The sequence below is a fragment of the Odocoileus virginianus genome, chromosome 30 (genome assembly GCF_023699985.2).
Source record: "Odocoileus virginianus isolate 20LAN1187 ecotype Illinois chromosome 30, Ovbor_1.2, whole genome shotgun sequence".
NCBI classification, from domain to species: Eukaryota; Metazoa; Chordata; class Mammalia; order Artiodactyla; family Cervidae; genus Odocoileus; species Odocoileus virginianus.
In genome coordinates, this window is record NC_069703.1 from 22,471,748 (window position 1) to 22,683,157 (window position 211,410).

Consider the following 211,410-nt stretch of genomic DNA (forward strand, 5'->3'; position numbering starts at 1 on the left):
ACACACACACACAAGCAACTCCTTGGCATCATGTCATTTAATACCTTAAAGTATCTGGTAAAAAATAAGTATATCTTCTTAAATTATGTCACAATATCCATTCTGTGGCTGCCAACACATTACCACAAATTTGGTGACTTAAAACAACAAATTCTCTCATGGTTCTAGAAGCCAGAATTCTGAAATCAGTTTGTCTGAAGATCCCCATTTCCTCAGAATATTCTAAGGAAGAATGCATTCTTGTCTCTTCCACCTTCTGGTGCCCCCAGGCATTCTACTTAGCTCTGATCTCTCTTCTTGGTGACAAGTTGCCTCTCCCTTTTTTCTGTGTCTTCTCTGTGTCTGTCCCATCTCTTTCTGCCTCACTAGGGATTCTTCTTATTGGACTTAGGGCCCACCCAGATAATCCAGGAAAATTTATTAATCCTTTCAAGATCATCTCAAAATCATTAATCACATATTTTTCCAAATAAGGTAATATTTACAGGTTCCTGGAATTAAGACAAGGCTATATTGGGGGGAGGGGGGGTTGTCATCATTCAGTAAACTAACTAAAAAAAATAATGATTTCTTAACGTTATCTATGTTCTTAATGTCCCCTGTCTATATTCAGATTTCTCTATTGTCTCAAAGACAATTGCAGTTGGCTTATTTGAATCAGTATCTAAACAAGGTCCACTCATTGATGTGATTATGTCTCTTAAGTATCTTACAACATAGGAAACCTCACTCTTTTTTTATACTCTGAATTTGTTGAAGAAATGAGGTCATTCCTTTATACATTGGCCTACATTCTGGACTTGTCAGATGGCCTTCTTGTGACAATGTTTCTCTTTATTTCCTATAAACTGGAAGTTGGAGCCAAAAGCTTGATTAGATTCAGATTCAACTGATTTTTAGACAAAAATATACTACTTCCTAATGTTACTGTGTAGTTCAAATTGCATCACATCATGAGATATAATTTATAGCTGATCAATGACTGTTACCTGAATCAATTATTTATTAAGCATCTTTGCTGTGGCCCAGATTGCTTTCCTTAAATTAGTTTCATCTCTTATTGTTCCCATTATTTCTGTAGCAGACTATTTAGAAAAGCTCTTTTCGCCCTCCAGTTCTTTTGAGATCTCCTAATTCGTTAGAACCAGGGACATCTGAGTCTGAGGGGGCACAATCTATCTTGCCTGAGGAGATAATTAATTGAGTCAGTGTTTCCTAATGTTCACACTTGAAGCTCAGAAAGCAGATGATTGTAATTGGAGCCTGCTGCTTGGGTTGGGGTTAGGGGAAGGTAGGTAGAGCGAAGCATAGCGGATCTGGCGATCTCTTCTTTCCTGGGGTCAAACTCAAAGACTTTTAACTGGAAAGTACTACAAAAAAATTATTTAATGAAGTCCGAGTTCTTTGGTTTTAGAGGAGCGAATTAAGGCTCGGCCAAAGAAAGAGTCCATAGGGGTTAGGAAGAATCAAAGTACAGAGGATTCCGGAGTACCGGAACGTAGCCTTTCAGGGCTTTAACCTCGAGACTATATCTCCCAGAATTCCGCTCTGCGAGTCCCACCCGCGTTGAAGCGGCTGCGCGTGCGCGAGCCCTGTGACGGCCTCCTTTCCAAGCTCCATTAAACCCCGAGATTCCGCGCGCCTCCCTCCCTCCCTCCCTCCCGCTGGGATCGCCCCTTCAGGCCCTCGGTGCGTCCGCTGGGGGCGCGCGCAGTGCGTGTCTGGTGGCAGCCGCGCCGGCGGCTGAGAGCGCGGGTCGCGTGGCCGTGCGTGGTTGCTAGGGGCGCCTAAGGCCGCCCGCTCGCCCGCAGGCGGAGGGAGGAAGCAGCGCAGAGCCGGCGCCCAGCCGCGGCGAAGCTGAGCCTGCTGGGTAAGTGTGGCCGCGGAGCCGGGGCAGCGACCCTCTGCCGGCTCGACTCTCCCGCCCCTTCTTCTGTCCGGGGCCTTTTAACGCGGCTTCCAGCCTTCTGGCCGCTCCTGTCCCAGCCCTGTTTCCTGCCAGCCACCTCTCCATCACCTGGGAGGAGAGGGATCCACGGCCTCCTACCCTGCCAGGTCTTCGCGCCTCCTCGGAACCCCTCTGCACCCTTCCTTACCCCCTTTCCCGCCGCGCCCAATGAACTTAGTCGCCGCTCCTCTGGTTCCCCGAACCCTGCAGCATCATTTCACCGTAGGCCTCTGAGCCTTCTTTCCCGCCCCGCTGTAGTTTAAATTCCCCTCGCTTTAGTGTGAGCCCAAGCTCCTCTCAGGCCTCACGGCTGAATTTAACATGAATACCCCGCTTTTAACTTCCCATCTTCACTGTCTGTAGAGAAATACTTTCCTTAACTGTAGAGAATTTAACTCTTCATGTGTTCATCAATCCATTACTTCCTTTAATCATTCAACAATTTTTAATAAGCATCGACAAATACATAGTTAGCCAGGGCATTATTGAAGGCACTGGAGGATATAGAGGTGCACAGGACAGGTGTGTTTGCACCGAGTTTAGGGGAAATGTTAAGCATGTAAACGGCGTTTGTCATATTGGGTGGTGTGTGTTCTGATAGAACATTAGAAAAATATTTAACCCAAATTTATTTGGAAAACTCTATTATCTTCACATTTTCATTCTGCATCTAGGAAATGTTTTAATCCTTCCTTCCTTGGGGAGTTACTCCTACCTACTCAGATACTCCAGATTCCATCTTCCTTAACTTAGTTAGCTGTTGATTTAGGCAGTCAACAAGTAGCAGGGGGACCCTTTGGGAAAGTATTCCATTCCATCCTTAGTTGTTTGCAATAAATACTGAAGTACTGTTTGTATGAAAACCACCCCCCCCCTTAGTTCCCCAAAGTTACCAGCTCTTTATTGATTGGACTGAATGTAGCATTGAAAAATTGTCAGTTTTCTGGGAATAAAGAGGAGAGAGAACCTTCCAGATACAAAGTATCTTTAGTAAAGATACAGCAAGGCATGAAAAGAGAACTGGAAACAGTCTGACAGACCTGAGCTGGGTTTGGAGGGAACTTTCCTGCTCAATCCTATCTGACTCTTTCCTGTCCCGTGGACTGTAGCCTGCCAGACTCCTCTGTCCATGGGATTTCCCAGGCAAGAATACCAGAGTGGGTTGCCATTTCTTCCCTCAGGGAATCTTTCTGACCAGAAATCAAACTCGAGCCCCACTGCAGTGGAAGCTCAGTCTTAAGCACTGTAAAACAAGGGAAGCCCCACACACAGTTTTAGAAGAATCAATTTCCAGATCCTTAACTTCCAAATGAACTCTTCTAAAACTGACCTTACAAAAAAAGGAGAGTGTCATATCTCTTATGCTTCCAAATTTTACTGTAGTGTGTTATTCTGTGTATAAAAACTTCAAATTGGGGGTGGTCCCAAGATGGCAGAGGAATAGGACAGGGAGACCGCTTTCTCTCCCACAAATTCATCAAAAGATCATTTAAATACTGAGCAACTTCCACAAAACAACTTCTGAATGCTGGTGGAGGACACCAGGCACCCAGAAAGGCAGCCCATTCTCTTTGAAAGGAGGTAGGACAAAATATAAAACACAAAAAGAGAGACAAAAGAGTTAGGGATGGAGACCCGTCCTGGGGAGGGAGTCATGAAGGAGAAGTTTCCAAACAACAGGAAACCCTCTCACTGGCGGGTCTGTGGGCAGTTTTGGAATCTCAGAGGGCGACATAACCGGGAGGAAAAAAAAAAACCCACAGAATATGCACCTAACTGCAACTCCCAGCGGAGAAGTAGCCCAGTCGCAGGCATGCATCTGACACCAGTGATCGGGGGACTGGACAGGGAGGCGCGGGCTGCATGCTTTAGGGTAAGGACTGGGCCAGAATACCCTGAGGACAATCTGAGGGGGCTAACGTGAGATAGCAACCCAAACTGTGGGATAGCCAGAGAGGAAAAAAAAAAACTTTCCCGCGAAAGGCTCTGACCTAACCCAACCTGCAGCCTGGTGGGCTCAAGAACAAAGGATTGAGCAAATACCAAAGGAGAGCTAGCCAGCTATGTACAGGCTCCTCCCCCACCGGAGGCAGAGAGGCAGGTGTGTGACAGCCAGAGCCAGAAGGCAAGGGGCAATCTTGGCCCCAGAGACTGGCATCCTCCACCAAACTGTGAGCAGGCTCCCAGTTGCTAACCATGTCTTCCTGGATCCTGGACAGTTGACATCTGCCAGGAGGGTCGCAGCCTGAGATCAGCTCCCCAGAGGAGACACACGGCGCACCTGAGACTGTGCTCTTGCTGCGCACCTGGGAAACCGAGCGGCCGGCCTGGGGAGGTGATTAAGACACACGGCCCAGCTGGGACAGTGTGCTCGCCAAACACCTGGTCACCTGAGCTGCTTGGACCTGGGAAGGGCACAAAATGCACACCCAACCGAGTCTGTACCCTTGTGGAGTACCCAGCAACCTGAACCTGAGCAGCTTAGACCTGGGAAGTGCACGAAACGCAGGGCCTGCTTTGGACAGTTCCCCTGCAGGGTACCCTGGTGCCTGAGCAGTGTAGACCTGGAAAGCACATGCTGTCGTGAGCGGGGGCAAACCCAGTGTGTCCCAGACACTGCGAGCACTCCCCACACAACGCCAGTGTATTTGTTTGCAGCATTCCTCCCTCCCCGCAGCACAACTGAACAAGTGAGCCTAAATAAGTGACCACCTTACCCCCTTTGTGTCAGAGTGGAAATTAGACACTGAAGAGATGTGCAAAAAGAGGAAGCCAAAATAAACAAATGAGGGAACCGCTCTGCAAGTGACAGGTGCAAGAGATTAAAACCCGGTAGTTAACATTGACTAAGCATTGGAAGGGGCCTATTAGACCTTGAGAACAGTACAAGGTGGATCAAGGAACTATCTTGAAACTGAACTGACCCCACACTGCCCACAACAGCTCCAGAGAAAGTCCCAGATATATTTTTACTATTATCATTTTTTTATTTTTAAGTTCTTATTACTCCTTTAATTTTCATTTTTATAACTTACTATTACCTTGCAAAAAAAAAAAACCCCTGTTTTAAAAGCAAATTTCATATATATATATTTTATAATTTTTGTGATTGATTTTGTTTTGTATTTTTAATATTGTATTTTTGAGAGTCTAACCTCCACTCTAGATTTTTAATCTTTGCTTTTTGGTATTTGTTATCAATTTTGTACCTTTAAGGATCTAATCTTCAGTATCTTTTTTCACTTGGTGTGATTACTGGCTTGATTGTTCTCTCCCCCTTTGACTCTCCCCCTTCTCCCCCAGGTCACCTCTATCTCCTCCCTCCCCCTTCTCTTCTCTGCTTAACTTTGTGAATTTCTCTGGGTGTTCTGGGCTGTGGAGAACACCTAGGGAACTAATTACTGGCTAGATTGGTCTTTCCCCTTTTGACTTCCCCCTCTTCTCCACCTGGTCACCTCTATCTCCCTCCTCCCTCTTTTCTTCTCTGTGCAACTCCGTGAACCTCTCTGGGTGTTCCAGACTGTGGAGAATGCATAGGGAATTGATTATTGGCTAGATTGCGCTCTCCCGTTTTGACTCCCCCTCTTCTCCTCCTAGCCACCTCTATCTCCCACCTCCCTCTTCTCTTCTCCATGTTACTTTGTGAACCTCTCTGGGTGTCCCTCATTGTGGAGAATCTTTTCACCAGTAACCTAGATGTTTTATCATCTGTGCTGTATGGATGGAGAAGTCTTGAGACTACTGTAAGAGTAAAACTGAAAGCCAGAGGCAAGAGGCTTAAATCCAAAACTTGAGAACACCAGAGAACTCCTGATTCCAGGGAACATTAATAGACAAGAGCTCATCCAAAAGCCTCCATACCTACACTGAAACCAAGCTCCACCCAAGAGCCAACAAGTTCCAGAGCAAGACATACCATGCTAATTCTCCAGCAATGCAGGAACACAGCCCTGAGCATTAAAATACAGGCTGCCCAAAGCCATGCCAAACCCACAGACACCACGAAACTTACTACAGGACACTTCATTGCACTCCCGAGAGAAGAGATCCAGTTCACCAACCAGAACAAAGACTCAAGCTCTGCTAACCAGGCAGGAAACCTTGACAAGCCACTAGACCAACCCCACCTACAGGGAGCAAGCTCCACAATAAAGAGGAATCACAAACTTAACGGCCTACAGAAAGGCCACCCCAAACACAGCAATCTAAACAAAATGAAAAGGCAGAGAAATATTTAGCAGGTAAAGGAACATGATAAATGCCCACCAAACCAAACAAAAGAGGAGGAGATATGGAGTCTACCTGAAAAAGAATTCAGAATAATGATAGTAAAGATGTTCTTAAATCTTGAAAACAAAATGGAGTTACAGGTAAATAGACTAGAGACAAGGATTAAGAACATGCAAGAAATGTTTAACAGGAACCTAGAAGAAATAAAAAAGTCAATCAATTATGAATAATGCAATAACAGATCAAAAGTACTCTGGAGGGTACTAACGGTAGAATAACTGAGGCAGAAGATAGGATAAGTGAGGTGGAAGATAGAATGGTGGAAATAAGTGAAGCAGAGAGGGAAAAAAAAGAAATGAGGACAACCCCAGAGACCTTTGGGACAATGTTAAAACACCCCAACGTTCGAATCATAGGAGTCCCAGAAGAAGACGACAAAAAGAAAAGGCTTGAGAAAATACTTGAGAAGATAATAGTTGAAAACTTCCCTAACAGGGGGAAGGAAATAGCCACCCAAGTCCAAGAAACCCAGAGAGTCCCAAACAGGATAAATCCAAGGTGAAGCACCCCAAGACACATATTAATCAAATTAGCAAAGATCAAACACAAAGAGCAAATATTAAAAACAGCAAGGGAAAGGCAACAAATAACACACAAGGGGATCCCCATAAGGATAACAGCTTATCTTTCAATAGAAACTCTTCAGGCCAGAAGGGAATGGCAGGACATACTTAAAGTGATAAAAGAGAAAAACCTACACCCCAGATTACTGTACCCAGCAAGGATCTCATTCAGCTATGCAGGAGAAATGAAAAGCTTTACAGACAAGCAAAAGCTGAGAGAATTCAGCACCACCAAACCAGCTCTTCAACAAATACTAAAGGATCTTCTCTAGACAGGAAACACAGAAAAGGTTTATAAACTTGAACCCAAAACAACAAAGTAAATGGCAACAGGATCATACTTACAGTAATTGCCTTAAATGTAAATGGGTTGAATGCCCCAACCAAAAGACAAAGACTGGCTGAATGGATACAAAAACAAGACCCCTATATATGCTGTATACAAGAGATCCACTTCAAACCAAGGGACACATACAGACTGAAAGTAAAGGGCTGGAAAAAGATATTTTATGCAAATGGAGACCAAAAGAAAGCAGGAGTAGCAATACTCATATCAGATAAAATAGACTTTGAAATAAAGACTGAAAAGAGACAAAGGACACTACATAATGATCAAAGGATCAACCCAAGAAGATATAAAAATTATAAATATATATGCACCCAACATAAGAGAACCACAGTATGTAAGACCTTCTGACAAGTATGAAAGGGGAAATTAACAGTAACACAATAATAGTGGGAGACTTTAATACCTGACTCACACCTATGGCTAGATCAACTAATCAGAAAATTAGCAAAGACACACAAACTTTAAATGATACAATGGACCAATTAGACCTAATTGATATCTATAGGACATTTCACCCCAAAACAATTAATTTCACCTTTTTCTCAAGTGCACACACAATATTCTCTAGGATAGATCACATCCTGGGCCATAAATCTAGCCTTGGTAAATACAAAAAAGTTGAAATCATTTCAAGCATCCTTTCTGACCACAGTGTGGTAAAATTAGATGTCAACTACAGGAAAAAAAAAACACAACAAACTATTAAAAATGCAAACATGTGGAGGCTGAACACGCTTCTGAATAACCAACAAATCACAGAAGAAATTTTAAAAAATCAAAATATGCATAGAAACAAATGAAAATGAAAACACAACAACCCAGAACCTATGGGCTTCAGTAAAAGCAGTGCTAAGGGGAACGTTCATAGCAATACAAGCTTACCTCAAGAAACAAGAGAAAAATCAAATAACCTAATGTTACAGCTAAAGCAATTAGAAAAAGAAGAAATGAAGAACCCCAGGGTTAGTAGAAGGAAAGAAATAATTAAAATTAGGGCAGAAATAAATGAGAAGTAAATGAAGGAGACTATAGCAAAAGTCAACAAAGCTAAAAGCTGATTCTTTGAGAAGATAAATACAATAGACAAACCATTAGCCAGGGAGAATAATCAAATCAACAAAATTAGAAATGAAAATGCAGAAATCCCAGCAGACAACACAAATACAAAGGATCATAAGAGACTACTATCAGCAGCTATATGACAGTAAGATGAACAACTTGGAAGAAATGGACGAATTTTTAGAAAAGTGTAACCTTCCAGAACTGTACCAGGAAGAAATAGAAAATCTGAACAAACCCAACACAAGCATGGAAATCAAAACTGTAATAAAAAGTCTTCCAACAAACAAAAAGCCCAGGACCAGATGGCTTCACAGGTGAATTCTATCAAAATTTAGAGAAGAGCTAACACCTATTCTACTCAAACTCTTCCAGAAAATTGCAGAGGACGGTTAACTGCCAAACTCATTCTATGAGGCCACCATCACCCTAATACCAAAACCAGACAGATGCCACAAAAAAAGAAAACTACGGACCAATATCACTGATGAACATAGAGGCAAAAATCCTCAACAAAATTCTAGCAAACAGAATCCAACAACATATTAAAAAGATGATACATCATGACCAAATGGGCTTTGGGGATGCAAAGAATTCTTCAATATTTGCAAGTCAAGTGATACACCATATTAACAAATTGAAAGATAAAGACCATATGATTATCTCAATAGATGCAAAGAAAGCCTTTGACAAAATTCAACATATTTATGATAAAAACCCTCCAGAAAGCAGGCATAGAAGGATACATACCTCAGCATAATAAAAACCATATATGATAAACATTGGGGTGCACGTGAGGGTGGGATGTTTTGAGAGAACAGCATCGAAACATGTATATTATCTATAGTGAAACAGATCACCAGCCCAGGTTGGATGCATGAGACAAGTGCTTGGGCCTGGTGCACTGGGAAGACTCAGAGGGATTGGGTAGAGAGGGAGGTGGGAAGGGGGATCAGGATGGGGAATACATGTAAATCCATGGCTGATTCATGTCAATGTATGACAAAACCCACTACAATGTTGTAAAGTAATTAGCCTCCAACTAATAAAAATAAATGAAAAAAAAAATATGATAAACCCACAGCAAACATTATCCTCAGTGGTGAAAAATTTAAAGCATTTTCCATAAAGTCAGGAACAAGACAAGGGTGCCCACTCTCACCACTACTATTCAACATTGTTTTGGAAAGTTTAGTCAGAGCAATCAAAGAAGAAAAAAGGAATCCAGATTGGAAAAGAAGAAGTAAAACTCTCACTGTTTGCAGATGATATGATCCTTTACATAGAAAACCCTAAAGACATCACCAGAGAATTACTAGAGCTAATCAATGAATATAGTAAAGTTTCAGGATATAAAACCAATACACAGAAATCCCTTGCATTCTTACACACTAACAATGAGAAAACAGAAAGAGTAATTAAGGAAACAATTCCATTCACCATTGCTATGAAACAAATAAAATACTTAGGAATAAATCTACCTAAAGAAACAAAAGACCTATGTATAGAAAACTATAAAACACTTATGACAGAAATCAAAGAAGACACACATAGATGGAGAAATATACCATGTTTATGGATCGGAAAAATCAATATAGTGAAAATGGGTATACTACTGAAAGCAATCTACCAATTCAGTGCAATCCCTATCAAGCTACCAACAGTATTTTTCACAGAACTAGAACAAATAATTTCACAGTTTCTATGGAAATACAAAAAAACCTCGAATAGCCAAAGCAGTCTTGAGAAAGAAGAATTGAACTGGAGGAATCAACCTGCCTGACTTCAGACTATACTACAAAGCTACAGTCATCAAGACAGTATGGTACTGGCACAAAGACAGAAATATAGATCAATGGAACAAAATAGAAAGCCCAGAGATAAATCCACGCACCTATGGACACCTTATCTTTGACAAAGGAGGCAAGAATATACAATGGAGAAAAGATAATCTCTTTAACAAGTGGTGCTGGGAAAACTGGTCAATCATCTGTAAGAGAATGAAACTAGAACACTTTCTAACACTACACAAAAATAAACTAAAAATGGATTAAAGATCTAAATGTAAGACCAGAAACTATAAAATTCCTAGAGGAAAACATAGGCAAAACACTCTGAGATGCTTTGATCTGTCAGTGAAATGTGAGAAAATTTTTCTTTAATGCTCTTAACTTCTCACTGTCCCTTCTGGGAGAATTGGGAAGCCAGACCTGGTGTTTTGGAATAAGTACTGAGAATGCTAATTTCTGTTAGGCCCTGAAATCAAAAAGACCTCATCCTTAGGAGCCTCTTGGGTATTCTGGACAGGCAGTGCCATTGTAGACCAGAGCTTTCAAGCTTTTTGGTCTCTTACATACACTTTTTATTAAAGACCTTTGGAATCTTCAGTATATTCTTTTCAATGTGGAATATATATCTATTCCACATTAGAAATCGAAGTATTTATTAATTCACTTAGAAATAATAAACTCATTACAAATAAATATAAGTAGCATTTTTAAAAATGAAAAATGCTATTGTTTCAAAAATGTTAGAAGAATAACATTATTTTTGAGAATCTTTTTAATGTCTAGTTTAATTGGAGACAGCTGGATTTTCCTATTTTTTTCTGTTTCAGTTGGTTCAGTGTATTGTTTGCTTGTATTATGTGGATTATCTAGCTTCATATAGAGAATTAGTTGGAAGAGGGAGGAGTGTTTCTGTAGCCTTTTCAGATAGTGGGTATTCTTTGGTACTACACAGAAATTACAAGGGGTGGTGTTAAGAAGGTTAGCTGCTGTGGAATCTGAAATGTTATCAGGGAGCTTTTCATACTTTGTTACATTAGAATCCATTGGTCTATCTCTGACTTTGACCAGATCTTTTACCCATGTCTGATTTTTTGACATTGTGTGATAGATAATTTGGAAAATACTGCTTCATTGAGTTGTTGCCACATTCTATTTGACAGTATAAAAAAATAATATCACCACAGTCATCAGAAAAATGGTTAAGTATTGGGAAACTGTCAAGCTCATGGTGGCAGATACAGTTTTGCCCAAATTCTCATTTTCTCTTGAAAGCTCAAGTTTTATCATTGGCAACAAACACTGTCAGTTGTTTGAAGTGACAGGCTTCCTCTGTTTCATTTTCTGGAGAACGCCTGCCAAGTATCAAAGTCTGAATAACCATCACTTGTATATCCTTCATTCTTTCAAGTAAACATGATGTTCCACAGAAAAATTTTGCAATTCAAACAAGTACTTTACTTACAGACAGCCGTTGTCTTCTGTTTTATAGGTACTTTTCATTTCATCACACAGAATGTTAAAAAGATACACTTGAGGATTGGGATTTCATTTTTTACTGTGTCGTCAAGGACATTCTTAAGTAAACCTGGCACTTCTTTTGCTGTGCAGTGAAGAAGTGTGTGGTGGTGAAAAATCTCAGGTGGTACCTTTGGCTCGACTCCTACTCAGGAAACTGCAGTTTGACCCACCATTGCTCTTGCACCATCAGTGGAAAGGCTGGCACAGTTAAAAAGTCAAATCACACCTTAGTTTTGTTATGGAAATAGTTTCACCTAGTGGAACCCCTGAAAGGGCCCACACTTTGAGGACCACTGCCTTCAAGCTCACCCAAGGTTTCTTTCTGAAGCTGCTGAAGGTCAGGGCTTCAGGAGAGCTATTCACTTAATTATGTTAGGATGTACTTAATCTCTCAGTCATGTCTGACTCTTTGTGACCCCATGGACTGTAGCCCACCAGACTTCTGTCCATGGGATACTCCAGGCAAGAACACTGGAGTGGCTTGCTATTCCCTTCTCCAGAAGATCTTCCCAATCCAGGGATTGAACCTGGGTCTCCTGCATTGCAGGCAGATTCTTTACCATCTGAGCCACCAGGGAAGCCCCTAATTATGTTAAGCCTTCAACTGTTTCCACTTTTCAGTAATTTGCAGATGGACCTCCTTTAGCTTTAGCTGCTATAAGCTGTTTTTTCCCCTGATGTTGGCTGACTACTTTTGCAGTAACTGTGTTCTATAAGAGCTGCCCCTGTCAACTTTTTTTTTTTTTTTTGGTGTTGACGATCTGGTGATGTCCCTGTCCCTGTCAACTTCTATTGGCCCTCCCTTCTCATTAGGTTGGAGTGTTGGCCTTTCTTTCTCAATAGGGCTCTACAGAAGTTCCATGCTCCAACTTTCTTTAGGGAGACAATTTGGAATTTATCTCTTAAGAGAAAATGTGTCTGATTCCTACACTCCTCATTCTGTTTGATTCCAGCCAAGTCACTTCTATCTTCTTACATAACTATTGGGCAACTAAAGTGATCTCATCAGAGATCTTGTGACTCTAGACTCTAAACTGTTTTTGATGTCCTGAGTTCCCCTGGTGACTGAGGGAAAGTCTCAGATGGAAGAGGAAAAGGAAACTGCAGATCCCAAGAGCCACACACTCCTGTAATATAGGAGAGTGATACAGTCAGTGTGTAATGAATAATTGCTTCTGTAGAAATAGATACCTTGTCCAAGTTGGTTTGGTTTGGCCTGGTCTCTGGCGACCTGGTGGTTTGAGACAACAGTCATAGATTTTCTAGTATAGGCTGCTCATTATTCACTCTCACTTAAGGAGGAAACTTGAGGTAAAACGCCCCATAAAGAGTGGAAAGCAGAATGAGATAGACAGCTTCTGAATGTTGTCTAAAGGTGGCAGGGCAGGATGTTGAGATTCCTGAGATTGGATGCTTTAGAAGAGAGGTTGGATCCAGGGAAGGCAGGCAGGGTGCTATTACAACAGACCTGCATTTAGTGAGGCAGGTGAGGGACTAGGAATTGGACAGAGCTAGCCATGCAAATAGAAAGAGATGTTTGAGGCCATTTTGTTTATCTTCAGAATGCTTTGCAGTTCTTTACTTTTCTTATCCCCTTGGGGTGGGGGCATTGGGGAACTGTTTTATTTTTAACAGCTTTGTGGAGGTATAACTGACCTAGAAAATATTCATTACCCTCGTCAATTATTTTTTAAACTTTATTCTAGGAACCCTTAACATCTCATGATGTTTTGTGGGGAGGAAACTTGGGCAGCGTTGCTGAGGAGGAGGCCAGACTAGGGCAAGTGATCTTCCAACTTCTAGTAACATAGCTGTGCATTTGTCTGTTACAGAGAGACATAAGATTTCCCTATCAAAACCATCAGGGGCTTATGAAGTATATTCATATGAAAAGAGAACAGTGGTAAAAGATAGCCTTTGCAAAACATTAAGTTAAAGGAATAAATACACAACAGATCTTCATGGGTGGGATGGGGCTTGAGTTGGGCCTGGAAAAGGTAAATGCTGGGCCACTTGCATCCAATGTTCCTGGCACTGAGGATTCATGTGGAGGGATGCGGAGCAGTGTGTGCAAGAGGTGAGGGGGACGGTTGTCTTTACCCAGCCCTGAGGTGGTGCGCAGTGGGGACCCATGGCTATGAGGGAAAGCAGGCTTGGCTACGGTACAGATGAGGACACAGTGGTGGGCTCTTGAGTGCTTCACCAGAAAGGGGTTCAGCATAGTGTTTCCAACCTGCCTTTTGTCTTCCACTTGAAGGTTAGGGATAAGTTTGGAAACAGGGCCTAGGTGTGTTTCATTTCTATTTAAGAGGAAGCGTGGAGTCAGACAAACTCAAGTTTTAATCTGGCCATTCCTTGTTGGTTGTTTAATTATGGAGAAGTTATTTAGTTTTAATGAGTCTCAGACTCATCATCAGCAAATGGAGCATAGCGTTTTTGTGAGGATTAAATGAGCACAGTACCTGGTGTTTGCTAGGTGCCCAAACTAGCATTCATCAGTGCTAGTTCAGTTCGGTTGCTCAGTTGTGTCTTTGTGACCCCATGGACTGCAGCATGCCATCACCAACTCCCGGAGCTTACTCAAACTTATGTCCATCAAGTCAGTGATGCCATCCAGTCATCTCATCCTCTGCCGTCCCCTTCTCCTCCCACCTTCAGTCTTTCCCAGCATCAGGGTCTTTTTCCAGTGAGTCAGTTCTTTGCATCAGGTGGCCAAAGAACTGGAGTTTCAGCTTCAGCATCAGTCCTTCCAATGGATATTCAGGACTGATTTCCTTTAGGATGGGCTGGTTGGATCTCCTTGCTGTCCAAGAGACTCTCAAGAGTCTTCTCTTGGAGAAGTGCTAGTGTATTTCCCCTTTATTTACTGTATTTTTTTTTTTCCAGTTTATCCAACCAACAGAATATTGAGCACTTAACTGTGGGTGAGACCTTGTACTGGGAACAATATGCTCTTTGGTCCTAGTCAGATGAGTAGTCCTTGTTAAAGTTCAGTGTCATAGAGACAGCAATGGCGGCTAGCCCAGAAATGAGGCATCCTATTTGAACTAGGGAGTCCAGAAAGGCTACCTGGAGAAGGTGACACAGCCTTTGAGCTGTGTATTTTTAAGTTTGGTAGACAAGAAGGAAGGGGCTCTAGGGCACCTAGGAGCCCACCACTGTGTCCTCATCTGTACCGTAGCCAAGCCTGCTTTCCCTCATAGCCATGGGCCCCCACTGCACACCACCTCAGGGCTGGGTGAAGACAACTCTCCCCCTCACCCCCCGCACACACACTAGGGAGTGACACCTGTAGAGACCTGAAGGTCTGAGATGGCAGGAGGCACACGAGAAGCCACACATCAGGTGACATTCAGGGGGCGGCAGCCTGAGATCTCGTTTCCTTATCCCTTTCCACCATCACTTTGGTGAACATGTTGTGCCGCATCCGTGGGGAGAGATATGGATTCCCAAAAGATGACTACATGAGTTGGAACGTGAACCTGTTGTGTGTACATGACACACACTCGGGTGTGTGGTCTTATAAAATCACTGGCAGGGTCTGACCCCTCCCTTTGTGCTTGTCTCCTGTGAGTGTGCAGAGTGTAGCTGTGCCGTGCACAGTATTTCCATAGTTTGGACTTGGTGGAGGTCCGTTTTCTGTTACCTTAAGTTTGCATTTACTGGCATCAAATCTGGTTGTAGCTGTGATGCTGTTTTTCACCCATTATCATTTTCAATAATGACAGTGGGTTTTTGGTACTCTTCTTGAGAAGGACTCCCACACAGGTCAGTCTTTTCAGGAAAAGAGGGTGACATCATGTGGTTTTTGCAGGCTTTTTGTTGGTGGAAAACAACAGCAGTTCCTATAGCTGTAGGCAGGAATGAGACTCTTCCTTGGCCATTGTTCTATTAAAATACAAAGTCCTCTCCCCATTGTCATTTGTGTCTTAAATAAAACTCGAGCAAGAAAATCCTCTACTACTTCCTTCCCTTTAGCCACTGTGAAAATACTTGATTAAGATGCCAGCATTTCATTCAGAATTATCCCAGGTGAATGACTTCTTATAGAAGAGTCTTGTGTTTCTCCCCTGGATGCTGTCATAAAAGCAGGCTCACCCTTCCCTGCAGGTGTAAAAAACTGCAGAATACTTTTGATTTAGAAATCAAATGACCATGCAAAACTGACTGTTTGGGACTCAGAACTACAGACTGGTTCAGAGGTTTTGCTTTAGAGGAAAGATTGAGGAAATGCAAGAGGCAGCCTCTCTCCCCAAGATGAGCCCAGACTGAAGCCTGGGATTTGGGATAAAGTTTCTCTCCTCTTCTTGCCTCTATATTCTACTCCTGGACCTCTTCTGTCCTAGTGTGGCTGCTGGAAATAAAATCACTTTAAGTAAAAAGAATGTTGATGTCTAATTCCATCTTGTTTCTTCTCTTTTCCACCAACACATTGGTTGGAATTTAAGCCTGTATAGTTGGCTAGACTCTTGAAGAGATGAAATTACTTTCTCAGCTACAGAACGCACCCCAGAGGTCAACAGGAGAAATCCCTGCTCTTGTCTGAACTTGTGTCACTTAGTCCATGGAAAGCAGACCACATCAGGGGCAGCTGGAGAATTGGTGAGGGAGCAGTACATGTAAAATCTGTTTCTCACTTGATCTTTGAGCATTCAGAATTGGTTAATGAGAGGAAGGTGTTGGCTGGCTTCTCTGCCACACTCTGGTTTGCCTTATTCCTAGGCACACGGGTGTCAGGTGATGGAAGGAAGCCACTCATGTAAACTTGTGGATGATGAGGCAGAAAAGTGTGAATTTTCTTTGGGGAAAGAGGAAAGAGCTCTCTGAGTGAGAGAATGGGAGCATGTGAACAGATTTCACCCTGTGGCAACTTAATGTCCCGGTCCTTGATGAAGCCAGCTCTGATGGCATGAGGGCAGCAGGAAGTCCACGGAGAACACCCTCAAAATCTAGTGTTCTTCTCCCAGGGCCCCAAATGATGGCTGAGACTGGTTGCCCAAGAAGTGCTAACGTAGGGCTATTCCTTGCTGGGGTACCACTGTAGTCTTGTGTCTGTCCTCCTGGGACTGGAACATTCCCAGCTGTCTCTCTCCCCTTCAGGCTGACGGACTTCAAGGATGCAGCTGCTACTGCTGGAGGCACCTGGCACCTCACCTGAGCCGGGCCATGAGGCCATGTGGCCATGATGTGGGCTCCTCATGGCCTCAGCAAGAACAGAGCACTACAATATCGGCCTCCGCCGGGGACAGAGCTTTAAGCAGAGTGGGCCCGCAGGCACAGCGCCTACCCTGTCACCTGAGAAACCCCCCGAGGGCAAAGTCTGGGCTCAGGCTCATCAGCAGGTGAAGCCAATCTGGCGGCTGGAGAAGAAACACGTGGGAACACTTTCAGCAGGGCTGGGCCCAGGCCTCTTGGGTGCACCCCCTCAGCCAGCGTACTTCTTTTGCCCCAGCACTCTATGTAGCTCCAGGACCACGGCTGTCATTGCAGGCCACAGCAACTGCTGTTACCTGCACTCCCTCCCAGACCTGTTCAGCAGCACCCTGCTGTACCGCCGCTCCAACTACAGGCATAAAGCATACCAGCAGCTGGAGTCTTTCTGCTTGCGTTCAGGCCCGTCAGAAAAAAGACCTTTCTCTCTCCCTCAAAAGAGGCTCCCTGTCAGACTCACTGCCAACAAGGCCACATCTTCCAAGGTCATCCCCATGGCCTCCTCATCCGCGGAACCATACTCCTCACTGGGAGCAGCCGGGGAAAGTCCTTCAGGGAGGAGCCTGGCCTCTGCCATCTCAGGGAAGACCCCGTCTCCACTCTCCTCCTCTTCCTCTTCCTACAAACCCATGCTGAACAACAACTCCTTCATGCGGCCAAATAGCACTAAAGTGCCTTTATCACAGGCCACAGAGGGCCTGAAGCCAGTATCCTCACCCAAGGTTCAGCTCATCTCCTGGCATCACTCAGGGGGCACCGGAGACTGTGCGTTCCAGCCTGTTGAGCACAAGGCGCCCAAGAGCAGTGGGCCTGCCCTAGACGACGCGCCTCCCCGCAGCACGCTGTCTACCCCCAGCTCCTTGGACGCCTCCACCACCAGTGTCGCCTCTTCCCTCTATAGCCGGAGTAACTTAGTCCCCAGGGCTGAGTCACATCCCTGCGGCCTGGACGGTGGCCCTGTTTCCCAGACTCTGACTAAGGAGGTTCGGCTCACTGAGGCTGTGAGGAAGCTGACTGCAAGAGGCCTTGAGCAGAAACCAAGGCAAGGCTACCATTTTGAACAGACTTATTTCATGAACCCCAGCTTGCAGTGGGATCTCCTCAACCAGAACAGGCGGTGGAAACCTCCTGTGGCCGGCCAGCAGGTCCCTCAGGAGGACACTGGAGCAGACAACAGGGTCCTCCCTGCAGTCTCGGACCTCGGGGGCTTGGACAGTGCAGTCTTCTGTAGCAAACGCATCAGCATTCACCTCCTTGCCTCACATAGCCACGGGCTCAGCTACAGCCCTGCCTGTGGATCTGCGATCGACTCCCCACGTCTTGGAGAAGACAAGACTCCAGTTCCACCTTCTCCACCTCAGCCCCTTGGTGTAGCCGAGGTGGCCACCCGCCTCTCTTCCATCCATCTGGGCAAACTTGGGAGAGAAGGGCCTAAGGAAGCCAGGGAGCTGAACTCACCTCCTAGGACTATAGGGTAAGTTGAAGAAAGTGTTTGGTTTATTTAAAGTAGTAGAATGTATACACACCTGGTGACACTGACCCTGTGTCTCTTAAGGTTGGGTTTTATTTGTTAAGTGCCCTGGAATGTTGGTTTTCACTTTAGGGCAGAGGTTGGCAAGCTATACCTTTCAGGCCAAATCCTGCCCTCTGCCTGCTTTTGTAAATAAGGCTATATTGAAATGCAGCCTTATTCATTTACTACTGTCTATGGCCGCTTTCTTGTTTTAATGATAGGGTTGCGTAGTTGGGACAGACTGAATGATCCACAAAACTGAAAATATTTACTGTCTGATCCCTTAGAGGAAGAGTTTGCTAAGCCTTGCTTTAGGTTATAACCAGGGAAAAATAAGAATTTCAAACATCATGTGTTGGGAACTGTGATTTCTCTACTTAATTCCAAACCAAATCAGGTTCTCAGTCATTCCTGGTATGACAGCTGTTTCAGAGTTAGGACACACACTTAATTGGCCTCTTGTGTCTTCTTATTTCTCTGGAACCGTGGTCCACCAAGGCCTTTTCTGAGTTCCTAGAGAGAGGTCCAGGGACCTTTGATGTCTGTTACCGCACGTTGACTGATGGTGTTTTATATTCAGAACTTTGTATTTATATGCTATGAGGGACTTCAAGGAAGGTGGAAGGTAGAGTACCTCTCTGTGGAGTCGGAGATGTGGGGTTGAGGAACTGTGGCCAGGCTGAAGCTCTGAAAGCAAGAGGAGTGGGTTGTAAGGCCCAGGCAAGGACCAGCAGACTGGTGACTAGGGAAGAGAGAACACTGGGAAGTGATGAAGGAAGGCGAATCCAGCATGACCTCTCTTACGGAGCTGGCTGGGCTGGGGGCACGATTCTTTCTTACAGTTCAGCTGCTGACCTCCAGCTAGACCCGGCTGAAACTGAAGATCTGGAAGAAGAGCTACTAGATAGCTTGGAAGACTGCTGCAGCCAGGATGAGAATGAAGAGGAGGAGGGTGAGTAGAGGACTCTCTCGCCTCCAAATGGGAATTGGTCACCACCACTCGGGAAGAGGGGCTATACCAGATCCTCAACTCACTTTGTCACCTGCATTTATCATTCGCCTTGGGGGTCTGAGGGCAGGAGTGGCTTTGGGGGGGCTTGTTCTCTAGTCCCCTGTCCCCAGAGTCTTGCCTTCTCCCTGCGGCTGTTGAGCTCAGGGGAGGCGGTGCAAGGCAGCAATGGGTGCTTGTGGCTCTTCGAGAAGGCTGAGCCAGGATGTCTGAGGAAGGGCTGCCTGGGCTTGGTGACTGAGTGGCAGCCTCTCCCACCTGGGCCTTCTCTGTTCTTCTCCCAGGAGACTCAGAGTGCTCCTCGTGCAGTGCTGTCTCCCCCAGCGAGTCTGTGGCAGTGATCTCTCGGTGAGTCCTGACTGTGTAGGTTGTTGGCAGACATTCATTTACCATCTCTTGAGGATTATAAAGGGATGAATCACCCAAGTTATTAATTAATGGCCCTGTTAACCCTAACTTACTTTGGCTGAATTTTTACAGTTTAGGACTTTAGTTTTCAAACAGGAATCAGTGGGAGGGAAAAGAAGCATATTTTATCAGCTGAGCTTAAAATCAGTACTGTGTTTCTTGTGCTGCAATTTAGTCTTTAGGCTCCAAGAAATTGTTCAAGTAAAAAGCAAATAATCTCAAGAAGTAGTTAGAAAATTAATAACTAATTTTATGAAGAGACAATGTTTGAGGTAGATTCTTAGTTATTTGCCACCTTGCAATTTAAATGTGTCCCAAAGTCAGAAACAATTCTGAGATAGATAATATCACTAATTGGAGCTTTTTTCCAGTGCTCTTTTGCTCCCTTTGGAAGTTGGTTTTATAAGACTAAAGTTGACCTTAGTAATAAATTGAATTTAAAATTCTCTAGCTATAATATGGAGTATTTTATTGACCGCCCTTCATGGAATGTGAGTGATACCCACCTCTACCTAGGAAACCAAGAAGTCCATCTCTTAATGTAGACCCTTCTTTTGTAGAACAGATAATTGTAGAATGGTGCATAACTGAGATGTGGAGTCAGGGGGAGGAAGGAACACAGGACTAAGAGGAAATTTCTGTAAATGAGGACATGTCTTTATGCTAAAGAGTTTTAGAACTTGCTTACAGATCATATAGACCACCTCTCTGGGTAGAAAGTTAACATTCTTCAGTATAATCTTCCTTGTTCCATTCATCACTTCCAACCTTGTCTCAATATGAAGCTCTTATCTTCATTAATTATTTTTAGATATTAAAAAGAACCCTCACAAAGTACCAACCATTAAAGTTTTTTTCTTTTAAAAAATAACTTCTACTGAAATTGTAAAAGAACAAAGTTCCTATTCTAATTTTAATTCTAACCTGGCTACACATGTCAAGGCTTGCCTAGCACGTGGAGCAGCCAAACTCTGGTTGCTTTCCTTTGTGTCGGCTCTGCTTTAGATGAAGCTAAGAGTAAGAGTTAGTCTCATCTAAGATTAGTATGGACGAGGCAGACTGCATCTCTGAATGTGATGGTGGCTGCAGCTGTACCAGTTTTAGAGTTCCAAACCAGCAAGGTAGAGAGAGTTGTTTAGAAAATGGAGAGACAGAATAGGGACTTTCTGTGAAGGTTGGTAGAAATCCTGTCATAGGTATCCTGAATCTGGTGCATAAATTCTGTTACTTTAAGCCTAACCCATTGCTCTTTCAGATAAGCAAATCTACTCCTGGCCGTATATATTAGATGTTGACCAAGGACTTCACTCACTGAAAGAGAAACACATTTAACGTTTAATTGACTTGGAGCCTCTTTTCCACACTTAAGGGTGATCTAGGTTTGTCTTCAGGCCTAGTTCAAGACAGCTGCACAGTCCTTTGTTTAACTTTTCTGATTTTTAAGATAAAATTCACAAAAGGTGTTTGTTAATTCTATGTTCATTAATTAATTTCTACAAAATGTAGTCTATATAAGTCTTAAAATATGAGGTCAAGCTAATGGAGGTTGAAGAATTCTAAACCACTTTGCATTTTGACTAAAATCAGGCATCTTTTTGGATTGCTAAAATCTTATTTTTTTCCAATTATGAAAGATTTGTTTATTTATTATAGAAAATTTTGCAGTCACAGAAAGATCATTGAAAATACTACCTGTTTCCTCTGTCCAGCAATAGTATATTACACTTCCTGTTAAGTATTCTTTCCCTAAGAATCATGTGAATTTAGAGATGGCATTGGTCAAGTTTGGCCTCTGTTTTTTCAGATATGAAAATTGAGGAACAGGAAATTAAGTAACTATTTGCAAGGTCAAGATTTTTAGCACTGCTAGACCAAAAGTCATGCCTTTTGAGGTTAAGTTCAGTACTCTTGAGAGGCAGCTAACAAAGATTTTCTTTTCTTTTTTAATTAAACTTTTGATTTTGAGACATTTATAGATTTTCATGTAGTTTTAAGAGATAATACAGAGATTCCCTGAATTCTTTACCCAGTTTCCCCCATGGTAACATCTTACACAACTATAATACAATATACTGTAACCAAGACATTAATGTTAGTGAAGATCTGTCATTGCAAGAATGCCTTCTGTTGCCGGGAGAGCCGCAACTCCTTCCCTCCTACTCTCATCTCCTTCTTAAGCCTTCATAACCAATAGTTTTGTTGTTCCAGGAATGTTATACAAATGGAATGATAGCCATATGTAGCCTTTTGAGATTGGCTTTTTTCACTCAGCATATTCTCAACAGATTCATCCAAGTTGTTACACGTATCCATAGTTCATTCCTTTATATTGCTGAGTAGTGGCCCATGAATGGCTGGACCACAGTTTGTTTAACCAGCCACCTGCTGAAGGATATTTTGTTTCCAGTTTTTGACTATACAGATAAAGCTGCTCATTGTGTACATATTTTTGAATGAACCTTAAGTCTTTATGTCTCTGAGATAAATTCTGGGTTCTATGGTAATTGCACATTTAATTTTTTAAGAAACTGCCAAAGCTATTTTCCAGAGTGGCTGTACCATTTTACATTCCTGTCTTGTTTTTGTTTTTAAATATGAACTCATTGTTTTTGATTTTCAACAATCTTAAATTCTAATATTCAGTAAATGGAAAGTCTTTAAAGTAAAAAATTTTGGAAATGAGGAATAGAGTTGAATTAACTGGATTTATTTAATTAATTGGAATTAATATTTAACTCAACCCAATAAAATTCATTAAAAATTTCTCAGGTTTGAAACACTGAGGTGTTTTATGTACAGTGCCTATTTCTGTTGTGCTGAAAAATAACAGGTAGAATATCTCTTTATAAACTGAAAATTAATCTTAAATAATAAATATTTGTGGATCACATCAGCCTGATCTAGAGGGTCATAACTATCCTCTCCATTTTCAGTGTTATCTGAAGAAATTGTCTGGGTCTGTCAGCTTGTATCCAGTATATAGTCTAGGTCTTCCTATTTTGAGACTGCTTGAGCTAGCCTTGACCAAGACATTATTGGAATAACAGTAGGGACCCCATGGCCCACTGCTCCAGATCCCCAGACCTGTCTTTCTACCACACTGTTATGTAAAAATCTGATGTCACGAATGTCTGATGTCTCTGTTTTCAAAACAGAGAAGAGCATTGCTGCTGCTGCTAAGTCGCTTCAGTTGTGTCCGACTCTGTGCGACCCCATAGATGGAGAAGAGCATTAATCATCCATTTATCTTCAGATAAATATAAAATGACTTAGAAGTAGCACTCCTTTTTTTTCCTTCTGTTGCTTTTTTCCCTTTTTCTTTTTAAAAACCTCTTTACCTCTTCTTAGTTCTTTCTGTCTTTTCTGCTTTTCCTCCTCTTTATTTATCCATATCATTCTTTTTCTCTCCTCATCTATTTCTCTTTGTCTTAGTGTAGCATATTTCTCTACTGACATCCACTTAAACTCCTTACTTGCTCTCAGAACCACTCTTTTCAGGGACCTCCCCAGCCTATGGCTTTTCACAGGAAATTTTAGTTGTATCAAAGAATGAAGTATTGGAAAACTTTGTCTTTAGGTGATATTTGTCTTGTGATTGTGTATAGGTTAGCCTTAACATGGATTAATATTTACAAAGCAATTATTGAGCACTTGTCTCTGTAGAATCGCAGTGTAAAAGCACCCTGAAAGAAACAGTGTGTAATAGTAACAACACTCAAGGTTGTGGCTTTGCCTTTCTCTACCACATGGCTGTTTTTCATCTTAGGAACTGCATGGAGTTTCTGACCAAACCCCCTTCCAATGAAAAAGTTGTTCGACCAGCCCTCATCTACAGTCTCTTTCCCAACGTGCCCCCTACCATCTATTTTGGCACTCCAGATGAGAGAGGTAAACCTGGCCGTGTGTCTACCTGGAATAGCCCCCAGGAGAAGGATGCTAGTGAAGCTGGCGGTAGGGTGGAAGGGGCTTTCCAGAATGGCCGTATTGGTGCTTGGTTACCCACCTGGTCCACCAGTCCGATGAGGGAATCTTTATCTTGTCCATCCTTTAGCTGACCCTCTTGGCCCCATAATCTCATGTTTCACTCTTGACCTCTAACCTTGTGTCTCTCCCCTTTTTATCCTCCTCTCCTCTCCGTGTTCCTCATTCCTGTTCAGTCCCCTTTCTTCCCCAAAGTGTGCTCCTTTGAAACTCTGACCTGGAATAATACTTACTGACTTGTCTACAGGGAATGTTGAGCAACAGTGCCACCTCTTAGCTCTACTCACCATGACTCTCCTGCTCTTCTCCACACCCTCCCCCTACCCTCTCCCCGTTTTGCCCAGTGGAGAAACTTCCCTGGGAGCAGAGGAAGCTGCTCCGGTGGAAGATGAGCACAGTGACTCCCAACATTGTCAAGCAGACCATTGGACGTTCCCACTTCAAGATCAGCAAGAGTGAGTCACTTGCCTTACTTCAAGCCTGTCCTCTGCCCCAGCAGATAGGCTCTGGGCAGGAGGGAACCCCTAGATTAGCTCCCGCTGTGTGAGGACCCTGTCCTGAAGTTCCAACTCCATAAGAGGACATAGGTCTGAAATCCCTCTGCCTGGAGCTTGTTCCTCAAAATTGGGAGACAGGGGGCCATTGTTCTAGTCCTGACCCCAGGGCCTCATGTAGGACAGCTCCATGGCAACTCTTAGAAAACTGGGGCTGGGACCTATGCCCAGGCTCTGGTGGTATTTCTGGGTCCTCTGAGCCACTCTCTGTCCCAGGGACTGAGCTGCTAGCAAGACTGACTTCCTGATGTACCTTCTATAGGAAATGATGACTGGCTGGGCTGCTGGGGTCACCACATGAAGTCTCCTAGTTTCCGATCCATTCAGGAGCATCAGAAGGTAAGGGCCTTTTCTGAGCTGCTCTTCCTCTGGACTTGGGCAGGAGAAGGTTGGTAGTAGAAGTAGGAAAGAGAAGGATGATCATAGAAAAGTCAGGAGGGCTCAGAGGGTGGAGAAAGTATGGGAGGTGGGTGCTGTGTAAGCCTCCAGTGGATCGTGCACACCTCGTAGGTCAGCTACAGTGTCTTGGACAGATAAAGCCTCTAAGACACTTTTTCTCTGGTGTATCTTGAGACACAGTGTCTGTTTTCAGCTTATCATGTTTTTCCTCTAACCACTGCACATTGCCTCTGTTCCTCCAAGCTGAATATGTGTAAAGAGGTCTCATTTGGACTGAATAGTCCCCTTACCCCAGGAAAGCCAGGTGCTTTTCTGTCTTTGTCCTAGAGGCATGGAAAAAGACTTAACAGGTTTTTCTTTACTTTTACAGTGAATGTTACGTCTGTCTTAGTTATTCTTTTACATCGTGAACTATTGACTCCTAAAGGGCACTACGTTGTGTTGTGTTGTGTTTGTGTTTTAATCATTTTTTTGGTGGATGCTCAGTGCGGGATACTTAAGAACCTTTCGACAGTGACAATCAGATGGAACAGGAGCTTAGAATGTTGGAATGGTGTAGTGAGTCTTGCTGTCTTCCTTATGGTCTCACATGGCTCTGTCTCTCCCTGCTCTCACCCTCTGTCGCTCTGCAGCTAAACCACTTCCCAGGTTCATTCCAGATTGGGCGCAAGGACCGACTGTGGCGGAACCTGTCCCGCATGCAGAGCCGCTTTGGCAAGAAGGAGTTCAGTTTCTTCCCCCAGTCCTTCATCCTGCCCCAGGATGCCAAGCTCCTGCGCAAAGCCTGGGAGAGCAGCAGCCGCCAGAAGTGGATTGTTAAACCAGTGAGTGGTTCTGGCGGGCGGCAGGCAGGGACTGAGAGTGGGAGCGCCAGAGTATCGGGCCAGGTAGACAACTCTCCTCTCCACTCGACCTCTAGCCAGCGTCCGCTCGAGGCATCGGCATCCAGGTCATTCATAAGTGGAGTCAGCTCCCCAAGAGGAGGCCCCTTCTGGTACAGAGGTGAGCCCGTCTCCAGCTGAGACCCCACTCCCTGCTTCCCATCTTCTCAGCCTCAGAGGGCCCCCTTTCACCACGTTCTTTTGTCCTTTGTCTTCCCAGCCAAAGACCTTCTTCAGCCAACTGCTTAAAGGTCTTTATCCTGGGAACTGTTAGCTGGCTTTTGCCATGGCTCAGTTACTTGCCAAGCCCTGTCTCTTCTGTCCTGTCTCTGAAGCTGGCCTTTCTCTGTGTAGGTATCTCCACAAACCCTACCTCATCAGTGGCAGCAAGTTCGATCTGCGGATCTATGTTTACGTCACCTCCTATGATCCTCTACGGATTTACCTCTTTTCAGATGGACTTGTCCGCTTTGCCAGTTGCAAGTATGTGGTGGTGGTAGGGGCTCGCCCTAACAGCTTTGGGGATTTGTTCTCCCTCCAGGGAGGGAAGCTGGTGGACTCCGAACAGGAAAGTAACCAATGTTTTGGTAGTTTTTGTTAGCAAAGGAGAAGGTGGTGTGCCTTGGGAAAACCTTGTCTTCCTTTCCTCCCGTGTGACTGACTCCTTTACTTGTACATCAGACACTTCTGACACCACCTATAACCAGATGGTGGGTTTTTTTCTGCCCACACAAAGCATTTCTATACAACACCAACTGGCTGTCCTACAGTTGAACTCAATTCTGACATATCTATCTGGGGATATCATCAGATCTCATGGGTCAAGGGCTGAGTCTCACCAGGCTGCCCCTCCCTCCACTCCTGTGATGCCAGTCACAAGTGCGGGTGGCTGCCTGTGCATCTCACTAGTGGGCTATAAACCAGAGGTTCCCATGACCCCCTCCTCGGGGCTGGGGGTATCAGTTTGGTTAGTTTTCTAGAGCAGCTCACAGAACTCAAGAAACACTTTGCTTATATTTATTGATTTATGAAAAAATGGATGTGATAAAGGATACAGAAGAACAGGGAGATGGAAGAGATGCACAGGGCAAGGTGTGTGAGGAGAGGCACCAAGCTTCCATGCCCTCTCTGGGCAGGCCACTCTCCCAGCATCTCCACAGGTTCACCCACCTGGAAGCTCTCATATTTGGGGAATTTTTACAGAGGCTTCAGCACTTAGGCTTGATTGATCATTAGCTCCATTTTCAGCCCTTCTTCCTTTTTTAAGATAATGGAAGTTGGGTGGGGGGAGCTGAAAATTCCAAGCATCTAATCATGTCTTGGCCTTTCCAGTGACTGGCCCTCATCCAGGAGCCATCAGGAACTCACCCAGTGTTGCCTCGTTAGAACAAAAGATGCTCCTATTACCCAGGAAATTATAAGGGTTTCAGCAGCTGTGTGTAAGGAACTGGGGTCAAAATGCCAAATTTGAGAACAAAGATGCTCCTTATCCTTGTACCACTTAGGAATCTACAAAGGTTTCAGGAGCTCTGTGTCCGGGAGTGGGGGCAGGGTCCAATATATACATATTTATTATTATAAATCACAGTATTACATGCAGAATGGGAAATAAGGGGGTTCTCTACTTCACTAAACAGGGAGGGTCTTTCTACAGAACTGAGGTAGGATAAAATCAGAGATGAGTTTAGCTGTAGTGTTCTAGAAACCTTACCAGCAGATGTGCTTCTCAGACTCTTCTGCATCTGCAAAGATCTGTCCACTTAACTGCTCAGGATCTGGAGAAATGTTTGGACCGTTATCCGTCTGCTGTATCTCCATCTCCCCTCTGCCTTTCCTCTCACCTGCAGGTATTCCTCTTCCATGAAGAGCCTTGGGAACAAATTCATGCACCTAACCAACTACAGTGTCAATAAAAAGAATGCCGAGTACCAGGCCAATGAAGATGAAACAGCCTGCCAGGGCCACAAATGGTACCCAGACAGTGTCCCCACCAAGAGGAGGCCTGGAGGAATACAGGGTTCTGGGGTCTGGGGAGGTTTCAGAGGAGTGGTGAATGGAGGAGTAATACAAGACCCAGAGATTATATAAATACTTGGCAATTCAGAATTGGTCTGTTTGTATCCAAACTCCTCTCTGTCCTTATTCAAAACATCAAAAGAAGACATATGAAGAAGATAACCTTTGGGCCTCTTACTCCTTTTTCTTTCTCTTTGCTGATCATTCATAGATTCTAACCCTAAATACTCCCTTCTTCTCCCCTGCCTCACAGGGCACTGAAGGCTTTATGGAGCTACCTGAGCCAGAAGGGAGTCAACAGTGATGCCATCTGGGAGAAGATAAAGGATGTCGTTGTCAAAACCATCATTTCGTGAGTCACACTGCCACCCTGGGTGTGGGGCCTGCCACCAAATCCCCTTTTTCTCATGGGCCTCCACACTGCTGTTCTCTAGACTGTAGGCCATGCTGTGTTTCTGTTTCTGAGGACAGGGTTTAGGAAGGAATAGAGAAGACTTAAATCCTGCTCTACTGAACTGCATCCCCAGAAGCTGGCTCCAGGTCACAGGCATCTCTAGAGCTTCTTTTCTTGGGTGGCTTCCTTTTTCCCATCTCTGAGCCACTCCATGGGCCTAGGCAGCTCTAGGCAGGGTCTTTGGGAGAAGTCGAACTGAATACTTTATCCTCCCTGGGACCAGGTCAGAACCCTATGTGACCAGCCTGCTGAAGATGTACGTGCGGCGGCCTTACAGCTGCCACGAGCTCTTTGGTTTCGATGTCATGCTGGATGAGAAACTCAAGCCCTGGGTTCTAGAAGTGAACATCTCCCCCAGGTAGGTGTTCTCAGGGCACACAATAGGAGTCTTTCCCTGTCCTCCTGATCCTATTTTTGCTCAAGTCCTGCTGACTCTGGGAAGACCTTTTCTTCCCTAAATACCTTCATAGTTAGTTTACCATTTACTCTTTGTTCTTGCCATCATCTCAAGGTTTTCTGATATTGAAGACAGGCTGTTAAAAGTTGCTCTTTTAAACTTGATACCTACTGAATGCTTTTCCTCTAGCAAACCAAAGTCACAGGCAGGAACCACCCTGAGCGAGGTTATTCACTATCTGTGGGGCTGGAAGACCCCCCACGATGGTCATGAGTTTGCATCTAAATGCGGCTGGTATTGACTTGGACATGTCAGTTTTAGTGTCTGGAAACAGTTCTAGTGTCTGCTTGTACCACTCTTTGCATGCTTTCCCCAAAGCCTTCACTCCAACTCTCCACTGGACATCAGCATCAAAGGCCAGATGATCCGTGACCTTCTGAACCTGGCAGGCTTTGTTCTGCCCAATGCAGATGATATCGCTTCCAGCTCCAGCAGCTCCAGCAGCTCCACCACCAGGTCAGCCTCCTTGCTTGTCTGGCTCTGGGAAGGGATGGTGTCTGGGTGTTCCCTCCTGCTTGGTCTCCCTTGCTACTCCATCTCCCACTGCAATATATCCACACTCCACTGCCATGTCAGTGTTCCTAAAGGCATGTTTGGTTAATTGCTCTCCTGCCAAGGAATCCCTACAGAGCCTAGGAACCAGCTTTAAATTCCTCAAGCGGACAGTCAAGGCCCTAGCTGGTTTTTCCCAGGCACCCCACTCTTTACTCCTCTTCCCAGCTCATGTGCTCTGACAAACTGGATCACTCTTAGAACATCAGGGTTGGAAGGATCCTTAAGGATTAGTTAGTCCAGTCTCCTCTCTGAATCGTGTGCTACCTCTCATTGTTCCCATATGGTGTCCTCTCCTCTGCTCGTGGGGTTCCTTCCTCCTGAAATTCCACTCAGCAAGACCTCCCTGTTTTGACCTCACCCATCCATCCAAGCCTAGCTGAAGGCAACCTCTTAGTGCAACCAGCTCAATGTGTGCTGTCTCCTCCACACCCTCAAAGTACTCAGAACCACACTTGAGGAAAGGGAGCTAATATTTGGTATCTCCTCTGTATACAGAAAAGCCTAAAATTTATCTCCAAAGTAGCCCATGAAGTTGGTATTAGTATCCTCAGTTTACAGATGAGGAAACTGAAAAATCACTGGGATTAAGTGACCCATCCAAAATCATTCATCTGCAGAGCTATAGAGCTGGGCTTTAAATCCTATGGGCTTCAAATCCTAATTTGTAGCAACAAGACTTGCTTTCCGCATTGTACCTTATAGTTTAGACTTGGCTCTATGCTGTAGTTGTTGTTTGATCCATGCCATCCTGTGAGCTCCTTGGAGGTCGTCTTTGTGTCTGTCAGTAGTAATTGTAGTAATGTGAAATGAGGGGCAGGGCGTCAGGGAGCTTGTCCAGGATCACACAGCCAGTAGGGCCAAGCTGGGGGTATTTAGTAAGTGTTCAATCAGTTAAACTACACTGAAGTATGCAGTGATTATTCCATGGTCTTTTTTTATTTTTCCATTTAAATACAACTTAAAGAGGATGCTTTGTACCCTTTTAGTTCTTTCATGGTGCTTGATCTTTGACTCTTGAGCTATTTGAGTGTAGTGCATTGCAGTCTCATCTACTCCAATAACAAACTTCTGTCCATCCTTTGTCTTCTCCTGAGGAGGGTGTCTTTCTGGGCTGAACCTTCTCTCTACATGTCCTCAGGATATGAAGCTGCTGACCTTACCCCTTGCCCCCTTCCCACCCCCTGCCTTAGCCTGCCCAGCTCTCCCAGGGACAGATGTCAAGTGGCCCCAGAGTACTTCACTGCACAGAAGATGAAGAAAGCCTATTACCTGACCCAGAAAATTCCTGATCAGGTAGGAGACTGCCTTTACCCCTGTGCCAGCAGAAAGTTTCCCTGGTCAAACCTGTGGGGCCCCAAGGCAAACAGCTCTTCATCCCTCTCAGGCAGGATTTCCTACATCCCCACATGCAGGGATTTGCTGGCGTGTGTGTCACTAGAGAGGACTTCCTGGGGGCTCAGATGGTAACGCATCAGCCTACAATGAGGGAGACCGGGTTCGTTCCCTGGGTCAGGAAGATCCCCTGGAGAAGGAAATGGCCATTCGAGGAGAGAGCTGATGGCCTTTAGTATGTGTTCAACAACCACTGTTCTTAGCAAAATACTGCACCAGTCCACCCTTCTTGTAGAGCTGTTGCCCCTTTGGGTTTCTTTCCCAGAGGGGCACTGAGCCCCTGGAAGGCTTAGCTTCCTCAGAGCAGATAAGGGAGCCAGATGGAAGGATGGCGGACGCACAGCTGCGGCCAGATCTCTGTTGCTGGGTTCTGATCTTGACTTCATCCAACAAATCATTTAACGTCTGTGTCCCCTGGCTCTCCTCATCCCTGCCAAGAATCTCTTCATCCTCTGAATAAGCTCAGTAGATTTGGGAATAGATGAGGTCCAAAGCTAGCCATCCCAGCCTGCCCTAGTGGTCCGTGGAAAGTCCTAGAGCCTTAGGACCCTGAAGCCATGCTCTCCACCTCCAGTTTCTTCATTCTCTGCCTCTGGCTTACGTGCTTTGCTGCCCCCTCTCCCCACTGGTCCTCGGGCCGTAGGACTTCTACGCATCTGTGCTGGATGTCCTGACACCAGATGATGTTCGGGTTCTAGTCGAGATGGAGGATGAGTTTTCTCGCCGTGGTCAATTCGAACGCATTTTTCCGTCTCGAATCTCTTCTCGCTATCTCCGCTTTTTTGAGCAGCCACGATATTTCAACATTCTCACCACCCAGTGGGAACAGAAGTACCATGGCAACAAGCTCAAAGGTGATGTGTCTTCCCTGCCAACAGGAGGCCATGTTAAATGAGAGATTAAATCCCAGTAGACCAAGAAACGGGCCTCCGTGGCAAGAAGAATAGGCCAGTTGATTCCACCTTCTTTTTTTTTTTAAGATGACTCTTTTATTAATTCATTATTTTGGCTACACTGGGTCTTCACTGCTGTGGATGGAGTTTCTGTAGTTTTGCGACAAACAGGCTCTAGGGCCTAGGCTCAGTAGTTGTGATGCATGGGTTTAGTTGTCCCACAGTTTGTGGGATCTTCCCAAACTGGGGTTCAAACATGTGTCCCCTGCATCAGCAGGCAGATTCTTAGTCACCGAACCACCAAGGAAGTCTGATTCTGATTCCATCCTCTTGAGTCCCACCCTTGTTAATCTTATCATAGGAGTAGATCTGCTTCGGAGTTGGTGCTACAAAGGGTTCCACACAGGAGCCATCTCTGATTCTGCTCCAGTGGTGAGTGATGCTGCCAGGATACAGGGGATGGCCTTGCCTCAGCCCCTCCCTCTCCCTCCCTAAGAGTGCAGCCTGGGTTGGGTGCGGGTCCAGACCCTCTCACTTCTTCCTAGGGTTCCTCAGGCCTCTGTGTCTCAGGACCCTTCCCTTTCAAGAGATACTTGCCTCCGGGATTCCCTGGATGCCTTTCTTTCAAGGATCAGAAGTGCTTTGTAGCCTCACCTTCTTGTCTGAGTCAGGAGAGGGCCAAGACTTACTCTCCCCAACATGGGCCCATTCCGTCAGGGTTGCCCTTTAGTCACTCCAAGGTAGAGCTGGGAAAGAGGCCTAAGACCCAGACACTCTCCCCTGATCTTGAGCTAGCCCTTTTGGCCTCATTGCTTCCTTTGCTTCCAGTGGACTCTCCCGGCCTCAGTTCTGACTGTCCCAAAGGCTGATGCGACACTCAATGCTTTCTCCACGCCAGAGACTATCAAGCTGAGGTGAGTGCTGCCTGGACAAGGGAAGGGTGTTGGGAGTGAATTCGGGGAGTTTCCTTCCTTCCTCTCTTCCCAGATTCTGATAAGATCAGTATTCTCCAGTTGAGGGTTGGTGGGACTGTCAGAATACTCTGTCACAGCCTCCTCTTCCAAGCGGCTCTTGGTATGCCCAATAAAGCTGAGCTGGAGCACAGACTCATCCCCAGAAGCAGCCACTTTCAGCCATACTGCAATGAATACTGTGAATGCCTGCTCTAGACTCCAAAGGGAGCAGTCTATGGGTTAAAGTCTCAGTTACACAGAGTCTCAGCCATTTCTTTCCTCCTGTTCCCTTCAGAAAACATGGCTCCACCGAGCAAAATATACCGCTGTGTGAAGATGGGACCATACCCAAGCTGAAGAAGACCCAAGCTGGCCTTTCCCCTCCTCCCAGGAAACTCAGTTCCTCAGAGGACAGTGAGGACACCAAGAAAGAGCCCAGCCTCTCCACCCAGTTGTTACCTGTGATCAAGTACTCTGGGCAGACTTCAAGAGTCTCCGCTTCTGCCAGCTCCCAGTCAGCTGGTGGCTCCCTCCTGGCTGCTGTGAGCCTGTGACAGGCTTCTCTCCACTTGCCTGCCCAGGTGCACCAGTGTCAGCTACCTCATGGGAACCGGCCGGCTGGCCAGCCTGAGCCCCCACCCCCTCCACTCTGCCCCTCCTCAGAGTATTTTTTGAAGTGGTTGAATTGTAGAAATGGGTATTTGGCGGGCTGGAGGGGTGGTTGGGAAGGGGAGAAGGTGAGACAGGTTCACTGGCTGGCACCTCATATCTCAGCAGAGAAGCCAACGATGGCTACTCAGCCTTATAAAGCAGGGTTTGGTTTCTACCTTCAGAGAGCCATGTGTGGTTTGTTTTGGTGCAGTGGTTTTGAGTTATCACTCAAGAGGAGAAAGCATATTGAACATATTTGGGCCTGAAGTCCCTTGCTCTCTATATAATTGAAGAGGTTCCTCTGAGGGTCCTTATTTCCTCAGGTCTCACCCTCTCCCCTTCCCAACCCCCATCCTGAGGAGTCACTTTCAGAAACCTTCAGACTTCCTCAGTACTTGGGCAAACAGACCATGACATGCAGAACCAGTTTCCTATCGTCCTTGTCTTGGGGGCATCACCACCTCCAGACAATTTTTCCTTTCATGTACTCACCCAGCCAGTAACCCTTGGTCTTCCTGCTCTGACCTCACATCACTACTTGTTCAGCCTTCTAGACTTCCCTCTCATGGATGTTACCTCTTCAGCTCTTAGCTTTCTGGGAGGCAAGAGCTTCTGTGAACTTTGTGAATTTCTCATGGCTGCAATCAAGGAGCCCAGATAATCCCAAGAGAAGGGTGGAAGGAGCTGAGGTTCCCCCTTCACTCTCTCTGGTGATCAGGGTCTGGCTCACAGGTCTCTGGGGCACGCACTCTGGTGGCCTGGCAGGCAGGTTTCAGAAACAGCCACCACTGTAGCCTGAGCTTCCAGTCAGGCTCCTGGCTAAACTCTTATATGCTGAATTGGATCTACCTCCTGCCCCAAGACTCAGCCAGCAGTGGGTGTTCAATAAATGTTGTTTGCGTGAACTGGAGATCTCACAGGATGCAAACACCTAAACCAGAAGCTCTCCTCCTGCTTGGGCTGAAGAGCCGCCCAGGGGGAAGCCAAGGTGGGAGAGTTTGGGCCAGAAAGTTTGTTTTCATTTGAACTATGCTCCTCCTTAACTTGACACCTCCTGGTTGCCTCTTGGCACCCTCCACAGCCCTACTGAAGCCTTACTTCTGTTTATTTTTCTCCCAGCAGGGCCCAACAAGAAGCCAGTTGGTCCCTTGATTCTGATACCTGGGTTTTCTGATACCTTTGGTGTATCAGGCAGGAAGCTCTGCTCACGGTCTGACCCCAGACCGTGAAGGCTTTCTCTGCCTTTGTTCTTGAGCTTTGGAAAGATAGCCTGCTGCATTCCCTGCTCTGGGAGTTCTGTGGTGAGTTGGAAGGGAACCCTGGAAAAAGCCCTGAGAGGCCTGCCTGGGTTCAAGGCCATACCGCTGATATGTGAAGGCCATGTTGACAGTTGTGAAGAAAGCTGGATAGCAGAGTCCTGGGGCGTTGCTGCTCGATGGCAGGCACTTCAGAGTCAGGGCCACAGGAGAGCTGCTTGACAGTCCTGTTAAATCTCTTCTGATAGCCTGGAAGCCACCTCCCTCTTGTCCTCCGTGGGTGCCGTGTCCTAGTGCAGATGTCAAAACAAACCTTGTGATGGGGACAGGAAGCAGCCTTCCTGTGACCACCCGCTCAAGCTGTTTCGCTGTGGCTGGTCCTCTGGTGCAGCGGCTTAGGTGTGGAGACCTGACTGATCTGTGCTACTCCCTGGAAACCAACTTCAATACCATGCCTCTGAGAATCCCCAGAGAGCACAGCCACTTCCACTCCCGTAACTGGAGAAGGGACCGGCCTTGCAGTATGATGAGAAGCAAGGGAGTGAGTGGTGGGGAAATTAAATAAGAGGTGGGGATGGACTGTTCTCAGTAGTTTAAAGGGCTTCTCTGGTGGCTCAGACGGTAAAGAATTCACCTGCAATGTGGGAGACCTGGGTTCGATCCCTGGGTTGGGAAGATGCCCTGGAGGAGGGCATGGCAACCCACTCCAGTATTCTTGCCTAGAGAATCCCCATGGACAGAGGAGCCTGGTGGGCTACAGTCCATGGGATTGCAAGGAGTTGGACATGACTGAGCACCTAAGCACAGCAACAGTTTAAAACATGTTTGTAATTTTTAAAGTTTTCATCACCTTTGAGTGTCTGGTAGATGTGAGTATGTTGCTGGATGGGAGAAAGGAATGAGGTTTATGTATCATACTTCCCTTTCAGCCTTGAGAGAAAATGAAATCTTGCTTATTAAGCATTCAGCATACATACTTAGCAGTGCATACCCACAGTTTAAGGTGTTTGGCTAAATAAGCAATTTGGGGGAAGTAATGAGATTTGGGGGAAAGTTTAAATTTGAGAATGTTGCTGTTCAGTCTCTTAGTCGTGTCCCACTCTTTACGACCCCTTGAATTATAGCACACCAGACTTCCTTGCCCTTCACTATCTCCCTGAGTTTGCTCAAACTCATGTCCACTGAGTCAGTGATGCCATCCAACTATCTTGTCCTCTTTCGCCCCCTTCTCTTGCCCTCAGTTTTTCCCAGCATCAGGGTCTTTTCCAGTTGGTCAGCTCTTTGCATCAGGTGGCCAAAGTATTGGAGCTTTAGCTTCAGCATCAGTTCTTCCAATGAATATTCAGGGTTAATTTCCTTTAGGACTGACTGGCTTGATCTCCTTCCTGTCCAAGGGACTCTCAAGAATCTTCTCCAGCACCACAGTTCAAAAGCATCAATTTTCTTGGCATTCAGCCTTTTTTATGGTCCAACTCTCACATCCATACATGCTAATATGTTCATCTTTACTACTGGACAAACCATGGTTTTGACTGTATGAACCTTTGTCAGCAAAGTGATATCTCTGCTGTCTAGGTTGGTCATAACTTTTCTTCCAAGGAGCAAGCGTCTTTTAATTTCGTGGCTGCAGTCACCATCTGCAGTGATTTTAGAGCCCAAGAAAATAAAGTCTGTCACTGTTTCTATTGTTTCCCCATCTACTTGCCATGAATTGATGGAACCAGATCCCATGATCTTTGTTTTTTGAATGTTGAATGTCAGTTTTTTCCTAACTTGATAATGTACCTAGTCCTTGTTTGGAGAAAGGGGAACAAGTGCTCTTGAGGTAAGAAATGCCATGTACATGGTATTTCTGAAGCACTGGAGCAAGAATTTGAGGGCAGGGGTAGCAGCAAGGAGGGTGGTCACTATTTGTTTACTTCTGATTTACTCAAGCTTGATCAGACACTAAGGAACTTAGAATGAATACTTAATAGAAAGGTGGCATGGGGCTAAGAAAAGAGCGTGGATCTTGGGAGTCTGACATCGGGTTCAAATCTCATTTCCTCTGTGCAGCCTTGGGCATGTCATCTAGCTTTTTAAAGTTTTACAATAATACAAATTTAATACCTGCATTGCAAGATTATGGAAATTGAGCAAAGTTATGGAAATTATGGGTAGGGAAAGGCAGGCTAGAGATGTAAAACCCTTTCCATGAGGGAATGAAGGCACTCTAGAGACATTATAGAAGTGAAGGGGCCAGGACAGGGTTTAGATACCCTTATCACACCTACGTCCACCCTGGTGCACAAAGAAACCCTATCACCATTATTCATTCTACTGTTTCACTCTTTGTTGGGGATTTATTTCTTTGGTTAAATATTTCACAGACAGAATGCAAATTAAAAGTATGTGATTGGGCTTATTCAGTTCTATTCAGAGAGACGCTTTGATTTAAAAAGGGAATGCAACCTAGAAGTCCATCGGCAGATGAATGGATAAGAAAGCTGTGGTACATATACACAATGGAATATTGCTCAGCTGTTAAAAATGCTTTTGAATCAGTTCTAATGAGGTGGATGAAACTGGAGCCTATTATACAGAGTGAAGTAAGTCATAAAGAAAAATACCAATACAGTATATTAACACATAAAATATGGAATTTATAAAGATGGTAACGATGACCCTATATGTGAAACAGCAAAAGAGACACAGATGTAAAGAACAGACTTTTGGACTCTGTGGGAGAAGGTGAGGGTGTGATGATGTTGAGAGAATAGCATTGAAACATGTATATTATCATATTTGAACTAGATCACCAGTCCAAGTTCGATGCATGAGACAGGGCACTCAGGGCTGGCGCATTGGGATGACCCTGAGGGATGGGATGGGGAGGGGGGTAGAATGAGGTTCAGGAAGGGGGATGCACATACACCCATGGCTGATTTATGTCACTGTATGGCAAAAACAACTACAATATTGTAATTAGCCTCCAATTAAATTAATTTTTAAAAAGACTTTTCCCCCTCAAAAAAATAATAAAAAGGGAATGCAAGGGAGAAGTGAATGCCTGGAGGCTGGAGAAGGGAGGAGCAGGGCACAGAAAATAGAGACCTTGAACTGGAGCCAAAGAACATGCACCAACGTAACAGCTGTGCCAAGGGACGCTTGTGGTTATAGGTCCATTCTTGTGATTTCAGGGTATTTATTAATAGTTGAGGGTGATTGTGTCTCCTGTCACCCTCTTGAGAGGACACATCTGATTGTGCTCAGGGACCATCCAGTACCAAGTCAGTGAAGGAGGCTGATAATCCAGGGACACAGCTGAATCAGTTACCCAAATAACAGTCACTGAAGGCAGCTGGGAGGCCTCCCCTCCTGTCTTCATCTGGGTTTGTCCTAAGACTACGTACGGCTCAGCTCTCTTTACAGCTCAGATCCTCAACTGCTTTGGAACACTGATGGTTTTCAGAGGTGTGTAGAGGGAGCTCCATTTCATGCCACTTGACATTCTAATCCAGCCTCTCAAACAACACTCGGCCTTTGATCCCCGTGTAGCAGTTTTCACCCTTGTTAATGTCAGGCTCATTTGACTTGACTCTTCATCGGCTTTGGAGCCTTGAGAACTGCGAGCAACCTTAGGTTGTCCTTGGCAGATTTCTCCTGGGTTAAGAATTCAAGAAGCATCAATAGCAGGGCAGGTGTTTTCTAAAGCTCATTTGTGCCTTAATGATTATAATGGACTGAGATGCATGAAATGCTGCAGACGGTCATGGGGAAATCTAACACAATTTTGTAAAGATAATGATCTAAATTGTAACTAATACAGTGGGGAGACCAAAGCCTAGCTCCAAGGGTAGTTAAGAGGGTTGGGAAGGGAGGGATATACATAAAGCACCTAGCAAAGTACCTGATACATATATAGTGCAGATTTAAAATAGATTCTAAAACAAAAAAAAAGTAACACTACCAAAGCCACTTTCATAGAGGAGCAGTAACTATGTAACAGCATGTTACTATTACAGTGGTTCTATGATACCAGTATAGTAGCGTTATAAAACTGTGATAAACATGGAACAGCAAACAGGTGATTTAATCGAGATAATTCATTTAGAAGGATTGAAGTCCTTAACATTAGTTAAGTCAGAAAAGTGCAATTAAACCTATACTGATGCAGGCTGAGGAGCCAATAGGGAAAAGCTACCACCCGTGGGATTACGACTGTGCCTGTAAATAAGAATCGCACCAAGGCAGAATCACTGGGCAGGCCTGGCAGAACCTCCCTTGGCTGGTCCCTCAGTCCCTGCTGCAGGCAGGTGGCCAAGTTCTCCTCTCCCTTCCCTGTGAGGCCCACAACACACGCAGGACTGTGGCCTGAGCCAAGAGCCTGTAGTCCAGAGAAAGGAGGTCCTCCTCCTTGCATGTCACTCAAGGCATGTTCCTGGGGAACCTGGTGCTGAAACATGTAGACAGCCTTCTTCTGGGTCAGGGTTTCTGTGTAGCCGAACAGCTCACTGTGATGTATTGAAAGTCAGCCCTCAACTTAAGGGTTTGGTGGGTGGGTGGGGGGTTGTTGGGGGGTGGGGTGGGCGGGGGGAGTCTTAAGAAAAATAAAAACTACAAGGAGACACCACTTACACGGAACGGCTCAAATGAAAAAAGACTGAAAATACCAAGTGTCTGTGAACATGAAGCAGCTGGAACACATTGTTGGTGGGGATGCAAAATGGTACATTGAAAAATAGCTCAGTAGGTTCTTACTAAGTGAAGCACATTCAACATATGACCCTGCAGGGCAAATGTTAACAGCTGTTTTATTCATAATAGCAAAACCTTGGACACAACCCAAATATCCAGCAACTAGTGAGTGAATAAACAAATTGTGTATGAATAAACAAACTCAATATGACTTAGGTATAAAAAATGAATAAATAGACACATGCAACAACATGGATGAATCTCAAGATTATTATAGTGAGTGGAAGAAGCTGGAAACAAAAGACTACATACTTTATGATTCCATTTATGTAACGTTATAGAAAAGGCTCACTCATGATAGCAAGCTTATCTGTGGTTGCCAAGGACTAGATGACAGCAGTGACTGTTGAGGGGCATGTTGGAAATAAAACTATGCCTTGATTGTGATGCTGGTTTACAACCGTTATGTTTGTTGAAATGCATCAACTTACAGACTTAAAATGGATGAATTATAAGTAAATAAATCTGACCTTAAAAAGGCTAAGGAGATTCCATTTCATGATGCATATTCAAAATAGAAGCACAATAAGAGAACACTAAAAGAGTTAAAATTTAAAAGACAGCCAAGATCGAATGTTGGAGAAGATGTAAAGCAATTGGGGCTTTCACATATGACTGGTGTGAGGGTGCAGGTGCAATCACTGTGAAAACTGGAAGTTTCTTATAAGTTCACATACATCTCTACCTATGATATGACTTGGCAATTAACTACCTACCTACCTATGACTCAGCAATTCCACTCCTAGGTGTTCTCTCCCCACCTTAATCAAATCATATGTCCATCAAAAATGCTTATTGTGGCTTTTTAATAGTAACAAAAATTTGAAAGCAATTCAAATGCCTCTCAACAGGAGATTAGATGAACTGGTTTGGATTACTGCTTAGCAATAAATCACTGATTAACACAACATGATGAATCTCAAAAACATCCTGAGTGAGAGAAGTCAGACACAAAAGAGCACATACTGAATAATTCAGTTCAAGGGCAGAGGACACTAACCTATACCGGTTAAAATCAGAACAATGGTTCCCTCTGGGAGTTAACAGTATAGTCAGAAAAGGAGTACAAGGGAAATTTCTGGACTGATGGCAGTGTTCTATTCTTGACTCAGACGGTGTAGGTAACGCACTAGTTAAAACCCATCAGACAGTATACTTATCTGTGCCTTAATCTGAAGATAGCAATTGTTTCAGAAAAACAAAAAGTGAAAAGTGAAATTAATGTAATATAAAATTAACTTTTTTAAAGTAAACAATTCAGTGGCGTTTAGTACATTCAAAATGCTGTGCAACCATGACCTTTAGTTTCAGAACATTTTCATCAACCTAAAAGGAAACCAAGGCTCTTGGACCCCTAACCCCTGTTTTCTGTTTCTGTGGCTTTACTTACTGTGGATATTTCATATTAATATAGGTGGAAGCATATAATATATGATCTTCTGTTGCTGACTTCTTTCATTTAGCTTGTTTTCAAGGTTCCTCTAGTTTGTAACATCTATCAGCATTTCACTCCTTTTTTGTGACTGAATAATGTTACATCATATATATTTACTACAGTTTATCTGTTGATCTCCTGTTGAGTGTTTGGGCCATATCTTTTCACTGTTGTGGATAGTGCTGTTGTGAACATGTGTCTGAATATGTCCTGCATATGTTATGCATATGTTCATGTGTGTATGTTCTTGAGGACCTCCTTTCTGTTCTTTTGAATGTTCTATTAGTTTGCTAGGGTTGCTGTAACAAAGCACCACGAATTGGGTGACTTAGAATAATAGTCAAATAATAATCATTTATTAGAAACCCGAGATCAAGGTGTCAGCAGGGTCTCTTTCTTCTGAGGGCTGTGAGGGAGGATGTGTTCTGGGCATCCCTCTTAGTTTCTGGTGGCATGCTGGCAGTCTTTGGCATTCTTTGGCTTGTAGACACATCATGCTAATCTCTGCCCTCACATTCACATGGTATCTTCCCTGTGTGCATATCTATCTCCAGATTTCCCCTTTTCATCAGGATACCAATCATGTTGGAAGAAGGGTCCACCCTACTCCAGGATGGGCTTCCCAGGTGGCACTAGTAGTAAAGAACCTGCCTCCCAATGCAGGAGACTTAAGAGACACAGATTTGATCCCTGGGTCGGGAAGATCCCCCAGAGGAGGGCATGGCAACCCACTCCAGTATTCTTGTCTGGAGAATCCCATGGACAAAGGAGCTTTGTGGGCTACAGTCCATGGGGTTGCAAAGAGTCAGACACGACTGAAGTGACTTAGCATGCACACACATTACTCAAGTATGACCTCATCTTGACTTGTTACATCCGCAATGACCCTGTTCCCTAATAAGGTCACAGTGTGATCAGAACGTCAGCCCAGGTGTTTGGAGGCACACAATTCCCTCCATCACAAAAGTATACATCAGAGTGGAGTTTTCCATGTCAGGTCAGCTGGAAACCTATCATGAGATCAGCAGATAAGGCTGTAATAATGACATTATCAGTCTTAGTACACAGATCTCTGGAGTAATTTATGCTATACATGGTATATATAGAATTTGCATTTCCATGATGCCTAACATGAGAGATTGTTTTTTCCAAAGGTAGCTGCAACAATTTCAACACATGTATAGATCTACAACTGACCTTGCCACTCTTTCATTAGGAAGTGAAGTCTAATATCCTCCCCCTTGAACTGGGGAGAACACCTGACTGCTTTGACTAAAGAGTGTGGCAGAAGTGATGCTGTGTCACCTTTGAAGCTGGGTCATAAAGTATCACGCAGCTTCTGCCTTATTCTTTGGAGCATTCATGTTTGCAGCACTGAGCTGGCATGTGGTAAATCCTATACTCTGTGGATGCCATGCTATGAGGAAGCCAAAGCACATGAAGGGGCCATGTGAGGACACACTCCGGGCAGCAGTCCTTGCCTCTGAGTCATCAGGCACTTCCAGATTCTTCCAACCCATGGTCTTAAAGTCTCCTGAGCTGAAGTCTCAGACATTATGTAACAGAAACAAATCATTCCCACTGTTCCCATTCTAAATTCCTTGTCGTCAGCCTCCATACCTGTAATAAAATGACTGTTGTTTTAGTTGCTAAGTACTTGTATGTTAAGCAGCAATAACAAAAGTTTAACGTGAATTATTGGTTTTATTGCATAAAGCTAGAATGTTCAGATCCTCTAGCTCCATTTACCCCTTCCTGCCTTTTGCATTATTATCATGATTAATAAGAAATACATATGTAGTTTTTCAGATGACCAAAATATATTTCTCATATATACATTTGGTCTTCATCAGTGGTTCCTGGCTCACACAACCCAAGACTCTTGGAATGTACTAAGTGATAAGAGCAATGGGAGAATCTTCTGTTACATTTGGTGTCTTGTTCACAGTTCCTGAAAATGTTTCAGAGCTAGAAAAGTGAAATGATTATCTTGTTTAACAAGCCCCTTTCCTCCACAACTGTTTGTTAATGAGATGACTTTTGGAAAACCCCTAAGGACGGGGACTGGTTGCCAGAGAAACCAACCTTGAGGTGGAACTCTGAATTCCAGGGAGAGGATGAGGCACTGAAGGTTGAATCAGTCACCAATGGCCAGTGATTTACTAAACCATGCCTATGTAATAAGGCCTTCATAAAACCCAAAGGAAGGTTTTGGAGAGCTTCCAAGTTAGGGAAACAATGCTTCCACATGCCACTGTGCCAGGCCAAACTCTATGGGGACAAAAGTTTCTTTGTTCCAGACCTCGTTCCAACCAGTTCTTTCATCTGTTGATTTGTATCCTTTCAATATTCTTTGTAATAAACCAGTAATCTAATGAGTAAATGGGTTTCCTGAGTCCATGAAGTGCTCTAGCAAATTAATCAAACCCAAGAAGGGAGTCATGGGAACCTCTGACTTATAGCCAGTTGATCAGAAGTACAGATAACAGCCTTGACTTGTGACTGATGTCTGAAGAAAAGGAGACCCTCCAATCTGTAGCTGGTTAGTTAGAAGCACAGGTAACAATCTGGACTTGTGATTGGCATCTGAAGTGAGGGTTAGTCTTGTGGGACTGAGCCTCTAACCCATGGAATCTGATCCCCTCTCCAGAGTAACTAGTGTCAGAAGTGAGCAGTTATGGGACACCCAGCTGGTATGGGAGCATTGCTTGGTGGTGTGGAAACAACTTCTACTCCATTGGAATTGGGAACAGAACCTCTTAACTATTGAAACATTGGTTGGCCAAGAAGTTCATTAGGGTTTTTCCACATGGAAAAACAAAGTTTTTGGCCAAGCCAGTACATTGTAATGCTACATATATCTCAAGATTGACGAAAGCAACATTCGGCTTTGTGGAGGGTTTTCTCCTTAGATTTCAATCTCCCGTTCTGTGCATCCCCAGAGTTTGGTAAAGGTCTTTAAGGGGAAAGGGGTTGAGTGCTTGAGGGTGCCTCTCCTTCTTAGTAAAACCTGAATTTCAACCTCCTGCCCATTCCAGGAATTTACCAATGCTCCCAGTATGAAGACATCAGTAAGTAATCAGCTGTAAGTTCATCCTCACTGGTGTCTTCATCCCTGTAGACCCTGCTACTTAGCATGTGGTTTTGGGCCAGATGTCTTGTCGTCACCTGGGTGTGCTCAGTTGCTCAATTCTATCCAACTCTTTGCGGCCTCATGGACTGTAGCTCTCCAGGCTCTTCTGGCCATGGAAATTTTCAGGTAAGAACATTGAAGTTGGGTGCCATTTCCTCCTCCAGGAATCTTCCTGACCCAGGAATCAAACCTCAGTCTTTTGCATCTCCTGCATTGGCAGGTGGATTCTTTGCCACTGGCGCCACCCAGAAAGTCCCATACATTATGATAATGACCATTTGTTAACTGATGGGTTTTGCTGATATTATCTTTCATTCTCACAACAGCCATGTAAATTTGGTATGTATTATTCATTTTTATTTAATTGTTGGGAACTGAGGCTTGTTCAAAGGTTACGTAACTTGCCCCAAATCTTATAGCTGATAAGCAACAAGGCCAGGATCAGAACCTGTGTCTGTATGTTCATACAACTTATGTTCTTTATTTTTTTGGTTCTTACCAGCTTTATTTATAATATCCCCAAACAAGAATCAACCCAAATGTACCACAGGGAAACAGATCATCAGTTTTGATATTTACAATGGAATATCACTCAGCAATAAAGAAGGTATGGATTACTGATATATACAACAACATGGATAAATCTCCAAAATATTGTATTGTATAATACACACACAAGGGTACATGCTATCCAATTCCTTTTATATTTTTTTCTTAAAAATAATTTTATAAATGTATGTATTTATTTATTTTTGGCTGTGCTGGGTCTTCATTGCTGTGCTCAGGCTTCCTTTAGTTGTGGTGAGAGGGGGCTGCTCTTCATGGCAGAGCACAGGCTTCAGCAGCTGCAGCACATGGGCTCAGCAATTGTGGGGCACGAGCTTCGTTGCTCCACAGCATATGGAGTCTTCCCAGACCAGGGACTGAACCCATGTCCCCTGCACTGGCAGGTGGGTTTCTGTCCACTGTGCCACCAGGGAAGTCCTTATATTAGTTTTTTAGTGATAGAAATCAGAACAGTGATCACTTTGGTGTAAGGAGATGGCTGGAAAAAGGAATAAAAGTGCTTTAGTGGTGATAGAAATATTCATTGATTTTGGTGGTTGATTACATGGATGTATATATTTTTCAAAACTAGTCAATTGTGCACTTGAGATCTGAGCATTTTACTGTACATAAACATACATCAAAAAAGTATTTTAAAAAGTAAAATAATAAAGCACATATTCAAACATGCAAAGGATCAAGGAGAACACAAAGACTCTTAAAGCAGAAGATGTCCACTGGCCACTGGGGATGACTGCTTTACAACCTATGTTCTTTGCTGTTGTGAGCAAGCATTTTTCTTTTCTTTTTAAATTTTTTTAAAGCATATTTCTAACTGTAAAGAAATTCATTTAAATAATTAAGAAAACATACAGAAAAGTATAGAGAATAAAATAGAATTATCATATAATTTAAATTATAAAGTTGAATCATTATTATATTTGGTGTGTGTGTTTCCAGTGAGGTGTGTGTGTAAGAGAGACACAGAATCAACTGTTGAAAGGGTTTTGTAACTTGCTTTTGTTTCTTAATGAAACATTGTAAGCATTTTAATAAAACTCATGCTCTTTTCACTGAATCATGCTGTTTCTTTTTCAATAAATTCTTTTGTTTCAGGATAGGGAGCCCCATTCAAGTGTCCAAGTCCAGCACCACCTCCAGATGCCCCCAGGTAGTCCAGGGGCCCTCCCACATTAAGGAAGCAGTGGTTGGAGGGTTTCATCTCATTCCCTTCAGGGAAAGATTGACACAGAGAAAAAATAGTCAATCATTTGCTTTGCAAAAGTTGAAGTTCAGACAGGTGTTGGAATATTTCAAGCAAAATATTTGATTACTGGGGGCCAGGATTTTCTGCTCTGAGAGCAAAAGAGTTACCTTAGCTGGTAGAGAGAAGGCAGCGAGGCTGAGGTCTACTGGAAAAGAAGTCGTACAGAGCATTCATCATTACTGGGACCCTGGTCTCTGAATTCTGGCTCTGACTAAACTGGCTGTATGACTTGAGAAAATTGTTTCTAATCTCTGCCCCCACTGTTTTGTGAAATATTAGGATAGTAACATTATTAACTCTTAGGATTGATGAGGGAATCAAATGAACTCATATTAGAAATGGTCAAAACAGTGCCTGGCACATAGCAAGTCCTCAAGTGTTAAATCTTCCTCCTCCTCCTCCTCCTTCTCTCCCCCGTCCTCTTCCTTCTCTCCCCCATCCCCCCCTTCTCTCCCTCCCTCCTTCTCCCCTGCTCTTCCTCCTAGGCTGATGTGTGTCCCTGATATAGCGACCATGTCCTGCACTTCTCCTCTGCCAATGACCGAGAACCCGAGAACAATACACACCTGTGCCTCCTTCCTAGAAGGGAAGTCCCAGAGACTCTCTCATGCCAAGGATGAGGACATCTTACTACATGTTTGGGCATATAGGTAGATAGGCCTGAGATTACCTCACAGTTTTTCAGAAAGAGTCAGATGCTCCCGGGAACTCATAAAAGACGTGGAGGGTGGAAAAGTAGGAGAGAGAAAGTGAGAGAGGAGGGAGAGGAGAGAGATGGATGTGAGAGCTTTTGGGTCAGGAATAGGGGTAGAAAGTGAAGCCAAGTAGAAATGAAGACATTTCAGTTAATGGCAGCGTAGGCCATAGTAGCTGAGGACAAGCTTGGGCACCTCACATGTGATGGACACAATGTGATCCCTCAAAGCTAGAACCAAGCACAAGGAAGGGAAAGGGCAGGTACAATACTGCAATTCTGACACTAACTATCTGGAGTCAGTGCAGACTCGACAGGTCAAAGGCATCATCCCCAACTAGACTGCCCCCAAGTCAGACGCCAGCCACAAGGTTGGGGCTTCCCTGGTGGCTCAGTGATAAATAATCTGCCTGCCAATGCAGGAGACATGGGTTCAACCCCTGGGTCGGGAAGATCCCTTGGAGAAGGAAATGGCAACCCACACCAGTATTCTTGCCTGGAGAATCCCATGGACAGAGGAGCCTGACAGTCCATAGGGTTGAAATGAGTCAGACACGACTTAGCGACTAAACAGCAACAAGAAGGCCACCTGTAGTTTTCACCAACTGGCTACAAATTCAGTTTCCCACAACCCCTCCAGGTTTGACAATTCACTAGAATGACTCATAGAATTTAAGAAAGCTCTATACTTACAGTTTTATTATAAACCATATGAATCAGGACCAGCCAAAAGAGGAGACCTATAGGATTGGCTCTATAACGGTTTGGGTTTGTTTTTTTTTTTTGCCACACCATACAGCTTGTGGGATTTTAGTTCCCTGACTAGGGGTTGAACCCAGACCCTCCAGCAGTGAGAGCACAGAGCCCTAACCACTGAACTGCCAAGGAATTCCCTAGAATGAACTCTAGGTGGGTCTTGAACGTGGAACTTCCATGTCCTTTCCCGTGAAATCGGGATGTGTCACCCTTCTAGCACCAACCAGGAGGCTCAACTGAGCTTTGGTGTCCAGAGTTTTTTTTTGGGATTTCATTATATAGGCAGAGATTGGCCTATGAATCATTGGCCATGAACCCAGTAACAGCCTCCCTCCCCTTCCCAGAAGGAAGGAGAGTTGGTATCCCCTGTCTTGAAGCTCCAACCCTCTAATTATGTGACCAGTTTTTCCAGCATGGCCAGTTTCCATCCTGAAACTATCTAGGGATCCACCAACAAAGACACTCCCATCACTGACAAAATTCCAACAATTAGAAGCTCTATCTCAGGAACCTGGGACAAAGACTCCACAGATTATTTATTATAGAGTGGCAGGTATTCCTAAATTTACTGAAGATAACTTAATGGTACAAAATGGAATTTCAAATAAAAGTGTGCAGACTCAGAAGGCAGTGCATACCCTTGATGTTTTTAGAGACTTCAGCATGGATGCCCTGGATGGGATAACGGTGAGTTACCCTCTCTGAAGTCACTAGGGCTGAGGAGTACTGTTTGCTTCAGGAATCTGTCATCACACAGGACCAGGTAAGTGTTTCTGCCTTCTTATTGACCATCACCCAGGCTTTGGTAACCAGGGTGATAGTAGGCTCCTCTTGACTTCCCATTTCTGCAGTAGAAACATTCATATTACCTAGTCCTTCCCCCTTCACCTCAAATCTAGCGGAAAGAGCATTAAATTCAGTACCCAAAGCCTTGGGTTTGATGTTTGCTCTGCCACTTATTGTTCTTTACCTCACTGAACTTTATTTATCTTATCGGGAGGTGGAGAAGAAGAAGAACCTCTAACTACTCAGGGAGACTGTTATATTCAAATAAGTTGCTATAAGCAGGAGGTCATTTTATAAAGAGGTGATGTATTAATTTATTAGGGCTGCCACAGACTCAAGAAAGGCAGACCAAGTGCCACAGACTGAGTGACTTAGCAGAAATTTATTTTCTCACAGTTTTAGAGGCTAGAAGGCTGAGATCAAGGTTTCAGCGGAGCTGGTTTCTTCTAAGACTTGAAGAAGAGGATGCAAGAGAAACAATGAACAAACCAAAGGACACAGTTAGAGAACTGCTTGAGAAGCATCTGAAGCACAGGGTCTGGATGGACTGGGCCACCAGCTGCCCACCTTGGTACAACTTAAAGGAGAAATGAAATATAACATGTTTGATTCTCTTATGTAGGGATTTACCTCTGGAAGTGTCCTAACTTTTTGCTAAAGGAACAAGTGTTGTCTGGTCTTATGAACACTGGGGAGGCAGAGTGGCATGAGATAGAAAGACCTGTTCTTCCCATCTCCTTCTGGCCTCCAGTGAAGACGGAGGGTCACCCTTGAGTGGACTAGAACTCTGAGCTCCAGATAGTCATCACAGTAGCAGGAGATGTATGCGTGCATGCTAAGTCACTTCAGTTGTGTCCGATTCTTTGCGACCCTGTGGACTGTAGCCCACCAGGCTCCTCTGCCCACAGGATTCGCCAGGCAAGAATACCGGAGTGGGTTGCCATGACCTCCTCCAGAGGATCTTCCTGACCCAGAGATCAAACCCCACATCTCTTATGTCTCCTGCATTGGCAAGTGGGTTTTTAATACTAGAGCCACCTGAGAAGCACATCCAGAGGCAATTCTTGAGAGCTACTTGGCACCAAAGGAATGTTCTGGAGTGGAATGGAAGATCAAATTTCCAACTAAGTCCTGTAATGTAAAGAATGTTGCTCCCAGATAGGAGATGGGGTATCATCCATCAAACTCCTGAGCTGTCATTTAGTAAAACATTGGAACAATTTATTATTTAAATTGTTATTATTTAATTAATAAATAGATTATTTATGGACATTATTTAATTAAGTGATGTGGGAATAATTAGATACTAAGATCCTAGGTCACACCAAAGCCAAAAATTAATTCCAGATGGATTGAATTACTAACTGTGAAAAAAAAGTAGCAGGTAAAAAAATGAAATTGTCACATATAAGTTACAACACAGGAGGATTTTTTTCCCCTAATAATCTTGTGGTTGTCCCAAGCATGATACAAAACCCAGAAGTCATAAAAAGAAAAAAATGCTAGATTGGACCACACAGAAATTAACAAAGGTACCCTAAATAATAGCCAAGATATAAAGAACAGACAACCAGGAGGAAATACTTGCAATACATGTGACAGATCTCCCTAAAAGAACACCAACAAACTAATAAGAAAAGGCAAAAAAATCCAATAGGAAAAAGATCAAAGGATATGACTAAGGACTTCATGGAAGAAATAGAAATAGTCAAAAGGTATATTTTTTTAAAAAGCCCTGAGACTTCATAATATTTAAAGGAATTTGCATTAAAGCATCAACATGATTTTTTCACTGACAGGTAAAAAAAGGGTTTATATAAATATAGAACAGGGTCTTGAAGACTATGCAGTAAATTATGAACAGGACTTCATTTTAAAGGAATGTAACTGGGGAAGCAGAGCAGAAGTCTTTCAATTTGTTACTTTATATACTTTTTCAAGTGGTGGTTTATTGGTGATTTTTACTTTGGGGATGTTTTGCTGTATAATTTAATTCCTTGGAAAGCAAGTTTAAACATAAATTCTCTATGCTCAGGAGGCTAGAAAACTTTTGTTTGTTTATTTTCATTTGCAAAATCCCAAAAATGTATGAGTTAATTAAAAGAATCAGACTAGTTTTTACCTACTATCACATCTCAAACCATTATTTATGCATACTATTTGTCCTTGTACTTAATTCCTGGATATCTTCAAATATATGTTTTTCCCCAAACTTCTTTCTAGATACCTCCCTCCCCTGAAATAGGAAAGAAAGAGGAAAAAAGAAGTAAAGAAAGAAAAAAATAAGGTACTATATGTATATAAGGATTTAATTGTTTTAATACATTATTAAAAGACACTTGCTCCTTGGAAGAAAAACTATGACAAACCTAGACAGTGTATTAAAAACCAGAGATATTACTTGATCAACAAAGGTCCGTCTAGTCAAACTCATGATTTTTCCAGTAGTCATATATGGATGTGAGAGTTTGGACCGTAAAGAAGGCCGAGCACTAAAGAATTGGTACATTTGAACTGTGGTGTTGGAGAAGACTCTCGAGAGTCCCTCGGACAGCAAAGAGATCAAACTAGTCAGTCCTAAAGGAAATCAATCCTGAATATTCATTGGAAGGACTGATGCTGAAACTGAAGTTCCAATACTCTGGCCACCTGATGTGAAGAGCCAATTCATTAGAAAAGACCCTGATGCTGGGAAAGATTGAAGGCAGGAGGAGAAGAAAATGACAGAGGACAAGATGGTTGGATGGCAACACTGACTCAATGGACATGAGTTTGAGCAAGCTCCAAGAGATGAAGTACTGGGAAGCCTGGTGTGCTACAGTCCATGGGGTCGAAAACAGTTGGACATGACTGAGCGACTGAACAACAATTACTTTTAGGTGAGGATCCAAGTGACCAAGTTAACAGTCAGATGTCACATTGGGAAACAAATTTTCAGAAATGTCAAAAGAAAATGGTTTACTATGTGGCTTGCTATGTGGCTTCTCTTGTTAGTGGCTTTTGAATAAGCCACTTGAAAAAAAAAAGGCATATTACAATACATATTACACAATTCCAAGAGCCAGAAAGCATCCTGTGAAGTTATGTCCCTGTCACCTTTGTCCTAAAGGCCATTACTAATACAAATTTTGTGTGTATCCTTCCAGAGATATTCCATGCATATGCAAACATTTTGTGGTAGCCTACCATACCATTACAGCTTGCTTTTATTTAAAAAAATATATCTTGGAAGTTGTTGTGTATCAGTACACCTAGAGTTGAATCACTGTTTCTTTTTTTAAAAAGCTGCAAATGATTCCAACGCATGGATTTACTAGAATTTATTTCATTAGTCCCTTACTGATATGTTCAGGTTGTTTCCATTATTTTCTTTATCTGTACAAACAATGCTGTAATAAGTATCCTTGTATACTTGTGATTTTGCAAATGTGCAAGTATATCTGTAGGAAAAAATATCCCTACAAGTAGGACTTCTGGCTCAAAAGTAAGTGCACCTTAAATTTTGAAAACTTTGCAGCAATTGTACTCCCTTAAACCATGATGGAGAGTTTGTTTCCCTACACCCTCAACTACATAGTGGTATCAAACTTTTGATCTTCGTCAGTATTATAGGTGAAAGATGGTTTCTGATGTAATTCTGATTTGTCTTTTTTGCAAGTAGAGTGGAACATTTTTGCATGTGCTAAAGAGCAATATTCCTTCCTCTATGCATATTTCCTCTTCTATGAATTACCATTAATTATGCTTTTTCTTTCATTTCATTTATTTACTTTTAAACTTTCATTCAAGTTATAAAAATAATGTTTGCTATTTAAAGATTCTCTTGATAGGTAAGAAAAAATCTAGCTACATGGTATTTATAAGAGATACTTCTAAATCAAAATAATCTAGAATGATTGAAAAATAGGAGAAACTAATAAAAGATATATCAAACAAATGCATAAAAATAAAGTAGGAGTAACAATATTAAAGTCAAACAAACTAAATCCAAAGCAATTTAATATTTCAAATTTATAAAAGATGCTATCCATCAAGAATATACAATAGTCATGAGTTTTTATGAAACTAAAAATGGATTTTCAAAATATAAAACAAAAGCTGTTGGAAATACAAGAAAAATAGACATTCACAAATTCATAAAATTTGGGGAATACCTGAATGGGCTTCTCTCAGAAATTAACATAAGTAAGGCTACAGAAGACTTAAATAACAAAATTAATAAGTTAATAAACAGAAAATACATATTTTTCAAACATGCATGTGAAACATTCAGAAAAATAAAGTGCTAGACCATTAAAGACACTTTAATAATTCTAAAAAACAGATCATATACACTCTGACCACAAAGTGATAATATTATAAATTAATAATAAATGAATGGTCCTTTTCAAAACAAAAAGGAAAAATACAACCATTTACAAGTAAATAAAAAGAACCTTCTGTATGATTGTTAGATTAAAAAGAAAACCAAAGTGGAAACTACAAACTATTGGGAAGTGAAGGACAGTGAAAGAAATTGCATATTGATCTCGTTGGATACGGCCAAAATAGTATTGTGAAAATATGGGGACTTTGCTGGTTGTCCAGTGGCTAAGAGTCTGCGTTCCCAATGCAGTGGGCTCGGGTTTGATTCTTGGTTGAGGAAATAGATCCCACAGGCTACAACCAAGCACAGCCAAATAAATAAAATATATTAAAAAAAAGAAAATATGCAGCATTAAGTCCATTTATTAGGAAACAAAATTGTATTAAACAATGATTTTTTTAAAAAGGTTAAAAATATAATGGGATTCCCTGGTAGCTCAAACAGTAGAGTCTGCCTGCAGTGTGGGAGACCTGGGTTCGATTCTTGGATTGGGAAGATCCCTGGAGAAGGAAATGGCAACCCACTCCAGTATTCTCACCTGGAAAATCCCACGGACAAAGAAGCCTGGCAGGCTATCATCCATGGGGTTGGCAAAGAGTTGAACATGACTGAGTGACTTCACAACAACAGAAATAAAATATATCAAGAAAATGAACCCAGAAGGCAGAAAATGAATAAAGATAAAAGCATAAATTGGATTTCCACTTCTGTTAATACTGGACTCAACTCTCTTTCAAAGGATTACTTGAAAAGCTGAATCAAATATGACCAGCATTCTCTTAAAGGCATCAGCATCAGAGAACAAACAAAGCAATAAAGGGTTATCAGATAAGAAGCAGAAGACAGAACTCCCAAGGTAAGTTAGGTATTAGATACCACTGTCTTCCTAGTGCATGCTGCTCAGAAGCTCAGGCATGTCCAACTCTTTGCGACCCCATGGACTGTAGCTCACCAAGTTCCTCTTTCTATGGGATTATTCAGGCAAAAATACTGGAGTGGATTGCCATGCACCCTCCAGGAGGTCTTCCTGACCCAGGGACGGAACGCACATCTCCTGCTTGAATTCAAGTCTCCGGCATTGGCAGGCAGATTCTTTACCACTGAGCAACTAGTGAAGCCCGTTCCTCGAAGTAGTATTTCCCATTTTCAGAAAAAGAAGCTGAGAAGCTGAGTGGTTTAGATTCATGGGGCTATGTGAAGTATAACTGAAGTCCATAATCTCTTATGCCCAAACTTTGAGTTGGAACCCAAAAGGATTAAGGACTGGAAATACACTAGCCTTCTAAAGGATGGCAGTACAGCTTCAAAGCATCTCATTCCTTGAAACTGGAATTCTGGTGATTCTGGATTGTGGGTGCCTTTAGGCAACTGTCAACAAACAAAAGTAAATCTTCTCCGAGGAAAATGAAATCATCCTAAACTTCAAATTCATTCCACCAGAAACTTAAAGAATACATTTTCTGAATGAACACACAATCAAAAGAAACCAGGCCCAGGAAGAAACCCGACAATATGCACAAAACCACCAGAAATAATGAACAACAGAAATTAGACAACAGAAATTATTCCACATAGCTTCCATATATTGGAGTTATTGGTCATAATCCTTAGAACTTTTGTAACTATGCTTAACAAAAGTAAAGGGGATAAGAAAAAATAAAATTAAGAATTTGGCACAAAATTAGAAATATTTTAAAAATAGATTTAAGAAAACGAATCAAAATTGAAAACTGAAAAATAAATAATAGAAATTTAAAATTCAATGGATAGATTTAACATAGACACAGCTGAAAAGAGAATTAATGAGCTAGAAGAGAGGAAAGGATAGAACAGTACAAAAGAGAGGGTAAGATACAGGAAGGATACATTTAGAAAGTTTAACGTATAATTTGAAGTCCTAGAAGGAGAGGAGAAAAGTAAATGGGGTAGAAGGAAATTTTGAGTCTGAAAACTTCCAGAACTAATGAAAGATATTCAGTCACAGAATCAAGAAACTCTATGACTCCCTAAGGGGATAAATAAAAAGAATCCCACAACTAGCTACATGAGCTTTCAGTCTAATTGTTGCCCCCTTGATCTTAACAGGCCTTTACTGCCTCCGCCTGCCTATAAATAACCAGTTCTTCAAATGCTCTTAGAACAAACTATTGTCCTGCTGGTTCCACCTCTAATGGGTTGAACAAACTTTGACCCCTTGTTTATCTTATATGTGTATGAGTCATGTTTTTAACTTTTTGAAACTTGTACTTCGAATATACATATATGAAAGAAAGATTTCATGAAATAATACTTTTCCTTCTTGCAATATTTTCTGTTCTATTTTATTCTTTTCCATCTTATTAAAAGATCATTTTGGTCACATTCACTAAACGTAATCTCAACCTGGTAATCTCAACCTTCGGTTTGAGAAATCCTGCCTCAGCTGAAAAGGGAGTGAGTGGGTGACGGGGAGGGAGAGGGGGTAGAATTGCATTAAAACAACAACAACAACAAAAAGTCTAATATTTAAATTAGTTACTTTGGCTTCCTCCCTCCAAAGAATAAGACGACCCTGGATACAGGATCGGGTTTTCTGGAATTTTGTTTTTCCTTTGGAGGATTTTTTTTTTTTTTTTTTCTCTTTCCTTGCCCAGCGCTCGGACTCCGGGATTAACCCTGGGGACTATTTGGAAAATGCCAGCGGCCGGCTCCAACGGGCCCCTGGGAAGAGAGGAGGCCAGCGCGGGGGTCAAGCGAAGGCCCGGTCTCCCCGGGTGGGGCCTCGCGGCCTTGGAGGGCTCCAGGGCTGTTCAGAACTTCGCTGCACTCCTCCCGGGAGTTGAGACCAAGCGAACTTCGAGTTCTCCTGGAGAGCTCGCCGAAGTGTGAGGTGGGCAGTCGCGGAAGGGGCGGCCATCGTCAGAGCTCCGTCGGGCTCCCCTAAGTCCCCCGTGCATCTTCTGCCTTGGGGTTGTCTGGCCCCTCCCGAGCCAGGAGGCTTCCAGTTGGAAAGAGTGACTTCTGTGAGTCCCTTAGGTCATATCTGGAGGGACTGAAGACCGCGAGGAAAAGGGAACAGTAAGGGCCCGCCTTAGTCCGGCCCGCCCTGGGCCACCGGTACCCTTGAACCGCCCCTACTGTTCTGTCTCTGGACAAGTTCCAGGCACTCTGGCTCGCGAGCCAAAGGCGCGGCGGCGCGAGCCATGAACCGAATGGGCGCTCTGGGCTCCGCGAGGCTGCGGTGGGCGCTGCTGGGGACGCGGGCGGCACTCCCTGGCCTCGGCTCGTACGGGGCCAGAGCCAAGGCGGCGATCCCCTCCGCTCTCCCTGCGGCCCAGGCGGCTGAGGCTCCCGGAACCGGGCCTGGAGATCGGAGGCTGCGGAGCCTGGACGAGCTTTCAGGGCCAGGGCAGCTGCGCCTCTTATTCCAGCTGTTGGTGCAAGGCTACGTTCTGCATTTGCACCAGCTCCAGGTAACCGAGCGAGGGTGGCGGCGGTGGTGGGGGGGCTCGCGCCGAGGGGATGCGGTGAGCACCGGGACAGAGAGGCTGAGATGAGGAGACAACGAACAAAAAGTGGAGGACACCAGAACGTAGCCCGGGACCGACTGGGGCTGTGGTCATAACCCTGGACGTCTGTAGCCGTTCTGAGTTGAAATGAACGGACAGGTCAAGGAAGGGCGTGAAGCCGGAGGGCACAGGCAGGAGATGAGTCGGGATGCTAGGATTAAAGTGGATAGAGGTTGGGAGAGAAGGGAACTGTCTTGGTAACTGAATGGCAGATGCAAATGTGCAAGCTGCGGGATGTTATAGAACCACTTTTTCTGTGGTGATATCCCTACCAGACTTCTTTCAAAGGAAGTGGTTTCTGGAGGATTGCAGAGGTTTGGCAGTTTGCAGGGTAAATTTGCCCTTAGTGGAAAGAAAGATGTCATTGCTTAAAAGAGTGAAAGCAACATCATAGACATTAATGAAAAGATACATTTTTGTTAAGATATCAATATCCAGTGAGAGGTTTATCCAGTGGAACAGTGTTATGAGGCAGGTATGGATAGCCCACTATCAGTGGACAGAGACTGGAAAACCCGATGTTGGTTAAGTTGGAGAGGCTTTAGGAAGTGAACCGAAGAGATTCACGTGGGATCTGTCTTCCTGATAACTATTAAATATTGACGCACCCACTCTGCCCTGGGAATTTTCCTAAGAACTGAGCTTCAGTATTTATGGCCAATATCCACATGGGGGTTAAATGCTCCTTTTGAAGAAGAGGGGTATTGTTGCTCAATCACCAAGTGGTGTCTGACTCTTTGTGACCCCATGGACTGCAGCATGCCAGGCTTCGCTGTCGTTCACCAGCTCCTGGAGTTTGCTCAAGCTCCTGATGTCCATTGAGTCGGTGATGCCATCCAACCAACTCATCCTCTGTCATCCCCTTCTCTTGCCTTCAATCTTTCCCAGCATCAGGGTCTTTTCCAATGAGTCGGAGTAAACAAATCAGTCATCAACTAATTTCAAAAAGAAGACCTGAGTGCCCTGGGAGAAGAAGCCAGTCTGGGGCTGGGGGAGAAGTGGGACCTTTGATTAGCCTGTGCCATCCAGACACATGTGAGGTTATCAGTGATTGACAGGAAGCATAGACAGCCCTTGGGCTGGGCTGATGAACTGACTGGTCACCTAGTGGCTGTGCTGGGCAGTGGTTAAAAATGAGGAGGAACTGTGGGGACTTGGGATATGACAGGCCTTTGAGGAGGGCCTTGAAGACCAGACTATGAGCCCTGGGGGTTCCTCTGAAGGGTCATGGTGGGCTCTTGAGCAGGCGTGGGGAGAAGAAAGCTTCCAAGGGACACTGCCCAGTTATGTGCCATGTGATGGATTGGGCAAGAGAAGCAGAGAGAGCCTCCAATAACAATAGAAATGGCAGTATTTGAGCAACCCCCTCCCCTCCCCCCCCCCCCCCCCCCCCCAGGAAACTGGACTGAGAGTTAACAATGAGAGAGAAAATGACTGTGAGTGTTTGAAAGTCCAAACTGAACAATTTCTCTGCACCTGGCTGGCCCGCTGCCATCTCCCCTGGGGTCTTCTGTTGGGTTCGTGGTGTTGAGGTATGGTGGGCAGGTCACAACGCACTCAGAGACAGTTAAAAAAATCATTTGCTGTGTGCTCCTCTCCAAGAAACCAAGTAAGCCAAGAAACCAAAGTCCTGAGAGCTTCTCCTGCTTGATTTAACCCTAGAAATGTGAGCAGCCCAGTGGATGCCCCAAGGGTGGGTACCAAGACTTCTTACCATTTCTCAGAGAAAGTTTACTGGGACATTTTCCTCAGGATTATCTCTATAGCAGTAACTACCAAAGAAATTCTCGACTGCCCTAGAAAGTGGAAGAGGAAGCAGGAGAAAGCCAGAAATGCGTGGCCTTTTAAAGGAGAGATCAGGACTCGAATTTTGCAGAGCCTCCTGGCTCCAGCCTTTGTATCTCAAAGATCTGGAGTCACATGAACCTGGGCTGCTCCGTGGGCAATATATTAACCCCTCCACTGTGTGGCTGGTGTGAGTTAGTATAGAGTGGAGGGCTGCACATCTTTAAAAGCCCATTAATAAATACCCTTATTTTGAGGAAGAGGATGCTTCCACTGACTCACTTTGTATCAGTTCAAATCTGTTTGGTTGCCATTCTCACCGGTTTAAACTATAAAGCAGCTATTATTGGTTCTTATTTAAAAAGTCTAATAATTGTTTGCCCACCAGGTATAATTTGCTCCAGGTATTCATGAGACCATCCAACCCACCATTTTGTTCTTATCAAGTTCTCTTGGCTCTGCTGTCTCACAGAACTTAGTTGATTGGCTTGGGTTAATTGCCCATTCCTGAACCCATCATAGTGGCCAAAGGTGCACTATAGCTTAGACTCATGCAGGCTCACTCCTAAAGCTGGGGCTGGGATCCCTGCCACCTAAATAGGTGTCGACTGCATAGGAGGAGGAGTGGACTTGAGATAAGGGTAGCTGACCATAATGTCCCCTGTACCATCAGTCATCCAAAACTGCATATTACACATAAAATTAATAAAATCAGCTTAGGGAAGCATTGTAGGACTTTAAGGGGTCTGACTGGGAATTGAGACATGTGAGAACCATGCAAGTGCATAAATACCAGTTCCTTTCTCTTTTCTAACTAAAATAATGACAAGAGTGCTGCAAAAGTGAAATGTGAACATATCTTAAATTTATATGTAAATTTACAACAAATTGATATCTTTCAAAGGTGTCGACCCTGAGAATGATAAGATCAACTGTCTATTCTGTAGCTCTGATTGTGGATTGTCTGGGTCTGGTGACCCCTCTTGTGTCTCCCTAATGCTTCCTATACATATTTGTCATTTCATGTATCATGTTTCTTTTATATATATATATATATACTTAGGAAAAATTTTTTTCCTGTGAGAAGCACCTTGAGGTTTACTCTTTCAGCAACTTTCAAATATACAATATGGTGTTGTCATAGTCACCATTCTGTGTATTACACCCTAGGAGGTAGTCCTGTAATCCCCACTTACTTATTTTATAACTGAAAGTTTGCACTTTTTGACCACCTTTATCCATTTTGCCCTCCTCCCATTCCCACCTCTGGCAACCACCATCGGTCTTCTGTATATTTGAGTTTTGTTTTAGTTTGTTTCAATTTTAGATTCCACATATACATGAGATCCTTCAGTATTTGCTTTTCTCTGTCTGATATTTCATTTAGCATAATTCCCTCAAGTATATCCATGTTGTAAATGGCAAAATTTCCTTGTTTTTAATGGCTGAATAATATTCATGTGTGTGTGTGTGTGTGTGTGTGTGTGTGTGTGTGTGTAACATTTTATTTAGTCATTTATCCATTGATCAACACTTAGGTTGCTTCTATGTCTTACCTGTTGTAAATACTGCTGCAGTGAACATTGAGGTAAATAGTGTTTTCCTTTTCTTTGGATAAATACCCAGAAGTAGAACTACTGGGTCATATCATAGTTCTATTTTTAATTTTTTGAGAAACCTCCATACTGTTTTCCATAGTAGCTGCACCAGTTTACATTCTTACCAACAGTGCACAAGAGTTCCCTTTTCTCCACATCCTTGCCAGTGCTTTTTTTTTTGTCTTTGAGCCATTCTGACAGGTACAAGGTGATATCTCATTAAAGTTTTAATTTGCATTTCCCTGATTAGTGACAATGAGCACCTTTTCTTTTACCTGTTGGCCATCTGTATGTCTTTGATGGAAAAATGTCGATTCAGATCCTCTGCCCATATTTTAATTAGATTTTATGTTTGTTTTACTATTGAATTGTTTGAGTTCTTCATATATTTGGATGTTAACTCCTATCAGATATATGATTTGCAAACATTTTATCCCATTTGGTAGGTTGTCTTTTCATTTTGTTAATGGCCTCCTTTGCTGTGCAGAAGTTATTTGGTTTAATGTAGTCCAACTTGTCTATTTTTGTTTTTATTACCTTTGCTTTTGCTGTCAAATCCAAAAAAAAAAATCATCATCAAGGCTAACATCATGTAGCTTACCACCTATGTTTTCTTCTGGGATATTTATGGTTTCAGATTTTATGTTCAGATCTTTAATCCATTTTGGGTTAAGTTTTGTGTATAGTGTAAGATAGTAATCTTTTGCATGTGGCTATCCAGTTTTCCCAAAACCACTTATTGAGGAGGCAGTCCTATTATATATTCTTTACTCCCTCATCATAAATTAATTTATGATATATATATGGGTTTTTTTCTAGGCTCTCTATTCTTCCACTAATCTCTGTATATGTGTTGATGCCAATACCTACTGGCATAATAGCTTTGTAATATACTTTGAAATCAGGACACAAACCCTCCAGCTTTGTTCTTCTTTCTCAAGATTACTTTGAATATTCAAGATCATTTTTAGTTACATGTAAACCTTAGGATTGTTTGTGCTATTTCTGTGAAAAATGTCATTGGAATTTTAGTAGGAATTGCAGTGAGTCTGTAGATTGCTTTGGATAGTACGAACACTTTAATAATACTAGTTTTTCCAATTCACGAGCATGGAATATTTTCCCACTTGTTTGTCTTCTTTAATTTCTTTCTTCAATGTCATAATTTTCAATGAACAGGTTAAATTTATTCCTGGGTATTTTATTTTTCTTGATACAGTTTAAATGAGAGTGTTTTCTTAATTTCTCTTTCTGATTGTAATTACCTTATAGAAATGCAACTGATTTTTGTATTTTGATTTTTTATCCTGAAGCTTTACTGGATTCAGTTATTGCTTCTAACAGTTGTTTTGGTAGAGTCTTCGGGGTTTTCTGTATATAATATCAGGTCATCTTCAAATAGTGATAATTTTGCTTCTTTTCTGATTTGGATGCCTTCATTTTTTCTTGCCTAATTGCTCTGTTTAGGACTTCCAATACTATGTTGAATAAAAAGTGGCAAGAGTGGGCATCCATCTTCTTCCTGACCTTATAGGAAAAGCTTTTAGCTTTTCAGTTGACTATGATATTAGCCATGGGCTTGTTACATATAACCTTTATTACGGTAACAGTTCAGTTCAGTCGCTCAGTCATATCCAACTCTGTGATCCCATGGACTGCAACTCGCCAGGCTTCCCTGTCCAGTACCAACTCCCAGAGCTTACTCAAACCCATGTCCTTTGAGTCTGTGATGCCATCCAACCATCTCATCCTCTGTTGTCCCCTTCTCCTTCTGCCTTCACTCTTTCCCAGCATCAAGGTCTTTTCCTATGAGTCAGTTCTTCATATCAGTGGCCAAAGTATTGGAGCTTCAGCTTCAGCATTGGTCCTACTGATGAATATTCAGTACTGATTTCCTTTAGGATTGACTGGTTTGATCTTCTTGCAGCCCAAGGGACTCTCAAGAGAACTCCTATGTTAACAGTACATTCTCTCTATACCCACTTTTGTTAGCATTTTTATTGTAAATGAATGTGGAATTTTGTCACTTTTTTTCTGTATCTGTTAGATGACCCTATGGTTTTTATCCTTCATTTTGTAAATGTGTTGTGTTACATTCATTGATTTGCAGTTGTTCAACCATCCTTGCATCCCTGAAATAAATCCATCTTGATCATGGAGAATGGTTTTTAAAAAAAAAAATGTTCCTGAATTTGGTTTGCTAATATTTTGTTGAAGATTTTTTTCATTTACAATCATCAAGAATACTGGCCTGTAATTTTCTTTTCTTGTAGTGTCCTTTTAGTATTAGGGAAATTTCAGCATCATAAAATGAGTTTGAAAGTGTTCCCTCCTCCCCTCCCCCACTTTTGGGGAAAAGTTTGGTATTAATTCTTCCTTAGATGCTTGGTAGAATTCCCCAGTGATACATGTAAATCCATGGCTAATTCATTTCAATGTATGACAAAAACTACTGCAATGATGTAAAGTAATTAGCCTCCAACTAATAAAAATAAATGGAAAAAAAAAAAGAATTCCCCAGTGAAGCCATCTGATCTTTGACTTTTGTTTGTTAAGAGTTTTGATGACTGATTCAATCTTTTTACTAGTAACTGATCTGCTCAGATTTTCTATTTTTCTTGTTTCGATTTTAGTATGATGTGTGTTTCTAGGAATTTATCCATCCCTTCTAGGTTGTTCAATTTGTTGGCATTTAATTGTTCACAGTAGTCTTCTTGTGATTCTTTGTATTTCTATGGTATCAGTTGTAATGTCTCCTCTTTCATTTCTGATTTTATTTATCTGAGTTCTCTTTTCTTTTTTTCTCTGTGAGTCTAGCTAAAGGTTTGTCTATTTTGTTTGGCTTTTTAAAAAGCCAGCTGTTAGTTTCACTGATCTTTTCTATTGTCTTTTTAGTCTTTATTTCTTTCTCTTAGATCTTCGTTTTTTCCTTCTATAACTTTGAGGTTAGTTTGTCCTTCTTTTTTCTAGTTCCATGAGGTGTAATGTTATGTTGTTTGAGACCTTCCTTGCTTTTTCTTCTTCTTTTTTTACGTCATTCTTATTTCTTAATGTAGGCATTTATTGCTATGAACTTCCTTCTTGAAACTGTTTTTGCTGCCTGCCATCAGTTTTGGCTTTTACCACTCTTTGCGTCCTTTCCCCGAAGCCCCTGTTCCCACCTTCTACTGAACATTGACATCAAAGGCCAGATGATCTGTGACCTTTTGAACCCAGCGGGCTTTGTTCTGTCCAACACAGAGGCTATCATTCCCGCGTTCAGCAGCCCCATCACCATGTCAACCTCCTTGCTTGTCTGCATCTTGGCTGGCAGCATGGGCAGCCCCATAGTGACTCTGGAAAGGGATGATGTCTGGGTGTTCCCTCCTTCTTGGTCTCCATTGTTGCTTGATCTGCCCCAACAATCTACCCACACACCACTGCCACGTCAGTGCCTCTAAAATCATGTTTGATTAGTTGTTCACTTGCTCAGGAATCCCCACAAGATCTGGGGAATCATCCTTAAATATCTCAAGCAAACATTTGAGTCCCCAGCCTCCTTTACCTAGGCACCCCTTCCTTTAAGTTTTGGTGTGTTGTGTTTTCCATTTATCTTTAGTTATTTTAACTTTTCTTTTGATTCCTTCTTTGATTTAGTAGTTTCTGTAGCATGTTGTTTAATCTCCATAGTCTCCATGTTGTTTTATCTCTTTAACCAATATTTGTGACTTGTCCAGATTTCTTGCAGTTGATTTCTAGTCATACCATTAGGTGGGAAAAGATGCCTGATCATATTTCAGTCTTCTTAAATTTCTTAAGGTTTCTTTTGTGGCCTAACATTTGATCTATACTGAAGAATGTTCCATATTTGCTTGAAAAGAACGTGTATGTTGTTGCTTTGGGGTGGAATGTTCTGTGTAAATCTGTTAAGTTCATCTGACCTAATGTGTCATTTAAAGTCAGTGTTTCTGTATTGATTTTCTGTCTGGATGATGAAGTGGATTTTCTTTTTTTTTCATTTATTTTTATTAGTTGGAGGCTAATTACTTTACAGTATTGTAGTGGTTTTGGTCATACATCGGCATGAATCAGCCATGGATTTACATGTATTCCCCATAAAAATATGGAACGCTTCACGAATTTGCGTGTCATCCTTGTGCAGGGGCCATGCTAATCTTTTCTGTATCGTTCCAATTTTAGTATATGTGCTGCCGAAGTGAGCACAAAGTGGATTTTCTGTCTCCTACTGTATTGCTGTCTTTTTCTCCCTTTAGATTTGCTATATATTTAAGTACATGTATTTCTTTCTTTTCTTTTTAATATTTGTTTATTTATTTGACTGTGCTGGGTCTTAGTTGCAGCACCTGGGATCTTTGATCTTCATTGCAGCATGTGGGATCTTTAGTTGTGGCATGCAGGTCTTTAGTTGCAGCATTCTAACTCTTTGTTGTGGCATGTGGGATCTAGTTCCATGACCAGGGGTTGAACCCAGGCCCCCTGCATTATGAGCACAGAGTTGTAGTCACTGGACCACCAGGCAAGTCCCCTAAGTGCATTTGTTTATTGTTACCTGTTTATATGGCTTAGAGACTGGGCTGTGAAGTTCCAAGGGATGGGCCTATGTTTTTCCCAGCTCTGTGTCCCCCCATGCACCAGGCACAGTTCTGGGTACAGGGGAGGTTCTTGATAATGTTTGATAAATAAATACATTGCCTGTACCAATCAAAAGTCTGTGAGTGGTACTGAGCAGTAGCTACATCTGCTGGTAAACTTTGTGAGACTCTTCTCAGCTCCCTAATCTGAGTTGTTTGACATAAGATAGAGTGAAAAACAGACGATGATGGAGATGGGCATATTGATCAAGACTGGCCCTTCAGGTTTTAGCTTTTCAGGTTCAGAAAGTAAATTTTGTCAGTTCATTCAGCATGGATAGACTATTGGGGACTGACCCCCATTGGCCAAACCCACAGAAACAAATTGTGGATTGGAGTATTTATTTACAAAAGTTAGCCCTCCCAGGGATCTTATACTTCATCACACAGAAGCCCCCTATTCTAGTTGCTCCTACCTGTCAAACTGTCCCCAAACTTAGCAGCTTAAAGCAACAGTTTGTTGTTATCCTCGTGATTTTGTGGGTCAGGAATTTGGGTAGTGCATATCAGAAATAGCTTATCCCTGCTTCACAGTGGAGTGGAGCTTTAGTTTGAATGGGTGAAGATGTCTGAGATGGATCAAGTAGGGCCATATATTTGGGCCTCAGGTCTGACTTTTAGCTGGCTTCCTTAACTTTTCTCCATGTCACATATGCTGGGGCTGGAATTTCCAAGATGGCTTCTTCAGTTGCATGTTGGGTGCCTGGATGGGTGTGACCAAGATGGCTGACTGTCTCTTTCTCCACATAGCTAGCCTGGGATTTCCTTACAGCATGGTGGGTCTCTGGATAGTCAAGACTTCTTCCAGGGTGCTGGTTTCCCCCAGAGTGGGTATTCCAAGAGATGAAAGCGGAAGTTGCCAGTTTCTTAAAGTCTCTGTCTGGAAACTGGCATAGCATCATCTTTGCTGTGTTCTACCCATCAGAGCAGTTACAGAGCACACCCAGAACCTAGAGAGGAAGATGTAGACCTGACCTATTAGTGGTAGAGATATCAAAAAGTATGTGGCCCTCTTTAAAAGGCTTAACCTCTTCCTAGAATCCAGGTACCTAGGGAGAGAAATTAGTAACTGCTTTAATGGGTTGCTTGGTGTACAGGGATTCCAGAACTAAAACATAGAATTGCATCGAAAAAAATTTCTTCTAGGCCTGGGAGAAACCTGGATGAATGTGCTTCTCTGGTGCCTGTTATTAGATTAAGTATCTCTCTCTCTTCAGAAATAAACACTGCCTATTTTTGCTGTTTGGCTCCTCCTTCTGGGTTTTGTAATGGCCTCTCTCATCCTGTTAACACATTCTTTCTTCAGTTTGGCTAATACTGTTGATTAGATGGATTTTCTTTCTCAGTGCTCAGGTTACCATCAAGCCTTCCCGAGATTATCCTCCAGTTACCTTGACTTGGCTCAAGTGTTCCTCAGTCTCATCTGGCAGACATTTACAAATTGTCCCTGAGACTCTGGTGGAATCTAATGTATCGCTTTAAAGCCTCAGGGATGGGAAATTTGAAACTAGGTATTAGGGTATAAGGGCTTCCCAGGTGGCTCAGTGGTAAAGAATCTGCCTGCCAATGCAGGAGCTCTAGGAGACTCGAGTTTGATCCCTGGGTCAGGAAGATCCCCTGGAGGAGGAAATAGCAACCCACTCTAGTATTCTTGCTGGGATAATCCCATGGACAGAAGAACCTGGTGGGGTGCAGTCCGTGGGGTCACAAAGAGTCGGACACGATTACCGTTAGGGTATAAAGTGTCACTTATACCAACTTAGCAAATGTACTGCCAGAATTTTTATCTTACAGATAAAATTTGTGGTCAATGAAATATTCCAGACTATTCAATATAGCAGTATTTCTGGTTGGGAAATGTTAGAATGACCTACACGTCCCAGTAGGGAACTAATTAAAAAGTTGTAGTACATTCATACAACAGAATTTTATGCAACCATTAAAAAGAATAAAGGCAGGAAGTCTTCCCTAGTGGTCTAGTGGTTAAGAATCCGCTTGCCAACTAATAAAAATAAATGGAAAAAAAAAAAAAGAATCCGCCTGCCAATGTAGGAGACAGGTTCGATCCCTGGTCCAGGAAGATTCCACATACTGTAGGACAACTAAGCCCATGTACCGTAGCCACTGAGTCATCATCACCTGAGAGCTGAAACTTCTAAACCCACATGCTGCAACTGCTGAAGCCTGCATGCCCTAGAGCCCGTGCTCCATAACAAGAGAAGCCATTGCAATGAGAGACACGTGCACTGCCACTAGTGAGTAGTTCCTTCTTGCTGCAACGAGAGAAAGCCTGCATGCAGCTACAGAGACCCAGCAGAACCAAAATAAAAATAAACAAATAAGTTAAAAACATCTTAAAATGTTAAATCTTTTAAAAAATATAGGGGCAGATCTATGTGTATTAATATGAATTGCTTGCTATGATATGGGAGGAAAGTAAGGTGGTAAAACATACCACCGTGCTTGGTTGCTCAGTTGTGTCCAACTCTTTGTGACCCCACGGACTGTATCCTGCTAGGCTCCTCTGTCCATGGAATTCTCCAGGCAAAAATACTGGAGTGAGTAGCCATTCCCTTCTCCAAGGGGTCTTCCTGACCCAGGGACTGAACCGGGGTCTCCTGCATTGCAGGTGAAATTTTTTTATTGTCTGAAATTTTTTTTACTGAGCAAGAGAGAGAATGTGTATAAAATATCCCTGGGAGGACACACAAGAAATTGGTAATTTTGGCTGCTTCTCTGTAGGGGTCTTGAGTCTGGAGATGAGACTTAGGAGACTTAGCTTTTTACTGCAGGACTGCTATGAACCTCCATCAGAGTTTCCTCTGGCTTCATCCTGCCCAGGCATAATTCACCAACTTTTGAGTCTTTTTGTACCCTTTTTGTACTGTTTACATCTTAACAGTGTGCATATACATATTACCTTAAAAATTTTTTAAGAACAACAACAAAAGAATGGAGGGCAAGAGATAAAAGGATGGCTGACCTAGCTTCCTGGTCCAGCATAATATTTTGAAGTCTTTGGTAGGTCTTCCTTTGGTACCCCTGTTTGGCTCTGTGTCCTTACTTTTGATGTCCGCTTCTGCGTCTGCATCCTCTTTTTAGTTCTGTGTCCATTGCTAGTCACCTTGTCCTTGTTCTTGGAATGCTCTCATTGTTCCACTCGAGACCAGCCCAGCTTGCAGGTGTACACAGTGTACAGAGGTTTGCCGCTGGGTGTGTCAGGAGTGTGGCTTTGGGATGAGAAATGCTTCTGTTTCCCTAATAGCCTCTCTGAAGATGTCACAGGCAATGCCTTTTCTTGGATCACCTTTAGATATTCCTCTGCCCTCAGCACATTGTTTCTCTACAATAAACACTCAGAGGGAAATTCTTATTGTTCACCTATCCTGTGCATATCTTTGTAACCTTATGACAGTGCTTCTGTCTTGCATAAAAGCAGACATTTTTATGATTATTGAAGTAATGGCTGCACATATGCACAAAAGTTTTTTTTTTTGTAGCTTTGTTTGTAAAATAAAAAATTCAGAAGCATGTTAAATGCCCATCAACAGGGTAGATAGATTGTGATATAGTCATATAGTGGAACAATATGCAATAGTTGTAATGAATGCACAAGCTTTTATATATCAAATTGCTTCCCTGGTGGCTCAGAGGTTAAAGCATCTGCCTGCAATGTGGGAGACCTGGGTTTGATCCCTGGGTTGGGAAGATCCCCTGGAGAAGGAAATGGCAACCTACTCCAGTATTCTTGCCTGGAGAATCCCATGGACGGAAGAGCCTGGTGGGCTACAGTCCATGGGGTCGCAAAGAGTCGGACACGACTGAGTGACTTCACTTTCACTTACAGAATTTAGCAGGGAGAGGGATAAATTAGGAGTTTGGGATTAACAGATACACACTACTATATATAAAATAGATAAACAGCAAGGAGCTACTGTATAGCACAGGGAATTATATTCAACATCTTGTAATAACCTATAATGGAAAAGAATATGAAAAAGAAAAATATATATACATATGTGTATATATATGTCAAATGGAATTACTTTGCTGTACACGAGAAACTAATACAATATTGTAAATCAACTATCTTTCATTAAAGAAATAGAACTCAGAACCAAAGTTGAGTATAAAATGGTATGTGTTGTTGTTGCTCAGTTGTGTCCTACTCTTTGCAACTCCATGGACTGCAGCACGCCAGGCTTCCCTGTCCTTTTCTATCTCCTGGAGTTTGCTCAAACTCATGTCCATTAAGTCGATGATGACATCCAACCGTCTCATCCTCTATAGCCCTCTTTTCCTCCTGCCCTGCCTTCAGTCTTTCCCAACATCAGGATCTTTTCCAATGAGTCAGTTCTTCGTTTCAGTTGGCTAGAGTATTGGAGCTTCAGCTTCAGCATCAATCCTTCCAATGAATATTCAGGTTGATTTCCTTTAGGATTGACTGCTTTGATCTCTTTGCTGTTCCAGGGGCTCTCAGGAGTCTTCTCCAGCATCACGATTTGAATGCATCAATTCTCTGGCACTCAGCCTTTGTTATGGTCCAGTTCTCACATCAGTACATGACTACTGGAAAAAACCATAGCTTTGACTATATGGACCTTTGTCGGCAAAGTGATGTCTCTGGTTTTTAATATGCTGTCTAGGTTTGTCATAGCTTTCCTTCCAAAGAGCAAGTGTCTTTTAATTTCATGGCTGCAGTCACCATCTGCAGTGATTTTGGAGCCCCCCAAAATAAAGTCTGTCATTGTTTCCATTGTTTCCCCATCTATTTGTCATGAAGTGATGGGACCACATGACATGATCTTAGTTTTTTGAATGTTGAGTTTTAAGCCAGCTTTTTCACTCTCCTCTTTCACTTTCATCAAGAGGCTCTTTAGTTCCTCTTCACTTTCTGCCATTAAGGTGGTGTCATCTGCATATCTGAGGTTATTGATATTTCTCTCAGCAATCTTGATTCCAGATTGTGATTCATCCAGCCTGGCATTTTGCATGATGTACTCTGCATATAACTTAAATAAGCATGATATGTAAGGTACTGTTAATATTTCTATAAATTAAAAGCCACATGAAGATGATATGAGCTATCATGTGTGTGTGTGTATATATATACATATAATATGTAATAAAATTATATAAATATTGACAGAACGAACACTTTTCAAATTCAAGATAGTCGTTGCTCTGGGGCCAGGGCAAAGGGAAAGATAAAAAGGGGACTTTAAAATGCTTTCATGTTTAAAAAATATATAAAACAAATATGACAAATATTAACAGTTCTTGATTCCGGAGGGACAGTATATAGTGTTACTTTTTAAATCACCCACATTAAAATATTCATAATAAAAAAATACAAGTAATCATGCCCATTATGAGTCCATATGGACCCCTGGCTTGGTCTGATCTTCGAGAAGAGTGCTCAAGGCAAGATTCAGAGCAAGGAGAACCCGGGAATGCTGTTAAATATTTAGCACCTTCTGTCACTTGGAAATGTGAATTCCACTTGTGTGAGGGGGTTGAGGCTAAACTCCTGATGACACTTGGACAGCGCTGACTCATGACTGTCCAGCTGGACTCTTCACCTTTGACCCTAAATGATGCCTCTTGCTGGCATCTGTCAGGGGAGGCAAAAGGGTGCCCTGCGCCTGAAGTTACATCTCTCCGTCTGTTTATCTACCTGATGGTTGCCAGCTTTTCGGGCCAGGTTTGTTGACACTGGCCAAAAAGTACTTGGTGTTTATGAGTTCACTTTTGTCCTCAGGACTATTTACTTGCTGTTTCAGTGTTGTTTTTCCTGTGCTGAGAGCCTCCCCAAGGAACCCATCATCAGTAAACCAAACAGGCCCCTGAGTAGGAGAATAGAACATTACAAGGCAATATTCCTTTTTTGTTTTATTTGAGGGGAGATTTTAGACTGTAAAGAACTGCCTGTAATGCAGGAGACCTGGATTTGATTCCTGGTTTAGGAAGATCCCCTGGAGAAGGGAATGGCAACCCACTCCAGTATTCTTGCCAGGAAAATCCTATGGACAGAGGAGCCTGGAGGGCTACAGTCCATGGGGTCACAAAAAGTCGAACACGGCTGAGCGACTATCACTTTCACTTTTAGATGATTTTAATTTTTTTTTTTCCTTCTGACAGCTTTCTTGAGATATAATGACATACCATACAGTCCTCCAGTCTCTCATGTTCCAGGAGGATCACAAAGTCTGCCAAAACTCATGTTTTGAGCTCTTTAAGCTGTAACTCAGGTCTTTGAATGTGTGGATATGTGTGCGACTTTGCCCCATGGCTCCAACCCTGACCTTTCACTGATCCAACTAAGGATTCTCAGGGGCAGAGATCACCCCATCAGACAGACATTCTAAATATTTACTTTTATATATTTATTTAGCTGCATAGGGTATGAGTCTCAGCATGTGGGATCTTAGATCTTCATTGTGGCACATGGGATCTAGTTCCTGGGCCAGGGATCAAACCCTGGCCTCCTGTATTAGGAGCATGGTGTCTTAGCCACTGGACCACTGGGGAAGTCCCCAGATAGATATTCTAATTTTACTGTTAGGAGCTCATACCAAATCTGTTCTGTTTGTCGTGGGCACCATCAGGTGGAAGTCACTACAACCATGACTCTCTCTAGTTTGACTAGGCCTATTTGGACTGCAGCAGCCTGCACCCCAGCTCCCCGTTCAGGGGACAGCTAGAGGTGTCAGCAACCACACCTCCCCCACCTCAGCTGGGCCACAGAAGTTCTGGGCAGTGTGATTGTCTAATTGCCACCGATGCTGAAGCGTGTAGAACAACCCGTGACTGATGAATAAACAAAAGAGGCCAACGGTAGCAGGATGAGGCTGAAGAGGCCAAATCAATGTCCGGAAAGTTAATCTTGCTCTGTCATCTTTAGTGGAGATTAGTCCTTTCTGACGTCACTGGATCTTGGGACATTTCTGAGAGTTTTCAGGTCAGATTCTCTCTGGCCAGTGGTCAAGTTGAGGGTGGTGATGGCAGTCTGGATTAAACCGGTGAGATGTCTGTAGACAAGAATTGAAAGAGAGAGATTAATAGTCCCTCCCTCCACCCCCAGCCTCCCAGGGTTGATCTCCGGTGTCCCACAGGCCAGGGGTGCGCCTGTCACTTCCACGGCTGCATAACCAGTTTGAGCAGTCTCTCTAGCAGTCACTCCATTCTTTGTCCTCATCCTCCTGTGTCTTACCCTCACATGATCCCTGGTTTCTCCTGAGGTGCCTCCGTTGTTTCTTTCTTGTATACCTGGTACCACCCTAGAACATCTTCCACCTCCTGACATGGGGACCACATCAAGACCACCTTAGGAGTTGTCACCTCATATCATGGTCATTAGCATCAACATCTATGATTGTGCAACAGCGGCAAGCATAGATGGTGATTGAAGAAGCACCAAGTTTGAGTAGTTCACTCCCTGACTCTTCTTTCTACTTGCAAATTCCAGGCCTGGTTTCCCAAGGGGATAGGTGTGGAAAGAAAAATGGTAGAATGAGAAGAGGGAATTATTTAGTTCTGGTCTCTTACAGCCTATCTGGACCTCTTGCCACCTTCCCCATATCATAATGAAAAATTGCTTAAACAGGAGGTACCCTTCTGGTGAATTGCCACATTTATAGTCCAAACTGATTTTCTTAAGTGTTGACTGGAAGCTGAGCCTTGGTTGTCCAGTCATCTTTTTCAATTTCTCCTTTAAGTGTCCATTTCCTCTTTCAATGGCACCTGCTCCCTGGGGGTGATAGGAGGCATGAAAGATCCAGTGAATACCCCCAAGTATCTGCCCACTGGTAGGCAGTTGTTACTATAAAGGTGGTGCCACTGTCTGATTGGATGCTCTTGGAAATCCAAATATGTAGTACAGTCCATCTAAGGGTCTTTGACTAGTGCACCCACCCCACCCCCATCTGCTGTGTGGATGAAGATGGCAGTGCCAGACCTTGAAAAGGTATCTACTGCAGCCAGTGTCCAATGCCATCCTTATGAGAATGATAGGGGACCTACCTACACAGTCTATTTGCCAAGACAGGCCAGGTCCAGTACCCCTTTGCTTTGTGCCCCAAAGTGTCCTTTGCCACTGGCCTTTGTAGCTGGCAGTCTGCCAGGCTTTCTTGACTTTGTGTGCTCAAACAGTTTGTTTTGGGGCTCAGTCTTGAATTGTGAACCGTTTACCATGCCTTGTGCAATGGGCATCCCAGATGTTATCAGTTTGCTGATTTCACTGGTGTTCATCCAAGAATACCTTTTCCATAGACATCACCTGGGTCACAGACAGGGAGTGTGGATCTTGTATAATCTGCTGCCATAATGGTATCCTCAAAAAGGCTGAGACTTGACTATCAAGGCATCCTGCTGCTAGGTAACAACCCAAACTGCCCTGAATCAGTGAAAATGTAACAGGGTATTTATTGATAGGTCTTTTCAAGGCAAGTACTATAGCTCATAACTCTGCCCAATGAGCGGAGTTTCTGAGCAGTTTTCCCATTTCTCTGCCTGCACCTTGCAGCATATAGGATCATAGTTCCCTGACCAGGGATTGAACCTGTGCCCCTGCATTGGGGGCACAGAGTCTTAACCATTGGACTGCCAGGGATGCCCCTTCTGTGTATACCATGTGTAGTTTTAAACATATTTCTTTGTGTTGTACAACAGTAGCTGCTCGGTACACCCCATGGCCTTCAACTTAGCTGATCCATCCATGAAACAGGCCAAGGCATTGTCAGGAACCTCAATGTGTTGAAGCCCCTAAGAAACCCAAGGTTTAAGTGTATACCCTGCATTTGAATCAGCACATCTAGAGGGTGACTAACCACTTAATGCTAGGTTTACTTATTTCCTGGACATTGTTCTCATTTCTTTCTCCACACCGCCCCCCCCCTCCGCCTTTTTTTTTTTTTTTTTTGCCTTGCCATATAGCTTGTAGTATCTTAATTCACTAACCAGGGATTGAACTCGGGCCACAGTAGTGAAAGTACAGAGTCCTAACTACTGGAGCACTAGGGAATTCCCCTGGCATTCTCCTTTCTGACTCATCCCATGAGAGGCACATCAGGGTACAGCAACACTTTGCTTTGTCAATCTCTCAGTGTCCACCAGAACTCGAAAACAAGCCAGGCTGTATCTTTCAAATGGAGTGTTCTAAGTGGTGATGTCAGGCAAGCACCATGTCCAAACCCCTAGAGAGCCAGTGCCTAGTGGCCACATAACTTTGCCACAGGCTCCTGTCTGCATAATTGTTAGTCACTGACACAGGCCTTGTAGATGACTATCATCACGTTCCCATGGCATTCTCCCCTGAACGTATGTGCGTCTATGTCCAAATTTCCTCTTTTTATGGGGGCCCCAGTCATACTGGATTCAGGTCCACCCTTATGGCCTCGTTTTAACTGGATTACTTCTATAAAGACATCATCTTAAAATAAGGTCACATTCTGCAGTACTAGGCTTAGAACTTCAACAGATAAATTTGCCAGTGGAACCCAGTTCAAGCCATAACACCCTCTGTTAGCCTGAAGGGCGTTTATCTCAATCTGTGTCTAGGCTTCCATTCTGGAAAGTTGGTTGTCTAGAACCAGATAGTTTTCCAGCGTCTCTCTTTGGGGCACAAGAGAAGATCTGACTGTCCCTCAAAGATTGATGGTACCCATTGAATAAACTGCTCCACCTCACCCTGAGTGACTGTCTCATCATCTGGGCGCTCATGATTTCCACTGTAAGTCCAGGCCTGAGTTACAGGGGCCCTTCAGGAAGTTATAGTTTCCCCTCTTGTCATCTGTGGGTGATTGTGAGATGACGGTTTCATTGTGGATGTAAAGACTCACTGCAGCAAGCCCCAATTAGTCTTTACCTGTTCTTCTTCCACCCTCATGGCATCAGTAAGGTGTTCATGGCCAGAGTGGCTAGGAGCTTCAGTTCAGTTCAGTTTAGTTGCTCAGTCATGTCCGGCTCTTTGCAACCTCATGCACTGCAGCACACCAGGCCTCCCTGCCATCACCAACTCCCGGAGTTTACTCAAACTCACGTCCATTGAGTCGGTGATGCCATCCAACCATCTCATCCTCTGTTGTCCCCTTCTCCTCCTGCCTTCAATCTCTCACAGCATCAGGGTCTTTTCAAATGAATTAGTTCCTCACATCAGGTGGCCAAAGTATTGGAGTTTCAGCTTCAGCATCAGTCCTTCCAATGAATATTCAGTACTGATTTCCCTTAGGATGGACTGGTTGGATCTCCTTGCTGTCCAAGGGACTCTCAAGAGTCTTCTGTAACACCACAGTTCAAAAGCATCAATTCTTTGGTGCTGAGCTTTCTTTATTGTTCAGCTCTCACATCCATACATGATGACTGGAAAAAGCATAGCTTTGACTAGACGGATCTTTGTTGGTAAAGTAATGTCTCTGCTTTTTAATATGCTATCTAGGTTGGTCATAACTTTTCTTCCAAGGAGCAAGCATCTTTTAATTTCATGACTTCAGTCACCATCTGCAGTGATTTTGGAGCCCCCCAAAATAAAGCCTGTCACTGTTTCCACTGTTTCCCCATCTATTTGCCATGAAGTGATGGGACAAGATGCCATGATCTTACTTTTCTGAATGTTGAGCTTTAAGTCAACTTTTTCCAGTCTCCTCTTTCACTTTCACCAAGAAGTTCTTTAGTTCGTCTTTGCTTTCTACCATAAGGGTGGTGTTATCTGCATATCTGAGGTTATTGATATTTCTCTTGGCAATCTTGATTCCAGACCCCAGTCCAGTGTCTCTCATGATGTACTCCGCATATAAGTTAAATAAGCAGGGTGATAATATACAGCCTTGACGTACTCCTTTGCCTATTTGGAACCAGTCTGTTGTTCCATGTCCAGTTCTAACTGTTGCTTCTTGACCTGCATACAGATTTCTCAGAAGGTAGGTCAGGTGGTCTGGTATTCCCATCTCTTTAAGAATTTTCCACAGTTTGTTGTGATCCACACAGTCAAAGGCTTTGGTGTAGTCAATAAAGCAGAAATAGATGTTTTTCTGGAACTTTCTTACTTTTTCAGTGATCCAGTGGATGTTGGCAATTTGACCTCTGGTTCCTCTGCCTTTTCTAAATCCAGCTTGAACATCTGGAAGTTCACGGTTCATGTACTATTGAAGCCTGGCTTGGAGAATTTGAGCATCACTTTGCTAGCATGTGAGATGAGTGCAATTGTGCAGTAGTTTGAGCATTCTTTGGCTTTGTCTTTCTTTGGGATTGGAATGAAAACTGACCTTCTCCAGTCCTATGGCCACTGCTGAGTTTTCCAAATTTGCTGGCATATTGAGTGCAGCACTTTGACAGCATCATCTTTTCAGATTTGAAATAGCTCAACTGGAATTCTAGGAGCTTGAGGTCAGTCATTAGGTGATGATTCGATTTCCATGCCTTCTCAACCAGCAGAACTGGTGTGGCTTTTACATCTGCTACTGGGAGCAACCAAACTTCTAGAGTCTCGTTAGATTTTTAGCCAAATCTATCTCCAGTTTCTCCTTTCCTGCTCCTTGTAAGAAGGGATCTCAGTCTATCTCTGAGGAGCTGACTGCCCTGGATGAATAAAGAGCATTTTATGTATGGTCACAACCTCCTGTCTTAGCCAGGTGGTTTCGCTTTCCTGGTGATACAGAAGGGAAAGGAACAATCATGGAATGCTTCTAAAAGATTGTATGGGGCTCTTTCCCCTTTAAAAGGACTTCCCTGGTGGCTCAGATGGTAAAGAATCTGCCCGCAGTGCAGGAGACCTGGGCTTAATCCCTGGGTTGAGAAGATCCCCTTGAGAAGGGAATGGCTACCCACTCCAGTATTCTTACCTGGAGAATTCCATGGACAGAGGAGCCTGGCAGGCTAGTCTGTGGGATCGCAAAGTCAGACATGACTGAGCAACTAACACTTTTCTCTTTAACTCTAAGCGCCAGTAGAATTCATTAGGCTTTCAGGACAATGGTCAAGAACTCCTGTCCCCTTGTTGCTAAGTACACCAGCAATCAGGTCCTGCCACTGCCCACTGGAATCCCATTCCATACTTTGTGAGTGGGCCTGCTGGGGCCCCACTTTCTTTTTTCTGAAAGGATGTTGTGACTCTATCAGCGTTGGGGAGGTGGTTGTTGTTCAGTGCCTAAGTCGTGTCTGAGTCTTTACAGCTTCATCAGCTGCAGCTTGCCGGTCTCCTGTGCCCTCCCTCCGCTGTCCCCCAGACCTTGCTCAAGTTCATGTCCATTGAGTCGGTGATGCTGTCTAATTGTCCCATCTTCTGCTGCCCTTTCTCCTCCTGCCTTCAATATTTCCCAGCATCAGGGTCCTTTCCAACGAGTCAGCTCTTTGCATCAGGTGGCCAAAGTATTGGAGCTTCAGCTTCAACATCAATCCTTTCAATGAATATTCAGGGTTGATTTCCTTTAGGATTGACTGGCTCGATATCCTTGCGGTCCAAAGGACTGTCAAGAGTCTTCTCCAGCATCACAATTCAAAAGCATCCGTTCTTTGGCGCTCAGCCTTCTTTATGGTCCAGTTCTCACATCTAATACCTGACTACCGGAAAAACCACAGCTTGGACTATATGGACCTTTGTTGGCAAAGTGGTGTCTCTGCTTTTTTATACTCTGCCTAGGTTTGCCCTAGCTTTCCTTCCAAAGAGCAAGTGTCTTTTAATTTCATGGCTGCAGTCACCATCAGCAGTGATTTTGGAGCCAAAGAAAATAAAATCTGTTACTCCTTCCTCTTTTCCTCTTCTATTTGCCATGAGGTGGAGGGACTGGATGCATGATCTTAGTTTTTTGAATATTGAGTTTTAAACCAACTTTTTCACTTCCTCTTTCACTCTCATCAAGAGGCTCTTTAGTTCCTCTTTATTTTCTGCCGGTGGTTATCATCTGCATATCTGAAGTTGTTGATATTTCTCCCAGCAATATTTGGGAGGAGAGGGTTCAAAACCTCATGTAGTCCGTCTGTCAGGAGCAGTAGGGCAACACCCCTGGAGTATGGTTCCTTTTGCAAGTACAGTATTTATATCAGGAATATACTGCTTTTTAGTTGGTAAAAGATAGCAGTTTTTCTTTGACTGCCAGAGGGATTCTGTATTGTCACTCCACCAACATTGTTTCCAGAAACCACTTGACAAGCTCACTCCAAACCTTGCTTCCGCTTAGCAGTCCACCCTGCTGAGATCTTTATCTTGCTAATCAAGATTTCCTTTCAGGGCTTCCCTGGTGGCTCAGTGGTAGAGAACCTACCTACCAACACAGGAGACACGGGTTTAGATTCGATCCCTGATCCAGGAAGATCCCATGTGCCGCGGAGCAACTAAGCCCGCGAGCCACAAGTATTGAGCCTGTGCTCCACAAGAGGAAACCACTGCTATGAGAAACCCGCCCACCTCACCTAGAGAGCAGCACCCCCCGCTCACCGCAACTAGAGAAAGTCCATGCAGCAACAGAGACCCAGCACAGCCAAAAATAAATAGATAAATAAAATTATTTTTTAGAAAGACATTACACGTTTAAAACTTTGGACATGAGAGGAAGTTTCCTAACATTTTGGAAAGTCACATAATTAAACATTGTATTACTGGTTTCACATTTTTGCCAAAGTAGTAGGAGGAATGGCCTCAGACCTCTTACTGGAAGAATCACTTTCCCTTTTGTTCTCTCTTCAGTGTGGTTCTTGCCCCAAACTATTATAGTTGCTTTTTTTTTTACAGAAACCCAGACACAGGGATGTAGAACAGGCACCTCAGGAATTCCACAGTGGCTGGAAGCCCAGGGGTCCAGGGCAGGCAGCCAACCCCACCCACTACCAGAAAGCACAAATTTGCACTTACTTTCAGTTTTCAGTGGCTGGTTATGGACAAAATAGATAGGACTGTGAGAAGACCCCCTACTCCTCTGCAGGATGGGTCTACTCTCTCCTAACCTGGCTGCCCAACCCCCTCCACCCACCACCACTTTCCTCCTCCCCTCACATGCTAAAGAACACTCCTAAACAAAAGGGGTTAAATGACTGCGATGCTGAGTTGTGGAGTACCAGGTTGTTGGGGAGCCCCTGCTAGGCTGCAGGAAGGGATTTTATTATCTGTAGCTCTTTTCTAAGAGGGGAGAACAGCACAGCCACATTGGTCAGAACTCAGAGGCGATGGGAAACTCTAAGGATACCGGGACTTAATGCTTGTCAGGAGATATAGGGGACATAGGGAAGGAGATAGCTGGGTGACAGCTACATGTAGGTCTCCAGTTCTGTTATGGGAGGAAAGGGCATTCAGCCTCAGGGAAGGCTAGTGTGGACAAAACATGTTGCCTGCCATATCAGTCAACACAGGATACTGTGGTCATCAAGTCACTGGCCACTGGAGCTGCCCGCAGCAATCGGCTGAGAGGGGATCCAGGGTAGAAAAGAGCAGGATACTGGCCCTAGGTAGCTAATGTGCATGTCAAAGGAATGATTTCAATGAGCCCAGACTCTTGCATATATGTGACAGGGACCGAATAAAGGGACAAAGTAGATAATTAAATAATTAATCCTACTTGGGGGGTTGTAAGTAGAAAAAATATGGGATACCTCTGTTAAGTTAATGATTAGTTAAAAAAGCAGGTTTACTTAACCACAAAACTGAGCAAGCTTGCTTAATGATCAACAAAACCACGCGATAGAAACATGAGACATGCCCCAAAACAATAAAACAATGACGGCATGAGACCCACAGCCTGCCCAGTGAGCTCAGTAAGTTAGGACATGCCCTCTGCACACATAAAAAGCAATAATTTGTGGGCCTAGCTTGACCATGTAAGGACATGAAAACTCCCCTGCTCAACCTGGAGGAGGAACTAATGGTGGAAGCGTGATGTCTACTCAAGAAAAACAAGAAGGTCTTCTTCCTCCACCCCACTTTTCCTTTGATTATAAAACTGTAGCCCAGTAAGTTCTTGGGGTATAGCATCCTCTCACCTGCCTGCTTGTAAGCCTCACAGACATCCTATTCTAATAAATCACTTCTTGTCATCACTTTGCTTCTTGCTGAATTCCTTCTGCACTGAGACATAAAGAACTACACGGAGCTCTTCAGAGAACCTTTAAAATGCCACCCAACAGTTTCACATAGAAAAGCACTAAGTTCATTAACTGCAGATGTCAGGTTTTCTTTAAGTAACAGTAATCTTCTGATGTCCCAACTACCTGGGTTTTGTTGCAAAAGCTGTTATATATACTGTTTCCTCACTTACCTCTTTGGAGCAGTCCCTCAGAGCTATCTGAGAGGCTGCCTTCTGGGCTTAAGTCTTCAGAAATTTCACTGAATAAAACATAATTCTCAATTTTTAGGTTGTGTATTTTTCTCGGTTGACACAGGGTTCAAGCCTTTGTGTCTGCAGACACATGCAAGATTGGGAGGGTGCCACCACCAATCTATTACCCAACGAAGTAACACAGCCCCTGTGCTGGAACTGAAACTAGGACAAAAATCTCCTTCCAGGCAATCCTTTACCCCTCAACTGAAATGAATAGGGCAGCTGTGGATGACTGACTTGAGATCAAAACCCATGACAATGAGACAGGCACATTTTTTCCCTATAAAATGACCCTTGTTCTAAAAAAAGGCAAGTAAATATGAGTTGCCTACCGATTATTTGTGATTACATAACACATTTAAAAGAATGTCATTTCGACTTAGTTGAAGTAATTTGCAGAAGTAATACCTGATAAATTTCTCTATTTATCATAGAGAAATCAGAAAATATAAAGACACAAAACAAAGAAAATCCAAATCTTCCATCTCAATACCCTGTACATATTAAGTGTCTGGCACACATAGGTGTTAATAAGCATGTGTGGGCTTCCCTGGTGACTCGGTGGAAAAGAATCCACCTGTCAGTGCAGGAGACATGGATTCAGTCCCTGGTTCAGGAAGATCTCACATGCTGCAGAGTAACTAAGCCCATGTGCCACTACTATTGAGCCTGTGCCCTAGAGCTTTCTTGTGCATTGCAACAAAAGAAGCCACCACAATAGAAGCCTGCATACTGCAACTAGAGAGTAGCCCCTGCTTGCTGCAACTAGAGAAAAGCCCACACAGCAATGAAGACCTAGCACAGCCAAAAATAAATAAATAGAATTTTAAAAAAAGCGTTTGCGAAATGAAAGCATAAATATACACACAGTCTTGAAGGTAAGTAGGCTTTAATCCTGCTTGTTTGTCCTTGGTGAAGAGACTTCCACAATTTCCCCATGCATCATCCAAGTATGTACTTTTTGAATGAAAGCATACCATATACTCACTTTTATAACCTGCCCTTTACTGAAATATGAATGTTTTTTACTGTCACTTGAGTAACAATTTTTAATGGGTATTGCATTGTGGCTACATGAGAATTTACTGAAGCTTACTGTTATATGTTTAGATTTTTAAATGTATAAAGGTTTGCTAAATATGTCTATCACTAAATATCATGCACACCCTGAATTAGCTCCTTAAAATAAGTTCTCCTAAAATGGAATTGGTGCAGTAAAAGATTTCATCCAGGCCTCTGATATGTATTGGCTGCCAAATCATCCTCCAGAAAAGTTATAAGGGCAACAGTTTTGTGCAATAGGGGGCATTTCCATTTCTAAAAGAAAGACTCTGCCAGTGTCTTCTTCCCAGAGCAAATAAACAGATGAGCAAACACCCCCTTAAAACCTGATCTTTAATCCTATATAAGTAGCTGGCAAGGCAAAGGAAAGGTTGGTCTGGTCCTTTCTTCTTCTTGATTAATAAGAGAGGAAGTCTTGGAACCACAGAAGAGCCAACTCAGGGGAACCCCCTCACTCCCTTTCTGCTCTCTCTTTGCTGAGGGGAAATCTCAGCAGGGCCCTTTCTGAGCCTCTGGAGGTTTTAAGTATCACAAACTTCTAGGCTTTTTCTTAGGGGAAATTCACGAAGTGTAAAACAACGAACCATTTTAAAGTGCACAATTCAGCAGCATTTAGCGTATTCTTAATGTTATAAAACTACTGCCTCTCTCTAGTTTCATAACTTTTTCAAGTTTTGATACCCTAGAAAGAGACTCTGTCATTAGTCACTCCTCATTCCCCTTCATGCCAGCCTTTGGTAAACATTAATCTGCTTTCCATCTTTATGGATTTGCCTTTTCACATATATAAATGGAATCATACAATATGAGACCTTTGGTCTCAGCTTCTTTCAGTTAGCCTATGTTTTCAAATTTCATCCAAGTTTTAGCTTGTATTGTACTTCCATACTTTGCTCCTTTTTATGGCTGAATACTATTCCATTGTCTGTATATCCCACAATTTGCTTATCCATTCATCAGCTGATGACTTTCAGATTGTTTCCACCTCTTGATGACTGTAAGTAATCCTGCTATAAACATTCCTGTACAAGTCTCTGTGTGGTATATGTTTTCATTTCTCTGGAGTATATACCTAGAAATGGAATTGCTGGATCATGTGGTAATGCTTGATGTTTGATTTTTTGGGAACTTGCCAAATGGTTTTCTACCAAAGCTGCACTATTTTTATTTTCCCATCAGCAATGTACAAGGGCTTCAATTTCTCCACCTGCCTGCCAACAACTTGTTATATTCACTTTTTTGGATTTAAGTCATTCTAGGGGATATAACCCCTGGAGAAAGAAATGGCAACCCACTCCAGTATTCTTGCCTGGTAAATCCCTTGGACAGAGGAACCTGGTGGGCTAAAGTCCATGGGGTCATAAAAGAGTTACATACAATTTAGTGACTAAACAACAAGTGGATATAAAATGCTTCCTTTTTATGGTTTTGATTTTCATTCCTTAATGATCAGTGATGTTGAACATCTCTTTGTGTGTTTATTGGTTATTTGTGTATCTTCTTTGGAGAAATGTCAAGTGCTTTCATCCTTTGAAAATTGGATTGTCTTCTTCTTGTTGAGTTTTAAAGAGTTGTCTGTATATTCTGGATATTAAACCCTCATCAGATATATGATTTGCCAGTATTTTCTCTCATTCTGTAAATTGTTTATTCACATGCTTGATAATGTCCTTTGATGTGCAAAAGTTTTTAATTTTTATGAAGTCCAGCTTTTCTATTTTTTTCCTTTTATTGCTCATATGTTACTGTTCAAATCTAAAAATCCATTGCTAAATCCAAGATCATGATGACTTATCACTGTGTTTTATTCTGAGAGTTTTATAGTTTTAGCTCTTTTATTTAGAGTTTTGGTCCATTTTGAGTTAATTTTTGTATACGAAGTAAGGTAGGAGTCCAACTTCACTCTTTTGCACTTGGTTATCCGTTTGTCCTAACACCATTTATTGATGAGATTGTTCTTTTCCCCCTGAATGATCTGGGCACTCTTGTCAAAAATCAACTGACCATAGATATTTCGTTTTTTTCTGGATACCCTTGATCCTAGTCCATGGGTCTATATGTGTATCATTATGCTATTACCAGACTGTTTTGATTACTGTAGCTTTGTAGTAAGTTTTAAAATCAGAAAGTATGAGTCTTCCATCTTTGTTTTTCTTTTTAAACATTGTTTCAGGTATGTAGGGCTCTTGCAATTTCATATCAATTTGAGGATTGGTTTCTGAGAAAAGCCCATGAAAATTTTAATGGAGATTGCATTGAATCTGTAGGTCACTTTGGGGAGCAGTGCCATTTTAACAGTGTTAAGTTTCCCAATCTGTGAACACAGGATATCTTTCCATTTATTTAGGCCTTTAATTTCTTTCAGCAGTCTTTTGTAGTCTTCAGTGTACAAGTGTTTTACCTCCTTGGTTAAATTTATTAGTAGCAATTTTATTCTTTTGGATGTTATATATTAGTTTACTCTGGCTGCTCTAACAAAATACCACAACCTGGGTGTCTTAAACAACAAAAATTAATTTTTTCACAGTTCTGAAGGCTGAAAGTACAAAATAAGGTACCAGCAGAGTTGATTTCTGGTGAGAGTCTTTTTCTAGCAGGGGTAGAGTGGGCACATGCCCATTAGCTGGACACTGTTAGTGTGACACCCTTAGCACAGTGGTTTGAGGTCCCACTCTACCAACAGTGGACCTCACTGTGGTCCTTGCGGTAAAGGGTACAGTAAGAGGTGGATCGTGGCCTTCTCCCTGGGGCATTCCAGGCCCTCAGGCCTTGGGGCTGGTGGGGTGATCTAGAGAGGCCCAGGGACAAGCTGAAGGCTGGGGCTATGTCCTGAAGAGCTCCTGAGTCCTTGCAAGGGCCGCCCGCTGGCTGGGCCCAGGCTTCAAGGCAGCAGTGAACCTCTACCCCATCCCCGCCTCTGCAACCTAATGGCAGTGGCAGTATTCATGGGTCACAGTCCATGGAGGCCTCAGCAACTGGAATATATGGACACTGCCATTAAAGTCACCTTCATCCAACTTCAGGCTCCCCTTTCAAGTTTCAAAAATAGGTACAGCTTAGATTGGTTATCTACTCCTAGGAGGTGACCAGAGGTCAGGGTTAAGTTAAAAGGACATTTCACGTCACTACTTCAGGTCCATCTTTGTGGTTGGGGCTATTTTCAAAGAAGGGCGATTCTTGTGAGCTGGTTGGTATTTGCTACATGTATTCCTATTGATCCTATATAAATGATTGTCTCCAGTTACATGAAAAGCCTGAGGGCCAGCTCGGTCCTGGGCGCCTGGCTCCCTCAGTGGTGACAGCTGGGCTGAGCCTGGGAACCTGGCCCTGAAGGCACCATCAGCTGAGAACCGCCTCTTTGGCCAGGCGTGGGCACTGGCGGGAGGACCCAGTCTGGATACTAGATGAATGCTGCTGAACAGGGTAATGAGCCCACACAGGGACCCCCTCCTGTTAGCCAGGGCCTGGATCTGAGAGGGTGAAAGTTGAGCCATGGAACCTTGCCCGTTTTCCCACAGAATAGAGAATAATATTTGTTTTGGTGGAGGTTTATAGGTACATGGTGACCTGACTGTGATCTGACCTCAAGAACAAAGGATCTGACATCAAGAAATTTTTTTTTTGGACATCAAGAAATTTGCAGCAACTAAACCATGCTCCAGGCTTCCCAGGTGGCGCTAATGGAGCCTGGCAGGCTACAGTCCATAGGGTTGCAAAGAGTTGGACACGACTGAGCAACTAAACATACATGAACAACTATGCCCCTCCTTCTCCTTCATCTTTCTTATAAAAGGGCTTTGCTGAAAGCTTTCAGGAAGTTCAGGGTTTTTAAGGCATGAGCCACTCACTTATCTCCTTGCCTGGCCCTGCAGTAAGGTTTTGTCTGCTCCAAATTCTGATGTTTTGGTATTTTTTGGCCTCTTTGTGCATTGGGCACACAGACTTGCATTTGGTTACAGTTTTTCTGGCTTGCAGACAGCTACCTTCTCCCTGTGTACTTAAGTGGTCTTTGCTTGGTGTGTGTATGTGTATGTTCACACACACAGAGAACTCTCTGATGTCTCTTCTTAGGAGGATACTTACTCATCCTACTGCATCAGGGCCCCACTCTTATTTAATCTTACTTTCTTAGATGTCTCTTCTCTAAATACACACTGAGGGTTGGGGCTTCAACCCATGAGTTTTGGAGAAATGCAAACATTCAGTCCATAAAAGATGCTATTGTAATTATCTATTAGAATTATTCTCTTAATTTCCTTTTCTGATTATCCTTCTAGGCTTTTTAAAATTAACGCCTGCCCCAGTGGAGCCATTGTTACCAGTGTCCTGTGTATCCTCTCCCCTGCTTCCTTTCTGACTCTGTCTCGTAAGCTCTGTTTTATCTGCAGCTTTATTCTTCCACTTGATTCGTTGGCAACTGCTAAATATTTACTGAGTGCCTCTAATGTGTTTATCAGCATGTCTAGCAGTAGGGGAGGTATAAGGAAGTACAACATGGTTTCTGCCCTTGAAAACTTTCAATTTAGTTAAAGAAACAGACATCTACAAAATAATTTGGGAAATGATCTTCCTTGGTGGTCCAGTGATTAAGACTTCATGTTCCAATGCAGGGGGTATGAGTTTGGTCCCTGTTCTGGGAACCAGGATCCTGCAAGCATCTCGGGCAAAAAATCAATACATAAAATACAAGCGGTATTGTAACAAATTCAATAAAGACTTTTTAAATAGTCCACATAAAAAAATCTTTAAAAAAATTAAGGAACCATTTATAAGCATAAGTAATCCAATCCTTAACTATGTGACTTATGCCTTAGGATGTAAATAAACTGTAGAAGAGTAGATCACAGCAGTATCCCCAGCCCCTAGATCAGTATAGGAGGAACAGGATATGAACTCAATAAATGAGTATTAGATGAATTTAATACTGTCCGTCGTTGGAATTTCACCTGGCAGAGGCTAGCCCTCCCATTCATCCTGGAAGATGATCCCCAGGGGACTCTGATCTGCAAAGGGGCATTTAGATAGGACCTATCTGAGAACGCTGGGGCTCTCTAACTGGTTCAGGTTACGGCTTAATGGTAGGCTCACAGACATAGCACACATCTCTCAGCAAGTATTCTGGTGTCTTTCTAAAATAAGTTCTTACATAAATAGATCCTTGTTAAGTTCCACCGAGTAAACTAACTGAGAAGAGGAGTATGAAGGAAGAGGGAAGAAAGCAATGCCTAGGCATAGGGGAAAATGTCCCAGAAAATTCCAAACCAATAGCTAGGAAGTGGTGCCAGGAGCTTTGGATTCCAGGCAAGAAGTGGTGCCCAAGCTTATTGATCTAGTCCTTTAAAATATGGTTTTTTTTTCTGATTCCAAGATGAAGGTATAATCCTTGAAAACCAAATCACAGTATAAAGAAGAACGTAAACTATCTATAAACCATGACTCAGAGATAAGCATTGTTTGCATCATTATATAAAAACACTACATGTCATTTTACTTGAACTTAACAGAAGGAAAAGAAATCAAACTTCAGATAAGAACCTAGTATTTAATGTCAACAGTAAGACCCAGTAAAATTGATGATTCTAGAGATTATGAGTTCTATAATTTGCATAATAGATCTCTTCTCTATAATTGAAAAAAATGTTTATTTATTTTATTTTTGGCTCTGTCAGGTCCCAGCTGTGGCGTGAAGGTTCTCTGTGGTATCTTTCAGTACGGTGGGCGGGCTTCTCTCTAGCTGTGGCACACAGCTTGGTAGTGGCGGCAAGTGGGCTCAATTGCCCTGCGGAATGTGGGCTCTTAGTTGGCAACCTGCGTCCTCATCATTGAAAGGCAGATTCTTAACCACTGGACCACCAGGGAAGACCCTTGTCTTCATAATTATAATGTTTCTTTTATAGAAACCCTTTGGACTAATTTTGATATTGGGACACATCTGATCCTCTTAAAACATATTCAGTTACAGATTATGAAAGATGTGTACTTGGGAAACCACTATGCTTCATTTTATTTCAGTTTATAGGTGTAATTTAGCCAATAAATTTAATCTTAGTTTTAAGTTTTACCTCCCCCTGCCAAAACATATTGTTTTCTCCCTTATTTTCAACAACTATAAAAACATCATTCATCGCTATGTCAATTTCATAGATGTTATGTGTCTCAACTGTCAAATGCTTTAGAAATTCTAAAATAAAATATTGAGAATTACTTTCCTTAACACAGCTAATAAAATTTTTTATTAAAAAAATTCATACCACATAGTTTACTTCATACTTACATCTTGATTTTCTCATTCAGCTTCTTATTTTTCCTGGCATTTCTAATTGTGTTTCTTTTTTCTTACTGGTTACACGAGATGCTTATCTGCTCATTGGAAGCAAACTGCAGGAAATGTAAATGGGTTGGGGAGATCCCCTGGAGTGGGAAATGGCAACCTGCTCCACTCTTCTTGCCTGGGAAACCCCCTGGACAGAGAAGCCTGGCAGGCTACAGTCCATGGGGCTGCAAAGAGTCAGACATGACTGAGCAGTTGAGCACACACATATGAAGGGGCCACAGACATTCTACTACACGTCACTAAGGGCTCAGTTTCCCTAAAACCCCGGACCCCCAATATCCATACCTCGGCATGCTCCAGTTTACCAGGTATCTCGTTTTTCCAAAATTCCTTTCTTCTAAGACCGCAGTTCCCCCAGTTCTGCCAGCTACTCATTGCTCTCAATACTTTAACTCCTGTGTAACCATTTTTCCCAGTGTTCTCCCTTCAAGACTATGGGCCATCCCAGCACTACCTCCCACACAGTGAGTTTTGCCCAGCCCACCTGCTCTGGTGCGGCCATCGGGCATTTCCTCTGTCCTGTTTCTCCTCCCCAGGAAGTGCCTGCTTGCCTCGGCCATGATGACTCAGCTTTGGTTGAACCCCACAGGTGCTGAACAAGGCCAAGTACGGCCCAATGTGGATAAACCGAGTAGGGCCTCAGATGCACGTGAACCTGGCCAGTGCCCCACTCCTGGAGCAAGTGATGCGCCAAGAGGGCAAGTACCCAGTACGGGACGACATGAAACTATGGAAGGAGCACCGGGACCAGCAAGGCCTGTCCTATGGGCCCTTCACCACGTGAGCTTGGGCCAGAGGGACTGGAAGAGGGCTCCAGAGGACCAGGCCCAGGAACAGTGGCACTCGGCAGCCAGAGGATAATGGGCAGAGTAGGATCTCCCTGTGTCCTCTGAGCCCGAGTCTGGAAAAAAGCCTGTGTGTCTAGAAAGCAGTGGTTGGGCTGGACTGAAGCCCATGGACCATTCATTGGCTTTTCCACTAATGTATCCTATAACTATGAACAAATGAATAATATACCCTCCTTGGGCTTATGTTTCTTATGTATATAATGGGAAGCTTGAATTACAGTATCTCCAAGGTATCTTTCAGACCTTTCAATCTCCATGATTCTGTATTATGGTTGAAAATCTACTAACTCAAATCGTACTGGGACATATTTACTTATAGTTGAAAAAAAATAACAGCAGCACCATATTAGTTGGGAGGGCTCAATTTAATTTTAAGGATATTTTCCAAATTATGTATTATATGCTTGTTGTTGGTTATAACTTTCATGGATGCTCTCAGCACAGAGAGATACATGTAAGTTTTAGCCTCAAAGTCATACCTAAAAAAAGTTAAGATTATTTTGGCAGTGACACATTGAAAGATGAGCTGAGTGTATTATATATTCAAATACCAATTAAGGTAAATAATTGAGAATCATTGGTGATAAACCATTCCCAGTGCCACAACTTGTAATTGGATATATTACAGGCTTCTTTTTGCTATAGTATGTTAAAAGAGCTTCCAGAACAATGAATGGCTTTTTATTTTCCCTAGATGTCTGACATCCACATTTTTAAAGTCATTTTTTAAGGGATTAAAGTTGATCCATGTGGTTGAAGTAATAGCAACAACACTGATAATAACTGTTTATGACATGCCAGGCATCAGGCAAGTGTCTTTACATTTATTATTTCATTCTAACCTCACACAGGCCATGAAGTAGATAGTATTATTAATCCCCATTTTACAAATAAACTGAGGCCTAGAAGGGTTTGGTTTTTTCACTGCTTGCCAGAAGTGACACAGTGAGTGGTGACATAGATATCTCTGATTCTGGAATGCAAGGACTTACTGCCTTGACATGTTTGGAAAGGAACAGGCTGGTTGGAAGGTTCATTTTCTATGTCTTTGATGCTTGTATATTCATTCTGTTATTTCTTAACTTTCTCTTTTCCTGGTTCCTTCATAGGTGGTTGGTTTCAGAACTTAATTCCTGGGTCCTTTTTTCTAAGTTCTGAGAAGAGAATAGAGAATGTTCTTTAAGAGCTGTTTAGCCTGATATCTGACCTTGAGGGCAAGATTTAGGTCTCAAGGATGCTGTACAATATTTGGGACCCAAATCTTGCCAAGAGAGTAAATCTTTAAAGTTTATTTTTTATGGTGACAGATGATCAGTTCAGTTTAGTCGCTCAGTCGTATCAGAATCTGCAACCCCACGGACTGCAGCACGCCAGGCTTCCCTGTCCATCACCAACTCCCGGAGCTTACTCAAACTCATGTCCATCAGTTGGTGATCCCATCCAACCATCTCATTCTCTGTTGCCTACTTCTCCTCCCACATTCTAGACTTATTATGGTGATCATTTTGCAATGTATTCAGATGTCAAATCATTATATTGAAGCCAATATAATGTCATATGTCAATTATAAATCAATAATAATAATAAAAGATTTGGTTCTCAGTTTCTCACCAGGTCAGGCCATCTCTGGACTTGATGGTTCATATTTAGAACTGGAGCTAAACATGTATATATATATATATACCCCTTTGTGATCTATTATGCTTATTTCCTCTAAAGCCAGTTTCCTAAATATCTTATACAATATATGTATTTAAAAGCTATTTTGCTAACCTATGAGACTTTTTTGTTTTAACATATATATATATATTTAAAATCTCATTTTTCTGAAGCATGTTTTCCCCAAGAAATATTTTAACAACCACAGAAAGGTTCTCATTTAAGTTCTGCAAATCTATTCCTATTGTTGGGAGAGTTTTACTCTTGGAGAAGCACCCAAAACCTGAAATTCCAATAAGTAGGTCTGTTCTGGTTTTCTTTTCTAGCAACACTTTTAGTTTACGTTTTTGCAGTTTTCCCCAACGTAAGATATTGCCAGTGTAAAGAACCTACCTCCCAGTGCAGGAGACCTAAGAGATGCGTGTTCAATCCCTGGGTCGGGACGATTCCTGAAGGAGGGCATGGCAACCCACTCCAATATTCTTGCCTGGAGAATCCCATGGACAGAGGAGCCTCATGGGCTCAGTCCATGGGGCCCTAAAGAATTGGACATGACTGAAGTGACTTAGCACGCATACCAATATAAGAAAGAAAACTCCTAGGGTTTGAAGTTCATTTATTTATTCATTAAGTTTGTTTTTTAAGGTTCATTTAAGAAAAAATATATTTTTCAAATTTATTGAAGTATAGTTGGCTTACAATGCTGTGTAGTGCTTAGTCACACAGTCGTGTCCAACTTTTTGCAACCCCATGGATGGTAGCCCGCCAGGCACTTCTGTCCATGGGGATTCTCCAAGCAAGAACACTGGAGCATGCCCTTCTCCAGGGAATCTTCCCAAACCAGGGATCAGACCCAGGTCTTCCACATTGCAGTCAGATTCTTTACCATCTGAGCCACCAGGGAGCCCAATAGTTCAAAATAAAAAATCTTATTCTTGCCTTAATACTTGTAAATGTTTTTCTTTTTTAAAGACCTTATGAATTTTTAAAAGTCAAAAGTAATATTTATTGTAAAAATTCCAGTAATAAAATATTGTCTCCCTACCCCTTGGTCCCATCTCATCCTCCTAAGTAATCCTGACAATTTGGTGTATATTCTTATCTTGTTTAGTTGCTAAGTTGTGTCCAACTCTTTGCAACCTCTGGACTGTAGCCCTCCAGGTTCCTCCATCCATGAATTCTCCAGGCAAGAATACTGGAGTGGGTTGTTATGCCCTGCTCCAGGGGATCTTCCCAACCCAGGGATCAAACCTGAATCTCTTACATCTACCTGCATTGGCAGGTGGGTTCTTTCCCACTACCGCCACCTGGAAAGCCCTATATTCTTCTCTGTGAACATACAGATATGCATGTAGATATATAGGGTTTCCTCTCTTCCTCTTAAAATTGTGCCTTGTTGTATTTATTACTCTACATCTAGCTTTTTAAAAATTGACCCATACCCAGCTTGCTTAGGAAAGGTAACAGGTTTGGGGGACCACTGAAGATGGGAGTAGCCCCTGAACATTAAGCCCCTTGAATGGAAAGTGTGTGTCCATCCACATGAGCATCCCTGTCTAACCAGGGTGAGGACCCAACTGCCTACTGCATGGCTGTGGCAAGAGGACCTGGAGCATCAGCCAGATAGCTCTCTGTCTCCTTGGCGCCTTGAGCCTAACAGAGCACAAAGGTCCTCTGAGCAACTCAAGAACCCTAGGTTGCTCTTCCTTTATCCCTCATCCTCGACACAGAGGGACCAGAGCCACTGTAGCTTCATAGCTCATTTCATATACAGAAGATTATAGAGTTGTGTCATCCTAAGATAATCACAGTCAACATTCATTAAGTATTCACCCATTTTCCAGGCACCAATCTAAGCATGTTAATTATCGTACTAAGATACGCGCTCTTGTTATTCCCATTTTACAGAAGGGAAACTGAGGCACAGAGGAGTTGAGTCATTTGCCTAAGGTCATTCAGCCAACATCATCTGACCTATGATTTGACCCTAGGCAGATTGGTTCAGAGGGCTTCCCAGGTGGCACTAGTGGTAAATAACCCGCCTGCCAATACAGGAGACGTAAGAGACAGGGGTCAACCCCTGGGTCTGGGAGATCCCCTGGAGAAGGACATGGCAACCCACTCCAGTATTCTTGTCTGGAGAATCCCTTGGACTGGAGGAGCCTGGCTGGCTATAGACCATAGGGTTGCAAAGAGTCGGATACAACTGAAGCGACTTAGCACGGCACAGGTTGGTTCAGATGCCCACCTTAACTACTTCCTTTATGCTCTTAGTGAAATTCTGAAGTTTTGTGATTTGAAGATTCTGTCATTTGAGAGTTTGTGATTCCATAATTCTAGGTCTAGGAGTCTGAGATTTTCCTCAACTCTGTAAGGGACTCAGGGTGGGAAGATATCACCTAATCCAATCCCTACCAGATACTGAGATTGATGTCACTCTTCCGTCGTCTGCAGGATGGGAGAGCAGTGGTACAGGTTGCGCCAGACTCTGAACCAGCGGATGCTGAAGCCAGCCGAGGCTGCGCTCTACACGGATGCGCTGAACGAGGTGATCAGTGACTTCATGGCTCAACTGAAACAGCGGCGGGCGGAGAGCGCCACGGGGGACCACGTGCCTGACATTGCTCACCAATTCTACTTCTTTGCCTTGGAAGGTACTCTGGTGGGGAGAGGGGCCAGGTGGCGTGGGTCAGGGGTAGGCTGTACTCTCCCCTGATGATGGCCTCCATGCACCTCCAGCTATTTCCTACATCCTCTTTGAGAAACGTATTGGCTGCCTGGAGCGCTCCATCCCCAAGGACACCGAGACCTTCGTCAGATCTGTCGGGCTCATGTTCCACAACTCTCTCTTTGCCACCTTCCTCCCCAAGTGGACTCGTCCCCTGCTGCCCTTCTGGAAGCGGTACCTGGATGGCTGGAACACCATCTTCTCTTTTGGTGAGGAGTCCAGGGGAAGAAGTTGGGGCATGGGTCCCAGGGTCAGTGTAGTAACAGCCCCTAGTACTCTCTCCCAGGACTTTCTCCCTTGATCCTCGGAGGGCATGGCTTTTGACTGCATCCTCCCGGTTCTCCATTGTCCCTGTAGGAAAAAAGCTGATTGATCAGAAATTGGAGGAGATAGAGGCCCAGCTGAAGACAGGGAATCCAGAGAAGACCCAGATATCTGGTTATCTGCACTTCCTGCTGACCAGCGGACAGCTCAGTCCTCGTGAGGCTGAGGGCAGCCTGCCCGAGCTGCTCTTGGCTGGAGTAGACACGGTGCGTGAGGGGCGGGCGCGGAGGCCAGGGCCTCCCAGCTCTCATCCTGGGCCTGTTCCCCACTATCCTCCACCTGAGCCTGACCTTCGTCCCTCCAGGTACCTGCTTCTCTTTCTGTAATGTGGATTTAGAGCTGGAAGGAAAATGGGGGTCATTCAACCTTGTGGAGGTGGGCTAGGAGTGGTTCCAGGAGTGTGAGGGATTCGCTCACTCCCTGGAGCCTCTCTGACAGCTGGGAAGTTTCATCTCACACCTAATCTCCTCCTTCACGCTGTCATCTAAGCAGAGAGTTGAAGAGCTTGCCCATAGCACCTTCCAAGTAGGGCCTCTTTTGTGTGCTTTTGTCCTGTTGGGTTTCTCCGTTAGTCTCCTATGCTGTTACAGTGCGATTCTCTATCATATCGGTCCTTATCCTGCATGAAGCCACATTGAGCATTGGACAGAGGGTCCTATAAACCCTGGAGTCTAATCCCGCTGTGTAAAAATGTTAGTCGCTCAGTCATCTCTGACTATTTGTGACACCATGGACTGTAGCCCACCAGGCTCCTCTGTCCATGGGATTCTCCAGGCAAGAATGCTGGATTGGGGTGCCATTGCCTTCTCCAGGGGGTCTTCCCGACCCAGGGATTGAGCCCGGGTCCCCTGCATTGCCGGCAGATATTCTACCATCTGAGCCCTCAGGGAAGCCCTGCCATACTCGAAGCAATTTAATTTCTCTCCCACATTTTGCAAACATGCAAACACCTTGCCACCATCTAACTGAACCTCTTCCCTAGAAATCCCTGCTCACTTCATCTCTTACTGTACTTCCCAGACATCCAACACGCTGACGTGGGCCCTGTACCATCTTTCGAAGAACCCAGAGATCCAGGAAGCCTTGCATAAGGAAGTGGTGGGCGTGGTGCCTGCTGGGCAGGTGCCCCAGCACAAGGACTTTGCCCGCATGCCCCTGCTCAAAGCTGTGCTTAAGGAGACCCTGCGGTAGGATACTGTCCCTGGAAACAAGGGTCTGTGTGTGGAGGGGAGCTCAGAGAGAAGAGTGGGAAGTGGGGGCTGAGGGACTGTGGCCGGGATCAGAGACGAGATGGGAAGAGGGGACTGAGGGACCAGAGGGGTGTGGCCAGGAGGGTGGCCACTCTGACCCTCCTTGGATCCAGAGGCAGACCTGTACTTTCTTTTCCCTGCAGTCTTTATCCTGTGGTCCCTGTGAACTCCCGGGTTGTCGTGGACAAGGAAATTGAAGTTGGTGGCTTCCTCTTCCCCAAGAATGTGAGTGGGGCTGGAGAGCCAGGGTTCCCGGGGGGACCTCACAGACCTATGGTGATGCGCCCCCCAACCTGTATGTGCAGACCCAGTTTGTGCTCTGCCACTACGTGGTTTCCCGGGACCCTGACATCTACCCTGAGCCTGACAGCTTCCAGCCCCAGCGTTGGCTGAGGAGGAACCAGCCTGATGCCCTCAAAACCCAGCATCCGTTTGGCTCTGTACCCTTTGGCTATGGGGTTCGGGCTTGCCTGGGCCGCAGGATTGCCGAGCTGGAGATGCAGCTGCTGCTGACAAGGGTGAGTGGGGAGAGACTGGAGGGGTGTGTGGGCTAGGGGAGCTGACGGGGGAGGGAGGCCCAGGTGGGGGCATGCCGAGGAGGGCGGTGGATGGAGGCCACAGACTCTAAGCGCCCCTGTGCCTTTTACCTCCCAGCTGATTCAGCAGTATGAGATGGTCCTGGCCCCTGAGACGGGGGAGGTGACGAGTGTGGCTCGCATTGTTCTGGTTCCCAGCAAGAAGGTGGGCCTGCGTTTCCTGCAGAGACAGAGCTGAGCTGGGCCCTTGCTTCCTCCCTTCCCGGGCACACGAAGACGGAGAGAAAGTGCGTGCCAGGCACCAGAGGTTGGAGAACCTGTGTGCTTCCTGCAGATCCTGAGCTTTTTGCTATTTTGTATCATGTCCTCTCAGATAAAAGGCCGCTGCCATGGCACATTGCTAATCTTGGGGGAAAATACTGAATAAAGGGTTTTTTTAATTCATAACTGGAGATCTTTGTCATTCTTGTTGACAACCCAGCTCTTTCTGTGGTTGGGGAACACACTCTCCCACTTAGGAAACTTGGTGGGAGGCAGAGCCGCCTCCCTTCGTGGAAGCTGAGCACATCCTGTGATTTCCCAGAGCTCACAGAGAAGTCTTGGCTTACCTAGCATCGGCTGAGGCCCTGTCCAGGCAGAAGCTGCCGATCCACTCCTTAGGCACAGAGAGGACACCGTATTTTGAACAGAAAGTGCTTAGATACAGGCAGTGAGGTCACAAAAATGGTTGGAAGAGCTCTAGGATAGGCCTACAGGAATGATTCTAGGGGCACCCCTGGGGAGGCTCATCAGTCCGGGAAGCCACACTCAGGAGGATGGGGTTTGGGTAACTCACTATGACCATTGGCCCCAAAGCTACTCCATGTATCCCAGATCTGTGCTGACTAAACAGAAAAAGAAAAGATGCCCCCTCCTCCCAACCGCCCCTGACAGCAGAAGGGACAGGAGCTGCAGACGGTGGTCTCTGCCTCACGAACACCTTTCAGATCTCTTGCATACAGCTAAGAGGAAGAGCCTAGGTCCTACCTGGAACTCCAGTTTGGAGACGGTCTGGGGATTGTAGTCTTTAATTTTCCAGCCCCTTCAGTACAGGAAGCCAGCTAGAAGGAAAGTGGGTTGGCATGGAGATCCAGTGCCCAGTAACACAAGCCTGAAAAATCAACTAATCCCAGCCTCGAGGAGGCCCAGCCCCAGTGGGAAATTTCTGCTGAGTCACAGAAAGCTGGACTTTCTTATGTCTGTGGGGATTTGAGTTTGAGCCTATTAAAAAAAAAAAACAAAGCACATCATTGCCCTGATTAACATCCTTCCACGGCTCCTCTCAATCCTGAGGCAAGGTCTAAAGTCCTTACGGTGGCTTAGAAGGCTGGTGTTCCAGCAGCCTGCTCTCTGCACTTGTCCACCGCCTCCACCCTTTCCACAGCGGTGCCCCAATTCCTTGTATCTCCCCTGAGCACGTTCTGCTCTTTCCAGCCTCAATACTTGGTACTTCATGTCCTGTCTCCTTGGAACACCCTCTTCACCAACTGGCGTATCGTCTCAGAGAACTTGCTCTTCCTCAGGACTCAGCTCAAATGTCACCGCCTCTGCAAAGCCTTCCCTGACCTCTCTGGGCGAGCGCGAACACTTCCTCTTGTGCTATCCCCGTCCACCCATAAAACCAAGCACTCGGGGTGTTCATTGCATCCTAGGCCCGACTGTCTCCCTAGCCAGCTGGGAGCCCCATGGAGGGCACAATCCCAGTGTCTAACTCTGTGTCTGGCACAGATTTAATCAAGGTAATGAATAAATGTTGAATGAGAAGAGACTGGACTGGGAGGAAGGGAAGGAGAGTGGAGGCTACAGAGCTTTCCATATTAAAAAGAGAAACCTGGAGAGAACTGAGCGGGGATGCTTGATTACAAGCCCATGGCTCTCAAATCCACCAGTGTAGGGCTTCACCAGTGAGAGCTCTTTGTAAATGTACAGGATTGGGGCTGGGCACTGAGGGGGACAGGATCTCTGCACAAAGTTGACTGGAGCAGACTGCTGCCTTTCCCAGTGGGCTGCTCCTCCAGACCACCAAGGGTCAGCTGCCCAAACCACGGGGACCCCTCAATGCTCGAATTTTGGGTCAAGGGTGGAGGGGAGGAGGAAATCATGTGATGTGGCTGGGATTGAGGTTTTTAGCAGCTGCAGAAGAGTGTCAGGGTTCATGGTCTGTGGCACAGTTATTGAATTTATAGACTAATCTCACATCAAAATCTGATCTGTGAAGATCTGGTATATCTGTAGGTTAGAATAGTATTCAGCCATAAAAAAGGAATGAAGTACTGATTCATGATACATCATGGATGAACTTTGAAAACGTTATGTTCATGAAGGAAACCAGACACAAAAAGACCACATCTTGTATGATTCCATTGACATAAACATGTCTAGAATAAGCAAATCCATAGAGTTAGAAAGTGAGTTAGTGGTTGCCTGGATAAGTGTGTGGGGAGTGACTGCTAACAGATACAGAGTTTCTTTGGGGTGATGAGTGTGTTCTGAAATTGGATAGTGGTGATGTTTGCACGACTAGGTGAATATACTAAGTACTGCTGAATTGTACACATTGAAACAGTGAATTTAACAGTATGTGAATTACATCTCAATTTTAAAAAATCTGTAAAGACCAGTTTGGTGAGATTATTGTAGAAATAGCTGCCACTGGAAGTTATAACTCCAAAGATACCATAGAAAACTGAGGCAGCAGTGCCCTGCTGTACATCTGAAGGGCCTAAAATCCAGTCTCTAATCAGAAATCAGAGATGCAGAACTGAGACAAGAGCTCAGAGGAAGGGTGATGTAATGATGTCCTTGTGAGGCTGAATCAAAGAGCAGGCTATATCCCCTTACATTTCGGTGAAGTGTAGGCACAGCCTCAGAGGCTTCCCCCTGAAAGTGACAAGTGACAGGTTGTGTTCTAAAAGATGAGCTGAAGTGCTATTAACGTAGCTGTGAAACCTTGCCCAGAGTTTGCTACTGGAGAGTCCATAGACAGAGCTCTGGGAAGAAAAGTGTCAAAGACTCCTACTCTAAGCAGGAAAAGACAAAATTCAGTATGGGCATGGTCAGAGGTTGTCTCTTTATACTTGAGGTTCTTTACATTTTTTAAAATTTATTTTAATTGAAGGATAATTGCTTTACAATATTGTGTTGGTTTCTGCCATATATCAACATATATCAGCCATAGGTATACATATATCCTTCCTTCCTGAATCTTCCTCCCACCTCCCTCTCCATCCCACCCTTCTAGGTTGTTACAGAGCCCCGGCTTGAGTTCCCTGAGTCCCACAGCAAATTCTCACTGGCTATTTATTGAAATATGCCTATAGAAAAACAAATATGGCAGTTAGCATACATGAAGTTCTCTGGCTTTTCTTGGGAATTAAACATGACATCTCTCAGTTTATATGCCTAGACAAGACATTTAGTGTAAATGGAAAAAATTACTTTCTTTGTCAATGATTCATTCAAATATATAGAATATACCTATTGGATACAATGTTGTAAATAAACTCTGCTTCAATTAAAAAAACCCATAAGGCTTAGAAAGCATACACAGGGACTTCGTAGGTGGTCCGATGGTTAAGATTCCATGCTTCCAGTGCAGGGGTCCTGGGTTTGATCCATGGTCAGGGAACTATAGCCTGGAACCTGCAGCACAGTCAAATTTGAAAAAGAAAAACACACCCCACAGGATAGATATGATATAATATGTGGGCTCGTTCCCATGCAACTTTCTCTCTGGAGAGTGAAAAACCAGGACATCAGCCCTGGTTCCGAGCCATGTGGGGCATTGCTTCAAAGACGGACCCTGCTACACGCATCCTAGAGCCAGGCAAGACAGCTCTCCCTGGGTCCCCAAGGACACTCACTTGAGACAGCCCTTGGGGCACCCCCATCCCATCCTCCCACTTGAACCCAAGACCCAGGACCTTTCTAGGTGGGGCCAGAGCAGAACCAGCGCTGACCCACTGGTTACGGCAAAACCGGAAATGGAAGTTGAGTGTCTATGAAAAAATGCCTTCACTTTCTACCTGACTCATCAACACAGATGGCCCCACTCTGTTGCTCTGTGAGGTAAACAGGGTAGGATCATATTCTAGAAACATTAACCTCCCCGCAACAGCAGACCTGCAGTGCCTGTTATCACAGGGGAGGGGGTGACACAGCAAAGCCCAGCCCGACTCAATGGGGCAGATGGCAAGAACTCAAGACGCTTACGGTGCATTTGGAAGAATATATGACTAGAGCAAAAGGCCCCTTCTCTCCTCAACTGCGTAAAGATTCCTCAGGCTGGTGGGATTTGAGGGAGCAAAGAGACTATAGACTGACATTCGGCGGGAGGGCGGAGAAAAGGGCCCTGAGAAGGGAGCAGTGTCTGAAGTGAAAGGGGAGTATGACAAACACCCCAGAGGGGTTCAGAGATGCTCAGGGTAGGAAAGCCCTGGGCCCCGTGTTTCCTGGGTAGAGGCTGGGAAAACAGGAAAAGTTAGGGCAGACCAGACCCCTTGCTGTCTGTCTCAGCAGGTGGGCTTAGGATGGCCCCACAGAGCTTCCTGAAGTCTAGAGGGGTGTGGGACCAGGAGCTAGAATGTCCTTACACCCCAGCAGGCAGACCCAAAGAAGCTTCATGGTGGGAGGGAGGGGGCACCTTGCAGGGGCCACACCCACTGATGACCAACCAAGGGACTTGGAAAGGCAGATGTTTCAGCAGGTGCTGGCATGGGTGGATGATTGATGGCTGAGGAACAAAGTCTTACACCCCAAGCCTCCCCCATTGCTGAAGTTAACCCTGAGAAAATGTGGGAAGAGAACCCTCTCAATTGGACCCCCTTCAAATTGACTAAGATTAATTTCTACCACTTGGTGAAATGGAGTTCTTAAAATAAGTTAACATTCAGTGTTAGAAAAATTATATGTTTCTTACAGGTTAGAGTTTGGGTTCTGAATTGTACCCAGTACGTAAGTAACATTTTCTTTATCATTTTGTTATAAACAAATGATGGAAAAGACTTTTTGGTGGAATAACACTTCATAAGAAACAGAAACACCACTTGCAGTGTTTGTCAATTACAGATTTTCCTTTGTGTCTTTGAACTCAGAAAGGACGGGGGGGGGGGGGGGGGGGGGGGGGAGTCTTGCCACAAGTTCAGATCAGATGACCATAGCATTTTCTGAGTGAAAAGGACAAAGTCTGAGTTCATGGGCTGTTCGTTTCCTTTTTGTTGTCTCGATGGTTCATCCTCGGTGATCCAAATGCAGGCCCTCCCTGGGGACTGGGCACACTGCTCGATGATGAGAGCCAAGGTTGAGAATGGAGAAGGAATCCCACTCCAACCGGCAGCTCTGCAAAGCTGCTGCTCTGTGGGGCCCTGCAGTCAGCCCTGAAACGCAGTTCTAGGGGAGCAGGAGGGCAGTAATAAAGTCAGGAGGAACCGCCAGGGCAGCGTGCATGGGGGAGCTGGGGGCTTGGTGCCAGGTAATCCAGAAGCGGAGGAATCCAGAGCCCCTGTGTGAGTTCCAGAGCCCCTGACTGAGGGCTCCCCACCCCACTGGGGCCAGGTGGGGGAGAGCAGTGTGGGTGGCACGGAGCAGTCAGCTCCGGGGTAATCCTAGTGCCTCTAATTCCAAGAGCTCCGGGCTTGACTCAGCTGTTCTCTTTAATTTCATCATTCACGGTGGACCGGGCATTCCTGAGGGCTTCTGGGAGCACAGGCAGGGCAGGGGGCAATTGGGGAGGGCTAGGGAAGCCTGTGAGGGAAAGAGGAAGACTAAATAAGGAGGGGAGGTTGCCTTTCCAATAGGAGAACCTCAGGCTTGCCATCCTTTGCCAAGCAGGTGGAACCTGTGCCCCCACGCTCTGCAACCCCCTGGCAGATATGCTGCCAGGAAAGAGTGTGAGATCATGTCCAGTGGACTGTGATGATTACTTGGAGAGACAAGCTCTCTCCTTTCAGCCTTAGTTGAAACCTGGGTGTGGAAATTCCATTCAGCCCAGGTTTAGTAACTGGCTTCCTCCCAAGCAGGCGGAAATTGAACTGTGAGAGGGTGGGTGAATTTTCATGGGGGCCCCTGAAATCACATCGCTGCCCTTGCCTTTACTCCGGCCCCTGTCCACCCCTCTCATGAGGGCCTCCTTCACCTCAGCTGAGAACGGGATGAAACAGGGGCCCACAATGAGTGCTGACACTTGCTGTTTTCATGAGGCTGCTCAGCTCCGAGCTGGGCCCCTCCCCTACTCAGCGGGCCCCAATCTGAGATGCGGGTTCCCCAGGGAGTCTGAGGTCAGTGGTACAGAGCAGAGCCTACCTGAACAAGAGCGGAACCCACAAAAGGGGGTGGGGGAGGTGAAGGCCGAGTCCCCGGCTCCCTTCACTGCTTCCAGGTGTGGAAGGTGGCCCAAGAGTGAGGACTGCGATGTGTTCAGGCCCCGAGGGCGTCGATGCCAGCGGGGCTGAGCACTAGAGCTTGAAGGATGTCGGAGAGGGACACCACGCCCAGCAGGTGCTGAGTTTCATCCACAAGCACCAGCCGGTGCACCTGTGGGTCCACAGAGGCTCCGTGAGGGGGCAGCATCATGTGGCTACAGCAGCCGAAGAGGTTGGCACCGAGAATCAGGGCCAACAATTTAACATAACTGGAAGAGCAAGAGAGTGTCTCCCAGTAAACTAGTGTCTCCCAGTTAGCAGGAGCTCTGCCTGCCCTGGGGTGGTCAGCGGCTGGGGCCCTTGGCCCGAGGGCTCCAGTGACAGCACCTGTTGCAGGCCAATGTGGACACCCAGAGCTTGGCCATGTGATGGGAGGATGGGGTACGTGCCTGATGGATAGCGCGAGCTGGAGCTGCTCATGAGAAGGTTGGCCCCACGTGTTGGGAGCGTGTCTAAAGGGGCGTGGGGTACCTGCTCCCGGGCAATCCGGTCGATGACTTCCCCCAAGGTCTCGTGGGGCTGGCAGGAAAGGACTCCCTCCAGACACAGTGTCCTCCGCCTCAGGGCTTCTCCCACACTTATGTCCAGGTGGTTGTATGTTTGTTGGGCTGCCAGGTGCTGGGCAGGGAGGGAACAGCATTCTTCATCAGTCCTCAGCCAGGTTCCAGCCCCCCAAGGCTCAAGGACCCCCTAGTTGTCAGATACTCCCTCCCCCACCAATCCTCACACCACAGCCTCCCGGTGGCGCCCCCAGCTCCCCACCATCCCCCCAGGCACTTACAATCACATCAAAGCGGGAGTAGAGGCCCACGACCTGTCCTGCAGGAGTTGGAGAGGCAGGGAGGAAGGTGAGAGAAAGACAGGGAAAAGGTTCAGGTCAGAACCAGGATGCTGTGCAAGGGTCAAGAGTGGGCTTTCAGAATGAACTCCTCAACATCCTCTCTACCCCTCCAGGTTACTGGCTTTATAACAAGGCATCAGGCTGCCACCACCCTGAACCCAGGGATCAAACAGTGTCTCCGAGACGGACACCTGACACCATGCCTCCCGATGTGACAAGATATGAGTACGTGGCATCACTTCTAAGATAGTCTAGCCTCAAATATATAGCCTGAATCTGCGTGAGCCTTTAGATCTAATTTTCAGTTTATAGGAAACACAGGAACAGAGGACCAATATAAAGGCCACCTGCAGAAAGTGAACAGGCAGATCTCTGGAAACAGGACATGCTACAGAATCCAGGCTTCCCATCATCAACACCATGAAAATTAAGCGGGGAAGGAACTGTTCTAGAATAAAAGACACTTAAGGGATAAAAGAAGCAACTTCAAAGCATAGACCTTAATTGGATCCTGATTTGAACAAATCAACTGTAAAAAAATAATTCTTGGGAAAAATGGGGAAATGAGAGTTAGGATAGGATTTTAGATAACATTAACACATTATTCATAATTTCGTCAGGTGAGTTAGGAAATATACTTATTTAAGAGATGCAGATGAAGTGTTGAGGTGAAATGACATGATTCTATACTTTACTTTAAATTACTTCAGCATAAAAAAAAGAGGTAGAAGTGGTTATGGCAATGTATTAACAACAGTTAATCCAGGGGGATCTATGAGGTTCATTACACAGTGTTCTCTACCATTTTTATACATTTGAAATTTTTCGTAGTCAAAAATAAAGTAAAACATTTCTTGATAGCCAACTTCATTATGCTAATTTTTAAATTTGAAGCAGTTTACAGCTGATTCTCAGAGCCAGAACCTGACGTCTGGCTTAGAGAGGGTAAATAATTGATCCAAGGCTCAAAACACGCAGAGACCTCCAGCCCTGACTCCATCCTGGGTCTCAAGCTAAGGTCACATAGACTCTGGCTCCCCACAGCTCCACCCCAGCCAGAATCCTCATCCTGGGTGTAAGTACCAGCTTCATTGATCACCGGCAGCGCAGACACACGCCGGTCCACAAAGATGTCCAGTGCAGTGAGGATGGGTGCTGTTTCCAGCACCACAGCCAAGTCTCGGAATGTGCCAATGCCCAGATCTTGGATGGTGCGGGAGAGGAAGGAGGGCCGGGGCAGCAGGGTGCCCTGCTTGGGTTGGAGACAGGTAGGGTTCAGGGTGGAGTAGCTAGATGCTCCCTCCCAACCCCTAGGGCAGAAGCCTTCTCTGCCCTTCTGGTCATCCCCTGAGGCTGGGCCCAGGCTCACAAAAATGTGCAGGAACTTGAGAAGCCGTTTGTGTGTGAGGATGTGCAGCACGGCGCCTGAGACTGGGTCCAGGACTGGCAGGCGGTGGATACGGTTCTTGATGAGGGTGTAGACGGCTTCAAATAGGCTGCAGAAGTGGAAGCAATGAGGCTGGGGCTGCCTGGGGAGAGGTGCCTTTACCCCAGTCCCAGGGAAGGAGGACAGGGTGCTGAGGCTGTCTTATTTGCAGTCCGCCAAGAATGAGCCCATGACTTCAGAACTGAGGAGCTGGCGAAGGGGGGTCTGGGCAGGGCAAGGAGGCTCAAGTGATTGTCTGGGGATGCTTACCTGTCACTGGGAGAGATGGAGACCAGAGGCTTGAAGCAACCTTGAAGGTAGATCTCTGCAGAAAAGGAGAGTCAGGGCAAGGGAGCTGGCCACCCTGTCTCACCCAGCAGTCCCCAGGCTAGCTCTCCTCCTTTGGGTACTCTGAACTCCCTATTACCCTTCCCCTGCCCCCTCCAGGAAATCCCCCCTGCCCATCCTCTATCCTGGGTCCTTGTCCCCACACACCCTCAGCCCCTTTGCAGGACTATTTACCCACTCACCCCTCCAGGTCTCAATCTTGTGTTCTTCAATCTCATAGATCTGGACCTAGAACATCAACAGAGCTCCCCGATTCAGATGTAGGCTCCCTGAAATCCCTCCGCCCCAGCCCAGATGGGTCCCCCTAGGACCCTGAGCCCACTCCTCACCAGGGGGGACCGGTAATAGCGATGCAGAACCAAGATGAAGTCTGTGATAGTCAGCATCCCTGCCGGGGTGCGGAGGGAAGAGAGAGGAGTGGGGTTCACCCTGGGCCCTGCGGCAGGAGGCAGGTGGAGGGCTCAGCCCCTTCTCCATCAGCTGGTCACAGCTGTCCCACAGATGGGGTTCTCCCAGCCAGCCTGTTCCCCCCAAGCCAGGACCCTGCCCCAGAGCTCAGCCCCAGAATCACCCCACAAGGTCCCCCCTTTCCCCTCCCTGGCCCCTCCTCACCCACAAAGCTCTGCTTCTTGCTGTCCCAAAGAGGTGCGGCCCGAACGCCATTGGCCACCAGGGCAAAGAAGGCCTTCTTGATCTGAGCCACAGGAAGAACAGTTGAGGGTGAGTTGCTCACTGCCCCTGAGTCCCCTGTCCTGACCAGGGGCTTTCCAAGGGGCCTTCTAACAGGCCCTCCCCTCCAGGAGCCTGCCTGCCACTTGACATGACCCTTGTGGGCACATTTGCTACAGAGATGAGGCTGCAGGTGGCCGGGGGCATTAGGTATCCCCTTAACAGGCATACCAGGGCGTAGGAGACAAGCCCAGTATTTCTACACCAAAGTCCTAAGTGTACAGATGCATGCAGGATAATTTTTGCCAATCTAAATACTAGAGGTGTAATTATCTGATATTTACAAAATATTTTTCTCTAAATATATTTTACATTGACTTATTTTGGCCTCATCAGTGGCAATACTATCCATACATGCTGGTTGTAGCTTTCTAACACATATCAAAATAAATACAAAGCTACCAAATTAAATATATTTGTTCATATATTGCTAGAATCAAAGTGAACTGTGGGTCATAGATATACCTTGTTTTTACACTACACTCTGCTCTTCGATACACAGCGAGAAGAAAATGCTTTCTATACAATTTGGGGTGTGAAAAAATGCTCCCAGTCATCCTGGATTGGCTCAGAAGTCCTCTGAAACTTGTAGGGTAAAGCAGGCATTCCTGTCCCCATTTTAGAGATGAGCAAAGTAAAAAGACCTACCCCAAACCCTATAGATACTGAGTTGTAGAGCTGGGATGACAATTAGGGGGTCCACACAGAGAGCAAAAGCTCCCCTCCCCCGGTCTCCATGGTGCCAAGAAGGAATTCTGGAAGGGACTTGTAGCCAGGCAGGGCTGGCAGGGCATCCTGGGGGCTGTGAGTATGCAGGTGGGGCAGAGTGGCAGCCTCACCTGTAGCATGGTGTCGAAGATGACTAGCTTGGAGCTGGTTGCCATGGCATCGTAGCAGGTGTGCTCCTGCATGAAGTGCATGTAGATCTGGGCCCCCGGCTTCCGCAGCTCGTCGTCCCAGCCCAGCCTGAGTGCCGGCACCTGCGGGGACGGGCACTGGGCCGGCCTCTCTTCCACCAGGCCGAGCTCATTCCCCCATGCTTCTGGGGCTGAGAACTCTATGCCCAGATCCAGATCATCTGTGTTGGAGCCAGAAGCAGAGGCTGAACAGTCAGAGGGGAGGCTGTCTCGCTCTGTTGTGGGGGTGCCCACCCCAGACGAGGGAGTGGCTTTGGCCAAGGGTGTGGCCTTGGGGAATGTGGCCTCCAGCCTGGTGGACTCAGCAGCTGGCCTGGACTGGGGACCTGTTCAGGAGGAGAGGACAGTAACTCCACCTTCCAAAGCATGTTCCCATCTGTTGTCTCCCTTCATCCTCAGAGCAGTGTGGGAAGCCTGGATGCTGAGGTCCCCACTTTGCGGATGAGAGCCAAGAGAGTCACAGCAGAGGGTGGCTCTGTCCTGAGCTGGTCATGCTGGGCCCCCGGATCAGCACTGCAGCTGCCCTCTCTCATGTGGGGAAACTGAGGCCACAGGATGTCATATGTCTGTGTTATGGAGGGATCCAGGGCAAGGCCAGCTCCAGTCTCGGGGACTTTCCACTGCCCCCAATCCCATCTCCCCAGAACTGGCCGTGGCCTCACCTCCCTTCAGGCCTGGGAGCTCCCCTTCCTCTACAGCCTCCTGGCTTGTCCATCTTGAGACCTTGGTCCCCTGTTCCCCAAGGCTTATTTCTGCGCTGGTGGTCATGGCTGGTGATGGCCATGAAGTGCTGTCTCCTTGCTCTAGGAAGCTCATCTCTGGAAGGGGGAATGGGGCCTGTTTGGTTAATGGGGGGTAACACAATAAAACAATTGAAATGTTGTTAACAATAATATTCACTATTTGCAAACGTCCAAAGGTCTTTTCCTCCAATGTATTTGTCATTCAAACCTCATAGCAATCTTATAAGGGAGGCATTAGTATCATCCCTATTTTACTAATAAGGGACCTGAGATCAGAGATGTTAAGCAATTTGCCACAGATCACACAGCTAACATGTGATAAAGTCAGGAGGCTCCAAATCTTCAGACTCTAGATCCAACCCCCTCCTTTCTTCTTCTGAAAGAGGAAGGAGGAGGGCCGGAAAAGGAGGAAGAAGAAGCAAGTAGGAACAAAGAAGGAAAAGGAGAAGAAGACAGGCTAGTGGGATGGGGGTGATGCGGAGCCTAGAGACATGAGAGGAAAGGAAATGGAAGAGGCTGGAGCCGTGAGAAGGGGCAGCCCCACCTACCTTGATGCTCGGGTCCCCCAAAGCTGCTCCAGGAGGGGGTCTGTGTGGAGAAGAGTGACTGAAGGGGTGGGGAGAACATCCTATACTCAGAACCACAGGAGCTGCCCTTCCCGCCACACATGCACAACCACACACCACCCCCCAACAAACACACAAACACCCACCCTGAAGACACACATAAACCCATACAACCTACCCAGACACTTACATACACTCAGAAACTCGAATACTCAACCCTCCCCAGACACACACTCGAGCACAGAGACTCACACCAAGAATATACACATGCAGACAGCCTCCTGCTCCTATACACAGAGAAAATCGTGGTCAAACACACCCACATGCACACACACACGTGCATATCCATGCGGCAGGGTGCTCTCAGCCCTGTGGCCTCAGCTGCCCCAGCTCCCAGCCCCCCGGGACCCCGGTACCCTGCTCAGCGCGTGCTCCAGCTCGGCGGGCTCCATGAGCGAGTGCGCAACACTGTATCTGGGCAGCACTATTCTGGGCCCGGCCCCTGGCACCCTGCCCTCCCGGATCGGGTTCTCTCTGATTGGGTGTCGGGCACTGGGGAGGAAGGGGTCCACCCGCGCCCGCAGCTGCTCCAGCCCTGAGGCCTGGGGGCTGCTGGGGAGGCGAGGGGAGAGGCGCACCTGGAATCTTGATGCCTGGTTCTGTCTGCCTCCTGGGTGTCCGATGATGGGAGAGAAGAAAAACCCTGCTGTGGGGGGAGGGTGGGTGCTGGGATGGGAGGAGAGGGTCTCTCAGAGCCCCGGGGTTTCTTCTCTGAGGGCCCCTCTCTTCTTTGTCGGGTGCCAAAGGAGGAAAAACAGAGGCAGTTGAGCTGAACTCTCTTCCTTGTACAAACCTGGGTCACGGGTGGTGCTGGAATTAGAAAGGGCAGGTTGCAGCCGGCTGGCAGGTTGGGGATAAGAGGTTTGTGCGTGGTCCTGGGAGAGTGGCCAGTGTGTGTCCAGATGTCACTATTCGAGTCCCAGGGGCCCATTCTTCTCTAGGTGAAGGAGCTGGGACTGGATGGCTCAGGCAGGTGGGGAGTCCCGAGAATCTCCTTGACGGTGTGTGGTGGGCTTGCACGTGTCTCCAGTGTGAGGGACACCTGTTTGTACCTGTGGAGGTAGACCCAGGTGTGCAGGGGCCACTGTCCTCCCATTCCTCTGTGTGTGCTGTTTCTATGTCTCCCGGGGCCAACAGGATCCCAGCTGGCTCCGGTGGCTGCCCACCCACCTCCCCCTTCCTTAGCATTCCTGGGGCCTGAGTCAGTGTCCAAATCGGGAATGCTGACCCAGCTGCTCCAGCTCTCCTCTTGGCCCCCCTCCCCTTCCTCTTCTCTTTCCAGCCTCTTCCATCCCTGTCTCACCAGGGAGTGAACGGATGCTCAGTAATGGGTTACCGGATTTCTTGCTGATTTAGTGAACGTATTTCCCATCACCCCTTAAAGCCCCTGTATTGCCTATGGGGATGGTGGAGGAGAACAGAGCCAGGAAGAGGCTTGCCTGTCATGTGGGTCTTGGTCAGTACTGGGGACGGGTGCAGTTCCCCTTCTGCAGGGCCCCTGCGGCTTGTTTCTGTCTGGTCCCAGATGATGGAATAGCAAAGGCACAGCCAATGGGACATTTCAAATGGGGGAAAGGTCACATGGACCATCCCTGGAGATAGGTAGTGCCTCAGTCCTGTAAAGCCCCGTCCCCTTATCCTCTGGACACCTTCACAGCCAAGCCAGATATAGAACACGTGCAGCTCACACCACTGCCTTTTCCTACAATACCTCATCCTCCCCTTTACCTCAGACATATTTTACCTGCAAGACCAGAAGCAGGGGCTCCTCTTCCAATAAAGCCTCCCTTGACTGCATCACCCTTATTGTGGTTGTTCAGTCGCTCAGTCACTCAGAGTGTCTGGCTCTTTGCGACTCCATGGACTGCAGGACACCAGGCTTCCCTGTCCTTCACCATCTCCAGGAGTGGTGGTTTGCTCAATCACCCTCATTGCACTGACCCTAGAGCCACGCTCTGTATGCACATCTCAGGGTACACTGGGCTGGCACTCGCATAATTATTCACGTGTGAATGTCTTTTAATCTCTTAGTAAACGTTGGGTACCGTGATGACCACAATATGTTGGTTGGATGTGAGGGAAAAATCTGTTTTGGGGTCAGATCGACCTTGTTAAAATTCTTGTTCTGCCATTTGACCTTGGAAAGCATTGCTTGTTTTCTCTGAGCATGTTTCCACGAATGTAAAATGAGGATAAAAGCATTCTGTGCCAGACACTGCCAGTTGCTTCCTAATAACTCTTTCTCTCTTTTGCTTTTGTAATAGAATCACTTGAATTTTAACTGGAATGGCTGCCTATAACAAAGACTTAAATTCCCAGCCTTTGCAGTTAAATATGGCCTTGAGACTTAATTTGACCAATGTGAGTGCTAGTGATGGGAGCAACTTCGGGATCAGGCCTTAAAAGAAAAAGCACGAGTTCCTTTCCTCCTCTGATGGCTGGAATGCTAATGTGATGGCAGGAGCTAGCGCAGCTATCTCACAGCCAAGATGGAAAATGCTTGTTCAAGGTTTCAGAGTCACCCTTCCAGGTTTAGATTGTCTGGAGACTACAACACTAGAGAAATAAACTCCTTTGTTTAAGTCATCCTTAAATTGAGTGTTTGTTATAGCAACCAAACATGTATCCTAACTAATGCAAAATCTGATATCTGGAAGTGACACTGCTTTAAAAGCCTAAAATAAGTGGCATTGGTTTGGGAATTGGACTTCAGGTAGCAAAGAAAAGTATTGCACGCTGGTAAGCTGATGACCATTGTTATGTTTACAGCAAAACATATGATCTGTCATCTATGATGCCTTGAAAGGTCATCATATGCTAACAGAGCCTGTAACTATGGAAACTAGCATGTATTGGCTTCTGCTGGATGCTACAGGCAAGGTCCTGTAAGAGAAATGCATCCAGGCAGCGAATTGTAAGTGGTGGCTTGACAGAGGCAACCTTAGCAAGGGTTCCAAACCTTTCTCAAGTGCACCCAGTTCTGTAGATAATAGAAACCAGTCCCATGGGCAAAACAGGAAAGTTCTCTGGTGGCTCAGACAGTAAAGAATCTGCCTGCAATGCAGGAGACCCGGGTTCGATCTCTAGGTTGGGAACCCCATCCCCTGGAGAAGGGAATGGCAAACTCACTCCAATATTCTTACCTGGAAAATTCCATGGACAGAGGAGCCTGGTGGGCTACAGCCCACGGGGTTACAAAGAGTCAGACATGACTGAGTGACTAACACTTTACAACCAAGCATATTTTTTTGACAACCTCAAGGTAGCCACCAGCAGTTCAAGAGAGAATGGGAAGAACGCCAAGTCCAGAATAATCAAGCAGGAAAATGATGAGACATTTGGCTGTGGTTACATAAATATGAAGTCAATCAGAAGCCTTGGGAGACTTTGAGGGTGCAACATTGGCAGAGAAACTATAAGCCTGGTCAGCAAACACTAGTTTGCTCCCCCACCCACCCAATAGTCCCTAGCCCTTGAAATCTGCACCAGCAGAAAGAGGGCTGTGTAAGGTCCGCAAGGACGGCCGTGTTCACCAGCAGCCTAGGGCATGTTGCATGAGAAATAACTTCCAGGAGGCAATGGCAGAAGCCACTACGAGAGTAGAAAGCTTCCCTCCCAGACAGCAGGACCAGCAGTGGCTGGATGAGGCGCCCTAGAACCGACTCCTCTGTGGGGAAGCCGTGCTGCAATTCCTGTCCAGCTGGATTTAGTTATTGCTAAAGATCAGGTGACTGCCCAGTGTTTGCCATTCTTTGTGTTCTGGAGTTTATCCTGTTTCTCCTCCTGTTATCTCGGGGAGGGGGAGGGCCAGATTACCTGCCTTTTGGTTCACAGGGCTCTAGACACTGAGAATTCCATCCACACCCAGGCCCTCAGAAATTCTCAGTTCTGAGCTGGAGCTGGGTCTAAATGGAACTCTGCCTTGCCTCTCTTCATTGTTATTATTGTTCAGACCCCCAGTCATGTCCGATTCTTTGCAACTCCATGGACTGCAGCACGCCAGGCCTCCCTGTCCCTCACTGTCTCACGGAGTTTGCCCAAGTTCATGCTCATTGCATTGGTGATGGCCTCGACTCTGGTGGCTCAGACGGTAAAGAACCTGGCTCTCTTCAGAGGGTGCTAAATGCAGGGTAGGCTGAGGGGTGGCCCAGTATGGGCTCTGGCAAAGCAATAGTTACTTTCCCCTTCTTCTTCCTCTACTGGTAATTCCCCACAATTTCAATGAAGTGCAGGATTATATTTCCCAGCTTCCTTTGCAGATAGCATGGCCATGTGACTAAGCTTGACCAATGGGATCTGCACAGCAATGTTATCTGCAACCTCTAAGGATGCCCTCAGGAGGAAGGGGCAGATTTCCCTCCTCCTACTGACTGGAATTATGATATGATGGTGGGAGCTGGACTGGTCATTTCAACTCATTGGTGGAAGGTTGAAAATAATAGAATCTCATCCAGTCCCCATCTCTGAACTGTTATGTTATAAAAAGAAGTAAACATCTATCGTGTTTAAGGCACTAATCAATAGAAACTTTGCTACAGCAGCCAAGCCTCTAACTAATGTATTTACATGACAGGATCGGGGTAGGGTGAGAAATTACAAGTGTATATAATGATGCTTCATATGTATGCAGTGCTAAAGATCTGCCAGACACTGCAAAACACATTGTGGGCAGTATCCCAGGTAGTCCCTCACAGTCCTATGTGGTGAATGCTTTACTGCTATGATTCTACAAATCACAAGATCAAGGCACAAGGGATTAAGTAACTTGATCAAAATCCCAGAGCTAGTGAAATGAAAGTGAAAGTCACTCAGTCATGTCTGACTCATTGAGACTCCATGAACCATGCAGTCTATGAAATTCTCCAGGCCAGAATACTGGATTGGGTAGCAGTTCCCTTCTCCAGGGGATCTTCCCAACCCAGGCATCAAACCCAGGTCTCCCACATTGCAGGTAGATTCTTTACCAGCTGAGCCACCAGGGAAGCCCAAGACATTGCCCAGGGTCAAACCCAGTGTTTCTGAACTAGTACCACACTCTCAGCCACTAAGTGTAATATAAACGAAGCATAGGCCTGGCATGTAATATATGCTCAGTAAGTGGTTACTATAATTACTACCTCACTACTTGCTTCCAGTCCCCCTAACCCTCTAGCTACAAGGTTCTGAAAGCAGGCAGGCTGGGGGTGGGAGTAGGTGGGGGGGAGGTCTCTGATTCTCCAGTAGTCATTTCATGGTGGCACTGGGGTTGGGATGAAAGAGGGCCAGGTTGGGGCACACACCAGCCCTGCCCAACACTAAAATCATAGTGAATTTCCAGTTGTGAAAAAGGAGCTCCCACACCTGCTCTTGCGGCCAGCCCAGCCCCACCCATCCTCTTTGGCTGGGCGAATCAGCAGAAGGTACTGGCTTTGGTTGGGAAATAAATACTCCTTGGGTATTAGAGTTTAGTCTCTGGTCATGGTGTCATATTTCTTGAAACCCTCCTTCTCGGCGCCATCTCAAAACTGGGTGTAATAAGGACACTGGCCTCTGACCCTACGGTGAAATTGGCCACCATCTCTGGATCACTGATTTGTCTAGGACATGGGGTTGGGATCCTGTTTAAGTGTTATTTTTATATTAGAAGGAGTAAAGCAGCTGGAGTGGGTCAAGGGGATAGCCTGGATGAGACCATTATTGATAAATCACAGATGGGGTCCCCTGTGCCAGAGTGGTTGGGAGGCTGTGAGAGCAACCTTCATGTCAGTCACCCAGACCCCAGCTCCTGAGCTGTCTGTGTGTGGCTGAAACCAGGCAGCTTCTATGCCAGTGTCCCAGGGACCTGGACTGAACAAGCACCTTGTTACTACAATTTAGTCAGCCCCACAGGCCCCATTACTGGGCCTTTTTCTGTCAACTGTTGGAGATTGAAATGGACAGATGGTGCTTTTGTCTACCCAGGATCCATTTCACCCCTCTTTTGGCAACCCCCCAAGTTTTCATTCAGGGAACCACATTTCCTCCAATTTAAGAGCATCTGAATCTCAGAGGAAACCACCCATCGGTTCCAGGAAGTATACAGCTGACTCAGACTTAGCCAATGAGCACATCAGATTCCCCTGACCACAGTGAAGGGGCATGGACTGAATTAGCCCAATAGAGGTGAACCCTGGGAGTTCTGCTACAGGTAATGGGGACTCTTTCCCACTGGGTTTGGAGCTATGAGGATGTATGTGTGGAGATTCTGCTACCACACAGAACAGAGCTGCTTGAGAATGAAGACCAAAAAAGAGAGTAAAAGAACAAGGATATAATAAGAAAGATCAGGTCCTTTTCACATTCATTGGGCCCCTGGATCAAACTGTACCTGAAGACTTTATACTGGTTTTTTTTTTTTTCTGTTACATTAACCAATAGAATCTTTTTGTTGTTGTTGTTGTTTTTAATGCAGTTTGAACTGAGTTTTCTGTCACCTGCAGCTGAAACAACCCTGATACCAGATTTAATAAAGAAAACAACCCCAAGACACTTGCGAAAGCTGCTGGGCATGATGTTTATTCACTGGATTTTCCCAAGAAAAAAGAGCACATTTGAAAACACAATTAGAGTAATCAACAAGACGTCAGGGGATAGCAGGCTAAAAGTTACTTTGATAAAATTTAGTAAAAGAATAATTGGAATGGGACAAAGTTAAAGAAGGAAGGCCTCATAAAGAAGATGAGTTTGGACATAGAAATAATCATCATGACAACAGCAACTGTTTGCTGAACCCTAACTATGGACTAGACACCAAGTTAAGCAGTTGACATATGTGAAGGGATAATATTTTGAAATAATATCCAAATTGAGGGGTACTTCTTTCTCCCTAGTAGTCCTTTGCTCGTTCAAGTTTCTCTGCTTATAGTCTCAAGGAAGAAATGATACAATATAAAGAAGAGCATCTTCTGGGTTTTGAGTTTCAAAAATGATTTAGTCTTCTGGGAATACCTTTGGCTTAAACAAAAGATTTGAGAGCTTTGACAGGCTAGGTTATTGAGAAAACATATTCCACTAAAAACACTTAGTGAATAACAAGCATCTTCTAAAAAGCACAGAAAATATAAGATGGTAAAGACTAGACCCAACTGAAAGGAAAATAGACACACAGCGAAGTTAGAGAGAAAAGAGGTGGCTTTGCTCTAGGGCAGAGGCCCGAAAACTCTGGGATCTAATGCCTGATAAATCAAGGTGGAGCTGATGCAATAATAATAGAAATAAAGTGTACAATAAATGTAATGTGCTCGAATCAGCCCAAAACCATCTCCTACCAACCCGGGTCCATGCAAAAATCGTCTTCTACAAAACTGGTCCCTGGTGCCAAAAAGGTTGGGGACCACTGCTCTAGAGCATCTGCCAATTCTAGCAAAGGCCATATGGGGTTATGGAGGCCAAGGACTCATACAAGTTGGGAATATGTAGGAGATCCCATCTATTAAAAAACTGGGATCTCAAAAAACCACATCCTCGAAGTGTACTCCAGAAGCAAGCAAGGTTGGCAGCCATGGTCTTCCCCATCTGAGTGGTTCAGGGAGTGTCAAGGTTCAAATTTGGTTTAGGATATGGGAAGGTCAGTAATGACCTCAAGGCCTGGCAGAAGCAAACAACAAATGCTCTCTGGAAAGAGTTATCTCTTCCAAAACCACAAATAATTCCAACAACTTCCAGCACATAGTTGAAAATAAATAGATATACAAGGAAACTAGGAATTATGAACAAGAGCCAGCATAAAATACACATAGCAGGAATAAACCCGAAAGAATTTCAGAAACTGGAATTACAGACACTTTATTCATAACAAATACTTCTTATGTTTAATAAAATAGGAGACAAGTTTGAAAAAGCCTGGAGCAAATGTGAAGCTATAAAAAGCAGAACACTTTTTTTTTTTTTTTTAAGCAGGGACTTCCCTGGTGGTCCAGTGGTTAAGAATCTACCTGCCAATGCAGGAGACACATGTTCGATCCTTTGTCCAGGAAGATTCCACATGCTGAAGGTCAACTAGGCTGTGCCCTAGAGCCCATGCTTTTCAACAGGAGAAGCCACTGCAAGGAGAAGCCCATGCACTGTAACTAAGAGTAGCCCCTGCTCGCTGCAACTAGAGAACGCCTGCACGCAGCCATGAAGATTAAATAAATAAGATAAAAACGTAGAAACTTACTTAAAATTTTTTTTAAAAAAGCAAATAGGAACTTCCCTGGTGGCTGAGTGGCTAAGACTCTGAATTCCCAATGCAGGGTTTCCAGGTTTGATCCCTGGTCAGGGAACTGGATCCCACATGCCGCAACTAAAGATTTGAAGCACTGCAACTAAGACCTGGAGCAGCCAAATAAATACATTTTTTCTTTAAAAAAAAGCACATAGAACTAGAAATGAATGAGGAATACACAAATGAAAGCAAAAACTTAATAAATGAGTTTAACAACAGATGAAGCGCAGCTCGAAGAGAAAACTGAATATTGAGTCAGGATTTACCCACAGTGTAACACAGAAAGTTTAAAAATTTGTAAAAATACATATGAAAAAGAGTGAGAGGCGTGAGGTTAAGTTGAAAAGCCAACAACATATTTAAATAGAATCTCAGAAGGTAAGTAGAGAAAGAAAGGGGTAAGAGTGCTGTTTGAAGAGATCAGTTGATATTTGCTGTAACTGATAAACGATAATCATCCCGAGATTTGAAAAGCCTATGAATCCCAAGAGGATAAATGAAAGAAACCCACATGTAGAAACATCATAATGAGAACTGCAGAAAATTGAAGACAAAGAGAAAAAATGTGAAAAAAATGACAGTCTAATAGTTGACTTCTTAGTAGAAAATGGAAACCCAGAACTGAGTACAGTACCTTCAGAGTGCTGAAAAAAGTAACTTCCAACTTATAATTTTATACAAAGAGAAAATTTATAAGGAAGAGAAAAAAATTTTTTTATGACAAGCAAAAACAGAGAGTTCATCTCAGGAAAGGAAATTTCTAAAGAATGTGCTTCAGAAAGAAAGTGATCCCATATGTTAGATATGAGAAATAACAAGGAAAATGGTTTAAAAAAAACAGATAAATCTAAATGAATCATAACTGCAGAAAACCACATTAAGCCTAAGAATTATAATGTCCTGTGAGATTAGAATTAAAATACTGCCAACCATAACATACAAATCAGAAGTGGTGAAAATGGAGTATATGAAATACTTAAAAATCTCTGTGTTATCTGGGAAGAGGAAAAAGTTTTGATTAACTTTCAATTTTTATTTATTAATCATGCATGCTGTAATGTCTAGGAAAAGCCCTAAAAGAACAGAAACAGAGCCAGCAAATAAAAGAAGGAAGAGAGAGAAACAACAGAACAAATGGGACAAATAGTACCTATGAAGGATTTCAGAAGATAAATATGAAATAGAGTGAGACTTCTGTAACCCCAAGAGGGGATAAAGATCTCGTGGTTTGGCAGGAAGAGAAGAGTTAGATGGGAAGCAAGGGTGAGCAGCTGCTGGTCCTTGAAGAGGGATGGCCTACCTTTTGCCTCCTTCTCACACCCCCTAACCCCTCGCCCTGGCTAGTGTGTTAGGTATCTGAGGGCAGAGGTGGCCTGTGCTCAATTCCGAGATAAAATCCGAAGTAGGAAGTGTCACACGGTGTTATGCGGGGAGAGGGGCCCTTAGGTCACTTTACAGAGTTTCCCCAAACCCAGCATGGTAAGAGCAGCATTCCTTGGATCCTAGCATCCAAAAGCTCTGCAGGAGACCAAGCTGTTGAAAGTCACGTGACTTTGATCTAGCCTAACATCCACGTGGCAAGAGTGTTTATTGTGAGACCAAGAGTGGGACAGAAATGGAGAGACAGAGAGACAGAGGCAGAAGATGGGAAGGAGGAACAGCATGACAGCAACCTATATTGTCCATCAGCTAAGGACCACTTGGTGTGATGGATGCTTCTGTGGATGCCCAGGTGGATAGCTGATGACTGAGAACCCAAATACCTACGGCATTCCAACCTCAGCTTTGCGTAAGTACTCAGAAACTTAGACACAAACCCAGGGGAGTTGAGGAGACCCTGATTTCATTGAGATTAAATTTCTCAGAAGGCAGGCTGTATCAGTATCAGGCACAAGTCATAGAAAACTCAATTCAAATTGGTTTAAACAGGATGGAGATTTGCTGGTTCACTTGACAGGGCATCTGGGGGCAAGCTGAGCTTCCAGTGATCTTGATCCAGTGGCTTGGATATACTTCCCCTTGATTGTCTTAGTCGTGGTTTCCCCTGGCGCCAGCTTCAACTACTCAGGTAGCGGCAGCAGTTTTGAACTCCTTATTGATGCCCAACCACACCCAGAAGAAAAGAGACCATCTTTTCTATACTTTCTTTTAAGAGAAGGAAATACCTTCCAAAAATCCTCCGCAAACTGTTTGTATCCTATTGGCCCAAACTGAGCCACGTACTTATTCTAGAACCAATCCCTATAACCAGCAGAACACAATTGACGTTAAGACTCAGTTCAGTTCAGTTCAGTCACTTAGTCATGTCCGACTCTTTGTGACCCCATGGACTGCAGCATGCCAGGTGTCCCTGTCCATCATGAACTCCCAGAGCTTGCTCAAACTCATGTCCTTTGAGTCAGTGATGCCATCCAGCCATCTCATCCTCTGTTGTCCCCTTCTCCTCCTGCCTTCAATCTTTCCCAGCATCAAGGTCTTTTCCAGCGAGTCAGTTCTTCACATCAGGTGGCCAAAGTATTAGAGCTTCAGCTTCAGCATCAGTCCTTCCAATGAATACTCAGGACTGATTTCCTTTAGGATGAACTAGTTGGATCTCCTTGCAGTCCAAGGGACTTGCAAGAGTCTTCTCCAACACCACAGTTCAAAAGCATCAATTCTTTGGCACTCAGCTTTCTTTATAGTCCAACTCTGACATCCATACATGACTTCTGGAAAAACCATACCTTTGACTAGACGGACCTTTGTCAGCAAGGTAATGTAAGACTAGTCAAGGCTCATCCTTGACAAAGGTCAATCCTCCTAGTGGCATGGCTGGTACAAAATAAGGAGGAATGGAATGGATTCACAGGAAGACCACAACTACAGTCCTCCCCTTTAGTTGTCCAATATTCACACTCACCCTCCATGCTTCATTACACACACTTCAGAAACGCTCCATACCTAATGAAATGTGCTCCAGCCCTACTGAAAAAAGCACCACCCAAACTTCATCTCATTATGTATCCAGGTGCAAACCCAGCATTTCTGGGAGATGTGCAGGTCTCTCCATCGAGTCAGCTATGTGCACATGGATTTAAGAGAAACTGGGTGGGGGAATGAAGTGATTGTTTCTTGTTACATGCGTTTAGAAAACTCTGAGTCTCAGCCTCCTCAGCTATTAAATGAGATTAAAAATGTCTGCTATGGAGGCTGTGAAACTGACTTAAACTAAGAAACGACAAAAGGAAACAAATATGAGTTGTGTATATTCACTTCTCACCTGCTGAATATAATAACCATGCTGCTTTTGCATCTGATATGCCAAAATCCTGGAGCTCAAAGTGATACTCTTTGATTAGCAAAAGACCTATTATTTTTCCCCTGGGATTAACCCTTCCCCCAACTCCTTCTCTGAGCTTGAGTCTGTTCTGCACACCGTCAGTTCTTTCATGTTGGGCTAGGGTCCCATGGCCCTTTGCACTGGCCACCCTCTCCATTGGCCGAGGTCACCCCACTGCCCATACCACTGACTATTCCACTTCCTTACTCCTCTGACCACAGACCTCTGAGGCTTCTGTCTCTCTCTTTGGCCAACAGAAATTTTCCACCTACTTCAGATCAGCTATTTCAAAATGGTTTCTCACAGTCAAAATTCTGACCCCCTAGAAATATCCTTCATTCCCTTGTACCAGAGCCGCCTTCTTCCCAGAGTCTCAGGGTGTGGAGTGCAGACTAGATTATGGTCAAGTAAAGTCTCACTTCCTCGGCTTCCCAGGTGGCGTTAGTGGTATAGAACCTGCCTGCCAATGCAGGTAGACATAAGAAACTCACTGGGTCAGGAAAATCCCCTGGAGGAGAGCATGGTAACCCACTCCAGTGTTCTTGCCTGGAGAATCCCATGGAGAGAGGAGCCTGGAGGGCTACAGCCCATGGGGTCACAAAGAGTCAGACACGACTGAAGCGACTTAGCATATATGCACACACACAGCCTCACTTCCCACCTGGCTTTGCAGCATCCTCCAGCATCCCAGCCCTGCTGCCCAGTACAGACTTCTTTCACAGGCTGTGACTTTGCCTCTGGGCTTGTTAGCTGGCTCGCTTTCCCCTGGGCGCCCTTCCTAGTCAACCTTCTTCAGCAAAGCCCAGCCCACCAGCTGCATATGTTTAAAGGCCAATGACAGCCCAAGTTTTCTCTTGCAGAGGCCCTGGGTGGCATGCAAACTCAAGGGACTTCTGTCCTGAGAGGTCCGATTAGTCCACCTAGAAGCACAGAGAGAGGTTTTTTGAGAAGTCTGGGCCTCAGCAGAGCTGCTCTGCCCAGCCAACAGTATCCCCCTGCCTGTGTAATTTTCAGCAAATCACTTACGTTCTTTGAACCTTGATTTCTACATCCCTAAAATAGCTAAAGCAGGGCTGAGAGAGAAATTTATAGCATTAAACACGTACATTAGAAAAGAGGGAATGAAGAAGATGGGAAAGATATTTTTAGTAATACAGAAAGGTATTGAGGACTGTTAAATGGAAAAAGTTTAGTTGATAAGTTGCATCCAAAGCTTTGTGACCCCACGGACTGTAGCCCACCAGGCTCCTCTGTCCATGGGATTTCTCAGGCAAGAATACTGGATTGGGTTGCCATTTCCTTCTCCAGGGGATCTTCCCGGCCCAGGGGTGGAACCTGAGTCTCCTGCATTGGCAGGTGGATTCTTTAGCACTGAATCACCAGCAAAGCCCATATTTTATAGTAGTATATGCTGTAATATAGATAATTATTTCTCATTGAAATTTGTTTATAGTTTTAAAAAAGGCCATTACTGGTAATATACTAATGAGCTGTCTTACTTAAACAGCTTAAAATTTTAATTTTTATAATGTGAACTTAGATGAGTCTTGTGGGGAATACAATAGTTTCCTCTGTGGCTACATTTCTTTTCCCCGTGTATTTAAAACTATTTATGTGAGGGCAGGGGAGAAAGAGAGACAGAAACAGGGAGAGAGAGACTAATTTTCAATACCCACTCAATTAATGGAGGCTCCTAAAGGAAGTCAGGGCTGGAATGGGAAAGATGCTCTTGGATACCGTCGGCTTGGTCTCTCACCGCAATCAGCCCAGAGAGAGAAATGTCCTGCCCAGAGCCAGGCTAGGACACTGCCCGCCCTGCGTCCACACGGAGCTCTTTCTCCTGAGCAGTCCTGCCCCTCCAGTGAGTCCCTTGGGTACCCCATCTCTGCTGGCAGCTGTCGCTCTTCCTGTCCCGCTGTGGCTATCGCCTCCCTTCACTGGGTCTGAAGGGTGCCTCGAATCTGCTCCTTAGGGTCTGGCGCCCTCTGCTGGCTTAGAGGATTCACCACAATCGTTAAAGGACCACCAGACCCGCCCTGAGCTTAGCAGCTCATTCATTCCCCAAAGTCATAGGGAAAACTGAGACAGCCAAGTGTGGGGAGTGACTGGATCCAGAACACAAAGCAAAGAAACTTCTTGGGCTAAGACTTGGGCCTTCTGACCCTTCTTTCTGCTCTCTCTCGGGTACACCGTCATTGGAAGAAATGAAGAGATGGCAGGCTTGACTCCAAGGCTGGGGAAAAGTCCGCCTTCCGCATGTATCCTCAGGAGCCCTCCTGCCATGTTGGGGAAGGACTGAATGTTGAGCTGGACTTTTCCATTGCTGTATTCTAGGGCAGTGGTCCTACTGCCCTCTCAGATTAGTCAGCTCAGTCTCTCAGTCGTGTCCGACTCTTCGCGACCCCATGGACTGCAGCATGCCAGGCCTCCCTGTCCATCACCAACTCCCGGAATTTGCTCAAACTCATCTCCATTGAGTCGGTGATGCCATCCAACCATCTCATCCTCTGTTGTCCCCTTCTCCTCCTGCCCTCAATCTTTCCCAGCATCAGGGTCTTTTCCAATGAGTCAGCTCTTCACATCAGGTGGCCAAAGTATTGGAGTTTCAGCCTCAGCATTAGTCCTTCCAGTGAACACCCAGGACTGATCTCCTTTAGGATGGACAGGTTGGATCTCCTTGCAGTCCAAGGGACTCAAGAGTCTTCTCCAACACCACAGTTCAAAAGCATCAGTTCTTTGGCTCTCAACTTTCTCTATAGTCCAACTCCCACATCCATACATGACTACTGGAAAAACCATAGCCTTGACTAGATGGACCTTTGTTGGCAAAGTAATGTCTCTGCTTTTTAATACACCTCAATACTCCCATCAGAGTGTGGATGGATTTAATGATGCCCTAGGTGTAGTCTGTGCTTCCCCAAATGTCATCATTCACAGCTTCCTTCGTGGATTTTGCATGTCCACAAGTCACTCAGACTATAATTTACTTAATACTTTTCTTTAAAGTGTCTCATTTTAAACTTCAAGTCTGAGGGAATGAATCACCTTTCCCTGGGTGACGACCCATAGATGCATCTGGTTCCCTTGGAATTGTCTTTGAGCCCTTGCTGTCTGCATTTAGTGCAAGAAGACTTGATCCCACCCAGAATTCTTCCCTTTAAAAACAAAATGAAAACCATTACTTGCTGGAAAGGGTGTGGAGAGAAGGGAACCTTCCTACCCTGTTGGTGGGGATGTAAATTGGTACAGCCACTATGAAGAACAGTATGGAGGTTCCTTAAAAAATTAAAAATAGAGCTACCGTATCACCCTGCAATCCCAGTCCTGGGCATTTATCTGGAGAAAAACATGATCTGAAGGATACGTGCACCCCAACATTCATTGTGGCACTGTTTACAATAGCCAAGACATGGAAGCAACCTAAACATCCATCGACAGAGGAATGGATAAAAAAGATGAGGTACATATATATTAATACAGGTATCTACCTGGTGGTCCAGTGGCTAAGACTCTGAGCTCCCAATGCAGGGGGCCCAGGTTTGATCCCTGGTGAGGGAACTAGATCCCATAGGCTGCAACAACAACAACAAGAAAGATTCTGCATGCCTCAACTAAGACCTGGCATAGCCAAGTAAATAAGTAAATAAATAAATACATTAATACAATGGAATATCACTCAGCCATTAAAAATAATGAAATAATACCATTTGCAGCAACACTGAGGACCTAGAGGGTATCACGCTAAGTCAGATAGAAAAGGAGAAATATCATACTGACATCCCTTATATGTGGAATCTGAAAAGAAATGATACAAATGAACTTACAAAATAGGAAGAGACTCACAGACTTAGAAAATGAACTTATGGTTGCTGGGGGAAAGGGATAGTTAGGGACTTTGGGAAGGTCATAGACACATTGCTATATTTAAAATGAATAACCAACAAGGACCTACTACATAGCACATGGAACTCTGCTCAGTGTTATGTGCCAGCCTGGATAGGAGAGGGGTTGCGGGGGAGAATGCTGCTGCTGCTGCTGCTGCTAAGTCTCACCAGTTGTGTCCAACTCTGTGCAACCCCATAGACGGCAGCCCACCAGGCTCCTCTCTCCCTGGGATTCTTGCCCCAGGCAAGAATACTGGAGTGGGTTGCCATTTCCTTCTCCAGTGCATGAAAGTAAAAAGTGAAAGTGAAGTTACTCGGTCGAGTCCAACTCTTTGTGACCCCATGGACTGTAGCCTACCAGGCTCCTCTATCCATGGGATTTCCCAGACAAGAGTACTGGAGTGGGTTGCCATTGCCTTCTCCGGGGAGGAGAAAGGATACATGTATATGTATAATTGAGTCCCTTCACTGCTCACCTGAAACTATCACAACACTGTTAATCGACTATCAGTTCAGTTCAGTTGCTCAGTTTTGTCCAACTCTGTGATCTATGGACTGCTGCATGCCAGACTTCCCTGTCCTTCACCATCTTCTGGAGTTTGCTCAGACTCATGCTCATCAAGTTGGTGACGCCATCCAACTATCTTATCCTCTGTTGCCCCCTTCTTCTCCTGCCTTCAATCTTTCCCAGCATCAGGGTCTTTTCCAATGAGTCAGTTCTTCGCATCAGGTGGCAAAAATATTGAAGCTTTAGCTTCAGCATCAGTCCTTCCAATGAATATTCAGGGTTGATTTCCTTTAGGACTGACTGGTTTGACCTCCTTGCTGTCAGAGGGACTCTCAAGAGTCTTCTCCAATACCACAGTTCAAAAGCATCAGTTCTTTGGCGCTCAGTACTTTTTAGGGTCTAACTCTCACATCCATACATAAGTACTGAAAAAGCCATACCCCAACACAAAATAAAAAGCATTAAGTTTGGGGTGAAAAAAACAACTATTACTAGGGAATAAGAAACTGGTATCTTTCAGGTACCATTCTCAGTCTTCACTTACTGCTCATTACACTCTTTGGGGGTAGCTACTATCTAAATTGGACATCAAGGCACAGACAGGCTAGTCCAAGGTCTCACAGCTGAGAAATGGTTGAACTGAACTGGATCATGCTCTACTTCCAAAGTCAACTGATGTGAACTTGCTGATCTTTTGAAATTAAAAGTAAAATGGGGGCTTCCCTGGTGGTTCAGTGGTAAAGAATCTGCCTGCCAATGCAGGAGACACGGGTTCAATACCTGGTCCAGTAAGATCCCACATGCCGCAGAGCAACTAATCCTGTGCCACAACTACTGAGCTCATGTGCTGCAACTACTGAAACCCAAATGCTCCACAACAGAGAAGCCCCGCAATGAGAAGCCCGTGCACCACACCCAGGGAGTGGCCCTCACTCGCTGAAACTAGAGAAAAGCCCACGCAGCAACGAAGACCCAGCATGGCCAAATAAACAAATGCAATTTTTAAAAAGTAAAATGATGCAAAGCAATAGTAAGAGATAATGACCAGTGCGGCATCTGTGCTTTGGAGGGACTCACTGTGCAGGTGGAAGGCAGACAGCAGACACAGGAATACAGTGGGGTGGGCCGTGTGTGATAGAGAGGGGACCAGGAGCAACATCCAGCATGTGGGAGTATAAAAGAGAAGATGTGGGTCCTAAGTGCCAGGGAGGTGAAGAGGGCAAGAGGAGCATTCCTGGCCATGCTTTTCCAATGCTGCTGGGTCCTCTGTGGCCCCTTCTGATCACTTACAGATCATTCGGTAACATTTCTCCATGGGAGCCCTTCTTGATGGAGTGGCCCTGCCTGCAGCCTTCTCCTAGGGAGGGCTGTGCCCCTAGGGACAGGCAATCAGGTGGGGGTAAAGGTGCAGGTGGGAGGATACGCTGGACTCATAGTTCCACCTCTTGATGACTATGACCTTGGCCTCAGTTTCCTCCTCAGCCAAAAGTCCCATAGAGGTGCCCTGTGCTTCCCCTTCATGGAACAACTTGCTGCCCATCTATGGGAAGTGGGGTCAGCAGCCTCCAGCTGTCCGCTGCAGAGAACCCACTCTCCCCTCTTGGGGCTGTGGGCACATCTGATGACTGAGTGAAGGCGGGGTGGAAAGGCCCACCCATTTTAACCCGGGGAGGGAGCCTCCCTCCAGAGCTCAAGGTCCCGGTGTCGATGGAGGCTTTGTTCCACTTTTGCCTCTGCCCTGTGCCACCTCTGTCCCCTCTCTTTTTACAGGTTCTGATTCCAAATAAACCCTTGGCACCCCCAACTCCCTCTCAGAATCTGTTTCTGGAGAACCCAATCTGTGACATATCCATTTTACACACTCAGGACAGAGGAGGCATGCCACCGGTTTTGATGAAACGAGGTTGGATGTTAATCTAAACGTGAGAATTGTCCAGCTCATCAGGACCTACCTTCTGACCAGACCAAGAGTCATTTTGGGAGGAAGTACTGAAGGCTGCAGGACAGTCAGGCAGCCTTGCTGCGTGATTTGGCCTCACAGAACCCGGGCAAATCACTCAAAAACATAAGAGCTGAGGGGCAATTGAAGGAGGCTTCTGGAGAGAGAACGGTGCCGAGGAAGATGGGTGATGTTTCCAGCAATGCATCACCGTAGGCAATAGCTCCACAGACATCCACTGAACATACATTATGTGTGAGAGCTCAAGCTAGGAGGGGAAAAGTTTTGGAGAAAAGCCTCAAGGAGTTCCTCTGACCCTGACTGTTCCTAAGAGCTATTCCTTAGCCCTATGAGCTCTGGACATTTTCCTAAACAGTTCTCTCCTTCTTTGATTTCTTTTCACTGAATAATCGAAATCTCTATAATGGAAAACGAACTTTAGACAAAGAGTAAATAAATAAGCAAAAAAAAAAAAAACCCTCAAAATTCTTTTTCATCACTGAATATAACAACTTGTTCAGTCACTCAATTGTGTCCAGCTCTTTGGGAACCCATGGACTGCAGCCTGTCGAGCTTCCCTGTCCTTCACCATCTCCCAGAGTTTGCTCAAACTCGTGTCGATTGAGTTGGTGATGCCATTCAACCATCTTATCTTCTGTTGCCCCCTTTTCCTCCTGCCTTCAATCTTTCCCAGTATCAGGGTCATTTCCAATGAGTTGGCTCTTCACATCAGATGGTCAAAGTATTAGAGCTTCAGCTTCAGGATCAGTCCTTCCAATGAATGTTCAAAGTTTATTTCCTTTAGGATTGACTGGCTTGATCTCCTTGCAATCCAAGGGACTTTCAGGAGTTTTTTCCAACACTACAGTTTGGAAGCATTAATTCTTCAGTGCTCAGCCTTCTTTATGGTCCAACTACTTGTAAGATTTAAAAATCCTCCCCTGATCCTTATTGCTGCACCCACTGTTTCTACTGCATAGTCTTTCAAAAAACTTATTTATTTGTTTTTGGCTACGTTAGCTCTTCATTGCTACTGGGGCTTTCTCTAGTTGCAGCGAACAGGGGCTACTTTTCTTTGCCATGCATGGTGGATCTCATTTCTTGGCATCTCTTGTTGCGGGGCATGGGCTCTGGGCATATAGGCTCAGTCGTTGGACTTGTGGGCTCTAAAGCAGGGGCTCAGTAGTTGTGGTATATGGGCTTAGTTGTTCCATCACATTAGGTATCTTCCCGAACCAGGGATAGAACTTGTATTCCTTGCATTGCAAGATGGATTCTTAACCACTGGACCACCAGGGGAGTCCTGCATAGTCTTACTGTAAAAATAACAATTTGGGTGCTCTTTTGTCATTTGGCATTATTTTATAGGAACTGTTTTTTGTTTCAATACAGCGAATGTATTTGTCATTGTAATGCCTGCACAATATTCTATTGAATGATCAGATCATATTTGGTTTAACTAAATCCTATTACTGGCTAAGTACTGCATAAAGTTCTAAATCTTCATCTCCATAGAAAAACATATTTATAATTTCATTTGTATGCATAAAATAAGTTCTTTTTTTCCCTCTTAGGTAGTTTACACTGGGTATCACCCCAGAGGTAAAATCATGCAAAGCATATGATCAGTTTTGTCAGCATGCCCGCTGGAAAGCATGGTCAAATTTATAGTGCCACAATTAATAGGCAAGGGTTTTCTCAGTCAGTTTTGAATTTAGAAATAAGAATCTGCCTGCAATGCAGGAGACCCTAGTTCTATTCCTGGGTCAGGAAGATCTGCTGGAGAAGGGACAGGCTACCCACTCCAGTATTCTGACCTGAAGAATTCCATGGACATGGGGTCGCAAAGAGTCGGACATGACTGAGCGACTTTCACTTTCTAAAATATTGTTACTGACTTAACAAGTTGATGTTCTTCTTGGTTCTAATATTTTTTAAATTTGCATTTCTGTTATGGTGACCTTGCAGAAAGTATTCTCTTAAGGCCCAGGGGCCAGTGTCCCATCTTGCCAAGAGATGGCGCTGTGACTCTGTGCTTAGGCTTCCTGAGACAGCCTAAGCAGCCTGTTATGGTGTGTGTGTGTGTATGTGTGTGTGTACCAGGAGAGGGGATGTCAAGAAATCCTCTGGTTCCCCCTCACCAGAACCCCAGTTTCACACCTGAGGTCAGAAAGACCTGGTTTTGGTGAGGAGGTGACACCCCACCTGCTGAATCTGTTTTGCCCTCACCAGCAGTGTATCTACCACCCTCTCAAACTCAACAGAACCCAAGTTCCACTGCAGGCCAGACATAGACCTTGTTGCTATTCAGGCACTAAGTCCTGTCTGACTCTTTGCGACCCCATGGACTTCAGCATGCCAGGCTTCCCTGTCCTTCACCATCTCCCAGAGTTTGCTCAGACTCCTGTCCATGGAGTCAGTGATGCCATCCAATCATCTCATCCTCTGTGGCCCCCTTCTCCTCCTGCCTTCAGTCTTTCCCAGCATGAGAATCTTTTCCAGTGAGTCAGCTCTTTGCAATAGGTGGCCAATGTATTGGAGCTTCAGCATCAGCACCAGTCCTTCCAATGAATATTCAGGATTCATTTCCTTTAGGACTGACTGCTTTGATCTCCTTGCAGTCCAAGGGACTCTCAAGAGTCTTCTCCAGTACCACACTTTGAAAGCATCAATTCTTTGGCGCTCAGCCTTCTTTGTCATCCAACTCTCACATCCGTACATGACTACTGGAAAAACCATAGCTTTGACTACATGGACCTTTTGTAGGCTAAGTGATGTCTCTGCTTTCTAATATGCTGTCTAGGAGCAAGCATCTTCTTTTTTAGTGTCTTCTAATTTCATGGCTGCAGTCACCATCCACAGTGATTTTGTTTTGTTTTTGTTTTTTTTTTACAGTGATTTTGGAGCCCAAGAAATAAAGTCTGTCACTGTTTCCATTTTTTCCCCATCTATTTGCCATGAAGTGATTGCACTAGAGACATAGATCACACCCTCTCAAAAACTCATAAGCAAGAGGAGGACAAAATCAACTTGAAATGCTGTACTTCCTATAAAACAGCTTCTAAGTGCACTGAGGGATTGGGAATCGGAAAGATTGTCTCCAACTACAGGGTGGGGTCTTGGCAGATGTGGGGGCTGCCCTGTGTCAGCTGGGACAGGAGGCAGGTGAGCAGAGCATGGAAGGGAGGAGGTGGGGGCCAGGGGTGGGGGCCTGACCGAGAACCACTGTGAGTCTGGAGCTCTGGTGGAGACTAACAGGCAGATGAGGTTGGGGAGACCCCAAGAGAGACCAACTGGCCTGAGTGCCAAGCCAAGAAGCATGGACTTGATTTTGTAAGAGTTATGCTCATGGACGTGTCACAGCAATAAAATGATGGGGTCATCCTTGTGCTCTGGCAAGAGTAGCCTGAGATCTAACTGATTCACTAGTTTTCCTAAGCATGTTCTGTGGCTACATCAAGGGCCATAGCCCACCAGGTTCCTCTTTCCCTGGGATTTCCTAGGCAAGAATACTGGAGTGGGTTGCCATTTCCTTCTTCATGGGATCTTCCTGACCCAGGGATCCAACTCGTGTCTCCTACACTGGCAGGCAGATTCTTTATCACTGAGCCACCTTGGCTTCTGTGAAAGCGCGATGCTTTTTTTCCTCCTCCTGCCTCTGTGGCCCCTCTTCAGTCTCCTTTGCAGCCTCTTCCCCTTCATCCAGTCATTAAACACGACTTCATGAAGGCTGCTCTCACTCCGCACTCTCCTCTAGGCTCAGCTTAATTACACCCTACCTCAGGATGACTCCGGCTTCCCCTCTGAGCTCCAGACCCATATATCCACTTGCCTCCTTGTCAGTTCCTTGTGAATGTTTTCAAAGCATCTTTAATTCATGTCTCAAACTCGCCCACTCCAGTTCGCCAAATACTGGTCCCGTTCCTCGCCTGAGTGGACAGCCCACCACCACTCATTCTGTTGTGGGGCCAGTTAAAAATCTCAGAGGCACCACCCTTGCCCCCGCCCTCTTCCTCATCCCATTTCCAACCTCTCCCCAAATCCATTGAATCTACTTCCTCCACAGCAGTCAGCACTATCTGCTTCTTTCCTCACCTCTGTGTGGTCCACGCAGGTGGAAGCTGCAAAGGCTTTCCTGGACCACTTAGGGCCACTGCGGAATCTCCTAACTGATCCTCTTGCATGCACTCTGGCTCCTCTCCAACCCCCTCTTTTCAAAATGGAGAGCTGACAGTGTCACCACTGTCTCAGTGAAATCTCTACTGCTCCCCATTGCTTTAAAACATTTTTTTAAAATTAAAATGATACACAAAAGAGTATAGAATCAATGTACAAATGAAACACTCTTGAAACCAGCTGCCATGAAAGGAGGCAGAACTTGGCTACCATTCCACTCCACGTGCCACCTTCCCTCACCCCCAGAGAAACTACTAACCTGATTTTTATAGTAAGCATCCACAGATGCTTCTTTGTCGTCCAAGCATGCATCCCGAAATGTTAGAGTTCCCCAAATATTTTGCTTTTTAAAAAAATTTATGTCTGCTAGTTCTCTTTTAATCTAGCAGTTCCCCTCTATCTTTTATTCTCCCTTCTTCAAAAGTATTTAAAAGAATTCCCTTTGCTTTTAAAGTAAGAAAAAAATTCCCTTCCATTCCTATAAGGTTTTACTTGGTCTGATCAACCCCCACTCCAGTCCCTCCAGCCTCTTTCCCACCAGGTTGCTTTCTACTCTCTTGTCAACCTCAAGCCAACCTTGAGTGGATGCTCCCCACCCCCACCCTGGTGCCTTCTCCATATTCCTGCAGGGCTTTACAGGGCTGCTCCCTTGGCCAGAAATTCTCTTCCCTCCTTTACAGCTGCCAGTTAATTCTGACTTATTTTTGTATCTCACTTGGGGGGTTCCCCCTCTGAGAGGCCTTTTCCACCTTCCCTGACTTGATCAACCCTCCTGCCCGAGCCTCTTCCAGTGCTCTCTCTTCTCTGAAGCACAGGTCAGAGTTGTGATTTTTCCATTTGTTTGTGAGATGATATGATTAAAAACTGTCGGCTCCATGAAAGTGCGGATTATGTTTGCTTTTGCTCACCATGTCTTTCCACTGTTTAGCTGGGTGCCTGGCACATCGGTGGAGAAGGAAATGGCAACCCACTCCAGTATTCTTGCCTGGGAAATCCCATGGACAGAGGAGGCTGGTGGGCTACAGTCCATGGGGTCGTAAAGAGTTGGACATGACTGAGCGACTAAATAACAACAACAGCTGGCACATAGTATGTGTTCTGTTAAAAAGTTGCTGACTGTTGTCCAGGGAGAGAGAGCCAGCAGACACCGACGCGGTTAGGAGGGAGTCTGGTTCTGGAGATCTGGGTGGAGGAGATCTGATTCCCGGAGAGGTGAGGGCTGAAGCAGTGAGGATAGGCGGTGTGACCTGGGAAGGAGGGATAGTGTGAGAAGAGGGTGGGGACTTGTCTCCAGAACCCCAGAGGCCATGCCAGGGATCTTCTGCCTACCCCATGGCCTCTAATGCTGGAGCCAGGCCTGGACAGGGATGCCTGGGGAGGCTCCTGGGCCCAACCACTCCTCCTTGGGGCCACTGGGGCTGAGCTAAGTGGAAACAAATGTTTCCTGGCTTCCCACCAGCCCAGTCCTAGTGGGCGAGCAGCAATCCCTCCCTCTCAGCCTCTGCTCCCCCCTCCGCCATCCCACCCTCCCACCCCACTGAGTTCTTTCTCCCTTTGACTGATGGAGTGATGGGAAGGCTGGAGTATGGATAGGGTTGAGAGATGTGGAAGATACAAGGCAGGTGGGTTCCATGGGGAACCAGGGCCTGGGGTGGGGGTTCCGTTGGACAAAGGCCCAGAGGCAATCTCAGGGGAAACTTGACCTAGACTGCCTAAAGCTGGGAACCAGGCATTTGAGTTCCCACTCTGGGCTGGAAAGGCACATTCTCATGATTTCAGGTGGGCTGGGAAAAGTTAGACTAGCATCTGGGATTCAGAAAGGAGAGGACAGCGGTTCTTCCTTTCTTCTGTTTCCTTCTTGCCATCTCTCTAGAGGGCTGGCCTTTCCTCTCTCTCTTCTCCTGGGACCAAGAGACCCAGGGCCCTGAGGAATTCTCAAGTCCCATCACCACCCTAAAGGAATGAGAGTTAGGTCTCATTACTGGGGAAAGAGGGAGGGAGGGAAGGGAGAAGAGACAGAGGGAGAGAGAGATGATTGGGAGGGGAAGGGTCACAGGCCCAAATTCCTGGGCTCCTGCAGCTTCAGTCATTCTGAGAAACAAAGAAACAGAGAAAATGATTTAGAGAGAGACACAAACAGAGACCGAATTATGGAGATGGGGAAGACATGAAAAGACACACAGAAAGACAGTGAGAGAGAGAGAGAGAGAATCCGACAGAGGGCTCCGCTTTCCCCTGCAGCGAATCTGATGTTATCTATCCCCAGCTGCCTCTCTCCCCCTCCACAGTCCCCACTTCTGCCCCTCCTTCCTCTCCAACCCCATAGCCAGACAACCCTGTTTCTCCTTCCCCTCCTCTCTTTTGGATGGGCCTAGACCTAAGGTGGAGGGATGGGGGAAGAGGTGGAGGGGGCCTGGAGGACAGAGAGAAAGAGATCAGTGTGGCACCCCATCCGTGCTACAGAGGTGGTGTGTGTGCACATGTGTGTGTGCACGTGTGTGTGTGCGTGATCTCCAGGAAAGCCAGCATGTGTCTCAGTCTGAGCCAGCCCACCTGTGTGGCCTGTCCTACCTGTGGATGAAAGTTATCCAGCATCGTCTAGGAGAGGCGAGGTGTCCTGTGATTTCTGCTGGGCTATCTGGAAACCTATGCCCAACTGTGGGTGTGTGTGAGTGCGTATGCATGTGCATGCACCTCAATCTGTCTTTGTGTGCCTCTGTTTCCATCTCCTAGTTTACCAGCCCTCTCCGTGGAGGGTCTTCCAAGGTGATAGTGATGGCTTGAAGCCTCAGGAACATCTGAACTCATCTCTGTTAAGGTCTGAGGGCTTCAGGAGTGAAGTCACGGCTCTCGCTCTGCCCAAATGCCAACCAACTCCTAGATGGGGGTGCAGAGAAGGCAGAAAGCAGTGGGCAGAGGCAAGGTTGCCCTTGGAACAGAGGCCTTGAGAATTGAGGTTTCAGGAGACCTGCCCATCACAGACTGCAGCCCACCCCTCCCTGTCCCAGTGCTTCCACAGGCACTAGTGGGCCAGCTGTTTCTGGAATGGGATTCTGGGGTGCTTGAGTTGGGGGAAGGATGAGGACTTGGGAAATCCAGGGGTGGCCAAATATTCTACAAGGTCTGGCCAGAGAGAGTACTGCAGGAGGGGTGGGGTGTTCTGTGTGTGTTTGTAGGAAAGGTGGGGGGTGGGGGCAGAAAGGCCGCCTGCGGGGGAGAAGGCTTCTTGGCAAACGCCCCAGTTTCCTGAGCTGATCCCTGCTCCCTGCCACTGCTCCCAATTCTGTTGTTTCAATAACATCATTTTTATCCACCCCACAGAGAGACTGTGTCTTAGGAGGGGGAGGCGAGGGGCAGGGCTAGGGCATGAGGGGGTGGTAGTGGAGAGAGGCTGGGGTCTGGAGGGAGCAGGGACCAGATTTGGGGCGCTCCCTCCTCAGGCAGAAGCAGGGCGGTCCCAGAGCCCTGGTCCCCTGATGACAAAGACAAATACATTAAAATTCTTGCCTCGGAGAAGAATGCAGGATCAGGAGAGCATTTCATAATCTGCAATAACAGTAGCAGGGTGGGGGCGGGGGGGGGCAGAGGGTTTGGAACCCAGGCAGTGGTTCCCAGGGGATTGGTCATTGGCCACCTGCAGCCTCTAGGGACCCCCCCACATCCACCCAGAGCCCTCCAGCCGCCTGTTCAGCACCATCTGGCCTGAGTGTGGGCCCAACCTTGGCTGCATTGTTGAGTGTTCAGGGTCCGGAGTTGGCACTGCCCTACAGAAACAGCAACTGGGTCCAAAATTAAGAGGTGCATGGGCTGTGCCTGGCATCTGGTTGCTATTAAAGGCTAAAATGGGAGGGGCTGCACTTGGGCCACGCCCCCTACCTCTCCAAGCCCCTAGCCCCTGTCTCTAGAGCACTCCAGCACCCTCACCAGAACTCTCAGTGCCCAGGACAAGGGGTTAGACTGATTCAACCTGGACACCACAGCCCCAGGCAAATCCAGGGGCTTCCATATGCCACTAGGCCAACGTTTCTCCATTTCTTTTCTCATCTCCACTTGCTCATCCTTCCTTTCCCAGATCTGCCTCCTCCCCTGGGACCCGCATCTGTGGTCTTTTCTTACACCCCCAGCCCATCTTGATCCACTTGTCCCTACACTCAGAATTGTGGCTTCTCTCTGCTCACCAGGGTGTTTCTCTCCCTTAATCACTCTTGGCAGTGGCCCTACTCCCCAAGTTCAGGTGCTCCCCACTCCCACCCCCACCACCACACACAGTCCAGAAGACCAAGAGCTTTTTCCTCTAGAATGCCTGAAGTTTCTGCCACATGGGCTTGAGGTCCTCCATCGTTCTCTCCAGCCAGGAGCACCCGCACAGCTTGATGGCCGCTCTGGATAGAGGTGGAAGGGAGACTGGCCCTTGCCATGGAATGTCCCGCACCACCTGTCTCTCTGCACCCCGGGGGCACACGGGGCCGGAGCCGGGAGCAGGGACTACAGCTCCCTGCCAGCCCGCTTGGCGTGATGAATGGAGCTGTCCTTCCTCCCCACGGGGGCCTTTGATCTCCCCTCGTGGGGAGGGGGCCAGGGGCATCAAAGACATTTTTGTGGCATTAGAGAATCAGATAAAACGCCATCTCACCTGCAGCTGCCCTCCCACCCGCTCCGGCCCTGGCCAAGCTGGGGGAGCAGCGATTAGGCAGAGACCCTCGGACCCACGAGGCCCGGCTGCAGCGAGTCCTGACCCTTCGCTCTGCAACCTCCACTCTGTCGCTCGCTTGCACGTGCGAGCACTTGATCGCAGGCCATAAAGAGGTTCCTCTCTCTTGCTGTCTAATCTGCCCTCCCGCACCTCCTCCCCTGAGCGCCGGCCTGATGAGGCGGGGGCTGGGGAGCAGAGTGGAGGCCCATCGCTTCCTCCCGTGCTCAAGAAAAGGCTGAAAAAGGGGGCTTGCGGCGCGGAGGCGGGGTCCGGTCAGAGGTGACCCCCTCCGGAGTCTGTCCATCGGGCCATCGAGTTCGACACCCCTCCCCGGAGCACCCAGCGCCGGGGGCCGACTGCGTCTCCCGGCCCCCGCTCCAGCATCCCACTCCGCACCGCCCCCCAACCCAAACTCCCTCATTCCTGGGAAGTTTTCTCTCTTTACAGTCAACAAACCTGTCAAACGTCTCCCTTCCAGCCCGTCCCCCATTCCTTCGCTCCTCTTCCTTCCCCCCGCTTACACTTCTCCACCCTGCTTCCCCGCCCCTTCTTGCCCCCGACTCCAAGCTGAGGCGGGGGGCTCCCAGGCCGTGAGAGAGGCGAGGTGAGGGGGCGAGGCAGGCGAGTCCCCCAGCCACGAGCGTGCTCGGGCCCCGCCCTCCGCCGAGCTCCGCGCCCGCCGCCCCGGGGCGCTCGGCTCCCTCCCGAGAGTCCCGCCGCCTGACTGTCGCAACTGCCACCCCCACGGCCCCCCTGCCCCCCGCCCCCGCCCCAGCCCCGCTCCCCTCCCACCCCCGCCCCCGGCTCTGATTTCTTCTCCCGAGCGAGCTCGGCAGGAGACACAGGCTCTGGCTGCCCTGTCCGCTCTCCGCCTCCGCCGCGCCCTCCTCGCCCGGGATGGGCCCCCCCGCCGCCGCCGCCGCCACCGCCGCCGCCGCCGCCGCCGGAGCCATCGCCTCCCGGCCGCCGCCGCGCTCGCCCTGAAGCCCGGGCCCCGGCGCGCAGCGGCTGGCCCCTCAGCCTCGCGCCCTGCCCGCACCCGCCGGCCCTAAAGCTGTCACGATGCAGCCGCCCGCGCCCTCCCGCCTGGGGCTGCTCCTGCTGCTGCTCCTGTGTCCGGCGCACGTCGGCGGACTGTGGTGGTGAGTGCTGCGTCTGGCTGCCCCCGCGGGGCCCCTGGAGCTCGGACATGGGGACCTTGGGGCCGAAGGTGGGGCTCCGGATCGTGCTCCCGCCGCCTCCCGGCTCTACCTGTGCGCGGAGCCCAGCCCCTCGGCAGAAGGAGACGCGAGGGGGAGGTGCGTGCCGCTCCTGCCGACCTCCTCTAGGGGCATTTCTGAACTGCCACTTAGACGTGCCCACACACCCCCTGCCCCCTCCCTACATTCTATTGTATTTCCTCCCCCTGTGTCCCACCCCCACCGCAGGTTACGCGCTCAATCCAGGTCACCGAGGAATCAGCGGATGGGTAGGAAAGAGATACGGGGAGACGGGTGCAAGATCTGTAGTCTGAGATCCGGATAAAAGAGTGTGTGTTAAGACGGCTTTGGATTTAAGGGAGAGAGGCTGAATTTGGGGGAAAGAGAAGAACAAGGTGGGAAGCCACTGGCAGGGAGAGCCAAGCTGCTGCCTCTTCCCGCCCTACTTTGCCCACAAACCCACCAGCTTCTCTCTGGGCTCCTTCAGAATGGGTGGGAGGGGCGGGAAAGGGAGCATAAAAGGGGAAACTGAGTCAGAACCTTCGCTTTCTCTACTTTCTCCTCCCCGAGCAAAGAGGAGGAAAAGGCAGGAAAAGGACCCAGACTCCTGGCCTTTCCAGATGTAGAGGTCATGGATGAAAAAAATGTGCTGCTGGGAATCGTGGAGGGTCCTGGTGGAAGGGAGCAAGGCCTGGCCAGCCAAGGGATGGGGTCGAGTTCCCAGACTGCCCTAGCTAGAGCAGATACTTAAGCAGCTGATGTTGCGGGAACTTGGAGTCTGGCGGGATGGATAGAAGCTGGGGAGGTGGATGCCCGGCCGGGACCGCTCAGCGATCCAGATCCCGTAGACTTTTTTTTCCCCTTCTCAGTCTTGGGAGCAGCAAGGACCCGCCCGGAATAGTTGTGTTTAGAGAGGAGGGACTTGGACGCTACCGCTGGTGCATTAGCCAATCCTCACAAGTAAAAACCTTGTCTATTTGCATACCGCCTGTCATTGGCTGGATTCTCTACCCTCCACTCCTCTCCCACCCCGGATTTGGAAGAAGGGGTGGGGCAGGCAGTTCCCTCTTTTCTAGGAAGATAGCTGGATGCCCACACAGGGAGCTGCTGGCCACGATCCCACTTCCACGATGTGGGAGAGAAGTCCCTCAGGGTGCCAGTGAGGGGGCCAAGCCAGCGCGACCTAGGTCCCGACTCGGGACCATGCGTCCTCGGACCCTGACTTAGCATAAGGTGGTAGCAGCTTTGAAATAAGAGACCTGCGATCTCATCTCCCCCCACTGTCAAGCCTATGACCTTGGGCAAGTCACTTCTCCCTGCTCCCCAGTGTCTCACCTGTAAGGTAGGGAGTCGGTCCTCCTACCTGGAAGGCTTGATAGGAGGGTTGGGTGAGATGACCTACAACATAATCTGACGTTGGGAGGTGCTCCTAAACGTAAGTCCTCTCCTCCACACCCCAGGTTCTGGCCAGAATCCCCATGGGTGAAAGGGGGATCAATTTACATTAAAACCTAGGGTCTCTAGCAAAATTTTGCAAAGGGATCTCTATCTCTTATTCCCCATACACACCTGTCCTAACTTTGCCCTTTCTCAAAGTATGGAAACAGAGGTCTCTCCCTGAGGGCTGTTGCCTTCCCTCCCCACCCCACTCCACCCCCTACAATTTGTCCCAATTTTATCATCCTTCCACTTAAAAATACCACTTCCTCCATGACGCTGCCCCTCTGTCTTCCCTCCCTTGCCTTCTCTATGCTCACTGCACTCCATGCATTGGACACTATGCCGGTTAGGCATTTCACTGACTGCCCTCTCCTCTCGGGTCCCTTTTCCTGCTTCTGGGAGGCGGAGCCTTTGTCTTTAGGGCCCTGGAGACTAAAGGTGCTGGGGACAGCTGTATGGAGATCTGCTGGTTTTTGTGTTCATGGTGGCTCCTTCGTTTGGGAGGGGCTGCTGGGTGGGAGCCATGCCAGAGGAGGAGAGACCCTTGGAGACTGACCCTGAAGCTCGAAAGGAGGGAGTGGGGGAGGAGGGGAGGAGGGCAGGTGTGGAAGAACACAGAGGCCTTCATGGCCACAGCTGCAGGGCAAGCCGGGTGAAGAGTGAGGAGTTGGAGTGATAAGGTGTCTGGCGACTGGCTCACTCAGATACTTTGGAGAGGCTGTCCCCACCCCGGAGGCTTCACCTGAAGCAAGAGCTTCTTCAGGCAAGAAATGTACGGGCTGCTCCCTGATGTCTAGGACTGGTTGGCTGGATCCTTTCTTCCTGCTTCTCAGAGAACACTGACCAGGCAGGAGCTCCAGCAGTGAACAGGAAAGCAGCTGGCCTCACAGCAGCCCATTGCAGTCCTTGCTGTCATTCTAGCAGCAGCCAGGCTGGGAAGACATAGTTCTCCAGGAACTCTGAGTGACCGGACTGTCCTGGTTAGGAAAGGAGGGCTCTGGATGGGTATGGCCCAGGCCTTAGGCTCACGGACCTGGCTCTAGGTCACCCAGAAGTTTCTCCTTTCAATTTCTTCCCTCCTCCCCCTTCTTTCCCGCCCCCCGCCCCGCCTTCTCCAATGCTTTCTAAACTCTGCCTCTGACCTCTGTCTGTCTCTCTCTCATCTGTAACCATATCTTTGTGAATCACAGAATCCCAGATTCCAGGACATTGGCCAGGCTCTCTTGAGGTCATCTTGTCCAGCTTACTGCCTCCAGGCTATCCAGTTTATGCTCTGGCCCTGACAGATTCTGTCCTGGTCATCAGCTCCCAGCCCTCCCATCCTGCTCTCTGCCCCCTTCTCATCCTCCCCCAGGAAGTTCTTAATATCTGGCCCATCTTTATTTATACCTTCAATCAGTAAATGTAGAAAATAGCTCACTCTCACAGAATAGCCAGATCAATCTCCCTTCTTCTCTTTTCCTCTTTCCATTTGATATTTTCTATGAAAGAAACTAACCCTCCCATTGTTCCACTAGGAAAAGCACCACTTGGTCTCACTCCCTTCCCCCATCTCATCTTCCCAATGGAAACAGGAATGAGGTGCTGGTCAGCTCTAGCCCCTCAGGGAGGCAGGGAAAGGACCCAGGCCTCTTCCTGACACCTAGGCTTTCCAGCTGTGACTTCCACCACCCCTTCCCATTCTCTCTTTCTCTGGGGACCCTGACCCTTCATGGGCAGTCCTATTGCTGGCTCCCACAAGCTTAGGATGGGGTGGATGGTGGGGGTAGGGTGGCCATCCAGGCCTCCCCTCCCAGCTCCCCCACCCTCGCCTTGGCAGCTTCCCCTGGAGGGAGACAATGGGGCTGTGAGCAGAAAAGGGCAGGGGCAAAAGGAGGCTGGCTTGGTCCAGGCCAGAGCATGCCCTGAGCCCACCAGAGTCCTGGCACTGTGACATTTCCCGGGGGGTGCAGTCCCCTCCTGCCCCATTCTCATCGGAAGCCAGGAGTTGGGTGGGAGCAGGAGCTGGGGTGGGTGGGGGAGTCAGCGGGAGGCTTGATCATCAGGGCCCAGCCAGGGGGATTCCAGAATGTGTACTTTGATGAAGAAATGCAGCAGTGGAGGGGATGAGGCGGGAGTGGGGGGGTTGTGGGGTGTGGGCAGCTGGGCTGCAGTTAGGCTGGCGGTAGGGCACCCAGCCAGCCAGAGCAGGAGGTGCTCAGGAACACAGAAGCCTGTCCCCGGGGAGTGGGGAGAGCGCCCTCTAGCCTGCACCCTCCTTCCCGCCAGGGGCAGGGTGGGGCGAGGCCCTGAGTGCTTCCCCTGGACTGCCCGAGGTGGCGCACAGGGAGGCAAAGGTCGCTGGGCAAGTACTTCACCCACTCTATGCCCGGTCTCTTTGGCTGTTTCCTCCAGCTTGGAGCCCTCTGCTTAATCCAGAAATTAGATCTAGAAAGGACCTTACAGATCATCTGGCCCAATCTTCTCATTCTCAGAGAGAGAGAAGTCTAGCAAAGTTCAGGGATAGGAGGTGACTTGCCCAAGGCCACCCAGAATGCACGTAGCTGAGGGTTGGGGACCAGGAGTCCACCTCCCACTGAGTACCGGGAGTGCAGAGGGGTAGGGGTCAGGAAAGGGGCTTGTGCTCCCCCTGTCCTCCCCTTCTCACGGGGCTTCCCCACCTCGGTATGGGAGAGCAGATGGCACAGGACAGACTCTCTGCAGGATATCCAGTGGATGGTCATTGTGTCCAGGCCGCTGACCAGCAGCAAGCCATCTTGTGTGGGGAAGTCATTCAGAGCAGGGAAAGCCCCTGCAAGGGGAGAAGTGTGAGGAGGTGGGAAGGGCAGCACCTGGGACTGGGCAGAAAGAACCCAGCTGGGCCGGGGGTGGGGGGGGTGGTGGGGAGCCAGGGAATGGGGTTGCTGGTGGGCGGTGGGGAGGTAGGGGTTAATGGAGCTGGGGCATTACTGACTTTGATGTGGTGGTTGGGGTGGGGGTAGGGACTGGGGGAGGGGGAACAGTAATTACTGAGTTAGACAGAGCAGGACAGGACAGGCGGGCCGGGCACAGGCCCGGGCCCAGCCTCCTCGGCAGCCCAGCCGTCAGGCAACATTTTTCTACCCCTTCTCCACCACCCACCTCCCCCATCCCTGTGCAGCCCCCACCCACAGCCCCAGGGCTCAGGGCTCCCTCTGCTGGCTCTTGGGAGCTGAGGGTCAGACTGAGTACCCAGAATGAGTGCGGGGAACTAGTGGGGATTTGGCTGTGAGACCCTTTAGAGAAGCAGGCATCAGAAAAGGTCTGTGATCCTCTTGGCCTCAAGAATCCACCCAGGAGTGCTGGCTGGAGAAGGGAGGCAGTGGGTGGGGAGATCTTGGAGGGTGCTCTTGGTCCATGGGTTAGACTGGCAGGGGAGGAGGAGATACTGGGATCCAGGCTAAGAAGAGTTGGAGCAAAGCATGTTCTCAGGAATTCATACCTGCTGCCTGATTGCCATGCACTGTGTAGGCCCAGGAGATGATTAAGGGTGTGAATGGGAAGTCACCCATGGGAAGACACTTGTGGAAGCCCACTCTCTGGACAGGCTCTTTTCATCGTGTAACCTGAGAAGTAGGCAGGTATTATTATTTATTTCCACTTTCCAGTTGAGGACACTGAGGTTCAGAAGGTCAAGTTTCCTCATCCATTCAACAAAGGCTAAGTGCCAGCCTCCCCTGCTAGGGGCTTGTTAACATCATGGGACCAGCAAATGGCAGAGCCCAGATCCAAACCCAAGTCCGATGGATTCTCAAGGCCCTGAGTCGTGTTCTGCTAATGACATTATACTTCTCCCTGAGATCTTTGTCTGGAATGAGTTTATATCTAATTGGGAAGATAAGACAAGAAGATGTGACAAAACAATTATGCCACTGGCCAGGATGACAAACAACCCCCCCCCCACCATGAGTGACACCAGGAGGCAGTGGGGGAGGTCAGTGAGGGCTGGGGCCCACCAGAGGCTCCTTAGAGCAGGTAGGATCTGAGGCGTGTTTGGAGAGATGCTGTGTGAGATTTGGATGACTTAGGGGTGAGGAGCGGGGGTGTCTCTGAGTTTGGAAACTTAGCGATGTGACCTGGGATGGATGCAGAGCCAGCCAATTCTGATCAGACTAAGGACCATGTGGAAGACAGTATGCAAGAGCCCCTGAGGTTTCAGAAGCCCTTGGGGCGGGAGGGCTGTTTCCTCCAGTCCCTTTGGTTTTTAAAATATTTGCCTAAATTTCTTGTGAGGGGATTCCCCCATTGAGTGGCCAGGGTCAGTCCCCTCTCTTGCTTGACTGTATAATAAGGGTGAAGTGGGTGGAAATGGACTAGAAAATCTCCCACCCTCTGAATCCAGGCATGTAAAGGTAAGTTAGGCCAGAAACCCAGGCCTCCAAGGCTTAGATTCACAGATGCTGCCAATAGGAAGTGGCTGCCCCCTGGTGCCACCTCACTTGGCTACTTATTCTACCAACCGAGGTCCCTGGGAAGGAGATCTTGGCACAGGAGGCCAAGCCAGCTAGAATGGCCAAACCCAGGCTTGTTCCTTCTTGTCTACATACTGATTTCTTTTAGGCCTAGCTTTGTTTTTTTTATGCCCAGGAGCGGCTATTTGTTTAGGATCTCAGATCCTACATATTATATATTTCCTACCACCACTCTGCTCCAACCACCAGCCCCCGCCCAACACGCAGATGGTGCCAGACAGGCACCTCTTTCCCAGGCTGATCTCAGGCCAATGCTAACTCAGAGGCCTCCGAAGCAGAGTTCAGTCTCTAAGCAAGCAGAAGGGAAGGAAGGAGGGCAAAGGAAGAGAGGAGATGGGGAAGTTATTTTGTGATTCTGTTAAAGATGGTGTTAAAGTTTAGAGAGGCTATTCGAGTCTGTCTTGCCAACTCCTTATCTTCCTGACGCCCAGAGAGGGAAATGACTTGCTCAGCACAGCTCAGCTCACCCAGAGTGGACAGAGACCAGAGTACAGATGTGAGGCCTGGTGTTTTGCCCAACGCTTCCCTGCCAGTCCCCTTCTGGAGTTTCCTTTCCTGTGACTTGAAGATGGGAGTGAGAACAGGAGGGCAGGGAGCAAGCTGGTCCCTTGGGATTCTAGCCGCTACTATTGCCCATCCCTCCTCCTGACCGGCTTGTAAACAAGTCTAGTTCCCAGGCAGCCAGCCAGCCTGAGGAGCCAGACCCGTACCAGAAACTGACTCCAGGGCAGCCCCTCAACCCTGTGCAGGGCCAGCCCCACCTCCTGGGGGCCCTGCCTGTCGTGCTTCTACTGATTCCTCTTCTATCTCAAGCTTCTGGGAAAAAGACAAGGTCAAGAGGTTCTTTCCCTTTCTCGCCTGCATACCCCACCCTCTCCTACTTCCCCAGAGCAGGAGGGGGGAAAGAAGTGGGATGGGACAGAGTAACCTTGGGAAGATAAGGCCAGTCAGCCTTGGGAAAGTAGGGAGTTAGCAGAGGGCAGGATTGGGGAGGGGAGACTGTGGAACTTGGCAGCTTGGGGGTGGAGTGGGGAAGATGGGTTTGCAGGGTCCCAGGCTCCCAGGTAGAGTTCTCAACATGCAGGTGGCAGAAGAGGAGTGGATGGCTGTGTGGAGGTCTGTTTCCCTGCCTCTGAATCCAACTCGGGAGAAAATGTTTCTGGAAGCTAATTAGGAGTCATGAAGCCACATGCGGACAGGGTTCAAGTGAGGACCTTCTCCTTAGATGGCTCTTTCATTCACTCAAAAAACATGTATTAGATAGTATTCATTGGAGAAGCATAGTAATCGTTCACAATATGCAAATTTTCATAATAAATATTGGAGGGGAAATACAAATTAAGCAGTTGAAAATCTGCCATGGAAACAAAAGTAACAGTCCTAACTCTCAAGGTGCTCCATAGTCTTATTCACCAACCTTGTACAACCATACTGGAAGTTGCCTCCATTTATTTTTGTAATGAAATGGGATAAGTAAGTAGAAGGGGGGTGAATAGATCGATAGAAATAAAGATAGATAGATAGAGACTGATCACCTAGTATGGCCAGGGGTTTTCCTACCCTTGGCCCACTTGCCCCTGCCCCATCTATTACTTCTCTAGGGATGTGAAAGGGATGGGGCTGGACCTTCCCAGGTACAGTGGTAATGCAGTGATGGTAAGTCCTAAGCATGGAGGCAGGCTGGTTTGGATTATGAGTCTCTCCACTGAGGAGAGAACTTTGGTTCCTGGACTACTGGGGTAGGGGTGATGACATAGACTGGACAGGGTGGTGATGGGGGTGGGGTGGAGTGTGGTAGGAGACTTTACAGGATTGAGGACTTAGCTCAAGGATTGAGCTTACACATCTTCCTGCAATCACGTCTTCAAGCATCTCACTCCTTAGTGAGAGAAGTTCTACCTTAAGACCTAAATTCCTCCTGCTGCTATTTAAGCCCATTACATCTCATTGTTGTGGGCCCAGAACATGCCTGGGCAGCTCGTACTTGTGGAGCAAATGGGGACAGTGGGGTGGATGTGCACTAAAGCTAAGCTGAAAAGTAGGCCACCTTGACCTTTGGCACATATCTACCAACATTTTCCTCCAGGTTTTCTTTCTCGTGGTGTCGCTTCTCCCCACCCAAAATCTTATTCCACCCCCTGCTAAAGGCTTTTGAGTGGTTTCAAATTACCTTCAGCCTAAATGCTCTACCTACTTATTCTTACCAGACAGCGATCTCAGCTAAGTGCTCAAATGAGAGCATTCCAATTAAAGTAGTCCCCTCCAGGTGTGAATACCCAGCCAAGCGAACCTTCAGGGGTGTGATGTACAGCGACTAAAAGGAAGTGCTAGTCTCAAATGAACCAAAGGCTGAGAATGGAGGGATTTCTCAAAGTGTGTGGAACTCCCGGTAAGGTCTTTACCCACCAAGTCAAGGAGTATCCCCTCCCCAATCAATTATGTTATCTGCCCTGCCACCCCCGCCACATGCACTGGTCTTGGCTTGCTACGATCTTGCTCTGGAAAGGTCACAGGCCCTGGAGCAGGAGAAGGGTCAGTGTCATCTACTTTACAACATGGCTTCAGAGACTCAGTCCCCAGTGCCTTCCTCCTGCTCAGGGAAACAGGGAGATATCAGGGGAGGGAGGGATCTGACAGAAGGAGAAATCTGGGTTAGAGAGGGGGTGTGACTTTCCTCAAAGGCTCCCTTCCCTGACCGCTCTAACAAACCATGGCTTGCTGGGATTGCCCCACCTTTCTAGCATCAGGGCTAATCTGCTAACACAAGACCAGCTTGTGGTCCACTAAGACCAGATCCTTTTCTGACACTGTCTATTCTTCTTTATATTTCTTTCTGATATGTACCTTCTTTTCTTTGACAGCTTACTTTTTTTTTCCTAATTGCATTTATTTATTATTTTTATTTTTGGCTGTGTTGGGTCCTCATTACTGTGGGAGGGCTTTCTCTAGTTGCAGCGTGCCCGGCTTCTCATCACAGTGGCTTCTCTTGTTGCAGAGCAGAGGTTCTAGGATATGAGAGCTTCAGTAGTTGCAGCACATGGGCTCAGTAATTGTTGCACACTGGCTTAGGTGCTCAGAGGCATGTGGGATCTTCCAGGACCAGAGATCGAACCAGTGTCCTCTGCATTGCAAGGCTGATTCTTAACCACTGGACCACCAGGGAAGAAGCCCCGTGATGGCTTGCTTGATCTTCCTTCCATTAACGTCCTCTTCCTCTCCCTTTTGGGTTAGGCCTGGTGAATTTTAACCTTGGTCTACCTGGTACCAGAAGCCTTCACCTTGAGTCAAAATCCTGTAAGGATTTATTAATGAAGGTGTACACAGAAGGATAATACTGACTCTTTGCTCTATAGCAATTTCAGCCTAGAATCTAGCTCAGAGTGGACACACACACAAACACACGGAATAGTAAGAGAACCAGGTGGGACAATCTATCTCAGTTGGGGGTGCTGGTGGCACAGGAGGCATGTCACAGCTCCCGGCTGTGGGCTGGGCGTGGCTGGTCTCCCGCCCCTCCCCCAAGCTCTTCGAGTTACAACCATGGTCTGCTGTTCTTTACTTCCCAGGGCCGTGGGCAGCCCTTTGGTCATGGACCCTACCAGCATCTGCAGGAAGGCCCGGCGGCTCGCAGGGCGGCAGGCTGAGTTGTGCCAGGCCGAGCCAGAAGTGGTGGCCGAGCTAGCGCGGGGCGCCCGGCTGGGGGTTCGGGAATGCCAGTTCCAGTTCCGCTTCCGCCGCTGGAACTGCTCCAGCCATAGCAAGGCCTTCGGGCGCATCCTGCAACAGGGTCAGTGTGGGGAGGACCCCAGGAGGGGGCTGCTGTCTCGCCGTTGGGGGAGTCAGAGGAGAGGGTGGGGGTGGGGGAGGCCCACGGAGCCCCACTTCCTCCACGGGTCAAAGGACACGGCCCGGATCCTGTCTCCCAGCCCCACACCACGTTGCCTCGCGCCCACCGCAGCGCCCCAGAACCCAGCACGGGTCTTGCTGTCTGACCGCCCCTCCCCGCCTTCGCAGACATCCGGGAGACGGCCTTCGTGTTCGCTATAACGGCGGCGGGCGCCAGCCACGCGGTCACGCAGGCCTGTTCCATGGGCGAGCTGCTGCAGTGCGGTTGCCAGGCGCCCCGCGGCCGGGCCCCACCCCGGCCCCCCGGCCTGCCAGGCACCCCAGGGCCCCCCGGCCCCGCGGGGTCCCCCGACGGCAGCGCCGCCTGGGAGTGGGGGGGCTGCGGCGACGACGTGGACTTCGGGGACGAGAAGTCAAGGCTCTTCATGGACGCGCAGCACAAACGGGGACGCGGAGACATCCGTATGTTGGTGCAACTTCACAACAACGAGGCGGGCCGGCTGGTGAGTGGGGACAGGCACGTATAAGGGCGCGCGCGTGGGTGAGTGCGGAAATGTGGGAGTGTGGGTGGGTTTGAAAGGATGTGGAGACTGTGGTATATGAGGAGGAGTTTGTGGAAGGCTGTGGGGGAAGTGAGGGTGTGAGTGGCCTGCACAGTGTAGGAGTTTGTTAATGTGTGGGAGGCCACTTGGGAAGATTGGCTGGGGGTGTGGCTGGGCCAGTGGGAGGCAAGGTGGCTGACCTAGAAGAGGGAGTCACGCGGGGGGCCTGGGAGGGCTAGGGGCGGATGGCCCAGCGGGCAGGGTAGGGAGGGGACACCCAGGGAAGAGGACCCAGGGCCTTTAGGGACCTCAGGTAGGGAGGACATACTTCTGAGACAGGACAAGTAGGGCTAAGCTTGGGTGGCTAGAGGCTGCCAGGGCAGGGGCTGAGGAGGGAGACCAAGGCCAAGGATGAGAGGAAGGACAGAAGCCCAGTAAAGGTATGGAGTCTGGAGGTTGGGGAGCTGGGAGAAATGAGGGAGGCTCTAGGGACAATGGTCTTGCAAAGGAGTGAAGGACGAAGAGTGGATCCTGATGGTAGGAGGGGTCAGGCACAGGCCAGGGAAGCTGTGACAGTCTAGGCACTTGTCAACTGGTCAGTCCCTGCCCAGAGCCCTGGCAGCCTCTCCCCTTCCCTCTACGATGAGCAGAGCCTCAGGAGCTCCTGTTTAGGGACAAGAAGCAGTATGAGTCAGATGTTCCTGGGGGGGCGGGGGGAAGGGGAAAGAGAAGGGGCCTAGGAGGGCGCCCATAGACTTTAAGACTGTAGATAAGGTTGGCCCCTGGATTCTGAGCTTCCGGAAATGATCTTCCTGGGGCATCTGACCCCATAAATCTCTAGCAGGGTTGTGAATCTTCCATTCCAGCTTCAGACATAAATGGTAAATAAAGGGCAGGACTCCTGGGTTTCAGTTCTCAGTAGGGCATTCATAGGGGCCCTCCTGCACCCTATGTCTCAGTTCTAGGGTGTGCCAGGGAACCCCCACATTCTATGTCTTGTAGGGTTCTGGCCTGAGGCATTGGGCAGGGGGGGAAGAGGGGACTCAGAGAGGAATGTCCAGACAGGCCCACATACCTGTCGGAAAGGGTTGGGGAGGGGTGGCGGAGACAGAGCCCAGGCCTCCTGCTCTGCCTGGGGCCCTGAGAGCAGGAATGAGAAGGCTGGCTGGCAAGAGGAATCCGTGCGACAGCTGCCACCTTTACCCCCTCCCTCCAGGGAGAATCTCACCCTTGCTGTCCATTCCGCTTTCTTCCCCCATTCCTTGGCGTTGGATCCTGGAATCTCTACACTGCATACTGTCCCCCACTCCCCACTGCTTCCACCTGGCCACCATTCTTCCTGCTCCTCCTCTCCCGGGTGTCTGGCCCGTGATTTCCTCCTTCCCACTTTGCGCGCTCTTGCTTTTTTATTTGTTTTTTTGGTCTGCTCTTTACAGTCTTCCATTCACCACCCTCCCCTATCTTATTTTCTGTCGGTCCTCTGGGCCTTTCTGCGGATCTGTTCCCATCCGCCTGCTCTTCTGCTCCCCGCAGGCCGTGCGGAGCCACACGCGGACCGAATGCAAGTGCCACGGACTGTCCGGCTCGTGCGCTCTGCGCACCTGCTGGCAGAAGCTGCCCCCGTTCCGCGAGGTGGGCGCGCGGTTGCTCGAGCGCTTCCACGGCGCCTCGCGTGTCATGGGCACCAACGATGGCAAGGCTCTGCTGCCCGCCGTCCGCACGCTCAAGCCGCCGGGCCGCGCTGACCTGCTCTATGCCGCCGACTCTCCCGACTTCTGCGCCCCCAACCGGCGCACGGGTTCGCCGGGCACCCGCGGCCGCGCCTGCAACAGCAGCGCCCCGGACCTCAGCGGCTGCGACCTGCTGTGCTGCGGCCGCGGGCACCGCCAGGAGAGCGTGCTTCTCGAGGAGAACTGCCTGTGCCGCTTCCACTGGTGCTGCGTGGTGCAGTGCCACCGCTGCCGCGTGCGCAAGGAGCTCAGCCTCTGCCTTTGACCCGCCGCCCGCAGCATCCGGAACTGCGCGCGGAGCCGCCTCTCGGCACCTGCGGGACATCTGGGCGCCAGCAGAGGGCGCTGCCTCGGCCCGGCTTCCCCCTGAGAAAGTCCATCTCCCAGGCCTCTGGAAACTGCGAGGCGGTGGGGCTTGAGACTAATGCCGGTTCATCAAGGCCCAGGGCACTGAAGGAGCCGCCCGACAGGGGCTCCCGGGGACCTCATGAGGAGACCATATAGAGCCTCTCTCTCCTCGGCCCCCAGATGGAAACCAAAGAGCCAGTTTCTAGGCCTCTGGATGTGGGGCTCCTCAGAACTACTGGCCATGGGGTGGGTGGGTGAGTTTTGTATCAATAAAGATATTTAAACCAATAGGATATATCAATAAAGATATTTAAACCTGGGCCCAGGGCTTGGGAGGCGGGGCTGTTGTGGGGACAAGCTCTGAAAGGAGTGATTAAAGGAAGATGGTTTTGATAGGATGGGCCTCTCAGGGGTCATCGCCTGGGTCCCCATCTGTCTTCCAGAACTGGGCTCTCCTGGTGGTGAAGAGTGCCGGATCCCACCCTTGGCATTCTTCTTGTTCATGTTGGTACACATCTAGGGTCTGTATCTGCAAGCTGGGGGAGACCTGGGGTCCCCTTTAATGAGCAGACTGAGGGGATCTAGGGAAAGAGGACCAGAAGCCTCCGGTGGTGTACTGAGTTCTCAGGTCAGCCCCTGTCCTAATTCGGGGTGGGGGGAGTTTACTTGTTTTCCTGTTTCTTGGGAATTTGAGGGTAGAATTATGGGCCACCCAAACTCAAAAGTTAACTTTAAAAACGGTAAATGTGATGAAAATGTCCTTAGTAACATCAGATTTTGTTGTCATCAAAACTAACTTCACCCCCACTAACACTGAAAAAACTTAGAATGGCATTTCCAATCAAACTTAGAGGGAGGGGAAGCAAAGCTGTCCCAAGATTTCTCTTGGTATCCAACCACATTCCTGCCTTTCTGATTCCTCTTGGAAAGCTAATGGTGAGGGTAAAGGGATAGAGGAAGGGTTGGGGTTCTGGGTTTCCCAGAATTGAGGGTAAGGCCCTCATCTTTCTCTAGAGAGAATGGAAGAGGACATGGCCAAATGGCTGGGATTTGGAGCCCCCATTGTCCCCACAGTCCAAAAACCGCAGTGGAGAATGACTCTCCCATCAAGGTATGCAGAGCAAAGCAAGAGCATTAGATTCAGGCACTCTGGGTTGGAAACCAGTGCTGTTGCTTAGAAGTTTACGATACAGGCCATCTTAGTCCCAGTGTCTTTACCTATGCAATGGGAATATCATTGTTTCAGTTATCCATTGCTGCATAACAAACAATCCCAAAGTAATTATTCCTCATGATCCTTTAGGTCAGGAATTTGTCAGGACTCAGCTGGGTGGTTCTGCTCTTTGTGACAGAGCTATTAGTTGTGGTCATCCACTTGGCTGATTCTGCTGGTGGCTCTGCTGGGATGGACAGTCCAAAAGGCTTCACTCATGTATGTCCAGTGTCCCAGAGTTTCTCCAGTAGCCTCCTTCTCTCCATGTGACTAGCTTGGGCTTCCTTACAACATGGTGGCCTCAGCATAAAGCTGGATTTCAAATTATACTGTGCCAAACTTGAAGGCAGAAACTGCAAGTGTCTTCTTAGGGTCCAGCCTTGGAAGGTACCCAGCATCACTGTCATTCCCTTTTGGTTGACACAAGTCACAGAACCAGCCAAAATTCACGGGGAGAGAAAACAGACCACTTCTCAGTGTGCTGAGTGTGTGCTAAGTCACTTGGGTCGTGTCCAGTTCTTTGTGACCCTATGGACTGTAGCCTGCCAGGCTCCTCTGTCTGTGGGATTCTCAGTAGGACAAGGGCAACTTGTTACACCCATCATAATCTATCCACACCCTCATATAATTTTGGGGAGGATTCTGTGAGATATGCAAAGCACTTAACATTTGATACAATAATTTATGTCATTTGTATTTAATAAATGGTAGTTACTGTGAGAAAGGGGATAGAGAGTTGATATTTTGCAGGCATTGGGAAGGCCTTGACTGCCAGTGAAGATACCCAACTCAAACTAACTTAGGCCAAAGGGAATTAATGAGTGGATCTCACACCTGGAAATGGTTGGATGGCATCACTGATTCAATGGACATGAACTTGGGCAAATTTCAGGAGATAGTGAGGGACAGGGAGGCCTGAGTGCTGCAATCCATGGGGTCGCAAAGAGTTGGACACGACTTTGTGACTGAACAACAACAAAAATACCTGGAAAGTCTAGGTAAGTCTGAATTTAGGCACTGCTCACTTCAGGGGCCCAAATGATTGATGTCACCTCTCTCTCACCCTGATTCCCAGGTCTATTGTTTCTACTTGTCTCTGTCTCTCTTTTCATACTGTCCTTATTTTCTCCTGCTGCAGACAGACTTCCTCTATATGGCAGCCTTATGTCTACATTCTTAGACTCTTAGTGCCGCTGACCCATAAAAGATCAAAAAAGAATGGAATTCCCAGCAGAAGTCCTAAGGAAGCTGGGATCAGGTCAACTTGACCTGCTTGCCTATCCTTGAACTAATAACAATGCGGTGTGGGGTGTGTGTGTGGGGGGGACTTCCCTGGCAGTCTTGTGGTTAAGACTCCATGTTCCCAATGCAAGGGGCATGGGTCCAGTCAGTGGGAACTAAGAATTCACATGCTGCATAGTGCAGGAAAAAAAAAAAAAAACTAGTGTCCAGAGGAATGTACCACCACGACTGGCATTGGTAGCCCCCCTAGAACCACAGGGAATTGGGGCACAGTGAGGAGAGGAGAGTTCTTCAAATGAAAGAGAGGGAAGGGAAACTCATCCTGGGTATGACAGAACCTTTACATGGCTTCCAGGGCATCAGCCCTCCCCTGACAATACCCCTTACACACACCTGTGTGACCTCACCTAGTTCAGCCCTCGAAGATCACATCAGCACCCCAGAGTGATATGGAGAGGGAGTATCAGACTGCAGCGATAAGGAAAAGACATTTGGGTTTTCTTTTTCTTTTCCAATCTTCTTCCTCCTGGCTCCCTCAAGTCAAATACCTGGGCTTCAGGGAAGTATCATGGAGAATTCAGACTCAGAATCTCTTAAACTAAGGGGTTTGGCTAACTTACCAAGGCGGGAGAATGGAGCCAGAATTGTGGGCTCATGGAAGAACAATGAAGCACTGTACAGGATAGGGTTTTTATTCACATTTCTGCCTTCTCCAGGCACCAAAGAATGGATGCTTCTGAACAGTGATGTTGGAGGAGACTCCTTGCATTTGGACTGCAAGGAGATCAAACCAATTAATTCTAAAGAAAATCAACTCTGATTATTCATTAGAAGGACTGCTGCTGAAGCTGAAGTTCCAATACTTTGGCCACCTGATGCGAAAAGCCTGCTCATTGGAAAAGACTGATGCTGGGAAAGGCTGAAGGCAGGAGGAGAAGGGGACGACAAGATGGTAGGATGGCATCACTGACTCAATGGACATGAGTTTGAGCAAGCTCTGGGAGACGCTGAAGGACAGGGAAACCTGGCGTGCTGCAGTCCATGGGGTCGCAAAGAGTCAGAACAAATGAACAACTGCCTTCCCCCCAGAGTTCCCTGGCTGGGTACAACACTTACTGTTTAAAAAAAAAGTCTCCTGCACTTTTCTCAAAGGCCACCAGAGGGTGCACAGAGCCCAGCTTCCCTATTAACACGGCCCACAGATAGGACCTGCAGGACATCTGGGGAACTCAAGAGTCCTCAGTAGGAGAGGGTAGGATGGAAAGGAAGTAAGGAGACCCACGGACAGCTGGGTCAAGCTGCTAGGGATCCAGACTGTCTGAGACCTCTAGGCTGACCCAGATGTAGGGCTGGGATGCCTGCCTCTGTCTCTACTGCTGGATTCTAGTGCGGGGTGGTGATGGTGGGGCAGTGATACAGAGTGTGGGATGCTGGATTTCCTCTTCTGTGATGCTGGGGAGGACAACTGAGACAGTGGCAGAAACAGACACCATCCCTAGTAGTTTAAAAGGAATTCAGTGGAAGTAGCACGATCACAGTTGGGGGGGGGGGAGGCCTAGTTTGCCAGCTCGAGCTGGGCCAAGTCAGTTACCCTCTCTGAGCCTCAGTCTCCCCATTATGAAATGAGAGTGCCTGATAGCACATGGTGGGAGTGCTTGCAGTCTCTGAACGGGCATTCGTGTGTTAGCGTCCGTCTTCTGTGACCAGTAGAGACCGGGAACTACAGCAGGAGTCTGGGAACTGCCTTCTATGAAAGATGAGAGTGGTGGCCCCGGGAGGCACCATTTTGACCATTATCCTGGTCCTCTTTAAGCTTGGAGGTGGCTCTGCATCGTTGCCCTGAGGACTGGGATGGGGGCTGGAAGCAGAGCTCAGAAATGCCTCAACACCATGACCACCCCACCTCCCCCGTCTTGCTCACCCAGCTGCCCAGCCTCAGGCACAGTCTGAGCCATCGAGGTCCCCTGCTGGCTGAGTGGTGGGGGACATGTGGAACTGGGGAGATGGGGGAAGAGCACAGAGGCGCTCCAGATGTGTGCGTGACCACATCAGGGAACGCCGGAACAAACAGGCAGAAGGGCGGGGAGGCCGGGAGGAAGGCCCAGGACTCAGGAAGCTCTTTCCCTCCCCTTCCGGACCTAACACACGGGTCTGGGAGACTGGAGCTGCCGGCTCTTCCCCCTTCCTTCCTTACCTTCCTGAGGGGGCCATGGTCCCTGAGGCCTGGACGAGAGGATGAAGAACTGCCTCATCACTCTGGGGCTCCTTCGCTACCTTCTTCACAAAGCTAACCTTCTCCAGCAGAGCATTAGGACTGAGCTTGGACTGGGCTCAGCTGGGGCGGTGGGGGTCCCACCTGTTCTCACCCTGGTGCCTCCCTGGCCCTCCCTTCCCCGCAACCTCCGACGGAGCCGCCACAGCTGGAACCATTCTCCGGCGCTGCCTTTCATCCCTGGTCTCCCCCACCCCCAGTGGCCCCTGTAATTGTGGTCTCAGGCAGCGGCTGCGGGGGCTGGGGCTAGGCTGAGGGCCAGAGCCCAGGGCAGGGCCAGGGCGGGGCTTGGGGGCTGCTGATAGGGGCTTGCCCATGGCATGAGTCCTGTGGGGTTGGGGCTCCAGCAGCAGACACCCTTTCAGGGTTTCATTTTCACATATGCCAAGGCCATGGGCCCACATAGGTCCTCACTTCCCGGGGCTAGGGAGAAGCACCCCAGATGGGGCACTCCTGGGCCCTCATGACAGCAGGCTAGTGCCACGCTTGAGTGCCAGCAAGGCTTGGGCATTGTTTGCTTCCTGGAGTTTTCAAAGAAAGGGTCTTCTCCCTCTCCCTTACATTTCTGTATTTCATGAATAGTGGAGGGTAGGGGAGCAAAGAGATCAGTCTTCCTCTGATGAAGGCCAAAGGGTGGGGGGGGGGGGGGAATCAGTCACTAAACCAGGTCAGTGGCATTTCCCAAATGTGGTCCTCTTGAAAAGCACTTGAGACGTTGGACAGAACTTCAGACCCCCAGGTCTTGCCTCTGGAAAGGCTGATTCAGCTTCATAGAGCCCAGAATTGGAATTTCCCACAACGGCCTACCCCAGGGAACACATACAATGCATCAAATGTGGGAAATGCTAGTGTGAGCACTAGATGTGGAGTAAGGAGGTCTGCAGCCTGGATTATGAACCCATTGCTTGATCCTTTCTGGGCCTCAGTTTCCCCAGCAGCCAATGGGAGTCTGGCTCCCCAGTCTGGCTTGTCCCTGCTGGTGCTCTGTCCTACTCTGGGCTCACGCCTCCTTCCTGGGTTGAGACTGGTTCTGCCCTGCCCCTCCCCAGACCCTTCCCAAACTTTAGACCCAAGCTGTCGCTCTTTCCTGCAGCCTGGTAGGGGGGAGTGGGGAGGGCAGGGGGTGGCTGGGGTCAAACCCGGCTCTGGCTGACGCAGACTGCTTCCTGCCCCCGGCTGTTTCCCTGCTGTCCAGCCAGACTGAACCCCCCACAGCCCCACCCCCACCCCCAGCAGCCTCAAGCCCTTAATTCCTGACAGCTGCGGTGGCTCCCGGCAGAGATGGGGGAGAGAAGGAGGGAGATGCCGTCAGCCTGCTGTTGCTCAGGCCGCCCCCACCACCTGACAGTCTGGGGACAGGGAAGGCCCCACCCCTCTCGTTCGATTCCCTGGAGGGGGGTTGATTCCAGGAATGGGCCCCTTTTTGTCTCTGAGCCCAGAGGCTCTGGTTGTTTATCCTTAAGCCAGGAGGGGCTCTCTTCAGAGAGGGGGCAGTGAGGTTGGGAGGGACGCATAGGTATAGAGTGAGAGGCTTGTGCCCATTTTACAGAGGGGGATGTCAAGGCCACAGTGGGCATAGGTTTTGCTATCAGGGCACAGGTTAGAGCCAGAAACAGAAGCTAAAGCCTCTGTCCCCACCTCTCTGGCTTTCGGGCCCTTTACCCGGATCCGGTACACTCATCCTGCCAGGCGAGCCTACTGCTCAGCTGGGATACGAGGACAGAAAGGGACCCCAGAGAGGAGTGGCCCTGAGGAGTGGCCAGGAAGCTGGTGTTTGGGAGCTCCCAGAGCACCAAGAGGCAGGGCCAAGGTGAGACCTGGGGTATCTACAGGCTGAGCATGGGGAAGGAGGCCTCACTGTTGGGACTGCTGCTGCTATGCTCAAGTGGGCTTTGATCCAGCTCTTCCACTAACTTGCTGGGTGACCTTGAGTAAGTCATGACCCTCTCTGAGCCTCAGTATTTTCTTATGAAATAAAAAGGGATGAAATAAGATGACCTCAAAGCACACTTTCATGATTAAAAGGCTGTCTAATCCCTCCTCTTAGGGTATGCCACCCCTGGATGCTCTGCTCCCAGATAAGCACCCACTGGCGTCCCAGGACTTTTACCTTCACTGGCTCATTGATGAGATGAGGTGGGTCTCATTAACCTCATTTCACTGAGGCAGAGGGTGGCTTGGTGTCCAGGAGGCAACTGTTGAAGGTTGCACAGCCAACAAGAACGAGATGGGGGGGGGCGGGGGAGGCTGCCAACCCCCTCTGCAGGACCCCACACCTGCCTCAGCAGCCAAGCCTGGGAAGTCCCTCCCGAGGTGGGGGAGGCGAACAGAGGGCCAGCCCCTCCCAGTCCCTGCAGGTGTGTATATGCGGCAGGGGGTGGGGGGAGGTGAGGGGGGTGGCTCCCCAGCAGCTGCGGCTCAGCCGGGCGCACACACCTCACAGTAACACACACCTTCCCACACAAACCAGCCAGCCGGCTCACTGGCACCGCCCTGGGCCTGATCACGCAGACCCCAACACCTCTTCTCCCAGGCCCTCCCCGCACGGTCTGCACCGCGTCTCCCACCCCAATGCTAAGCAGACACAGTGGCCTCGGGAGGAGTACACGCCTCTGCCCCCCTCCCCCGTCGCCGTGACGTCACGTGGGGTAGAGCCCTGAGACACGGGGGTTGGGGGGAGGAAAGGGGAGGCGGCCGAGCTCCCCGAGCCGGGACAGTCACTCATTCTTTTGGGCGGTGGGGCCGGGCACAGACAGCGCCGCCCCCCCCACAACTCCCCCCACCCCGCCGCCAGCCTCGCACGCCCTAGGAAGCGCAGGCTCACCGCGCTGTGCTCGGGGGCTCCCCGGCACCCCAGCCTCTCTTCTCTAGCCCACAGCACCTCCGGGCCCCCCTTACACTCAAGAGGCACCAGGAGTTGTTGCAGGGGGGCCTCGGGAAATTCCCCGAACCCCTGTGCCAGGAGGTGCCCGGTGCGCCCGCCCGCCGCCCCCCCCCCGAGGGCGGTGCCCGGGGGCGCTGCCCCATGGAGCAGGGAGGCGGGCACCGTCTGCTCTGGGAGCCGTGACCCGAGTCGGAGCTGTGTGTCGCAGCCGCCCCGACCCCCCGCGGATCATGCGCCGTCGCCCCTGGCTCGCCGGTCCCACCGGGCTGTGAGCCCCCCACTCCTGGCCCATCACGGCCTGCGCGCGATGGGCAGCACTCACCCTTGCCCCTGGCTGCGGCTCCGACCTCGGCCCCAGCCGCGGCCCGCGCTCTGCGCTCTCTTCTTCCTACTGCTGTTGGCTGCCTCCGTGCCCAGGTGAGCCCTCACCTTATGCCCCGCCCTCCTGGAGAGCTGGGACCCCCAGCCACAGGGGCCTCTGCGCGCCTGCTGGGGCAGGGGACCCTGAAAGGAGGGAGGGACGGCGTCGCAGGAAAGTGTTGATGACCAATGAAAAGAGTACTCTCACAAGGAGGGGGTTGAACTGGTGACAGAATAAGGGCAAGCCAGGGAGACAGGGCAGTGCCCAGAAGAGTGATGGCTACTAGAGGGGGAAGTGTGTTTAGGGGGCAGCAAGTGCCAACGTGGAGTCCCTGCTATGCTGAGGGTACATACCTTGCCCCAGGAGTAAGCTCAAATTGCCAAGCTTTACCTTGGAGATTGCCCCTAGGCAGAGGCAGGGGGTGGGAGCCCAAAGGGGGTCGCCCAGGTGAGGTCAATGAGAGATGGCAGCTAGAAGTGTCCTTAGGGTGCATATGCATGTGTGTGTGTGTGTGTCTGTGTCTTTCTGTCTGTGGTCAAGTGAGCCCAGCAAGCTGAGTTGTAAACAGCAGTCTGTGTGCACATGTGCGGATATGAGGGCTCATGGATCAATGTATGTTCAGATGAACATGTGTGTGAACTTGTGAGTGTCCGTGTGTATGTGTATAACTACGTCTGAGGAAGTGTGCATGTAGGTAATTGTTCCTGCATCTGTGTGTCCACTTCAATGTGTGCACAAGTGTGTCTGCATGAATGTGACTGTCTGAAGCATGCCATTGGGAGTGGTCTCCCGGAGAACGCTGCGCTTGAGCGCATCAATGCCTGGGGATGTACTTATGAAATACTGTGTGCGAAGGCATACCGGATGTGTGCGCATTTGCACTTGTTAATCAGTATGGGTGTGCAGCCCAGTGGGCTGTCTTGGAGGAGAGGATGGTGAGAAGGTCAAGAAAAGGAGAGTGCTTTGAGGGTACACTGATGGGCTCAAACCCTGGAAAGCAGGGGTTGGGACAGATGGATTATGGCCTTTGGGACAGAGTGTGTATAGTTAGATGGGGCCCTCCTAGCCCCCAAAACCTTCACCCACCCCAACCCCACCTGCCTGCAGGTCTGCGTCCAACGATATCCTGGGCCTCCGCCTCCCCCAGGAGCCCGTGCTCAACGCCAACACGGTGTGCCTGACATTGCCAGGCTTGAGCAAGCGGCAGATGGAGGTGTGTGTGCGCCACCCTGACGTGGCTGCTTCAGCCATCCAGGGCATCCAGATCGCCATCCATGAGTGCCAGCACCAGTTTCGGGATCAGCGCTGGAACTGCTCTAGTCTCGAGACTCGAAACAAGATCCCTTATGAGAGTCCCATCTTCAGCAGAGGTAGCTGCCCCTCACCCTCGCCCTGCCCACCCCATTCAGCACCCCAACTCCAGAGGTGATCTGCCAGCCTTCTCCTAACCCACTCCTTCAAGCTGGCAAGCTCCCCAGGTGCTCATCTCTTAGCCGTGTTGCTCTCCTCCTGCCTCTTTCTGCTCTGGGCAAGTCCATGGTTGGAGGGTGGGGGGTGGGCAGTCCGACGAACGGTGCAGATGTGACTCCAGGCTGGGCTGTGTGGGATGCAGGTGGCAGGTTTCATCCCTGAGAACTGAACTCCTGGGTTATCCTGCCCTGAGATTGACTCTGCATATCTCAGGCCCAGGAAATAACCATATCTGTCACCTGCCTCAATTTACCCTATACCCAACTAGTAAATAGCATTTAGGATGGAGGGCCTGTGATGAACTACCCAGAATCCACACGAAGAGGGGTCAGGGACCTTTGCCCAACAGTGTAGGTGAGGGAAGCCTAAGTAGGTAAAACTATACTTCTGCAGAAGCCTTTCCCAGCAGGGAACACCACCAGCCTCCCTGTCATCCTTGCTGCCCCTGCAAACCCTCTCTGAATCAGAGGCACTGGGTGTGTGCCTGTCTTCTGCCCAACAGGCTTCACTTACGGTTCTGCCTATCCCTTTTCCCCTCATGGCTGGGAGAAGCTGCAGCCTACTATCTGTCCCCCTCCCTGGACTTTTGGGTGACCCACCCGGACAATCCCTAGAGTGGCTTGGGCTGGAGATGGCAGGTGCTTTCCTCATCAGTTCCCCTCACAGCCACCTCCTGCCCTGGTATCTTAAGCTTTGATTCAGGTCTTTGGGAAAAGATGGGGGTCTTGCCTCCTGGATGGACCTGACTGTGTCTCTCTCTCCTCCGCGCAACTACTAGGGTGGGACAGCGTGGGGACCTGACTCCTTGGGACTTGTACGATTCTCAGGTGACAGGAGAGGAGGCCAGGTACCCCTGTACTGGGTGGCTTTTGGGCCCACGGGCTTTTGGGAGAGTCAGACTCTAATGTACCCTAAATTCAGAAAGAACTGAGTCGGGGCATTCCCTGTCCACCAGGACCCCTCCGCGCATCCCCGGAGCCCCCAAGTCAGGGGCCACCCCAGCCTCCCCCAGCCCAGCCCCTGGCCGCCCGCCCCGCCCCCGCGCGCTCTCCCTGCTCCCTCCCCCGCGCGCCCGGGGCGCTGTTTCTCCCCGGCCGAGCCCAGCCCGACGCGTGTGGCGGCATGCAGCCGCGAACTAATCCCCGCGGGCCGCGGCAGACGGCTCCCGGCCCCAGCCGCGCGCCTCTCAAAGAGGGCGACCCCCCCACCCACCCCGTCCCCGCGCTCCCGCCCCGCCCGCCCCGCTGCCCGCGAGCCCCTCCGGCAGTCTGCCGGGAGAGGATGCCCGCGACCCCCGGCCGATCTGCCGGCCCGATCCGGCCGGGCGCCCCGCCCTGGCCGCCCCCGCTGCCGCCTGGCTCACGGACACGAAGTGACAGGCCCCTGCATCTCTCCTGCCCCGGCCGGGCTGGGCCGGCGCTCCCCGCTGCCGCGCGCCCGAACCCACTCCAGGATTCTGGGTCACCCGCGCTCCCCGAAGTCCGGTTCTCGCCAGCGTTGGGCTCCGAGTTTGCTCCGGGTTCCGCTCGCTGAGGACTCGGGCACCCCTGTCTCTTCTGGGGAGGCGAGGCTAGCTCTTCGCCCCTCTTCCCGGGGCCTCCGTGTCCCCTCTTTCCCTCTGGTCCTCCTGCCCCCTCTAGACCGAGTCAACCCAGGCGCCCCGACTGCTTCGACCGGGGGAGGCCCGTTCGGGCTGGTGGAGGACACGGGGGCTTTGCAGCTTGGGGGAGAGTTCGGAGCGGTGGAACCCCGCGGGGTTGGCGCTGTGCCAGGCGCTCCCGGGTTCACCTGCAGTTTAATAAGCGGGAGGTGAGCTAGGGGGACGGGTAGGGGGGGAGGTGAGGTGTGGAGGGGGGAGACTTGCCGGGGCTAGCCGGCGCGGGGCGGCGCCCAGCGCGGGGAGGGGGCGGGACAGCGCGGCTCCTGGGCTCCTGCAGGGAGGCTGGGCTCCTGCCTTTGGCCTCAGAACTCCGGCCTACCTTTGCGGCTTCTGCCTCTCCCTGCACCCCCACCTCCCCTTTGCAACACCTCATTTCTACCTCTCCATCCTCCTCGGAGGATGGCCTCCTCGGAGGGCTTCTGGAAAGAAATGTCCACTCCGCACCCCTCTGCTCACCTCCCAGGGCCACCGTTGCGCTGCCTCACTCACTCCACACTCTTGTGGGACCATTTTCTTGGCCCATCACCTCAAGGACTAGCTAAATTTGAATCCCATGGGCCAGTCTTGGCAGTAAGGAGCCCCTGGACTGGATTCTTCCCCCAGTCTCCCTTCTTTTCAAGTCACAGATTGTCCATGAGGAGATCAGGTGACCCCAGTTTCCCCATATGGATTATCAGTATGGTGACCCCTCCTCTGACCCAGGCTGCCAATGGAGTTCTTTTAAAGGTGCACTTGGGCTTCCCAGGTGCCTCAGTGGGTAAAGAACCCACCTGCCAATGCAAGAGACATGAGACGTTGGTTTGATCCCTGGGTGGGGAAGATCCCCTGGAGGAGGGCATGGCAACCTACTCCAGTATTCTTGCCTGGAGAATCCCCATGGACAGAGGAGCCTGGTGGGTTACAGGCCATGGAGTTGCAAAGAGTCGGACAGAAGTGACTTAGCATGCACATGCATGCCGCCATGTTTAAAATTCAGAGACTGCTTCCAGGAGGTGGTCCCCCAGGTCTTCCACCTGAGTACTGTCACTGTCATCTAATTGTCCTGACACTTTCCCTGCAATGGGTTGGCTGAAGGGATGGAGTTCTCATGTAGGAGGTAGAGGGAAGGGTGTTTGAGCACCTGGGGTGGGTGCTAGGGAAGCAGGACACACAATAGGGCTTTCCCCAACCAAGGAGAGGGAGATGGGGCTGCTGGAACCTGGGAGTTGGGAGGCAGGGAGAGTGGGGTCTCTAGGGGACTAGAGTCCTAAATAAACTGTGAGAGGACCACCCCCATCTCAGAGGCAGCTGTGACCCAAGGATCCTGATATCCCCAGCTTTCAGTTCTGAGGACTCACACAGTTGGTGCTTGGGTGGGTGAGATGCTGGACAAACATTGGCTAGAAGGAGCTCTTTATTATGTGGCTTAAAGAACTCCACCTCTTACTCAGGATGCAGGGACCAGAGGGAGATTTGAGAAAGGGGCTGTTTAGAGCTGGACTTGGGCATTGGAGTTAGAAGGGATGAGAGGACAGGGACAGATGTGGTGGAGAGAGTAGACTCATGCAGCAGGTCCTGGAGCACTGGCACAGTTTGGGAACCGCCCTCCCTAAGGCCCAGACTCATTCAGAATGGATGGAAAGAGGGGGCGTGAGGCTCTGCAGTAAGCCAGGCTCCCAGCCCAGGAGAACCCAGCAATTTGAGAGTCTAGCCTCTGCTCTTCAAGGCCCTGGCTCTTTGTCTCCCACCTCCCTTTTACATTCACCCTCAGGGAGTCTTGTTTTTATGTGTGGGCTTGGGATATGTGATGGTACTCACATGGGGAGACTAAGGAACAGGCAATCATATCCTAATGATTATCCTAACCATAATCATAATCATATCCTAACAGGATCACCTAAAGTCCTGTTATTCTTGTTTGTTTAGTCACTAAGTTGAGTCCGACTCTTCGGCAACCTCTTGGACTGTTACCCACCAGGTTCCTCTGTCCATGGGGTTTCCCAGGCAAGAATAATGGAGCGTGTTGCCATTCCCTTCTCCGGAAGGAGACTTTCCCAACCCAAGTACTTGCTGTTTGCTGATCACTGTTCTGAAGCACTTTACCTGTTCTGTAGGATCTTCAAACAAACCCCATGCACTAGGTTCTATCATTATCCTCCTTTTATAAATGAAGCTTAGAGAGGTTGGGTAACTTGCCATTAGTCACACAGCTTGTACATGAGCTGCAGAGCCAGGACTCAAGTGTAGGCCAGCTGTTCTTAGAGATTGCACTCAACCCCCTGCATACTGCCTCCCAAGCTGCAAGGCCACCATGATCTCCTACCTGGTGCCCAGAGGTGAACTGGTACAATGGAGAAGTAATCCAAAAAATGGAACTGACATGTACACGCGCACTCTCACACACCAGCACCTACCCATAGTTGTGAAGACGTGACGCTACATTCAGTGTCACTCCTAAGTGTTCCCACATATACGCAACCCTCTCTCTCTCCCAGGCCGGGAACATGAACACGCACAGATTATTTGCACACAGATTATTTGTGTGGAGGGAATGGAGACCAGACTTCTCCACCTCTCCTCCCTCTTTGACTTGAATGGGCAGGTCCCAAGCTTCTCTAAACCTTCCTAGTTCCCACTGGCTCCCGAGTCCTCTCTCCTCCACACTTCTCTGCCCTCCAAACCTCCTCCCCCAGCCCCTTCCTGGCCGTTGGCTGCGTCCTGTAGCAGCAGCTGACTCCAGTTAGATGCTGGCAGTCCCTGTCCCAGATCAAAGGCAGGGCGGCTAATTGTGCGTCTTAACGAGCCCCCACCCCCCAGTGCTCCGGGCAGCCCAGCTGGCCAAGGCCCCACCCCTCTCCCCCTCCAGCTGGCCAGCTGGCACTGTGCCTGCGTCTGCCCCAGACAGTTGGGGCCAGGACCGAAACTGGGGCCCAGAATGGGAGCTGGGGGCAGACCCAATGGGCTGGCCTTCTCTGAATGCTTGGAGCAGAGGGTGACCACACAAGCCTTGCCTGGTCACTCCTACACGTGGCTGTGAGAGGTGCCAGAGGCCATGGGATGGTATCTTTAGCTGCCCAGGGTAGGTAGGGGTGTTCTTTGTAAGCTGTGGGCTACATTTCTCCAGATTCCTCTAGGCCTGCCCTTGAATGTAATGGAGCCTGGAAGATCGTGGTTGGGTTGGCCCAGCACATCTCCTGGGGCCAGCAACTTGCTCTTTCCTGGTGTTATGCATAGACAGTCAGAGGACTGGGAACTGTGCTATCTGGGTTTCTTACTCAGAAGCAGGTCTTCTCCAGAGCCAAATGTCCTTCAGTAGAAAGTGACCAGGCCTGGGAGCTGGGAGAGCTGGGGCTGGGCCCAGCTACATTACCCCTCTTTTGTACAGTGTGTGTAAGTGTGTGTGTGTGTGTGTGTGTTGGGAGGGGTGCTTTCTGGGCTGCCTCTGGTGGTCTATATATGGCCATTTGTCCTAGAAGCAGGCTGATGACTCCCCCACCCCAGGCAATAAGTGCTCAGGGTCCCACAGATAAAAGGCAAGGGATAAATACAGGGTGTGTGCCTCAGCTAGAGTCTGCCTTTCTTTCCCTTGGGCCCCACCTCCCAGGGCATTGTCTACTCCTCTGCAACTCCCACCAGTTCCCAGAGCCCCCTCTGAGGGCTCCTGCCTATTCTCTGTTCCTTCCTGTTTCCTCAGAGCTGGGTTTTTCTTAGAAAAGGTCCTGAGATGTCATCGGCTGGAATGAGAAGCTAAAGAGGGACCATCTGCTTTATGGGCTTCTGGTGACCCAAGCGATTTGTTCTAGAGTGGGCCATGAGCTGCAGAGCTCCGGGCCTGGCTGGGGAAACAAGGAAGGGCAATAGCCTGAAGCTGCAGCAGCAGTGGGTGAAGTCAGACAGCAGGAAAGAACTTCTCAAAAATATCGAGGGTTTACGTAGTCCTTACTAGGAGTAAGGTATTATCCTAAGCATTTTAAATTTCTTAACTCAGTTCTTGGAACAACAATGAGACAGATGTTTTACAGATGAGAAAATTGAGGCACAGAGAGGTCAAGTCACTTGGCCAAGGTCACATAGCTATTACCAGCTAGTAAGTGGAAGAGCCAAGATTTGAAACCCAGGCAGTCTGGCTCCAGAGTTCATATTCTTTTACACATCTTTTCTGGTTTTTTTTTTTCGCCAGGCAGGGAGAGGGGGACAGGGCCCTGTGATGCAGAGGGTAAGCATTAGGGGCAGGACTGGGTTAAGGTCTCTGTCCAGTCCTGATTGGCTCTCTGGGGTCAGTGAGGCCTTCAAGTCCTCTCAGTCTTGATGCTGAGGTAGTAGGATCTGGAGTTATTTCTTCTGAATCTCTGGCCTCTCCTAAGCCATCAGCTCCTAGCCGAGTTCTGGCTTCCCCACAGGTGTCTATGGCTCAGCAGAATCTCCTGCTCATGTGGGAGCTGTTACTACCCTTGGTTTCTCCCACTGCTCACACTCTCTCGGGTTCAGAGTCTGGTCAGAGACCTGCCCTTAGCCGGTCCTTTCTCAGATGCAGAATAAGATGCAGCTTGCAGGTCCAGAAGACCAACTCTCCTCTGCAAGTAGGCCTCCCCCTGCCACAGACCCAGAGAATGGCTCAAGCTGGGAATGTCAAGGAGGAGGAGCAGTGTAGACAAGTCCTGGGCTCCTGAGAGTCACTCATCTGGGAAGCTTTGCACCCATGAGCATCTCATGAAGGCATCTACCTTAGCTAACTGTTCCTTCTCAGTGTTCAACATGACTATACTCTTTTTTTTTTAACATTTATTTTTATTTATTTGGCTGCATAGAATCTTAGTTGTGGCATGTGGGATCTAGTTCCCTGACCAGGGATCGAACCCAGCCCCCCCTGTATCAGGAGTGCAGAGTCTTAGCCACTGGACCACCAGGGAATTCCCTCAACATGACTATACTCTTAACCCGGAGTCAGCAGGGGGCTCACTCCTAGCATCCTTGAGACAACCTCTTCAGCTGACCTGAACAAACCGCAGGCAGGGTGGCTGGGCAATGCCCTTTTCCGAGCAGACTTTCTGGGATGTCACGTGGACAGGGAAGGGGGAAATTCCGCTGGCTCTTTTCCCTCCCTCTGGTACCTGGCCATCAGAAGGTGTTCTGTGATGTGCCCAAAGGGGTGGCTGCAGTCAGGATATCTTGGGGCTGGAACCTTAGGAGGATACCATCTCCTCTTACCCTTCTGCCCATTACCGTCCCCTGGGGCCCAGAATTCCATCACTGGTAATTTATTTCTTTTAGGTTAAAATTTGCCTTCTTTCTGAAGGCTTATCTTAAAATGGCGAATATTGCATGAGAGGTAATAACTTAAGTCTTTGATGGCAAAAAAAAAAAAAATGTTTACTAGATAGTGTCTGTCCAACGGGAGAGCTGTAGACACAAATTCTGAGCTTGCTAAGGGTGAAGGGAAAGGAGTTCAAAAAGGAGGGCTGTGAGGAGTCCTCCCGTATTCCATCCCGCGTGCAGAACTTCCGGCGGGGCGGCGTAATTTCTGCCCCTCTCTGAGTCTATGTCCTTGTACCAGATCCCTCCCCCGCCCAACACTGGGCCCGGCTTCCCCTCGGTGCGATGAGAAGGCTGGGTGAGGAGGGCCCCTCAAAGGCCGTTTCCCGCATTTCTACGCCCAGGTTTCCGAGAGAGTGCCTTCGCCTACGCCATCTCGGCAGCGGGCGTGGTGCACGCGGTATCCAATGCCTGCGCCCTGGGCAAGCTGAGGGCCTGCGGCTGCGACGCGTCCCGGCGCGGCGACGAGGAGGCCTTCCGTCGGAAGTTGCACCGCCTGCAGCTGGAAGCGCTGCAGCGCGGCAAAGGCCTGAGCCACGGAGTTCCCGAGCACCCTGCCCTGCCCCCTGCCAGCCCCGGCCTGCAGGACTCCTGGGAGTGGGGCGGCTGCAGCCCTGACGTGGGTTTTGGAGAGCGCTTCTCTAAAGACTTTCTGGACTCCCGGGAACCTCACAGAGACATCCATGCGCGCATGAGGCTCCACAACAACCGAGTAGGGAGGCAGGTGAGCGCCCCACCCCGCTGGGCCGGCTCAGACCCCTCTGCCTAGGGCCCCTCCCCTCCCCCGGGCTCATCTCTCCTCTGGAGACCTTATCACTGTCCCTAACTCAGCAACTTATCGTTGTGTGTGCTTAATCTCTCAGTCCTGTCCGACTCTTTGCAACCCCATGGACTAGCCCTCCAGGCTCCTCTGTCCATGGGGATTCTCCAGGCAGGAATACTGGAGTGGGTTGCTGTGCCCTCCCCCAGGGGATCTTCCCAACCCAGGTCTCCTGCAGCAGATTCTTTACTGTCTGAGCCACCAGGGAAGCCCCAGCTTATCATCGCCCCCTCCTAATTTGGTCATCAAATATGTGTTGGCTAGCTACTGTGTGCCAGGCACCAGGCTAGGCCTGGGGCTATGAGGACAAAACAGCCTCTGACCTGGAAGAGCTTCCCCTCTGCTGAGCAGCCTGATCCTCCCAGTTCCTGCTGTGAGCGGAGGGGAGAGCTCTGGGTTGCAGTCAGGACCTCCAAGTCTAGGCCTAGCTCTGCCACTCAGTCTCCTCCCCTATAAAGTGAGAAGGTTGAACTGGATGATCTGTAAGACTCCCTAGTGCGAATGTTCCTTGATTCTGTTTCCCTATGCTTAGACACCCCTCCTCTCCCAGGCTTTCAGTGCAGAACGAGAAATTCCTGCAAAGGGAGATTCCCTGGGGCCACAGTGGTACTGTGTTCTTACCATCCTCATTTCTCTGCACCCCCTGCCACCTCCAACATTCATACTCCCTGAAAGGGTCATTCATCTTAAAGGGGGCTCCCCCCTTTAAGAAGAAGAGGAGGAGGAGGAGGAGAAGCAGGGGAAGAGAAGGAAAGGGAGGAAGAGGAAGGAGAAGAGGGGGAGGAGGAAGAAGGGGAGGAGGATGAAGGAGTGGAGAGGGAGGAAGGGAGGGGGAGGGGGAGAGGGAGAGGACAGAAAGGATGAAACAAAGGAAGGGAGTTGTGGAGGAAAGAAAGAAGGGAAAGTAATAGCACACATTCGATTTATTGAGTCCTTTCTCTGTGTTAGTCATTGTTCTGGAGCATTTTACTGCATATTTGCATATTTCACTTAAACCTACCTATGAAGGTTCTATTATTCACCTCGTGTTCAGATATGGAAAGTGAGGCACAAATAGACTTAAGAAGCTTGGCTAAGGTGATGCAACTAGTGAGAAAGTGGCAGAGGCAGGATTCACCTCCAAGCAGTTGAGCCCTGAACCCTTTTGTTCTATAGTGTAGTCTACATGAAGATGCCTCCCTAGCCCTCGTGGTAGCTCAGCTCCCTCTTTTCTTGGCTACTCAGCCCCCTGTCCCTTCTCTCGGCCCCGCCCCGTCTGCTCAGGCCTTGTGTCTGGCTTCCCCTCACTCTGGCTGGCACTTTCTCCTGGCTTCTCAGCCCAGGCTGGTTCACCTCCTTCTTCCACAAAGACTGGAGCTGATTCAGCTCTCCCATCATGACTGAGAGGTGAGGTAAACTGAGGCATATCCACCCTGAGGTCACGTCCAGCTCCCACCCGGTTCTGCCCTGTTCATGCAGCTCTTTTCCCAAGCTTCCATTACTACCTCAGCCCATACCAACAGTGCCTCCTCCTCCTTGTTAAACTGGTTAATTAATGGCTGCTGCCTGTGGGAAGCAGATGTTCTGGAGCTGTTGGCCTGGGGAGGCACTGGGCTGCTTTCCACGTGGTGTTGACACCACAGGCTGCACATACAAGCTGCAGAGCCTTTTAAGACTTGGAGGAATGGGGTCCCTCTCTTATGGCCATATTGCCCAGGTTTGAGGGCCCCTGATCATTGCTTTGTGTTTGTGGAGTGGAGCAGGGGGAGGGGCATGTAGCCAGTTTCCTCTAGGGTCTCTGGTGAGGCTCTTTGGGAGGAGACTCAGGAGAGCAGGCTAAGTGCTGGGCAAGAAGTGGATAGGTTGTATTATGGTAACTAGCTCCCTTGGAAGCCCAGGAGCCTCTCTCCACTTTCATTGCCCTGGGGGTCTGGCTCTTTGCATTCCCTTTGGTTCTGTATTCAGGTTGAGCCTTTGGCTCCTGTTGATGCTGTTTCCTAGGAGGAATGGTGGCACTCAGTGCTGGGCAGAATAAGCCCCAGCCTGTATGATGGGGAGGAGGGGAAGGGGAATCTCTCCAGCCCCTGGCCCTCCCCTTAGGCTCCTTGCAAAGTGCTACAGGGCCCAGAGGAAGAAAGGGGCTTTCTCAGACTCCCCACAGTCTCTCCTCACAGCCTGGAGTGAGGCCAGAGGCTTTGGGCTGGGAGGTAGTGGGGCTAGCACACCCCTGCTCCTGGTCCCTACCTGAGGGTTGGAAGAAGAGGGAATTTCCCTGAGGATCTGGGATCCCCCTCAGGAAGCAAGAGCCTCCAGCCCCAAGGGCCCCCTGCAGCTGCTGGGAAAGGAGGTGGGAGAGGAGGGGTGCAGGAAGGAGGGAATTCCCCTGGGGTCTGACCGGGTGGGCGGTGAAAGACAGAACAGCAGAAGAGGAGGCAGAACTCTTGTCCTGATTGCCTGGTTGAGAAGCTGTGCCACCCACCCACCGGCTTCGAGCCTCAGCCTTTGCCTCTGTTCAATGGGAGTTGGTTTGCAAAGCCTCTGAGATTCTCCCAGGCCAAGGTCTGTGTGGGGAGGAGGGCAGTGGGGCCGGCCGCGGGCGTCACCCTCCCCTGTGCCTCCCTCTGCAGGCGGTGATGGAGAACATGCGGCGGAAGTGCAAGTGCCACGGCACGTCAGGCAGCTGCCAGCTCAAGACTTGCTGGCAGGTGACGCCCGAGTTCCGCGCGGTGGGGGCGCTGCTGCGCAGCCGCTTCCACCGCGCCACGCTGATCCGGCCGCACAACCGCAACAGCGGACAGCTGGAGCCGGGTCCCGCGGGGGCACCCTCGCCCGCCCCGGGCCTCCCAGGGCCACGGCGCCGCGCCAGCCCCGCCGACCTGGTCTACTTCGAGAAGTCGCCGGACTTCTGCGAGCGGGAGCCGCGCCTGGACTCGGCGGGCACCGTGGGCCGCCTGTGCAACAAGAGCAGTGCGGGCCCCGACGGCTGCGGCAGCATGTGCTGTGGCCGCGGCCACAACATCCTTCGGCAGACGCGCAGTGAGCGCTGTCACTGCCGCTTCCACTGGTGCTGCTTCGTGGTGTGCGAGGAGTGCCGCATCACGGAGTGGGTCAGCGTCTGCAAGTGAGCGACAGTTCTCCTCCCTCAGGCTGGCCCTCTGTGGCTGCCGTCTTGGCCGAGCATCACCTTTGGTTCCTGGGAGTGGAGGCTGGACCACAAGATTTTATAGGAACCTCCCAGCTCTGAGGTCATCAAGACTTCAATCTCGGGACAGTTCAGGCTTGCTTGGACCTCCCCCACTCACTTCTGTGGGCTTCAGGACCGATTTCGCTTCCCGGATCTCTGCCCCAAGCTCAGATAGCTCCTTTGGGCTGGAGGTTGCCCCACACTTTAGGGCAGTGTCAGCCAGGCTTGCTCTGGGCTTGCTTCCTTTTATCTCCTCACCCCTTCCGCTGGAGTGGGAGGAAACCAATGGAAGCTGGTGGGTAGGGGGAGGAGGAGTGCAAAGAAGAAATGGACATCACTGAGCTGAAGTGTTTCTGCAGAGGCCTCAGAGGTTCTCCTCCACAAGCCCCTGCCCCTCCTCGTTCATTTAACAAATATTTATTTTGCACTCTTTGTGGCCTGGCACTCTGTGAGGATGAGAGGTGCTGGGGATACAGATGTGAATAAGAGACACAGCACCTACCCTCTTGGAGTTTACATTCTGGCTGGGGAAGATGGGCAATAAACAAGAAAATGCACAAGCAAGGGCATTTCAGACAATGCTGTGTGATGTGAAGAAAATAAAGCAAGGTGCTAGATGTAGAGTGATTTGTGGGGAGTGGGGCCCCTTTAGATAAAGCTGCTGATCGGAGAGAACTGCACGCTGAGACCTCATGATGAGGAGAACTGTGCTAAAATATTTGTGTAAAATGTGTATGCTAAGTCGTTTCAGTTGTGTCTGACTCTTTGCGAGTCCATGGGCTATATGTAGCCTGCCAGGCTCCTCTGTCCATGGGGATTCTCCAGGCAAGAATACTGGTGTGGGTTGCCATGCCCTCCTCCAGGGGATCTTCCCAACCCAGTGATCGAACCCCCGTCTCCCATATTGCAGGCAGATTCTTTACCATCTGAGCCACCAGGGAAGCCCAAGAATACTGGAGTGGGTAGCCTATCCCTTCTCCAGGGGAACTTCCCAACCCAGGAATCGAACTGGAATCTCCTGCATTGCAGGCAGATTCTTTACCAGCTGAGCTACCAGGGAAGCCAGAGCCATGCACAAATCGAGGGTTAAGGGCTTTCCAGGCAGAGGCCATGTGAATGCAAAGGCTCTGAGGTCAGAAAGATCTCAGAAGGAACAGCAAAGAGACCAGTGTGATTGGAGGGAAGAAATCAAGGGACAGATGTCGGAAAGGAGCAGCCCAGGTGGGGGTAGGGGGATGGGCACATGGTGTGTCCTTCCAGGCCAAGGTAAGGAGTTGGGTTTTTTGTTTTTTTTTTTAGGAGTTGGGATTTTATGTAAGAGAAATGGGGACCTTCAGAGGGTCTTAGGCAGGCAAGTGTCATGGTCTGATTCCCACATAGATTGCTGTCTGGGGAACTGAATGACTGGGGACAAGTTGACAGCTGGGGGCCAGGTAGGAGAGACAACCAGAGATAAGGCCTGGATTAGACAGGAGGTGGTGGGGAAGTTGGCAAGGGGCCGGATCAGGAGCCCTGGAGGCTAGAGCTCTAGCTGTCCACCTTGTGCCTGAGCCCTCTGCCACAAGCCAGGACGAGTGTTGGCCAGCAGCACCCGTCAGCAGAGACAGGAGGCACTCTGAGAGCAGTAATCCTGGGCAAGACCCAGCTCAACCCAGCCAGCCCAGCGCCCCGGGGAGCAGGTGGGGCTAGGAGGTGCGGCCGGGGAGAAGGGTGGCGGGGGAGGGCCAGGAGACTCACTGTCTGGATTCTGGTCTCTCTGAGTCCAGGTAGGGGAGGCGGGGTGTGTAAATAAGGCTGGGGGGTGGGGGACATCCTTTCTGGGCCTCTTGTGCCCCCAGATCCCCAGTTTGGGGGTACCCCTTGGCAGGTCAGTTGGCCTCCCGTCTAGACCCTCAGAAGAACACTGCGGAGCTGGCAGCCTAGGTCCAGTGTTGCCCTTTCCTCGGCTCTCAGAGCTGATGTTTTTCTGGAATAGACCCTCAAGGAGGAGGCAGTGGAGAGGGAGGGAGGGTCAGGATCTTGGAGAAAGTGCACTTTGTCAACTTCATCCAGGTCTCCTGCTGCTCACAGTTGAGAGTCCTGCTGCCTGCCTCAGTTTACCCCAGAATGGCACCCTTCTTGATGAACCAGCCGAGGATGAAGTCTTGTTCCTTTTCCCAGTTGCCAGCCTACACACATCTCCATACCTCCCTGGCCCTAACTCAAATCTCTCCACCCCTGAGTAGGGGTGAGAAGGAAGGAAGCCCTCCTGGTGATGCACCCCCGTAGGCTCACCACCTGGGTGAGCTGCCCCCACTCACTTGCCCTCAGTTCCCTTCCCTCCAACTGCCTGCATCCCAGCAGCTCCCAGACATGCCTAAAGCAGCAGGGCCTTCCACATGCTCAGCTCTTCTGCTTCTGGAAAAGACAGGGTTTTTCTCCCCATCCCCCCAAAGACAGCCCCACAGGCAGGCGGGTAAGAGTCCCCCGGCAGGAGGGGTGGGCAGGAGCAGCCAGACACACCTGCCTCATTCCTTTCCTCTTGTTCACTCAGGAGGGAGCTGTGGGGGCTGGGTTACCTGCCTTCCTTCTCCCTGCCATTCAGGGTAGGAGGTAAGGGAGAGGCAATGAAGGCCTGGGGAGGCACTCCCAACCCCTCTAGCCCCCAGCAGTGTCCACTATATCATTAGCTGTGGCTTCAGCCTCCTCTGCCTTCCAGGCTTTAGGAGGACAGAGCTGGGGGAGGAGGACTGGAGAGAGATACAGAATGAGGTTTGGGATAATGAGGTAGGAGTTATAACACTGTAGAGGGTGTACCTCTAGAGCGAGGGGTGAGCCGTGAGGTGGAGCAGGGAACTGGACACCGGGTTGTGGGGGGCATATCCAAGTCAAACCAAGTCAAGTCATGGTGATCTGTTGTTGTTTATTCACTAAGTTTTGTCTGACTCTTTGTGACCCCGTGGACTATAGCCCACCAGGCTCCTCTGTCCATGGGATTTCCCAGGCAAGAATACTGGAGTGGGCTGCCATTTCCACCTCTAGGAAATCTTCCCAGCCCAAGGATCGAACCTGTGTCCCCTGCATTGCAGGCAGATTACCTACCGCTGAGCCACCAGGGAAACTCTCAAGGTGATCTGATATATGCTAACTTTACCTTATAAAGGAAGAGAGGGAAAGTTGGAGAAGGAACAAATAGGGTGTTGCCCACTCCCTAACCTCTCTCTGGGTATGAAGCTGACTAGAGTTGAAAGCAAAGCTGGACCCCACATTTGAAAAAGAGTGTGTGGGACTTGGTTGGGACCCTAAAGGGAAATGTGCAAGTGATAAGGGGTGGGAAATGGGTCCCAAGAGGCATTGATTGGACTTATACACACTGGCTGAAAAGTGAGGCAGAAATCAATGTGCTGATTGGAAACAGGGAAAATAGACTGAACTAAAGCTGGACGGTGAAGGTAAATGTGAGGGAGAACTTGCCAACAGCTTAGAAAGGACCAAGGTTCAGATCTGGACATGAGAACAGAAGGTGAACTAGAGTTCATTCAGATGGGGAGAAAGCCATCCCCACCCCAACACCTTTCACCTTGATGGACACTGGGCCAACTCCTTGCAGGAGCAAAAAGTACCATGGAGCCTGGATGGTCCCAAAGGGAAGAAGGGAGGGACCTAAGAGAGAACGAGGTGGTGGATAGATCAGCAGGCAGTGGTGGGGTTAAGGGTCAGGGAGAGGCGGCCAGACTGGAGTCGGGGATCAGAACCCAGGCATCCTGCTTTTCAGTCGCCCAAGGTCCCTGGGCCAGAGAAAAGAAGGGAGAGGCAAGGTAGAGGCCTCTGCAGCTGTAGGAGGGCCAGGTGGGTGAGAAGCAAGGTCGGGGGCATCCGGGCCCTCCCTTGCCTTCCTCCGCATTAATGCGCCCCTAGCTAGCCCCCGGCAGGGGGCCTTCCAAGCTGGAGCTTGGCCAAGCCCTAGTTGAGGCCTCCCTCCTTTGCTCCCCCCCGCCCCTTCTCATGTGGTTGCCGGCAGCTGCCTGCGGTCGCCCCAACCCCTGCGCTCAAGGCTCGGGGACTTTCCAACAGGGGAAAAAATGACTTAATGAGAGTGCGAGCCGGGGGCGGGAGGGACAGGTCCCTGTAATCACCGCTCTGCTGTGGGGCCTGCGCGCCTCCGGGCCCTTCCCCGGCTTCCTGCTGCCAGCGGCCCCCTCGGGCTCCGCTGGGGGAGGGGGACGGGCTGGCTCAAGGGGATCCCTTTTCAAGTTGGCTGTTTGGGGCCCTCCGGCTGCCTCTGCTCCCTAGTATTGTCCTGCGTGGAGGCTGGGACGCCCCATGATCCCTCGCTGGATTTCGTCCTTGAAGTTGAGGGGTTGCAGTCTTTCCCAGGAGCTAGGGTCCTCTGCTGATGGATTAGAGGGGTGCCGGATCCGGAGCAGCGCCCTTTTGCCACTTCGCGGCTGCGCACTTCCAAACGCCCCCGGTTGCTATGGCAACCAGGGCAGTTGAGGTGTGTCCGCGGGGCTGGGAGGCTCCCACCGCCCCCCCCCCCCCTTTTCTCGCCGCCCTCCGGGCCAGGCCCGGCCGCTGCGGTGCGCGGGGGTGGGGGTGTGCCGTTACCATGGCAAGGGTGCGCTAGGAGGGCACATTCTTCCCCAGGGTGGGAGCGCCCTGGGGATACGAGAAGGGGGGTGACGGGGGCGGTAGAAAGGGGAGGGGAAAGGGTCAGAACTAGGGAGGAGTCTCGGACAAGACGAACCAGGGCTTTTGGGGTTGGGATGGGGAGTTTGGAATCTGCCCCCCCTCCATACCCTAGCTCTCCGGAGACTTCCCGCTCTTCTCCCCCAAACTCTCGCTGGGGTCCAAGCCCCTATCTCCCGTTCCCGGGGAAGGGATCCAACTACCGACCCCGAAGATCTTTTGGCTTCCTCCAGGGTGGGGAGGGGTTCGCCGAGCCAAGTGTCCATACCCTACCCCGCCCCAACCCCGACAAGCGGAGTTGCAGTCCAGACTGCGACCCGAAGCCCTGCAATTAAGCCCCTCGCCCTCCCCTGCGCCGCCCGCCGGTCCTCTGCCAGGCAGGGCCTGCACCGCCAATTACGGCGAGCGCGCAGCAGCTGATCACTCCGGAGTCCTGGAAGCGGCCCGGGGTGGGGACCTCAGGCAGGTCAAGGGGGCGGGGTCCCAGGGGGTAGTCCCCGGTCAGGGGTCCTTAATTAAAGCTTCGGGCTGTGGCCCTATGCCCAACTTCCCCGCTCCAGACAATATGGGGAGGAGAGGTCTACTCGGTGCTCAGTCCTTCTCAGTCTCAGTTTCTTCCTCCTCGAACGCAGAAAGAGAGCAGGGGGTGTGTGTGTGGTGTGTCTGAGGACGCAAGAGCTCAAAGCCCTCAAGGCCGGCTCTCTTTCCCGCCGCAGACAGCAGCGTGGGTCTCTCCTGGCCCGACGCCCCGCGGGATGGACCGGGTTCTGTCCTGCTGAGCCAGTCGGTACCTCGTTTTTCTGGGAACCGAAACATGGCGCCCCCTCTGGGCGGGAGGTTCCCACGCTTCAACCCCCACAATGCAAAACAGTCCCTGAGCCTGCAGGGCAGCGACGTGGGGATTCTGCCACCACATTTGCCCCCTGCCATCCCCTCTTCCCTCTCCCCTCGCCTGTGGGTCTGCAGGAGCTAGGGGAGAGCTCAAGTCTCCCGTGGTCCAGCTTCTCACATCTGGCCCGCAGCTGGGACCCGCCCACTTGGAAAGGCTGTGGACCCAGCGCCCTCTGTTGGTGCCTAGCGGCGGCGCACCAGCTTTCCGCCTGGACCGCCGCCCTCCTGGGGTCTCGCTCCAGTTCCAAGGATTTCGGGTTCCACCCATTCGGCTCCCCATGCCCTTGCGTATACCCCACCCTCTGCCTCACGTCGCTCTCAAATCCGACTCCTTAGGCTCTTTGCTCTCCGCCGGCCGCGGCCTCGCTGACCCCCTTTCCTCGGTCCCTGTGTGCTTAAAACCTTGTCCGGGGGACCCAGCTGTCACCCAGCCTCCCATCTCAGTCGTTCAGGCTTCGAGGGCAAGCACTGTGGTGAGGTCTCTCAGCGCCCAACATAAAAGTCCGCAAATAGGAACATAATTACATAAATCGCTGCCCATCTGCTGGATGGAATTCCTCGCTATGCCCTTAAAAATGAGGTGGTTGGAAGTATATTTAGGGACTGAGACGGTCTGCTGTTCATCTAGGAGGGTGTGTGTGTGCAAGATGCAAAATAGCACAAGGAAGGATCCCTCCTTTATTGCAACAAAAAAACTATAGATGTGATTTGCACTTTTAAAGTCTAAAATAGGCAGCAAAATGCTAACAAATTATTTTTGGATGATGGAATTTTAGGTGGTTTAAAATTTGTCTCCATTTTATCTACATTTTTCATTTACCTTTAATGCACATGTGTTACTTGGCATGGTAATAACTTCATTTCCAGAATATTTTTGCTCAAAATGTGACCATCGAATTACATCATTAGAATATTTTAAATGGTAAAAGAACCCTTTTAAAACTAGGAATTAGGGAGACCTCCTGACAAGAGTTAATATGGTTATGTCATTGGGATTTTCTTCCTAAAATCATAATGCTTTGTAGGGAAAGCAGGCTTCCGACCTCTGAATTTCAGGGCCTAAAGAACTGAGAAGTTGTTAGAAGGGTCTTCAAATCCAAATGCATATCCAGTATTGTTGTGAATGGAATAGGTGATTTATTTTCCATTGTAACACATATGTATAAAGATGCTGTCATGATTAACAATGTAGAAAATAATTTTAATACCTTTTCCCCAGTCTTGATCTTCTTTGATCTCTTTGCAACACTATATATCATTAAATGTCCTCCCCTTAGACGTATTTAACCCTTTGGTACATGTGCTTGATATCACACTGCCTCACCCTCCTCTCATTCTCCATTGCCTCAGAGATTCTGTTCACTGTTTCCTTGTCTTTTTTCTTTTTGTTTGGTGTAACAGGAAAGTTACAATAGTACAAAGAACTTTCCCCTTCCCTGAACTGCTTGAGAATAAGTTGCCTACACAATGCCTAACATTTTAGCATATATACTTTAGGGTATATTCCCTGGTGTCTCAGATAGTAAAGAATCTGCCTGCAGTGTGGAGACCTGGGTTCAACCCCTGGGTCGGGAAGATCCCCTGGAGAAGGGAATGGCAACCCACTCCAGTATTCTTGCCTGGAGAATCCCACAGACAGGAACCTGTGAACTAGAATCCATGGGATCGCAAAGAGTCAGACATGACTGAGCTACTAACACTTTCACAAACTTTTCACTTTCCTACATAACCTAATGCAATACTCACAATCAGGAAATTAACATTGATACATTAATACTATCTAACTGCCAGATCTTATGAACTTTCCTCAACTGGTCTAATGATGAAAGGATCCAGTCCAGAATTATTCATTGCATTTAGCTGTCATGTCTTTCCAGTCTCCTTCAGTCTGAGACAGTTCCTAAGATTTCCTTTACTTTTATGACCAGGATGACTCAGAAGACTACAGACCTATTATATTGTAGAATGTCCCTCAACTTGGGTTTATTTGTTGTTTCCTCATGATTAGATTTGGGCTATACAGCTTTATGCAACAATATTACAGATGTGAGTGTTTTACTCATTGCTTCATTATTTATTTTGATGCTTAGACTTTCCCAGACTTGGCCAGCTGCCAGGCTGACTTCTGTCACCACAATTCTTTGAGTATTTCCTTACTTTCTGGCACAACAGGATGTTCCAGGTTCATCTTGTACTTTCTCTGCTCAAGTGCTGTAACCAGCCGTTTCTCCAAGGGACCTTTGTTTCTTTTAACGGAGAATGATATGTAGAAAACAAGACCTGGGTGCCAGGCATGCTAATTGTTCTTGAGGTATCACTGCTTCTGGGTCTCTTATGGAGAGTGCTAGGAAATTTGTGTCTGATTAAGCACACACACATTATCTATCTATATATTTATCAATCATTTGTCAATGTGTGGAGAAAACCATTTGTTCACACAATACCTTAATTCCTATCCAACAATACAGGATTTATGATACTTTTCTCCCTTTTTATTTGCATGACTTTCTTCTCTCTTCTTGTTGGACTTATCCCTTTGTAAGTAACCTATTCCTGGCTGCTGCTGCTGCTCCCTCCACTCTCCTTGCAGATATCATCTTCTTCTATCTTGGCCTTGATAACTTATGCCAACCCAGTGTCCACTCTGCCCCCACATGCTTGCTTCACTTTGGTTGGACCCCACATCATGGCTTTTCAGCCACATTATTCAGAAAGGTGGGCAGACAGGAAGGTTGGAGACAATTTTGCTCACTTTTTAAGATTTAGATACAATTCTCAATCCTTCCAGTTCCATAAATGCCAACTGATATTCCTGCCAAAAGTGCTGGAGTAGTTGGACACCTTTAGTTCCCTGACATCTCACATCCAATCCATCAGCAGATGTTGTTGGATTTCCTTCAGTTTATAGCTAGAGTTTGGACACATGTCACCTCCTCCATCATTACCATCATGGTGCAAGACACTATGGTCTCGTGCTTTGAATGACTGTGGTTATCTCTTAGTTGATCTTCTTGCTTCTGCCCTTACACATCCCCAGCATACTCTATACATAGCAGCCAGAGTGATCCTTTTAAAGCATAATATTAATCATGCAGTGCACATGCTCTGCTCAAAATTCTCCAGTCTTCCTATCTCACTCAGAACAGCCAAAGTACTTACAACCACTTACCTAGACAGCGTATTAAAAGCAGAGACATCACTTTGCCAAGAAAGTATAGTCAAAGCTATGGTTTTTCCAGTAGTCATGTACATATGTGAGAGTTGGACCATAAAGAAGGCTGAGCACTGAAGAATTGATGCTTTCGAATTGTGGTGCTGGAGAAGACTCTTGAGAGTCCCTTGGACAGCAAGGAGATCAAACTAGTCAATCCTAAAGGAAATCAGACCTGACTATTCACTGGAAGGGCTGATGCTGAAGCTAAAGTTCCAATACTTTGGCCACCTGACATGAAGAGCCAACTCATTGGAAAAGACCCTGATACTGGGAAAGATTGAGGGCAGGAGGAGAAGTGGGTGACAGAGGGTGAAATGGTTGATTGGCATCATTGACTCAATGGACGTGAGCTTGAGCAAACTCCAAGAGATAGTGAAGGACAGGGAAGCCTGGCATGCTGCAGACCATGGGGTCACAAAGAGTCAGACATGACTTAGCAGTTGAACAATATGGCAAAAATGGTACTAAGTACATAGTAGGTGCTCAATAAGTGAATGAATGAATGTCTTTGGGAATGACCACCAATCTATCTTTAGGCCCAGCCTTCCTTCATAGGATCCTTCTTGAAGTTCTGGCTGTCAGCTCGACATATTTTGCTATGTGTTTGTGGCACCACAAGCTGAAGCCTTATGAAGGCAGTTTCATGATCTCATGCATGTATTTGTTAATACAAGGAATGAAATTTCACTTTATTCACTGAAAGTCCATCAGTCGTGTCCGACTCTTTGCGATGCCATGGACTATACAGCCCATGGAATTCTCTAGGCCTGGATACTGGAGTGGGTAGCCTTTCCCTTATCCAGGGAGTCTTTCCAACCCAGGGATCAAACCCAGGTCTCCTGCATTGCAGGTGTTTTTTTTTTTTCTTTTTTTACCAGCTGAGCCACAAAGGAAGCCCAAGAATACTGGAGTGGGTAGTCTATCCCTTCTCCAGGGGATCTTCCCTACCCAGGAATTGAACCGGGTCTCCTGCTTTGCAGGCGAATCCTTTACCAACTGATCTATCACCTGAACAGGGACTTTGTTCACTGCTGACTTCTTAATGCCTAGAACAGTGCCTGACATAGAGCAGGCATTTAATGTTTGTTAACTGAATGAATGAATGATTTCCTTCTCAAATTAGTTCTCCCTCTCTTTGTAACATCATCATTTTTCTCATTACTAAGTCTCAAAACTCCTGTCAACCTGGACTTTCTCCTATACTTTCTTTTCCACATTCTATGACTGCCCAAAACCTGCCCATTCTCCCCCTTCATTGGCACTGTCAATATCATAGTTCATCACACACCTCAGATGTCACGACAGCCTCTCAACTAACCTCTTTGATTCATCTCTATCAGATTTTCCTATTTTTATCTCCCACAAAGTGCTCTGATCATGTCATTTCCTTTGGCTGAAGCTTTCAGTGGGTCTTTGTACCAATTAGGGTACTTAATTGCAAACAGTAGGAATGGACTCTGGTTCACTTAAGTAGAAGTGGAATTTACTGGAATGATATCAGGCAGTTCACAGAACTGACAGGAAGCCTCAAGAATTAGGCTCGGGAAATAGTCAAGGACCAAGAGAAGTTAGGCAGCCAGAACCTCATTCAGGTCTTTCCCAGGAGCAGCCTGGTTAGGGGGCTGCTTCCCCTGGGTTTTGGTCTTACATAGCCACCACCACCATGAGAACTGACTGGTGCTGCCTCTAGGATGACTCATAAATAGTCATTTGCTTCCTTGGGTCATTTGCTGAAGACTCAGAGTCCTGAGTGGGCTCATTGCTTTGGTTGTACACTGTTGAGGTCATATCTGACTTCTCACCAAGACATCCACTAAGGAGGATACTCCAGCATAGGAAAGAGGCTCAGATGCCAGACAGTCTAAACACCCATTGTGTACCCACATACACAGTTCCTGACTGCGTCATTGAAGCCCTCCGTTTTCTGCCACAAACCATCACCTCTAGTTTTTTCTCTCTTGCACACCATGTTCCACTGAAGCAGAACTACATGCCATCTCCTGAGTTGATCCTTCCTGCCTCAGCCCCTTGTTGCAACTGATCTCTAAAGATGGTCCCTATTGAAGCACACTTCCTAGATATTCACACCTAAGTATTGTCTTCTGTCCTTGAACCTTGGCTTGCCTGATGATTCATCTTCATGGATAGCAAGCTGTGGAAATGACACTACATGACTCCCAAAGACAGGGTATAAGAAGTCTTGCAGTTTCTGCCTCAGCCTTTTGGAATGTTAGGGGAAGCCAGTCACCATGTATGAAGTCTGTCTGCTCTGAGACAACCCTGCTATGCGGAAGTCTACGCAAGGCACAGGCAAAGGCCATGTGGCGAGAGAGAAATTCCTGGCTAGTCCCCATCTGTTTCATCTCATCTGAAATAATTCAGATGAGATGCCAGACATGTGATTGTAAAAAGCCATCTCTTGGATATCCAGCCCAGTTTAGTCTTCAGATGACTCTAGCTCCAACCTCCATCTGACCTCAATTGCAGAAAAGATCCCCAGTGACAACTGCTCAGCTAAGTGTCCTATTGAACTGTGAAGATAATAATAAATTGTTGTTTTAAGCCACTAAAATTGGAGGTGATTTGCTCCACAGTAATGGAGAATCAAATCAGTCTCTTTGTGGTTCATGTTTTGTTCTCTCTGGAATGTTCCCTCAGTCTCCTATCCTATCCATGTACCACTCATATTTGCAATTGTCAAAAACCTTCTGCTTAGTGTGGCTCAGGACACAGCAAAGAGCCAGGCTTTGGGAGTCGTCTATGGATGGGTTCAAAGGTGTTGAATCTTAGCTTAGTCTCACCACCCCTGTGACTTTAGGCAAAACAGTTTCTCTGGACCTCAGTTTCTGCATCTGCCATATGGAAATAAAAACGCCCGTCTCCTGGAGTTCTTTTAAGTACTAGATAGAAAAATATATAATACAACAATGCAACTGGTCCATTTTAGTCTCATTGAATAGAGGTCTTCAGGAGATACCCAGTGTTCTAGACCTGCATCAAATGGTACTCCCAAAGTCTAATTCTTGTCACATACAAAATACATAGTTTTGGACAAATCCTTTAAACTTCTTTGAGCCTACCCTCCTCCTATGTAACCCAGGTTTGATGATAGTAACTGTGTAATGGGGCTTCTTGACTGGGCTAAGGATTGGATTATCTCATGGTGTTAGGCAACACTGCCCCCTTGAGACAGAACACCCAGAATCCTTAACCCATGTCCGTTAACCTATATGACATCAGGAATCCTTTGGAAGTGAACAAAACCATGCCCACAATTGCAGTTTGGGCATAAACAGACATACCTAGTGGGTCAGGGACTGCCAGACCACAGGAAATGAAAGCAGGGGTTCTGAAAGCTCATCACCCTGAGTGAGAAAGGGGTTTCAGTGGAGGCGGGAAGGGGTGCATTGAACAAAGCAGAGGGAAGACTATTATTTGGAATCATGTGAGGCTAGACACAACCATCTTATGGCTCAGTGAATCTTCATCTCCCAGGTCCTTCCTGGTAGAGAGGGAAGGATCTAGGGTATAATGGCAAAGACAAGGGCTACCAGAGACACATGTATCTTTATTAAGGAAACCCTTACGAGAAGCAGCAGCAGATGTTTTTCTACCTCAGAGAGAGAGAGAGAGGCATGCCAGGGGATTCCAGTTGCAACCCATGCAAAAACAGGAAAGACATTTATGTTGTTGGAAGGCAGAATAGTGGTTACACCTGCAGGGGAAGGAGTGACTAGAAGGAAACATGAGGGGGATTCTGGGAGCCGGTAATGTTGCTTCTTCATCAAGGGGCTGGTTACACCAGTATGTTCATTTTATAATACTTGAGTACGCTTATGATTTGTGTGCTTTTCTGTATCTTATTTCAATAACAAGTTCACACACACACATGCACACATACCCCTCCCTCTGTGGAAGATAACCAGTCATTTCCCACTTCAAGTCTTTTGAAGTGTAGTCACATCAGGTGAGGGGATAAAAGATTTGTGAGGTGGAGGCAAGGACCTCCTGGTATCGGCCCAGAGAGATTTCATTTCTCCCTCCATTCATTCAGTTTCACTTAGTTTATTGCTGCTGCTAAGTCACTTCAGTTGTGTCCAAGTCTGTGCGACCCCAAGATGGCAGCCCACCAGGCTCCCCCGTCCCTGGGATTCTCCAGGCAAGAATACTGGAGTGGGTTGCCATTTCCTTCTCTGATGCATGAAAGTGAAAAATGAAAGTGAAGTCGCTCAGTCGTGTCCAACTCTTAGCGACCCCATGGACTGCAGCCTACCAGGCTCTCCTGTCCATGGGATTTTCCAGGCAAGAGGACTGGAGTGGGGTGCCATTGCCTTCTCCTCACTTAGTTTATTAAGTATCCCCTAAACATTGAAAACTGTAGCGTGATAATAGCAGTAGCTTCCACCTATTAAGCAGCTTATTTGGAGTAGGGTCTGAATATAGACAACTCACAATAATCCCATGTAGTATCATCCACATCTATTAGTGAAAGAGTCTCAGAAAGGTTAAGCAAATTGCTCAATGTCACACAACAAGAAAGTGTCTAGATTTTCATGAATCTGCGTGAACCCAAAACTTTTCACTGAGCTACACTCTCCTATAGGAGTCTAGGGGGAGGAGGATTGTTCACAAATCGTTCCATCGCAGTAACGATAAAGAGGCTTTAGAGCTGGAGTCAGGCTGTCTGGGTTCGAATTTTGGTCTCACTCTTTTTCTGTGACCTTAGGCGGTTCCTTCGTTTTTGAGCCTCAGTTCCCCTATCTGTGTAATGAGGGTAAAAACAAACATGTTCCAGTGAACGCCTAGAACAGGCAGTCATTAATATTTTTGCAAAACTCGACCAGGGCCACAGTCAGGCATGGGTACGGAGTGGAAGGCGGCGAGTCCCTGCCGCTCAGCTCCTGATCTAAACTACTTGGGCTTGGTGGACTTAAGTGAGCCGGTGAACCTTTATAGCCCCGTTAGCGGTGGTAGAAAATGGGTCGGGCAAACAGCCTGCGTGTCAAACGACACCCCAAAGGGTTAGCTCCTGCAGATTCCAGAGTGCGACTATCCCACCCCGCTCCGCAGGCTATAAGATGCAATATCGCGAGACCTGACGGGACCCAACGGGTTTCCAGGCCGGAAGTAGGGGGCGGGCCTGAGGGGGCGCGCTCCTTTTGAAACCTGCGGAAGGGGCGTGTGGGCTGGAGGTTGCTGTCCCTTCTGCGAATCGGTCGAGCAACGCAGGAGTGGGAAGCTGGGTCAGCGGAGACCTCGGTGTGGGGTTAGGCCGGGAGCGGTCACAGTTTCATTCATTGGGCAGCTACAAGGGCTTGCCACGCGCTGTGAGCCACTGTGTCGAAGCCCCTCCTTACCTCCCCAGAGCTTAGCTCTGTCCGCTCCGTACGAACCTCCAAGCGTAAATAAAGTTCCCTCCATTTGGCTCAGCCTTTTAAGGAGCCTTTGTGATCGCGGAGGTGGTTTGCTCTGACACTAACCAAACTTCACCTTCTGGAGGGCCACTTGCCCAGGTCCCGTTTGTGGCCATGGTATGGATCTTAGCAACGTGTTCACATGATCATGTTTTTATAAACTTAGCAAAACTGCCGATATCAGTATTTTAACCTACATCTGTTAAGACAACTGCCTCTTTCCACTGGGACTTTCCGGTCTGGGAGCATTGAAGTAGCCAGGGCATCTTGGGGCGTTTTTAGGTAGGTCTTCTCTTGACTAGGGCTTGATTGTGTCTACTTGGGCTGCCTTTGGGTTCTGGGTTGTACAGAGTCCCGATGAGGGGCTCAGTAAAGATAAAAGGGAAACAGTTGTGTTTCTGAAGTGCCTCCAAATCTCGGACGGTGGCAGCCTCCTCCCTCCACCCCTCCCAGCTATAAAAAAAGGCCAGCATGTGGTGAAAGAGAACCATCAGAAGAACTGCAGCCATGGGTCCTCCCTCTGTGTCAGGGTAAGTGTGGAATCCTTGAACAGAAACAGAAGCTGGTGAACCGGCTGTGAGTGAACCGGCTGTGAGTGAATATGCATGCAAACATGTCTTTTATTGTTTCTCAAGCCAAGTATATTTTTGATCTGTTTCCCTGGAGACCGGAACAGGGAGAAGCTTTACTAAGTGGAGTATAATTTTGCCGACTCCATTTCCTTTCCAGTTCTCCAAGTTAGTCATCCTGTCTATTCACCTGAACTGGTTTTATCCAAGGTTACTTAACTTCTTTATTGCTAAATTTAACTTTTCTCTCCTAATCCTAACTGACTCTCCTTTGCTACCAATGCTCTTTTCAAACATAAGTCCTATCCACCTCTACTTAAAATCTTTCAGTGGCTCCCCTTTGCTTTTAGAATTAATACTCAAATCTCCAGCCAGCATGGTCAGACCCAGATCTCTCCAGAATCATTCCACTGATCTTTTACTTCTCCAGTGGGTCATTCGTGTTTCCTGATACAAAGTTTTTGCACGTTTTCCTTCACCCATTTTTATATATGCCTCAGTTTATCTGTTAACACCACAAAAACTGTGGGACAATAAATTTTTGCTACTTACACACTCAGTTTATGACAATTTGTTACAGTAGCTCTAGAAAACTAATATACTCACCAACACTTGTTATTTTCCATTTTTAAAATGATCATTATAGCCATCCTTTTGGGTTTGAAGTGGCATCTCATAGTTTTGGATTGCATTTCTTTAATGCAGGTGATTTTGAACTTTCACATGCTTATTAGTCATTTTTATATCTTCCTTGGATCCTCTGTTCATTTTTCAGTTGGATTATTGGTCTTTTATTATTGAGTTTTAGAAGTTTTTTTTAATAAATCTAGAAAGAAGTCCTTTATCCTTTGTGTGTGTGTTAGCTGCTCAGTTGTGTCCAGCTCTTTGCAACCCCATGGACTGTACTCGACCGTCTCCTCTGTCTATGGGATTTTCCAGGCAAGAATACTGGAGTGGGTTGCCATTCCCTTCTCCAGGGACTCTTCCTGACCCAGGGATCGAACCTGGGTCTCCTGCATTGCAGGCATATTCTTTACTGTCTGCGCCACCAGGGAAGCCCCTTTTATCCTTTATACATTTTGCAAACATTTTCTCCTCTGCTCAGGTAGTCTTTTCCCTTTCTTGATAGTGTTCTTTGAAGCGTGGAAGTTTTTACTTTTGATGAAGTCCAATTTATCTGTTTTTTCTTTTGTTGCAGTATTTTTGGTGTTTTATCTAGTGCCCTTCTAGCTTGATCTAGCTCACATGTTCCTCCCACAAGGAAGACCGCATTCCTCTGATGTATGCTCTCACAAAACCATTTTTGTAATTACAGGTTTATTGGAGAGATTTATTCAGTTGTCCTTCCCTCTAGATGATAAACTCCAGAAGAGTTTATCCATTGTGCCCCCAGCAGAGTGCCTGCTATGTAGCAGGTGCTCAGAGTTGTTGAATGAATAAATGCGGACTTGACTCAATGGACCATTTCCTGTGTGAAACACTCTTCGTGTGGTCTTGATAACATTCACTCTCCTGCTTCTGCTACTTCCTGGCTGCTCCTCGGGCTGTTCGCTGGTTCCTCCTCCTTTACTTATCCTGTGGTCATAGGCCCTTTTCTCTTCTCACTTTCTACACTCTCTTTGCCTCTGTTGTCAAGACTTTAATTGCATACTTAAAGCAATGACACTCAACTGTTTCCTACCTACATGGTTCTCCTCAACTGCAGACCACTGAAAAACTGTGTATGTTTTTTGTTAAGTGGAATGTTCTATAAATGGCAGTTAGGTCAAGTTGGTTGATAGTGTTGTTCTTGCCTTCTGTGTTCTTACGAATTTCTGTCAACACTTTTCTGTAAATTATTGACAAAGGAATATTGAAATCTGAATATAATTTTGATTACTCCTTGTAGTTCTATCAGTTTTTGCATTGTGAATCTTGGAGCTCTGTTTTTAGGAGCATAAACACTTTGGATTGTTATGTTCCTTTTTATCATTATAAATTATCCTCTTTATTGTTGGTTATATTTTTTCTCTGAGATCTATTTTGATATTATTAGAGCCACTCTGGCTTTATTTTAGTACCGGCATGGTATGTCTTTTTCTATCCTTTTATTTTTACTTAGTTATGTCTTTATATTTAAAGTATATTTAAAAGAATTATTTATTTGACTGAGCCATATCTTAGTTGTGGTACGCAGGATCTTCAATCTTCATTGTGGCATGTGGGGTCTTTTAGTTTTGACAGGCAAGTTCTTAGTTGCACATGGCATGCGAGATCTAGTTCCCTGATCAAGCCTGGGCCCCCTGCTTTGGGAGCATGGAGTCTTAGCCGCTGGACCACCAGGAAAGTTCCTAAAGTGTATTTATTTCACTTATCCTTATTCCTTCTCCACTGTTCTTCCTTTCTTTATGGAGATCCATTTCCTCTTCTCTAAAGAACTTCTAACATTTCTTTCAAGGCAGATCTATTAGCAACAAATTCCTTCAGTTTTTTGTTTGTCTGAGGGAGTCTGTTTCTCCTCCACTTTTGAAGAATAATTTTGCAGGGTACAGAATTATAGGTTGGTAGTTTTTTCTCTCAACACTTTAAATATTTCAGTCCACTTTCCTCTTGCTTGCATGGTATCTGAGAAGTTGGATGTAATTCTCATCTTTGCTCCTCTATAAGTAAGGTGTTTTCCCGTCTGGTTTCTTTCAATATTTTTTCTTTATCTTTGACTTCTATAGCTATAAAATAGTAGTAGTGTAGTGAATCTAGTCCCAGATCTTCCACCTTCATAAAAATTAATTCAAAATGAATCACAGACTGTTTTTTGTTTCTTTTTATCTTTTTCTTGCCTTCTTTTAAGATGTATACTGCAAATTGTAATATCACCATCTACATGTGGCAAGAAGGTCAGTATTTTATAAGAAACCAAGAACAGCTACTCCTTAGGTAACCTGGGACATAACTTAAGAACTAGATGATTTAGGACCTTAAGTAAAATTTGTGACTGAGTCATGTTATCATGCCCACAACATCAGAAGTGCTTCAGTTCCCTGCCATCATGGGGACTTAGCTTGTTTCTTTCCTTGATTTTCCTACTCTTCCTGCTAGCAGTCAACCCCTTCAATCTCTTCTCTGAATATCACTTGTTTGTTCATTGATATTGCTTACTCATGGCTTCTGCTGCTTTGTGGCCTCAAAACCTCTGCAACCTGCCCCCTCTTTTTTGTGTTCACTCAATTTCACAACATATTATCAGCTTCCAACTTCTGCATCTCAGTTTCAGCTCTGCAAGAGTGTGAATCTGATTGATTCATTTCATTTCAGTTCAGTTCAGTTCAGTCGCTCAGTCGTGTCCGACTCTTTGCGACCCCATGAATCGCAGCACGCCAGGCCTCCCTGTCCATCACCAACTCCTGGAGTTTACTCAAACTCATGCCCATCAAGTTGGTGATGCCATCCAGCCATCTCATCCTCTGTCATCCTCTTCTCCTGCTGCCCCCAATCCCTCCCAGCATCAGGGTCTTTTCCAATGAAGTCAACTCTTTGCATGAGGTGGCCAAAGTATTGGAGTTTCAGCTTCAGCATCAGTCCGTCCAATGAACACCCAGGACTGATCTCCTTTAGGATGGACTGGTTGGATCTCCTGGCAGTCCAAGGGACTCTCAAGAGTCTTCTCCAACATCACAGTTCACAAGCATCAATTTTTCGGCACTCAGCTTTCTTCACAGACCAACTCTCATGTCCGTACATGACCACTGGAAAAACCATAGCCTTGACCAGATGGACCTTTGTTGGCAAAATAATGTCTCTGCTTTTTAATATACTATCTAGGTTGGTCATAACTTTCCTTCCAAGGAGTAAGCGTCTTTTAATTTCATGGCTGCAGTCACCATCTGCAGTGATTTTGGAGCCCCCAAAAATAAAGTCTGACACTGTTTCCACTGTCTCCCCATCTATTTGCCATGAGGTGATGGGATCAGATGCCATGATCTTAGTTTTCTGAATGTTAAGCTTTAAGCCAACTTTTTCACTCTCCTCTTTCACTTTCATCAAGAGGCTTTTTAGTTCCTCTTCACTCTCTGCCATAAGGGTGGTGTCATCTGCATATCTGAGGTTATTGATATTTCTCCCGGCAATCTTGATTTCAGCCTGTGCTTCTTTCAGCCCAGGGTTTCTCATGATGTACTCTGCATATAAGTTAAATAAGCAGGGTGACAATACACAGCCTTGACATACTCCCTTTTCGATTTGGAACCAGTCTGTTTTTCTATGTCCACTTCTAACTGTTGCTTCCTGACCTGCATACAGGTTTCTCAAGAGGCAGGTCAGGTGGTCTGGTATTCCCATCTCTTTCAGAATTTAGCACAGTTTATTGTGATCCACACAGTCGAAGGCTTTGGCGTAGTCAATACAGCAGAAATTGATTCATTTAGACATGGTCAGTTCTCTTGGCAACACTCTTGTGCCAGGTCACATCATGGTCATCATTCATTTATTTGCCTATTTAACAAATATGCAAAGGGCACTGGCTCACATTCAGGTAATCTATCATAAGGTAGGTGCCCAATCCTGGGCTAATAGCTGTGGTTGGAGTAGAGTGGAGGACGAGGTCATAAAGTGATAACAGCATGGAGATTTACCAATATATTTAAGAAACTGTCTTAGGAAGGGGTTATGGTCATACCAAGCATTCTCAGCCTTGACCCAGTTCAGGAAACAAATTCCAGCAAGACTTTTGGCAGAAATCATTGAAAGTAATTCAAAATTAAGACCCCCAGTGCCAGGTGTGGTGGCATTTGCTTATAGTTCCAGCTACTCGGGAGGCTGAGGATAGAGGATTGTTTAAGCCCAGGAGTTCTGGGTTGTAGTGCATTATGCTGATCAGGTGTCTGTACTAAGTTTGGCATCAATATGGTGACCTCCCGGGATCAACAGGTTGCCTAAAGAGGGGTGACCAACCCAAGTTCAGAACCCCCATTCTGAGAAAGTGGTATTTTAGATAACTGGTGAATAAAAGTGTCTTTTGAGATATAAGTACTGAAGGTGACAGAGTTAATTTGGGGGATGGGAAGCAGAGGTCATTTAATGTAAAACTGAAGAGTTGATTCATATTCTGGCCTGATGAATAGTTGTCCCATCTTTGCTACAGAAGCACTTTTAAGGTTAAGATTCCCTAAGAAATTCTGTACCCTAAAACCATGAGAGACATCTTGATCTGGGAGACTGTCTGAAGAAAGATGCTTAGAATGTTTGATTTTGAACATGGATTACCTGCACAGTTCAAAAATTTTAATAAACTAATCCACGTAGTAACTGTTGAATTGATCCTCCTGGAATAATATCAGCCAAAAATGGGAATTTGACATTGGCACCTTCTTTCCTATTAACAGATTCAGCTTCCTGCCTTCCTCCCCACTTTGTTCCTCCCTCTCTGCTTTCCTCCCTTCTCCCTTCCTTCCTCTTTCAAAATGTTTTTCATTTTTCAAGCAGTTAAAAAGTACACCATATTATTAAGAAATTAATAAATATATCAATCACTTAAATATATTACATGAATATGTATACTCTAAAGATTAATCATCCAATGAACTTTCATAAATGTACTATTTAGGTTAAGAAACAATATATTATGAGGGTTCCATAATGCTCCCTGTGGGCCCTTCCACAATTATATCCCCCTCCCTCCTCCACCGGAGAAGGCAATGGCAACCCACTCCAGTGTTCTTGCCTGGAGAATCCCAGGGACGGGGGAGCCTGGTGGGCTGCCGTTTATGGGATCGCACAGAGTCGGACACGACTGAAGCGACTTAGCAGCAGCAGAAGCCCTTCTCCACAGAGACAACCTGTGCCTGACTTCTATGTGAGTTATCTTCTAGTCTCTATAATTATCCTTACAATTCCTAATACTTCAGTATTCCTCTACCATACATTGTGTTGCTTCATAAAACAGTAACATGCACAAAACTAGTTGAGTAAGACAGTGTACAATTCCTCTTTAGATGAAGGCCCCCAGGAGAAGGTGAAATGATGGTCTCTGGATCAGAGATAACCTCACATTCCCTGAAAATTTACAAGGCAAAAGCACAAGTGAGTCTCTGGGAAATAGGGCTCATCAAAATTGGCCTAGTGAAGTGGCAGAGTGAAGTGTTAGCCAAATACAGGACATCAGGCAGAGATGTGATCAGGAAGAGTGGGTGGCTGAGTATTTTGTGATTTGAAGTTCCCTTGGCCTACTTCCAACTCCTGGGAATGGTTTAGAGCAAAACATTTTTGTGAGAGTGAAATAAATATCTTCACATAATGCAGACAGGAGGGCATTGAGGGAAGAGCAGGAACTTCATTCACACATGGTCAAGACAAGCTTCCTGGTGATGCTTCAAACACCAGAACCAGCTAAAGATTTATAGTCAGCCAGAAGGGCTGTGGGAATGAGCCCCTCAAAAAGAAGAGATGATGGTGATGGTGATGATGGTAACTGAATGCTTACTGTGAGACCCACATGGTGCTAAGCAGTGTCCACAATTGTCTCATTTAATCTTCATAACAATCCAGAGAGGTAGATATTAATATAATGCTTGTTGTCCAGATGAAGAGATTGAGCCTCTGAGAGTTTCTTAATTAAAAAACTGGCCCAGCATCACACAGCTGGCAAATTGTTTCACATGTTTTCCAGGGATCAGGGCCACATTATCTGCTGGGAGAGAGATGAAGAGCCTAGCACAGGCGGTGAGCTGATGGGAGCATGCTTGAGCTTGTGGCAATAATAATAAAATTAGGAGAATTCCCTGGTGGCCCAGTACTTAGAATCTGTGCTTTCACTGTGAAGGGCCTGGGTTCAATCCCTGGTCAGGGAACTAAGATCCTACAAACCACACTGCCAAAGGAAAAAAAGGCAGCACTTACTGCATGTGCACTAAGGACCTGACCCAGTGCTAAGCACGTTACATGCATTAATTTGAGGTGAAATAAAAGCCAAACACACAGAACTGGCACACAAGGGACCAAGCTTGAGCCTTTTGAAAGAGTTAGAAATACCCCTCTAGCCACATCAAACAGGCAAAAAAATAAATAAAATTCTAGCTGTACTGTAGATGTTTCTTCTGATCAGAGATATCCATTTATTCAAAATTTATTTTTGAAGTGCCTTTTGTCTCCCAGGTATTGTTTTAGGCACTGAGAATATAGCAGAGAACAGAACACAGGCTCAAGGAGAAGAGGAAAGTTCAGAAACATAAATATTCAGAAGCATCTGTATTTTTGACCCTCTGATCAATGCCACCAGAAAAGGAAAAAAGAAAAAGACTGTTACATTTGCTACTGGTGCTACTAAATTGTGTCCTTGCCTAATTTCATTTCAGCAAGGCTTTACTGTGAACCATTAATGTGCCAGGCACCATGTGTGGAGGCACTGGCCCAAAGATGAAGAAGATGAGGTTTCTCTCCTTGAGAAGCACAGTGTGGGAGACAGGTAAGCAGATAGTTATATTACAGATGATTTGTACTATGACTGGGGTATGAACAGAATTCTGTAGGAGCAGAGAAGAGTGACTAATCCTACCTGAGGGTGTCAGCTAATGTTTAACGGAAGAGAGGACATGTTAACTGGGTCTAAGGGAGGAAAGGAGATGGCCAGATGGAGATGGAGAAGAAAGACATCTAGGGAGGAGTCATTTGTGGATAGAATGACGAAGGGACTGGTGCTGAGTTCTGAAACATGGCCTGCACATGGACAGCCTGGATCCCTTAGACAGTGGTGGGATGGGTTAGTCCACAGGGCTAACGATTTATTGAAAGGAGGATTGAGGCTTGTTAAATGACTGAGTTGATAAGCAATCCACTGACTGTTTCTCTATGCAGAAACCATTCAGGCATCCATCATAGTTTCTCCACTCTGTGTTTAAGTTGAAATATCAAAAACACTGAAAGCGCTGTTGTTCATATTTGGGGAGGGCAGTGTAAATTGGTATGGCCCACATGAAAAGCAGACTTGCACTATCTGTAAAATTACAAATGGTGTATATATCTTATGACCAAGCAGTTCCACTTCTAGGATATATCTTCAGATGCACTCACTCACACCTGGAATAACTTATGCATCATGTTGTTGTTTCAGTTCAGTTCAGTCGCTCAGTCATGTCCAACTCTTTGTGACCCCATGGACTGCAGCATGCCAGGCTTCCCTGTCCATCACCAACTCCTGGAGCTTACTCAAACTCATGTCTGTTGAGTCAGTGATGCCATCCAACCATCTCATCCTCTGTCGTCCCCTTCTCCTCCTGCCTTCAACCTTTCCCAGCATCAGGGTCTTTTAAATGAATCAGTTCTTTGCAGCAAGTGGCCAAAGTATTGGGAGTTTCAGCTGCAGCCTCAGTCTTTCCAATGACTATTCAGGACTGATTTCCTTTAGGATCCAAGGTTGGATCCCCTTGCTGTCCAAGGGACTCTCAAGAGTCTTCTCCAACACCGCAGTTCAAAAGCACCAGTTCTTCGGCGCTCAGATTTCTTTATAGTCCAACTCTTACATCCATACATGATGACTGGAAAAACCATAGCTTTGACTAGATGGACTTTTGTTGGCAAAATAATGTCTCTGCTTTTTAATATGCTGTCTAGTTTAGTCATAACTTTTCTTCCAAGGAGCAAGTGTCTTTTAATTTCATGACTGCAGTCACCATCTGCAGTGATTTTGGAGCCCCCCCCAAAAAAGTCTGTCACTGTTTCCATTGTTTCCCCATCTATTTGCCACGAAGTGATGGGACCAGATGCCATGATCTTAGTTTTCTGAATGTTGAGTTTTAAGCCCCCTTTTCACTCTCCTCTTTCACTTTCATCAAGAGGTTCTCTAGTTCTTCACTTTCTGCCATAAGGGTGGTGTCATCTGCATATCTGAGGTTATTGATATTTCTCCTGGCAATCTTGATTCCAGCTTGTGCTTCATCCAGCCCAACATTTCCCATGATGTACTCTGCATATAAGTTAAATAAGCATTATTGTTTACTAAAGCAAAAGACTGGATACAAATTGAATGTTCATCAAGAGGGGATTGGTTAAATAAAGTATGGTATCTCTTTAAGATGGGTTACTAGTTAGTTTAAAAAGAAAACAACATAAGGTAGTTCTTTATAATTTTGTTTGGAATGATACATTGTTGAAGGAAAAAGAGCAAAAAGCAGACCATTTGTATAAATTGGGGATGTAGAGAATTCAAGTCTTCCATGGAATGTTCCAACAAAGAACCCTGGGCTGCATTGCCTCCAGGCTCCTTGTGATATGTAATAAGAAAGGTCAGCTGAGAAGAAGTCTTCTGTGACTTGTAGCCAAAAGCATCCAGTTACAACTCTGAGTCTGCAGAGATCTTAATGTTTGGACCAGAAATAATGCAGAAGAGTGAAATCTTTGATTTGCAGAAATTCTCCAGTTGACTCCATTTTAACTCCAATGGGCGTTCCCAAGTGCTTTCTCCCTCTGGGTATGCTAAGCTCTGGATCTCAGGGCAGCCAGTCCTTCACATGACGTGGGTGTGAGGCTTCTGTACAGAGATGCAGTCTGGCAGAATTCAACCTGCCTCCTTTTAAAAGACAACCTCATCAAACCAAAAATGCTAAAAGCCTGAAAGAACATGTGTGCAGTCAGGGGCAAGAGGGCAGTGCACTAGATGCTAAAATCAAACCTTATAATGTGGAATTCAGACAAGCCATTCTCTGCCTGCAGAGTTCAGTTGCTCAGTCGTGTCTGGCTCTTTGTGACCCCATGGACTACAGCGCGCCAGGCCTGCCTGTCCATCACCAGCTCCTGGAGTTTACCCAGACTCATGTCCATTGAGTTGGTGGTGCCATCCAACCATTTTGCCTGCCGAAGGTTCCAGGTATTCCTGCCTTGCCACAGTGACGGTAGAGCTGAGAAGTCTCTGGATCAAGCCATGTGGTCTGAGAACTTGTCCACATAGCTGAAATTGTCCTGTCAGTGTCATTCAGACAATTTCAAGGACTCACTGTCACTCACTCATCTATTCTTTCAAGAAAATTATTTGTCCCCTGCACTCTATTAGGTGCTAGAGGTACAACAGTGAGCAGAACTGAACTGGACTTGCCTTTATTGACTTCCTGTCTGGAGGAGGAGATGGCCTTTAGTTGAATATTATCCAATAGGTATACAATGATAACTGAGCAAAGTATGGTAAAGGAAGTGTTCCTGGTGGATAAGAGAGGTTAAGAAAGATACCTGTATTTGGATAGGATCAGGGAAGGCCTACCTGAGGAAATGATACTTGAGCTGACATCTGAAGAATGAGTGAGTTAATTAGGTGATGTGGGAGAAAAGTGTTACAGCAGAAGGAATAGTTCCTGCAAAGGCCCTGGGGTTGGGGGTAGAATAGAACACTCAAAGAATTGGAAGAAGGCTGGTGTGGTTAGAGGGTGGAGGTGGGGTGGAGGTTTCTGGGAGGCCAGACTAAAGCCTGGAAAGGCAAAACCAAGAGACGATGTATTTTTGTAAGAGCCAAGGAATGCCATTTGTGGTATAGAGTGTTGGTTGTTCTTCAACATCCATTTCCCTAAACACTTTAGTGTTTAAATCCTAGAGTTTTGGCTACCCAGTTAAAAGATAACTTTCCATACTCACTTGCATATGGATTTGCCCATGTGACCAAGTTCTGATCAGTGGGTTGTGAGCAAAGGGCAGGCTTCCATTTCCTCCTATTTCCTTCTCATTGGCTGAAATCTTCTCGCTGGGCTGGAGGAGTCATCCTAGACCATGAGATAGAAGCCACATGTTAAGGATGGCAAAGCAGCAAGACAGAGAGAAACTAGATCCCCATCATCATGGAGCATCCATAGCAGCCCCAGGCTGTTAAACTCAGACTATATGTGACAGGTTGATAAATTTCTAACCTGTTTAAACTATATATATATAGTGTATACATATATAAGTATATGTAAATAGTATATAGTATATATATATATATATATATATAGTGTGTGTGTGTGTGTGTGTGTATAGTCTTTATCATGAAAGTTACACCTGTATTCTTAGTTACTGTTACAGACTGAATGTTTGTGTCCCCTCAAAGTTCATATGGTGAAATCCTAACCCCAATGGTATTAGAAGACAGGGCCTTTGAGTGGTGATTAGGTCATGAGGGTGGAGCTCCCATGAATGAGGTTAGCGTCTTTATGAAAGAGGCTCCAGAGAGCCCTCTTGCCCCTCCTACCATGTGAGGACACAGTGAGAACACATCTGTGAGCCAGAAGGGGGGCTCTCACCAGAGCCTCTCACTGAACCTGCCAGCACCTTGATCTTGGAATTCCCAACCTCCAGAACTGTGAGAAATAAGTGTTTGTTATTCAAACCACCAGCCTATGGGACTTTTGTTATGGCAGCCTGGAAGGACTAAGACAGTGACACACCACTGAAGTGTTCTCCGTGACAGAATCGGATTTCCATCTTGAAATGATCACTCTGGCTGCTAAGTGGAAGGCAAAAGCAGAACTATTGGAGCCCCCGTCAAGGAGGACAGTGTCTTGGACCTGCGAAATAGCTATGAAGATTGTACTGGAGTCTGTTAGAACACCTTTCCCCTGGTGTAGTGGGAAGAGCATAGACTCTGCCCTCAGGGATGGTTAGGTTCTCCTCCTGGATCTACTCCTATGTCGGTGTGACCTCGGGCAAGTTACTTAGCATCTCTGAGTCTCATCTATAAGTACAAATTGAGGTTCTCTGTAGGGTAGTGGCTGTATGGTTAATTTTAAAGTGGCTTTCAGGCATAAATTGCAACATCAGCTCTTCCCTGGGTCTGCAGCCTGTTGTCTTACCTCCCAGAGACTTTGGACTTGCCAGCCTCCATAATAAATCTTTCCTTATGATGAAATGTGCCAATCCTTTAAGATAAATCCCCCCTCCGAACTGTCTATCCACACACCATATTTGTTTTGTTTCTCTGAAGAACTCTGACTAATAAAGGGTAAACTTTCTATCAATTTATAACATACATACAACGAGTACACAATTATGAAGGGCACAGATTGCTGATTTTGTACAGAGTGAACACACTCAACCACCATCCACAAGAAGATATAAGACATTGGAATTCCGTGAAGGTAGCTATGTCAAAGGCAGTGTTTCACTATAAATCCCTACATAAAAACAGACATAACAATCAGCAAAACTACAATCCCATGGATAACATTTACAACAAAATTAGATGGCACGATATCCCCCACGAAACCCAAAATACAAGTGGGTGAGGACAAGGCACCAAGACCCGGAATTGGCATATGTGCAGAAGCAAGCAGCGGAAACAGTGAGCTTCTGATGAAACTGAGAATAGGAGGGACATAAAGATAACTGATAGGTGCTGGTGGGTCAGTTTGAGAACGTGGCAGAAACTGGGAGGGGTTTTACTTAATCCAGCAGGGAGTGAGTGCAAACAGTCTCCAGGAAGGTTTGATATAAATGAGCACTCTAGCCCTAGTGAACTCTCAGGGTGGCTGGTCATCAGGGCTCTCTGCCAGGACAGGAGCCCACGCTAAGAAGAAAGTACTTGGAGAAGAATCAAAACTGGGCAGGATAGGTACAACAAAGATAAAGACAAGACAAGGCTCAGACAAGAATGGGGAGGAGAAGAGAGCCAAGAAACCTTAGAAAGCATGCTGCCACATTTTTTATTACTAGATGAGAATAGCAGAAAAGGGAACTCTGTGAACTTAGAAGACTCACTGTGACCTGGAGTTGGATACAACTGAGCTCACATACATACACACTGAGCACATCCTAGTATATGTCTTAGGGTGAATATATATATTATATATATTTTTGTAGGTTATAAACCTAGGAGTTAAAATTCTGGGTCACAGGATATACATATGTTCAGCTTTAGTAGGTACTGTAAAAGTGTTTTCCACAGTGCTTCTATCAATTTGGGGGCTTCCCTGGTGGTTCAGTGATAATCAATTCACCTGCTAAGCAGGAGACATGGATTCAATCCCTGGGTCGGGAAGATCCCCTGGAGAAAGAAACGGCAACCACTCCAGTGTTCTTGCCTGGGAATTCCTGTGGACAGAGGAACCTGGTGGGCTACAATCCATGGGGTCGTAGAGTCAGACATGACTTAGTGACTAAGCAACAACAGCCTGTCAATGTATACTCGTTACCAGTGTGCGAGAGTTCTTGTTGCTCATATTCTGACCCACACATGCTCTTTTCTGTCTATTTTCATTTTAGCCATTTTGATGGACTGTAGTGAAATCTCACTGTGGTTTTAATTTACATTTTTCCTGGTGTCTAATGAGGTTTAGCATTTTTTCAAAAGCTTAATGGCAGTTTAGAGTTCCCATTTATAAAACACCTGTTCAAGTCTTTTACCCATTTAAAAAATTGAGTTGTCTGGCTTTTCCCGATTGATTTGTTCTTTTTTTATGATTCTGAGATTCATCTTATATTCTATAACCAGTCCTTTGGCAGATATATATTGGTTTAGCCAAAAAGTTTGTTTGGGTTTCCCATAGATACTATGGATATTATGGAAAACCCAAACAAACTTTTTGGCTAACCCAATATTTCTTCTCCCATTCTCTGGGTTTCCTTTTTTATTCTCTCAATGATGACTTTTGATAAATAGAAGTTCTCAATTTTAGTGTAGTCCAGTTTATCAATCTTTTTCATTTGGTTAGTTATTTTATATTTTATGTCCTGTTTATAAAATTTTTGCCTACTCCAAGTCATGGAAATATTTTCTTAAGTTATCATCAAGAGGCTGTATTCAGTCTATGATCCATTTAGAATTGATTTTTGTCAATGGTGTGAGGTAGAGATTAATTGTCTGGCACTTTTTATTGGGAAAAAAAAATCATCCTTTCCCCCAGGTATTAGAACTTTATCATAAATCAAGTGACCATAAATTTAGGGGTCTGTTCATGGAGTTTTCTCCATTTGTCTATCCAATATCATGGTGTTAGACATTATAGATTTATAATAAGTTGGGATATCTGGATATTGGGTAGATAAGCCTTCCAACTTCTTTTTCTTCAATACTGTCTTTATTCTTTTAGCTCTTTGATTTCCATATAAATTTTAGAGTCAGCCTATCAATTTCCATTGAAACATCTACTGGGGATTTGATTGGGATTGCATTTAATCTTTTGACTAATCTGGGGGAAGTAGACACACTATTGAGTTTTACAATCCATTAGTATATATTTTTTCTGTTTATTTGGATTTTCTTTAATATTTTTTACTACTGTTTCCTAATTTTGCATGTAGAATCTTGAATATTTTTCCTTAGATTTATTTCTTGGTATTTGATGCTTTTTTGATGTATGATAAATGACATCAGTTTAAAAATTTCAATTCTAATTGTTATTGCTTATATATAGAAATACAATTGATTTAAAAATATTGACCCTTATATCTGGTGACCTTGATGAACTCTTTTGTTAATTTCATACATTCTTCTTTTTTCTTTGTGTACAGTCTTATAGTCTCTAAATAAGAAAGTTTTCTTTCCATCTGTTTAGCTTTTATTCCTATTCAGCTCAGATCTCCAGTATAATGTTGAATAGAAGTAATAATAGAGACATTCTTGTCTTGGTCTTAGTATCAGGAGGAAATCTTTTAGTATTTCACTAGTAATTATATCTGACGTGGTGGGGGCCCTGCACAGGTGTGTGATCCTTTGAGGAGGACACCTCCATAAGGAGAATGACCTGGCCCAGGGCATTGGAGCCTGAATGGGGTGAGAAGGACCTTGCACTAGAAGGGTGGTACAGTACAGGCTTCAGGGCCCAGGAAGACTAGGGAGGGCATGTTAAGCAGCCCGGTGTGGTGTGTTGGTGCCCCAATAGGAGGAGGCAAAGGTCTACATGTGGTAGACCCCATTAGACCCCAGAAGGGTAAGGAGAGCTTTTACATAAGGGATGGCCTGACACAGGGTATCAGAACACTAGTTTAGATAGAAAGACGTTTATGGAAGATTTGCAGAGGAAGGAAAGTGAAGGTTATAGGAGATTGATAACATACAAAGGGTTGAATACAGTCAGGAAATATATTGAGGAAGATGGGAACCAGGTTTCTTACTGTTAGAGAAAGAAGTTATAAATACGAAAAGAGGTACACCTAGAATGAATGCTACAGCTGTACATAAAAATGTCTGCAGATTACAAAACTACAGCTCACTATATGGGTTGAATGGCTCCCCACCTCTGCCTCCCCCTCCCCAAAGTTATATCCATGTTCTAACCTATATAACCTACAAATATGACCTTATTTGATAAAAAGGGCCTTTGTGAATATAATTAAGTTATGGATCTCAAGATGAAATCATCCTGTGTTTTGAATAGGCCTTAAATTCAATGGCAAGTGTCCTTCTAAGAGAAAGGCAGCAGCTCCTGCATTATAGGCGGACTTGAGAGACACAGAGGAGCAAGTGATGTGAAGACAGAGGCAGAGATTGGAGTGGTATGTCCAATTGACATATCACACATGATTGACACAGTCATCAGACGCTTAGGAGAAAGGCATGGGATGGATTCTGCCTCAGAGCCTTCAAAAGGAACAAAACCTGCCAACACCTGGATTCTGGACTATGTGAGAAATTCTTAATTGTTTCAAGCCACCACATTTGTCCTAATTTGTTATAGTGACACCAGAAAACTAATATAGCCACTAAGTCCAAATGAAATATTATCCCAATTTTATCTTGACCCCAGGAACTGTCATAGAATTTCAACACCCTCTGCATAAGGAAACAGGTAAAAAAAAAAAAAAAAGGAGGGGGGAGTTGAAATGGAAACAGCATCTTAACCAATTTTGGTTAAAACACCAATTCTTCAAATTTTGGAAAAATCATAAAACTCTGAATACATGAATAGGGCCCCTTCCAGGACATTGGAAGGGGTCTGGCCAAGTGAGAGTCCCTGAAGCTTACAAATGATAAGTTTTACAGGATTGCTACCTCTGTGTAGGAGGCACAGTGTAGTGTTATAAAGCCAAGCACTAGAGTCAGATGGCCTGGGTTCAAATTCTAGTTCAGAACTACCTGGCTGTTGACTTCAAACAGGTTACTTAAACTTTCTGTGCCCCAATTTCTTCCGCTGTAAACTATAAATGATAAAAAACAATATGTACTTCATAGGGTTATTAACATGGTTAAGTGACATGATACATATAAGTTGCATAATACATGTAACACACATAGAACAGTACATACCCCATGGTAAGTACCCAATACACATTAGCCATTTTATGATTTGCGGGGCCAGCCAATGTTCTAGGCATTGGGGTGTAAAGACAACTGAGAAATGGTCCTTGCCTTCAAGAAGCTCACTTTAGACGGGAAATAGAATATAAAATGATCACAATACATTTGCTTAATTGGAATCTATATATGTAATAGGAGGATAAAGAAATATATGGAAAGATAAACACCAAATCTGGAACACTGGTTATTTCGTTGGGCAGTTAGTGATAGAGAAAAGAAGGCTACTGGGTAGAAGATGAGGAAATGAAACTGTAGGCAATATTTTATTATTTAAACCAGGTATGTTGTTTTGGCTTCGGTGGCTCAGCAGTAAAAAATCTGCCTGCAGTGCAGGAGCTGCCAGAGACATGGGTTTGATCCATGGATCAAGAAGATCCCCTGGTTGCATGGCATCCCGACTCCAGTATTCTTGCCTGGAAAATCCCATGGACAAAGGAGCCTGGTAGACTATCGTCCACAGGGTTGCAAAGAGTCAGGCAAGACTGAAGCAACATAGAACATATGCACGCACTTTTTGTTTTACTTCTTATAACTTTTTGTATTTTTCACATATTGCATAGCAATTTTAAAGATTCCCAACCCTCAGTCATAGCCTAGAAACAGTAGAGGTGCTAGACTTTGAGGGGCTCTTTAGGCTTGGACAACAAGTTCTCCCACAGGTCTGTGCTAGAGACCTTCTTCTGTTTTCTGGACATACTGTGCAACCTTTGGGAGGAGGATGGAGTCCCCATAACAACTGAGATTGAATTTCCCTCCACCCCAATAGAATCAGACTAGGAGCTAGATTTAATTCAACATCTCCCCTACAAAGGAAAAAAAAAAGAAAATGTCTTGCTCATCAATTTGTGTTGAGTGAATGAATGGAAAGATGAATTCTAAATGGATGCTGAGGTAGTCACACAATCACTATCAAGATTGTGTATTTGGATCATAGAGTAGGATAGGGAAATATTGTCCTAATGCAGAATAATCCAGAAGCTACTTGAAAGTAAGCAGCCTCAGAGTTAAGAGAGAGAGAGAGAGATGAACCATGTTGTAACCCCAAATTGTGGCTTTGTTGGGGCCCCGGCCATGCTCCTGAGAGAGCTCGCCCAGGGCAGGCCAGACAGAAGTCCTGGAAGCATCCTGGGGCAGCTTAAAGCTCAAACCTACCCCTACCCCGCTCCTCAGAGACATTGTGCTAATGGCCCTGATGATAACAAATGGTTCTGTGTGGCCACAGCTGCCTCTTACACTGGTTGGGGGCAAACTTGATTCAGAAGCATGATGGAGGGTGAAGCATCAAGTTTCCTATTTAGCAGGAAGCTGATCTCCAAGGAATGCAACCTGGCAGCTGCCCAGAAAGAAGACTTGACAATTGTGCAGGCTGTGGGGAAATAGCTTTCTTGTCCCAAGGCTTTTACTTTGAGGGTTACTGGGATCCAATGAACACCAATCACCAGCTACAGTTTGCACGAGGAGGACTGAGAAATTCAGCGGGAAATAAGCCTTGGGGTCAGGAGCCAGGTTGTGGTCTACAGTGTTTCATCCAGATTCAGTCCTTCGCTGACAACCAGATGCGAGAGACCACCCCCTTCAGTCATCAAGACCCAACACGTACTTCTCTGAAGTTATCAACAAATGTCCCGAAGGAAAATTTCCAGGCAGAAAGTTCTATTTATTGGAACTTTTTCCTTTGCAAATATTAAATTTGCTACTCAAATTACTTTAAGATTAGGAAAAAAGGGGGAAGGAGGGGTATTTATTAGGTCATAGACTTGCATTAGGTCCAGCTGGATCCAGGGGCTAAAATTACATGAGGAATCTGTCCCTCCATATGTTGCCTCTGTTTTCATGGGTATTAGTTCAGATGACCTCTCTCCATGTGAGGGCAAGAGAGTCACCAACATCTCAATGCTTAGCAGCCTCAGAGGGAAAAAAACATCTCATTCTCAATAGTTCCAGTAAAACGCTGAGAACAGCATCTTGTTAAGATTGGCTTTGGTTGTCAGCCCATCTCTGATCCATTGTGACTAGGGAGGTAGATGGTCAGATACATAACTATTAACGAGGGTGTTGGAAGTATCAGGTGAAATCTTGTCTAAGGATGTGCTTTATAAGCTGTAAAGCACAGTATTCAGGACAGGTGGTCCTGAGTCTGGCCATTAGGTACATGGAAAAGACACGCCCATTGCCCCGTGTAAACCACATGAATTGAGAGTGTGGGAGAAGTGATTTCCCTAAAGCAAGTTAGGGTATTCTTACTGCAGGGAGATTGGACACTCTTCAGGCAGCAGGAGCAGTGGTGTTTAACAGAAGAAACAGGTGGGACCCACCCATCTCCCCGAGTTTTCCTCTTTCTCTTAAGACTACCCAAAGAAATTATGATGCCATGGGTCTGAGATAGGTTTCAGAAATTGTATTTTTACAAAGTTCCTTCAGATGACTCTGCTAGGCAGAGTAGTTTAGAAGCTACCAATTAACCTAGCAGACTTTACACTTCTTTACACTTCCTTACACTTCTCCTCTGTCTTCTTGTTGTTCAACTGCTCAGTCATGTCCAACTCTGCAACCCCATGGACTGTAGCCCACCAGGCTCCTCTGTCCATGGGATTCTCCAGGCAAGAATTCTGGAGTGGGGTGCCATTTTCCACTCCCCTACCCCAAATCAAAAGTGAGTATGGGACTTCCCTGGTGGTACAGTGGATAAGAATCCAGCTGCCAATGCAGGGGACATAGATCCGATCCCTGGTCCAGGGAGATTCCACATGCCATGGATCATCTGTACCCCTGCACCACAACTACTGAGCCCTCTGGCTGGACTCCTTGAGCCATAACTCCTGAAGCCCATGAGCCTAGAGCCTGTGCTTTGCAATAAGAGATGCCACTACAATGAAGAGCCTGCACACTGCAACTAGAGAAAAACCCCCACTCCCTGCAACTAGAGAAAGCCCATGCACAGCAACAAAACCCCAGTGCAATCAAAAATAAATAATTATTTTTTAAAAAGTGAGTATGTGTGTGGCTTTAAGTGATAAAATCAGGATTGCTTTCTCACTTAAAGGAGATAAAAATAAAGGATTGATCTTATATTTTGAGACCACAGAGATGAAAGTGTAAATTAACGAATTTATTACAAACCCCATCCCCTGTCAGCCCCTGACCCTGGGCAAATAGGAAGTAAACAGAAGTGGCTCCTCTCCAGTGTTGGGCCATAAGCAGATCTACCAGGGCTCCTCCCATAAGCAGTTACTGACTAACCCTCATTGCTCAGAGGGTAGTGAGCAGGCGGTGGCTGAGGCCTGGCTCTGCCTTGGGAAAGGTGTTTAGCATTATCACAGCTTGAGGGCGGAGAGGAAAGGCCGTGGACTGCAGAGGACACAATACCAGATAGAGGAACAGGACCTCAGTTAAAAATTGATTTTACCCCCCTGCCAGTGGTTGCTTAGCTGCAAGACTTCAGGATAAGCTGGAGTTAGATTAGCTGCAAAGGTAGAAGGTGGAGGGGGATGGGCAGGATTGGTCAAGTGGTCCAGTCCCACTCTCTGTAACTCACCAGAGGACACGGATCAACTTACTACTATTTATTATTATTTTTCATCTCTCTGTAATTTCTGTTGTATATTCTTTGAAGGCCAGAGGTCACCCCCGCCCCAATTCCATTTCCTATTCCCAGCCCCTCACCCAGTACTTTCTAGCTGACAGTTTCTCAAATAGTATTTGCTATCATGGATTTCATAATTTTGCAGAACATTTTCTCAAAACTCTTGAAAAGAAGATCTGACCCTCCATGGAGTCTCAGGAGCTTTGTAGAAATAGCAGGGTGTGAGATGAGTAGCCAGAGAACGCCCTCTGAAAAGTGCAGGTAGAATGCAGGGCCAGCATGGTGCCAGGCACATGGCAGGTACACACAGCTTCATAAAATTAATGAGGCCCACAGTGAACTGGAGAAGGGGGCCAGTGCCTGATATGCTGGCAGGTCTCTGTGACCTCAGGAATCAAATCAAACAACCCCCCACCCAGGAACAGTCTGAGTAGCAATAGCTGCCAGCATAATGGCCCAGAAGAAAGCTCTAAATTCAGGTCTCAAAAGCCAAACAAAAAGAAATGATAGTACAACCCCTGCCCTTTAATGAAGAATGTTCTAATGAGAGAAAAAAAAATGCTAATGGTACAGGTCAGACAAACTGTTCCTGCCCTGTAAAAATAATGACAGTATAATTTTGTAGTAACTCACATTTTGTAACACCAAGCACCATGCACATATAATATACAAGCATTGTGTTTCATTGTGAAATTAAATAAAATCTTACAGCAACCCTATGATGGTCCACCTTTACAGGCCTCAGAAGAATTAAGAAACTTGCCCAAGGTCCCTCAGCTCATAAGTGGGGGGGCTAGGCTTGAATTCAGACCTGCATGACTCTAGAACTCATGTATGAACCACCACACTGTCTTTTTTTTTTTTTTTTTTTAAGGTGACGAATATTTTCAGTGTTATTTGTGAATGAATCAGATCTCTTCCTGGCCCCTCCTTCTGCTAACAAAGGAGTCTGGGACAGTGAGCTCCTTGTTCAGTCCCAAAGAAGCACTGTAACCCAGGGCTCAGCCTCTCTCAGGAGGCAGCCCCCGAACTCCAGGTTGAATTTAAGTCAAGATTAGAAAGGCTCTCATGATCATGAGTTTAGGTATCTGAACATCCCTAGAGCTTAGGGATCAAGTTCCATGCAGGGGGTGACAGAGGATGAGATGGTCAGATGGCATCATAGACTCAGTGGACATGAATTTGAGCAAACTCTGAGAGATCGTGAAGGACAGGGAAGCCTGGCAGTCCATGTGGCCACAGAGAGTCAGATACGACTGAGCAACTGAACAACAACAGGGATTGCTGGGGCAGATGAAAGCGGGGCAGAGGCAAAGATTGTGTGGGAACCCAGGGAATATCTAGCTAGAATTCTCAAAGCCTCTTTTCTTTCCCCAAGAGTCTCCAAGACAGGGTTTTTCAAACCTCCCTGGGCTCAAGCCAGGGCAGAGAGAACCCCTCTCCCATCCCAGGGCACCAAGATGGGAAGGTAGGACTCACAGGGTGGAATCAGGATAGAGGACAGAGACAGGGAAGGAGACAGACAGCTACACGAAGACCTAGTCACAGCGGCAGCTTTCCTGCAGCCACCTGCCTGGTTGAGATGGAAACGCTGATTCCAGCTCCAGCCCCCAGACAGGCTAAGAATATCCCAGAAAAGCAACAGCCACCACCCCCACCCTTCTTGATCTGCTCCTGCATCTGGAGTGCTATGCTGGGCTCCAGCAGGGCAGGGAAGAGACAGAGATGCTTGTGGCTGGGGTTGGGGGGTGAAAGAGAGGAGGCAAAAAATGGGCTTGGTGGAGGCAGGAGAAGATGAACTGAGAAATAAAGCTATTGGAGATATATACACATATGTGGCTGGAAGGACTGGGTAGAAAGAACTGTTTTTAGGGGGCAACAAAGGGAGATGAAAGCAGGAGCCAGAGAGCCGGGGAGAGAAGGTCCAAGTATGAAGAAGTATGAGGATGTGGGAGGGCTGGCATCAGGAACCTAGAGGGTAGACCAAGGCTTTATTAAGGGAGCAGAGCTCAGGGCAAGGAAAAGGAGCCCCAGCCTCGCCGTTGTCCTCCCCTGACCCTTAATCCTGGGCCTTCCAGCTTCTCAGCCTTGGTCTCTCTCTTCTCTCCCTGTCCCGGAGCACCACTTCTGCAACTGTGCTTATCAACCCTATTTTCTTTTCTATAAAGCCTTTATTTGGGCTCCTCAATTAAGTCCGCCTAGCACGGGGTCTGCTGGAAAGTGAAAGGCATGAGAACATGGGGTTTCCCTCTTGGCAGCTAGCAGCACCTCCTTTGTCAAGTCCATCTCTTCTGCTTTCTTTCTTTTTTTTTTTTGGCCATGTGAAGCATGTGGGATGTTAGTTCCCTGACCAAGGATCGAACCCCTGCCCCCTGCACTGGAAGTGCAGAGTCTTAACCACTGGGCCACCAGGGAAGTCCCTCTCTGCTTCCTTTCTACACTCCCCATTGTTGCCTGGGGGGAGGCGGGGTTCCTACTCCCTCCACGGCTTCCCCACCCCAGCTCCCCTGGGGTAAGGTCCTCCATAGAGGGAGGGAGGGCTGGTGCATATGCTTTCCTTTTGCACACCTCAGGAGCTGAGGCCTTCAGGTGGGAGTACTGAATCAGGGTAGGAGGCAGCCAGATCCAGGCATTCAGATGCCCAGGCTGAGTCTCTTCTCTGGCCGTTTTAAAAACCTACATTGTCATCAGCCCCTTTATAAAAGGGGCCACTTGGAGACATGAGATGCAATGACCTTGAGTTCCAGGGCCTCCCGCTTTGAAGTTTACTGGAGAGACCCTGGAACTTGGCCATCTTGGCATCCTGTCCTTTGTTGCACCATCTTTCAGGCTCCCCTCCCCTAAAGCTTGGAGGGACCTAGGAACGTATACATTGCTGAGAGCCTAAGCACCCCTCCCCTTCATCTCCTGGGTAGAACTGCAGAAGGGCAGGCCTCACACAGATGCTGTGCACACGAGCCTGAGCCCATCAGGCAAGAAACTGGGGAGAACCAGACAGGACTGGAGCTAGAAAGTGAAACAGATTCACAGGGCAGGTTTTATTTAGAAACAGATTCGTAGAGCTAGAAGAGGCTTTAAGAACCATTTTTAAGTTTAATCCCAAGATATTATCTTCCTCCTTCAGTTTTTTTTTTTTTTTTTTTGCCTAATAATAAAAATATGTAGAATTCCTGCATTGTAATGTGAAGGGAGAGCTGAAATGACTTCCCCAAGTCATACAATTAATAAGCTGTGGACTAAAACTCCTGACAGAGGATGAGATGGTTGGATGGTATCACCGACCTGATGGACATGAGTTTGAGCAAGCTCTGGGAGTTGGTGATCGGCAGGGAAGCCTGGTGTGCAGTCCATGGAGTCACAGAGTCGGACACAACTGAGCTGAACTGAACTGAAAACTCCTGCCTCCTAGACCATGACTTATCAGATAAAAAGATAAAAAGCAGCCAAAGGGCAGAAGAGTTTGAGCAGCATTGCCATTGGATGTTCCCTTAAAGATGGGGCTCATTTGGGAATTCCCTGGTGGTCCACTGTCCTTCCATAAAGCCCACCTTCTCAGGATGCCTTTCCAGTTTCACTGTGCTTATTCTCCTTGGCCTCCACCCTGTAGAGACATAACTCCCTCTCTCCTGCCTTAATACTGCAAGCTTTTTTGGTAACAGGAATGCCATAACTCTTTATAGATTTGTTTTTATTATTTTGTCTTCTTGTCCTTTAAAAATTCCACCCATATTCTTCTTGCACATCTTGGACTGAGAACTCAGAGCCCAGCCCTTAACCGAGTTGTTATGTAGCAGCTGCTGCTGACAGGGGAAGAGGTTAGAAAGATTGATGTTAGGAAGGGCGTCAGGTCCCTCCCAGTCAGTCCGTAAAAGCTTCTTGAAGGAGATGGAATTTCAAGAGTTTGACAAAGGCAGATTGGTGGTCTGAGGGAGGGTCCTGGCCCAGTGATAGGAGCTCAGAGATTCAAGAGGGATGACCAGACTAGGAGAGTGGTGATCATGTGAGCCCAAGAGAGGGGGTCTGAGGCAGGGCAAGATGAAGATGAGAAGGGGAAATAAGATCTTTTAAGTCACCTGAAGCAGAGGAGGGAACTCTCAATTCTAAGAGGACAGCAGGTCACTGCTGGACTTGTAACGGGGATCCCATAGCGGTGACGTCTGTAGGGGCTGCACAGACTCTTGTCCTGAATGACACCAGCAGCAGGCCTTACGTCAGTGAGGGACTCCTGGGAGCAGAGGACCCACGTGCCATTCAAATTCACGTGCCTGGTGTCTCTGCAGTGCAACTCAGTCTCTATGGGGCCTGTCCTTAACTACTGGTGAACCGACTGTTCCTTGGGTGTCAGATAAAGGCCGACTCAGAAAGCCTTGTAGGAGGAAGTAGGACCAATTACAGAAACTGAAAAGAGGGAACATTTTTCAGTAACTATGGGGAGAATGAGAGGTTGGGCAGGTCAGCTTGAACTGTGAGAGAACAAAGATCAGATCTAAGGGAACAGGAGAGACCCCACTGAGAAAGTACAATTGAGTGCTGAGTCAGGGAAGGGTACAGTTGGCCTGTGTAAGGTGGTGTATGGTAGGGAATCAATACACCCCACCACAGGGGTGGGGTGGGGGCGGGCCTGTGGGACAGCTGAGAAAAGCTGGTGCCTCTGTTGGCAGCCCCTGGGGATTCTGAAATAGCCTCTCTGGAATGAGCTAGGTACACACGTGCATACACACAAGCCCTGACAGCAGTGGATCCTTGGAGCTGGGTTGGTGGTCTCTGAGGAGCATAGAGGTGACTCCAGGGCCAAGTCAGTATTCTGCTGAATCCATGTGTATGTTAGTCGTTCAGTTGTGTCAGACTCTTTGCACCCCCATCAACTGTAGCCCACCAGGCTCTCTGTCCATGGGGTTCTCCAGGCAAGAATACTGGAGTGGGTAGACATTTCCTTCTCCAGGGGATCTTCCTGACCCAGGGATCCTGCAATGCAGGCGTGTTCTTTACCATCTGACCCACCAGGGATAAGCGAAGGCTTCTGTCCTCCATGAAACCCACACCTACCTCCAAAGTCCACTTAAGAAGCCAGAAGATTCCTGTGCTGGGGAGCCAGAGAGCAGGCCAGGAGAAGGGTGGACACAGTCCTTCAAGGCAGATAGAACAGCCCAAAACCAGCTGGGCTCCAGACCTGCAGGTAAGGCCTAGAGAATACCAAATACAGGACAAAGGCCTTATGGGTGCCGAGGAGAGAACAGACAGACCCAGAGAGAAATGGGAAGGACCCAACCTAATAGCCTGGAGCTGGGAATGGGGTCAGTTAGGACCTGAATGGCAGGGAGCATGTGACAATGAAAACCTATCTCAGCCTGGACCCAGGACTGGCCATGGGTGGGACCAACCCTCCTGGGCCTCCCTCTGCATAGACAGCCCGCCTGCTATCTGCGGCTGGACAGACCAAGTTCCAGACTTTCCCCAGGGACCGATCACCCATCATCCACCCAAGTGTGAAATCAGGGCATTGGAGGGGAGAGGGGCAAAGAGCACAAGAGCTCAGGGACCAGAGCTCAGGGCCTGTTATCATAGACTCAGCAGCAGAGAATCAGGTCGGCAAACCGTGGCCTCGGCGACAAATCTGAGCGTCTCACCACTCCCAGAGTAAAGGCCTCTAAGGAGGGGGGTTGCGACCTTCAGGCAGACCAGGGCCCAGCCAACACCTCATCACAGGCAGAGCAAGAATACCCCTGCTGCAGTCTTCCCTGGTGGCCACATGGGGAAAGGGAGGGGAGGAGAGTTAAGAGGGAATCCACCGACTGCTAGATTGGAGGAGCTGGTGCAGTGTGACCCAGCTGGGGCCTGGGCGCCTTGATGAAAGCACTCGCCTCGATGAAGCAGCTGCCCACGCTGCGCCCCCACCCCCACCCCCACCCCGGCCCCAGCACGTAATCAAAAGGGGAGGAAGGCTGTTCCCATGGCATCTCTGCTAGCGCGATCCAGTGCATCAAATCAAGTTGACTCAGGGCCCTAGGGCCTGTAGGGGTAGGTGGGAGCAGCCTCCCAACACCCACCCACCCACCGGCTCTGACCCTGACGAGGTCCTCGAACCAGCCACCTCCTCCTCCTTTCGCCTTTCTGATGAAGGGACTGGACCAGAGACCAAGGCATGGGGGTGGGCGGAACTTGAGGTTGGCATGAGAGATTCTATTGGTCAGCGCAGCTGCCGGTTAGGAGGACAGCTTGGGCAACGATTGGCTGCGTGAGACGGGGCGTGGCGCGGCGAAGACTGGGCCCAAGGGGTGGGGCTGACGCTGCAGCTGGCGCAGCTCAGACCCGGAGCAGCCGGCGCAGAACATCCAAAGCAGCCGCGTTCTACTGCCCGTTCCCGCGCCCGGGCCGGGGCTGGGCCCCCACCGCCGGGTCCCCGGGGGCTGCAGCAGAGGCGGCGGCGGCGCGGCGGGCAGGGACGCCGCCCGCGGTTCCCGCCGGGGCCCGGGCGCCGGCCCCGCTCTGCAGGATGGGCACGGTGCTGTCTCTTTCCCCCGCCTCCTCGGCCAAGGGCCGGAGGCCCGGCGGGCTGCCCGAGGAGAAGAAGAAGGCGCCGCCCGCGGGAGACGAGGCGCTGGGGGGCTACGGGGCGCCGCCAGCGGGCAAGGGCGGCAAAGGCGAGAGCCGGCTCAAACGGCCGTCCGTGCTCATCTCCGCGCTCACCTGGAAGCGCCTTGTGGCCGCGTCCGCCAAGAAGAAGAAAGGCAGCAAGAAGGTGACGCCCAAGCCAGCGTCCACCGGCCCCGACCCCCTGGTCCAGCAACGCAACCGCGAGAACCTTCTCCGCAAAGGTCGGGATCCCCCCGACGGCGGCGCCGCCGCCAAGCCCCTGGCTGTGCCCGTGCCCACCGTGCCCGCGGCCGCCGCCACTTGCGAGCCGCCGTCGGGGGGCAGCGCCGGCGCTCCGCCGCCAGGCTCGGGAGGAGGGAAGCCGCCGCCGCCGCCGCCCCCAGCCCCGCAGGCGGCGCCGCCGGTCCCTGGTGGCTCGCCGCGGCGGGTCATCGTGCAGGCTTCTACCGGCGAGCTGCTGCGCTGCCTGGGCGACTTCGTGTGCCGGCGCTGCTACCGTCTCAAGGAGCTGAGCCCAGGCGAGCTGGTGGGCTGGTTCCGCGGAGTGGACCGCTCGCTGCTGCTGCAGGGCTGGCAAGACCAGGCCTTCATTACGCCCGCCAACCTGGTGTTCGTGTACCTGCTGTGCCGCGAGTCGCTGCGCGGGGACGAGCTGGCGTCGGCCGCCGAGCTGCAGGCCGCCTTCCTCACCTGCCTCTACCTCGCCTACTCCTACATGGGCAACGAGATCTCCTACCCGCTCAAGCCCTTCCTCGTGGAGCCCGACAAGGAGCGCTTCTGGCAACGCTGCCTGCGCCTCATCCAGCGGCTCAGCCCGCAGATGCTGAGGCTCAATGCCGACCCCCACTTCTTCACGCAGGTCTTCCAAGACCTCAAGAACGAGGGCGAGGCCTCCGCCAGCGCCGGGGGTCCACCCAACGGGGGCGCGCCCGCGGCTCCCTCCACCTCCTCCTCCTCCTCGGCCGCCAGGGACAGCTGCGCGACTGGAGCCAAGCACTGGACTATGAACCTGGACCGCTAGGGATAACCCAGGGCCGCTCCCGCCCCCCGCCCCAGCCCCTAACACACACTCGGAGCCCCCAGGACCATCAAGCCGCCGCCGCTGCTACCGCCGCTCCGCGCCGTGGCCGGAGGAGGAGCCGCCCCTGCCCCGCAGGGGAAGGTGGAGGCCAGGATGCCAGAGGCCTCGGCGTTTGGATTTGCTGGGCGCAGGGTGGGGGTGGGGGATGAGCGCGGGAGAGGAACCCCCAACCTCACCCTTTCTATCTGTCTGCGCCCTCATCTCTCCAATTCTGCCCGAGTCTTCCCTTTCCCTTCTCTGTGTAAGTCCGTCTCCCTCGGACTTGTCCATTTCTTCATCTTCTTCCTGTATCTTCACCTTCCCTCCTTCCTTCATCTTTTGCCTTCCCACCTTCCTCCTCGCAGTTCCACTTTCCATTCCTTGGGTGTGTGTTTCCGTCTCCATCTTATCCACTACCTGAGTCGCTCTCATTGCCCCGTTTCTCTTTCTCAGCCCTGTCCCCATTTCCCCTTCTCTTTTTCTCGCTCCTGGCATGTGTCACCATCTTCCCCCTCCCGTCTGCCTTACCCCCTCTCCGCCTGTGTTAGCTTGCATTTCTCCCTCCGACTGCGACCCCGTATTCTCCTCCCCAGACCAAAGGGAACATGAGTTCTTGATTGGGATCGGCTGAGGTACAGCAGAAACTGCAACCCTGGGAGCCCAAACAACCACCAGGATGGTCCTTCGCCCCATTCCAACCACCTCTCCCCACCTTTTCCAATGTGTTGCATGCCGGGAGTTGGGGGGAGGGGGATGCCACCTTCAGGAGGCTGAGGTTTGGGAGCAAAAATCAACCTAGGAGGTCACCCCGGCGGTGGCGGCGGCGCCTCAGCAGAAGGGTGGGAGGAGACAGAATACTCTTCTTACTCTGAGGGAGGAGCACCCCTCTTCCTTGCCCTTAGGTGTTTTTGTCCCTCCCACCCACCCCCACTTTTAATTTATTTGGTTGTTTCCGGAGGGAGGGGGGAGGGGTGGGGTGGGCCCGGAACTGTCTGAGGTGCTGATCTGAGGCCGGACCAGAATTCTCCTGGGAGGGTACCAGGGACTGGGTTGGGCCTGGTGCCGTGTCCAAGGTGCCAATGATGCGGGCCGACGGTGCGGGCCGCATTGTCTGTCTGTCCGTCTGTCCGGGAGAGAACTATAAAGCGCTGGAAGCGCCTGCAGATGTTTTTGCGCCAGCCTTTTTTTGGGCCTTGGGAGGGAGGGAGCGGGAGTGGAACTATCGCAGGCAGGGCTCGGGCCCCCACGGGCCTAGTGGGGAGGGGTCGAGTCCCTGAGAACCGCTACTGTTTCCGTCACCCCTCCCCCCACTGACTTCCATCTTACAGAGAGCAAAGTGAGGGAGCCAGAGGATGAGGCCTGGTGGTAAGGCTGAATTCCTGCCCCACCCCGTCCCCCCACCCCCCCGCCACCCCTGCCTTCATCTTTTCTGACCACCTGCGTATTAACGCCCAGGCCATTTAGGGGATAAGTGATGAGGACAGCAGAAATTGTTCCCCTTTTACAGAGTGGCTCATTGAGGCAGCATCAGCTAGTTATTGTCATTTTCTCTCTTTCCTCCACCTCTCCCTGCCATTCATTCTGTCAAGAGTTCAGTCAGGCCTGGCTAAGTCTGTCTTCACCACTCTCAGGTGGGGCCTGAATGCTACACTTAGCCCTATACTCTTTCCCCTACCCATGGGGCTGCTTCAAGGCTGTTTCAGCCACATGCTTACCCAGGGCAGCTTTGGGAGGTCCACCCCTGCTTGAGATTCAGACCTAGCCCTTAATCGCCAGGGAGGCTAGCACACAGGCAGCCTGGAAGACTCAGGAGCCATTCTTTGGGGTTGAAGGAAGAAAAGTAAGCTATTTAGCCTGAGATTCCTCTTTGGTACCCATTGCCTTCTTAACCACTTAACTAAGCGCCCCGTTCAGTTTTTCATCGGCCCGAGGAGGCCCTGGTTGCAGTGGAGCGCTGGCGTCTGTGACCCTGGTCTCCACGGAGACCTCCGAAGCATTCGGAGAGAAGAGGGAGAAGCCCACCTAGAAAGGCCCTGTTTCGCTGTCCGTGGTACTGACGGGGCGCACTCGAAAGGGTGAGGGAGGGCATGCAGGAGTAGGAGGAGCTGCAGACAGCCTCAGGTTTTGCGGATAATTTGGGAGTAGATGTGATCCTTTCTGGTGGTGAGTTACAGGAGTCTGGCCCAAGAACCCAGGAAGACTGTCCTCCTAGGAAGACAGATCTCAACTCTTGCCCGGACTCTGCCCAGCGCCCTCTCAACCGGCCAGTAGCCGGAAATCCCCAGTCCAGATTTGTGAATCGAGTTCCCCGGGGGGAGGTGGGGAGAGCTGGTGGAAGGAAAGGCGGGTGCAGTCGCCCATTGGCTGGAATTTGGCGCAGTCAGCGCGGTGCCGTCATCTCTCTAGGTATGGAAGGAGAGAGGGAGGAGCACTTGGGTCACCCCGCGGCTGTCGCCATAGTAACCAGACTGAACAGGCGGGGCGGGGCGGGGCGGGGCGGGGGAGGAGGGTGCACTTTCCACTCTCTCACCTCTGGCGGGGAGGTTGCAGAGAACAATCCTGGTCCCTCTTATTTGGAACTAGTTATCGAGACTATTTGAGTGGGATTTCTGTGTTAGAAGAGCCCAACGGGGATGGGAAAGAGACCCCTCAAACATCCTTGGGGAGGGGGCCTCTAGATTCTGCTCCTGAAAGCATAGACACAGCACCCTTCTATTGCTACACTCCTATGCGCACTCGGACACACGCACATACAGGTGGGCGACAGCGCGCTTGCCTCCAAGAACCTGTGGTCTGGCATTTGGAGACCTAGAATGAGAAAAAAGCCTCAGTGCCTGGTGGCAAATTAAATCTCACTTTCCTTTGCCACGCCCCAGGCAGGAGACATTGCCATAATCCGATTAAGTAGTGAGGGACCCGAGGAGGATCAGCACGAATACGTGGAAGAATTAGCCTCCTGGGTCAAACTTG

The 211,410-nt window shown here is 47.4% G+C and overlaps 6 protein-coding genes and 1 non-coding gene across 18 annotated transcripts; 5 read left to right on the forward strand and 2 right to left on the reverse strand.

Moving 5' to 3' along the window:
- The first annotated feature begins 253 nt into the window (after positions 1 to 253).
- Positions 254 to 33,019, forward strand: TTLL4 (tubulin tyrosine ligase like 4). 2 transcript variants are annotated; one of them, XM_020904765.2, is made up of 19 exons: positions 254 to 474; positions 16,618 to 18,202; positions 19,084 to 19,193; positions 19,535 to 19,598; positions 23,425 to 23,546; positions 23,984 to 24,094; positions 24,456 to 24,532; positions 25,225 to 25,416; positions 25,512 to 25,594; positions 25,828 to 25,956; positions 27,321 to 27,443; positions 27,743 to 27,841; positions 28,167 to 28,301; positions 28,719 to 28,856; positions 30,146 to 30,248; positions 30,991 to 31,201; positions 31,602 to 31,672; positions 32,069 to 32,154; positions 32,489 to 33,019. In XM_020904765.2, the coding sequence occupies exons 2-19, from the start codon at positions 16,716 to 16,718 to the stop codon at positions 32,745 to 32,747; spliced, it is 3,600 nt and encodes a 1,199-aa protein (XP_020760424.2). In that variant the 5' UTR covers positions 254 to 474; positions 16,618 to 16,715; the 3' UTR covers positions 32,748 to 33,019. The 2 variants fall into 2 exon arrangements, with proteins under 2 accessions (XP_020760424.2, XP_020760423.2); XM_020904764.2 differs by lacking the exon at positions 254 to 474 and adding an exon at positions 1,607 to 1,870.
- Positions 33,020 to 54,672: 21,653 nt separating this feature from the next.
- Positions 54,673 to 93,872, forward strand: CYP27A1 (cytochrome P450 family 27 subfamily A member 1). The gene is made up of 9 exons (XM_020904766.2): positions 54,673 to 55,272; positions 86,670 to 86,860; positions 91,042 to 91,241; positions 91,327 to 91,524; positions 91,673 to 91,845; positions 92,660 to 92,826; positions 93,033 to 93,114; positions 93,195 to 93,407; positions 93,544 to 93,872. The coding sequence occupies exons 1-9, from the start codon at positions 55,003 to 55,005 to the stop codon at positions 93,661 to 93,663; spliced, it is 1,614 nt and encodes a 537-aa protein (XP_020760425.2). The 5' UTR covers positions 54,673 to 55,002; the 3' UTR covers positions 93,664 to 93,872.
- LOC139032276 (U6 spliceosomal RNA) lies at positions 62,848 to 62,954 on the reverse strand. Its single transcript, XR_011484811.1, has one exon. It is a non-coding gene; the product is annotated as a U6 spliceosomal RNA (small nuclear RNA).
- A 4,698-nt stretch (positions 93,873 to 98,570) lies between the features above and the next one.
- PRKAG3 (protein kinase AMP-activated non-catalytic subunit gamma 3) lies at positions 98,571 to 107,548 on the reverse strand. 11 transcript variants are annotated; one of them, XM_070458649.1, is made up of 15 exons: positions 107,258 to 107,548; positions 106,092 to 106,565; positions 105,436 to 105,475; positions 104,807 to 104,962; positions 104,067 to 104,470; positions 103,111 to 103,192; positions 102,828 to 102,886; positions 102,681 to 102,726; positions 102,421 to 102,475; positions 102,094 to 102,220; positions 101,808 to 101,976; positions 100,665 to 100,702; positions 100,355 to 100,501; positions 99,765 to 99,995; positions 98,571 to 99,206 (listed from the first exon to the last, which is right to left on the reverse strand). In XM_070458649.1, the coding sequence occupies exons 4-14, from the start codon at positions 104,958 to 104,960 to the stop codon at positions 99,879 to 99,881; spliced, it is 1,398 nt and encodes a 465-aa protein (XP_070314750.1). In that variant the 5' UTR covers positions 104,961 to 104,962; positions 105,436 to 105,475; positions 106,092 to 106,565; positions 107,258 to 107,548; the 3' UTR covers positions 98,571 to 99,206; positions 99,765 to 99,878. The 11 variants fall into 11 exon arrangements, with proteins under 11 accessions (XP_070314750.1, XP_070314749.1, XP_070314748.1 ...); XM_070458648.1 differs by having other exon boundaries at positions 104,807 to 105,475; positions 106,092 to 106,323; positions 107,258 to 107,547; XM_070458647.1 differs by having other exon boundaries at positions 104,807 to 105,475; positions 107,258 to 107,547.
- Positions 107,549 to 133,103: 25,555 nt separating this feature from the next.
- On the forward strand, positions 133,104 to 146,139 carry WNT6 (Wnt family member 6). The gene is made up of 4 exons (XM_020904703.2): positions 133,104 to 133,398; positions 142,952 to 143,172; positions 143,400 to 143,734; positions 145,307 to 146,139. The coding sequence occupies exons 1-4, from the start codon at positions 133,319 to 133,321 to the stop codon at positions 145,766 to 145,768; spliced, it is 1,098 nt and encodes a 365-aa protein (XP_020760362.1). The 5' UTR covers positions 133,104 to 133,318; the 3' UTR covers positions 145,769 to 146,139.
- A 7,110-nt stretch (positions 146,140 to 153,249) lies between these two features.
- Positions 153,250 to 166,845, forward strand: WNT10A (Wnt family member 10A). The gene is made up of 4 exons (XM_020904702.2): positions 153,250 to 153,879; positions 154,931 to 155,193; positions 162,590 to 162,969; positions 165,672 to 166,845. The coding sequence occupies exons 1-4, from the start codon at positions 153,770 to 153,772 to the stop codon at positions 166,167 to 166,169; spliced, it is 1,251 nt and encodes a 416-aa protein (XP_020760361.1). The 5' UTR covers positions 153,250 to 153,769; the 3' UTR covers positions 166,170 to 166,845.
- A 40,207-nt stretch (positions 166,846 to 207,052) lies between these two features.
- CDK5R2 (cyclin dependent kinase 5 regulatory subunit 2) lies at positions 207,053 to 209,603 on the forward strand. The gene has a single exon (XM_020904704.2). It carries the CDS (start codon positions 207,280 to 207,282, stop codon positions 208,399 to 208,401), a length of 1,122 nt encoding a protein of 373 aa, XP_020760363.2. The 5' UTR covers positions 207,053 to 207,279; the 3' UTR covers positions 208,402 to 209,603.
- Positions 209,604 to 211,410: the final 1,807 nt, after the last annotated feature.

Bases quoted from the DNA above. Each gene is read 5' to 3' on its own strand.
- TTLL4 (XM_020904765.2), top strand. From the start codon at position 16,716: ATGGCCTCAGCAAGAACAGAGCACTACAATATCGGCCTCCGCCGGGGA. The intron at 25,595-25,827 runs GTGAGCCCGTCT...TTCTCTGTGTAG, and splicing joins AGGCCCCTTCTGGTACAGAG to GTATCTCCACAAACCCTACC. The intron at 31,673-32,068 runs GTGAGTGATGCT...CTTTGCTTCCAG, and splicing joins TCTCTGATTCTGCTCCAGTG to TGGACTCTCCCGGCCTCAGT.
- CYP27A1 (XM_020904766.2), top strand. From the start codon at position 55,003: ATGAACCGAATGGGCGCTCTGGGCTCCGCGAGGCTGCGGTGGGCGCTG. The intron at 91,525-91,672 runs GTGAGGAGTCCA...TTGTCCCTGTAG, and splicing joins GAACACCATCTTCTCTTTTG to GAAAAAAGCTGATTGATCAG. The intron at 92,827-93,032 runs GTAGGATACTGT...TTTTCCCTGCAG, and splicing joins GTGCTTAAGGAGACCCTGCG to TCTTTATCCTGTGGTCCCTG.
- PRKAG3 (XM_020904770.2), bottom strand. From the start codon at position 105,622: ATGGGTTTATGTGTGTCTTCAGGGTGGGTGTTTGTGTGTTTGTTGGGG. The intron at 102,476-102,680 runs GTGAGTGGGTAA...CCTTTTCTGCAG, and splicing joins CAAGATTGAGACCTGGAGGG to AGATCTACCTTCAAGGTTGC. The intron at 100,502-100,664 runs GTAAGTGCCTGG...CTCCCTGCCCAG, and splicing joins ACTCCCGCTTTGATGTGATT to CACCTGGCAGCCCAACAAAC.
- WNT6 (XM_020904703.2), top strand. From the start codon at position 133,319: ATGCAGCCGCCCGCGCCCTCCCGCCTGGGGCTGCTCCTGCTGCTGCTC. The intron at 133,399-142,951 runs GTGAGTGCTGCG...TTTACTTCCCAG, and splicing joins CACGTCGGCGGACTGTGGTG to GGCCGTGGGCAGCCCTTTGG. The intron at 143,173-143,399 runs GTCAGTGTGGGG...CCGCCTTCGCAG, and splicing joins CGGGCGCATCCTGCAACAGG to ACATCCGGGAGACGGCCTTC.
- WNT10A (XM_020904702.2), top strand. From the start codon at position 153,770: ATGGGCAGCACTCACCCTTGCCCCTGGCTGCGGCTCCGACCTCGGCCC. The intron at 153,880-154,930 runs GTGAGCCCTCAC...ACCTGCCTGCAG, and splicing joins TTGGCTGCCTCCGTGCCCAG to GTCTGCGTCCAACGATATCC. The intron at 155,194-162,589 runs GTAGCTGCCCCT...TTCTACGCCCAG, and splicing joins GAGTCCCATCTTCAGCAGAG to GTTTCCGAGAGAGTGCCTTC.
- CDK5R2 (XM_020904704.2), top strand. From the start codon at position 207,280: ATGGGCACGGTGCTGTCTCTTTCCCCCGCCTCCTCGGCCAAGGGCCGG.